At 42.8% G+C, this 279,321-nt stretch overlaps 3 protein-coding genes, 1 long non-coding RNA gene and 1 pseudogene across 12 annotated transcripts; 4 read left to right on the top strand and 1 right to left on the bottom strand.

Moving 5' to 3' along the window:
• Positions 1-20,269: 20,269 nt before the first annotated feature.
• ZMYM5 (zinc finger MYM-type containing 5) lies at positions 20,270-60,862 on the top strand. Of its 4 annotated transcripts, none has more exons than XM_008021683.3 (8): positions 20,270-20,479; positions 21,470-21,537; positions 31,728-32,220; positions 32,461-32,554; positions 45,640-45,925; positions 46,792-46,957; positions 48,914-49,126; positions 59,080-60,862. In XM_008021683.3, the coding sequence occupies exons 3-8, from the start codon at positions 31,738-31,740 to the stop codon at positions 59,836-59,838; spliced, it is 2,001 nt and encodes a 666-aa protein (XP_008019874.2). In that variant the 5' UTR covers positions 20,270-20,479; positions 21,470-21,537; positions 31,728-31,737; the 3' UTR covers positions 59,839-60,862. The 4 variants fall into 4 exon arrangements, with proteins under 4 accessions (XP_008019874.2, XP_008019877.2, XP_008019875.2 ...); XM_008021684.3 differs by having other exon boundaries at positions 20,281-20,383; positions 59,080-60,859; XM_008021686.3 differs by lacking the exons at positions 45,640-45,925; positions 48,914-49,126; positions 59,080-60,862 and having other exon boundaries at positions 46,792-47,146.
• A 24,073-nt stretch (positions 60,863-84,935) lies between these two features.
• PSPC1 (paraspeckle component 1) lies at positions 84,936-190,436 on the top strand. Of its 5 annotated transcripts, none has more exons than XR_005236562.2 (10): positions 84,936-85,495; positions 91,844-92,145; positions 104,251-104,346; positions 113,125-113,321; positions 123,096-123,180; positions 134,614-134,719; positions 155,522-155,579; positions 159,268-159,437; positions 188,012-188,109; positions 190,172-190,436. XR_005236562.2 is itself a non-coding variant. In XM_037986921.2 (9 exons), exons 1-9 carry the CDS (start codon positions 85,124-85,126, stop codon positions 161,936-161,938), a joined length of 1,572 nt encoding a protein of 523 aa, XP_037842849.1. In that variant the 5' UTR covers positions 84,936-85,123; the 3' UTR covers positions 161,939-162,620. The 5 variants fall into 5 exon arrangements, 1 of the variants encoding a protein (XP_037842849.1); XR_005236561.2 differs by lacking the exon at positions 190,172-190,436 and adding an exon at positions 188,972-188,987; XR_012091720.1 differs by lacking the exons at positions 155,522-155,579; positions 159,268-159,437 and adding an exon at positions 138,264-138,417.
• Positions 190,437-192,363: 1,927 nt separating this feature from the next.
• Positions 192,364-227,996, bottom strand: MPHOSPH8 (M-phase phosphoprotein 8). 2 transcript variants are annotated; one of them, XM_008021688.3, is made up of 14 exons: positions 227,683-227,996; positions 217,853-218,008; positions 212,486-213,331; positions 211,136-211,235; positions 209,406-209,663; positions 207,248-207,373; positions 207,079-207,167; positions 204,810-204,950; positions 203,181-203,267; positions 199,164-199,318; positions 197,225-197,379; positions 195,065-195,192; positions 194,183-194,266; positions 192,364-193,644 (listed from the first exon to the last, which is right to left on the bottom strand). In XM_008021688.3, exons 1-14 carry the CDS (start codon positions 227,890-227,892, stop codon positions 193,603-193,605), a joined length of 2,577 nt encoding a protein of 858 aa, XP_008019879.3. In that variant the 5' UTR covers positions 227,893-227,996; the 3' UTR covers positions 192,364-193,602. The 2 variants fall into 2 exon arrangements, with proteins under 2 accessions (XP_008019879.3, XP_008019880.3); XM_008021689.3 differs by lacking the exon at positions 204,810-204,950 and having other exon boundaries at positions 193,170-193,644.
• Positions 227,997-228,121: 125 nt separating this feature from the next.
• Positions 228,122-243,510, top strand: LOC119620103 (uncharacterized). The gene is made up of 3 exons (XR_005236565.2): positions 228,122-228,418; positions 229,720-229,820; positions 236,575-243,510. It is a non-coding gene; the product is annotated as an uncharacterized lncRNA (long non-coding RNA).
• An 18,204-nt stretch (positions 243,511-261,714) lies between these two features.
• On the top strand, positions 261,715-265,396 carry LOC103248977 (steroid hormone receptor ERR1 pseudogene; annotated as a pseudogene).
• The last annotated feature ends 13,925 nt before the right edge of the window (positions 265,397-279,321 follow it).

Genomic DNA, 279,321 nt, shown 5'->3' on the forward strand with positions numbered 1-279,321 from the left:
TCCCACTTGGTCATAGTATATAGTCATTTTTTTTTTTTTTTTTAAAGATGGAATCTTGCCCTGTCGCCCAGGCTGGAGCGCAATGGCGCGATCTTGGCTCACTGCAAACTCCGCCTCCTGGGTTCACACCATTCTCTTCCCTCAGCCTCCTGAGTAGCTGGGACAACAGGTGCCCACCACCATGCCCAGCTAATTTTTTGTATTTTTAGTAGAGACAGCGTTCTACCACGTTAGCCAGGACGGTCTCAATCTCCTGACCTCGTGATCTGCCCACCTCGGCCTCCCAAAGTGTATAGTCCTTTTAATGTGTTGTTGAATTCTGTTTTGTAATACTTTGTTGGGATTTTATTATTATTATTATTATTTACCAAGCACAGTAACAGTACACCAAGTTGAGGATTTTTGTATCAGTATTCATCAGGCATATTGATCTATAGTTTTCTTGTATTGCCTTCCTCTGTCTGATATCAGAGTAATGGTGGCCCCATAAAATCAATTCAGAAGTGTTCCCTCCTCTTTAATTCCTTGGAACAGTTTATCGAGTATTGGTATTTGTTAATTCTTCGATAAATGTAATGTCTGGTAGAATTCACCAGTGAACCCATCTAATACTACGCTTTTTGAAGTTTTAAATTACTCATTCAATCTCCTTCCCAGTAATAGGCCTGTTCAGATATGCTATTTTGTTATGATTCATTCTTGGTAGGTTATGTGTTTCTAGTAATTTATCCATTTTATATCGGTTATCTACTTTGTTGTTGTACAATTGTTTTTGTTTTTGAGACAGAGTCTCACTGGCTCTGTTGCTCAGGCTGGAGTGCAGTGGTGCGATCTTGGCTCACTGCAACCTCTGCCTCCTGGGTTCAAGCGATTCTCGTGCCTCAGCCTCCAAGTAGCTGGGATTACAGTCACACCACCACACCCGGCTAATGTTTGTATTTTTAGTAGAGATGGGGTTTCACCATGTTGGCTGGTCTCGAACTCCTGGCCTCAAGCAATCTGCCCACTGTGGCCTCCCAAAGTGCTGGGATTACAGGCATGAGCCATCTCTCCTGGCCTGTACAATTGCTAATAATATTCTCTTATAATTATTTTTGGCTGTAATGTCCTCTTTTATTTCTTAGTTATTTGAGTCTTCTTTTTTTTCAGAGTCAATGTACTTAAAGATTAATCAATTTTGTTGATCTTTTCAAATAACCCATTCTTGGTTTTATTGATTTCCTCTACTGTTTTCCCTTTTTTTTTTTTTTTTTTTTTTGAGTCAGAGTCCCGCTCTGTTGCCCGGGCTGGAGTGCAGTGGCGTAATCTTGGCTCACTGCAACCTCTCCCTCCCAGGTTCAAGTGATTCTCCTGCCTCGGCCTCCCGAGTTGCTGGAATTACCAGTGCCTGCCACCATGCCCAGTTAATTTTTTGTATTTTTAGTAGAGATGGGGTTTTGCCATGTTGGCCAGGCTGGTCTCAAACTCCTGATCTCATGACTGCCCAACTCGGCCTCCCAAAGTGCTGGGATCACAGTTGTGAGCCACCACGCCAATCTTTTCTTCTACTGTTTTTCTATTCTTTATTTTGTTTATTTCTATTCTAATCCTTATTATTTCCTTCCTTTTGCTAGCTTTGGTTTTAGTTGTTCTTTTTCTAGTTCTTTAATGTGTAAAGTTTAATTATTGGTTTGAGATCTTTCTTCTCTTTAACTGTAAAAAAGAAGCTTTTACAGCTGTAAGTTTCTCTTTTAGCACTGCTTTCACTGAATTTCATAAGTTTTACAAAATTGTTTATCTATTTATCTATTTATTTATTTTAGAAGTGGGGTCTTGCGCTGGGCGTGGTGGTTCACGCCTGTAATCCCCAGCACTTTGGCAGGCCGAGGCAGGCAGATCACGAGGTCAGAAGTTCAAGACCAGCCTGGCCAACATGATGAAACCCGTCTCTACTAAAAATACAAAAATTACCCCCGTGTGGTGGCGCCCAGCTGTAATCCCAGCTATTGGGGAGACTGAGGCAAGAGAATTGCTTAAACCCGAGAGGCGGAGGTTGCAGTGAGCCGAGATTGAGCAAGGATTGCGCCTGGACTGCACTCCAGCCTGGGCAACAGAGCGAGACTCTGTCTAAAAAAAAAAAAAGAAGAAATGGGGTCTTGCTCTGTCACCCAGGCTAGAGAGCAGTGGAGTGATCATGGCTCACTATAGTCTCTAGCCTCAAATTCCTGGGATCAGGCAAACTGATGCCTCAGCATCCTGTATAACTGGGACTACAGTTACACACCATTGCACCTGGCTAACTTTTTTTATTTTTGTAGAGACAGGGTCTTGCCTTGTTGCCCAGACTGGTCTCAAACTCCTGGTATTAAACAGTCCTCCCACGCTGGCCTCCCCAAATCCTGGGATTACAGGCACGAACCACCACACCTGGTCTGAATCCCATACATTTTGGTATGGTGTGCTTTTGTTTAATTTGTTCCAATATATTTTATAATATCTCTGTGTTTTCTTCCTTGACCCATAGATTGTTTAAGGTGTGTTCTTGGTCAGGCACGATGGCTCACGCCTGTAATCCCAGAACTTTGGGAGGCTGAGGTGGGCGGATCTCCTGAGGTCAGGAGTTTGAGACCAGCCTGGTCAACATGGTGAAACCCTGTCTCTACTAAAAATACAAAAATTAGCCAGGTGTGGTGGCAGGAGCCTGTAACCCCAGTTACTTGGGAGGCTAAGGCAGGAGAATTCGCTTGAACCTGGGAGGCAGAGGTTGCAGTGAGCCGAGATTGCGCCACTGCACTCCAGCCTGGGAGACAAGAACGAAACTCTGTCCAAAAATAAAATAAAATAAAATAAAATAAAATAAAATAAAATAAAATAAAATAAAATAAAATCCAAAACAACCAATAGGCACTCAGTGGGACACTCAGATGGCCAGTTTGAAAATAATATCGGAAGGCCGGGCGCGGTGGCTCAAGCCTGTAATCCCAGCACTTTGGGAGGCTGAGACGGGCGGATCATGAGGTCAGGAGATCGAGACCATCCTGGCTAACCCGGTGAAACTCCGTCTCTACTAAAAAAATACAAAAAACTAGCCGGGCGAGGTGGCGGGCGCCTGTAGTCCCAGCTACTCGGGAGGCTGAGGCAGGAGAATGGCGTGAACCCGGGAGGCGGAGTTTGCAGTGAGCTGAGATCCGGCCACTGCACTCCAGCCTGGGCGACAGAGTGAGACTCCGTCTCAAAAAAAAAAAAAAAAAAGAAAATAATATCGGAAACCCCAAGGGTTTCGGCACAAGGCATCTCTAGTAAGATATGAATGGGCTGGGAGAGCTCTCCCCATAAGTTCTCAAAACTAACCAGCTAAATCTCTTCCCAGGAGTGTTGAGGATTTAAGCAGTTTTTGAACAAATGGCACAAAGGAAAGATAAGGGTTCCAGTAAAACAGAGGGGCCAACAGAGATGCGGTGGGATCTCAGGAAGTAGGATGCCCTATATTCAAACGCCTCATAAAAACAACAGAAGGTGGCACTATAGAGCTGTAAATTAGAAAGACAATATTAAATTACACCTTCCTTCTCAAAGTTTGAGAAGCTAATTTAAAGTCAAAATAAATAATAGGCTGGGCACACTGGCTCACGTCTGTAATCCCACCACTTTGGGAGGCCATGGCGGATGGATCACTCCAGCTCAGGAGTTCGAGACTAGCCTGGCCAAAATGCTGAAATCCCATCTATACTAAAAATACAAAATTAGCTGAATGTGGTGGCATGCGCCTGTAATCCCAGCGACTCAGGAGGCTGAGGCAGGAGAATCTCTTGAAATCAGGAGGCAGAGGTTGCAATGAGCCGAAACCACACCATTGCACTCCAGCCTGGGCAACAAGAGGCAAACTCAGTCCCAAAGATAAATAAATAAACAAACAAACAAATAGATGAAGAGGATCCACATTAAATCTCACACAAAGTTAATAGTTTTTTAAAAGAAAAAAAATTAACAAAAACAGATACGTTACCTATACAAAATAAAAGGACAGCTGAGCAAGGCGGCTCATGCCTGTAATGCCAGCACTTTGGGACGCCATGGCGGGAGGATCATTTGAGCCTAGGAATTTGAGACCAGCCTGGGCAACATGACAAGACCCAGTCTCTATCAGAAATTTTAAAAATTAGCCCGACATGGTGGTGCATACCTGTAGTCCTAGCTACTCCAGGGCTGACATGGAAGGATTGTGTGAGCTAAGGAGGTCGAGACTGCGGTGAGTTGTGATCATAAATTATGTAGCTTCTTTTGCAAAGGTAGATAAAAGATGGCTATAGAACCTAGAGATTCCTATAGATTAAAAATACCAGGCCAGTATTTGTAATCTAAAATATATATATACACACACACACACACACACATATATATATATTTGATCCACCCGCCTCGGCCTCCCAAAGTGCTGGGATTACAGGCGTGAGTCACTGCGCCCAGCCTAAAATACGTATTTTTAAGACAAATAAATAAAACAGTACTCAAAGCCCACTTTCTGTAAACACTGTTGCAATCCTGAATGGCAATTAGGCAGCTAAGTTCCCAATCTCAGTAATGGCGAGAAAAATAACGCACACTAGAACCAATCTTCAGTAATGAAAGATGGGACAGTGAACAATCCTCTGGCATGGATCCTTTTATCCTAGCTTAAGAAACCCAAACAAGCAACACTGCTTAAGCACTTTTCAGGCATCAAATAAAGACTTGTTTCTTTAAACTTTTTTTTAAGACAGGCTCTCACTGTGTGGCCCAGGTTGGAATGCAGTGGCACAATCATGGCTCACTACAGCCTCAACCTCGTGGGCTGCAGTGATTGTCCCACGTCAGCCTTCTGAGTATCTAGGATTACAGGAGCACACTGAGAAGTAAAGCCAGGGGAGCCTCTGGGTGGGGTGGGGACTTGGAGAACTTTTCTATCTAGCTACAGGATTGTAAATGCACCAATCAGCACTCTGTGTCTAGCTAGAAGATTGTAAATGCACCAATCAGCAGTCTGTAAAAATGGACCAAACAAAACTCTAAAAATGGACCAATCAACACTCTGTAAAATGAGCCAATCAGCACTCTGTAAAATGGACCAATCGCCAGAACATGGGCGGGGCCAATAAGACAATAAAAGTGGGCCGCGCGGGCAGGTAGCTGCGACGTCTTCAGATCATCTTCCAGCGGTATAGGGTCAGTTCTTTAGGTTGTTCGAATAAGTGTTGCTATTTTGTTTTTGGATGGGCGCCACTTTTAACAGCTGTGGTATTCACCAGGAGGGTCTGTGGCGGTCTGTGGCTTCTCTGTTGGACCACGAACGTTGCGCAAGGAACGATTTTCGGACGTGCTGCTTTTAAGAGCTGTAACACTCCCCGGGAGGGCCATGGATTCATTAAGTCAGAGAGACCAAGAACCCATGAGAAGGAATGAATTCTGGACACACCACCACTGTGCTTAGCTAATTTTAAAATTTTTTGTTGAGCTGGGGATCTTCGTATCGTTTGCAGGCTGGTCTCAAACTCCTAAGGTCGAGCGATCCTCCTGGCTCAGCCTTCCCAAGTGCTAGGATTATAGGCCTGAGCCGCATCACTTTGCCAAAACTAACTTTAAAAAATTTTTGTATACTGGCCAAGCTAGGGGCTGAGGCCTGTGATCTCAGCGCTTTTGGAGGTCGAGCAGGGCGGAATATTTTAGGTCAGGAGACCAGTGTGGCCAACATGGTGAAACCCTGTCGCTTCAAAAAATAAAAAAATTAGCCAGGTGTCGGGGCGGGCCCCTGTAATCCCAGGTAGTCTGGAGGCGGAGACAGGCGAGTCACTTGAACCCGGGAGACAGAGGTTGCAGTGAGCCGAGATAGTGCGCCTGCACTGTAGCGTGGGCAACAGAGTAAGAGTCCAGCTAAAAAAAAAAAAAAAAAAAATACTATGAGACTATTACAAGTATCTTTGAGTCTATAGGTTTAATTCATTGGGCATAATATACTGCTTCAGCATGTAGTAAAGCACTCAGAAATTGAAAGGACAAAAAGGTAAGATAGATTTTTGAAGGTGCTTTTAGCCCAAACAGAACATAGCCTAGGCTTAGAATTTGTTAGGAATGCTCAAAATTCATTATCAGGGCAATCAAATAATCATCTCAGAGCTATGACTGTACTAAGCTCAGCTTTTTATTTTATATATGTTGTGTAATTCTCTAATTGTCACATATCCCAAAGTTTGTGTGTCAAAGATGTGCTTCATTCTTTCTTAAAAACATGAAGGGGAAATTCTCATAAAATTAGACATTTTGAAGTGTACAATTCAGTGACAGTATATTCACAATTTTGTGCAACCACCAGATTTATCAAGTTCTAACACATTTTCATCATCCCAAAGAAAATCCGGTACCCATTAAATAGTCAATACCCATTCTTCACTTTTCCAGCCCCTGGAAACCACCTATCTGGTTCCTGTCTCTGTAGATTTACTTAGATACTTCATATAAATGAAGCCATGCAGTGTATGATCTATTGTGTTTGGCTTCTTTCACTCACCATATTTTTGAGGTTCATTCAAGTTCTAGCATACATAAATAATTCATTCTTTTTTAACTAATATTCCATTGTATGTATAGACCACATTTTGTTTATCCTTTCGTCCATTAATGGATATTCAGGTTGTTTCCTTTTTTTTTTTGTCTACTGTGAATAATACTGTATGAAAATTCATGTATAAGTATTTATTTGAACACCTGTTTTCAGTTATTTTGAGCATAAACCCAGTAATGAATTGCTTGGTCAAATGATAATTAATGTATATCTTTTGAAGAACCACTAGTTTTCCACAGTAGCTGCTCCATTTTATATTTCCACTGGCAATTTGGATGTGAAGTGGCACGTCATTATGGTTTTTGTGTACTTTTGTTTTTGTTTTTGAGACAAGGTCTTACCGTGTCGCTTAGGCTGGAATGCAGTGGTACAATCACAGCTCACTACAGTTTTGTCCTACCGGGCTCAGGTGATCCTCCTGCCTCAGCATCCTGAGTACTTGGGATGGCAGGCGCATGCCACCATGCCCTGCTAATTTTTATATTTTTGATAGAAACGGTCTCACCTTGTTGCCCAGGCTGGTCTCAAACTCCTGGGCTTAAGTGATCCACCCACCTCAGTCTCCCAAAGTGCCAGGATTACAGGTGTGAGCTACCACGCCCAGCCAATTGTGGTTTTAATACACATTTTTCTAATGACTATGACGTTAAACATCTTTTCATGTGCTGGTTGGCCATGTTTTGGAGACATGTCTATTCAAGTCCTTAATCCATTTTTAACTGTGTTGTTTGCTTTTTTGTCACTGAGTTGAAAGAGTTCTTTATACATTCCGGATACTAAACTTTATCAGATACATTATTTGCAAGTATATTCTCCCATTATGAAGGTTGTCTTTTCACTTTCTTAGTAATTCCCTGGGATGCACAAAAGTTTTTAATATTGATAAAGTCTGATTTATTAATATTTCACTGCTCGGCTTTTGTGTTGTATCTAAGAAAACATAGACATCCAAGGTCATGAAGATTTGCCTCTATATTTTCATCTAAGAGTTGATTTTAGCTCTTATATCTAAGTCCTTAATTGACTTTGAGTTCATTTTTGTATATATACTTTTTATAAAAATACACACATTTCTTTACTTTTTTTTTAGAGACAGAGTCTCACTCTTGCCCAGGCTGGAGTGCAGTGGTGCAATCTTGGCTCACTGCAGCCGCTGCCTCCCAGGTTAAAGCAATTCTCTTGCCTCAGCCTCTTGCCTAGCCTGTAGCTGGGATTACAGCTGCACAACCACACCCAGCTGATTTTTTATTTCAAATAGAGACGACGTTTCACTATGGTGGCCTGTGTGGTCTCGAACTCCTGATCTCAAGGTGATCCACCTGCCTCGACCACCCAAAGTGCTGGGATTACAGGCATGAGCCACCGCGCCTGGCCAAATTTCATTTTTTTCAATGTGGATATTCATTGTCCTACTCTCATTTGTTTAATTTTTTATTGAGACTGAGTCTTACTCTGTTGTCCAGGATGGAGTGCAGTGGCAACATCTCAGCTCACTGCAATCTCCACCTCCTGGGTTCAAGGAATTCTGCCACCTCAGTCTCCGAGTAGCTAGGATTACAGGTGCATGCCACCACACCCAGCTAATTTTTTTACTTTTGGTAGAGATGGGGTTTTGCCATGTTTGCTAAGCTGTTCTCAAGCTCCTGACCTCAAGTGATCAGCCCACCTCAGCCTCCCAGAGTGCTGTGATTACAGATGTCAGCCACCGCACCCGGCCCCTACCCCCATTTGTTGAAGATACTTTTCTTTCCCCAATTTTCCAGAGCAATTAAGCTAGAAAAAGTAGTAAAGGGCATTCAAGTTGTAAAGGTATAGATAAATTAACGTTTTCCATAGATGACAATTTATATGTACAAAACTTTAAGATTCCTGGCCAGGCACGGTGGCTCACGCCTGTAATCCCAGCACTTTGGGAGGCCAAGGTGGGCGGATCACGAGGTCAGGAGTTTGAGACCAGCCTGACCAACATGGTGAAATGCCCTCTCTACTAAAAATACAAAAATCAGCTGGGTGCAGTGGCGCACGCCTGTAATCACAGCTACTAGGGAGGCTGAAGCAGGAGAATCGCTTGAACCTAGGAGGCGGAGGTTGCAGTGAGCGGAGATCATGCCATTGCGTTCCAGCTTGGGCGACAGAGCGAGACTCCATCTCAAAAAAACAAAAAATCAAAAACAAAAAAAACTTAAGATTCCTTGAAAAACTGTTAGAACTATTAAGTAAATTCAGCAAAGAAGCAGGACAAAGAAGTCAACATGCAAAAGTCAGTTGCATTTCTATACACTAACAATGAACAATCTGAAAAGAAAATTAAGAAAATAATCCCAACAGCTGGGTGCAGTGGCTCATGCCTGTAATCCCAGGACTTTGGGAGTCCGAGGCGAGTGGATTGCCTGAGCTCAGGAGTTCAAGACCAGCCTGGGGCAACAGGGTGAAACCCCATCTCTATTAAAAGACAAAAAATTAGCTGGGTGTGGTGGCATGTGCCTGTAATCCCAGTTACTTGGGAGGCTGGGGCAGAATTGCTTGAACCCAGGAGGTGGAGGTTGTGGTGAGCCAAGATCGCAGCACTGCAGTTCTGCTGCGTGGGTGACAGAGTGAGAGTCCATCTCAAAAAAAAAAAAAAAAAAAAAAAAAAAAAATCCAGTTACAAGAGGATGGAAAATAATAAATATATAGGAATTAAATTAACCAAGACAGTGGAAGATTTGTACAATCAAAACTACAAAAACTTTGCTGAAAGAAATAAAACACAAATGAATGGAAAGACATTCCGTGTTCATGAACTGAAAGACAATATTGCAAGATGTCTGTATTAGCCAGAGAAATGGAACCAACAGGACATACATAGATACATGAGTGTCTTTATATTAGGAATTAGCTCACCTGCTTATGGGGGCCAAGAAGTCCCACAATATGCTGTCTGAAAGCTGGGGAACTAGGAAAGCTGATGGTGTAATTCAGTCGTGGTAGGAAGTCCTGTGAACTGGAGGTGTTGGAGAGGGTACCCTGCTGGTCCAAGAGTCTAAAGGCCCAAGAACCAAGAGCTCCAGTGTCTTAAGGGCGGGGGATGATGGTTGTCCCAGACCCAGGAGGGAAAAGAAAGAGGAAATATGCCTTTCCTTCATCTTTTTGTTCTATTCAGGCCCTCAACGGATTGCAGGATGCTTACGCACGTGAGTGAGGGCCAATAATCTTTGCTCAATCCCCTGACTCAAATGCTAATCTCTTCTGGAAGCACCCTCACAGACCCATCCAGAAATAGTTTTACCAGCTCTCTGGGCATCCCTTAGCCCAGCCAAAGTGGCAAGAGGATTGTTTGAGCCCAGGAGTTAGAGATCAGCGTGGGCAACATAATGAGACCATCTCTAAAAATAAATAAATACGTCAATAAATATTAGCTGGGTGTGGTGGTGTTCACCTGAAGTCCCAGCCACTTAGGAGGCTGAGGCGGGAGGATCCCTTGAATTCAGGAGTTTGAGATTGCAGTGAGCTGTGATCACGCTACTGCACGCCAGCCTCGGCGACAGAGCAAGACTCTGTCTCAGAAAGAAAAAGAAATGAAGAAAATCAAGTCCCAGGTTCCGCCTCATAGGTGATTCATAAGTATTTGATGAATGAGTTACTGACTTGGGAGACCTAAGACACTTAATCCAGCTCCTGGAGTGGGAGGAAAGAGCTGCTTTTGACAGGCAACAACCAAAGTTGCAAGAGCCTTTAAAGACCACCTAGTCCCACCCACCCTCCACCCCCAAACCAAGATTTACAGATGGGAGAAGTGATCCTGGAGAGGTGAAGTCCTTGCCCAGCGCACTCTGTGGCACAGATAGGCTGGAACCTTGGTCTACATAACAACCAAGTCAAGTTTTTATTGAGTACCTACTGGGTGCCAGGCATGGGGTTGGGTGTGGGAGGCCCAGATGAGAATGGGGTGAGCCCAGTTGCACCTTTCTGCCTTCCTGAGAGCAACAGGAAAGAATGGTTCAGACAGGAAGACGCCTCTGATGTGGTGGTTCTCAAACTGGAGAGGACATCATCACCACCAGAGGAACATGTTTAAAGTCGACTCTGGGCTGGGCGTGGTGGCTCACAGCTGTAATCTCAATACTTTGGGAGGCCAAGGTGGGTGGATCACGAGGTCAGGAGTTTGAGACTAGCCTGACCAACATGGCAAAATCCTGTCTCTACTAAAAATACAAAAATTAGCTGGGTGTGGTGGCATGTGCCTGTAATCATAGCTATTCAGGAGGCTGAGGCAGGAGAATCACTTGATCGCGGGAGGCAGAGGTTGCAGTGAGCCGAGATCGCACCGCTACACTCCTGGGCGACAGAGCGAGACTCTGCCCCAGTAAATAAATAAATAAATAAAATTGTCTGGAAACCACTGCTCTGGGCTCTTCAAAACTGTCAGTGTCATGAGAGATGGAAAGGCCGAGGGGCCGTTCCAGATTGAAGGAGACCTAAGAGACATGGCATGTAAATGCAACACCTGTTCTGGAGCAGATCCCGGTCAGGGGAGGAGGACAGTCCACGGTGGAAAATATTGGGACCATTGAGACAATCTGAAGATTCTGTCAGTGTGAGTGATATTTGCTCTGTCATTATGGCTGCACTGCTCTTGTTCTTTTTTTTTTTTTTTTTTTTTTTGAGGCGGAGTTTCACTCTTGTTTCCCAGGCTGGAGTGCAATGGCACGATCTCAGCTCACCGCAACCTCCACCTCCCAGGTTCAAGCAATTCTCCTACCTCAGCCTCCCTAGTAGCTGGGATTATAGGCATGTGCCACCAGGCCCAGCTAATTTTGTATTTTTAGTAGAGACGGGGTTTCTCCATGTTGGTCAGGCTGGTCTCGAACTCCCGACCTCAGGTGATCCACCCGCCTCGGCCTCCCAAAGTGCTGGGATTACAGGCGTGAGCCACTGTGCCCGGCCTTGCTCTTGTTCTTTAATACATGCTGAGGATTTAAAGATAAAGAGACATTATGCCTGAAACTTTTTTTTTTTGAGGTAGAGTCTCACTGTGTCACCCAGGCTGGAGTGCAGTGGCGTGATCTCGGCTCACTGCAACCTTCGACCTCCTGGGTTCAAGTGATTCTTGTGCCTTAGCCTCCCAAATAGCTGGGATTACAGGTATGCACCACCATGCCCAGCTAATTTTTGTATTTTAGGTAGAGAGGGGGTTTCGTCATATTGATCAGGCTGGTCTCAAACTCAAGTGATCTACCCGACTCAGCCTCCCAAAATTCTGGGATTACAGGCATGAGCAACCGCGCCTGGTCTATAAAAGGGATTTAAAAGCAGATGTAACAAAATGTTAGCAATCAGAGAATATGAATGAAAGAGTAGACATAATTATTCATATTGTCTTAAATACAACTCTGTAAGTTTGAAATTTCTCCTTGGACCTTGAATTGTTTTGAAGCCCACTTTTTCTGTATTATTTTTTATTTTTGAGACGGGGTCTTGCTCTGTTGCCCAGGCTGGAATGCAGTGGCCCAATCTCTGCTCACTGCAACCTCCACTTTCTGGGTTCAAGCGATTCTCTTGCCTCAGCCTCCCAAGTACCTAGGATTACAGGCACCTGCCACCATGCCTGGCTAATTTTTGTATTTTTAGTAGAGACAGAATTTTACCATGTTGGTCTGGCTGGTCTTGAACTCCTGGTCTCAACTGATCCGCCCACCTCAGCTTCCCAAGTGCTGGGATTACAGGCATGAGCCACTGTGGCTAGCCATGGAGTCCACTTTTAAAATTAATAAACATATCAGAGGCACTGCGGATCACTTGAGTTCAGGAATTCACAGCCAGACTGGGCAACATTGCAAAACCTCATTTTTATTAAAAAAAAAAAAAAAAAAAATTAGCCAGACATGGTGGCTCACACTTGTAATCCAAGTTACTCTAGAGGCTGAGTTGGGAGGATCACCTGAACCCAGGAGGTCAAGGATGCAATAAGCTGTGATTATACCACTGCACCCCAGCCTGGGTGACAGAGTGAGACCATCTGAAAAGATAAAAATAAAATAATAATAATAATAATAATAATGAACATATGAGTCTGCTTAAAATTTTGTACACAAGAGGATTTTAAAATTTCTCCAAATATTACTCTCTGATTTCTTATTATTAACTTTCCTTTGTGCATTGCAGTCAGGGAATGCCATGTGTACATGGTTCATTCTTTTAATATTTGCTGAGAAATCCCTTATGATCCAGTTAGTATTCAGTTTGTGTAAGTGTTTCACATATTGAAAAATTAGTCATTTCCTCATTATTGGGTGCAGATCAATTTTTTACATTTAGTATAAATTAAAGCCATATATGTGCTAAACAGATTTTTTTCTGCATGACTATGAAAGTGTAGCATAATTATGGATTTTTCAATTTCACCATATAGTTATGAATGGTTCCATATGTAAGGTGCACACAGTTTCTAAACTGAGCTGGGCGTGGTGGCATGTGCTTGTCATCCCAGCTACTCAGGAGGCTGAGGTGGGAAGATTGCTTGAGCCCAGGAGTTGGCGACTGCACTCCGGCCTGGGTGATACAGCATGACCCCATGGTCTATCAATCAAAATAAAAATAAAATAAAAACAAAGCCCTTAGAATTTTCTAGTTGTTCTTTTTTATCAATAAGTAATCTTTCTTTTGCCTAGTAATGCATTTTGCAAAAATGTCTATTTTATATATTATTGTTGTTTCACTTTCTTTTGCCTAATATTTCTTTAGTATACCTTTTTTATCTCTTTGTGTTATTATAATTTGTAGCATATCATAAACTGTATATTGCTACCATTTTAAAAAATCCAACCTTCAAGTATCTCTCTCTCAATAGGCAAGCATAATGTCTATTCATATTCGTTTTTAGCATTTTATTTTGTTTTCTATTTTTGTTTTGCTTATGTTTTTTTCTCCTTTTCTGCCTGTGACAGTTTTAACATATGTCCACATATTCTCTGTTACTTTTCCATTTAATTTTTACTGCCTAATTCCCCTCTGCTTGACTGTGGGAAGCACTTGGTGACTTGCTTCTAATGACTGAAATAGAAATTACAGTGTAAGGCCAGGCACAGTGGCTCAAGCCTGTAATCCCAGCACTTTGGGAGGCCGAAGTGGGTGGATTACCTGAGGTCAGGAGTTGGAGACCAGTCTGGCCAACACGGTGAAACCCCGTCTCTACTAAAAATACAAAAATTAGCCAGGTGTGGTGGCTGATGCCTGTAATGTCAGCTACGAGGGAGGCTGAGGCACAAGAATCGCTTGAACCCAGGAGGCAGAGGCTGCAGTGAGCCAAGATCGCACTACTGAGACCTGTGCACTGTGCCACTGCACACCAGCCTGGGCAATAGAGTGAGACTCTGTCAAAAAAAAGAAAAAGAAAGAGGAAGGGAGGGAGGGAGGGAGAAATAACAGTGTATGGTCAGGTGCAGTGGTGCACACCTGTAATCCCAGCACTTTGGGAAGCCAAGGCAGGCGGATTGCTTGAGCTCCGGAGTTCAAGACCAGCCTGGGCAACTACAAAAAATACAAAAATTGGCTGGGTATGGTGGTACATACCTGTAGTCTCAGCTACTCGGGAGGCTGAGGCAAGAGGATTGCTGGAGCCCAGGAGGCAGAAGTTGCAGTGAGTTGTGGCTGCACCACTGCCCTCCAGCCTGGGAGACAGAGAAAGACTCTGTCTCGAAAATAAATAAGGCAGTGTACCACTGTGGAGACAACTAGAGAAGAACTGCAGCCTCATACTAACAGCCACATGAGTGGGCTTATAAGCAGATCCATCAGCCCCTGTCAGGCCTCCACATGACTGCAGCCCTGGCCTACATGTGGACTGCAACCTCATGAGAGACACTGAGTCAGGGCCACCCAGGCGAGCTTCTCCCCAGTTCTTGACCTACAATAACAGACATAATAAATATTTGTTATTTTAAGCTACTAAGTTTTTAGATAATTTGTTAGGCAGTAATAGACTATTATCCTGCCTCCTGTGTAATTGTTCAAGTTTTCTTTTTCCTATCACTACTAATTATTACTTTTTTTTTTTTTCGAGATAGTGTCTCCCTTTGTCGCCCAGGATGGAGTGCAGTGGCACAATCATGGCTCACTGCAGCCTCAACCCACCAGGCTCAGCCCCTCACTCCTGAATAGCTGGGAATACAGACATGCACCACCACGCCCAGCTAATTTTGTTGTTTTTTGCAGAGACAGGATTTTGCCATATTGTCCAGGCTGGTCTGAAACTCCTGGGCTCAAGTGATCCACCTGTCTTGGCCTCCCAAAGTGCTGGGTTTATAGCCATGAGCCACCACGCCTGGCCAGTACCAATTTTTTATTCTTTTAGTAGCTATGCTTACATAGCTAATATATATTTGATTTTAAAATACCTACTTACATACACACCCTTCTCTTACAAAATATAAGAACTTCAGAATATCTTAACACTGATTTCTTTTTCCTATACTCCATGTTAATATTCTACATACTTATAGAACATAATTTTAAAAAAGAAATCAATAAAAATAGAAAGTAAAATGAAACAAGTAAAACTTGAGTTCCAGTTGGCAGCATAACCATCTAGCAAGAAACACCATCTGACTTTACACACTTCAATTTACTGTGCATAGTAAGTTGGAATTTCTCTAAGGAAAAAAGTAACTGTAAACTAAGTTTAAATTATTTTTATTAATTGTATTGTGGGTGGTGGTTGTATTTTTATTCTGTGATAGTGGCAGCTATGTGTAGGATAAAGCAAGTAAGATTTTTGGGCCAGGCAAGGTGGCTCACGCCTGTAATCCCAGCACTTTGGGAGGCTGAGGAGGGTGGATCACTTGAGGTCAGAAGTTCAAGACCAGCCTGGGCAACGAGGTGAAACCCCCTCTCTACTAAAAATACAAAAATTAGCCAGGCATGGTGGCAGGTGCCTGTAATCCCAGCTACTCCAGAGGCTGAGGCCCAAGAATCGTTGAAACCCGGGAGGTAGAGGTTGCAGTGAGCCGATATCGTGCCACTGCACTCCAGCCTGGGCAACAGAGTAGGATTCTGTCTCAAAAAAAAAAAAAAGTTTGGTTCTAATTTTGAAAACTGGACTATTTGGCATGAGACAAAGGAAATGCAAATGTAAGATTAGTGAGATTCAGAAAAAACCCTGTGGTTCAGTATGAATTCATGTTATAATGCTAATATATTCATTCCTAGCTCTGTTCCCTGAAAAGCCTATAAACAATGACCATGTAGAGCAACAAATACTCCTAGCTTCTAGATTTTGTTCCTTAACTACTATGTCCCACTAAAAGAAAACAATGGTTTGGAACAGTGACAGATTCAGGTGTGGGTCAGGAAATGTAGGCAACGATGGAACATCTCATTATAACAGAAAGCAAGGAAATATGAAAGATGACTCAGATCATATCAAAAGGGCTCAGAAGCAAAGTTGAAATGACCAAAGTTGAAACATTATGATTATCAATAGAATAATTCTAGGATAGATTAAAAGCAAAAGCTATTATATAAGCTTTCATCTCTGACTGTGCTCATCATAGTAAAATAATTGATCCCTTTGAAGGGTATTTGTAAAACAACTGTTGATATAAAAATAAAAATGTAGAGATGAATCTCTAACATTTGGGGAGAAAGAATTGCAACTGGGGGCATACACACAGATCAGGTGGTTTTCTTTATGTCTGAGGAACAAAGAGAAGGTTGGGGGTTTTATGAAAAAGAGAAATGTTACCTATTGCTTGTTGAGGAAGCTACCTGGCACTAGTAAGGTTCTGGGGAGCTGGCAAGCTCCAAATGGTGAGCAACGGCGGTGGCCAAAATTAGTCCTAAAGTTGCAGCAAGTCATCTCAGCAGTCTCAGATAAAACTGGTTTCAGGCTGGGTGCAGGGGCTTATGCCTGTAATCCCAGCACTCTGGGAGGCCGAGGTGGGCAGATCACGTGAGGTCAGGAGTTTGAGACCAGCCTGGCCAACATGGTGAAACCCCATGTCTACTAAAAATACAAAAATTAGCTGGATGTGGTGGCGCATGCCTGTAATCCCAGCTACTTGAGTCTGAGACAGGAGAATCATTCGAACCCGGGAGGCGGAGGTTGCAGTGATCCAAGATTGCGCCACTTCACTCCAGCCTGGGCAACAGAGCAAGACTTCATCTCAAAGGGGGGAAAAAAAAGCATCCTACTGATTCTAGAGATCTTTTAAAAAATATAGCAACCAGTCATCTCATGCTTTTTCAATCTTAGATTCTGTTCCTTCTCTTCTAATAAATTTTCATTACTTTATTGCTTAAAACACCTTTTCATTGGTTTGTCCAAGGTAAGCATTAATTCCCTCAGTCTCTTTTCTCTCTTCCCCATCCTAATTGTTTTTGATCTATGTCTCTAATATCCCTATGAATTAATTGGGATGACAATTTAAGAACATTGTACTAAGACACTTTTTTTTTTTTTTTTTGAGATGGAGTTTCGCTCTTGTCATCCAGGCTGGAGTGCGATGGCGTGATCTTGGCTCATGGCAAGCTTCTCTTCCCAGGTTCAGGCAGTTCTCCTGCCTCAGCCTCCCAAGTAGCTGGGATTATAGGCATGCGCCACCATGCCTGGCTAGTTTTTGTATTTTTAGTAGAGACGGGGTTTCTTCATGTTGGTCAGGCTGGTCTCGAACTCCCGACCTCAGGTGGTCCACCAGCCTTAGCTTCCCAAAGTACTGGGATTACAGGCGTGAGCCACCACGCCCAGCTGTACTAAGCCACTTTCAAATAATGAATAAATTTTGGTTCCAATTACATTTCCTCCATGGTTTATTTTACATATTAACTCCAAGGATTAAATATTTTCTTTTTGTATTACAATAGTAAGAAAGTGCTGATGTTACTTTAATAAGTCATTACATTATTATAAACTATTTTTTTGTTTGTTTTTGAGACAGGGTCTCACTCTGCACCCAGATGCTGGAGTGCAATGGCACAATCATGGCTCATTGCAGCTTTCACCTCCTGGGCTCAAGTGATCCTCCCATCTCGGCCTCCTGAGTAGCTGGGACTACAGGCATGCACCACTTCTGGCTAATTTTTAAATTTTTTTGTAGAGACTGGGTCCCACTGTGTTACCCAGGCTGGAAGATTTTTTTTTTCTTTTTATTTATTTATTGAGACAGAGTTTCGCTCTTGTTGCCCAGTCTGGGGTGCAATGGCGTGATCTCGGCTCACTGCAACCCCCACCTCCGGGGTGCAAGCGATTCTCCTGCTTCAGCCTCTCCAGTAGCTGTAATTACAGGCATGCACCACCAGGCCCGGTTACTTTTATACTTTCAGTAGAGCCGGGGTTTCGCCATGTTGGTCAACCTGGTCTCAAACTCCCGACCTCAGGTGATCCGCCCGTCTCAGCCTCCTAAAGTGCTGGGATTACAAGCGTGAGCCACCGCGCTGGGCCAGAATTTTTTCTCTTAATGTACCACTGTGCTAATTGGGAATTAACAATGACAGGCAAAATTTACAAGCTTTTATTAATGTGCCAGGTGCAATTGTGTCATATGTGTGACAATTTCTTTTTTCTTTTTTTTTTTTTTGAGACGGAGTCTTGCTCTGTTGCCCGGGCTGGAGTGCGGTGGCGTGATCTCGGCTCACTGCAAGCTCTGCCTCCCAGGTTCATGCCATTCTCCCGCCTCAGCCTCCCTAGTAGCTGAGACTACAGGCGCCCGCCACCACACCTGGCTAATTTTTTGTATTTTCAGTAGAGACGGGGTTAAAAATGATAATCAGAAAATAGATGACATGTGGCTACTGAGCTTAGCATTTAAAGTTTCTGTCAGACCTTTAACTTTTCTCTATGGAAGAGCCCTTCTCCACGAACCCAGTGTACTCAGTGCTTGTAATGTACAGCAGTCATTAAAATGATGACATTACATGTAATTCATTTATTTCCAAAGAGTAATTGAGGACCTAAAAAATGTAGGTAATATTAGGTATGTCCATGACATACAGCACTATGTAATATGCAGAGGCTTACACAGCACTCTCATCAATCCGTGAACGTGCTTTTGTCTTAAATCAAGGTGGTCCAACCTGCAGCCCTTGGGGGATGCATGTGGCCCAGGACAGCTTTAAATGCAGCCTAACACATATTTGTAAATTTTCTTAAAACATTATGATTTTCTTTGGCGTTTTGGTTGGTTTGTTTTAGCTCATCAGCTATTGTTAGTGTTAGCGTATTTTATGTGTGGCCCAAGCCAATTCTTCCAGTGTGGCCCAGGGAAGCCAGAAGATTGGCCACCCCTGCATTAGATGGTTAATGTCTGATTTTCATTTAATAAACCTGTGCCTTTACCATACCACATTAGTAAAACGGGGCTCAATGTGTTTTTTTAAAAACCACATTATCTGTATTTCCAGACATAAGGTAAGTTTCATCAACTTTTATCCAAACTAACATCCTCAGTTGTAATCCCACTAAGAACCGCCAGGGCGAGACGAAGCCGGCATCGCTTCCATCTTTACGTGGAGCCTGGGAAATGGTTCAGCACCATGAGATCCGCCGAAGACGTAGGTGTAGACGAGGAACAAAAGAGAGGACCCCTCGTGGAGGTGGCCTGTGGGGCCCGCCCTCCCCGGGCGCCCGTCGCCGTCTGTCCCTGACTCCGCTCCCCCGGGGGCCGCAGCGAGTGCGCCCCGCGACTGAGCGGGCTGTGGAGGGAGCCTCCATGGAGCCTCCATCAACAGTTGAGGACCAGGAGACGGGGGCAGGCGGTAGAGCGGCCTGGGCAGGGCCAGTGCCCCAGGCAGGACGGCGGCGCCCAGGGAGCCCAGCTCCAGGGGAGCCCGCAGCTCCCTCCATCTTGGTTGATGGAGGCGGGGAGCGGCGTCTGGGTCTCTCCACCGTCGTGCCCGTCCCCTACGGCCCCGCGGACGCAGACGCCGGCAGCGGGGGCTGTTCCCTTGGCCGAATGGCAAAGCCCAGTCGGGGCTTCCCGGGGACAAGTCCTGGCCCCAGAGGGTTTGGTTTTTAGGGGGTCCCAAGTTCCCACAGTCGTCCCGACAAAATGGAGGACGACGTCTCCTCCTGCTGCAGCCATGGCGGGAGGTGGGGGACTATTCCCCACGGGGCGCGGCGAGGGTGGAAGGGCCTCCACTGCCCCCAGCGCAGTCAGGACTCCAGTTCACCCGCGGCCCCCAAAAGCCCACTCGGCCCCGCTCCAGCGCCTCCCCGGCCTCGCCCCTGTCCTTCAAGGAACTGGACAGGGAGGGCGCTGGGGCATCGAGGCCGCCGCTCTCCTCGGGCAGGGGCGTTGAGATCCGCTGCCGCAGCCTGGGCGCCCGGGCCCGGGCAGGCGGCCCCGCCGGAGTCTCCTGGGCTATATAGGTCCCGGAGCGCCCCGGGCCCTGAGGGGTCGAAGCGCGGCCGCTGCGACGGGCGGCGAATCACGAGCTCCTGAGCCTGGCGGACCCGGTGGGTAGGGGCGGGAGTCCGACGGGCAGAGAACCCGGCCAGGAGTTGAGGGCTGGCGGAGGCGGGAGGGGAACGGCCGGGCCGCGGGTGTGGCCCGCAGCTGACGGACAGCCCTCCGGACCACCCCACCGAGGGGGGACCTTGAAGGACTGCCGTCGGAGCCAATGGGCGTGCTCGAGGCGCCCAGGCCCGCCTCCCCCGCCGCCAGCGAGCGCACGGAGGGTGGGGCCTCCACGGGCTCGGCCGCCGCCGCCGCCTCCGCCGCCGCCTCCTCACCAGTGCGAAAGCCGGGACGGGAGTGGGCGGAGTTGTTCGTGTCGCCGAAGCGGGGTGGGTCGGGAGAGGGGAGGTTCGTTTCGCGGAGCCGCAGCCAGAACCGGGTGAGGCTTATCCCCGCTGTCTTTCCATTCCAGGGCCGCCGAGACTGGGGGTGGCTGGGAGCAGCGCAGCCTCCGGAGGAGGCGGCGGAGGCCGAGGTGACTGGGGAGGCGGAGATGGGTGAGGGCAGCGCCAGCAGCCTCCCACCGACCCGGTTAATATCCCGCGGCGCGGCCGCCGTCGCCGTTGCCGCGTCGGGGCCTCAGGGGCAGCTCGGGGCTGCGCTCCTGTTAGCGGCGCCTTTGCCTACGGCCCGAGGGGCTGGGAGAGTGCGGGCGAGGCCGGGAGGGCTGGGTGAGGCGGCCGCCAGCGGCGGGGGTCGCGGGGTTGGCTGGGGTCGCGGGGCGGCGGGGCTGGCGGGGCGGCGGGGCTGGCGGGGGTCGTGGGGCGGCGGGGCGGGGTGCCGGCCGCCCGGGGACGTCGCGGGGCATTTTCCTTTCTCTCCTGCCGGGGGAGCGGGGAAGGGGCGCCCCGGCCGGGTCTCCGCTCTCGGGGCTGCGCTGCTGCCGGAGCCGAGGTCCCCAGGTTTTTCGGGCGAGGGCTGCCGCCTCTGCCCCCCTCGGTCCCCTCCTCCGCTCTTCTTTTTCCCGGCGCTGCGCGGCTTTTACTCTTTGCTGCTTCTCTGGGCGAGTTTAATGGCGGATCTGGGGCCGTCGTCGACTGCTGGGGCCCCAGGGCAACTTCTCGAGGCAGTTGTGGGCCCGGAGGTGACGCGCGCCGCCCGTTACCTCAGAAATGGTGCTTGGAGTGGCAGAGGTGACGCTGGGTGGGCACATTTAGGAGGGAGTACAAATCCCTTGTCGTCGAGGCAGCGTTTACCCGTCCCTCTGCCTTGGTGGGAGCAGTCTCGGGTCCCCAGCCCACGCCACCCCAGTCCTGCAGCTGGACGAAGCAGTTTTAGCTTTGTCTCGTCGTTGCGGTTCCTGTAGTTCTTTTTTTCAACTTAATTTCTGGGTCACATTAGGGCGGGGGAGGGTCGCCGAGCCCAGGAACTCCTTGGCCTCTCACCCGGTTGCCACCTCCCGGTGTTGAGTTGGTTGTGCATACAGGTTGGTTGTCCAGAAATTGGTTTTCATTTCTCATTCTAGGACCAGGAATCACCTTCAAGCCTATGTCGTGAGGCTTTGGCAGAAATTAAGAAGGGAATATCTCCATTGTGAGTTTGTTTTGTTTTGTTTTTTACCTCGCTTTGCTGTCTAATATAATTAGTGCAGTAGTAGGGTGTTCTTCCTGAGGGATTTACCTTTGTGTAAATTGCTTGGGTGCTCCTGTCCCCAGAGCCAAGCCATGGTAGTCCCTGGGAAGGCATGGGGAGTGCTGGCATTTATACCACTGGAACTCAAGTTCCAGAACAAGTTAGGTCTTTTAAGTGCCTTGCATTTTACAATTTTTTCTTTTCCAATAGATTGGAAAAACTTTTTTACTGTTGCATTAAAAAGAAACACTACTCAATAATCTGTTGTTTTGACGTTAATGTTTGCCTAGTATTTGAGGAAGACTGTTGTTTATGTACCCTGACAGTCCTCCAGCTAGCATCACATGAGGAGATAACATAAACTAGTTGTCACACTGTTCCTAATTCTAAGATTGACCACCGAATCTGAGTGGCCTGATCTCTCTCTGTTAGGAAGTTAATGTTTGTTTTTGTTTTTTCGGGGTTTTCTTTGCTACTAGACAGTGATTTATCTGTTCATTTTGGTACAGTACAAATGCCCTTTCTCTGTCAGCTGTTCACTTAATGCTTTTAACACCAATCTTTGTGTGAATAATTTTATTAGGAGTGAAAATGATTTTCTTTTTCTTTAACAAGCTTTACTTCTACTTTTATTATCTGGAATTCAGTTCTTGCCAATTCTGTCCTTTCAACCTTGATCAGTTTTCCGTTGCTCATCAAAAACAAACTTGTGATTAATTTGTCTCCCATAGTAGTAGTCCTGCCTTCATTTTACCTTATTTGCTCTTATTTTCTTACATTTCACAGCACATCTCTTTAATTAGTTAAGCTTAGGACTGTGTCAGGATGTGGTGGGTAGGTAAAGTGGCTGGGCACAGTGGCTCATGCCTGTCTTCCAAGCACTTTGGGAGGCTGAGGTGGGCGGAGAGCTTGAGCCCAGGAGTTTGAGTGTGGACAACATGGCAAAACTCTGTCTCTACAAAAAATATAAAAATTAGTTTAGTGTGGTGGCACGCATCTGTAGTCCCAGCTACTCAGAAAGCTGAGGTGGGAGGATTGCTTGAGTCCAGGAGGTTGAGGCTGCAGTGAGCAGTGATCACAGCACTATACTCCAGCCTGAGCAACAGATAGAGACTCTGTCTCAAAAAAATCAGTAAAGTGGCTCCGGGCACTGTGACTCACTCCTGTAATCCCAGCCCTCTGAGAGGCCAAGGTGGGAGGATTGTTTGAGCCCAGGGGGTCAAGTCTGCAGTGAACTGTGTTTGTGCCATAGCATTCCATGCTGGGCGACAGAGCTAGACTCTGTCTTAAGAAAAAAAAAAAAGCCTGGTCCATGAGGTTTGAGACACACTCACGCGCACGCACACGTACATGTGTATAGTTAGTGGGAGATATAATTCTCCCCCCCACCTGAGATATAATCCTTATTCTCTTTATTTTTTTTCTTTAATTCTTGAGATTTTCTCAGCTTTATCTTTCTTTTTTTTTTTTTTTTTTTTTTTTTTTTGAGACGGAGTCTTGCTCTGTAGCCCGGGCTGGACTGCAGTGGCCGGATCTCAGCTCACTGCAAGCTCCGCCTCCCGGGTTTACGCCATTCTCCTGCCTCAGCCTCCGGAGTAGCTGGGACTACAGGCGCCCGCCACCTCGCCCGCTAGTTTTTTGTATTTTTAGTAGAGACGGGGTTTCACCGTATTAGCCAGGATGGTCTCGATCTCCTGACCTCGTGATCCGCCCGTCTCGGCCTCCCAAAGTGCTGGGATTACAGGCTTGAGCCACCGCGCCCGGCCAGCTTTATCTTTCAATTCTTATTGCTGAATTTTTCATTTTTACCACTAAGCTTTTAGTTTCTAGCAGTTCTTTTTATATTAGAAGAGTTGGCTGGGCATGGTGGCTCACGCCTGTAATCCCAGCACTTTGGGAGGCTGAGGTGGGGTCACCTGTGGTCAGAAGTTCGAGACTAGCCTGGCCAACATGGTGAAACCCCATCTCTACTAAAAATACAAAAATTGGCTGGGTGCCATGGCTCACACCTGGAATCCCAGTACTTTGGGAGGCCAAGGCGGGCAGATCACCTGAGGTCGAGAGTTCAAGACCAGCCTGACCAACATAGAGAAATCCCGTCTCTACCAAAAAAAAAAAAAAAAAAAGTACAAAATTAGCCGGGTGTGGTGGCGCATGCCTGTAACCTCAACTACTCGGGAGGTGGAGGTTACGGTGAGCCAAGATCACACCACTGCACTCCAGCCTGGGCAACAGAGCGAGACTCCATCTATAATTCTTTTTTTTTTTCTTTTTTTCTTTTGAGACAGAGTCTTCCCCTTGCAGTGATATAGGCTCTCTGCAACCTCTGCCTCCTGGGTTCAAGCGATGCTTGTGCCTCACCCCCCCCCCCCCCCGAGTAGACAGGACTACAGACACATGCCACCACATTGGCTAATTGTTGTATTTTTAGTAGAGACAAGGGTCTGACCATGTTGGCCAGGCTGGTCTGGAACTCCTGACCTAAGTTATCCGCCTGCCTCGGCCTCCCAAACTGCTGGGATGACAGGCATCCATCACCACACCTGGCCTGTATAATTCCTTTTTAAAAAAATTTTATTTTAAATCTTTGTGGGTACGTAGTAGATGTTATATATATTGTGTAATTCTTGACTGGTTTATTTATGATTAAGAATTGGGAACTAAAGGCCTGGTGCAGTGGCACACACCTGTAATCCCAGCACTTTGGGAGGCCGAGGCGGGCGGATAACGAGGTCAGGAGATTGAGACCATCCTGGCTAACACAGTTAAACCCCGTCTCTACTAAAGATACAAAAAAAAATTAGCCGGGCGTGGTGGCAGGTGCCTGTAGTCCCAGGTGTCAGGAGGCTGAGGCAGGAGAATGGTGTGAACCCAGGAGGGGGAGCTTGCGGAGCGGAGATTGCGCCACCGCACTCCAACCTGCGTGATAGAGCGAGACTCCGTCTCAAAAAAAAAAAAAAAAACACACACAAAACAAGAACAACAACAACAACAACAATTGGGAACTAAAAAGCAAATTGGAAGAGTGGGAGTGGGGTTTCTAACTTGAAGCTTGCGGATGATCTTCTGGCCAATTGATGGGGAACCCCATAGGTTAATATTTTTAGGACTTTCCTTTTTTGCTGATGCTTAGTTCCACAGGGAAGAGTCTTGCTGAGAAAGAAAGCCTCCAGAGAAGAGTTTGCTGCCTGGAAAATATAAGTCTGGATGCCAGCTCTCTGGGAATCAAGTAGGAGAGGGGACATTTCTGTTTTTTTTGAGACGGAGTTTCGCTCTTGTTACCCAGGCTGGAATGCAATGGCGTGATGTCGGCCCTCTGCAACCTCCACCTCCTGGGTTCAAGCAGTGGAGAGGGGATATTTCTTGGTATTGAAACATTCCCCAGTGCTTGGTGAACCCAAGTCTTAGATCGTATGTTCTATCTTGTCGAAGAAAAAAATTTTTAGAATCTGTGCTAGGATGGGGAAAGGCCTGTCACCATCAGCTTGATGGGAGGGAAGAGATCTCTCAACCTCTTTTTTTAGCATCTGCCCATTCTGTTCCAGGGATACCTGGTGCTGCAGATTTCTGAGCCTGCAGCGTAAATCCGAATGTTTCTTGGCTTTTTTTCCCACGGTTTTAGACTCTGGCTGTCTCAGGTTGGCAGTTAGTTAACCATTCATCCTTCTGTTCTTTTACTTATAAAATCATACTGCTTTTGTTTCTTGTCTTCCTTTCCTTGTGATAGTACTGTTTTGGGGAGTTTTGGAAGGGAACGAAGTCAGTTGTACATGATCAATGGCCATCTTTTTTTTTTTTTGAGACAGGGTCTCTCACTGTCACCCAGACTGGAGTGCAGTGGCCCATCTCACTGCAGCCTCCATCTCCCAGACTCAAACAATCTGCCTGCCTCAGTTTCCCAAGTAGCTGGGACCACAACCATGTGCCACTGTATCTGGCTAATTTTTGTAATTTTTGTAGAGACGGGTTTGCCGTGTTGTCCAGGCTGGTCTTGGACTCCTGGACTCAAGCAATCTACCCTCCTAGACCTCCCAAAGCGCTGGGATTACGGGGCGTTATATTGTGCCTGGCCCAGGTTACTGTCTTAATCTCTGCTGGGCTACTGATTTCTAGACAGTTGTTTTTTTTTTTTGTTTTTTGTCTTTTTTTTTTTTTTTTTTTTAATTTTTAGAGATGGGTCTAACTCTGTCACCCAGACTTTAGCGCTGTGGGGTGGTCATAGCTCACTGCAGCCCTGAACTCCTGGGCTTAAGTGATTCTCCTGCCTCAGTCTCCCAAGTAGCTGGGGACTACAGGCATGTACCACCTTGCCCAGCTAATTATTTTATTATATTTATTTTTTATTTTTGAGACAGCGTCTTGCTCTGTTGCCCAGGCTAGAGTGCAGTGGTGTGATCATGACTCACTGCAACTTTGATCTCCTGGGCTCAAGCCATCCTTCCACCTCAGCCTCCCAAGTAGCGGGGACTACAGGCATATGCCACCATGTTGGGCTAATTGAGAGGGGTCTCTCTACATTGCCCAGGCTGATCTTGAACTCCTGGGCTCAAGCTATCCTCCCATCTCATTCACCCTCCCAAAGTGCTAAGATTATAGGCGTGAGCCACTGTACCTGGCCTTTATATTTTTGTAGAGATGAGTTCTCGGTTTATTGCCCAAGTTGGTCTTGAATTCCTAGCCTCAAGTGATCCTCCTGCCTTGGTCTCCCAAAGTGTTAGGATTATAGGTGTGAGGCACCAGGCCCAATTTAGATAGTAATTTTGTTCCGGGTTCCTGCTGTAATTCTCTTGCTATCTGTGGTGGTAGTTCAGTTGACTCTTCTTTTTCTGATCTCTTACTTTTGTGAGTACCTTCAGAATCATGGTACACCTTTATATCTCATTTTAAATAGGAGTGCTTATATACTCAACTGTGAAGTGTCTCTGAAAGTAGTCTACAAGAAGAGAGCTAAATGGGTCAAATAGGTCAAAGTACATGTATTCATTTCTTTGTTTTATGTTAACCCTTATCTTTATACCTAAATATCCTGTTAAATTTAAGTTGTTACCCATTCTCTAGAGATAGTTTACATTTAAGGATTTTGTTAGTGTTATAATTTGTGTGTGAATAAGATACCACAAGAAGACTAGTTAAATGTTTAAAATTAGACAGTTGCTGAAATCCCAGGATGTAGCGATGTAAGATAGTATTTGCCTAAATACCTTTTTATTAGAAAGGATTTTTTTTTTTTTTTTTTGAGATGGAGTCTCGCTCTGTCGTCCAGGCTGGAGTGCAGTGGCTGGATCTCAGCTCACTGCAAGCTCCGCCTCCCGGGTTTACGCCATTCTCCTGCCTCAGCCTCCCGAGTAGCTGGGACTACAGGCGCCCGCCACCTCGCCTGGCTAGTTTTTTGTATTTTTTTTAGTAGAGACGGGGTTTCGCCGTGTTAGCCAGGATGGTCTCGATCTCCTGACCTCATGATCCGCCAGTCTCGGCCTCCCAAAGTGCTGGGATTACAGGCTTGAGCCACCGCGCCCGGCCAGAAAGGATTTTTTGTTTGTTTTTTGAGGCAGAGTCTCATTCTGTTACCCAGGTTGGAGTGCAGTGGCATGATCTCAACTCACTGCAACTTCTACCTCCCGGGTTCAAGTGATTCTCTTGCCTCAGTCTCCTGAGTGGCTGGGACTCCAAGCACATGCCACCACACCTGGCTAATTTTTTTCTTCTGAGATGGAGTTTCGCCCTTGTTGTCCAGGCTGGAGTTTAATGACATGATCTCAGATCACCGCAACCTCTGCCTCCCGGGTTCAAGCGATTCTCCTGCCTCAGCCTCCTGAGTAGCTGGGATTACGGACATGCATCAGCACGCCCGGCTAATTTTGAATTTTTCGTAGAGGTGGGGTTTCTCCATGTTGGTTAGGCTGGTCTCGAACTCCCGACCTCAGGTGATCCACCTGCCTTGGCCTCCCAAAGTGTTGGGATTACAGACATAAGCCACCGGGCCCAGTCATAATTTGATGTTTTTTGCACTCTCTGATATGGACCAGGCCATATGCTGGAGATTTGCATGTCACCTCACCTCATTAAAAAGCTTAAAGCTGTATGTTATCCCCATTCACAGTTTAGAAAACTAAAACTCAGTGAGGTGACATAATTTGCCTGCTGCCACATAGCTAATTGGCTAAACAGCATCTTTTTCTCTGTTTTTAGACAATATTGTAGAAATATTCAAAATTTTCTTATGGTCTTGTGTTTATAGAATTAAAGTTTTTGATGGTTAAGTTATAAAGACAATGGCTTTCAGTAGTGTTTTTTTGTTGTTGGTTGTTTGTTTGTTTTTTGGTTTTTTTGTTTTTGAGACTGAGTCTCGCTCAGTTTCCCAGGCTGGAGTGTGCAATGGCGCCATCTCCACTCATTGCAAGCTCCACTTCCCGGGTTCATGCCATTTACCCCTGCCTCAGCCTCCCAAGTAGCTGGGACTACAAGCGCCCACCACCATCCCTGGCTAATTTTTTTTTATGTATTTTTTTTTTAGTAGAGATGGGGTTTCATCATGTTAGCCAGGATGGTCTCGATTTCCTGACCTCATGATCCACCCACCTTGGCCTCCCAAAGTGCTGGGATTATAGGCGCGAGCCACCGCACCCAGCCTTTAGTAGTGTTTTAACTTATTTATAATTTGGGATTTAAGCATACGTGAATACTTTATCTTTTTTTAAAGGTAGATGACTGCAGTGAACTGAGTATAAAGAGTACTCTGTATTATTTTCTGTGAAAAAAGTAAAATAGAACCTACCAGCCACAAGAAGATACTGTGGGCTGGGTGCAGTGGCTCATGCCTGTAATCCCAGCACTCTGGGAGGCCCAGGCGGGCGGATTATGAAGTCAGGAGACTGAGACCATCCTGGCTAACACGGTGAAACCCTGAATCTACTAAAAATACAAAAAATTAGCCAGGTGTGCTGATGGGTGCCTGTAGTCCCAGCTACTCGGGAGACAGAGGCAGGAGAATGGTGTGAACCTGACAGGCGGAGCTTGCAGTGAGCCTAGATCACGCCACTGCACTCCAGCCTACGCCACTGCACTCCAGCCTGCGCCACAGAGTGAGACTCCATCTTAAAAAAAAAGAAGAGGAAGATACTGTGGAGTCAGTTATAACTATTTTCCAGAAATTATTTTCCTTTTTTTCATTATTTAAAAAAATTTTTAGTAGAGGTGGAGTCTCACCATGTTGCCCAGGCTGGTCTCAAACTTCTGGGCTCAAGCAGTTCTCCCAGTTGGCCCCCAAAAGTGCTGGGATTAGCAGGCATGAGCCGACATTCCTGGCCCCCAATTTTTTTCGTTTCTTTTACAAACTTTATTTTAAACTGGTTCCTTAAATTTGGTATTTCTTTATCTTTGAAACAGCCTTATTTAAATGTTAATTTTGTTGTTGTAATGAATTGGCTCATCTTAACAAAAGATAAGTAATTTTTAACAATTGTCCACATTCATTGCATATAATATAGTGGCTAAGAAATAGGTTTTAGAGTCAGATTTCTTGGATTTGAATCCTGACTAGCTTTTTAAGTAATGGTAAGTTAGGCAGGTTACTTATCTCCTGGCTCTTAGTTTCCTAATTGGCAAAATGGGAAAAATAATAGTTCCTTGCTCACTTAAGTAAGCGTTATCTGAGTTAATATATATAATAGCATAATACATACTAAAAATAAATGTTACCTATTTCATGACTATATGGATTATAGATTAAATTGGGAATTTTTTTTTTTTTTTTTTTTGAGATGGAGTCTTGCTCTGTTGCCCAAGCTAGAGTGCAGTGGCACAGTCTTAGCTCACTGTAACCTCCTCTGCCTCCTGGGTTCAAGCAGTTCTCTTGCCTGAGACTCCTGAGTAGCTGGGATTACAAGCACCTGCCACCACGACTAATTTTTGTATTTTTAGTAGAGGTAGGGTTTCACCATGTTGGCCAGGCTGTTCTCAAACTGCTGAACTCAAGTGATCTGCCCACCTCAGCCTCCCAAAGTACTGGGATTACAGGTGTGAGCCACCACGCCCTGCTGGGAAATTTTTAGAATAAAAATGTTACCATATTTTGGCTGGGCACAGTGGCTTACACCTCTCATCTCAGCACTTTGGGAGGCCAAGGTGGGCAGATCATGAGGTCAAGAGACCAAGACCATCCTGGCCAACATGGTGAAACCCTATATCTACTAAAAATACAAAAATTAGCTGGGCGTGGTGGTGCACGCCTGTAGTCCCAGCTACTTGGGAGGCTGAGGCAGGGGTTGCAGTGAGCTGAGGTGTCACCACTGCACTCCAGCCTGGCGACAGAGCGAGACTCTGTCTCAAAAAAAAAAAAAAAAAAAAGCATATTTCAATATGAGATGTTTAAAATAAAATGGAGTGATGACTGCCTTATGAAGTGTGTTTTCTTAATCATTCAGCACCTGTAAAATTCCCAACCCATTTCACTCTCAAGTTTCTACTCAGAAAATTGAGGCCAGAGGCCAGGCCTAGTAGCTCACACCTATAATCCCAGCACTTTGGGAGGCTGAGGCAGGCGGATCATCTGAACTCAGAAATTTGAGACCAGCCTGGGCAACATGGTGAAACCCTGTCTCTAGCAAAAATACAAAAAATTAGCCAGGCATGCTACTCGGGAAGCTAAGGCGGGGAGATCACTTGAGGCTGGGAAGTGGGGGTTGCAGTGAACTGAAATGGTGCCACTGCACCTGGGTGACAGAGTGAGACCCTGTCTCACAAAACAAAAATAAAAAAAAAGATTGAGGCCAGGCCTGTTGTGGTGGCTCATTCCTGTAATCCCAGCACTTTGAAAGGCCTAGGCGGGAGAATCACTTCAGCTCGGGAGTTCGAGACCAGCCTGGGTAACATAGTGAGACCTCACACCAAAAGAAAAAAAAAAATTGAAAATTGAGGCCAGCATGTATAATCCCATATATTGTTTCTGCATACTTACATGCACACTTACTTTTGCCTTCTTTCAGTTGAGATAGAGGTGATTCTTATACATGATCAATTTCATTACCACCTGTGCACATGTCCTTATCTCTCACCTTCTTAAGAGCCACCCATGTTTCATCAGTTTTTCACTTCCACATTTTTCAACTATTGTCTCTGCTAGATTCTTTCCTTCATTTTAGCTTAGTGCATAGTAAGTATACAAATGTTGAGTGTTAACAAGTTAAGAATTTGGGGCTAGGCCAAGTACCATGGCTCATGCCTGTAATCCCAGCACTTTGGGGAGCCAAAGCAGGAGGATTGCTTGAGGCCAGGAGTTTGAGATGAGTCCAGGCAATGTAGTGAGACCTCTTCTCTCCAAGAAATTTATGGAGCATTAGCTGGGCTGTGATGGCAAGAGCCTGTAGTCCTACCTACTTGGGAGGCTAAGGTGGGAGGATTGCTTGAACCCCGGCGTTTAAGGCTACAGTGAGCCAGGATCACGCAACTGCACTCCAGCCTGGGCAACACAGTGAGACCCTCTCTCAAAAGAAAAAGAATTTGGGGCCTAGCATTAGAGCCCTGAGTTTAAGTCCCAGTGTTATCTGGAACAATTTAGTTAGCTTCCCTAGACCTCAATTTCTTGAACTGTAAGAGTAAATTATACCTACTATCATGGAGTTTTGATAATTTTACTTTCTGTAAAAAGCCCATTGCATAATATCTGGCATTAATGGACTTAATGCTTTCTGTACAAGGACAAAAAAGATGCATAAAGATAATCACATATTTATTTTGGAAGAAGAGATTTTGGAAAGAACAGTGGCAGGAGACACTTGGGAAATAGGGCCATATCATAAACGCTGTAGTAAATAAAAGCATATGGAATATAAGTGATTACATTAGGACCTTAACTTATTGGTATTTAATTTAATTATTTTGTTACTGTTTTCTAATTCAAAGGAAACGCATTTTTTCACTATAGTGACTAAAGTGAGTAATATAAATTGATTAGAATTTTTTAAAGGACTACCGAAATTATATAATTAATGTCCATCAAACTCTGAAGTAAACATTAGTTAACAGTAGAGGAAAACCGGAGTGGATATCAGGTATCACAAAAAATAATTTCAAAAATTTACTTGTGCTATTTTATTGTAGTAAAATGCAAAAATCATAACATACTAGAACTTTTTTTTTCTGTCTCTTTACAGGTTCATTGGCATGGATAAATGTTCAGTGGGAGGATTAGAATTGACTGAACAGACTCCTGCTTTATTAGGGAATATGGCCATGGCAACTAGTCTCATGGACATAGGGGATTCATTAGGTCATCCAGCTTGTCCTTTAGTTAGTAGATCTAGGAACTCACCAGTGGAAGATGATGATGATGTTGTATTTATTGAATCTATACAACCTCCTTCAATTTCTGCTCCAGCAATAGCTGATCAAAGAAACTTCATACTTGCGTCATCAAAAAATGAAAAGCCACAAGGAAATTATTCTGTAATTCCTCCTCCTTCAAGAGATTTGGCATCTCAGAAAGGAAATATAAGTGAGACAATTGTTATTGATGATGAAGAGGACATAGAAACAAATGGAGGAGCGGAGAAAAATTCTTCCTGTTTTATTGAATGGGGACTTCCTGGAACTAAAAACAAAACCAAAGATTTGGACTTCTCCACTTCCAGTCTTTCAAGAAGTAAGGTAAATGCAGGAATGGGTAATAGTGGTATCACTACAGAATTGACTCTGAAATACCTTATTACTAATGTTACAACCTTAGAAACAGGTATAAGCTCTGTGAATGCTGGGCAAGATAAGAACATAATGATTACATATAAAACATCACTATAGAATACCAACTTGGGAGATGTCGCTAAAGGACTTCAGTCAAGTAATTTTGGTGTTAATATACAAACGTACACCCCATCTTTAACTCCACAGACCAAGACTGGAGTAAGACCTTTTAACCCTGGTAGAATGAATGTGGCAGGAGACTTATTTCAGAATGGAGAATTTGCAACTCATCATAGTCCTGGTAAGCAGTAAGTGATATTATTTCTACCTCAAGTAAATAAACGTTTGGCTGTTCTTTTTAGTGCTTATATCTACTTTATTCACATTCTCTGCCTTTGTTTTTGTTTGTTTGTTTGTTTGTTTTCGGAGACCAAATTTCGCTCACGTCGCCCAGGCTGGCTGGAGTACAATGGCGCGATCTCAGCTCACTGCAATCTCCGCCTCCCAGGTTCAAGCAGTTTTTTTTTTTTCCTGCTTGAGCCTCCTGAGTAGCTGGGATTAAGTTTTTGTGTTTTTGGTAGAGACAGAGTTTCACCATGTTGGCCAAGCTGGTCTTGAACTCCTAACTTCAAGTGATCCACCTGCCTTGGCCTCCCAAAGTGCTGGAATTACAGGCATGAGCCATCGCTCCCAGCCTTTGACTTTCATATTAAGATGGAATATTTTACTTAATAAAAGTGTATGGTTTACTTGGTCTCTGAAATTTTGAAATTTTAATCTATTTTATCCAGTATGATTTACATCTAAAGTATTTCAATTGAAATACTTTACCTTCTTTAACCTTCTTTCTTTGTATAAGAATCAAAGGATAAAGATATAGTGAAATGAAAGAACAAAGTAATATATAATGATTGGATTTTATTTTATTTGTAATTATTTAAAATTTCGATTTTTGCTTAAGTTTTTATTTTTAGGCTGTTTTTATCCCTGATTTTAGTTTGTATTTATTTGTTTATTTATTTGAGACAGAGTTTCGCTCTTTTTGCCCAGGCTGGAGTGTAGTGGCGCCATCTCGGCTTACTGCAGCCTCTGCCTGCTGGGTTCAACTGATTCTCCTGCCTCAACCTCCCAAGTAGCTGGGATTACAGGCGCGCCCGTCTCCACACCTCGCTAATTTTGTCTTTTTAGTAGAGACAGGATTTCTCCGTGTTGGCCAGGCTGGTCTCAAACTCCTAACCTCGGGTGATCTGTCCACCTCAGCCTCCCCAAGTGCTGGGATTACAGGTGTGAGCCTCTGCGCCTGGCCTGATTTTAGTTTTTAAGTTGGCGCTTTATTATTTGCTTAATTCTGAAAGTTGGAAAACTTTCTTGCCTTTAAATCAGGGAACTGTATTTTTAGAACTTACATGGATAGTCCTATTCTGATATAATTAAAATATAGCAAGTTTTTTTTTAAATAGCAATGCCTTTTTGTTGCTTTTGTATGACTCGGGAGGGGTTTGGAGGAGAGTTGGTATTGTTTTTTTTGACCATTTTGGTGTTTATAGCCTGTTGAATTTTAGGAAAGGACTGAAAGGTAACGAGAACCTGAGAACCTAATCGTGTTGTTACTTTCATGGAAAATAGTGCTTTTTCCCCTTTTTTTTTTGGAGACAGTCTCTCTGTCACCCAGGCTGGAATGCAGTGGCACAATCTCGGCTCACTGCAATCTCCGCCTCCTGGGTTCAAGTGATGCTCGGGCCTCAGCCTTCCGAGTAGCTGGGATTTCAGGCGTGTGCCACCACGCCCAGCTAATTTTTTGTATTTTTAGTAGAGATGGGGTTTCACTATGTTGGCCAGGCTGGTCTCAAATTCCTGACCTCAAGTGATTCACCCGCCTCAGCCTCCCAAAGTGCTGGGATTACAGGCGTGAGCCACTATACCCGGCCAACTTTTTTCCTTATTTTAAAAATAATCTTATCTTCTGGTTATGAAATACTATGTGATTATTATAGAAAATTTAGAAAAAAATTATAGAAATCAGAAAATATGTCTCCTTACCCTAGTAACTAGAAATAATGTGACCATTGTGAAGATTTTGGTTTGCTTTCAATCTTTGGTTTTTAAAAATATAATTTAGAGCATTTTTTATATTGTTTTATATCCTGCTGATTTACTTAATCTAAATGCTAATACTATATGTCATTATAAAAATATAGGCTGGGTACAGTGGCACACCCCTGTAATGTCATCACTTTTTGAGGCCAAGGAAGAAGGATTACTTGAGGCCAGGAGTTTGAACCCAGCCTCGGTAACATAGCGAAGACCTCATCTCTATAAAAAGTAAAAAAAAATTAGCCAGGCACCATGATGTGCACCTGTAAACTCAGCGCTTAAGGAGGCTGAGATGGGTCACTTGAGACCTGGAGTTTGGGGTCACATTGTGCTTTGATCCTACCGCTGTGCTCCAGCCTAGGCAACAGAGTGGAACTCTGTCTCTAAAAATATGTGTATATAAGTTTTAGTAACCACAAAATATTTGTCTGGAGTACTCATTCCGCTACGTATTTTTTTCATCATTTACATGCTTTTTCTTTGTTTTGAAGCTATAATACGTATATTTACATTTTTTATTTTTTCCATAGGGTACTTATTCTCAATTTTTTTGATCTCAGATTTACTCTTAAAATGAAGACCCCAAAGGTTTCTTTCATTTCTATTGTTAGATATATTAAAAGTAAAGCTTTAGCCAGGTATAGTAGCGTGTACCTGTAGTCCCAGCTATTCAAGAGGCTGAGTTGGGGCTGGGCATGGTAGCTCACACCTGTAATCCCAGCACTTTGGGAGGCCAAGGCAGGCAGATCACTTGAAGTCAGGAGTTTGAAACCAGCCTGGCCAACATGGTGAAACCCCATCTCTACTAAAAAAATAGAAAAGTGGCCAGGTGTGGTGGCATGTGCCTGTAGTCCCAGCTACTCAGGAGGCTGAGGCAGGAAAACCACTTGAACCTGGGAGGCAGAGGTTGCAGTAAGCCCAGATCACTGCACTGTACTCCAGCCTGGCCAACAAAGTGAGATTTGTTTCAAAAAAAAAAGAGGCGAGGTAGGAGGGTCACCTGAGTCCAGGAGTTTGAGTCCAGTCTGGGCAACATACCAAGACCTAATGTCTTTAAAAAATAATAATAATGGATGGACGTAGTAGCTCACATCTGTAATTGCAGCACTTTCGTAGGCTGAGGCAGGAGGATCACTTGAGCCCAGGAGTTTGAGGCTACAGTGAGCTATGATCACAACACTGTACTCCAACCTGGGTAACAGAGTGAGACCCAGTCTCAAAAAATAATAATTACCCCGGGTGTGGTGGCTCTCACCTGTAATCCCAGCACTGTCAGAGGCTAAGGCGGTCGGATCACCTGAGGTCAGGAATTCAAGACCAGCCTGGCCAACATGGTGAAACGCTGTCTCTTCCAAAAATACAAAAAAAAAAAAAAAAAAAAAAAAAATTAGCTGGGCATGATTACAGGCATGCTCCTGTAGTCACAGTTACTTGGGAGGCTGAGACATGAGAATTGCTTGATCCCAGGATGCTGAGGTTGCAGTGAGCTGAGATCATGCCACTACACTCCAGCCTGGGCAACAGAAATTTTTTTGTCTCAAAAAATAAGGTAAAATCTTAAGAAAAATTAAAACTATTCATTTCACAATAATTACCTATTATATAGCATAAGTAACATTTATAATGAAAAATAACTATTTTCAAAGAAATTTAGTGAAAAGTAACATTGTCTTACATTTTTGCAAATCTCTTTAAAATCTAGCTTAATAGAAGACAGGTATACCTAGCTTCTCGCATGTATTTCTGTATTGAGTCTGTTGCAATATTTTGTTTTGCTTGAAGTATAAGAAGAAAATCTGGCCTCACATAGATAGGTGGTTGGAGAAGGGAGGACTATTTTCAACGTCTTTTTAGATGTGGATAGTTTTCTTTTGATGCAGCACCAAAACTTGACAATTAGTAGTTTTTGAGGTTGTTAGAATGTGGGATTTGCAACCATATAATTCAGTTTTCATCACGAGGTGCAGTGGCTCATGCCTCAAAATCCCAGCACTTTTCAAGGCCAAGGCAGGTGGATCACTTGAGGCTGGGAGTTCGAGACCAGCCTGGTCAACATGACAAAACCCTGTCTCTACTAAAAATGCCAAACATTAGCTGGGCGTGGTTGTGCATGCCTATAGTCCTAGCTACTGGGAGGCTGAGGCACAAGAATCACTTGAACCTGGGAGGCAGAGGTTGCAGTGAGTTGAGATCACGCCCTTGCACTCCAGCCTGGGCAACAGAGTGAGACGATCTAAAAAAAATTTTTTCATAGTGTCGGGATCCCACTGTGTTTCCCGGACTAGAGTGCAGTGGCATGATCATAGCTCACTGCAGCCTCAAACTTCTGGGCTCAAGTTATCCTCCCACATCAGCCTCCTGAGTAGCTGAGACTACAAGCGCATGCTGTAACACCCTGCTAGTTTTTTTTTTCTTTGGTAGAGACAGGGGACTATATTTGGTACAGACTGGTCTATTAGTTAAAAATCTATTGATTTTGAATGGATTTTTAACCTTCGTATTACTTAATAACATCGTGCATTGGTTATTTGGAAAATATTGGTTCACTCAGATCCTCCTAAATGTTGACACTTTAGGAAGCTGTCAAGTTAACGGTAGTGGATACAAGTTTTCAAAAATTCGCCTTTTTTCTTTTTGGCTAGTGACAGCCCTCAGGAGGTCCTGCGAACATGTGCCCGAAGTTTTCAGAAATTCTGATTTTTCACTTGAAAGCTCAGATTTTCTCATCAGCAACACTCTGTTTTCTTGAAGTGATAGACTCTTTTGATTGATTTTTGAGAAAATGTCTCCAGTAGTCATAGTGTGTCATTTTTTCAAGTAAAAATGGTATTCCATGAAAAATGGCTAGTTCAACTTATAGTCCAGCAACTGTGCAAGCACTTTTCTGCTTTTCGATAAGATAACCTTTGTAGTTTGGTATGAAACAGAAATGCTTTGTGCATACTACCCAGTTTGTCATACAGAAAATTAAGATGTCAAAGGCTAAAATTTAGTGAAATTATTAATAACTTTTACTGTTTCACCAAAGACATCTGTGTAAAGATGATTTTTGTCCCTGGTTCCTGGAAGAGAGACTCTGAATCCTTAAAATTTCCAAGTATCTTTGCTATACTCATAAGCTCCTTGGATCATACCTGAATTTACGTGAAGAGATGAGATGACTCACAGTGGGGTCTAGACACTAGAAACATGAACGATAGGATTGAAATTTGGGTCTTTGAGCCAGCCCAAAGTCTGGGAGGGGAGGGGATCTGGAGCTGAGTTCAGTCATATGGCCAGTGAGTCATGCCTATGTAATGAAACCCAAATAAAACTACTGTAGACTTTGAAGTTCTGTGCAGCCTTTTGGTTGGTGAACACATCGGTGTGCTAGGTGGGTGATGCTACTGCTTGCACTGAAAGCTGGCCTGGAGATTCTGCATTTGGGGCCCTCCCAGACCTTGCCTTATGAGCCTCTTCATTTGGCTGTTTCTGATTTGTATCCTTTGTTTAAAAAAAACAACAAACAACTGTAAATGTAAGTATAGAGCTTTTCCTGAGTTCTGTGAGTCTTTCTAACAAATTATCCAACCTTGGGAACCCCTCCCAGATTTGTGGCCAGTTGATTAGAAGTGCAGCTGGTATCTGAAGTGAGGGCAGTCTTGTTGAGAACCAGGCCTTTAAACCTGTGGGGTCTGATGCTGACTCTGAGTACATTAGCATCAGAATTGTTTTCCGTGTACACCAGTTGGTGTTAAGAGAACATTCATAAGTGAAGGTGACGCTTTATTTTTCACGAATGCATACTAGTGAAAACTGCTAGTACGATGTAGTTCCATTGCCAGAAGTTTTGCATTTCCATCATTAATGCAAATGCCACGTAGTACAAAAAGCAATAAATCTTGGTATTACTATGGAAATAGTTTGACTTCACACATTACCTTTTGTTTCGTTTTCTAATACAATGCTGAATACAAGTAGACTACAAAACATTGTTTTGTTCTTGACCTCACGGAAGCATTGCACATATAATTATTAGATCATATTAAATATAATTTTCTGTTAATGCTTATATGTCATTTAGTAGTTTGTTATTTGGGTAGTTTCTACTGTTTGCAATTACAAACTATTTCTCATAAACATCTCTAAGTTTGGCACCCTTATTTTCTTGAAAAGTTTTTAGAAGTAGATTTGCATTCAAGATGTCAATATATTTTTAAAGCATCCGATGGTTAATACAAAATTCCCCTTACCACCAAATTGTGTTACTTTTCCTGCAGCATTAGAGTTTCAGCTGGGTGCGATGGCTCATGCCTATAATTCCAGCACATTGGGAGGCCGAAGCAGCTGGATCACTTGAGGTCAGGAGTTCGAGACCAGTCTGGCCAACATGATGAAACCCTGTCTCTACTAAAAATACAAAAAATTAGCTGGGCCTGGTGACAGCCACCTGTAATCCCAGCTGCTCAGGAGGCTGAAGCAGGAGAGTTGCTTGAGTCCCGGAGGCAGAGATTTTAGTGAGCCGTAGTGAGCCGATATTGCGCCACTGCACCACAGCCTGGGCAGCAAGAGCGAAACTCCATCTTGAAAAAAAAAAAGGGGGTTATTTTTCTATATTGTAAACACTCCTTAACAGTAGGTGTTATTATTTAAAGCTTGCTAAAGTGAAAGGTAGTATCATCATAATTTGCATATCATTGACCATTGACAAATATATTTGAAATTTTTAATGGATTTTCTCAAATTCACGTCTGTCACCCATTTATTACTATGTACATGGCTTATTAATAGTTAAACCTGAGACAACATAGAACACTTGCAATCTCTAGGTTGTGTTAAAAGCAATGAAGGTGTCAAAGACTTTGAAATAATGTCCATTGAAAATCATCCTTTTGAGTCTATTTTTACTTATTTATTTTTTGAAACAAGGTCTGGCCGGGCGCGGCGGCTCACGCCTGTAATCCCAGCACTTTGGGAGGCTGAGGCGGGCGGATCACAAGGTCAGGAGATCGAGATCATGGTGAAACCCCGTCTCTACTAAAAATAGAAAAAATTAGCCGGGCGCAGTGGCGGGCGCCTGTAGTCCCAGCTACTGGGGAGGCTGAGGTAGGAGAATGGCGTGAACCCGGGAGGCGGAGCTTGCAGTGAGCCGAGATTGCGCCACTGCACTCCAGCCTGGGCGACAGAGCGAGACTCCGTCTCAAAAAAAAAAAAAAAAAAAGAAACAAGGTCTGGCTCTTTCACTCAGGCTGGAATGCAGTGGCACAATCTTGGCTCACTGCCAACCTCCACCTCCCAGGCTCAAGCCATCCACCTACTTCAGTGTCCCAAGTAGCTAGGATTGCATACTACAGGTATGCATACCACCATACCTAGCTAATTTTTTTTTTTTTTTTTTTTTTTGAGACGGAGTCTCACTCTGTCGCCAAGGCTGGAGTGCAGTGGCGCGATCTGGGCTCATTGCAAGCTCCGCCTCCTGGTTTCACACTATTCTTCTGCCTCAACCTCCTGAGTAGCTGGGACTACAGGTGCCCACCACCATGCCCGGCTAATTTTTTAGCAGAGACGGGGTTTCACCATGTTAGCCAGGATGGTCTCGATCCCCTGACGTTGTGATCTGCCAGCTTCAGCCTCCCAAAGTGCTGAGATTACAGGCATGAGCCACCATGCCTGGCCTTTTTTTTTTTTTTTTGGAGACAGAGTCTCACCGACCTCCACCTCCCAGGTTCAAGCCATTCTCCCGCCTCAGCCTCCCTAGTAGCTGGGATTACAGGCGTGTGCCACTGTGCCCAGCTAATTTTTGTATTTTTTGTAGAGGTAGGGTTTCTCCGTGTTGCCCGGGCTGGTCTTGAACTTGTGAGCTCAAGCCATCCACCTGCTTTGGCCTTCCAAGTACCGGGATTATAGGCATGAACCACCACACCATGCCTGTTTATTTCTTTCACTCTTTGTTTTAAAATAATTTCTTATATTTTAGATATTTATTGTTTGTTTTAGATGTCAGTCATGTTTATGTAAGTATGAATTCCATCTTATATAAATAAAAGCTCTTTCATGGAGTTTAAAACTAGAAGCCTTGCTATATATTTCTTTTATGTTTTAGTCTTCAAGACCATTTTTCACATTCTGAAGTAAATTAACATTGCGTATTTGGGTTAATAGATGTTTTTCAATATAGAATCATAATATAGACTGATATTTCACTATACAAAAACATTCCAGTATGGTGGCTCACACCCATAATCCTAGCATTTTGGGAGGCTGAGGCGGGTAGGTCACTTGAGGCCAGGGTTGGAGACTAGCCTGGCCAACATGGCAACACCCCATCTCTACAAAAAATACAAAAATTAGCCAGGCGTGGTGGCGAGCCCCTGTAATCCCAGCTACTCAGGAGGCTGAGGCAGGAGAATCACTTGAACCCAGCAGGCGGAGGTTGCAGTGAGCCAAGATTGCGCCACTGCACTCCAGCCTGGGCAATAGAGCAAGACTCTGTCTCAAAAAATAAATAAATAAAAAAAATTTGTAGTTAGCTACTATACTGTCATTTCACTCAAATTGTAGGCATAATTGAGAATTATCAATGTTGTTTGAAAGAGGTTTTGATTACTCTTGGATTTATTTTTATTCTTGTCATCCCTTTATCTCATTAATTTAACATTATATTTGATTTTTTTTGGTCCGGGGTGGAGACAGGGTTTCCATATGTTGCTCAGACTGGCCTTGAATTTCTGGGCTCAACCAATCCTTCCACTTCAGCCACCTAAGTAGCTGAGATTACAGGCCCACAACACTGCCTGGCCGTTTCAGATATTTTCTCTTCACCTGATACATTTGTGACTTAAAAATTTTAACAGACTGGACGTGGTGTCTCTCACTCCTGTAATCTTAGCACTTTGGAAGGCCAAGGCGGGCGGATTGCCTGAGCTCCAGAGTTTGAGACCAGCCTGGGCAACATGGTGAAACCCTGTCTCTACTAAAATACAAAAAAGTAGCTGAAGGCTGGGCCCAGTGACTCATGCCTGTAATCCCAGCACCCTGGGAGGCTGAGGTGGGTGGATCACTTGAGGTCAAGAGTTCAAACCAGCCTGGCCAACGTGGTGAAACCTCGTCCCTAAAAATACAAAAATTAGCCGGGCATGGTGGTGTACGCCTGTAATCTGAGTTATCTGGGAGGCAGAGGTAGGAGAATCGCTTGAACCCAGGAGATGGAGGCTGCGGTGAGCTGAGATCACACTTCAGCCTGAGTTGACAGAGTGAGACTCTGTCTCAAAAAAAAAAAAAAAAAAAAAAAACTTTAATAGAAAGACTATTATTCTATTTAATAGAATGACTTGTTTGACACTTATATAAATGGAGCAGAAGGTCATGATAACTGCATTTAAATTATTTTGCTTATGATATAGGACAATGAGTTTCTATTGTTTATGAAGTATGGATGAATTTACATTCCTGAGTTCTCTGAAGGTGTGTTTTGGGGGACAAAAATGGTAGAACTGTGTCCTTTAGATAATAAGATTTAATCTACAATTCTGGAGAGAATGTTAGAAAAACTTTCAGGTTAAAGGTGATGCTGAAAAACAGGTGAATGTTGAAAGCTTTTTTTTTTTTCCGAGACAGAGTATCATTCTGCCATCCAGGCTGGAGTGCAGCGGCGCAGTCTCGCCTCACTGCAACCTCTGCCTCCCGGGTTCAAGTGATTCTCCTGCCTCAGCCTCCCAAGTAGCTGGGATGACAGGTGCGTGCCACCACGCCAGGCTAATTTTTTGTATTTTTAGTAGAGATGGGGTTTCACCATGTTGGTCAGTCCGGTTTGAACTCTTGACCTCAAATGATCCACCCACCTCGACCTCCCAAAGTGCTGGGATTATAGGCGGAAGCTGGCAGCACCAAAAGCACCACGCTGGCCCTTCATAAAGTACATGTAAAACTGCATTCTGTTTTATGAAAATAGGTTTGGCCAGGCGCGGTGGCTCATGCCTGTAATCCCAGCACTTTGGAAGGCCAAGGCGGGCGGATCACGAGGTCAGGAGATCGAGACCATCCTGGCTAACATGGTGAAACCCCGTCTCTACTAAAAATACAAAAATTAGCCGGAAAGTGGTGGCAGGCACCTGTAGTCCCAGCTACTTGGGAGGCTGAGGCAGGAGAATGGCACCAACCCGGGAGGCAGAGCTTGCAGTGAGCTGAGATCGTGCCACTGTACTCTAGCCTAGGGGACAGAGCGAGACTCCGTCTCAAAAAAGAAAAAAAAAAAAGAGAAGAAAATGGGATTATATTTGTTAGAAAGGACCATTTCATTCTTTCTTTAACTTTTAGGGTATACTGTGTTTCAGTGAAAGTTCTCCAGTTCTCACATACTGTTGTATAAACAGTACCAAAAAAAAAAAAAGCTCATGAGAGAAAATACCTAAACTTAGAATTTGCTCTTACATCTGTCATATTTTTGTTGCATTATAAACATTTCTGACCATGATACTGACTCTAGGGAGTCGCACTTCTGATACCTAGCTAAGTCCTATCCCTCTTGGTGAGAATAATTAGGGAAAAAATGACAAAATGTGTAAAGTATCTGTTTAAAGACATCAAGAGCTACAAATAACAAATGGAAAAATTAGGATTCCAAGATCTGAGAGAAGAACTGGGGCTGCTTTTCCCTATTAAATATGCATTCAATTCCAGAAAAGGCTGCAGAGAAGCTAAATGGAGTTTTCAGTAGACACTGAGGACTCACTAAGAGGAGCACTGATAAAAACCGCCTTCGGACCTATGGATTGAAATACTAACATCATCCAGAGCCTCACAGATTGTTGTAATTTTTCATATAAAAATAGGCCAGGCACAGTGACTCAGGCCTATAATCCCAGCACTTTGGGAGGCTGAGGCGGGCGGATCACGAGGTCAGGAGTTCAAGACCAGCCTGACCAATGTGGTGAAACCCCATCTCTACTAAAAATACAAAAATTAGCCAGGCGTGGTGGTGTGTGCCTGAAATCCCAGCTCCTTGGGAGGCTGAGGCAAGGAGAATCGCTTGAACCTGGGAGGCAGAGGTTGCAGTGAGCCGAGATCGTGCCACTGCACTCCAGCCCAGGTGACAGTGCAAGACTCTGTCTCAAAAAAAAAAAAAAAAAGTAAAAAGTGGCCAGGTGGGCCAGGCGTGGTGGTTCATGCCTATAATCCCAGCACTTTGGGAGGCCAAGGCGGGTGGATCACGAGGTCACGAGATCGAGACCATTCTGGCTAATACGGTGAAACCTCGTCTCTACCTAAAATACGAAAAATTAGCTGGGCATGGTGGCAGGCGCCTGTAGTCCCAGCTACTCGGGAGGCTGAGGCAGGAGAATGGCATGAACCTGGCAGGCGGAGCTTGCAGTGAGCCGAGATCGCACCACTGCACTCCAGCCTGGGCAACAGAGCAAGACTCTGTCTCAAAAAATAAAAATAAAAAAAGTGGCTAGGTGTGGTGGCTCACGCCTATAATTTTAGCACTTTGGGAGAGCGAGGCAGGAAGATGGCTTTTGTGCTGGAGTTCAAGATCAGCCTGGGCAACAGAGTGAGACTTTGTCTCTACAAAAGATAAAAAAATTAGCCAGATGTTATGGCATGCACCTGTTGTCCCAGCTACTCAAGAAGCTGAGATGGGAGGATCGCTTGAGCCCAGGAGTTCACGGCTGCGGTAAGCTGTGATCATGCCGCTGCACTTCAGACTGGGCAACAGAGTGAGAAGCTGGGACTACAAGTGAGCGCCACCACACCCAGCTAATTTTGTTTATTTTTTGTGGAGATGGGGTTTTGCCTTGTTACCTGGCTGGTTTCAAACTCCCGGGCTTCAGGTGTCCCAAAGTGCTGGAATTACAGGCATGAGCCATTGCACCCTGCCTAGGCTGAGTCTTAAACTTCTGGCCTCAATTGATCCTCCCACCTTAGCCTCCCAAAGTGCTGGGATTATAGGCATGAGCCTATAATCATGTCCAAAAGCTGTTTTTGAAGAGAGATTACAAAATAATTTTTAATAATCATGGACTATAATCATGTCCAACACCTGTCCAAAAGCTGTTTTTGAAGAGAGATTACAAAATAATTTTTTATTATAGGGCCTTGTTTCTCAAAGCTTCACCATCATCTGAGAGTTGGTTAGAAATGCAGAGTATCAGATCTCAGACCTACTAATTTAGAATCTGCATTTAAACAAGATTCCCAAGTGATGTAATATGGACAGTAAAATTTGAGAAGCACCTCACCTATAAGTAATAGTGTACCATTTTGAAGCTAACAGTAATTTATGATACTGCAGCTGCTGTGTAAGGCTAGGAAAGCTGAGTCTTTCCTAAGTAATCCACAGCCTGGATTAATGCCTGAGAAGTAATGTTTTAGAAGACTGGGAAATAATAATAGATTTATATTAAACTATTATGTCTAAAGTATTTTGAAAGTAAATGTACTAATGTCTACAATTTACTTGAAATACATAGAAAGAGAGAGATTGATTGTTTAGTGGTATGAGCAGACAGAAAGATGTGATTAGGCTGGGAGTGGTGGCTCACGCCTGTAATGCCAGCACTTGGGGAGGCTGAGGCAGATGGATGACTTGAGGCCAGGAGTCTGTGACCAGCCTGGCCAACATTAGAGAGGGAAACACCCTCTCTACTAAAAATAGAAAAAAAAAAATCTAGCTGGGCATGGTGGTGTGCACCTGTAATCCCAGCTACTTGGGAGGCTGAGGCAGGAGATTCACTTGATCCTGGGGGACAGAGGTTGCAGTGAGCCGAGATTGTGCCATTGCACTCCAGTCTGGGAGAAAGAGCGAGATTCTGTCTCAAAAAAAAAAAAAAAAAAAGTGGCTAATATTTTTTGAGTGTGCCTGTGTGCCAGGCATTACTTTATCTCATGTGTTCTTCATAGCACTCGGATGAGTTAGGTGTCCTCAGTATATTTGTACAATCTATTATGCTCAGTAGATATTTGAACCTGGAGTCTGACTTGAGAGCTGATGGCTACCACATTACACAATTCCAAACGCCAACATTTACTTTATTATTGTTGTTGGCGCAGTGGAGTATCATTCACTTACCACATTACACAATTCCAGACGCCGACATTTACTTTATCATTGTTGTTGGCGCAGTGGAGTATCATTCACTTGAGATACAAAGTGGATAGTTGCCCCTGGGATTGTGCATCAAGAGTGTTTGGCCTTAACCACATGTTTATACGCCTGCCTCATCTGTCTCTTAAACTCTTAAATGAAAATGTAAGTTATTTTTCTGATGTACATTTTGATTTGTTCCATGATTTTTTTCTTGTTTCATTTTTAAGATTCTTGGATCTCCCAGTCAGCTTCATTTCCCCGTAATCAGAAACAGCCAGGGGTGGATTCTTTATCACCAGTGGCCTTACTTCGTAAGCAGAATTTCCAGCCTGCAGCCCAACAGCAACTTACTAAACCAGCTAAAATCACTTGTGCAAATTGCAAAAAACCTTTACAGAAGGGCCAGACAGCTTATCAACGAAAAGGATCAGCTCACCTCTTTTGCTGTACCACCTGCCTTTCTTCCTTTTCTCATAAACGTACTCAAAATACACGAAGTGTAATATGTAAAAAGTAAGCAGTACCTTTCAACATTTCTTCATGTAGTCGAATACTAATGGTATAAATAAGTAATATAATTGCAGAACTGGATAGATTTATGGGTAGAATTGTTGCAGGAGTGTCTTCAAGTTCATTGAGCTTGAGCTCCTAGAATATATCCAAGCCGTGGACTAGTATGTGCTGTATTTACTCTTGGCAGAAAAATGGAACATAGGTATGAAAATTAATTGCCCTCCTCCCTGCTACTACATTTGCCTCCCCTGCTTCCCCATCTTACACCTTAGTTCTATGAATTTATTACCAGCATTTTTGTTTATTGGTTTGTTTTTGAGATGGAGTCTCACTCTGTTGCCTGGGCTGGAGTGCAGCGGCACGATTTCCACTCACTGCAACCTCCACCTCCCAGGTTGAAGTGATTCTCCTGCCTCAGCCTCCCGAGTAGCTGTGATTACAGGTGCCCGCCACCATGCTCAGCTAATTTTTTGTATTTTTAGTAGAGACAGGGTTTCATCTTGTTGGCCAGGCTGGTCTTGAACTCCTGACCTCAAGTGATCTGCCTACTTCGGCCTCCCAAAGTGCTGGAATTACAGGTGTGAGCTACTGTGCCCAACCTATGACCAGCATTTTTGAATGCATCTAAAAATCTTAAGAACTTGTGGCAAGGTTCTTGTGCTACGAAAGATTTTTATCTCTGACTCTTCTCGTTCTATATCATTTAAGAACTCTTGGCAATAAAGCCAAAAGTGGATTTGCTGCATCCAAAGTTATACTTGATTTCTAGTATTAAATCATAAGAAAATGAAAAATGGCAATTATTATATTTGACTTGTATTAAAATGCAGTGTTCTTAAATTATGTGTCTATACCTTCTGTTTCAGAGATGCATCTACAAAGAAGGCTGATGTTGTTCTTCCAGTAGAATCAAGCAGATCCTTCCAAGAATTTTGTAGTACATCTTGTTTGTCTCCCTGTGAAAACAACCGGAATCTTAAAAAAGGAGTTTTTAATAAGTCAAGATGTACAATTTGTAGTAAATTAGCAGAGGTCTGGATTTTTATACCTAAGTTGTTTAGGCTAACAGTGATAATTTTAACTTTTAAGTACTATTATGTACTCTTTCATCTACATAATGCACATGTTCTGGATGTATAACATGAAGCTGAAAGGAAGAATAAGGATATGTTAGAACTATCCTATGGGATATTTTATAAATAAAATTCCATTTGCATAGCATCAAAAGTACACATCTGTTTCTATGGAATTGTGCTCATAAACAAGGCAATTATTTTATGGTGGGTTTTGTTCTTCCTGATGACATTCAATAAAACTGTAGTCTCAGGAGTTGGGGGTCAAGGGCTGGAAAACTACCTTGGGGCTGGACGTGGCGGCTCACGTCTGTAATCCCAGCACTTTGGGAGGCCGAGGCAGGTGGATATCTTGAAGTCAGGAATTTGAGACCAACCTGGCCAACGTGGCAAAACCGCATCTCTACTAAAAATACAAAAATTAGCTGGGCATGGTAGCATAAGCTACTTGGGAGGCTGAGGCAGGAGAATCACTTGAACCAGGGAGGCGGAGGCTGCAGTGATCCGAGATTGCACCACTGCCTGGGCAATAGAGCAAGACTCTGTCTCAAAAAAAGAAAGAAAAACAAAAACAAAAACAACATACCCATCTAACAAACCTGCACATGTATTCCCTGAATCTAAAAGTTAAAATAGGAAGCAACAGATCCTGGTACAAGAACACATGGAACAAGTGGAGTGAATGTATGCTGTTTGCTTAACATTAAGTGATATTGCGGTCTTCCCATTTCTTAGAAGAGAAGAAGCATGCATACAGGCAGTCCTCACTTTATAAAGTATTTGGTAACTAAATTTGGTGTTGGTTACCCTGAGTCATGCATATGAAGGACATGATTTTATCGCAGTTACCCGAGTGAGAACTACCTGCTTCTAGTTACACAGTCCCCATCCTGAATACAGATCATATTGATTCCCTTAGCTCCCTCCGCAAATGTTGTAGGGCAGTGAACTTTACTTAAAATACTGACTAAAAATTGTTGATCCTTGGAGATGAGTGACTCACACATATAATCCCTACTGCTTAGGAGGCTGAGACAGGACGATCACTGGAGTCCAGGAGTTTGAGGTGGAGTGAGCTATGATTGTACCACTGCTTTCCAGCCAGGATGATAGAGCAAGAGACACTATCAAAAAAAAAAAAAAAACCATGATTATGACCCATTTCTTTTAAGTGGGTCACGTCAAAATCTAAACCAAAGCCAGGTGTGGTGCTGCAAGCCTGTAATGTGAGCTACTCAGGAGGCATGAGTAGAGGGCTTGCTTGAGCCCAGGGTAACATAGTAAGAACTTGTCTCAAAAGTAGAGTTCATTATTTGTTGTTATTAAATGTCTCTCGGGAAGTTATTATTGATTGTATTGCTTTCCTATTAATCTTTTCCTCTTTTGTAAAATCAAAGTGATCTTACAAATAAAGGAAAAAATAAAATATGTTTAAAAAAAATCTTTTACCAGCAAGGCGTGGCGGCTCACGCCTGTAATCCCAGCATGTTGGGAGGCCGAGGTGGGCAGATCACTTGAGGTCAGGAGTTCGATACCAGCCTGGCCAACATGATGAAACCCCATCTCTACTAAAAATAAAAAAATTAGCCGGGCATGGTGGCAGGCACCTGTAATTCCACCTCCTTGGGAGGGAGGCTGAGGCCGGAGAATCGCTTGAATCTGGGAGGCAGAGGTTGTAGTGAGCTGAGATTGTGCCACTGCACTCCAGCCTGAGTGACAGAGTGAGACTCCATCTCAGGAAAAAAAAAGTCTTTTCCCTGGGTATATCTTCCTCTGAGATATGATTAGGGATTCTTTGCTTCTGTTACAGAAACTAGTTATCTCATTGCTTGCTGTGCTAAACTAGTTATCTCATTGCTTGCTATGCTAATCTGGTTCATATATCTTAGTTAATGAATTCTGGTTTTTCTTTTAGATTCGCCATGAAGTCAGCGTAAATAATGTAACACATAAACTGTGCAGTAACCATTGCTTTAATAAGTACAGATTGGCCAATGGTCTAATAATGAACTGCTGTGAGCACTGTGGAGAGTACATGCCTAGTAAGAGTACTGGAAACAACATCCTGGTGATTGGAGGTCAGCAGAAGAGATTTTGCTGCCAAAGTTGTATTAACGAATATAAACAGGTAATTCTTTTTAATCAGCTTTAAATGATCAAATATATAGTAGCTTTACCCTTACAGCTTACATGAACCAGATTTGTCTTAGAATCTCATTTAATTCCATTTCATCATTGTTTCGTTGGTTTGTCCCATCTCAAATATTCAAATCTATAGATTGTTGTAAGCTTGTTTTAAAAGTTTACTTTGGGCTGGGTGCGGTGCCTCACTCATGTAATCCCATCATTTTGGGAGGCTGAGGCGGGAGGATTGCTTGAGCTCAGGAGCTTGAGACCATCCCGGGCAGCACAGTGAGACCTAATCTCTACTAAACATGTTTTAGAATTAGCCAGCCATGATGGCATGTGCCTGTAGTCTCAGCTACTTTGGAAGCTGAGGTGTAAGGATTGCTTGAACCTGGGAGATTGAGGCTACAGTGAATTATGATTGTACCACTGCACTCCAACTGGGCAACAGAGCAAAAGCCTGTCTAAAAAAAGAAAAAGAAAGAAAAAGAAAATGATCAGGTACAGTGGCTCACACTTGTAATCCCAGCACTTTGGCCAAGGCAGGCAGATCACTTGGGGCCAGGATTTCAAAACCAGCCTGGGCAACATGACAAAACCCCCTCTTCTAAAAATACAAAAATTAGCCAGGCAAGATGGTGTGTGCCTGTAATCCCAGCTACGTGGGAAGCTGAGGCATAGGAATCACTTGAACCCGGTAGGCAGAGGTTGCAGAGCCGAGATCATGCCACTGCATTCCAGCCTGGGTGACAGAGCAAGACTCTGTCTCAAAAAAAAAAAAAAGAAAAAGTTTACTCCTGGATGAAGTTAAAAGACTAATTTTTCGGCCGGGTGCAGTGGCTCACGCCTGTAATCCCAGCTCTTTGGGAGGCCAAGGCAGATCGATCACCTGAAGTCAGGAGTTTGAGACCAGCCTGGCCAACGTGGCGAAACCCCGTCTCTACTAAAAATACAAAAATCAGCTGGGCATGGTGGCAGGCGCCGATAATCCCAGCTACTTGGGAGGCTGAGGCGAGAGAATTGCTTGAACCTGGAAGGTGGTGGTTGCAGTGAGCCGAGACCACACCACTGCACTCCAGCCTGGGTGACAGAGCGAGACTCCGTCTCAAAAAAAAAAAAAAAAGACTAATTTTTCTTCTTTACCATTTAGCACTCCCCCTAAGCACTTGATAATTCTAGTCGCTTTACATTCTGACCAAAATTTGGAGCCAGGTGAGGTGCTTCACGCCTGTAATCCCAGCACTTTGGGAGGCCCAGGTGGGAGAATGAGCTGAGGCCAGGAGTTCAAGACCAGCCTGGTGAACATAGCCAGACCCTGTCTCTCCAAAAAAAAAAAAAATTAAAATGTGGTAGTGTCTGTTTTGTCTATCAGGTCTTCAGCCCATTTTTTAAATTGAATTGCCTTTTTGTTACTGAGTTGTAGGAGTTCTTTGTATTATTCTGGATACATGTATTTTATAAAATAAATGTATTTGGAAAATTTTTTTTCTTCTTTTTTTTAAAAAAAAGAAAAAATAGCTGGGCGCGGTGGCTCATGCCTGTAATCCCAGCACTTTGGGAGGCCAAGGGAGGCGGATCACCTGAGGTCAGGAGTTCGAGACCAGCCTGGTCAACATGGTGAAACCCTGTTTCTACAAAAAATACAAAAGGTTAACCAGGCTGTGGTGGTGAACACCTATAATCCCAGCTACTCAGGAGGCTGAGGCAGGAGAATCGCTTGAATCTGGGAGGCAGAGGTTGCAGGGAGGCGGAGGTTGCAGTGAGACGAGATCACGCCACTGCACTCCAGCCTGGGTGACAGAGCAAGACTCCGTCTCAAAAAAAAAAAAAAAAAGAAATATGCATAGTCGAAACTAGGCAGCCATATGCCCCTCTGTGTCTCTCTCTCTCTCTCTCTCTCTCTCTCTCTCTCTATATATATATATATATATATATATATATTTTTTTTTTTTTTTTTTTTTTTTTGGTGACGGAGTCTCGCTCTGTCACCAGGGCTGGAGTGCAGTGGCGTGATCTCAGCTCACTACAACCTCTGCCTCCCAGCTTCAAGCGATTCTCCTACCTCAGCCTTCTGAGTAGCTGGGATTACAGGTGCACACCACCATGCTCTGCTAATTTTTGTGTTTTTAATAGAGATGGAGTTTTGCCATGTTGGCCAGACTGGTCTCGAACTCCTGACTTGAGGTGATCTACCTGCCTCGGCTCCCAAAGTGTTGGGAATATAGGCGTGAGCTACCACACCTGGCCTAGATTTTCTTAAATCACTTGCTTGCTACTCTGATCCCTAGAATGAAGTGCTCATTCTACTGTGTGTACTTCAGTAATACAGAGTAACTCAGTGGGGCACAGTGGCTCACACCTGTAACCCCAGCACTTTGGGAGGCAGGGACAAGAGGATTGCTTGAGCCCAGGAGTTGGAGAGCAGCCTGGGCAACATAGACTCCATCTCTACAAAAAATAAAAAATTAGCAGGCATGGTGGCACATGGCTGTAGTCCCAGCTGTTTGGGAGCCTGAGGCGAAAGGATGGCCTGAGCCTGGGAGGTCAGGACTGCAGTGAACTGTGATCACAACATTACACTCCAGCCTTTGTGACAAAGCAAGACCCTGTCTCAAAAAAAAAGAAAAATAGGCTGGGCGTGGTGGCTCACGCCTGTAATCCCAGCACTTTGGAAGGCTAAGGCAGGTCAATCATGAGGTCAGGAGATCAAGACCATCCTGGCTAACATGGTGAAACCCCGTCTCTACTGAAAATACAAAAAATTAGCCGGGCGTGGTGGCGGGCACCTGTAGTCCCAACTACTCAGGAGGCTGAGACAGGAGAATGGCGAGAACTCGGGAGGTGGAGCTTGCAGTGAGCCGAGATCACACCATTGTACTCCAGCCTGGGGGACAAAGCGAGACTCCGTCTCAAAAAAAAAAAAGAAAAAGTAACTCATCAACAGTTGGCAAAGGCCAGGCGAGGTGTCTCACGCCTGTGGAGGCTGAGGCAAGTGGATCACTTGAGCTCAGGAGTTTGAGACCAGCCTGGGCAACATGGTGAGCCCCTGTCTCTACAAAAAATTAGCCAGGTGTGATGACACACACCTGTAGTCCCAGCTGCTTGGGCGGCTGAGGTAGGAGAATCGCTTGAACCCAGGAGGCGGAAGTTGCAGTGAGCCGAGATGGCGCCACTGCACTCCAGCCTGGGTGACAGAGTGAGACTGTCTCAGAAAAGTATATATTAGCCAAGCATGGTGGTTCATACCGGTAGTCCCAGGTACTTGGAAGGCTGACGTGGGAGGATCACTTGAGCCCAGGAGGCAGAGGTTACAGTGAGCCGAGATCACGTCACTGCACTTCAACCTGAGCAACAGAGTAAGACCCTGTCTCAAAAAATAATAATAAATAAATGAATTAATAGTTGCCAAATATAGGCATGATATTACTGTATAATGAGAATGTTTTACATTTTATAAATGTGCTTCCCCACTCCACCCCAACCACATGAGTATTTTCAAGTGATTAGTGGCAGCCTTCTGAAAAGGCCAACACAGAAAGCCTTAGTAATATATGAACACCATAAGAAAAAACTGAAATCTTGCACTTAGTAGCTTATTGCTGAATAACATACACGTCATAAAATGTAAAGATAGAATCTTGATCTAAGCCAGTGCTTCTCAATCAGGGATGATTTTTGTCCCCATGGGGATATTTGGCAATGTCTAGAAACATTTGTGACTGTCACACCTGAGGGTTGCTGCTGGCATCTAGTGGATAGAGTCCAGAGGTGCTGCAAAACATCTGCAGTGCACAGCACAGTCCCTCACAACAAATAATCATCTTGTCCAAGAAATCCTGCAACCAAAGATAAGTGGATGGGTGATGAGTGTATGGTGAGCATGGTAAGAGGAAGGAAAGCAAAATTTTCATCTTCCTCATCGAGAAGTCAATACCTAAAGCTGGGAGGAAAAAAAGAGGTCAGTAAATAGTGATACAAACAAGTAACTTTGAGATTTGGAAGTAAATAACCAAAGAATCAGCTAGAAAAGTTATGTAAGTGCTGGGCATGGTGGCATGTACCTGTAATAGTAGCTACTAGAAAGGCTGAGGTGAGTGGGTCACTTGAGTCCAGGCGTTTGAGGCTACAGTGCACTGGGATCACACCTGTGAATAGCCACTGTACTCCTCCTGGGAAACAAAGCAAGGCCTTGTCTTCAAAATTTTTTTTTGCCAGGCGTAATGGCTTATGTCTGTAATCCCAGCACTTTGGGAAGCTGAGGCAAGAGGATTGCCTGAGCCCAGGAGTTCAAGACCAACCTCAGCAACCTGGTGAGACCCCTGCCTCTACAAAAAAAAAAAAACTGAAAAATTAGCTGGCGTGGCATGCCCCTGTGGTCCCAGCTACTTGGGAGACTGAGCTCGGAGGATCGCTTGAGCCTAGGAGGTCATGGCTGCAAGCGAGTGAACCATGATTTCATCACTGCACTCCAGCCTGAATGACAGAGCGAGACTATCTCAAAAAATATATATATATTTTTTAAATGGTATCTATTTTAAAAATTGTTTTATTTTAAAAGGTTGTAAGTGGTTAGCTTCTGGTAAAGGGGAAGTGGGTAGAGGTGGTAGGGAACTCCTATTTGTTTAATTAACCTGGTATGACTAGTTGGTGTTTTATACTAAATGTATCTGTTTTTTTGTTTTGTTTTGTTTGTTTGAGACAGGGTCGCTCCCTCTGTCACCCAGGCTGGAATGCCATGGCTTGAGCTCTGCTCACTGCAACCTGCAGCTCAAGTGATCCTCCCACCTCAGCCTCCGGAGCAGCTGGGACTGCAGGCTTGTGCCACCACACTCTGCTAACTTTTGTGTTTTAACCGGGTGTGGTGGTGCATGCCTACAGGGGTTTTGTGGGGTTTTGTCATATTGCCCAGGCTGGTTTTTAACTCATGGGCTCAAGCAGTCTGCCCGCCTTGGCCTCCCAAAGCGCTGGGATTGCAGGCATGAGCCACTTTACCTGGCCTATATATGTAATTTTAAAGTGTTAAAGATACTGAAGTTTGGAGAGCATTTACCCTAGTCACACTGCTAGATTTGACCCACATCATTCATGTACACTATTGCCTCCAATAGAAACCTTCATTAGTGTGCACTGTTGCCTCTGATAGGAATATTTACGTACACATGTGCCTCATCCCCCACCCGAGAAGCCAAGAAGTCCCCTGAGGCCAAGATTTATATCTGCTTTAGTTCAGTAATATCTGGCCAGGTGTGGTGGCTCATGCCTGTAATCTCAGCACTTTGGGAAGCTGAGGCAGGTGGATCACCTGAGGTCAGGAGTTTGAGACCAGCCTGACCAACATGGTGAAACCCCATCTCTACTAAAAATACAAAAATTAGCCGGGCGTGGTGGCAGGCATCTGTAGTCCCAGCTACTCGGGAGGCTGAGGCAGGAGAATGGCCTGAACCCGGGAGGCGGAGCTTGCAGTGAGCCGAGATTGTGCCACTGCACTCCAGCCTGGGTGTCAGAGCGACTCCATCTCAAAAAAAAAAAAAAAAAGAATTGGGATCAGCAGAAAAGAATGTTAGCTCTGGCCTATGGGCATGCCCTCCTCCAGGCTCCTTAGGAAGAAATTTAGAAGAAAAAATAGTGGTCAGAGTTCAGTCCTCAGTTCCCCTTTATCTGAGGTCCACATGCCAGTGGATGCCAGCAGACTTTTGGTAGAGGTCCAGAGTTTTGAAAAACAACTCAGGGACATATATTAAGATGTTAACTTTAGTTTCTCTAGGGAAGAAAACATCTGACTCTTTAACTTTCCCAGCTGTTGTTTTAAGCTCTTGTTACCTTTTTGCTTATTAATTTACTCATTTACTTTTCAAGGCTAGCTAGGTGCCTGGAATTTCCCTTGAAGGAACTCAAGGTTTTCCTTTATTTTTATGCTTGGGGATGCCCACAGGGGGTCCCTGTTCCATTTCAGTGTTCAGGGACAGTAACATGTATGGAGCTGTCCTCTCCTTTGATAACAATGCCTTCTTCTGAAATACTTCTGTATAAGCTGGATACACTGTGTGTATCTGTTCATGCCTGTGAATAGCCACTGCACTCCAGCCTGGACAATGTAATGAGACCTCGTCTCTTTAAAAAAATAAAGTATAGGCCGGGCGCCGTGGCTCACGCCTGTAATCCCAGCACTTTGGGAGGCCAAGGCGGGCGGATCACGAGGTCAGGAGATCAAGACCATCCTGGCTGCCACGGTGAAACCCCATCTCTACTAAAAATACAAAAAAAAATTAGCCGGGCGTGGTGCGGGCACCTGTAGTCCCAGCTACTCAGGAGGCTGAGGCAGGAGAATGGCGTGAACCTGGGAGGCGGAGCTTGCAGTGAGCCAAGATCGCGCCACTGCACTCCAGCTGAGGCAACAGAGTGAGACTCCGTCTCAAAAAAAAAAAAAAAAAAAAAAAAGTAAATACATAAGCCAGTAACAATTGCTTATTATCAAGTATTATTACTTGTATGTGCTATACTTTGGTATGCCTGTCAGCATAGTAGGTTTGTTTACGACAACTGGTTGAGTGGTGTGTGTTGCATTGCTACATCACTAGGTGATAGGAATTTTTCAGCTCCATTATACTCTTACGGGACCACCGCCTTATATGCCATCCATCATTGAAATTCAAACTCATTGTGTCGAAAACTGAACCTCCAAACCTGGTTTCCTTTGTTTCCTATATCAGTAAATGAACCCACCATCCACCCAAATGCCCATTCGGAAACTTAGGGTCATTGTTTACTCTTCTTTCTTCATTAGCCCCTAGCGCCAATCAATTACCAACTAATCCAAATTCTACTTCCTGAGCACTTCTCAACTCTTACCTCTACTGCTATAATCCTAGACATAGCTAACATCTTCTTTTGCCGGAATTACTACTACAGTTTCTTGACTGATCTGTTTGCTGCTTGCTTCCTTACATAAGGTTAAGAATTCATAATACAATTAGAGCAATCTTTCCAAAGTACAAATTTGATCATGTCACATCTTTGCATTTATTTATCTGATCATATCACATCTCTGCATCGATTGATTGATTGCAGAGTCTCACTCTGTCTCCCAGGCTGGAGTGCAATGGCACAATCTCAGCCCACTGCAACCTCCGCCTCCCAGGTTCAAGCAATTCTCCTGCCTCAGCCTCCGGAGTAGCTGGGATTACAGGTGCGCGCCCCCATGCCTGGCTAATTTTTGTATTTTTAGTAGAGATGGGGGTTTCACCGTGTTGGCGAAGCTGGTCTTGAACTCCTGACCTCAGGTGATCCACCTGCCTCAGCCTCCCAAAGTGCTGGGATTACAGGCGTGATCCTCCGCACCTGGCCCACACCTCTGAATTTTTTTACTTTAAAGCTGCCACATTACTTTCAGAATGAAACAGAACAAATCCATTTTTATTTTCTTTCACTGCATTGCATATGGTACTCAAGTTGTGTTGTGTATAGCTAATAGGATGCCATTCACATTTTATACGTCTTTATTATGTTAAATCTTTTTAGTGTTTTTATTATTATTTTATTGACAGCAAAATAGGTAATGTGTCTTTATTACAACAGATTTCAGTAAATGGTAGTAAAATGTTCAAAAACAAAATAAAAATTAAATTTCTGACAGATACGGTGACCTTATTTAACAATGTTAATACACATACATACTACTTTGAATTTACAGTGTTAATCTAGCAACATCTAAATGGTCTGCATTTGAGCAAGGAGCTGTTTTTTAAGCACATTGTTTCAATTAAAATCAGATTTTAAAAATGTTCTTTGTATTAGTGAACTAAAATAGTATGCTTAGTACTCACTTTAAATCCCTAAGTATTTATGACCTATTTAAAAAGTAATCACTTATCATTAATAATTGATGAACAAAGTAGTATGTATACCTGAATTAGAGCTCTCTCTTCATATTTGTGTGTGTTTGGGCCCATGTATTGAAGGGATTATTTATGGAAATTTCACCATTAAAATTAATTGCTGTTAAATTTTAGTGACTTTCACATTAGTTTTTATAACCACTTTATTGAGATGTAGTTAACATACCCTAAAATTCACCAATCTTAGAACATTTTCATCATCCCAAAAATAAACCCCCTATCTATTAACAGTCCCCTTTTCAACTCCAACTCCTCTAAAGTTCTAGGCAACTGTTAGTCTATCTTCTGCCTATAAATTTGCCTCTTGTGTGACATTTCACATAAATAGAATCACACAAGTACTTCGCAACTAGTTTTTTCATGTTTCATACTATTTTTAATTTTATCCCATGTTGTAGCGTACATCAGTACTTCATTTGTTTTTATCCATTGCATGGATAATACTGTATTTATATCTATTCTTTCATCTGTGATGGTACATTTGAGTCGTTTCTACTTTTTGACTATTATGAGTAATATTACCATGAACATTTGTGTCTAAGTTTTTGTGTGGACATACTTTTTTTTTTTTTTTTTTGAGACGGAGTCTTGCTCCTGTCACCCAGGCTGGAGTGCAGTGGTGAGATCTCAGCTCACTGCAACCGCTGCCTCCCGTGTTCAAGCAATTTTCTGCCTCAGCCTCCCAAGTAGCTGGGATTACAGGCGCCCGCCACCACACCCAGCTAATTTTTGTATTTTTAGTAGAGTCGGGTTTTCACCATCTTGGTTAGGCCGGTCTTAAACTCCTCACCTTGTGATCCACCCACCTCGGCCTCCCAAAGTGTTGAGATTACAGGCGTGAGCCACCATGGCTGGCCTGTGTGTCCATATATTTTTATTTCTTTTGGGTATATACCTTGGAGTGGAATTGCTGGGTCATATAGTAACTCTGTTTAAACTTCGACAAACTTCCAGTTTTCTTTTTTTTGTTTTTTGAGACGAAGTCTCGCACTGTCACCCGGGCTGGTGTGCAGTAGCATGATCTCAGCTGGCTGCAACCTCCGCCTTCCAGGTTCAAGCAGTTCTCCTGTCTAAGCCTCCTGAGTAGCTTGGATTACAGGCACCTGCTACCACACCCATCTAATTTATTTTTTGTCTTTTGTTTTTTGTTTTTTTGAGCCAGACAGTTTTCAAAAGTGGCTACGCCACTTTACATTTCCCACCAGGATCTTAGAGAGGTTCCAGTTTCTCCACATCTTTGCCAAGACTTTCGTTCTCCCTTTTTTTTTTTTTAAAGCATGGAGTCTTGCTCTGTTGCCCAGGCTGGAGTACAGTGGCATGATCTCAGCTCACTGCAACCTCTGCCTCCAGGGTTGAAGTGAGGTCTCTTGTGTCTCAGTCTCCCGAGTAGCTGCGATTACCAGTACCTGCCCCACCGGGCCCGGCTAAATGTTGTATTTTTAGTAGAGACGGGGTTTCACCATATTGCCCTGGCTGGTTTCAAACCCCAGACTTCAGCTGATCCACCTGCCTCAGCCTCCCGAAGTGCTGGGATTATAGGCGTGAGTCACCACACCCAGCCTCATTCTCTATTTATGATAGCCATCCTCTTCGATATGAAGTGGTACATTGTCACCTTTTTTTTTTCTTCTTTTTCTTCTTTTGGGACAGGGTCTCACTCTGTCGTCCAGACTGGAGTGCAGTGCCGCGATCTCAGCTCAGCTTAACCTCTGCCTCCTGGGTTCAAGCGATTTTCCTGCTTCAGCCTCCCGAGTAGCTGGGATTACAGGCACATGCCAGTATGGCCTGGCTAATTTTTGTATTTTTAGTAGAGACAGGGTTTCACCATGCTGGCCAGACTTGTTCTCAAACTCCTGACCTCAAATGATCCACCCACCTTGGCCTCCCAAAGTGCTGGGATTACAGGCGGGAGCCACCACACCTGGCCGTCATTGTCTTTTTGATAGGCATTTCTTTGATGCCTAATGATGAGCATGTGCTTATTGAGCATTTGAATATACATTAATTTTTTTAAAGTTTAACCTAAAGTAAAATTGTAATCTATCCTCTTTGTCCTCAGATGATGGAAACAAAATCAAAAAAATTAACAGCATCAGAAAATAGAAAAAGGAATGCTGTTAGAGAAGAAAATGAGAAACAATTCTGTGGATCGTCAAGTACACTTTTGAAAAAAATAGATGGAATCACAGAAAAAAAGGAAAAGACTTCAGAGCTACACCTTTCAGTAGAATGTGGCATGGATACATTACTGATCAAAGAGAATGTGAATTTACCTCCTTCTTCCATGTCAGCCATAGCTGATACATTTCAAGAGCAACTGGAAGAGAAAAATTTTGAAGACTCCATTGTACCAGTTGTGCTTTCCACAGATCCAGGTACGTGGCCCCGAATTTTGAATATTAAACAACGGGACACTCTTGTTGAAAATGTTCCGCCTCAAGTAAGAAATTTTAACTTTCCAAAAGATAATACAGGGAGAAAGTTTTCAGAAACTTATTATACACGGATTCTTCCAAACGGTGAAAAAACCACTAGATCCTGGTTACTTTATTCGACCTCAAAAGATTCTGTGTTTTGTCTATATTGCAGACTCTTTGGGGAAGGAAAAAATCAACTGAAAAATGAAAATGGTTGCAAAGATTGGCAACATTTATCACATATTCTTAGTAAACATGAAGAAAGTGAAATGCACATCAACAATAGTGTTAAGTACTCAAAATTAAAATCTGATCTGAAAAAAAATAAAGCTATTGATGCTGCAGAACGCAGATTATATGAAAATGAGAAAAATGATGGTGCGCTGTTGTTGTACACATAATATACCCGATTTGTTTTTTGGCATGATGATCAGAATCTTACATTACTCAGAAAACATCTGTGCTGCAAGAGTCAGTACTATCCTGTTGTAAGTCTCCTCTACAGAGTAACTTGCAACAACAGTTCCTTAGCAGTAAGTATGTTAGCAAATAAATAGCAAAAAATGTTTCCATTCTAAATCTAAAACTAATTAGTTTCAATCATCATTAGGCAATGAAGATTAACAATAGTAATTGTTAATCTTCAAAATCTATCAGTTTACACCTATTTAAAAATTGGCATTTAATGACTGCCATTTGACGGATTTGGTTAATATTCTGTTCTTGGCCGGGCGCGATGACTCAACGCCTGTAATCCCAGCACTTTGGGAAGCCCAGGCGGGTAGATCAATTGAGGTCAGAAGTTCAAGACCAGCCTGGCCAACCTGGCAAAACCTGGTCTTTGTTAAAAATACAAAAATTAGCCAGGTATGGTGGCACACACCTATAGTGCCAGCTACTCAGGAGGCTGAGGCAGGAGAATCGCTTAAACCAGGAGGCAGAGGTTACAGTAAGCTGAGATTGCACCACTGCACTCCAGCCTGAGCAACAGAATGAGACTCAGTCTCAAAAAAAAAAATATATATATATATATATATAGTATTCTAATTACCTTAAAAGAGGAAAGAAAGGCTTGAACTGATCAATACTAGTTTGAATAAGATACTTATGTGAACAAGCATTCTCAACATTATTATTAAAGTAAAACTACTCAGTTTACAGAATGGGATCTGAAACTATAGCTTTTTGCTATTAAACCAAATACTTGTGATTTACTTCGTTTGAGCAAAATATTTTTATTTGAACAAAACAGCATTATTTGTTATGTTAATGATGGTTAATTTCCATTTTATTGGTTTTATTTTTGTTTTAATTTAATTTGTAAATGTTTTAGCATTTATTATTGTATGTGAACTATAAGTATATTTACCTATTTTATGTTGATAAAAATATAAAAAATATTAAAATAAGTATATATTAAGTTAACCTTCAAGTGTTATGGGCTTTTTCCTCCCTGTGAAAAGAGATGGCATGCTTGAAATTTGAGACACACCAATGAAAATTAGGAATCTAAGTTATTTTAGATGGTCAGCAGCCGCATCACTGTGTATTTAGTAAATCTCCCTTCTGTTTCTGATTTCTGATGTCAATTTTATAATATATTAAATTTTTATATGCTATTCCTGTGAAACAAAATGGCATATGAGCAGGGACTAGAACACAAGGTGCATTCTTATGGGATGACACTAGGAATACTTGCAGACTCTCAACAATGCCAGTGTATTTTGGAATACCCATGAGAATCATCCTCATTAACTTCTAACCATTTTGAATGTTTGTTTGTTTGTTTGTTTTAAATAGAGATAGGGTCTCACTATGTTGTCCAAGCTGGTCTTGAACTCCTGGTCTCAAGTGATCCTCCCACCTCAGCCTCCCAAAGTACTGGAATTACAGGCTTGAGCCACCATGCCCAGCCACCATTTTGATTTTTGACAACTAGATCATTTAGTATTTTCAGACTTGGATCTAAATGTGGCTTTGGGATGTTTCCAAAAATCCAGTTTACTCTAGAAGCCCAGAGAATACTCTAGAGACGTAGAACAAGTTTTGAAATTTGTTTGCAAATTATCTTTTTTTTTTTTTTTTTAAGTTGGAGTCTTGCTCTGTCACCCAGGCTGGAGTGCGGTGGTGCCATCTCGGCTCACTGCAAGCTCCGCCTCCTGGGTTCATGCCATTCTCATGCCCCAGCCTCCCGAATAGCTGGGACTACAGGTGCCTGCCACCACGCCCAGCTAATTTTTTGTATTTTTTAGTAGTGATGGGGTTTCACCGTGTTAGCCAGGATGGTCTCAATCTCCTGACCTTGTGATCCATCCGCCTCGGCCTCCCAAAGTGCTGGGATTACAGGCATGAGCCACTGTGCCCAGTTGTTTGCAAGTTATCAATGTACTCATTATTTCAGACTGGGCACGGTGGCTCATGCTTGTAATCCCAGCACTTTGGGAGGCTGAGTGGGGTAAATCACTTGAGGTCAGGGATTCAAAACCAGCCTGGCCAACATAGTGAAACCCCGTCTCTGTTAAAGTACAAAAATTAGCGTGGTGGCGCATGCCTGTAATCCCAGCTACTTGGGAGGCTGAGGCATGAGAATCGCTTAAACCCAGGAGGCAGAGGTTGCAGTGTGCCGAGAACATGCTACTGCACTCCAGCCTGGGTGACAGAGTGAGACCCTGTCTCTAAAATAAATAAATATACTCATTATTTCATTAAAGCTTGTCAATCAACTGAATCACAGATTCATAGTATAATTAGACTCTTTCGTATTTGAGCCAACTACTGAAATCAGTCAGTGGCTGCTTGAGATAATTTGGCATAACTATCAGATTTATCAATTTAAAAAATAAAATTAGATCCTCACCTTAAATTCATTTATTTCATCATCATACTGCACACCTAGAAGGCGCCATCAATTCCACACATAGTAATTAAAGGTAAAAAATTCAAAAGACAGGTGTTTCATTGACCTATGTTCCTTGTAAATAGCCTTCAAATTTTCCATATGTTTGACACCTTTCATAATACAGTGTTAGATGATACGGGCTCAGTGGCATAAACCTGTAGTCCCTACCGCTTGGTAGACTGAGGGAGGATTCCTGGAGCCCAGGAGTTGGAGTCCAGATGAGGCAACGTAATAAAACCCCTACCCCTTTAAAAAAAAAAAAAATCAACTAAGTTAAGAAGAGAAGATAAAAATGCAAGTATTGCTGTATAGGAGTAATTTAATTTTTTTCCTTTTCTAGTTTTTAGTTTTTAATTTTTATTTATTTATTTATTCATTTATTTATTTAGAGGCAGTTTTGCTCTTGTTGCCCAGGCTGGAGTGCAATGGCACGATCTTGCCTCCCAGGTTCAAGCAATTCTTCTGCCTCAGCCTCCCGAGTAGCTGGGATTATAGGTGCCCACCACCATGCCTGGCTAATTTTTTGTATTTTTAGTAGAGATGGGTTTTGCCATATTGGCCAAGCTGGTCTCGAACTCCTGACCTCAGGTGATCCACCCGCTTCGTCCTCCTACAGTGCTGGGATTACAGGCGTGAACCACCGCGCCTGGCCTGATTTTTATTTTTTTAACGTAAAATTAATGTGTGCTCACTATAAGGAAGGAAGGGAGAAAACATAGACGTGAAGGTCCTATTTACCATCCCTCACCTCCCCAGCTGCAGGAACTGTCATCACTGATCTGGACTGTACCCAGGGTTTCTTTTCATCTTTTTAGCTACTTCACTGGGAAAAATCATTAGAAAAAATTATCTCTTACTACTAATTTTATATCAAAAATTAGAAAGGACAATCTCAATAGTCTTGAAGAAAATGGCAATGCCAATTAATATTGACTTACTGGTTTTCTCATCTCACTGAGGACAACTGAGATTATTTTCATAAACTTCTGATTTTCAAAATTGCTATCTTTAAAATTCTTACATTGACCTATTTTCCTCTTGTGATTTCTTTGGTCCTCTCTTAGTGTCATGAGCCAGTAAAAGTTGCTAATAGCCACTTTATATATATACAATGTACAATTTGCTACATGGAATGTAAAAGTGAGGCCAGGCACAGTGGCTCACGCCTGCAATCCCAGCACTTCGGGAGGCCGAGGCAGGTGGATCACCTGAGGTCAGGAGTTCGAGACCAGCCTGGCCAACGTGGTGAGACCCGATCTCTACTAAAAACACAAAACATTAGCCGGGCGTGGTGGTGCACGCCTGTAGTCCTAGTTACTCTGGAGGCATGAGAATCGCTTAAGCCGCGGACGCAGAGGTTGCAGTGAGCCAAGATCATGCCATTGCACTCCAGCCAGGGCTAAAAGAGCAAAATGCCATCTCAAAAAAAAAAAAAAAAAAAAATTAGCCGGGCATGGTGGCATGTGTCTGTAAATCCCAGCTACTCAGGAGGCTGAGGTGGGAGAATTGCTTAAACCTGGGAGGCAAAGGTTGCAATGAGCCAAGATTATGCCACTGCACTTCAGCTTGGGTGACACAGCAAGACTCTGTCTCAAAAAAAAAAAGTAAAATTGAATATAATTGAATGGAAGATCTCAGTCAAGTTCAGTGGAAAGAATAATACTATATCTTTTTAGGTCTCATCACTCTTTTTGTCTCCAAAGCTCTGAAGTTCCCCATTACTTGGAGTTTAAAATTCCTCAACTCCTTGACACAACATAAGATCTTAACGTAGGCAGCTGCAATCATCAGTGGCAGATGAATAGGGAAAGGCATAGACAAAAACAATATGAAGGCACAAAATTTTAGAGCTGGAATAGTGCTGTATAACAGGGGTCCCCAAACCCCTGGCTGTGACCTGTTAGGAACCGGGCCACACAGCAGGAGGTGAGCAACTGCTGAATGAGCATTACTGCTGAGCTCCGCCTCCTGTCAGATCAGCGTTAGCATTCAGTTTTCATAGGACTGGGAACCCTATTGTGAATGGAGGTTGCAGGCTCCCCGTGAGAATCTAATACCTGATGATCTGAGGTGGAGCAGTTTCATCCTGAAACCACCCCCACCCACTTCGTCCATGGAAAAATTGTCTTCCACGAAACTGTCTTCCCTTGTGCCAAAAAGGTTGGAGACCACTGCTCTATAAGGTTGACTTACAATGTGTGACCATGTTAAGGCTGAAATTAAAATTTGAGGCTGGACTGGGCATGGTGGCTCATGCCTGTAATCCCAGCACTTTGGGAGGCCAAGGCAGGTGAATCCCTTGAGCCCAGGAGTTTGAGATCAGCCTGAGCAACACTGTGAAACCCCGTCTCTACAAAATATACGAACATTAGCCAGGTGTGGTGGCACACATCTGTGATCCTATGTACTTGGGAGGCTGAGGTGGGAGGATCACTTGAGCCCTGGAGGTTGAGGCTACAATGAGTCATGATGGAGCCACTGCACTCCAGCCTGGGCTGGACAGAGTGTCAACAACAACAACAAAAAAATACGCTGGTCCAAGATGAGCCGGTAGAGTAAATGAGTTATCTCAATTCTTCTCAGTCAGTTACAAATTGAACTCTCCCTCCTCTGACTTCTTCACTTAAAAAAAAAAAAAAAAAAAAAGAGTGCCAGGCGCGGTGGCTCACGCCTGGAATCCCAGGACTTTGGGAGGCCCAGGGGGTGGATTGCTTGAGGTCAGAAGTTTAAGACCAGCCTGACCAACATGGTGAAACTCCATCTCTACTAAAAATACAAAAATTAGCCAGGTGTGGTGGCAGGTACCTGTAATCCCAGCTACTCTGGAGGCTGAGGCAGGAGAATCGCTTGAACCTGGGAGGTGAAGGTTACAGTGAGCTGAGATCACACCTTGCACTCCAGCCTGGGTGACAGAGTGAGACTCTGTCTCAAAAAAGAAAATAAATAAAAATTTTAAAAAAAGAGAGAATTTAACTAGACTTGAAAGCAAATTTTGAGCCAATAAACAGAATCTTTGTTTTTAAGAGGGTGTGATGTTAGATCGGGAATATAGTGGTGTTAATTTTAAATGTAGACAGATTATTTTGAACTAATATCCTGGAAATCACATTTAGAGTGAAGAGCATATTAATCCAGTTTGCTTCTAAGGATAAATAAACCAGAGAAACCCCTAGGAAATAAGACTAACACCTCACTCCTGTTGGTGTTAAAAAGCCTTTCATAATATGTGCCTACAAATTAATAAAATTGTAAACCTTTAGCGACCAGATGCCGGGCTGAGCCCTGGGCCCAGAGATCCGTGGGGGCGAGTGCGTGCTCCGGCACCCAGGCACCTGCCGTGGGCTTTGCAGGGACGTGGGCACAGAGATTCATGGGGCCGAGTGTGTGCTCCGGCACCCGGGCGTCTGCCATGGGCTTTGCAGGGACATGGGCACAGAGATCCATGGGGCATTTCACACAAGCATGCTGCTGCGTGACCCGCTCGCTCACACTGCGTCCAGAAGCTGGGGATGTGCTGCGACCCGCAGGGGGCGCCTCCACCGCGTGCAGGATGACCTGCTGCGACCAGCTCCAGGACAGCAGGCACCTGCTGGCTCACTGTGATCCTCGCCCTGGCGCTGCGTGAGGAGGTCATGGTCTATAGGATGGTAAGTGACGGCTGCTGCAGGGAGAGGAGCCACCCTTCGGTGCCTTACCATGACTTGCAGAAGAGCTGGCGTCATGAATGTCACATCTACCCCAAATCACCCACCACTTCATCACCAAGGAGGCATCTTCTCCCGCTGGACCAAGAAGAAGCCCTCTGTCCTGGAGGGGCAAGTAGCCTCCTTCACCACACTCCACCAAGAACATTTACTCTAGGGATCCTGCCTCACCACATGCCAGGTGGACCTAAGCTTCCTTTCTGCCCCACTCTAAGGACACTTGGAGCCATCTCAGGCCTCAAGACTTGAAGGGGAGCAGAGGGGGGTGGCCTGTCTCCACCTCCACTCTGTGAGTAATCCTCCATTCTGAGTAATCCACAGCGTTCTGGCACGCACCCCACCTCCAGGTCTGTCAAGTGACCTTTGCTTCTGGGGCTGATGGCCCCCTGCTCACCAGCATTATGACCTTGTGCCATTCCTGGTGCTTCCTCCCCCGGCTCCCTACTGTTGAAGGCCGAAAGAGTGAGGGTCATGATCAACTCGGTATACCACTGTAGGCTACATAAGTAAACGGCAAACTTCTCATGAGAGCAGCACGTTGGCAAACTGACAAACTGTGTCTGCCACCCAGAAGGAATGCTGAGGGCAGTCACGCCCCAGATGCAAGTGTTTCTTGTAATTAGGCATGTCTGAAGCTTGTTAGCAATCATGTGAACTTGTGCTCAGTTAAGCCGCTGACCAGTCATTACCTCCTGCTCCCTGCTCTTTCTACCCAATAAATAGGAAGGGCTGTAGAGGCTCAGGCGGCTGCCTTTGCTCACTAGAAGCAGGGACCTGTCTTCTTCCCCTGGCCGTTTCTTTAAAAGTTTCTTTTAATTTTTCATTTCTACATTCGTCCTCCTTCCTTCAGTCTTGTAATGACGGTCTCAAGTAGTAACAAACTGTCATAATGATGGTCTCAAGTAGTAACTGTAGCAGCCTGTCACACCCTACCGCCCTTTGGTGCCGCACTTCTCAGGCCAGTCACCGTGGTCGGGGCAGCAGAGAGTCTAGGGTTTGTTGGGTGAAGATGCCATTGAGCTGTGACTGCCAGGGCCATATTAGGAACTTATGGATAGTTCTGGAGGGTGGGGGGAAGACAAAAATGAAACAAAACAAAGAAACATGGGAAGGTATTATGAACAATTTAGGTCAAAGAATTTAAGATAGCCAGATGTGGTGGCACATGCCTGTAATCCCAGCTACTCAGGAGGCTGAGGCAGGAGAATTGCTTGCACCTGGGAGACAGAGGTTGTGGAGAGCCGAGATCGGGCCTCTGCACTCCAGCCTGGGTGACAGAGCAAGATTCAGTCTCAAAAAAAAAAAAAAAAAAAAAGGGTGGGGGGGCTGGGTGTGGTGGCTCATGCCTTAATCTCAGCACTTTGGGAGGCCAAGGCGGGCAGATCACCTGAGGTTGGGAGTTCAAGACCAGCCTGACCAACATGGAGAAACCCCATCTCTGCTAAAAATACAAAATTAGCTGGGCGTGGTGATGCATGCCTGTAATCCCAGCTGCTCGGGAGGCTGAGGCAGGAGAATCGCTTGAATCCAGGAGGCGGAGGTTGTGGTGAGCCGAGATCACGCCATTGCACTCCAGCCTGGGCAACAGCAAAATTCCGTCTCAAAAAAATATATATATATAGAGAGAGAGAGAGAGAGAAAAGAAAAAAGCAAGAGAAAAAAGGATTTGAGAAATTTGATGGACAAATCCCTCAAAAAGACAATTTAAAAAGCACAGCAAGGCCGGGTGCAGTGGCTCACACCTATAATCCCAGCACTTTGGGAGGCCGAGGCAGGTGGATCACTGAGGTCAGGAATTTGAGACCATCCTGACCAATATGGTGAAACCCCATCTCTACTAAAAATACAAAATTAGCTGGGCGTAGTGGTGCATGCCTGTAATCCCAGCTACTCGGGAGGCTGAGGCAGGAGAATCGCTTAAACCTGGGAGGCAGAGGTTGCAGTGAGCCAAAAGCCAATGCACTCCAGCTTGGGCAACAAGAGCAAAACTCCATCTCAAAAATAATAATAACAAAAATTAAAAATAAAAAACACAACAGCTGGATATCGTGACTCATGCCTGTAATCCCAGCACTCTGGGAGGCCAAAGCAGGCAGATTGCTTGAGCTCAGGAGTTTTGAGACCAGCCTGGCCAACATGGAGAAACTTTGTCTCTATAAAAAATAAAATACAAGCCAGACACGGTGGCTAGCCCCTGTAATCCCAGCACTTTAGGAGGCTGAGGCGGGTGGTTCATGAGGTCAGGAGTTTAAGACCAGCCTGGCCAATATGGTGAAACCCCGTCTCTACTAAAAAATACAAAAATTAGCTGGGCGTGGTGGCAGACGCCTATAGTGCCAGCTACTCGGGAGGCTGAGACAGCATAATCGCTTGAACCTGAGGCGGAGGTTGCAGTGAGCCAAGATCACACCATTGCACTCCAGCCTGGGCGACAGAGTGAGACTCCATCTCAAAAAAATAAATAAAATAAATACAAAAATTAGCTAGATGTGGTGGTGTGCACCTGTAGTCCCAGCTACTCGGGAGACTGAGACAGGAGGATCACTTGAACTCGGGAGGCAGAGGTTGTGGTGAGCCAGGATTGCACGACTATTCTCTAGCCCGGGTGACAGAGCGAGACTCCATCTCAAAACAACAACAACAACAACAACAACAACAACAACAACAACAAAAATGGAAAACTGGATAAAGATCTGAAATGGCTGTTTTTAGACAGGAGGCAACAAGCAGCACGGGACCTGGATCCTGGAGACAAGAGAAACAGGCCTTCTGCTTAGAGAGCCTTTCCAGGCTGTGGCATAGGAAGATGGTATCTATGAGACCACAGCAAACTTGCTGACTTGAGGGGACAGAAAAAGGATTCAGGGGAACTGAGGGAGCTAGAATCTAGTCTGGGGCAGAATACTCGAGAGGAGGGAGCTACACAATGGTAAGAGCTGCGGAAATCCAGATAGGGACCCCCTTGAGTGTTTGGCTTATTAATTTTTTTTTTTTTTTTTTGAGACAGTTTCACTCTGTTGCCTGTTGCCAAGGCTGGAGTGCAGTGGCAGGATCTCCACTCACTGTAACCTCTACCTCCTGGGTTCAAGTGATTCTCTTGCCTCAGCCTCCTGAGTAGCTGGGATTACAGGTGTGTACCACCACGCCTGGCTAATTTTTGTATTTTTATTTGTTGTTTGTTTGTTTTGAGACTAAGTCTCTCTCTCTGTTGCCCAAACTGGAGTGCACTGGCATGATCTCGGCTCCCTGCAACCTCTGCCTCCTGGGTTCAAGTGATTCTCCTGTCTCAGCCTCCCAAGTAGTTGGGACTATAGACACACACCACCGTGCCCAGCTAATTTTTGTATTTTTAGTAGAGACGGGGTTTTAGCATGTTTGCCAGGCTGATCTGGAATTCCTGACCTCAAGTGATCCGCCCACCTTGGCCTTTCAAAGTGCTGGGATTACAGGCGTGAGCCATTGCGCTCTGCCTTAATTTTTGTATTTTTATTACAGATTGTGTTTCACAGATTTTTATTACAGATTGTGTTTTGTATTTTTATTACAGATTGTGTTGGCCAGGCTGGTCTTGAACTCCTGGCCTCAAGCAATCCACTTGCCTTGGCCTCCCAAAGTTCTGGGATTACAGGCATGAGCCACCATGCCTGGTCTGGCTTATTAAATTAAATAAGCAAGAGGCCATTGGCCTGCGGCTGTCTCCATACTTCGAGTTCCTACTTTTTTTTTTTTTTTTTTTTTTTTGAGACGGAGTCTCGCTCTGTCGCCCAGGCTGGAGTGCAGTGGCCAGATCTCAGCTCACTGCAAGCTCCGCCTCCCGGGTTTACGCCATTCTCCTGCCTCAGCCTCCCGAGTAGCTGGGACTACAGGCGCCAGCAACCTCGCCCGGCTAGTTTCTTGTATTTTTTAGTAGAGACGGGGTTTCACCGGGTTAGCCAGGATGGTCTCAATCTCCTGACCTTGTGATCTACCCGTCTCGGCCTCCCAAAGTGCTGGGATTACAGGCTTGAGCCACCGCGCCCGGCCAAGTTCCTACATATTGAACTGTGACCTAACTTAGTCCATAAAGGAATTTAAACCTAATTTAGGAGTATATACTTTGTAACAGATAATCAGGTTTTAGCCAATCATAAGCAGCCAAGCTTCAGTCAATCACAGGCAGCCAACTGATCAGACTATGTCCATGTAAGGCAAATCCTTAGGTTACTTCTGTAGTTCTATTTTCTGTCTATAAATACTCACTACCTATGTTGCAGAGGGGAGCTCTCTGAACCTCTTCCGCTTCTGAGTGCTGTCCAATTTATGAATTGTTCTTTGCTCAAATAAACTCTATTAAGTTTAGTTTGCCTGAAGTTTTTCTTTTAAGAGGCTGAATACTAAGCTATAAAACTGTAGGGTGAAATTCAGTAATACCAGGAAAAAAAACAACAACAAAAAACCCTGCAAACTATTCCAGTTGTAAACTGAAAAGTTCCCAGAACTCACATTAGCCAGCAGTGGAGAGACTCTGTAAGATAACCAAAGCATCCAGTAGAGATCCCAGAAGTGTCAGACCCCAGTAACAGGGTAAAGCCCTAGAGCAGTGCTTCTGAGAGTGTGACTCACATGACCCCGTGGGTTCACAGAACATTTCCAGGAGGTCTTCAAAGTCAAAAGTATTTTTATTATTGTACTGTCGAAGTCACAATAAAGATGAAGGAATGAATCTCTAAAATTAACATCTTATTCAGGAAGCGAGTACTGCAATTTGGGGCACATACAGGCTGGGTGGTTTTCAGTATGTCCAAAAAACAAAGAGAGGTTTGGGGGTTTTATAAAAAAGATAAATGTTATGTGTTGGTTTTAAAGATTTCATTAGGCCAGGTGCGGTGGCTCACACCTGAAATCCCAGCATTTTGGGAGGCCGAGGTGGGTGGATCACGAGGTCAGGAGATCGAGACCATCCTGGCTAACATGGTGAAACGCCGTCTCTACTAAAAATACAAAAAACTAGCCGGGCGAGGTGGTGGGCGCCTGTAGTCCCAGCTACTCAGGAGGCCGAGGTGGGAGAATGGCGTGAACACAGGAGGCGGAGCTTGCAGTGAGCCGAGATCGCACCACCGCACTCCAGCCTGGGCGACAGAGCGAGACTCCGTCTAAAAAAAAAAAAAAAAAAGTTAATAAAGTTTCAGGGAGCTGACAAGATCCAATTAGTGAGCAAATATGGTGGGAAAATTAGCCTTAGAGAGGCAGCAGGTTGTTTTAGCAGCTGTGAGATAAGACTGGCCTCAATTTACAACCGGTAGTTTATTCCGCAGCGGGACATGCAGAGAACTACATTTTTGGAGCAATGTTATGTGCCCCTGAGTGCTTTTTCCCTCTGGTATCTTCACTGTTTTGTTGACTATGACAAGAATGACTCAATTTGTGTGATCAACTTTCACAAAATCAAGATGGAATTTACCTTTTCACTGGTTGACATCTGCACTGACAGGTACAAAAGAAATTAAGGTGGCTCAGCCTGTAATCCCAGCCTTTTGGGAGGCTGAGGCGGGCGGATCACCTGAGATCAGGAGTTTGAGCCTAGCCTGGCCAGTATGGGGAAACCCCATCTCTACTAAAAATGCAAAAATTAGCTGGGCTTGGTGGCGTGTGCCTGTGATCCCAGCTACTCGGGAAGCTGAGGCAGGAGAATTGCTTGAACCGGGAAGCAGAGGCTGCAGTGAGCTGAGAATGGGCCATTGTACTCTAGCCTCCTCAATAGAGAAAGACCTTGTCTCAGAAAGAAAAGAAAAGAAAAGAAAAGAAATTAAAACTGCCAGTTCCTTGGTATTAATCAAGAATCAAGGAAGTGAGTACAAGTCTCTATTGTATTCTTCACCAACACATGATCACAGTTTTTAGTGTGAATTAAGAGAGTCCTGTGATGAAATAATAAATCTTGGGCCGGGTGTAGTGGCTCACGCCTGTAATCCCAGCACTTTGGGAGGCTGAGGTGGGTGGATCATGAGGTCAGGAGTTTGACATCATCCTGGCCAACATGGTGAAACCCCGTGTCTATTAAAAATATAAAAATTAGCCAGGTGTGGTGGAACCTGCCTGTAGTCCCATCTACTCAGGAGGCTGAGGCGGGAGAATCACCACTTGAACCTGGGAGGTGGAGATTGCAGTGAGTGGAGATCGTGCCACTGCACTCCAGCCTGGGCGACAGAGTGAGACTCTCTGTCACAAAAAATAAAAAAAAGACTGGGCGTGGTGGCTCACGCCTGTAATCCCAGCACTTTGGCAGACCAAGGCAGGTGGATCACCTGAGGTCAGGAGTTGGAGACCAGCCTGACCAACATGGAGAAACCCCGTTTCTACTAAAAATACAAAATTAACCAGGCATGGTGGCAAATGCCTGTAATCCCAGCTACTCAAGGAGGCTGAAGCAGGAGAATTGCTTGAAACCAGGAGGCGGAGGTTGCAGTGAGCTGAGATCATGCCACTGGACTCCAGTCTGGGCAACAAGAGCAAAACTCCACCTCAAAAATAGTAATAACAAAGCTTGATAATGGCCGGGCACGGTGGCTCAAGCCTGTAACCCCAGCACTTTGGGAGGCCGAGACGGGCGGATCACGAGGTCAGGAGATCGAGACCATCCTGGCTAACACGGTGAAACCCCGTCTCTACTAAAACTACAAAAAAAAAACTAGCCGGGCGAGGTGGCGGGCGCCTGTAGTCCCAGCTACTCGGGAGGCTGAGGCAGGAGAATGGCATGAACCCGGGAGGCGGAGCTTGCAGTGAGCTGAGATCCGGCCACGGCACTCCAGCCTGGGTGACACAGCGAGACTCTGTCTCAAAATAAAAAAAAAAAGCTTGATAATTTCCAATGTTACAACTTTGTAACATTGAGTACATGCACACACATATATGTGTGTGTATATATATAAACTATATATATATGTATATATGTAATGAAATGGGAAGTAGATATGAAGCATTTCTGTTGCATACCAAAGTAGATAGTTGTTGTCAGTCCGGGCGTGGTGACTCACGCCTATAATCTCAGCACTTTGGGAGGCTCAGGCAGGCAGATCACTTGAGGTCAGGACTTCAAGACCAACCTAGCCAACATGGTGAAACCCTGTCTCTACTAAACAAAGTAAGTTGTATACACTGTAGTCCCAGCTACTCCAGAGGCTGAGGCAGGAGAATCGCTGGAGGGAGAGGTTGCAGTGAGCTGAGATCACACCACTGCACTCCAGCCTGGGGGACAGAGCAAGACTCAGTCTCAAAAAAAAAAAAAAAAAGATAGTTGTCTTGAGGAAATTACTTACGTAATTGTTTGAATTGCAAGCTGAACTAACCACTTTCTTCATGGAACACCATTTTTACTTGAAAGAGTGGCTGACAGACCATCTATGGTTAAATAGAATTGGGTGTTTGGTAGATGCATTCTTTAACCAGGAGAACCTTGTCACTTCAAGAAAAACAATTGACAGTATTTGTCGCCAATTATAAAAATTTTAACTTTCAAGCAAAAATTAGAATTTTGGAAAACTTGTGTTTGCTACTTTGAGCTTGACAGTTTTCCAATATTTCAGGAATTTTCTGGGCTGGGCACAGTGGCTTATGCCTATAATCCCAGCACTTTAAGAGGCCAATGTGGGAGGATCGCTTGCGACCAAGAGTTTAAGTCCAACCTAGGTAACAAAGTGAGACCCCCTTCTCTACAAAAAATAACAAAATAAGCTGAGCACAGTGGTGTGCGCCTGTAGTTTCAGCTACAGGCAACGCTGAGACATGAGGCTGAGGTGGAAGGATCACTTGAACCATGGTATTGGAGGTTGCAGTGAGCTGTGATGGTGCCACTGCATTCCATCCTGGGGGACAGAGCAAGACCGTATGTCTAAATTAAAAAAAAAAAAAAAATTATGCTGTACCAAAAAATAAAAAAAAAATTCTGATGAGATCAGTGGTGATATTAACAAATGTGAATTCTTTGTTGTTATTATATAATTTGGTTTTATATATGTATATATTTTTTGAGACGGAGTCTTACTCTGTCGCCCAGACTGGAGTGCAGTGGCGTAATCTCGGCTCACTGCAACCTCCTCCTCCCAAGTTTAAGTGATTCTTCTGCCTCAGCCTCCCCAGTCGCTGGGACTACAGGCACATGACACTGCACCTGGCTAATTTTAGTAGAGACACGGTTTCGCCATGTTAGCCAGGCTGGTCTTGAACTCCTGACCGCAGGTGATCCACCTGCCTCGGCCTTCCAGAGTGCTGGGATTACAGGAGTGAGCTACTGCACCCAGCCTGTAATGTGGTTTTATTTGTTCTTATTGGACAAACAGTCCTGAACTTATGATGGTCCAACTTAAGATTTTTCCACTTTATGATGGTGTGAAAGCAATGCTCATTCGGTAGAAACCCTAATTTAAATACCCCTACAGCCATTCTGTTTTCACTTTCATTACAGTATTCTATAAATCACATGAGACATTCAACACTTTTTTGTAAAATAAGCTTTGTGTTAGATGATTTTGCCCAAGTGTAGGCTAATGTAAATGTTTTGAACATGTTTAATGTAGGTTAATCAAGCTATGTATTTTCTAGGTTAGGTGCATTAAATGCATTTTTGACTTACAATATTTTCATATATATTTTATATTTTAGGCATGAGCCACCACATATCACCAAATTTACAGTATTTTCCATTTATAATGGGTTTATGGGAGTGTAGCCGCATCCTAATGCAATCAAGGAGCATTTGTATAATGCAGTGTCAACGTTTTGGAAGATCCACATCACTCAGTGAATCAATATAAACTTTTTTTTGAGACTGAGTTTCGCTCTTGTTGCCCAGGTTGGAGTGCAATGGCAAGATCTTGGCTTAGGGCAACCTCTGCCTCCTGGGTTCAAGCGATTATCCTGCCTCGGCCTCTGGAGTAGCTGGGATTACAGGCATGCACCACGACGCCTGGCTAATTTTGTATTTTTAGTAGAGACAGAATTTCTCCATGTTGATCAGGCTGATCTCCAATTCCCAACCTCAGGTGATACGCCCGACTTGGCCTTCAAAGTGCTGGGATTACAGGTGTGAGCCACCTTGCCCAACCCATCTGGCTTATTTTTAATTGTTTTAGTGGTGTGGTGGGGTTTTTCGTTTGTTTTGTTTGTTGTTATTGGTTTTATTTTTTTTGACATGGAGTCTTGCTCTGTTGCCCAGGCTGGAGTGCAGTGTTGTGGTCTCAGCTCACTGCAACCTCCGCCTCCTGGGTTCAAGTGATTCTCCTGCCTCAGCCTCCTGAGTAGCTGAGATTACAGGCATGCACCACCACGCCCGGCTAATTTTTGTATTTTTAGTAGAGACAGGGTTTCTCCATGTTGGTCAGGCTGGTCTCGAACTCTCAACCTCAGGTGATCTGCCCTCTTGGCTTCCCAAAGTGCTGGGATTACAGGCGTGAGCCACCGTGCCTGGCCAGTATTTTCAAATATTACAAAATCATGCAAGAGTAAAGGATTCAGGCAAGGTCAGATCACTTTGGGAGGGCGAGCCTGGGCAACATGGCAAAAATCCGTCTCTACAAAACGTTCAAACATTAACCAGGTGTGCTGGTGCACACCTGTAGTCCCAGTTACTAGTGGGGCCGAAGTGAGAGGATCACTTGAGCCTGGGAGGTAAAGGCCACAGTGAGCTGAGATTGTGCCACTTTACTCCAGCCTGAGGAACCCTGTCTCAAAAAAAAGCACATATGTATGTATCCACATATGTATAAGGCTAGATTTTCTTCATCTAGTTCACCCATAACATTTTGCTGCCGTTTGAACACAAGCAGGTATGACAATCCAGTAGTTTTCTACTAGGCCAGGCATTGAAAAGAGTTTGCAAAATGTAAAACAGTGACATATGCTTTACTAAATTTTGTTTTGGAAAATGTGATTTTTTTTACAAAAAAAGATGCAAGGTGACACCCATTTATCACTGAATCCCTTCCTTCCTTCATTTCTTTTATCTTTCCCTTCCTCCCTCCTTTTCTCCTTCCTTCCTTTCCTCCCTCCCTCCTTTCTTTTGCCTTGCCTCGCCTTGCCTTGCCTTGCCCTGCCTTGCCCTGCCTTGCCTTGCCTCGCCTTGCCTTGCCTTGCCTCGCCTTGCCCTGCCTTGCCCTGCCTTGCCCTGCCTTGCCTTGCTTTGCTTTTCTCTCTCCTTTCTCTCTTTTCTCTCTTTTCTTACTCAGAATCTGGCTCCATCACCCAGGCTGGAGTGGAGTTGCGCATTCTCGGCTCACTGCAACCTCCACCTCCCGGGTTCAAAAGATTTTCGTAGGCCAGGTACGGTGGCTCACTCGTGTAATCCTAGCACTTTGGGAGGCTGAGGCGGGCGGATCACCTGGGTGAGGAGTTCGAGACCAGCCTGGCCAACATGATTAAACCCCATCTCTACTGAAAATACAAACATTAGCCAGGCATGGTGGCACGCATCTGTAAACGTCGCTACTTGGGAGGCTGAGTCAGGAGAATCCCTTGAACCTAGGAGGCAGAGGTTGCAGTGAGCAGTGATCATGCCACTGCGTTCCAGCCTGGGTGACAGAATGAGACTCTGTCTCAAAACACACACACACACAATTAGCCAGGTGTAGTGGCACCTGCCTGTAATCTCAGGTACTCAGGAGGCTAAAGCAGGAGAATTGCTTGAACCCAAGAGGTGGAGGTTGCAGTGAGCTGAGATTGCAGCACTGCACTCTGACCTGGGTCTGACAGAGTGAGACCCTGTCTCAAAAAAAAAAAAAAAAAAAAAAAAAAAAAAGATCTGTAAGTTGCATCTCAACCTGACTAAAATTTGGTTGGGGGAAGTGGCTCACACCTGAAATCCCAGTACTTTGGGGGGCTAAGGTGGGAGGATAGCTTGAGACCAGGAGTTCGAAACCAGCCTGGCCAACATGGTGAAATCCCATCTCTACTAAAAATAAAAAAAATAAAAAAGTGGGGTACAGTGGCTCATGCCTGTAATCATAGCACTTTGGGAGGCCGCACGTCTGCAATCCTAGCACTTTGGGAGGCCGAGGCGGGTGGATCACCTGAGGTAAGGAGTTCGAGACCAACCTGGCCAACGTGGCGAAACCCCGTGTCTACTAAAAATACAAAAAGTAGCCAGGCGTAGTGGCGGACGCCTATAATCCCAGCCACTCAGGAGGCTGAAGCAGGAGAATTGCTTGAAGCCAGGGGGCGGAGGTTGCCGTGAATCAAGATTCTGCCACTTCACTCCGGCCTGGACAAAAGAGCGAAACTCTGTCTCAAAAAACAAAAACAAAAACAAAAAATCAGCTGGATGTAGTGGCAGGTGGCTGTAATCCCAGCTAGCCAGCTAGTTGCAAGGCTGAGGCAAGAAAATTGCTTGAACCCAGGAGGTGGAGGTTGCAGTGAGCCGAGATTGCACCATTGTGCTCCAGCCTGGGCACCAAGAGTGAAACTCCGTCTCAAAAAAAAAAAAAAAAAAAAAAAAAAGAAAGAAAAGAAAAAAATGTATTTGAGATTTAGTCAAAACATTCCATTGGTGCTTACAAAATAGGCCTCACGTTGAATTATTTCAGTTTGGTGCCGTATGACAAGAGTGTTTGGTGTATTTCACATATCTCTACAAATAATCTGCAAAGATACAAATGATTTACAAATAGATTTTAAACATCATTTCTTGTTTTTTTTTTGAGATGGAGTCTCACTGTGTCACCCAGGCTGGAGTGCAGTGGCATTATGTGGGCTCACTGCAACCTCCACCTCTGGGTTCAAGCGATTCTCCTGCCTCACCCTCCTGAGTAGCTGGGATTACAGGTGTGAGCCTCCACACCTGGCTAACTTTTATATTTTTAGGAGAGACAGGGTTTCACCACGTTGGCCAGGCTGGTCTTGAACTCCTGACCTTAAGTGATCCATCCGCCTTGGCCTCCCAAAGTGCTGGGATGATAGGTATGAGCCACCATGCCCGGCCCATAATATCTTCAATAAAGAAATTTTTTTGTTTGTTTTTTTGAGACAGACTCTCTCACTCTGTCACCTAGGCTGGAGTGTAGTGGCTCAATCCTGGCTCACTGCAACCTCTTCTTCCTGGGTTTAAGTGATTCTCCTGACCTCAAGTGATTCACCTGCCTTGACCTCCCAAAGTGTTGGTATTACAGACGAGAGCCACCGTGTCCTGTCTAGTAAAGATTAATTAGTAATAATATTGTCTTGATCCATTTTGTGCTGCTATAACACAATAACTGAGACTGGGTAATTTACAAAGAGCAGAAGTCTAGTTCTCAGATTTCTTAAGACTGAGAAGTCCAAGATCAAGGCCCTGACATTTAGTGTCTAGTGAAGGCTGCATGCTGTGGGGAGGAGGAACACTGTGTCTTCACATGCACAAGGCAGAAGGGCAAGAGAGGACTAACTTCCCTGTCAATCCCCTTTATAAGGGAACCTAATCCTATTAAAGAGGAAGGAACCCTCCTGTCCCAATCATTTTTCAAAGGTCCACCTCTTAATACTATCGCGTTGGCAACACCTCAGTTTTGGAGGATCCTCGTTCAAACCATAGCAAATATGTAAAATGCTGTTTTGTCTTTGAAATTAGTCTTAGTTGTGTGATTTTCAGTAGAAATCAGGCAAACAAATTTAAAAGGTATTTTTACTAAAATTACATGGAGCTAGGTGCAGTGGTTCATGCCTGTCATCCAAAGCTACTTAGGAGGCTAAGCTGGGGGGATGGCTTGAGCGCAGGAGGTCAAGACCGCAGTGAGCCATTATCACGCCACTGCACTACAGTGCAGTGACAGAGCGAGATACTGTCTCAAAAACAAAAAAGAAAAACAAAAATAAAGTATATGCTACAACATGGATGCACCTTGAAAATATGGTAACCGTATTAAGACACACAAAAGGACAATTATATGATTTCGCTTATATGAGGTATCTCAAATAGTCAAATGCCTAGACAGAAAGTAAAATAGTGGTTACCAGGGGCTGGAGGGAGGGGGATTGTGAAGTGATTGTTTAGAGGGTAGAGTTTCAGTTTGGGAAAGTAAAACAGTGGTTACCGGGGCTGGAGGGAGGGGGATTGTGGTCACCGGGGCTGGAGGGAGGGGGATTGTGGTCACCGGGGCTGGAGGGAGGGGATTGTGAAGTGATTGTTTAGAGGGTAGAGCTTCAGTTCGGGTTGAATTAAAAAGTTCTGGAGATGGATGGTGGTTGAGGTCAAGAGATCGAGACCATCCTGGCCGACATGGTGAAACCCCGTCTCTACTAAAAATACAGAGATTAGCTGGGCATGGGGGTGCTTGCCTGTAGTTTCAGCTACACGGGAGGCTGAGGCAGGAGAATCGCTTGAACCCGGGAGGCGGAGGTTGCAGTGAGCAGAGATCGTGCCACTGCACTCCAGCCTGGTGACAGAGCAAGACTCTGTCTCAAAAAAAAAAAAAAAATTGGTAAATTTTGTGTAATGTACATTTTAGCAAAATAAGCAAAAATAATCCTATGTAATTGTATTAATGAATTAATTTATTTTTATTTTTTTTGGAGAGGGAGTCTCCCTCTGTCACCCAGGCTGGAGTGCACCAGCACAATATTGGCTCCCTGCAACCTCCGCCTGCTGTGTCACGATTCTCCTGCCTCAGCCTCCTGAGTAGCTGGGATTATAAGCATGTGCCACCACGCCCGGCTAATTTTTGTATTTTTAGTAGAGACAAGGTTTCACCATGTTGGCCAGACTGGTCTCAAACTTCTGACCTCAAGTGATCTGCCCACGTTGGACTCCCAAAGTGCTGGGATTACAGGTATGAGCCACTGCGCCCAACCAAATTTTATTTATTTTGTAAGAGACAGGGCCTCACTCTGTTGCACCAGCTGGAGTGCAGTGGTGCCATCATAGCTCACTGCAGCCTTGACCTCCCAGGCTCAAGCAATTCTCCCACTTCAACCTCTTGAGTACCTGGGATTACAGGAGTGAACCGCTGCACCCACTTCAAGGTTTCAATTTTGAGGAAGTCCAGATTGTTTTTCCTTTTGTTGTCCTTGTTTTTGGTGTCATATCCAAATCATTGCCAAATCCAAGTCATGAAGATTTTGCCCTATGTTTTCTTCAGAGTTTTATAGTTTTAGCTCTTACACTTAGGCATTTGACACACCTTTTGAGTTAATTGTGTATGTGGTGTATAATAAGGGCCCAACTTCATTCTTTTGAACATGTATCTCCACTTTTGCCAGCACCATTTGCTGAAAAAACTGGTCTTTCCCTAATGAATGATCTTGACATCCTTGTTAAAAATTGTTGACCGGGCCAGGCACAGTGACTCACGCCTGTAATCCCAGCACTTTGGGAGGCTGAGGCGGGCGGATCACCTACGGTCAGAAGTTTGAGACCAGCCTGGCCAATGTGGTGAAACCCTGTCTCTACTAAAAATGCAAAAATTAGTTGGGCGTGGTGGTGCATGCCTATAATCCCAGTTACTCGGGAGGCTGAGGTAAGAGAATTGCTGAGACAGGAGGATTGCTTGAGTCTGGGAGTGGGAAGTTGAAGTGAGCCAAGATCATGTCACTGCACTCCAGCCTAGGTGACAGAGTGAGACTCCATCTCAAATAATTTAAAAAAAAAATTTTTTTAATCTTTCAGGAATGTTTTGTAGTTAACAGTGTACAAGTCTTTTTTTTTTTTTTTTTTTTTTTTTTTTTTTTTTGCCTTTTTTGTCAAGTGTTTTTTTATTGTTGTTTGTTTGTTTTTTGAGACGGAGTCTCGCTCTGTTGCCCAGGCTGGAATGCAGTGATGTGATCTTGGCCCGCTGCAATCTCCACCTCCCAGGTTCAAGCAATTCTCCTGCCTCAGCCTCCCAAGTGTAGCTGGGATTACAGGTGTGTGCCACCGTACCCAGCTAATTTTTTGTATTTTTAGTAGAGACGGGGTTTCCCCATGTTGACCAGGCTGGTCTTGAACTTGAACTCCTGACCTCAGGTGATCTGCCTGCCTGGGCCTCCCAAAGTGCTGGGATTACAGATGTGAGTCACCGCGCCCAGCCTTAGGGTTGTCTTTCGAAAACAAATGTTTTTCTCTTCTTCTTCTTTTTTTTTTTTTTAATTTTTTGATAGGGAGTCTTGCTCTGTTCCCCAGGCTGGAGTGCAGTGGCCCAATCTCAGCCCACTGCAACCACCGCCTCCCCTGTTGAAGGGATTCTCCTGCCTCAGCTTCCCAGGTAGCTTGGACAGGTGCGTATCAGCATGCCTGGCTAATTCTGTGTGTGTTTATGGAGATGGGGGGGTCTTGCTATATTGCCCAGGCTGGTCCCAAACTCCTGGCCTCAAGTGATCCTCCCAACTTGGCCTTCCAAGGTGAGCCACCTCTCCTGACTATTTTTTTTTTTTTATTTTTTTATTTTTTAGAGATGGGGATTTCACTGTGTTGACCAAGCTGGCCTTGAACTCCTGGCCTCAAGTGATCCTCCCATCTCAGTTTCCCAAAGTGCTGGGATTACAGGCATGAGCCACTGTGCCCGGCCTCTTTGTTTCTGTCAAGTTTTTGAGTTATAAGAGTTCTTTATATGCTTGATATTAAGCAAGACCCTGTCTCTTAAAAAAAAAAAAAAAAAGATATGGCCGAGCTCAGTGGCTCATGCCTGTAATCCCAGCATTTGGAAGGCTGAGGAGGGTGAATCACCTGAGGTGCCGAGGAGGGTGAATCACCTGAGGTCAGAAGTTTGAGACCAGCCTGGACAACATGGTGAAACCCCATCTCTACTAAAAATATAAAATTAGCTGGGTGTGGTTGCGCATGCCTGTGATCCCAGCAAGTTGGGAGGCTGAGGCAGACAGAATTGCTTGAATCTGGGAGGCAGAGGTTGCAGTGAGCCGAGATCGTGCCACTGTACTCCAGCCTTGGACAACAAGACCGAAACTCCATCTCAAAAAAAAAAAAAAAAAGCTATTAGTCCCTTACCAGATATATGATTTACAAATATTTTCTTCCATTCTGTAGGTTATCTTGTCTTGATACTGTACCTCATTCTTTTTTATACTCTTTTTTGTTCTTACTATTCCCTCTTTTATTTGTGTAAACACTTTAAGTAATATTATTTTGCATGCTATATAATCATTCAAGTGCCTGAAATTCAACTCACCTTCTTTTTTCCTATTGACTCTTCCTTATGACAGATTATTTCTTTATATATTTTGTAACTTTTGTTTGACTGGTCTTAAATTATGAAAATTGAGAAAGATTCTCTGCTTGGTGAAACTTTGGTCAGGCTCCTAAACCTCCTCTCAGGCCCATCTGTGTGCTTCCTCGTAAAATCCAGTTTTAGCAAAGAACCTTGCCAAGTCAATTCAGCAAGAATTTCCCACACTTAGGATCCTCATCCTTCACCCTCCTCCCGGGGTCTGGTCACCCTGGCCCGTTTTTCGCAAAAATTCTGGTAGGTTGGTCTAGACAGACTCTCCCTCATCCCGATGTTTCCTCTCAGTGATTCTTCTCACTCACTCCTGCCCTGCTCCTTGGCTATAAATTCCCACTTGCCTGTGCTGGATTCAAAATTTAGCCCAATCCTTCCAGCTGCAAGACCCCATTGCAGTAGTTCCTATACTGATCTCCATAGTCCTGAGTAAAGTCTTCCTGATGTGCTTTTTAATTTTTTATTTATTTATTTATTTATTTATTGACAGAGTCTTGCTCTGTCGCACAGGCTGGAGTGCAGTGGCACAATCCGGCTCACTGCAACCTCCACTCCCAGGTTCACGCGATTCTCCTGCCTCAGCCTCCCGAATAGCTGGGACTACAGGCACCCACCACCACACCTGGCTAATTTTTTGTATTTTTAGTAGAGACAGGGTTTTGCCATGTTGGCCAGGCTGGTCTTGAACTCCTGACCTCAAGTGATCCGCCTGCCTGGACCTCCCAAAGTGCTGGGATTCCAGGCGTGAGCCACCGCGCCTGGCCACCTGATGTACCTTAACAAATATCACTGAAACAGTTTTCTTTTCTGGCAGTGGGGTAGTCTCTCTGCATTCTATTTTTTTTTTTTTTTTGAGACAGAGTTTCGCTTTTGTTGCCCAGGCTGGCGTTCAATGGCATGATCTCGGCTCACCACAACCTCCACCTCCTGGGTTCAAGCGATTCTCCTGCTTCAGCCTCCCGAGTAGCTGAGACTGCAGGCACGCACCACCATGCCCGGCTAATTTTGTATTTTTAATAGAGGTGGGGTTTCTCCATGTTGGTCAGGTTGGTCTCGAACTCCTGACCTTGTGATCTGCTCGCCTTGGCTTCCCAACATGCTGGGATTACAGGAGTGAGCCACTGCACCTGGCCTCTGCCTTCATTTTTTAATTGCCAGTCATAATTTTTTCTTTCACAGAATCCATATCTTAAACTTGGAAGGAATCTGCTGCATTTCCCTAGAGAGTGTTTTGTTTTGCTAGAGACAAAAGCAGTTACTGGGGCTTTTAACACAGTACCCCTAAGTATGGCACATTGGCATTCTGGTTGTTTTTTAGCTGAAGGAGGCAGGAGTGCCTCAGAAGCCAGATGGTCTCTCTCTGACCTTCTCCCGCCTCTTTATCCTCCCACCTGCCTACCTCCCCACTCCCCGACCCCACTATTTCTCTCCTAAAGCAAGCTATGAAATTGAGAAAGATTACTCTCTGACTTACTTCTTCTGAAAGTAGGTCATAGACCCTTATGTGACATGGGTCCTGCCTGATACACAGAGGAAGGGAATGCTACACAGAGACACGAAGAATCTGGACAAACGGGTTATGCTGAGTTCCCCCAAGCAAACACACATTTTTCCCTGAGTCTTTCTCTGTCATTCAAGCCAGAGTGCTTTCACGCAATCCTAGTTGACTGCAATCCTAGTTGACTGCAGCCTGGACCTCCTGGGCTCAAGCTATCCTCCCACCTCAGCCTCTTTAGTAGCTAGGACTACAGGTACATGCCACTATGCCTGCTAATTAAAAAAAAATTTTTTTTCTTTGGCCAGGTGCGGTGGCTCACACCTGTAATCTCAGGCAGATCACCCGAGGTAGGGAGTTTGAGACCAACCTGACCAACATGGAGAAACCCCATCTCTACTAAAAGTACAAAAAGTAGCCTAGCGTGGTGGTGCATGCCTGTAGTCCCAGCTACTCAGGAAGCTGAGGCAGAGACTTGCTTAAACCTGGGAGGCAGAGGGTGCAGTGAGCCGAGATCGCGCCACTGCACTCCAGCCTGGGCGACAGGGCAAGATTCCGTCTGAAAAAAAAAAAAAAACTCAGGGGAACACATTTATTATAAATAGGTATTTTATTTATAAAGAACATTTTGGGCTGGGCGCGGTGGCTCACGCCTGTAATCCCAGCACTTTGGGAGGCCGAGACGGGCGGATCACGAGGTCGGGAGATCGAGACCATCCTGGCTAACACGGTGAAACCCTGTCCCTACTAAAAATACAAAAAAAAAAAAAAAAAGCCGGGCGAGGTGGCGGCGCCTGTAATCCCAGCTACTCGGGAGGCTGAGGCAGGAGAATGGCGGGAACTCGGGAGGCGGAGCTTGCAGTGAGCCGAGATCGCATCACCGCACTCCAGCCTGGGCGACAGAGCCAGACTCAGTCTCAAAAAACAAAACAAACAGAAAATTGAGCTTGATATCTAAAAGGGTAAGGATGTTTACCCAAGTCATTGTATTTTCACACACTGCTGCACGCATCACATGATTTGTCCCAAGAGTACAGCCAACAACAGTCTTGCTATTTTAGCAGGATGGAAAGGGACATCTTCCCCGTACCGGGAGGAGGTTTGTCCAGTGCACGTGCGCATGCGCAGTCCGAGTCAACGGTCCTTTTTGGTGCCGGGAAATGCGCAGGCGCGTCATTCCGGCGCCGGCTTTGGCGGAGGGGCGGGGCTTGCGCCGGCGTCTCTTCTTCCAACTGCAGTTTGTGGCAGCGCCATTTTGAATGTGCGGCTGCCGCGGGTGTGAGTCGGCGGAGGACGAGTTGCCGACTCGTCTACATAGCGGTCTCTTGATTGTCGATATTTTGTTGCCATAGGTTTATCTAGAGACGTATACATATATATAGACACGCTATATAGAAATCTAGGCCTGTGTCCGGCGTCCGAGGCGAACTCCCTAAGATGATGTTAAGAGGAAACCTGAAGCAAGTGCGCATTGAGAAAAACCCGGCCCGCCTTCGCGCCCTGGAGTCCGCGGCGGGCGAGAGCGAGCCGGCGGCCGCAGCAGCCATGGCGCTCGCGCTTGCGGGGGAGCCGGCACCGCCCGCGGCCGCGCCGCCGGAGGACCACCCGGACGAGGAGATGGGGTTCACTATCGACATCAAGAGTTTCCTCAAGCCGGGCGAGAAGACGTACACGCAGCGCTGCCGCCTGTTCGTGGGGAACCTGCCCACCGACATCACGGAGGAGGACTTCAAGAGGCTCTTCGAACGCTATGGCGAGCCCAGCGAAGTCTTCATCAACCGGGACCGTGGCTTCGGCTTCATCCGCCTGGTGAGTGTCAGGCCGCCCGCGCGAGGGAACAAAAGGGCTGCCGGGGCGGCCGCGGGGCCGTGGGGCTGAGGCCCCGCTCGTCCGAGGACGCCGTCCCCGTGAGCTGTGGCAGCCGTGGCGCCCCTCGGCCTCACCGATTCCCCTGGGCGGGATTGGCCGCTTCCCCTCGGGTTTCGAGTTCGCGGTCCCGGGATTTCCTGCGCTCTCGGTGGCCGCCGTTTTCCGCCGCGCGCCGGTCGTGCTCTCGGTGGCTGCGGGCCTGCTGCCCGGCGCTGGCCCGGGCATGGTGCCCTCGCTCAGGCCGCGGGCGCTCCAGGGTTCCCCGTTGCCCGGGTACCGAAGGGGCCCGGGGGCAGGGGCGGGCGGCGTTTTGGGATGAGAATTCTTCAAGGCAAAAATCGTGCCACAATAGAAACGAATTGAACGTCAATTTGGAACGGAAGCTTCAGTCGCAGCAGACGGATCACTGTGGTGAGGGTCTCTCCAGGAGACTTGCTGCCTAGACAGTTATTCGCATCCCATCCTTGGCTTCAACGACACCTATATGCGTTTAAGGGTAGACCACTTTCTTTCTAAATTAAATTTATTTATTTTAATAGAAATGGGGTCTCGCCATGTTGCCCAGGCTAGTCTCGAACTCCTGGGCACGAGCGATCCTCCTGCCTTGGACTCCCACTTGATTTCTCACCTCAGTGCAGCCTGCTTTTTACCTCAAACTGCTTAGGTGCCCAAACTCTGTACTCAAGTAACACCGTTTAATCTGCGGTAATGGGACGTGTTTAATTTTATGTGTCTAATACAGTGTTTTTCTACCAAACATCCTGGAGAGTTCCACGTTTTTATAGGGGGAGAATAGATACACAGTACTACTTCATAAATGACTGATACATACCCTAGTATCAGAGTAATATAGCTTACTCTCTTGTAATCTAAATTTTGAAAAGTTTTCCAATAATTTATGCAAAAATTGTGATTCCTTTCTATTTTTTAAAAATTTGAACAAGCCTGGCCAAACTCCATCTCTACTAAAAATACAAAAATTAGCTGGGCGTGGTGGTGCACGCCTGTAGTCCCAGTTACTTGGGAGGCTGAGGCAGAGGCTGCAGTGAGCTGAGATCACAAAACAAAACAAAACAAAAATAGCAAACGTTTACGCCCCCCCCCCTTTTTTTTTTGAGACAGGGTCTCGCTCTATCACCCGGGGTAGAGTACAGTGGCGTGATCTCAGCTCCTGGGCTCAAGCAGTTCTCCTGCCTCAGCCTCCCGAGTAGCGGGGACTACAGTCATGCACCCCCAAGCCCGCCTAATTTTTGTAATTTTTTGTAGAGGCAGCGTTTCGCCATGTTGCCCAGATTGCTTTCGAATTTCTGGGCTCAAGCGATCCTCCCGCCTTGGCCTCCGAAAGTGCTGGAATTACAGGGTGAGCCACTGTGCCCAGCCTGGAGCTTTGACTTTCAAAATTGGGTTCTCTGTCTGGACGATACAAAATCTTAATATGTAGAGAAAATTGTAGTTACGTGGTACTGTATTTTTATTACTTTTTTCTTTTTTAAAAAATTAATGTACTTCTAAAACCTTTAAGATACTGTTTTTTTGAGACGAAATCTTGCTCTGTCACCAGGTTGGAGTGCAGTGGCGGGATCTTGGCTCACTGCATCCTCCACCTACCGGGTTCAAGCGATTCTCCTGCCTCAGCCTCCCAGCTGGGACTACAGGCGCATGCGACCACGACCAGCTAATTTTTGTATTTTTAGTAGAGAGGGGGTTTCACCCACCTTGGCCAGGATGGTCTCGCCCTCTTGACCTCGTGCTCCACCCGCCTCGGCCTCCCAAAGTGCTGGGATTTCAAGGGTGAGCCACGGCACCCAGCCAAGAGACTGTATTTTTTAGGGCAAACATTTCAACATGTGAGCGGCTTCAAGAGAAGGGCAAATATTCACAACTGCTAATAATAATGAAATAGGGAAATTTCCTTACAATTCGGGTTAAATCATTACATTTTGAATATTATAAATGCATTTCTTTATTTTTTGGACATTAGATAAACAGCTCGCCATTTGGTGAACATTTTTATGCAAAAGTTACCTTTTTTGGCCGGGCGCGGTGGCTCATGCCTCTAATCCCAGCACTTTGGGAGGCTGAGGCGGGCGGATCACAAAGTCAGGAGATCGAGACCATCCAGGCTAACACGGTGAAACCCCGTCTCTACTAAAAATACAAAAAAATTAGCCGGGCGTGGTTGCAGGCGCCTGTAGTTCCAGCTACTCAGGAGGCTGAGGCAGGAGAATGGCGTGAACCCGGGAGGCGGAGCTTGCAGTGAGCTGAGATGGCGCCACTCACTCTAGCCTGGGTGACAGAGCGAGACTCAGTCTCAAAAAAAAAAAAAAAAAAAAAAAAAATTTACATATAGTAAACGGCACAAATTTTAAGTATACTGGTTGGTGATTTTTTTTTTCTTTTTTTTTCTTTCGAGACAGAGTGCCCAGACTGGAGTGCAGTGGCATGATCATGGCTCACTTGATCAAGCCTGGACTTCCTGGGCTCAAGTGATCGTCACACCTCAGCCCCTCAGGTTGCGGGGACCACAAGCACACACCACCACACCCGGCTAATTTTGTTTGTTTTTTGTAGAGACAAGGTCTCTCTCATGTTGCCCAGGCAGGTCTCAAACTCCTGGGCTTAAGTGATCCCTCTGCCTCACCTTCCCAAAGTGTTAGGATGACAGGTGTGAGCCACCATGCCTGGCCACTGGTTTGTGAATTTTGACAAATGTATATGTTTAACTCAAACCCCTATCAAAATATACATGTTATCACCCCATAAAATGTCTTCATATTTTTTCCTATTCTCTCTTTCTTTTTTTTTTTTTTTTTTTTTTGAGATGGAGTCTTGCTCTGTCACCCAGGCTGAAGTGCAATTGCGCGATCTTGGCTCACTGCAAGCTCCGCCTCACGGGTTTACGCCATTCTCCTGCCTCAGCCTCCCCAGCAACTGGGACTACAGGCGCACACCGCCACACCCGGCTAATTTTTTTGTATTTTTAGTAGAAACGGGGTTTCACCATGTTAGCCAGGATGGTCTTGATCTCCTGACCTCGTGATCCGTCTGCCTCAGCCTCCCAAAGTGCTGGGATTACAGGCGTGAGCCACTGCGCCTGGCCCTATTCTTACTTTCAAGACTGTTTCTAAAGTCTACTTCTCAAGAGTTGTTGGATTATATGATGTATTAGGTAAGAAAGTGCCCATCTCTTTTTAGGTGTTTACTAACCGCTACTACTATTACTAGTGAGTTAAAAGCAATAAACAAAACGACTGTTTAGAATGCAATCATCCCTCAGTATCTGGGGGGGATTGATTCTAGGACCTCCTCTAGTACTAAAATTCGTAGATGCTCAAATCCTTATACTGTGTAAAAATGGCATTGTTTTTCCATATTACCCATGCAATCCTCCTGTATACTTTAAATCATCTCTAGATTACTTATAATACCTAGTACAATGTAAATGCTATATGAATAGCTGTTATGCTGTATTATTTGGTTTATTTAGTTATCTATTTGAGATGGATTCTTGCTCTATCACCCAGGCCTGAGTGTAGTGGCGCTGTCTCAGCTCACTGCATCCTCTGCCTCACGGGTTCAAGCAATTCTGCCTCAGCCTCCGGAGTAGCTGGGACTACAGCCACATGCCACATGCCTGGCTAATTTTTTTTTTTTTTTTGTATTTTTGTATTTTTAGTAGAGACGGGGTTTCACCATGCTGGCTAGGCTGGTCTCGAACTCCTGACCTCGTGATCTGCCCACCTCGGCCTCCTAAAGTGCTGGGACTGCAGGCATGAGCCACTGCACCCAGCCTATTTTATTTTCTTTTATTTAAATTTTATTTTTTATTTTAAAGGAATAAAGACGAGGTCTTCCTGTTGTACCTAGGCTGGTCTTAAACTCCTGGCCTCAACGATTCTTCCTGTTTTGGCTTAAAGTGCTGGGATTACAGGTGTGAGTCCTCTTACCCTGCCTGTCTGTATTATTTTAAATTGTTTCTTTCCCAAATGTTTTCTTTTCTTTTTTCTTTTTTGACACCGAGTCTCTCCCTGTCACCCAGGCTGGAGTGCAATGGTGTGATCTCGGCTCACTGCAACCTCTGCCTTCTGGGTTCAAGAGATTCTCCCACCTCAGCCCCCCAGGTAGCTGGGACTACAGGTGCTTACTACCATGCCCCAGCTAATTTTTGTATTTTTTGATAGAGACTGGGTTTTGCCATGTTGGCCAGGAGGCAGGTCTTGAACTCCTGACCTCAAGTGATCTGCCTGCCTCAGCTTTCCAAAGTGCTGGGATGACAGGTGTGAGCCATTGGGCCTGGCCCTAAATATTTTTGATCTACTTCTGGTTGAATCCTTGGATACAGAGGGATGAGTATGTCTCTAAAAAGGGCAACTTCATTTGTTTTTGGAAAAATAATTCTATAGGTAGATTTTTGCAATAAAGGGCAATAATTTCAAGCTGTCATGAACATTTTAGGGATGGAATAAAGAGCTCTTGTGACCTTAAGACATTTTTCATAAGATAGTATGTTTGTATTCTTCTTACATATACATGTAAAGCCTCTTCAGTTGTCCCTGGAGAGTTCCCATAACACAGTGAAAAAGACGTACCGCTATTACATTTACCAGTTCCTTATTTATTGTTTTAGGTGCTGCCCATATTCTACACCAACTTTGAATTCTCCAAGTAGAAGGAAGTTCTCTTACCTTGTAGTTTCAGCAATGAGCATATTTTTTAGTTTATAATAAGTGCATATGTACACTTGCTTCTTAATGGCGAGAACTGTTATAGCTCATGAATGTTGCCTTTGTTTCTCTTCATGTGATGGTGAGAAATGTGTAACCCATGCCAGTATTTCAGGAGAAGTCATTAATAAGACATTGGCTAGAGCAAGGGGGCTCACACCTGTAATCTCACACTGTGGGAGGCTATGGCGAGAGGACTGCTTGAGGCCAGGAGTTCAAGAGACCAGCATAGGCAATATAGTGAGACCCCCCATCTCTACAAAAAATTAAAAAATTAGCCAGACTTGGTGGCATACATCCGTAATCCCAGCTAGTCGGGAGGGTGAGGCAGGAGGATCCCTTGAGCCCCAGAGTGTGAGGCTGCAGTAAGCTATGATTGTGCCACTGTACTCCAGGCTGGGCAATAGAGTAAGACCCTGTCTCAGGACACCTCCCTCCCCTGAAAAAAAACCCAAGAACTAATAGTTTTTACATATATTATTGAAAAGAAATGAAAATAAAAAGAAAAGGTGATTTGTCTGGCTGTACAGAGGCGGGATGTTTTATTAAGACATAAAAAACAGGCCGAGTGCGGTGGCTCATGCCTGTAATCCCAACGCTTTGGGAAGCTGAGGTGGGCGAATCTCGAGGTCAGGAGTTCGAGACCAGCCTGCCCAACATGGTGAAACCCCGTCTCTACTAAAAATGCAAAAATTAGCTGGGCGTGCTGGCGTTCACCTGTAGTCCCAGCTACTCAGGAAGCTGAGGCAGGAGAATCTCTGGAACCCAGGAGGCAGAGGTTACAGTGAGCCGAGAGTGCACCATTGTGCTCTAGCCCCAGGTGACGGTGCCAGATTCTGTCTCAAAAAAAAAAAAGAAAAGAGATGAAGAACATAAGGGTATGGAGAGAATTATTCCTTTGATGATAGTTTCTAGCCAAGTTACTATTATTTTTTATTTTTATTTTTTCTGAGACAGAGTCTTGCTCTGTTGATTAGGCTGGAGTGCAGTGGCACCCTCTCGGCTCACTGCAACTTCTGCCTCCTAGGTTCAAGAGATCTCTTGCCTTAGCCTCCCAGGTAGTTGGGATTAAGGCGCCCGCCACCACGCCCAGGTAATTTTTGTATTTTTAGTAGAGATGGGTTTTCACCATGTTGGCTAGGCTGGTCTCAAACTCCTGACCTCAGGTGATCCGCCCGCTTCGGCCTCTGAAAGTGCTGGGATTACAGGGGTTAGCCACTGTGCCCAGCCTCTAGTCAAGTTATTAATATGTTTTTAATATATGTAGGATATTTTAAAACTATATTGCTTTGAATATTTAATAGTTGGTAACTGGCCTTATGAGGAGCTAATCTTTAAATGATTACTTTTAACAAAACAACGGAGTTCGGACCTTTTAATTAAAATGTTTAAAATGATGATTGAATAGTTAAAAACCCTGTGATACCAAAGTTAAAAGATACAAAATCAAGTCGACCCTGTCAGCCATTTGCTAAAGCTACCTCGTTCTCCCTAGAAGCCAAAGAGTGTTTTAAATTTTTTCTGTTACTGTCATCTTCTAACAATGTTTTTTCTTCCTAAAAAGGAATCCAGAACACTGGCTGAAATTGCAAAAGCAGAGCTGGATGGCACTATTTTGAAGAGCAGACCTCTACGAATTCGCTTTGCTACGCATGGAGCTGCCTTAACTGTCAAGAACCTTTCTCCAGTTGTTTCCAATGAGCTGCTAGAGCAAGCATTTTCTCAGTTTGGTCCAGTAGAGAAAGCTGTTGTGGTTGTGGATGATCGCGGTAGAGCTACGGGAAAAGGTTTTGTAGAATTTGCAGCAAAACCTCCTGCACGAAAGGCTCTGGAAAGATGTGGTGATGGGGCATTCTTGCTAACAACGTAAGTTTTAAATATCTTGTCCTCCTTCTATCCAGTTACATATGGGCTTCTCTTTGTTCTGGAATTCTGTCTTTCCTTGCAGTTCATATTAGCATATGGTAAGTAGGTGTTGAGTAAATATTCAGTGAATACAAATAAGAAATTTTTGTGTACCTGTAGGAGTCAGGAGTCATGTACTTTCTTCAAACTTCAGAGTTTAAATCTCAGCAGTGTTTTGTATTATGATTTCATTTAACTTACTGAACATATATATACAAAGTAAAATCTATGAAGTTAAGATAATCCTTTCAGAAACTGTTATCAGCTTTATTGACATCTAATTTACATTCATAAAAAGCACGTCAGGGGTGCGGTGGCTCAAGCCCCAGACTTTCAGCGGGTAGATCACCGCAGGTCAGGAGTTCATGACCAGCTTGGCCAACGTGGCACGAAACCCCGACTCTACTAAAAATACAAAAATTAGCCGGGCGTGGTGATGTGCGCCTGTAGTCCCAGCTACTGGGGTGGCTGAGGCTCGAGAATCACTTGACTCTGGGAGTCGGAGGTTGCAGTGAGCTGAGATGGTGCCACTGCACTCCTGCCTGGGTGACAGACTGTCTCAAAAAAAAAAAACCAAAAAAAACAAAAAAACCTCATCTCTATTAAAAATACAAAAATTAATTGGGCGTGGTGGCACACGCCTGTAATCCCACCTACTCAGGAGGCGGAGGCACAAGAATTGCTTGAACCTTGGAGGCAGAGGTTGCAGTGATCCCAGATTGTGCCACTGTACTCCAGCCTGGGTGACTGAGTGACCTTGTCTCAAAAAAAATAGTACCTTGGGCCAGGCTCGGTGGCTCACGCCTGTAATCCTAGCATTCTGGGAGGCCGAGGCAGGTGGATTGCGTGAGCTCAGGAGTTTGAGACCAGCCTGGGCAAATGGCGAAGCCCTGTCTCTATTAAAAATATGAAAAATTAGCCGGGCTTGGTGGTGTATGCCTGTAAGCACAGCTCCTTGGGAGGGTGAGTTACCAGAATTGGTTGAACCTGGGGGACGGAGGTTGCAGTGAGTTCAGATTGTGTCATTGCACTCCAGACTGGGCGACAGAGCAAGACTCTGCCTTAAAAAAACAAAAACAACAACAACATAAAAACATCTTGGGGGCTGCGTGGTGGAGTGCACAGTAGTCTCAGCTATTTGCCCTGTTGTGCCAGCTGTGCAGGAGGCTGAGATGGGAGGATCACTTGAGCCTAGGAGGTCAAGGTTGCAATGAGACCCTGTCTCTATTTAAAAAGAAAATTAGAAAAATAATAGTAATAAAATAATTTTAAAAAAATTCTGTTGTAGAGCTCAATGAGGTGGTTTTTTTTTTGGTTTTTGTTTTTTTGTTTTTTTTGGGAGATGAGTCTTACTCTGTTGCCCAGGCTGGAGTGCAGTGGCAATCTCGACTAACTGTAACCTCTCCCTCCCAGGTTCAAGCAATTCTCCTTCCTCAGCCTCCCGAGTAGCTGGGATTACAGGTGTAAGTCACTGTGTCTGACTAATTTTTATATTTTTAGTAGAGACGGGGTTTCACCATGTTGGGCAGGCTGGTCTGGAACTCCTGACCTCAGGTGATCCGCCCACACCGGCCTCCCAAAGTGCTGGGATTACATGCATGAGCCACCGTGCGTGGCCTGTATTTTTGTAGAGACTGGATTTCACCATGTTGGCCAGGCTGGTCTGGAACTCCTGACCTTAAGTAATCCACCTGCCTGGGCCTCCCCGAGTGCTGGGATTACAGGCATGAGCCACTTCGCCCGGCTGAGCTCAATGAGTTTTAACTAACATATGTACTTATGTAACGCACTGCCATAATAAAAATACAGAACACTTCCATTACCCCACAGAAGTTCTCTTGTGCCCTTTTACAGTTATTTTGTACTCTACCTGCCTTAGATAGCTATTTCTGTTACTATAAATACGTTTTGTGTTTTCTAATATTAAGTGAAATCATATAGTATGTATTCTTCTGTGTCTGGCTTCTCTTGCTTAGCATGTGTTTATGAGATTTCATTCATATCTTCGTGTGTATAGTATTTTGTTCCTTTTTATGGCTGAGTCGTATTCCATGGTATGGACATAACTGTGTTTTGTCCGTGATATATGGATGGATATTTGAGTTGCTTACAACTACTGGCCATTGTGAATAAAGCTACTATGAGTATTTGTTTACAAGGCTTCTTGTAAATATTAGGCTTTCATGTGACTTAGGTAAATATTTAGGGGTAAATTCTGTATGTTTAACTTTATAAGAAACTGCCAAGCTCTTTTCCATAGTGGTGTACCATTTTACATTCCTCCCAGCAATGAGTGAGTGACTTCTAGTTACTCCACATTTTACCCACACTTGGTGTTTTTATTTTTTATTTTTATTTTATTTTATTATTGTTATTTTTTGAGACGGAGTTTTCGCTCTTGTTGCCCAGGCTGGAGTGCAATGGCGCCCTCTCAGCTCACTACAACCTCCGCCTCCTGGGTTCAAGGGATTCTCCTGCCTCAGCCTCCCAAATAGCTGGGATTACAGGCATGCGCCACCATGCCTGGCTAATTTTGTATTTTTAGTAAGACGGGGTTTCTACATGTTCATCAGGGTGGTCTTAAACTCTGGACTTCAGTTTGGCCTCCCAAAGTGCTGGGATTACAGGCGTGAGCCACTGTACCCGGCCTTATTATCATTATTATTATTATTATTATTATTATTATTATTATTATTATTTTGAGACGAAGTCTTGCTCTGTCATCCAGGCTGGAGTGCAGTGGAGCGATCTCGGCTCACTGCAGCCTCTGCCTTCTGGGTTCAGGTGATTCTTCTGCCTCAACCTCCCGAGTAGCTGGGACTAGAGGCGCGTGCTACCATGCCCGGCTAATTTTTGTAATTTTAGTAGAGATGAGGTTTCACCAAGTTGGCCAGGATGGTCTCCATTTCTTGAGCTCTTGATCCGCCCATCTTGGCCTCCCAAAGTGCTGGGATTACAGGTCTGAGGCAGTGTGCCTGGCCTATTTTTAATTTTTAAATTTTTTTTAATTTTAGTTTTTTTACCTTTTTTTTTTTTTTTTTGAGATGGAGCCTCACTGTTGCGCAGGCTGGAGTATAGTGATGTGACCTCGGCTCACTGCAGCCTCTGCCTCCAGGTTCAAGCAGTTCTCTGCCTCAGCCTCCCGAGTAGCTGGGATCACAGGTGCCTGCCACCACGCCCAGCTAATTTTTGTATTTTTAGTAGAGACAGGGTTTCACCATCTCGGTCAGGCTGGTCTTGAACTCCTGACCTCCTGATCCACCCGCTTGGCCTCCCACAGTGCTGGGATTACAGGCATGAGCCACCGTGCCCAGCCTATCTTTAATATTTTGTTAATTTGTTTTTTGAGGCAGTCTCCATGTGTCACCCAGGCTAGAGTGCAGTGATTCCATCTCGGCTCACTGTAATCTCTGCCTCCTGAGTTCAAGTGATGATTGTGCCTCAGCCTCCTGCGTAGCTGGGACTACAGGCGTGCACCACTATGCCTGGCTAGGTTTTTTTTTTTTTTTTTTTTTTTTTTTTTGCAGTAGAGATGGGGTTTCGCTATGTTGGCTAGACTGGTCAGGAACTCCTGGCCTCAAGTGATCCACCTGCTTCAGTCTCCCTGGGTGCTGGGATTACAGGTGTGAGCCACTGTGCCCAGTTGCACTTGGTGCTTTTTAGACTTAGATATTCTAGTTAGTTTAGCGCAATCTCATCATGATTTAAATTTTAGTTTCCTCATGACTAATGATGAGCATCTTTTCATGTGCTTTTTGGCCAATTATATCTCTTTCCTGAAATATCTAAAATTTTTTTGTCCATTTTTTTTAGATGTCCCCCTTGTTCTTTTTTTTTTTTTTTTGAGACAGAGTCTCGCTCTGTCGCCCAGGCTGGAGTGCAGTGGCGCGATCTCAGCTCACTGCAAGGTCTGCCTCCCGGGTTCACGCCATTCTCCTGCCTAATCTTCCCGAATAGCTGGGACTACAGACACCAGTCACCATGTCTGGCTAATTTTTTTTGTATTTTTAGTAGAGACGGGGTTTCACCGTGTTAGCCAGGATGGTCTTGATCTCCTGACCTTTTGATCCGCCCACCTCAGCCTCCCAAAGTGCTGGGATTACAGGTGTGAGCCACCGCACCCGGCCCCTCTTTGTTCATTTTTAATTGGGCAGATTGTCTTCTTACTGAATTATCAAATCTAGGTATGTCTGTATTATAAATCTTCCTCCCAGTCTGTGGCTTGTTTTTAAATTCTCTTTTTATTTGTTTATTTATTTTTTGGGGACACGGTCTCGCTCTGTCACTCAGGCTGAAGTGCAGTGGCGTGATCTCGGCTTACTGCAGCCTTGACTTCCTGGGCTCAAATGATTCTCCTTCCTTAGCCTGCTGAGTAGCTAGTACTGCAGGCATGCGCCACCAAGCCTGGCTAATTTTTTGATTTTTTTTTTTAAAGTAAATACGAGGTCTTGCTGTGTTGCCCAGACTGGTCCCTAACTCCTGAGCTTAAACTATCCTCCTGTCTTAGCCTCCCAAAGTGCCGGAATTACAGGTGTGAGCCATTGCATCTGTGAAGTGTTTTAACTTTAACAGTGACCCTCAAAGAGCAGATGTTTTTTATATTTTATGAAGTCCAAATTTTGTCAGTTTTTTTTTCTTGTATGGTTTGTTCTGTGTCCTTGTATGATCTTTGCCTAAGATTGCAAAACTTTTCTTATGTTTTCTTGAGAAATTTTATAGCTTTTACATTTATACATTTTGAGTGTAACGTAAAAATCCTTTTTATTGTGCAGGTCTCCAGTTGTTCGGCACCATTAATTGAAAAGATTTATGATTTCCGCTTTGTTACCCTGTTACCCTTGCATCTTTATTAAAAAAACCTGGGAAAAAAATCTGTATTTCTTTTGTTTCATTGACCAGTTTGTCAGTTCCAAAATCGTACTTGCTTAATTACCATATTTACCGTAAGCTTTGAAATCAGGTTATAATCATCCAATTTTATTTTTTTAGGTATTTAGGTTCTTTGTATTTGCTTATTGTATGGTGCTGTCAGCTCTTGGTTGGGATCATTCAGATGTTTTAGGGTTTAGATAATTGAATTTAAAAGTTTTTGTTTCCTGGCTCCATGGAGCTTAGTTGCTGATTTGTAAGCATTTTAAAACTTATTCTTGACTATTAAGCATTGATACTAAAACTGAGATTCATGCTATATCTGCTGTTTTACAACACAATCTTGTCAGAGGCTTTGCTCTTATTCTCTTTCCTTAGAGAATGCTCTTCAGATTGTCATAGATTTTGCTTTACCATTTTATTTTAATTTAATTTTTAATTTTTTAATTTTTAATTTTTAATAGAGATGGGGTTTCACCATATTGGCTACGCTGGCCTTGAACTCCTGGCCTTAGGTGATCTGCCTGCCTCAGCCTCCTAGAGTGCTGGGATTACAGACGTGAGCCACTGCTCCAGGCCTAATTTTTGTATTTTTTGTAGAGGTGGATTTTGTCATTTTGCCCAGGCTGGTCTTCAACTCCTGAGCTCAAGCAATCCACCTGTCTCAGCCGGCCGCAGCCTCCCAGAATGCTGGGATTACAAGTGTGAGCCATTGTTCTTGTCCTTTTTTTTTTTTTTTTCTTGAGGCAGTGTCTCAGTGTGCCTCCCAGGCTGGAGTGCAGTGGCATGATCACAGCTGATTGCAGCCTCGACCTGCTGGGCTCAAGCCATCCTTCCTCCTCAGCCTCCCAAGTTGCTGGGACTGTAGGCATGCACCACCACACCCAGTTAACTAACGGTTTCTTATTGATAGCTTTTTTTTGGAGACAGGGTCTTACTCTCACCCAGGCTGAATGTGATCGTAGGTCACTACGCCCTCGACCTCCTCAGGCTCACATGATCCTCCCACCTCAGCCTTCTGAGTAGCTGGGACCACAGGCATGTGCCCCATGCCTGGCTAATTTTTGTACTTTCTGTATTTTTGCCACATGGCCCAGGCTGGCCTTGAACTCCTGGGCTCAAGCGATCTGCCCGTTTTGGCCTCCCAAAGTGCTAGGATTACAGTCACAAGCCGCCGCTCCTGGCTGGTAGGATTTATTTAATTTAATTAATTAATTTATTTATTTATTTGAGACAGGATCTCGCTCTGTCACTCAGGCTGGAGTTCTGTGGCATGTTCTTGGCTCACTGCAACCTCTGCCTCCTGGGTTCAGGCGATTCATGTGCCTCAGTGCCTCAGCCGCCTGAATAGCTGGGACTACAGATGTTCACCACGCCTGGCTAATTTTTGTATTTTTAGTAGGGACGGGATTTCACTATGTTGACCAGGCTAGTCTCGAACTCCTGACCTCAAGTGATTCGCCTGCGTCGGCCTCCCAAAGTCCTGGGATTACAGGCGTGAGCCACCGCGCCCCGCTGCAGGCTTGCTCTTTTAAACTCTTTCCTGCACGCTTTTCCTGTGCAGAAGAGTACAAAAATAATTTTGTACTTTTCCTATCTTATGTTTATATTTGAAAGGGATTACTTTTTCCAACATTTTATTTACTTTATCATATCTTTCCATTAAATGAGATTACTTTTAGACAAAAAAAAAATTCTTTAAGAAAAACGTTATAATATTTCCATTGCCTGTTGAAAGTAATGAGTTATCTAGAAAAACCTGCTAGTAAGTATAAATTGCTACTTAACTTTTGAGGAAAGCAACATTAACCCTTGATATACTATCAGTGCTAATTGGATCCAATTTTAGTTTTTTGCTTTCTTTTTTTGTAAAGATTGATATTTCCTTATTTGTTATTTGTAGTTATTTGTAAAGATTGATACTTCCTTATTTCTTAGAGGTCTTCAAAAGAACAAAAAGAAAAATTAAAAAAAATTAAAACAAGCTGAGTTGTAGTAGTAGGCACCTGTAGTCCCAGCTACTCTGAAGGCTGAGGTTTGCTTGAGTCCAGGAGTTTGAGACTAGCTTGAGCAATGTAGTGAGACTGTCTGTCAAAAAAAAAAAGAAAAAAAAATTAGATTTCTTTTCTTAAAATTACCGCATGGATCTATTGTGTCATTTTGTAAATTTAAGATATCATTTTTAGATCCTAGTGATTTTATTTTTTCTCCATCATAAAATATTTTATTAAGGCCGGGCGCGGTGGCTCAAGCCTATAATCCCAGCACTTTGGGAGGCCGAGACGGGTGGATCACGAGGTCAGGAGATCGAGACCATCCTGGCTAACATGGTGAAACCCCGTCCCTACTAAAAAATACAAAAAACTAGCCGGGCGTGGTGCCGGGCGCCTGTAGTCCCAGCTACTCGGAGGCTGAGGCAGGAGAATGGCGTAAACCCGGGAGGCGGAGCTTGCAGTGAGCCGAGATCGCGCCACTGCACTCCAGCCTGGGTGACACAGCGAGACTCCGTCTCAAAAAAAAAAAAAAAAAAAAAAATTTATTAATATTACCATTCTGTTAATCCACTGCATGGCAGCCTGGGCAACAACAGAATGAGACCCTGTCTCAAAAAAAAAAAAGAAATTACATACGCAAAATATTGCATATCTTTTAAGTCACCTTTTTTTTTTTTAGGCAAGTTCTGCTGTCACTCAGGTTGGAGTGCAGTGGCATGATCATAGCTCATTGTAACCTGGAATTCCTGGCCTCAAATGATCCTCCCACTTCAGTCTGCCAAAGTGCTGGGATTACAGGCAGAAGCCACCTTGCCCGGCCCTTAAGTTGCCATGTTTTTAGTACTGTATATTCTGCCTTGTTTCCACAGTTCTAAGGAAAGATCAGCCACAATGAGGAAAGATCAGCCACAAATATGTAATTTGTATTATATATCATTACAGAAAACATGAAAAACCCAGATGTATACCAGTTGGTATGGTTAAAAAAATTATTGTGCATGCATGCAGTGCGTGAAATGGTGCCATTTTACATTGAGTACATTGGATATCTGGAAAAAAGCATGTATAGGTGATTCACTTTATGTAACGTCGTGCATATATCCAACAGAAAGGCAAGTCTTAAGTGGTTTTCACAAAAATGTGATCAGAGCTCCTCTCCACATGTTAGGATTTCAGGGGCCTTCTTTCTTCTACAAAACTTACTATTTAAGTTTTTCCACAATGAAACATTTTTCAAGTGTTTTTGTAAATAAATTAACGCTTTAAATTTTGGTATTTTCAGACCTGAAAGAACACTGAAATACTTTTTCCCCTCTTGCCACCCAAAAAAAACCTTCAGTTTTTTTCCAAGACAGGGTTTCAGTCTGCCGTGCAGGCTGAAGCGCAGTGGTGTGATCTCTGCTCACTGCAACTTCCACCCCCTGGATTCAAGCAATTCTCGTTCCTCAGTCTCCTGAGTAGCTGGGACCACAGCTGCCACCCGCCACCACGCCCAGCCAATTTTTCTGTATTTCTTAGTAGAGATGGGGTTTTACCATGTTGGCCAGGCTGATCTTAAACTACTGACCTCAGTCTGTCTCCCAGGCTGGAGTGCAGTGGCACGATCTCGGCTCACCGCAACCTCTGCCTCTTGGGTTCAAGCAATTCTCCTGCCTCGGCCTCCTGAGTAGCTGGGATTACAGGTGTGCGCCACCACGCCCAGCTAATTATTTTTATATTTTTTAATAGAGACGGGGTTTCGCCATATTAGTCAGGCTGGTCTCAAACTCCTGACCTTGTGATCCGCCTGCCTCGGCCTCCCAAAGTGCTGGGGTTACAGGCATGAGCCACCGTGCCCAGCTGTTTTCCACTTATTGTATACTTACATTTGCAAAAAGAGTAACCTGGGCAGACGTAGTCGCTCATGGCTGTAATCCCAGCACTTTGGGAGGCTGAAGCGAGAGGGTATCTTGAGCCCCGGAGTTTGAGGCTGCAGTGGGCTGTGATTGCGCCACTGCACTCCAGCCTGGACAACAGAGTGAGACACTGTCTCTAGAAAAAAGAATAAATTTAGTTATTATACCTATGGCAAACAGAATTTAAGGTTTTTGTTTTTGTTTTTGTTTTTTGAAATAGTTTTGCCCTTGTTGCCCAGGCTGGGGTGCAATGGCACAGTCTCAGCTCAGTACAACCTCCGCCTCCTGGGTTCAAGTGATTATCCTGCCTCAGCCTCCCAAGTAGCTGGGACTACAGGCATGCACCACCACACCCAGCTAATTTTTTGTGTTAGTAGAGACGGGATTTCACTTGTTGGTCAGGCTGGTCTCAAACTCCTGAGTGATCCACCTGCCTTGGCCTCCCAAAGTGCTGGGATTACAGCCGTTAGCCACTGTTCCCGGCCTTAGGTTGAGTTTTACAAACTTTGGTTATACCTAAAGATGAAAGTGAAATAAACAAGATGAGTCAGAAGGTGGACAAAGGGAGCTTCTATAGGGAGTGGTGTATGTACAATGAAACCATAGATGTTAACATTTTAGCATATGTTCCAATAAATAAAAATAAGATACAGTCCCTTAAGTAATTCCCTTGTACACAATACATACCCATGTTCCTTGGTCTTTTTATGTTGTGTAATTGATGAATGTGGTTGTGATTGATCTTTGCTTACTGGTTTATGTGTCTGTCTAGAAGTGGAATTGTAGGAGCAAGATGATATATAGAGAGAGTGGTAGAAGGAGACTTTATAAATTTGTTTGTATCGATTAAGTTCCCTCTTAGAAATCTGTACTTCTTCTCTCCCATACTGTGTAAGAGTTGTCTAGTGGCCCAAACTTACATGTGAAAAGTTTACAATTTGCTAAAATCTCTAACATGTTTGAGAGTACAGAGATGTCAGAGTTTTCTCTCTTACTACTGATTACGGTTTCCCTTGGCTTCATATACTTTTGTCATTTCTGATGAATGACATATCATCTGGTTAGTTCATTTTTCCCTCTTAATTCTCTGTTTCTAAAGTTTGTTTGAAGGAGGATGGTCTTGTGTTACTGGAGGGGTTTGCTTGTTTCTTTGTTGGTCTCTGCTCAGGTGTACCTCTTGTCTGGTTCTGTTACTGTTCTTTGTTTGTGGCCCTGCCATGGCTTCCAGCGGATGAATGGTCCATAAAATGCATCATTTTCATTTTGGCCCTGGGCCTTTTTGGTTTTTGGGTACTTTTAGAAGTACCATGTCTTAAGTCTCTTTACTTTTGGGTTCCTATTCAGTTTATGTGAGGTTTCTATAATCTCATTTCACCTCTTCATGATGTTCCATACCTGCTTTAACTGTTTCCTTAAAATGTCTTCACTAACTCAGTAATAATTTTGAAAAGTTATTTTGTGTCTTTTCTTAACATTTAGAATCTAAAGTCTGTGTTAATCTCTGGTATTATGTGTAAGAGAAACTTTTGGAGTCCAAAAACCCCCTTCATCTCTCTAGCTTAGTTTTTTCTCTCTGAAGCATCACTGTTTTGAAGGTAGTATAAATAGATTTTAATGCGCCTTGCATGGTGAAGAGCCGATCTCAAAGGAAATTTTAATATCAGTGTGCCATCCGTTCTCCTTATTCCTCCTCCCGTCCATGAACTCTCCTTTTCTCCTGTTTTACTCAAGAAAACAGTAAAGAAGGAGGGTCTCTAGTCATATCTTTCGTCACCCACTCTTCTTGTCACTTCCTTCTCCCAACTTTTCTCCTTGAATGTCTGGTGTCTTCTGCCTTCCCTCTTTCCCTTTTGTCTGGCTAACATCTTTTATTTTTATTTTAATTTAGAGATAGCATCTTGCCTTACTGCCCAGGCTAGAGTTCAGTGGCTCTGTCATAGCTCACTGCAGCCTCAAATTCCTGGACTCAGTGATCCTGGGCAAGTGATCCTCCCACCTCAGCCTCCTGAGTAGTGTATGCCACCTGGCTAATTTTAAAAGATATTATAGAGACAGGGTCTCGTTATCTTTCCCAGGCTGGTCTCAAACTTCTGGGCTCCAGCCATCTTCCCCGCCTCTGCTTCCCAAAGCACTGGAATTACAGATGTGAGCCACTTCGCTGACATGTTTTAGATCTGATTTTCAGCTTTAACATTATTTTTTTTTGAGACAGAGTCTCGCTCTGCCGCCCAGGCTGGAGTACAGTGGTGCGATCACCACTCACTGCAACCTCTGCCTCTTGAGTTCAAGCGATTCTCATACCTCAGCCTCCTGAGTAGCTGGGACTACAGGCATGTGCCACCACGCCTGGCTAAATTTTGTAGTTTTAGTAGAGATGGGATTTCACCATGTTGGCCCCGCTGGTCTCAAACTCTTAACCTCAGGTGGTCCGCCTGCCTTGGCCTTCCAAGGTGATGGGATTACAGGTGTGAGCCACTGTACCTCCTGGTCAACATTTTTAAGAACTTTCTGAACAATACTAATCGATACAGGGAAACCGGATGGTGGGCACAGGTGGGTGGGTTGAGGTGGTGGGACATGTTAATGATAAAGATATATACTTAGAAAATGTCTCACTTGAGAAAAATGTCTCAGAAGTATCATTTGTACTCATAAAAATCAGTCAATAGCTGAAGCAGTGGCTATGATGATGACCACACATATAAAACATGAGTTAGGTACAAACTCGTTTTCATCATACTTTCTAAATGTTAACTATAGCTGTTATGCTGGTTCATGATTGTTGCTTTATTTACACATCTTTTTGTGGCTTTTGACATTCATCTCTCTCTGGCTCAGTAAATGTTTATTGACTGAATTTTTTTTTTTTTTCTCGAAATGGAGTCTTGCTCTGTTGCCCAGGCTGGAGTGCAGTGATGCAATCTCCACTCACTTCAACCTCTCCCTCCCGGGTTCAAGCAATTCTCCTGCCTCAGCCTCTTGAGTAGCTGGCACACACCACAATGCCCGGCTAATTTTTTGTATTTTCAGTAGAGATGGAGTTTCACCATGTTGTCCTGGGTGGTCTTGAACTCCTGACCTCAAGTGATCTGCCTGCCTTGGCCTCCCAAAGTACTGGGATTACAGGCGTGAGCCACTGCTTCGGCTATTGACTGATTTTTATGAGTACAAATGATACTTCTGAGACATTTTTCTCAAGTGAGACATTTTCTAAGTATGTATCTTTATTATTATAAAACATTTCTTTTAAGAAGGTATTAATTCTTGGCACTGTGTTAATTTTTATGAATGCCTTTATACCTATCCAGGACCCCTCGTCCAGTCATTGTGGAACCCATGGAGCAGTTTGATGATGAAGATGGCTTGCCAGAGAAGCTGATGCAGAAAACTCAACAGTATCATAAGTAAGATTTTATTAATAGTTAATTTGTGTATGTACTATTAAGGGTATTCATTACATTTGTTTTCAAATATTGTTGGATTATGAGGTGTCTGTTTATTTATATAATCTGGGAATAGAGTGGTCTAGTCTACATGGAATGCTAGTTTTTCTGTTTTTTTTTTTTTTTTTGAGATACTGTCTTGCTCTGTTGCCCAGGCTGGAGTGCAGTGGTGTGATCTTGGCTCCCTGTAGTCTCTACGTCCCACATTCAGGTGATTCTTGTGCCTCAGACTCCCGAGTAGCTGGGATTACAGGCATGCACCACCATACCTAGCTAATAGTTTTCTTTTTTCATATGGATAAAACATACTAATTTTTTAAGAAATGTCTACTTTTGTAACTGGGGCAGGGTGGGTACTAGGACACTGTCAATAATATTTATGCCAGAAAAACAATGAAATCTAGATAACATGAAAATACTTTTTTTTTTTTTTTTGAGATGGAGTCTTACTCTTGTCACACAGGCTAGAGTGCAGTGGCATGAACTCAGCTCACTGCAACCTCCACCTCCCGGGTTCAAGCGATTCTCCTTCCTCAGCCTTCCAAGTAGCTGGGATTACAGGCATGTGCCACCACGCCCGACTAATTTTTTTGTGTTTTCAGTAGAGATGGGGTTTCATCATGTTGGTCAGGCTGGTCTCGAACTCCTGATCTTAGGTGATCTACCCGCTTTGGCCTCCCAAAGTGTTAGGATTACAGGCGTGAGCCACCACGCCCAGCTGAAAATACTTCTTAAGTTTTATTTTATGCTTCAAGTCTATTGTAGGTTAAAAGGAGACTTTTGGTGTGCCAGGATGGAGCAGGATATTCCTAGTTTAATAACCTGGCACAGTGGAAAAACTTTTAGAGGTTGCAAAAAATAGCTCATTTTCAAAATGTTGTATGTTTATTCTTTTGCCCTTTCACTTAGAATAATACAAGTATATTTACATTAACTGCTTATGTGAGTGCATTCTTTTTTTTTTTTTTTTTTTTTTTTTTTTTTTTTTTTTTTTTTTTTGAGACGGAGTCTTGCTCTGTCGCCCGGGCTGGAGTGCAGTGGCCGGATCTCAGCTCACTGCAAGCTCCGCCTCCCGGGTTTACGTCATTCTCCTGCCTCAGCCTCCCGAGTAGCGGGGACTACAGGCGCCCGCCACCTCGCCCGGCTAGTTTTTTGTGTTTTTAGTAGAGACGGGGTTTCACCGTGTTAGCCAGGATGGTCTCGATCTCCTGACCTCGTGATCCGCCCGTCTCGGCCTCCCAAAGTGCTGGGATTACAGGCTTGAGCCACCGCGCCCGGCCTGTGAGTGCATTCTTTTTAAGTTTATAAAGCTTTATTAAACATTTCAAATAGCTGTGCAACGAACACACCAAATAAAAGTTGTAGAATAGCAGTCCAAATGTTTCACAAGTATGGCCTCACAGTCCCATTCCCTAGATGGACTGCCTCCAGTTCTGTTCTCTGCCTGTCCCACCTCCCTTTCCCCTCCAATTACTTCACTTTTGTAGAGCGCATTATATTTTTAAAAATCAGGCACTTACTTATTTATTTTATTTTTTTGCAGGGGAGGAATGAAGGGTTTTATTGAAAATGAAAGTACACTCTGCAGTGTGGGCCTGAGCATAGGGGCTCAAAGGCCCTGTTACAGAGTTTTTGTGAGTTTAAATACCCTCTACTTGGGGTATGCCCTATGTAAATGAAGAGGATGAAGTAAAGTTACAAAGTCATTTACTTGGTGTATGCCCTATGGAGAGGGTATTTCCTGTTATAGCTGAATTGTGAATTGGCCTTCTGTTCCCTGCTTCCGGACTCTATTTTCTTGCCTCATCTCCCCACTTAGAGTTGTGATCCTCATAAATCTTTATGGGAGGCAGAGGAACCAATGGTCTTTTTTTCTGTAACTGCTTCGTGCTGACATGGGTTGTAGTCTCTACCTATTGGGGATCACAGAACTCTCGCCCTGCTCCATCTAGTGGAGGCAGGGTAGCTTCTCGATGGCTAGGGGTGGTGTCTTCGCCTGGAACTGGCTGGAACCTTTGTTGCATGATCATCTGAAGCTTGATGGTCTCTCAAGGGTTCCAGTGGGTGCACAGTTCCAGAAGTGTGGAGGGACCCTTTTCATTTGTGAGACCATGAACCCAAAGTTCAAGGTCCCAAAGTTTTGTTGTAGTGTGGATGGCAAGGACAGTCTTTCTTTCTTTTTTTTGAGATGGAGTCTCACTCTGTTTTCCAGGCTGGAGTGCAGTGGCGTGATCTCAGCTCACTGCAGCCTCTGCCTCCCAGGTTCAAGCGATTCTCCTGCCTCAGCATCCCAAGAAGCTGAGAGTATAGGCGTGTGCCACCATGCCCAGCTAGTTTTTTTGTATTTTTAGTAGAGATGGAGTTTCACCATGTTAGCCAGGATGGGCTCAATCTCCTGACCTTGTGATCCGCCTTCCTTGGCCTCCCAGAGTGCTGGGATTGCAGGCCTGAGCCACCATGCCCGGTGACTTTCTTTGATGTTTCCAGAAGATTCAAACCATAAAACACTTTCTTAGGGCTGGGCATGGTGGCTCATATATGTAATCCTAGCACTTTGGGAGGCCAAGGCAGGTGGATCACAAGGTCAGGAGTTTGAGACCAGCCTGACCAACGTGGTGAAACACTGTCTCTACTAAAATTACAAAAATTAGTCGGGCATGGTGACATGCACCTGTAATCCCAGCTACTCAAGAGGCTGAGGCAGGAGAATTGCTTGAACCAGGAGGCAGAGGTTGTGGTGAGCCGAGATCGCGCCACCACACTCCAGCCTGGATGACAGTGAGACTCCGTCTCAAAAAAATAAAAGCTTTCTTTACCCTTTTGCCAACATGCCAGGCTTCTGGGTTCTGTCTCCCTGAGCGGTCGTAGTGAACCTGCTTGACTTCCTCCTGGCTGGCTCACCAAAATATGTTAACAGTGGAGAGTGTCCAAGTTCTTGGCGTCTTGAACAAAGAATTGGACAAAATGCCCAAACAAAGCAAGGAAGGAATAAAGGGTTTTATTGAAAATGAAAGTAGCACTCCACAGTCTGGGAACAGGCCTAAGCATAGGGACTCAAAGGCCTACTTATTTATTTTTTGAGAGTGTCACTTTGTTACCCAGGCTGGAGTGCAGTGGTGCAGTCTCAGCTTACTTCAACCTCCACCTCCCAAGTTCAAGTGATTCTCGTCCCTCACCCTCCTGAGTAGCTGGGATTACAGGCCTGCGCCACCACACCCAGCTAATTTTTGTATTTTTAGTAGAGATGGGGTTTCACTATGTTGGCCAGGCTGGACTCGGAACTGCTGACCTCAGGTGATCCACCTGTCTTGGCCTCCCAAGGTGCTGGGATTACAGGTGTAAGCCACTGCGCCCGGCCCACTTATTTATTCCATAAATAAAACTTGGAGTGCCTTTGTGTTAGCCACTGTTCTAGGTGTTGGCAGTGTAAGTCAAGCAGGTAGTTGGATTTATACCTAGGATTTAGAGCAACCATCCTGCCTGAATTTATGAACATGATATTTTAAAGTCAAAACACCAAACCTTGAACCTTTGGAGTTCTCTAGTGTGTAGAGATTTGGAAGATCAGAACAAATCAATAACGACTGAGAAGGGAGCATTCATTCATTCATTGGAATGGCGGGAAGAGCCATCAGACTGTGTCCTGGAAGCAAAGGAGGAGAGTATTTCAGGGAGGAAGCATTAGCATTAGCATTGATTATAATTCATATCTATTCTTTTTCTTCTGGAGACGGAGTTTCACTCTTGTTGCCCAGGCTGGAGTGCAATGGCACGATCTTGGCTCACTGCAACCTCTGCCTCCCAGGTTCAAGCAATTCTCCTGCCTCAGCCTCCCTAGTAGCTGGGATTATAGGCATGCGCCACCACGCCCAGCTAATTTTGTATTTTTAGTAGAGACGAGGTTTCTCCATGTTGGTCAGGCTGGTCTCGAACTGCCGACCTCAGGTGATCCACCCGCCTCGGCCTCCCAAAGTGCTGGGATTACAGGCATGAGCCACCGCGCCTGGCTTTTTTTTTTTTTTTTTTTTTTGAGATGGAGTTTCGCTCTTGTTGCATAGGCTGGAGTGCAGTGGCGCGATCTAGGCTCACTGCAACCTCCGCCTCCCAGGTTCAAGTGATTCTCCTGCTTCAGCCTCTCAAGTAGCTGAGACTACAGGCACACGCCACCATGCTCAACTAATTTTTGTGTTTTCAGTAGAGACAGAGTTTCACTGTGTTGGCCAGGTTGGTCTTGAACTCCTGACCTTGTGATCCGCCCGCGTCGGCCTCCCAAAGTGCTGGGATTACAGGTGAGAGCCACCACACCCAGCCTAATTAATATCTATTCTTACATCCTTTACAATGCGATTTCTCTCTTTTTTTTTTTGAGACAGGGTCTGGCCCTGTTGCCCAGACTGCAGTGTAGTGGTGTGATCATGGCTCACTGCAGCCTCTACCTCCTGGTCTCAAGTGATTCTTCCACCTCAGTACCCCCTAAGTAGCTGGGACTACAGATGTGGGCCACCATGCCCATCTAATTTTTAAATTTTTTTGTAAAGACAGAGTTTCGTCATGTTGCTCAGGGTGGTCTAGAACTCCCGGGCTCAAGTGATCTGCCCGCATTGGCCTCTCAAACTGTTGGATTTACAGGTGTGAGGCACTGCACCTGGCCACAATGCCATTTTTTAAAGGGTTCCTGTGATTTCCTCTTCACTTAACTTTTTCCTTGTTATAGGTCACCATTGCAAATTTGAAATAAAGCATACGTTTGGATTTGGGATTTAGAGAACTAGAAGTACAAGGTTGTTACAAGAGTAGACTTTATAGACAACATTTGTTTATATAGTTAATGATCTTAGCTAACCTTAATAAGAGCTAGTTATGACTGGGTATAGTGGCTCACGCCTGTAATCCCAGCACTTTGGGAGGCCGAGGTGGGTGGATCACCTGAGGTCAGGAGTTCGAGACTAACCTGGCCAACATGGTAAAACCCTGTCTCTACTAAGAATACAAAAATTAGTCTGACGCGGTGGCACGCACCTGTAATCCCAGCTATTTGGGAGGCTGAGGCAGGAGAATCGCTTGAATCCGGGAGGTGGAGCCGAGATTGCGCCACTGCACTCCAGCCTGGGCGACTGGAGCGAGACTTTCTCAAAAAAAAAAAAAGAGCTAGTTCTGTTCCCAATTTTTTTACTAAAGATTTATTCACAGAAGAAAATGCTCACAGGGCCTGGCGCAGTGCCTCATGCCTGTAATCCCTGCACTTTGGGAGGCCAAAGCGGGTGGGTCACCTGAGATCAGGAGTTGGAGTCCTGCCTGGCCAACATGGTGAAACCCCATATCTACTAAAAATACAAAAAATTAGCTGGGTATGGTGTCAGGAGCCTGTAATCCCAGCTATTTGGGAGGCTGAAGCAGGAGAATCACTTGAACCCGGGAGGCGGAGGTTTCAGTGAGCTGAGATCATGCCATTGCATTCCAGCCTGGGCGACATGTTTCAAAAAAAAAAAAAAAGAAAAAGAAAATGCTCACAAAGCATAAGAGCCAAGATTCAAATTCACTTATAACTTCAAAAAAGCATGTTATTTCAGTGTTTTTTTTCCTGTGGGAGAAAATAAATAATTTAAAAATATAGTCAATCTTTGACTTAGGAACCGCTTGACCAATAAACAATTCTTTTAGAAAAATTTGTGGTTGGTAGATCCTCCCACTCTTTCGCACTTTCTAGTCGGTGCTTTAAAAAGAAGAAAATCCAAGTAGGTTTTTCAGATATGGAGTCCCTAGGATCATGGCTGTCTTTGATTTTTCTTCATATGCTTCTGAATATCTTTCTCTCTCTTGTTATTACATCTTTCCCTCTGTGACAGCCTTCTCTCTCTCTCTCTCCCAGATTTGTCATACCCACCCCTCCTCACCTCCCTACCCCAAAATAGAAGTTAAAATTTACACCGGGCGCGGTGGCTCAAGCCTGTAATCCCAGCACTTTGGGAGGCCGAGACGGGCGGATCATGAGGTCAGGATATCAAGACCATCCTGGCTAACACGGTGAAACCCCATCTCTACTAAAAATACAAAAAACTAGCCGGGCTAAGTGGCGGGTGCCTGTAGTCCCAGCTACTCGGGAGACTGAGGCAGGAGAATGGCGTGAACGCGAGAGGAGGAGCTTGCAGTGAACTGAGATCCGACCACTGCACTCTAGCCTGGGTGACAGAGCAAGACTCTGTCTCAAAAAAAATAAAATAAAACAAAATAAAATAAAATTGACATTTGTAGCAAGGTATCTATGCTTTTATTCATGGAGTGGGGATTGTTTTCCCATCAGTACTTTTTAATAGAGGCTGTTATAGGCGAGACTAGTTGAAGACTTTTCTGCAAAAATTTCTTGAAAGTTGACTGGGTGTGGTGGCTCCCACCTGTAGTCCTAGCACTTTGGGAGGCAGAAGCATTGCTTCCAGGAGTTTGAGACCAGCCTGGGCAACATAGTGGTACCTCATCTCTACAAAAAATGAAAAAATTAGCTGGTCATGTTGGCACACCCCTGTAGTCCTAGGTACTCTGCAGCCTCAGGTGGGAGGATTGGTTGAGCCTGGGAGGTTGATTCAGCAGTGAGCCTTTTTTTTTTTTTTAAAGATGGAGTCTTGCTCTTGTTGCCCAGGCTGGAGTGCAGTGGCACAGTTTCAGCGTACTGCAACCTCTGCCTCCTGGGTTTCAAGCGATTCTCCTGCCTTAGCCTTGCAAGTAGCTGGGATTTACAGGTGCCCGCCATCATGCCCAGCTAATTTTTGTAATTTTAGTAGAGATGGGATTTCGCCATGTTGGCCAGGCTGGTCTTGAACTCCTGGCATTGTGATCCGCCTACCTCAGCCTCCGAAAGTGCTGGGATTACAAGCGTGAGCTACCATTCCCGGTCTCGGCAGTGAGTCTTAATTGTGCCACTACACTCCAGCCTGTGAAGCTGAGCAAGACACTGTCTCACAAAAACCCAAAGCAACACCATCACCAACAAGAATTCGTAAAAGTGAAATTAAGTCTGGGCACGGTGGCTCACACCTATAATCCCAGCACTTTGGGAGGCTGAGATGGGTAGATCACAGCGTCAGGAGTTCAAGACCAGCCTGGCCAACATAATGTGAAACCCTGTCTCACTAAAAAAATTCAAAAACTAAGCCAGGCATGGTGGCAGGTGCCTGTAATCCCTGCTACTTGGGAGATTGAGGCAGGAGAATCACCTGAACCTGGGAGTCGGAGGTTTCAGTGAGCCGAGATTATACCATTGCACTCCAGCCCAGGCAATACTATGAGACTCTGTCTCAAAAAAAAAAAAAGTGAAAAAAAAATTGGGGACCAGGTGTGGTGTCTTGCACCTGTAATTTTGACACTTTTGGAGGCTGAGGAATGAGGATTACTTGAGGCCAGAAGTTTGAGATCAGTCATATTTTTTATATGTCTCTAAAATAAATATTTACATATATATATGAAAAAAATAAAGACTTTCAAATACATTCATAGCCCTTTATTTGGTAATTTGTTAATTTATTCAAGAAATGTATATTAAATGTATGTGCTGTACTCTAGGTACTTGAGGCACAGCATTTATTTATTTATTTATTTATTTATTTATTTATTTATTTATTTATTTTGAAACGGAGTCTTGCTCAGTCACCCAGGCTGGAGTGCAGTGGTGCGATCTCGGCTCACTGCAAGCTCCGCCTCCCGGGTTCACGCCGTTCTCTTGCCTCAGCCTCCTGAGTAGCTGGGACTACAGGCACCCGCCCACCATGCCCAGCTAATTTTTTTTGTATGTTTAGTAGAGACGGGGTTTTACTGTTTTAGCTAGGATGGTCTCAAATCTCCTGACCTCGTGGTCTATCTGCCTCGGCCTCCCAAAGTGCTGGGATTACAGGCATGAGCCACCGCGCCCGGCCGAAGTGGCATTTAACAGCCACATTTGGTGTCGTCAGTTGAGTTTATAGTCTTTAAAGGGAAAGAAGTATTAAATAATTAACTACAATTGTAGTAAGTTAGGCCTTAATTTTGGGGGCCTACCCAATTAATTGGCACGTAACACTCAATAAAATCTAGCTGGTTTTACTAGTAAAAACACCTGATCCAGACAGTTAATTCATATGTTCCAGACTTTCCTTTGTAAAGTATTTCTTTTTTTTTTTTTTTCTTGAGATGGAGTCTCACTGTCTCCCAGGCTGGAGTGCAATGGCGCGATCTCTGCTCACTGCAAACTCCGCCTCCCGGGTTCACACCATTCTCCTGCCTCAGCCTTCCAAGTAGCTGGGACTACAGGCGCCCGCCACCGCGCCTGGCTAATTTTTTTGTATTTTTAGTAGAGACAGGGTTTCACCGTGTTAGCCAGGATGGTCTCGGTCACGTGACTTCGTGATCTGCCAGCCTTGGCCTCCCAAAGTGCTGGGATTACAGGCGTGAGCCACTGCGCCCGGCCTGTAAAATATTTCATTGACTGAAGACCAGAAAATGAAACCTCCAAAAGCAGAAATTTTGCAGGTAATAGGATAATGCAGGTTGTAGCATCAGATTATGCAAGTTTGAATCATTGTTCCATTATTAGTTGAACATTCTTGGGCAGTTTCTTAAACTCAGGCCTGTAATCACAATATTGTCACGAGGTAATTCTTGTAGACACGGTGTCTCACACGGTGTCTTGGACATTGTAAGTGCTTGTTGTTCTCATTTGTTGTTGTTTTACCTTTTAAGCATACATTTCTGTATGTTTTAATGTTAATTTAGGGAAAGAGAACAACCGCCACGTTTTGCTCAGCCTGGGACATTTGAATTTGAGTATGCATCTCGATGGAAGGCTCTTGATGAAATGGAAAAGCAGCAGCGTGAACAGGTTGATAGAAACATCAGAGAAGCCAAAGAGAAACTGGAGGCAGAAATGGAAGCAGCTAGGCATGAACACCAATTAATGCTAATGAGGCAAGGTAAGCATGGATTTTCATGTAGATGTGGTGTGATTTTTTTTTTTCCCCTTAAGTGTGTGTACCGTTCATGTACTACTGTGTAAAGTGCCATTTAGGAGTTTAGAGATAAAGTTGGAACTTAACATATTAGGTGTGAAAGTCTCCCTTTTCCCAGATAACTTCCCTTAAAAAAAACACACAACTTATTAAAAGTTAGTTTTACTTGCTGGGCGCGGTGGCTCACGCCTGTAATCCCAGCACTTTGGAGGCTGAGGCGGGCGGATCACCTGAGGTCGAGAGTTTGAGACCAGCCTGATGAACATAGAGAAACCCTGTCTCTACTCAAAATACAAAATTAGCCAGTTGTGGTTGTGCGCACCTGTAATCCCAGCTAGTTGGGAGGCTGAGGCAGGAGAATCGCTTGAACCTGGGAGGCGGAGGTTTCAGTGAGCTGAGATCACATCATTGTACTTCAGCCTGGGCCACAAGAGCGAAACTCTGTCTCAAAAAGAAAAAAAATTAAAAAGTTAGTTTTACTTATGCAAGTAGTATTATTGGAGGTAATTTGAGGATATTAAATTGTGCCAGTACCAAATACATGATTCTCTTGGCAAACAGAAACATAGCAGGCAAATTTTGGTAGGTAGACATGGCACATACAGGATTTTTTGTTTGATGAGAAGAAGAATTTGGACAAATGCTGGCTATTTAAGATTATTATTACATGTTTGAAAGAGTACAGGTGGATAATCTGGTAGAGATGAAAAGGATTCATGTGTACAGATGGATATGGGGATTTAGGAAAAGTTAGTAATTGGCAAGAATATTTGAGATGGAGTCTTGCTCTGTTGCTCAGACTGGAGTGCAATGGCACGATAACGTCTCGCTGCAACCTCCACCTCCTGGGTTCAAGCAATTCTCCTGCCTCAGTCTTCTGAGTAACTGGGATTACAGGCACACACCACAATGCCCGTCTAATTTTTTTGTATTTACCTTCTCTTGACTGTCCGCAGAGATCAAGGTACCACAGCTGCCTGCCTGAATTTCTGCAGCCGCATTCCTGCTGAACATTTCTGCCATTTAATCTTGGCTTTCTTTAAACCATTCTGTATACTAGATTCATTATTTTTTTTAGCAGGTGAAAATTTGATGATTTTTCTCTAAATCCTTTTGGGTAAATTCTCATTTACTTTAGAATGAAGTGTAGGTTTTTTTTTTTTCCTGGCACGTGTGTTCTAGTATTTCATACATCACGATTCAGTAAATGTTTATTGAGCAGTTATGATCAAGTCATTGAGTAACTGTGCTGATGCCACATATGTTAAAACAAAATCGAGCCCAGCAAACAGTAGAAACTAGTCAGGTAGTTTGATTTAATTTGGACCCTAAGCTTGGTAGTTCTGTATGTTCACTCTTCTAACAAAATTGAGTTCATTTATATCTTATAGTAGATTTAAAGGTAAACTGTCATTAGCTGGATGTGGTGATGGGTGCCTGTGATCTAAGCTACATGGGAGGCAGAGAATTACTTGAACCCAGGAGGTGGAGGTTGCAGTGAGCCGAGATCACGCCACTGTACTCCGGCCTGGGCGACAGAGCGAGACTCCAGGATAACTGACTCCAAGATAAACTGTCTTTTATTTTGTGGAAAATTTGCAAGTTGTTATTTGCGATAAAGGTACTGAATCATTCATTAGCTGTTAGGGCTGGTAGAGAGATTTTTTTTTTTTTTTTTTTTTTGGATACAGAATCTCACTCTGTCGCCCAGCCTGGAGTGCAGTGTCATGATCTTGGCACACTGCAACCTCCGCCTCCCGTGTTGAAGCAATTCTTGTGCCTCAGCTTCCCTAGTATCTGGGACTACAGTCACGTGCCACCACGCCCGGATAATTTTTTTTGCTTTTTTTGAATTTGAGATGGAGTCTCACTTTTGTCGCCCAGGCTGGAATGCATTGGTGTGATCTTAGCTCACTGCAACCCCACCTCCTGGGTGCAAGCGATCCTCCTGCCTCAGCCTCCTAAGTGGCTGGGATTACAAGTGTGTGCTTCCACACTCAGCTAATTTTTTGTGTTTTTAGTAGAGATGGGGTTTTACCATGTTGTCCACGAGTTCAAGGCTTCTCTTGAACTCGTGACCTCAGGTGATCTGCCCGCCTCAGCCTCCCAAAGCGCTGAGATTGCAGGCATGAGCCACCGTGCCTGGCCAGTTTTTTTTGTATTTTTGGTAGAGATGGGATTTCTCCATGTTGACCAAGCCGGTCTTGAAATCCTAGCCTCAAGTGATCTACCCACCTTGGCCTCCCATAGTGCTGGGATTACAGATATGAGCCACCATGCCTGGCCAAGAGATCTTAAAGTTTGTCCAGTCCAGTGGTTTTGAAATTTTATTACACATTAGAATCATACGGAAATTTCCTGGGCTCTGTGGTTGCCCTAGCCCTTCTGTTCAATGTGAATTGTTTTCTCTTAGCCTGCTAGGCGCTTCTCTCCCGTTCTGTTTCCCACCTATCTACAGTCGTGCCCTAGTTAGGAAATAATGTTGATTAGATATGGAAGCATCTGTACTAAAGATTTGTGTTGATGCTACAGACAAACAATGGTATAACATTCACTAATTTAGCACATCTTTAATGTCAGTTACGGGAGACACATCTGAGGTACGGAGGATATATTGATGGCAAAGAACATTTCCTTAGACTTCAGTTTTTTCTTGAGCTCTTAGAAAACTTTGCCTGAAGGTATTTTGATGTTTGAAGTAGAGTAATTTTGCAGTTATTTCCCATGAGTTTAAGTTTTGTTGTTTATTGTGTGTTCATTTAAAGCCCCTGTTAACAATATCTTAGTTTATAATATTAGAAAATCATATTGCCTGTTGCATCCTACTCCCTGCTTCTGGGTTCACTTATGCCGAAGTACTTGTACTTATTTCATCAAAAGTCTGTAGTTGGTAAATTTCAGTTTTAATTTGTTTAAAATTTAAAAAGTTACAACTTCCTCCCATTTGTTCTACAATTTTGTATTTCTTTTTTTTTTTTTTTCCCTTTTTTTGAGACAGACTCTTTCTCTGTTGCCCAAGCTGGAGTGCAGTGGTGCAACCTCAGCTCACTGTAACCTACCTCTTACCTTCTGGGTTTAAGCGATTCTCCTGCCTCAGCCTCCCAAGTAGCTAGGATTACAGATGCATGCCACCACGCCCGGCTAATTTTGTATTTTTAGTAGAGATGGGGTTTCACCATGTTGGTCAAGCTGGTTTCGAACTCCCGACCTCAAGTGATCTACCCACCTCGGCCTCCCACAGTACTGGGATTACAGGCGTGAGGCACGGTACCCGGCCTACAATTTTATACTTCATCCAGCATTTCTAAGGATGCATTCAGGTTGAGGAGAGACTGTAATTAATATAAGTTGTGTGGTTCTGCAGAAACATGTATCTTGACATATCATGGAAGGAGAAATCTCACACAATACAAAAAACTGTCCCCCTGTTCACTACCTTCTGCTTTTTTGTAGGAATCACTCTTCTGTATTTAAGTCTCTTTTGTGTCCTTTAATGAAAAAATTCTGCATATGTCATTAGATGTTTTTGTGTATTTGTAAGCAAAAAACCCAAAAATCTTAACAACAAAACAAACTGGCTGGGCGCAGTGTCTCATGCCTGTAATTCTAGCACTTTGGGAAGCTGAGGTGGGAGGATTGCTTGAGTCCAGCAGTTCAAGACTAACCTCAGCAACATAGTGAGACCTCATCTCTACCAAAAGTACAAAAATTAGCCGGACCTGGTGGCATGTGTCTGTAGTTACAGCTACCTGGGAAGGCTTAGGTGGGAGGATCGCTTGAGGCTGTAGTGAGCTGTAATTATGCCACCGTACTCCAGCCTGGGTGATAGAACGAGTCCTTGTCTCAAAAAAAAAAGAAAAGACTGTTTACCTTTTCTGTACCTTTTTTACTTTCTACATGAATATATATGTAAATACCTGCCTTATATTTTTAATGGCCGTATGATATTCTTTTATATGGGTATAGTTTGGTTCATCCTCTTTTGGTAACAATTTCTCTTTTCAGTTTGTTTTTAAAAGCAGTGCTGCAAAGAATATATACGCATGTATCAGAAAATTTTTGCAAATGTTGGTTTTTTTTTTTTTTTGAGATGGTGTTTCACTCTTGTTGCCCAGGCTGGAGTGCAGTGGCATGATCTCAGCTCACTACGTCCTCCACCTCCCAAGTTCAAGTGATTCTCCTGCCTTAGCCTCCTGAGTAGCTGGGATTATAGGCATGTTGGCACATGCCTGGCTAATTTTGTATTTTTAGTAGAGACAGGGTTTCTCCATGTTGATCAGGCTGGTCTCGAACTCCCGACCTCAAGTGATCCACCATCCTCAGCCTCCCAAAGTGTTGGGATTACAGGCGTGAGCCACCACACCGAGCTGTAAATGTTGATTCTTATTGAACACATCGGTACCTTATAATAATAGTTGTATCATTTATACTTTACTGATAATTATTTAGTCCTTTCTAGATTCAACTCCCATTACATTAAAAAATTTTTTTCTTTGAGATGGAGTCTCACTCTGTTTGCCAGGCTGGTGTTCAGTGGCACAGTCTAAGCTCACTACAACCTCCGGCTCCCAGGTTCAAATGATTCTCCTCCCTCAGGCATGAGCCACCATACCCGGCTAATTTTTGTGTTTTTAGTAGAGGCGGGGTTCACCATGTTGGCCAGGCTGGTCTCAAACTCTTGGCCTCAAGTGATCCGCCTGTCTCAGCCTCCCAAAGTGTCAAGATTATAGGTGTGAGCCACTGTGCCTGGCTCCATTACATTTTTTTTTAACTTTATTTATTTATTTATCTGCTTGTTTGTTTGTTTATTTATTTATTTAGAGACGGAGTCTCGCTCTGTTGCCCAGGCTTAGAGACAGAGTCTCGCTCTGTTGCCCAGGCTGGAGTGCAGTGGCGCAATGTCTGCTTACTGCAACCTCTGTCTCCGTGTTTCAAGTGATTCTCCTGCCTCAACCTCTTGAGTAACTGGGATTACAGTCGTGTTCCACCACACTCGGCTAATTTTTGTATTAGTAGTAGAGACGGTGTTTCACCATGTTGGTCAGGCTGATCTTGAACTCCTGACCTCGTGATCTGCCCGCCTGAGCCTCCCAAAGTGCTGGGATTACAGGTGTGAGCTACTTGGGTAGCTGAGGCGGGATAATCGCTTGAACCAGGGAGTCAGAGGTTGCAGTGAGCAGAGATCGCACCACTGCATCCATCCTGGCGACAGAATGAGACTCCGTCTCAAAAAAACCCCATAAAAACAAAACAAACAAAATAAAGCAAATATGTTTATGTGAGCCCTTCTTAAAGAAATCAAGAGAGGATAAACTTTAGACAGGTGAAGAACAGAACAGTCATGCCTGAACCTACTTGAGATATTAAGATTTAAATACATATGAGGTTTATGATTAAAGAATATTAATGCAGTCAGGAGATCGAGACCATCCTGGCTAACATGGTGAAACCCCATCTGTATTAAAAATACAAAAAATTAGCTGGGCCTGGTGGCACGCGCCTGCAGTCTGGAGGCTGAGGCAGGGGACTTGCTTGAACCCAGGAGGTGGAGCTTGCAGTGAGCCAAGATCACGCCACTGCACTCCAGCCAGGGTGACAGAGAGAGACTCCGTCTCAAAAAAAAAAAAAGAAAATTCAGTGTCATAAATCCAGACAGATCAGAGGTAAAATAAAAACTGGAAAAAAAAAAAAAAAAAAAAAAAGACTGGTATTTTTAGAAAATAGAATTGTTAGAGCAGAAGTTATACATTCAGTTTTCATGACTTGTGCAATTTTAAATTGAGAAAACATTCTCACAGTCTAGCAAATCGAAATTTTAGTTTGTTTAAATTTCTTTGTTCTGTACCTGTATTTATGATACATTGAAATTATAGCATATAATTTCATGTAATTTTATCATTAAATTTGTTAGGACAGCATTTTAATTAATTAATTAATTAATTTGAGACAGTTTTGCTCTGTCAACCAGGCTGGATTGCGTTGGTGCAATCTCTGCTCACTGCAACCTGTGCCTCCCAGGTTCAAGCGATTCTTCTGCCTCAGCCTCCTTGAGTAGCTGGGACTACAGGCGTGTGCCACCATGCCCAGCTTATTTTTGTAGTTTTAGTGGAGACAGTGTTTTCCATGTTGGCCAGGCTGGTCTCAAACTCCTGACCTCAGGTGATCTACCCACCTCGGCCTCCCAAAGTGCTGGCATTACTTTTAGAGGCCGAGGCAGCCTCCCACTTTGATAAGCCACCATGCCCAGCCAGGAAAGCATTTCAAAGTGTTATTGGGTTTAGTAAGTAATAAGTAATACTGTAGATGATGCCTTCATGTCTGTGGATGGCTTTGTTTTATTTTATTAAGAAAAATTCCTGAGTGTAATTCCCTGGATCAAAAGATAAAGACATCTCTAGTTGGGCCAGGCACTGTGACTCACGCCTGTAATCCCACTTTGGGAGGCCGAGGCGGGTGGATCACAAGGTTACGAGTTTAAGACCAGCCTGGCTAAGATGGTGAAACCCCGTCTCTACTAAAAATACAAAAATTAGCTGGGTGCCGTGGCGGGCGCCTGTAGTCCCAGCTACTCGGGAGGCTGAGGCAGGAGAATTGCTTGAACCCGGTAGGCAGAGGTTGCAGTGAGCCGAGACCTCGCCATTGCACTTCAGCCCGGGCAACAAAGCGAGACTCCATCTCAGAAAAAAAAGAAAAAAAAAGATATCTCTAGTTATGTACTTTTTACAGTTTTTTCCACTAGAAAGATATGATCATGGCAATGTACAGATGTATAAGCTTTAGTGAAATTTTAGGAACTTTGGGTATTAGGAGCTTTAAAAAATATATAATTTATTAAGCATAAAATGCTAGTTTTGAGTTTATAGTTCTTTTAAGTATTAGGTGATTGTGCTTATTTGAGAATTTGATTGTTGGAGCCTTTGAGCTAACTATACCAGTGTTAACGGTTAAGGTAATAAGGTCTGAGAGGTTAAAAGCAGCTTTGTTAAATTGCATAGCCTGTCAGTCCTGGCTATTTGGGAGACTGAGGTGGGAAGATGGCTTGAGCCCAGGAGTTTGAGGCTAGCTCTGATTACAGGCGTGCACCACCACGCGCAGCTGATTTTTGTGTTTTTAGTAGAGATGGGATTTCTCCATGTTGGTCAGGCTGGCCTCGAACTCTCGACCTCAGGTGATCCGCCTGCCTCAGCCTTCCAAAGTGCTGGAATTACAGATGTGAGCCACTGCACCCTATCAGATATTTGAGTAATTCTAATGAGCATTTAACGTTAAGAACTTACGTTATAAAGATTCAAAATAATTGCAGTCATGTTTAACATTTTTTAAGATAAAAATTAAGTGTTTTCTCTATGGTCCTATTATGAGAACTACCTGGGCCCTGTCTCATATACCAAAACAGACTTTTCTTAGCAACATCCCCAAATACATGTTTTTAAGTTTTCCAGTTGAGTCTGATCAACTAGGTTTGGCAGACTTGTTTGAAAGAGCTTTGGAATAAGGAGAGGTTTGGCCTGGCATCCCAGTCGAATCATGTAATAGCTGGGGCAACTTTGTAACCTATCTGAATCCTTTTTTTTTTTTCCGTAATTTATAAATGTCTGTTTTTAATCTGTAAAATGGGGATAACAGTATTTACCTTGTTATGGTTATGATGCGTGTCTTGCTGTTGTTATGAAGTTTGGGTTATTGGTACCTTAGATTAACTTTAGCTGTAGTATTATGTGTCAACTCTTGAGTATAGGAATTTGTTAAGAAACATTCAATTGAGGTAATTTGTTCACTTTAGACATTTCAGATATAAAGAGAAAAGGAAAATAAAAGCAGCCAGTAATTGTGCCATCCAGAGTATTTTAACATTTTATTATTTTAAAACATATGCATGGATACATACATAATTTTGTACAAAATGACAGGCAAAGATTTTTAGCTTTGGAGATTTTTAACGTGGAAAGTTTATACACTACTTTTCAGATGTGCAATACAAATGTACTTCTCATTATCTTACTCTGGAACCCCCCTATTCTTGATAAGGCAGGGATTGGCGATGTTGAAAATGCTTTTTTGTTGTTGAAAAGTCTTGTTTCTGTCAGCATTTATCTTTGCTTTCTTCTTTGAAGAATTCTCTCCTCACTCCTCTTCTTCATAAGACATTGGTGTAGTGAGGGAGGAATTTCATGCTAATTGTGTTGCGAGGGAGGTTCCTTGGGTTTTATGTCATGATTCATGTTTTTCTGGTCTGGTTCTCAAGTGCTCTCTGCGGTGTCTGTGAAGGCATGTGTTTGGGCTTTGCATTTGCTGCTGAAAACAATTACAATTTGTTACTGTATTTTATTTTAGAGACAGTTCTACTATGCAACCCAGGCTGGAGTGCAGTGGCGCAATCTTGGCTCACTGCAACCTCCGCCTCCCATATTCAAGTGATTCTTGTGTCTCAACCTCCTACGTAGCTGGACTTACAGGTGTGCACCTCCATACCCAGCTAATTTTTGTATTTTTAGTAGAGATGGGGTTTCGCCATGTTGGCCAGGCTGGTCTCGAACTCCCAACCTCAGGTGATCCGCCTGCCTTGGCCTCCCAAAATGTTGAGATTACAGTCGTGAGGCACCACACTTGGCCCTAATTTTTGTATTTTTTGTAGACAGAGTTTCACCATGTTACTCAGGCTGGTCTCGAACTCCTTGGCCGAAGTGATCCGCCTGCCTCGGCCTTCCAAAGTGCTGAAATTACAGGCACAAGCCAGCCTACCTATTTTAATTTATTGACATAAAGATGATTTTTTTTTTTTTTTTTTTTTTGAGACGGAGTCTGGCTCTGTTGCCCAGGCTGTAGTGTAGTGGCTGGATCTCGGCTCACTGCAAGCTCCGCCTCCCGGGTTTATGCCATTCTCCTGCCTCAGCCTCTCAAGTAGCTGGGACTACAGGCACCCGCCACCACGCCCGGCTAGTTTTTTCGTATTTTTTAGTAGAGACAGGGTTTCGCCGTGTTAGCCAGGATGGTCTTGATCTCCTGACTTTGTGATCCGCCCATCTCAGCCTCCCAAAGTGCTGGGATTACAGGCTTGAATCACCGCGCCCGGCCAAAGATGAATTTTTATTTATTTATTTGTTTTTTTTTTTTTTTTTTGAGGTAGAGTCATCTCACTCTGTTGCCCACCTGGGCTTCCCAAAGTGTTGGGATTAAAAGGTGTGAGCCACTGTGCCCAGCCAAGATGAGTTTATTAAGCTTTTTTCCCCCAACAAGAATAAACTCGTTTTTGAGATGGAGTCTTCCCCTGTCATTCAGACTGGAGTGCAGTGGCACAATCTCGACTCATTACATCCTCTACCTCCCGGGTTCAAGTGATTCTCCTGCCTCAGCCTCCTGAGTAGCTGGGACTACAGGTGCGTGCCACCATGCCCAGCTAATTTTTGTAGTTTTGGTAGAGTTGGGGTTTTGCTTTGTTGGCCAGGCTGGTCTCGAACTCCTGGCCTCGAGTAATCCACCTGCCTTGGCCTCCCAAGGTACTGGGATTATAGGCGTGGGCCACCACACCTGGCCAAGAATGAACTTAAATACTCTTATATATACATGAAGAAACATGCTCAGAAAGGATATTTATTTGATTAATTACCCAGCTTATAATTTATTATAAAATGAGTAATATACCAATATATTGCCAGTGGTAGAGAACTTCTGTGCTTATTTGTATAAAAATATGGAAAGGGAAACTAAAAATATTAATGTGCAGTCATTATTTTATAGATCTAATGAGGCGTCAAGAAGAACTCAGACGCTTGGAAGAACTCAGAAACCAAGAGTTGCAAAAACGGAAGCAAATACAACTAAGGTAAAAGAAGATCATTGTAAGAAACATGAATTGTATGTCTTACTAATAAAAACTCCCCACCACCTGTTACAAGTTGTATAAGTTGAGTATCATGGGAAAAATAGAAAAATTGTCCATTTTAACCACATACAGTGAGTTACTTCGCAATGCAGCATAATTATTTGCTATTGTTTGTGTTTTTTAACTGGCTAAGGGCACTTTGAATGCGAACACTTTGAAGTTAAACAAGGGTTTTAGGTATTATTATATGTAATTTCTTGTAAGAATATGCTGTGAATATCGATTTTTCCAGAGATGGATATATTTGCATCGCTCTTATTTCGTTATGCGTATAACTCTACTATGAATATCTTTATGTAACTTTGTGCTTCTGATAATGTTTAAACAAGATTTCTGAGGCTAGGGGCAGTAGCTTATGCCTGTAATTCCAGCACTTTGGGAGGCTGAGTTGGGCAGATCACATGAGGTCAGGAGTTCGAGACCAGCCTGGCCAACATGGTGAAACCCTGTCTCTACTAAAACTAAAAGATTAGCTGGCTGTGGTGGCACGCGCCTATAATCCCAGCTACTTGGGAGGTTGAGGCAGGAGAATCGCATGAACCCGGGAGGCGGAGGTTGCGGTGTTCTGAGATCTTGCCATTGCACTCCAGCCTGGGCTACAGAGCGAGACTCCATCTCAAAAAAAAAAAAAAAAAGATTTCCGGAAGTTGACTCCGTGTTAAAAAGGGTTATGGGAATTTAAAATCTCAGTACAAAATAGACAATCGTGATGGTTAGCTTGAAATCTTTTAGGTTTAAGTAAGGACGTTTGGGAGAGTGGTTAATGCAAGATGTATAAGCCCACATTGATAGCTCACCTTGTGCCTGTGGTATTTAATTGCAAAATATAATGGTATAAACATTACTCTTCAAAGGTTCAAAAATCATACTAGTTAGGAAATACTGTGAACAAAGCTATGATAGTTAAAGCAAATGTAGAAATCTGTTTTTGAAAATAGTATTTGTTTTAAAAATATAAACTGCTTGTGGTAAGAAAATAAGGTGTTCAGCTGAGTGCGGTGGCTCATGCCTGTAATCCTAGCGCTTTGGGAGGCTGAGACGGGCAGATCACGAGGTCAGGAAGTTGAGACCATCCTGGCTAACACAGTGAAACCCTGTCTCTACTAAAAATACAAAAAATTAGCCGGAAATTGTGGCGGGTGCTTGTAGTCCCAGCTACTCAGGAGGCTGAGGCAGGAGAATGGCATGAACCCGGGAGGTGGAGCTTGCAGTGAGCCGAGATCATGCCATGGCACTGCAGCCTGGGTGACAGCGAGACTCCGTCTCAAAAAAAAAGAAAATAAGGTGTTCATGGGGAAGTAAAAGTAAAGAAAAAAGTGAAAAACCATGAACAAATATGAAGTTTCTCTGGTCAGCAGATAGGTGATGTTCTGTATATTTTGATGTATTTTTTCAAACTTTGTACCTGAGTTTATCAATTTATAAATACTTCTATATGATTTCTTTCACTGTACCCAATTCATTCTTAAATTATCTTCCCTGGACAGACAGCATTAACATTTCACCTAGGGAGCTGTTGGAATGTAGTCTCAAACCTCCCTGCAGAACTGCTGAATGAGAAACAATAGTGGTGAGGCCCAGCCGCCCGGAACCCTCCAGTATTCAGACATATCTGAAAGCTTGAGAACCACTATTTTTTTTTTTTTTTTTTTTACAACTCTCAACATCATGAATGTGCCTTCCTCAGGAATCTTTTTAAAAACTTCTTTTCTCCTTTTTATACAGACATGTTCAAATCTCTTCTACCGTTTTTCTTGTTTTGTTTTGTTTTGTTTTTGGAGATGGAGTTTCATTCTTGTTGCCAAGTCTGGAATGCAATGGCGCGATCTTGGCTCACTGTAACCTCTGCCTCCCAGGTTCAAGTGATTTTCCTGCCTCAGCCTCCTGGCTGGGATTACAGGCTTGCGCCACCAGGCCCACCTAATTTTGTATTTTTAGTAGAGACAGGGCTTCACCATATTGGCCAGGCTGGTCTTGAACTCCTGACCTCAGGTGATATACCTGCCTCGGCCTCCCAAAGTGCTGGGATTACAGGCATGAGCTGCCACTCCTTGCCAGATCTTTTCTACTTTTAACAAAGATGAGGAAACCTCCTCTCCCCTAACATAAAGTCTTACCTGAATCCAACTTTTTCCTCTTAAAACTTAGAGATGACAGCTAAGCTTTTTGAAATTGTACCTACCCCTCATGTAAGCAAAAACCAAACAGAATATGAGGGATGGATTCCAAAATAGGATACAAAAATACAACAAAATAACCTAATTGTCTTACAAATGAATAACATCATCACATGGAAAGGGGATAGGGAAGAAAACAAGGAACCTAAATAACTGGAAAATAGTATCTTGACTGGATATCATAATACTAATGATAAGAACCATACATAAATTCTGTAAGCTAGTTAGGCGTATGGGCTAGTAGTTGTGAAACTTCTTCGTGTGTATACTTTTTACATGAACAGATTAGTACACACAGCGTTTTGTATCTGTGGATTCTACATCTATGGATTCAGCCAACTGTGGATTGATAATATCTGGGGAAAAAATTGTGTATATACTAACATGAACAGACTTTTTAAAGTTGTCATTCTCTCTTTTTTTTTTTTTTTGAGACGGAGTCTTGCTCTGTCGCCCAGGCTGGCGTGCAGTGGCGCAATCTCGGCTCACTGCAAGCTCCAGCTCCCCGGTTCACGCCATTCTTCTGCGTCAGCCTCCCAAGTAGCTGGGACTATAGGTGCCTGCCACCATGCCTGGCTAATTTTTTGTATTTTTAGTAGAGATGGGGTTTCACCATTTTAGCCAGGATATCTTGATCTCCTGACCTCATGATCCGCCCGCCTCGGCCTCCCAAAGTGCTGGGATTACAGGCGTGAGCCACCGCGCCCAGCTAACTTATCATTCTCTAAACAGTGCAGTATAACAACTATTTACATAACCTTACATGGTATTAGGTATTATAAGTAATCTAGAGATGCTTTCAGTGTGTAGGAGGACTTTTGTTGCTTGTCATTCTCTGTAAACAGTGCAGTATAGCGCTGCAGTGTAAAGTTTACATAGTCTTTACGTTGTATTAGGTATTCTAAGTAGGGATGCTTTTAAGTGTGTAGGAGGATATGCATAGGTTATATGTGAATAGTACACCGTATGTCAGGGACTTAAGCATCAGTGGGTTCTGGTATCTGGGAGTGGTTCTGGAACCAATCCCCTGCACATACCAAGGTGTGGCTGTATATTGTGGACAATGAGACTCGGGTTTCTCATTATTAGAGAGAGATGAATGGCTAACGTTAAAATCCTGTGTGAGTGTGGTTTGAATCAGACGTATAAACTCTGTGGTGTTTAATATTGACAAATACATGCAGAAATATAGACGTGTGTTTATGTATGGGTTAATATGGATACATATACTGTATTTTATTTTTAATTAAAAAAAAATTATTTAAGAGACAAGGTCTTGTCCTGTCACTCAGGCTGAAGTGCAGTGTCTCAGTCATAGCTGACTGTAACCTCAAACTCCTGACCTCAAACAATCCTGCTTCAGCCTCCCAAGTAGCTGGGACTGTAGGTGTGCACCACCACACCCAGCTAATTTTTTAATTTTTATTTTTTTGTAGAGATGGGATTATGCTGTGTTGCTTAGGCTGGTATCAAACTCCTGGCCTCAAGTGATCCTTCCCGCCTCAGCACTGATACTACAGGCATGTGCCACCATGCCTGCCCCTTGTGCTGTGTTTTGTGACTTTTTCTACCGAGAGGCTCTAGAAGCTTCAGTAACAATGAACATAGCTGGTGCCTTGATCTTTAATAATAATTGTTACAGACAAACTTTTTTGATGGACGCCAAAGTTGGTGGGCAGAAACTTGAGAAACAGCGTTTTTGCATAGCCTCAAATTTGTATTACGTCCAAAGGAAAAAATATTGAAGTGGAGAAACCCAGTAGACACCACCATAACCAAACACTAAATTTCGTATCACCTGTAATAAGACAGTTGACATCAGGAGCCCCTTGATACGATTCACTGAAGGGGATATAACATTATTTCTGTGATATTCTTGCCAGATATGTATAATCATTCCAGTCATGAGAAAATATCAGACAAACCCAAATTTAAGGACATTCTACAAAATAATCATCCGTTCTCTTTAATAGTGTCAGGTTCATGAAAGATAGAAAGACTGAACTGTTACAGACTGGTGGAGACTAAGGAGAAATAACAACTAAATGCAATGTGGAATTCTGGATAAGTTCTTGGAACAGAAGAAAGGTGTTAGTGGGCCTGTAGTCCCAGCTCCTTAGGAGGCTGAGCTGGGCGGATAGCTTGAACGCAGGAGTTCTGGGCTGTAATGCACTGTGTTGATTGGATGTCTGCATTAGGTTTGGCACCAATTTGGTGACCTTCTGGGAGCAGGGGACTTCCAGGTTACCTCAGGAGGGGTGAACCGGCCCAGGTCAGAAATGGAGTAGGTAAAAACTCCCGTGCTGATTAGTAGTGGGGTAGTGCGTGTGAATAGCCACTATACTCCAGCCTGGGAAACACAGCAAGACCCTGTCTCGTAAAACAAATAAACACAAACAAAGAAAAAACATAGTAAGGCCCTGTCTCTTTAAAAAAAAAAAAAAAAAAGAATAGTGGGGAAAGTGGTGAAATTTTAATAATGTCTGTAGTTAATTATAATATTGTGCCAGTATTCATTCCTGGTTTTCATAATTTTTTACTGTGGTTATACAAAGGGTTAATATTAGGGAAGCTCGTGAGGCACGTAGAGGATAGGTTGCTGATTTAATCATAGGCCGAGATATGGAATACTTGTTGCAGATGTGGTAATTTTTTATTGCATGAGTTTTTTTTGTTATGTTATCTCAGTATACAAGGGCATCAGATTCAATTTAAAATTCAATTAACTGAAAATAATATGAGGTGATCATTTGATGAGTAACCTTTATGTTTGACTAAATTCTAGTAAATACAGGCAGTGATAAATCTGTTACAGTCTTAGTTTTGCCTGGTAGCTGGGGAGTCTCTTTTGAAATTAGCTATAAGAATCTTGATTTAAGAAGTGTGAACAACTTGCCTTAAAATTGAGTAGTTTTTGGCCGGGTACAGTGGCTCAAACGCCTGTAATCCCAGCACTATGGGAGGCCGAGACGGGTGTATCACAAGGTCAGGAGATTGAGACCATCCTGGCTAACACAGTGAAACCCCGTCTCTACTAAAAATACAAAAAATTAGCTGAACGTGGTGGCGGCGCCTGTAGTCCCAGCTACTCGGGAGGCTGAGGCAGGAGAATGGCGTGAACCTGGGAGGCAGAGCTTGCAGTAAGCTGTGATCGCGCCACTGCACTCCTGCCTGGGTGACAGAGCAAGACTCCGTCTCAAAAATAAAAAAAATTTTTTTGAGTAGTTTTGCAGTATGTATAAAGCAAAGAAAAAAAGATTATGTCTAGGAACTCATATATATTTGCAAGATGGAGCAAACCAAGAAAATTGTTACAAACTGGAGGGATTTATCTGGCTGAGGTTGCTACCAAGCAAGATAGCTTTATTAACAAGCCAAATAGTCTGAGCTCTGCCTTTGTGTTTTACCTTAGTTGGAAGATAGAAAAATTGGCCTAAGTACATTTTGAGAGAAATTTATTTGGAGTTCGCAAGTTTCTGGTTTTACTTTCAATGCTATAAATAAATTATTTAGTTTTTCATAGGTAACTTAATTCTTCAGAGGTTGTGGCAGGTACTGAAGGAAGACCAGGATGAAGGACTTACATGAACTGGTTCAGCCTGTGACTTGACCACTTAGTAGTTATTCCTTTGTTTTGTTCATTCACTTATTCCTTCATTCCTTCTCTCTCCACCCATTTACTCACCTACCCACTTCCTTTTTTTTTGTTTTGTTTTTGAGACAGAGTTCCGTTCTTGTCGCCCAGGCTGGAGTGCATTGGCGCGATCTCGGCTCACTGCAACCTCTGTCTCTTGGGTTCAAGTGATTCTCCTGCCTCAGCCTCCCGAGTAGCTGGGATTATAGGCGCCCACCACCATGCCTGGCTAATTTTTGTATTTTTAGTAGAGACGTGGTTTTACCATGTTGGCCAAGCTAGTCTCAAACCCTTGACCTATGATGATCAGCCCACCTTGTCCTCCCAAAGTGCAGGGATTACAAGCGTGAGCCACTGCATCTGGCCCCACTTCCTTCCTTCCTTTTCTTTTTTTTTTTCCGAGATGGAGTCTCACTCTGTGGCTCAGGCTGGAATGCAGTGGCACGATCTCAGCTCATAGCAGCCTCCGCTTCCCAGGTTCAAGCGATTCTCCTTCCTCAGCCTCCTGAGTAGCTGGAATTACAGGCGCACACTACCACGCCCGGCTAATTTTTATATTATTATTATTATTTAATTAATTAATTTTTTTTTTGAGAAGGAATCTTGCTCTGTTGCCCGGCTGGAGTGCAGTGGCACAATCTTGGCTCACTGTAACCTCGACCTCCCAGGTTCAAGAGATTCTCCTGACTTAGCCTCCCAAGTAGCTGGGATTATAGGTGCCTGCCACCACACCAGGCTAATTTTTGTATTTTTAGTATAGAGACAGAGTTTCACCATGTTTGCCAGGCTCGTCTCGAACTCCTCACCTCAGGTGATCCTCCTGCCTTGGCCTCCCAAAATGCTGGGATTACAGGCGTGAGCCAGCATGCCTGGCCCCCACTTCCTTTCTTAAGTCATTTAGCAAATTATTATAAAGCCCTTCTTGTGTCTTAGGCTCTGTGTTGGATGTGGAGCCATAGTGCCAAATAATAACAGCAAGGAGGTTTTATCCAGTAGGAATCTTTCAGAATCCTGCAAAAATATTTGAGACCTGTAAATAATTAATGGACCTCAAAATAAAACAAATTTTAAAATTGAAATTTTTTTTAGTTTTCAATCAAATGTAACGTGAAGGATGTTAAAATTTGTCATAATTATTAGTTCTTCTCTCCTTAGTAGTTCCATTTGTGAATATAACCTAGGAAGTAATCCTTGACCTGAAGAGGTAATTCATATAATTATAAAGGTGGTCATTAAAGCATTTGTGGAGTAGAAATAATTGAAAGCAAACATATATGGACAACAGGATTGCTTCCATCTGCTGTCATTAAATTTAGATTATAGATCATCTGTGTGGTATAATCACAAGGTCTATGCTCCTGTTCCTCCAATCATTTCCAATGTGGTATAATCTTTTTCATACCCTCTTCTATGGTTATAAAAATGATTCTTATTTTTTAGACAGAATCTCACTCTGTCACCCAGAATGGAGTGCAGTGGTGTGATCACGGCTCCCACAGTCTCAACTTCTGGAGCTCAAGTGATCTTCCCACCCTAGCCTCCCTAGTAGCAGGGACTACAAACCGGTGCCACCATGCCTGCCTTATATATATATATATATATATATATATATATATATATATATACACACACACACACACACTTTTTTTTTTTTTTTTTTTTTGAAACGGAGCCTTGCTCTGTCACCCAGGCTGGAGTGCAGTGGCATGATCTCAGCTCACTGCAACCTCCGCCTCCCAGGTTCCGGTGATTCTCCTACCTCAGCCTCCTGAGTAGCTGGGATTACAGGCATGTGCCAACACGCCTGGGTAATTTTTTTGTATTTTTAGTAGAGATGGGGTTTCACCACGTAGGCCAGGCTGGTCTTGAACTCCTGACCTCAAGTGATCTGCCCACCTCGGCCTCCCAGAGTGCTAGGATTACAGACATGAGCCACTGTGCATGGCCCTGGCTACTATTTTCTATTGTTTTTGGAGAGAGGCTGTCACTCAAGTGATCCTCCCACCTTCACTTCTGCCTCCGCCTCTGAAAGTACTGGGATTACAAGTGTGAGCCACCAAGTTCTGCCATAAAAATGATTGTTAAAAGCGGTAATAGGAATCCCATTCTTTTCGTTGCCCTTTTTCCTGACATTTGCATCGCAGACATTCTTTCTTGCCAGTAGATAGTAATCTACCTCTGTAACAGATGTGTTTCTTGTCTCCCAAGGTGTCAGTGAACCTTATTTCCCATTTATAACTGATTAATGTATCCTTGACCTTTTGCTTTTATAAATAATGCCACAGAATATATCTCTGTATACATATGTCCCTGCACATTTGTGCATACATTTCTATTTACTGGAAATAGATTTGTTCATTTAAAATTATGTGGTAGAAGTTGGCCCCCAACAAGGTCACTGTGTGTACTGTAATTGTCTTTGTAATTTGGAAGCTTTGAGACTAAAAAGTTTTGGTGTTTTTTTTTTCTTTTTCTTTTTCTTTTTTTTTGAGACGGAGTCTCGCTGTGTTGCGCAAGCTGGAGTGCAGTGGCACAGTCTCAGCTGTCTGCAACCTCCGCCTCCTGGGCTCAAGCGATTCTCCTGCCTCAGCCTCCCGAGTAGCTGGGATTACAGGCATGCGCTGCCGTGCCCAGCAAATGTTTGTATTTTAAGTAGAGACAAGGTTTCACCGTGTTGCCAGGCTAGTCTTGAACTCCTGACCTCAGGTGATCCGCCTGCCTCAGCCACCCAAAGTGCTGGGATTACAGGTATGAGCCACCGCACCGGACCAAACATTTTTCTATGTATCCTTATTCATTCAAGTGGCAATCTGATGTGAATCCATTTGTTGGCAAAGGTTGATCTGAACTCCTGTTATGTGAAACCTTTGTTATCTCCAGAGTGTGAATGTTTTATCTTAATATTAATGTGGATGATTGTGGGTTGCTGCCCTGGATCCCACTAAACATATAAGTAGTATTAGCATATTGTTAGTATAGTGACCCTTTTTATAAGTAGCATTAGTATGAGTATATTGACCCTTTTTAAAATGAGTAAAACTGAATTTCAGCACATTTGGCCTTACTGGATCTTCCCATCCCCACACATACCCATGAATGTGAAGTATTTTCTTCACAGTAAAATGTATGAAATGTGTTAATATCCCGGAAAAGGATTCACCAATTTACTTAAAGATTATTTTTAAGGATTATACTAAGAGTTATATTTTAGAGGCAAGACAACAATCTTAAAATAGTCCAGATTTTGCTTGAAATCCCTTAGGAACCTTTTTGTTTATGTGACCTGACGTGAAGTTCTGAGTTTTTTTGTCTGGCAGTAGAAGAAATCACCGTATCTTTTTTTTTTTTTTTTTCTTTTTTTTGAGACAGAGTCTCGCTCTGTCGCCTAGGCTGGAGTACAGTGGCGTGATCTCGGCTCACTGCAAGCTCCGCCTCCCGGGCTCACGCCATTCTCCTGCCTCAGCCTCTGGAGTAGCTGGGACTACAGGCGCCCACTACCACGCCCAGCTAATTTTTTGTATTTTCGGTACAGACGGGGTTTCACAGTGTTAGCCAGGATGGTCTCGATCTCCTGACCTCGTGATCCGCCTACCTCGGTCTCCTAAAGTGCTGGGATTACAGGCGTGAGCCACCACGCCCGGCCATCACCATATCTTTTAATTAGTGGACTCAGATTTAGCAGGAGTGTTGTGCAACAAACAAGAACAAGGTATCTTGAAATTTGAGAAGTTGCAATTCTAAATGTAGGAAAAGTATGTTATAAGAGAAACGTACTGGAAAACGAGACCTAATAAAGGGGTATCAGCTTTATACAACCTTCACCATTTAAATTACTGTTACAGTTTTATTGGTGGGTGGGCATACACGTTGAGCATCCATTATGGGAAATGTTTAACACCAGAAGAAGTATTTTGGATTTTTTCACATTTTCAGTATTTGCATTGTGTTTACCAGGTGAGCATCCTAAATCTGAAGTGCTCCAGTGAGCATTTTTTTAAACATCATGTTGTCTATAAAGAAGTTCCAGCCGGGGCGTGGGGGTTCACGCCTGTAATCCCAGCACTTTGGGAGGTTGAGGCAGGCAGACCACTTGAGCCCAGGAGTTTAAGACCAGTCTGGGCAACATGGCAAGAACTTGTCTCTAGAAAAGTACAAAAAAGAAAGAAAAAAAAAGTACAAAAAATTATCTGGGCATAGTGGCGCGTGCCTGTAGTCCCAGCTACTTGGGAGGCTAAGGTTGGAGGATTGCTTGAGCCTGGGAGGTCAAGGCTGCAGTGAGCCGAGCTGAGACTGGGACACTACACTCCAGCATGGGTGACAGAATAAGACCCTGTCTCAGAAAAACCCCAAAAATCCAGATTTTGGAGCATTTCATATTTAGAAAATTCAGAAATGCTTTCAGATTTTTGGATTAGGGAAACTCTACCTGTGTATATTTGAATTTGCATTGGTTTAAATGCCAATATAATGTGAGTCTGTTACTTCAGTATTACTATATAGGTTTTTCCTCTTAATCATTTATAATTTCATTACTGATTTAATCATAATCCTGCTATATGTAGATAGGGATTTTCCTTTGAAGACACCTGTAGTGCAGGGATCAGCAAACTTCTGAAACTATGTATTAAATATTTCAGGCTTGGTAGGTTACATTGCCTCTGTCTCAGCTACTCACTGCTTTAGCCCCAAAGTAACTATAGACAGTAATGTAAATGTTTATGCTATAACACTTCATTTCTAAAAACAGATTGGGGCTGACACCTGCTTCAGGGGATTTCTTTTAGTGGGTTGATGAAAATGGGGAGAGAGGAGTTGGTAAGGCTTCCTTTTGGAAATAGGACTTTTGTCTAGGCATTGTGGTTTTTTGAGGTGGCTTATCTCTGGATATGTTCTGAGTGCCTTTAAGAACTGTGCAATGTCAGTGATAGATCAGTAGATCTGACTTTTTCCCTTTTTTTTTTTTTTGAGACAGGGTCTCACTGTTGCCCAGTCTGGAGTGCAGTGGGGCGATCTCCGCTCACTGCAACCTCTGCCTCCTGAGTTCAACCTATTCTGGTGCCTCAGCCTCTCGGGTAGCTGGGATTATAACACACCTGGCTAAGTTTTGTATTTTTCATAGAGATGGGGTTTCACCATGTCAGCCAGGCAGGTCTTGAATTCCCGACCTCAGGTGATCTACTCTCCCCAACCTCTCAAAGTGCTGGGATTGCAGGTGTGAGCCACCATGGCTGGCTGAGATTTTTTCCTTTTTATAGTAAGAGAGTACATGTTTCAGCTTTTTTTTTTGACTCTCCATTTCTTGAATATACACAATTAACTATCCTAGTTACGATTTTACTTTTTCTGGTTTACCTTAGCTAAGTTACTTGATGTCTTTGGCTTATTTGATTTATTAAAGGCTTGGAGCGACAGAAGGAAGGTAAATTTAGGATGCTGTGACCAGTCGTGATTACAGGTGTGGCATAATGTGATTGCATAAATGATTTTATTTTACATGCAATAAAATGTCCAATGACAGCTCGCATGTCATGATGCTGATATTTTTATTTAAAACATTTTCAGGCATGAGGAGGAGCATCGGCGGCGTGAGGAAGAAATGATCCGACACAGAGAACAGGAGGAGCTGAGGCGACAGCAGGAGGGCTTTAAGCCAAACTACATGGAAAATGTAAGTAAACTATTAGTTAATGCAAATGATTTTATATTTTCAGGGTTATCATGTATATTTAGAATTCTTTAGATTTTGGTTTATACAGTGGTCTTTTCTCATCTTTCTAAATTTATGATGTTTGATACATTAGTGATTTTCTTAACCTCTCATGGGTGGTAAAGTAAAATTAGTTTCTGAAGGTAATGTTTATGTTTTATGAAGTGAATGTCGTATTTTTTCCTATTATTTTAGTTGATCTTTAAAAAACATGCTATTAAATTAGAAATCTTGATATATACATCAATTTCCACTTGGCTGATTTTCACCATATAGTGATATTGAAACATCTTTATTTTGGAAGATTTCAGACATGTACAAAAGGATTCTAGTGTGTACTCATCATCAGCCATAACGCTTATAAACTTATGGCCGATCTTTTACGTCTTTAAGTATAACCACTTTATTTCCCAATTTATTTTATTTGAAATACCTGACTTCATATAATTTTGTTATTTTCAGTATGTCTAAAAGATGAAGACTTTTTAAAAAAACCTTTATCATGTTTTAAAAATGTTCAGTTCTTTCATTTTAACTAATTAAAGCCCAGATTTGCACAGGTCTTAAATTTTTTTTTTTTTTTAAACATTTGATTTCTTTGAATTGGCTGATATGTCCAGCCTCTTTTATCTAGGTTTTCTCTTTCTGTCTTTAATATTTTAGTTACTTTTTTTTTTTTGAGCTGGAACCTTGCTCTGTCAGCTAGGCTGGAGTGCAGTGGTGCAATATCAGCTCACTGCAACCTCTGCCTCCCAGGTTCAAGTAGTTCTCCTGCCTCAGTCTCCCAAGTAGCTGGGATTACAGGTGCGCGCCACCACACCTGGCTAATTTTTGTATTTTTAGTAGAGATGGGGTTTCACTCTGTTGGCCAGGCTGGTCTCGAACTCTTGACCTCAAGTGATCTACCCACCTCAGCCTCCAAAAGTGCTGGGATTACAGGTGTAAACCGCTACGCCTGGCTGATATTTCTAAAATAGATCATCTGTTGTTTCATAAGATTATGCTCATAGAAAAGCATTAGGTGACAATATATCTTCTTTTCTAGTAGCTTCTTAAAGTGTGTATCGCATACTTGAAGCATCATGATAAAATTAATTTGGCTAGAGTGTAAGTTGGCAAGCTATAGCCTGGGACCACGGCCTGGTTTTTATTACTCCACCACAGAGATATTGATGGTGTTTATGTTTTTAAAGGGTTATTGCAAAAAAGAAAGAAGATTAGTAATGACTTGTGACCCACAGTAACTTAAAATATTTGCTTTCTGACCTTTTTATAATATCTGTGGAAACCTGGGCTGGAATCTTTATTTATTTATTTTTTCGTTTTAAAATTAGTATTTATGGTAGATAGACCGCAAAGTCACTATGCTCTTAACTTTTTGGAGTATCCATGTTTCAAATAGTATGTAAATGAGGTATGATAATTGTATAACACTGACTAGTGTTCTGTTAGTTTTTTTGTGATTAGAAATGATACGAATCTGCACAAGTTTTTCATTATTTTGGTGTCAGTTTTATTTGGTTCCAGGCTTCACAATGCTTCTTATTACTATAAAGTTAATCAAGTACTAAAAGCAATATGAGTGAAAGCTCTACCTATCTCAAATATTTTGTGTTAATGGTAATATATTAGTAGGAAAACATTGTATTAAAAATGCATTGAGGCCATTCTGTCAGTTGTTCTTCATTTACTTTGAAAACTGTCTTTGGAGGAAATTGTTAAACAATTTTAATGCTGTGTGTGTGTGTGTGTTTTTTTTTTTTTTTTTTTTTAAAGCTTTGAAATTAGGCCCTCTTGTGTGCTTTCTCTTATTTCACTGTTCAGTTTAAAGGGAGGAATCAAATGGTAAGTGTTCAACTTGTCCAAGTAATGAGTAAAGTTGATTTTCTTCATTAATTTTAAGATGCCACCTCTCTCTTCTTGTCTTCCTAACAGAAATAGTCCAACACAACTAAGATTTATGGGACTTTAAAGTCTAAAATAAATACTGATTGACATATTTCATGTTTGAAATAATAATTTCATGTAACAAAGAATGAGGAAAGCACCTGTCATATCTGGGCATCTTTTTCTTTGTCAGCCTTCAACTTGACCGTAATTTTATGACACATGGGAATATATTTTTAAGAGTTTCAAGCATATAAGCCAGTACTTCATCAGTATCAGTTGTTTTTATTTAATACTTTATTTTTCCTTAGAAGACAAACTTTTTGATAATTGCTGTTGAAACTATAAATTAAACGACATTTTTTACTCATTTAGGATAGCATTCAACTGCCTTAAGAATTAATACATTTTTATAATATGTCTTAATTGCATTTAGGTTTGTCTTCACCATAATATAGAGTGTATTTGATTTTTTTTTCAGGCAGTATTTACTAAGTGGAAATTTTCTACTTATCACAATTTTTGGACACATTAAAAGCGATTATTCTGGAAGCAATGAGAATTTTATAAGATTGTTTTTTATAATTGTCTTGTGATTGTTTTCATATTAGGTTACTCCACCGCCTGTAGATTAAGTAGTTTAAACACTTCGGTACTTACCAGTCTTTATTTATGGGAAAAATTTCCATTGGAGTAAATGACAGATTTTAGTTCTAGCATTTTGTTGATGCAGTTTCTTGGAGTAAACATTGCTTCTTGGGAAAATGTTAATGTCATGGAAATATCCAAATGTCCATCTTATTTTAGCTTTAGTTGTTGTATCATGTAGTTATGAAATATTTGAGTTAGGAATATTGGGGTGATGTTTAAATTTTATGTTACTTGGTTTTAAAACCTGAGAAGTTTCTTTCTTTTTTTTTTTTTTTAATTTATTTGTTGAGACAGAGTTTCACTCTTGTTGTTCAGGCTGGAGTGCAATGGGATGATCTCAGCTCACTGCAACCTCTGCCTCCTGGGTTCAAGCGACTCTCCTGCTTCAGCCTCCCGAGTAGCTGGGATTACAAGTGCCTGCCACCTTTCCCAGCTAATTTTTCTATTTTTGGTAGAGATGGGTTTTCACCATGTTGACCAGGCTAGTCTCGAACTCCTGACCTCAGGTGGTCCGCCTGCCTTGGCCTCCCAAAGTGCTAGGATTACAGGCATCAGCCACCACGCCTGGCTGAGAAGTTTCTTTTTCTTGTATGGTACATATTAATGCTTGCCTCTTCAATAAAGGAAAGAGTAATTCCTCATACCCTTTTCAGTTTTCTTACATTCAACTAAATATATACCTGACTTGCTATTAAAGCTTATTAGTCTCATTTGACTAGTTGGGAATAGCCCTAAGTATTTCAACACAGTTTATTCAACACACATAATAAACTTGAAAATAAAGGTATGTTATATGCTAAGGCAACAGTTGGACTCAGTTGTATTTCTTTGCTTGTCAGAGGCATTCCATTGTAGCACCCGAGGGACTGTGAGGCCAGAAGGATTAAGAGAATGTTGGCAGAGGCTAACAGTGTAGTGCTTTGTCCAAGGACAGTGCAAAAAATGTTTTGTTTTTTTTTTCTTTTAGAGATGGGGTCTTGATATGTTGCCCAGGCTTGGCTCAAGCACTCCTCCTACCTCATCTTCCTGAGTGGCTGATACAACAAGCATACGCCACTGTGCCCAGCAGAACAGTGTTTTTGCAATGTCCATAATAAACACTCAAGGAGCTTTTAAAAAATGTGGGTTCCTAGATCATACTACTAATAATTGATTTGTTTTTTGATCCAGGTAGATTGCAATACATTGATCTTTGATCACCTTTTTTTGCTAATTCCAGTAGTTTTCAACCTTGCAATATATTTGTGGAACTTAAGGAAAAATGCCTGAGATTCAGTCCACCAAGTATTTTGATTCAGTATGTCTAGGTTGGTACCAGGAGATCTACATGTTAAAGAAAACTCTACACCTTGCTTATTTCTTTCTGTTAGCAGAGATTCAAAACTACTGGCCTTGTATTGAAATGAGACGTATTGAAATGAAAATAGTTGAATTTTTTGTGGGTCCTGGGAGTGTTAGTGGAAGGCATGCTTGATGTGGTTCAACATGGCGTAAGATTTATATAGGACGAAATTTGTTTATTTATTGATGGTATCTTGCTGTGTTGCCCAGGCTGGAGTGCAGTGGCTATTGACAAGTATGATTATAGCACACTACAGCCTCAAACTCCTAGGCTTAAGTGAATTCCTGGCTCAGCCTCCCAAGTAGCTGGGAGAGTAGGCATGCTGCTGTGCCCATCTTTCTTTGTTTTTTTCTCTTTTGATTGTGTCTCCCTATGTTACCCAGGCTGGTCTTGACGTCCTTGAGCTATCCTCCTGTCTCAGCCTCCTGAATAGTGAGACAATAGTTGCCTACCACTGCATATGGTTATATATCCGTCTTTAGAACACGGTTTAAACAATATGACATTCTACGTGAATAGTTCCCTGCAGAATTTGGGTGTGGCAACCTTGATTTGGGCTTTCAGACTGTATGTGCAGGACATATTATCTCAAACTATGCATTAATTTTTCGTGCATAGTTGTAATAGTTTTAATTGTCTCATCCAGACCAGGGGTTGATAGCCTAGAATAGACCAGGCTCAGTTCACATGCAGCCTGTTTTTGTAATACTTGTTTTTGTTTGTTTTGTTTATGACTTCTTTGCCCTACAAAAACTGATTTGAGTAGTTGTGACACAACTATATGAGACTGTATTGAGACTACATGGCCTGCCAACCCTAAAAAATATTTACATCTGGCCCTTTACCTGAAATGTTTGCTGACCTCTGATTTAGAGCCAGTCTGAGAGTTGAAGGGAATCTATAAAAAGTGGCTCATGTTAACCAAACTCATAGAACTTGTGAAGAATAATGCAAATCTATTCATTTATATATTCTTTTCCAGTGTTTTTAGAAGGCTCACTAAGCACAGCACCTCATATTCCAGATCCAAGGATTCCTGAGGAATCCAAATTAATATTCAGAAGGTTCATTGGTAGTCATGGTTATAAACCAGAGCAAAAGTTATGGGAAGAAATGGTAAAGAGTCACAGCCTTGCAGCTGATATGCGTGGGATTTTAAAATATTTTTTTCCTTTTTGAGACGGAGTCTTGCTCTGTCGCCCAGGCTGGACTTCAGTGGTACGATCTTGGCTCACTTGCAACCTCTGCCTCCCGGGTTCAAGTGTTTCTCCTGCCTCAGCCTCCCAGGTATCTGGGATTAGAGGCGTGCGCCACCACGACTGGCTAATTTTTTATTTTTTATTATTTATTTATTTATTTTTTTGAGGCGGAGTTTCACTCTTATTGCCCAGGCTGGAGTGCGATGGCACGATCTCGGCTCACCGCAACCTCCGCCTCTCAGGTTCAAGCAATTCTCCTGCTTTAGCCTCCCTAGTAGCTGGGATTATAGGCATGTGCCATCACGCCCAGCTAATTTTGTATTTTTAGTAGAGACGGGGTTTCTCCATGTTGGTCAGGCTGGTCTCGAACTCCCGACCTCAGGTGATCCACCCACCTCGGCCTCTCAGAGTGCTGGGATTACAGATGTGAGACACCGTGCCTGGCCTTATTTTTTATTTTTAAGACTGAGTCTCGCTAGGCTGGAGTGCAGTGACACGACCTCGGCCCAGTCCAACCCCTGCCTCCGGGATTCAAGTGATACTCCTGCCTCAACCTCCCAAATAGCTGGGACTACAGGCACGTGCCGCCACACCCAGGTAATTTTTGTATTTTTCGTAGAGATGAGGTTTCACCATGTTGGCCAGAATGGTCTCGATCTCTTGACCTCAGGTGATTCGCCCGCTTGGCCTCCCAAAGTGCTGGGATTACATGCGTGAGACGGGGTTTCACCATGTTGGTCGGGCTGGTCTCGAACTCCTGACCTCGTGACCCGACCGCCTCAGCCTCCCAGAGTGTTGGGATTAAAGGTGTGAGCCACCACACCCAGCCAAAATCCCTTTAGTTCTAGTCAGTAGAGGTATAAAGCACTCTTCTTTCAAATGTTAACCCCTCTTGATCAGTATTGTTGAATTTGGCCTGTTTCTTTAACCAGTCAGCCTCTTTTCTTGCCTCCTGCGTGGGATTTTTGTTGTTTGTTTGTTTATCTATCATCTCTTGATTTAATCGGAACCTAACTTTCCCTGATGTGTCATGTGTAAAACTGAAAAACACAAACTATCCAATAAAAAAAAAAATTCCATTAATGTATGCTGTCAGAGAAGAGTGATCCCATTGTTATTTACTAATGAATAGGTACAATTTTATTTTCTGAAATGGTTTGTGAAGATTCCAGAGCAGAAGTTACAGTTTTGTGGTTTCCGCATGGCCGTCCCTCTTTTTCTACAGTTTTTAAAGCTCTAATGAGTTATTTATGTTGCTTAAGAAGATTTGTTTTTTGAAGTCTAAACTCCTGAAGCATTCAAACAAAAGACACATTTTACAAGGGATTTTGATGGCCTCTTCATTAACTTACAGAAGTAACTAAAGAATTGTTTGCTGAAGGATTTGATGTCAGATTTAAGTGTGACCTGCTGGGCTGGTAGGCTTGTTTCTGGTATAATGATGGCCTAGTCCCAGTGGTTTGGACATGTTGGTGAAAATCAAAATGGATAATAACAGACATTGCAACGGTCTCATATGTAATGTTCTAGTTGTGACTAGTTTCGGTTGTTGATGTTTTTACATATTCATTAAAATAATTTATTACAAGCCAAGGAATTTTCTCAATATTTGGCATGGTACATAGTTGTAACTTGACTTAGACTTTTGTGATCAAATAAAAACAAAAAGATATGTAAGTTTGTAAAGTTCACACGTATTCTTGGAATTGATTCGTAGGATTTTGCTGATTTGGGATATTTGGGTTGCAGGTATGTGTCGGTTTTAACCAGGTGCTGAGCTATTTGATCGCTCCTGCAAAGGCTGTGTAATTGTTTTAATAATATCTAATGGTGCGTGGGGAACCATAGAATGTTTCATAGAAAATGGGACAAATGAACATGGATACTATTAAAATACTTGCTACAATAGGCCTGAAATGGGCTTTCTTAGGTGAACCAGGAGGTATGGTTAGCCTAATCATATGCTATGATTATTAGTATTGGTTTTCTGTGTTTTATCATCATATTTGTTCATCTTTTTTGAATGACTACTTGGAAATGGTGACTGAATCTCTTATTCTATGTACACACTTCGTCAGAGGACCCTTCATTGTATTGATTAACTTTTTTTTTGGTCTTACCTTCCGTTAGAGTTTCAGAGAGGTTCATAATCCGGAAGAATTACCATGTTTTCTTTTTTCTCTTTGGAGAATATCTGTTCAGACTCAGGTCATGTATTTCTTCTGATTCCTCACCCTAGCTGTGATCCTTTTCATTAAAATAATTTAAAAGAAAAATTTTTTTAAGGACGGAGTCTCGTTCTGTTGCCCAGGCTGGAGTGCAATGGTGTGATCTCGACTCACTCCAACCTCTGCCTCCTGGGTTCAAGTGATTCTTGTGCCTCAGCCTTCCAAGTAGCTGAGATTACAGGTGAGTGCCACTACATCCGGCTAATATTTGTATTTTTAGTAGAGACGGGGTTCCACCATGTTGGCCAGGCTGATCTTAAACTCCTTACCTCAAGTGATCCACCTGCCTTGGCCTCCCAAAGTGCTGGGATTACAGGTGTGAGCCACTACCCCTGGTCCTTTTTGTGTTTAATATAGTTTATTCTTAATACTTCCCAAGTTGTATTCTAATTTTGTTCTGACTTTGTGTTCTCTGAATTTTTCGAGGTCACAAATTCTATGTTTGTCATGTTATAGTTACTGAGATGTAAACTGAGAGAATTAAGGAGCTGTTTGAAGTCTTGTTTTTCCAATGCCAGTGCAGCTCAGTTACGGTTTTCGGTTTGTATGGATCACCAGACCTTGGCATTTATTGAATATTAATGCCTCAGATATTACACAGTTGGTACTTTGGAAAACATAGGTGGCACTGAGGTACAACTGCTGATAACATTTTTATAGACTTCATACGTGATTAATGAAGAGTAATTTTTAAAAGCAGCCGAAGAAACCATTTTTTTTGTGCTTGGTTTTCAACACACCTAACTTTTTACTTCAGAGTGTTAGACTTACAGGACGACTGGGATGTTACCATGTTGGAAGAAAAATTTGGTCACTGTTTCCTGTATTCAGAACATAGTGCTGAGCGCTGTAGAGGATACAAAGGATGTTAGAGGATTTTAGGTGCTGAGTACGTATACGGAGTAATGTTAAAAGAAACAGCTCAAACGTTCTGAGAGTTTACAAAATGAAATTCTTTACTGAGGGTGTCTAGCTTGTCATTAAATAGTCTTGGCACTGTTGTGGTACTTTTGTGTGTGTGTGTGTGTGTGTGTGTGTGTGTTTATAAAATGATGTGATTTATTTTATTATTCCTGCTGTGTTGTAGGAATACCTCATGTCTTTTCATTTGAAATGGTAAGTTCTTCTAATAATTTTTGGTTCAGAACGGTAAGATTTCTTAGCTAATGTTAACTCTTGTTTGAGCAATCAGAGAAGAGGAGAGTCAAGACCGGCAAATAGATGTGGTTAACTAATGTAAACATATCTTGTGCATTGTCTACTATATAATACAACTAATAATAATTTTAATTATTAGTTTGAATTAGTGACAGAAGATCCTCGGAAGGCATAAAAATTTAACTTTTTGCTTCTGCTTTGTGACTTGTTTAATGTATTTGGAGCCACCTTACAGTGCTTGTTCTATATAGTGACAATAAATTATGTTTTAGGCTAGTCAGTATCTAAGATCTTGTATACTTCATATTGAGGATAGTATCTGTAGTATCATGTAAAATGTTAGAACTTTATACTAAAACTAAAAAATTATAATGTCTATTTATGTTCACTATTAAGGTACCAACTAGTGAGAAGTAGGCTGTAGGAACTCTGGTTTGTAAGCATCTTCTACTGATGAGATGCAGTTATATGAGTTAGATTGGTAATTATTATAATTAGAAACTTTCAAAGGGTTTTGCTTATTTGAGTTAGATTGATAATTATAATTACAAACTTTCAAAGACTTTTACAATTTAAGGTAACTGAAAGTTTATGGGTAAGTTTGCTTCTTTTCTGAATATGGTATCTTACACTACATTGTGCACTATGTCAAACCCTGGCTTTTCTGGTTGTAAGTTTACCATGGTTTTCTTAAGATAACTTCTTCATTTGGTTTATTATTGTTTTTTCTATATTTGGTTTTAGCCAATTGATTTGATTGTTACAGTAGTTTATTTTATAATGGCAAATTTTAAATAACTTTGATTTTTATTTTGGTACCACTTAAATGTGTAAAAAATGACTATGTATTTGAATCTGTAGCTTTTAGTTACCTACTTAGAAGAAAATATGTATTAACTTATCACGATTTCAAGGCCTCTGGTAAATTATTAAGATGATTTATCTAATGCCTAATACCACAAACAGAAGCGGATACTCTCCTGTATAAAATGTGTACTGAGCTCATATGTTGGCCTTCTGTGCCTTGTCTTCCTCTGTTCTGCTTTTTTCTGTTGATGGGACCAGTTTGGAATTGCTGCTTGCGCAGTTTATATTTGTTTTTTTCTTTCACCTTTCATACCTTGACCTGGTTATGATAGTTTTACTTTGGTAAGGAAATGCACTGGATAAGAAAGAGGTTTTGGATCAAGAAATGCAAACCAGTCACCAGCATTAAGTGAGCTTTGGTAAGATTTTATTGCTAGTATTGTTTGTCTTACAGCTGATATCCTTGCTCTTTTTTTTTTTTTTTTTTTTTTTTTTTTTTTTTTTTTTTTTTTTTAGGAGTTCTGGGTAAAATAACTAAATTTGAAGAATAATTAAATATTATTAATCAATTTTAAGTTGTAAAAACGCCTCTTCAGAGAGAGTTTACAATGACAGTTGAAACTGGTAATCTTGAAAATACTCTCAGGTGTTTGCATTATAAATGCATTACAATGTGTTATAAATAAAATTCTTAGAAGCAGTGTTGTGCACCAGCTACTTGGGAGGCTGAGGTGGGAGGATCAATTGAGCTTAGGAATTCGAGGCCAGCTTGGGCAACATAGTGAGAGGCCCATCTCTTAAAATCTCAGCCGAATAGAAGCTTCTTTAACAATTAATTTATGTAAAATACTTAGTTCCTTCTGTCCCTTGATGTATGCTAGATTGTGTTTACATTTAATTGATCTTCGGTTATAATGCCTCCCTATGTATTAAAAAGCAGCCATTAATTTTTCTACACATTCAGTTGAATTTGACAGTAATATCAGAGCAATCTATTCACTCAATTACCTGAACGAGGCTTTCAAAATACATTGTTGAATGTATTTGGTTTAAGAGGCACATGTCAATAATGAACACAATAAGTTTCCCTACTTCTATTTGTCGCCTCTATTTCTGATTTAGTATTTAACAAGTAACAATTACTTTTTGTTTCGTGACTAAACCTTGCAGTATAAATTAAGATGTAATTACGTGGGTGCAGTGGCATGATTGTAGTCCCAGCTACTTGAGAGCCTGAGGCAGGAGGATCAGTTGAGCCCAGTGAGTATAAGTCCAGCCTGGGCAACATAGTGAGACTCATCTTTATTTATTATTATTTTTAATGTAATTGATTATTCAAAAGGATTCATTTTAAAGTTTCAATATTTTAGTAGTCTTTTTCAAAAGAGCTTTAGGTCCACAGCAAGATTGAGTGGAAGGTACAGAGATTGCCTGTCTACCCCATGCCACATACATACAGCTTCTCCTGCTATCAAAATGTTTTACCGGAATGATATATCTATGAAAATTGCTGAAGCTACATTGACACGTTCTTACCAGCCGAAGTCTATAGTTTACCTTTAGATTTGCTCTGGGTGTACATTCTGAGGGTTTTGACAAATCTATGACATGAACCTATCATTATAGTATCATACAGAGTATTTTCACCTCCTTAAAAATCTTCGTGTTCTTCTTTATCCCTTCCACCTACCCCTTGGCAACCATTGATCCTTCTATCTCCATAGTTTAGTTTTTTTCCAGAACGTCATATAGTTGGAATCATACAGTATATAGCCTCTTCAGATTGGCTTCCAGTCACCTGGCAATATGCATTTCAGTTTCCTCTATGTCTTTTCATGGGTCGATAGCTCATTTCTTTTTAGTGCTGAATAATATTGTGATTGTACCACAGTTCACCCATTCACATACTGACAGACATCTTGGTTGCTTCCAGGTTTTAGCAATTATGAATCAAGCTGCTGTAAACATTCCTTTGTAGGTTTTTATGTAGACATAAGTTTACACATCCTTTGGGTAAATGCAAAGAGTGATATTGCTGTATCAGATGGTAAGAGTATATTTAATTTTAACAGAAACTGCCAGGGTGTCTTGCAAAATGGTTACACCTATTTGTATTCCCTTCAGCAGTACGTTAAAGTTCTGGTTGTGTCACATCTTTGCCAGCATTTGTTTTGTCAGTGTTTCGGATCGTCACCATTCTAGTAGGTTTTGTAGTACTGTCTCATTTTAATTTGCAGTTCCATCAATGTAATTTGCAATTCTGTCAATGACATACGATGTAAAGTTTCATTTAAACAATCATATAACTGAGGAATATTTTCCCAAATATTCATGTGTGAAGGTATTTAGGAATGCATGTATTGAGGGGAGAACACCCACCTTTGGGTATATATGTATAAAGAGATTGTCTTATATTTTTTAAACTACCTCTCACTAACTAGCAGCAAATAATACAGTGTATTGGAAATTAATGTGTTTAATTGCCTGAATTTAAAATGTTAAGTTTTCCAAGCATTCACTATTAAGTTGGAAAGTTTACATGCTATTGAGTTGTATCAATAGAAATGTATATTTTTTTCTTTTCATTTTAAAACATTTAAAAAGTTTTTTGAGTGAGGTCTCATTCTGTCACCCAGACTGGAGTGCAGTGACGCAATCATAGGTCACTGTACCTCTAATTCCTGACCTCAGGGGATCCTCCTGCCTTGGTCACCCAGAACCCTGAGATTATAGGCCCTGGACACCATGCCTGACCCTTATTTACTTTTTTTTTTTTTTTTTTTAAGTGGAGTCTCCCTCTGTTGCCCACGCTGGAGTGCAGTGGCGGAATTCAGAGACTCCATCTCCTGAGTTCAAGTGATTCTCCTGCCTCAGCCTTACGAGCAGCTGGGACTACAGGGGTGCACCACCACACCCGACTGATTTTTTTTTTTTTTTGAGATGGAGTCTTACTCTGTCGCCCAGGCTGGAGTGCAGTGGCACGATCTTGGCTCACTGCAGTCTGCACCTTCTGGGTTCAAGCGATTCTCCTGCCTGAGGCTCGTGCCACAGCACCTGGCTCATTTTTTGTGTTTTTAATAGAGATGGGGTTTCACCATGTTGATCAGGCTGGTCTTGAACTGCTGACCTCAGGTAATCTGCCTGCCTCAGCCTCCCACAGTGCTGGGATTACAGGCATGAGCCACCATGCTTGGCCTTAAGTTTTTGTAATTTTAGTATTTGCGGGGTTTCACCATGTTGGCCAGGCTGATCTCCTGACCTCAAGTGATCTGCCCGCCTCAGCCTTCGAAAGTGCTGGGATTACAGGTGTGAGCCACCACATCCGGCCCAGTTTACTTTTATTAGAAAAGATTAATTTGCTGATGTACGTCGTTCAATATCTTAATACTCTTTTCATGAGTTAATACTTTCTTGGCAGAGAGGCCTAATCTCTTGAGGTTTTTAAAAATACCCATGAATATTTCATGTAAGTGATTTTTGCTTCATTCTTTGTGTCTACAATTTGTAATCTTTCTGGCTCCTAACTTTTTTTTTTTTTTTTGAGATGGAGTCTCACTCTGTCGCCAGGCTTTTCATAGAGATGGGGTTTCACCATCTTGGCCAGGCCGGTCTCGAACCCCTGACCTCAGGTGATCTGCCTGCCTCAGCCTCCGAAAGTGCCGGGGTTACAGGAGTGAGCCACCGCGCTTGGCCAACAGTTCTTATTTAGTCTTTCTCATGAAAATTTAACTGGTTATAACTTTACTCTTCTTTTATGTAACCTTCTCTAGTGAAGGAAAAGGTAATAGTATATAGTTTGCTCACACTAAAATACTTTCAATTGCTGAATATAATTTTTTTTTTAGGGAATTTATTTTTAGGAATATTTAGATATTCCTAATTGATTAAAAAGGCTGAATCCTGTTACTTGTCAGAACTTACTATATTTTTCTCTAGAATTATATATTTCTTAGTGGATTTAAATGTTCTACATTATTTTAGCATTTTCTTTTATTGAGGCATAGAACCTAAATAGCATGTGGTGATTCCTAGACCATTCTTAAAGCTTCTTTTGAGATAAACATGAGAGGTCTTTATCAATAAAGAATTTTGATTGTGACCTAAAAAAGAATATTGATTGTGCCCATTAAGATTGCATTCTTTCAAACAAGAGTTTATATTGATAAAGTGTTAGATGAATACCTGTTGTCATTGATCAATCAATGTTATTCCAGTTGACACAGTTAAAGCAGTTTTTATTTAGTTCAGTGAGTGTATCTCCCAGGTTTAGGTGGTCATACTACACTTTAGCTTTACCTGAGTACTGTGTTAAGTCATTCCTTTAAATTAGGTTATTGGTAATATACATACACACGCAAAATATACATGTTGAGTATCCCTTATCTAAAATGTTTGGGACTAGAAGTGTATTGGAATTTGGATTTTTTTGGATTTTGAAACGTTTGTATGTTACGTAATGAGATATCTTGGGGATTGAACCCAGATCCAAATATGAAATTCACTTATGTTTCATATATGTCTTATATACATAGCATGAAGGTTTTTTTAAGCAGAGTCTTGCTCTGTCACCCAGGCTGGAGCGCAGAGGCACGATCTTGGCTCGCTGCAAGCTCTGCCTCCTGGGTTCATGCCATTCTCCTGCCTTAGCCTCCCGAGTAGCTGGGACTACAGGTGCCTTCCACCATGCCCGGCTAATTTTTTGCATTTTTAGTAGAGACGGGGTTTCACCGTGTTAGCCAGGATGGTCTTGATCTTTTGACCTCATGATCCATCTGGCTCGGCCTCCCAAAGTGCTGGGATTATGCGTCCGTCCAAAAAATTTTTTTTAAGAGACAGTGTCTCACTGTGTTCCACAGGCTTGTCTTGAATTCCTGGGCTCGAGCAATTCTTGCATCTCAGCCTTCCTGAGTGCTGGGGTTATAGGCATGAACCACTATACCTGGCTCAGTAGAATATTTTAAGTAATTTTGTGCGTGAAAGTTTTGCCTACATTTTGACTTAAACCCATCACATGAGGTCAAATATGGAATCTTCCACTTTGGGCGTCGTATTGGTGTTGAAAACGTTTTGGATTTTGGAGCATTTGGGGTTTTGGATGTTTATGCTCACCTTGTATCTTGATAGCCCAAGTATTAAATATTAAAGGAAAAATATCCATGTTCTGCACAAAAAGTGTCATGTGCCAGTAGTGGCATGTTTACCACATTTTGGAAAATATTTGTTAGGTTAATTTGCCTGACTTAGTGCAATCTTTCTGTTTTATATTTTCATGAAAGAAGACTGACTGGGACTTTAAAAATAGTGCTTCTCAAACATTTTGGCTTCCATATTTCTTTAATTTTCCATATCACTAGGAAAAACTATTGAGGCCTCCAAAGTGCTGCTGAAGGAATATATCAATATTTACCATGTTATAAGCCAAAGCGCGTTTTAAAGAAAACGTTACAGAATTAAGAGTCACTTTCTTGTACATTTTTGCAAATGCCTTTAATGTTCCCTTCAGTGCAGTGGGAAGAATGGTATTGTTTTATGTTTTGTAAATTGTTTTGCTCTATGAGAAATGGTCGGCTTCCCACATTTGCTTTTGCATTCCATCTATTGCAGAAAGCTTTTTAATTAAAATGCGTCAAAGAAGACCTGACTTTATACGGAGAAGTGATAAGGGAGGAGTATGTTAATAACCTTTAAAGATAATTGTGGATTTTTTTGATACTACTGTAAAACTTAAAAGTATTCTTAACATTGAAATTAATTGGACTGGCTGGGCATGGTGGCTCACACCCATAATCTTAGCACTTTGGGAGGTTGAGACAGGTGGATCAGTTGAGCTCAGGAGTTCAAGACCATCCTGAGCAACATGGAAAACCCCATTTCTACAAAAAACACAAAAATTATCTGGGTGTGATGGTATGTGCCTATAGTTCTGCACTCCGGAGGCTGAAGCAGGAGGATCACTTGAATCGGAGGCAGAGGCTGCATGAGTTGAGATCACGCCATTGCACCCCAGCCTGGGCAGCAGAGTGAGACTCTGTCTCAAAAGAAAAAAAAAAAAAGAAAAAGAAAAAGGAATCCATTGGGCTGCTTTGAATTTTGAATGGCTCTTTTACCCATGCATGATTTTGTAGTGTCATGTACCAATCAGAAGAAAAATACTGATGCATTGACCTAAGCAGATTATCCAAATGCTAATGTGTTTATTTTACAAAATTAGAAGTTACATGTCTTCATATTGATCTCATAGAAAATGCTGGCCAGATACTCAAGCCAATAATTGTAGTGTCTCATATAAAAATCTTGTTCCATGAAAAAAGTATTTCATTCAGTATGCAACCCAATCATGAATGCTTTTTCTTAAAATAACCGTCCTGCTTCAGAATGCAGCAGATGTACTTTGTGGACAAATCCTGTTTTATTGTGAAGAACGTGAAAAAAACTTGTACCCATAGATAGAGATTTAATAAAATTAACTTTTACTGCTTCCTCCAGGTATTCATAGTTTAAAAATTGAAAATACAATTTTATCTATGTGTCAAATGCAGTGGTTATTAGTAAAAATTGGGCCCAGGTCTCTTGGCTTGTGCTAAAGTGCTGGGACTTTTCCCAGTCATTACTTTTGCACCATTGAATGTAGTAAATGTTGACACAGAGAAAAGTCTGATGATATATTATAACTAACTATATCTTAGTGCTAGGAAAACATGAAATACTTATGACTGCACTTCCTGAGTCTTAGGGACTCTTAGAACTCCATGACCTACACGTTAAGAACGCTGCGATGATGGAATGCTCTTTTGACATGTGGTTCTGGGAATTAGTCATACTTTGCCTCCTTTTTGGTCATCTGTTAATTTAAGTACACTTGCATTCCAAGCTTTCAGGAATACATATGTATAATTCTTTTTCATGGAAAGGCATACAGTCTTATAAATACTGCAAAGATAAGTTAAAAGGCCGGGTGCGGTGGCTCACGCCTGTAATCCCAGCACTTTGGGAGGCCGAGGCGGGCGGATCACAAGGTCAGGAGATCGAGACCATGGTGAAACCCCGTCTCTACTAAAAATAGAAAAAATTAGCCGGGCGCAGTGGCGGGCGCCTGTAGTCCCAGCTACTCGGGAGGCTGAGGCAGGAGAATGGCGTGAACCCGGGAGGCGGAGCTTGCAGTGAGCCGAGATTGCGCCACTGCACTCCCGCCTGGGTGACAGAGCGAGACTCCGTCTCAAAAAAAAAAAAAAAAAAAAAAAATCTCACCTTTTATTAGGCTTCACCTGTTGGAATTCTTTTTTTTTTTTTTTTTTTTGGCTGTCTGGGACATGGAGATATGTTGGAATTTTTGAAGAATGAAAGTATCTTGTGAACGTCAAGAATTTTGTAACTCTTTTTTAGTAGAATCGTATAGACTAGCTCAGCCACTTAGTATCCGTATTACCTTGACTAAGTTATTCAACTTGGTGCCTCAGTTTCATTATGTCTAAAATGAGGTAACAGTAGGCCTACTTCATAGAGTTGAATCAATAATGTAAAACTGAGTTTTCATCATAGCTTTATTTTAGCACACTGCAGTCTTTTGAGATGTTGGTTATAAATAATTTGTTTTGGCTTAAACCACAACTCTTAATTTTTTGTAATGTAATAAAACATTGTTTAAATTTGTAAAAATATCACATATACGCACTGGTTCTAACTTAAATTCTGATTAGAAGTGTTACTAAAAGCCATTCATAGAAGGAAGGAGGGGTCTTGTGTATTGCTTGTTGGATGGGCACACATTTGGGAATTTCTTCAAGTGATTCTTATTAATATTTGATAGACTTAGTGATAGTGAAGAATGCCGTATTTCATTTTACAAAATCATCTTAATATAATCTCTACCTCTTTTGTATTTTACTAGAAGTTTGTAGCGGTGGGTTTCTAGAAAGTAACAGCCTGAAGACATGACTGGGAAACTGAAAATTTCTTTTACCCCTTCTAAAATAGTTACAAAATGATGTCATCAAATTACACTCTTTTTTTTTAAGAGCAAAGCTGTGTAAAATAGTATTCAGTACATCTTTAAGATATTGTCAACATTACTAAATACAAGTGTGTATATATATATTTAGTGAAAAATGCTGTAATGTGCCTCATGAATTGGTATTTTTTAAATTTATTTTTTAATTGGTATTTTAATACAGTAATATACTATAGTAGCCTGGAGTATTCTAAGATATTCTGATTATCTCATTTAGAGAACGGTGTTTTAGAACTTGTACCGATTTACAATATACCACCAGAAGGGGAATGTTCGTGTTTAATAGTTGACTTAAAACCATAGTTATTTTTGGTACATTGATACATTTCCCATGAAATTTTTTTAGTGACAATGGATTTAATAATAAAAGAAGGGGCTGGGCGCAGTGGCTCACGCCTGTAATCCTAGCACTTTGGGAGGCTGAGATGGGCGGATCATGAGGTCAGGAGATCTAGACTATCCTGGCTAACACGGTGAAACCCCGTCTCTACTAAAAATACAAAAAAATTAGCCGGGCGTGGTGGCTGCGCCTGTAGTCCCAGCTACTCAGGAGGCTGAGGCAGGAGAATGGCGTGAACCTGGGAGGCAGAGTTTGCGGTGAGCCAAGATTGAGCCACTGCACTCCAGTCTGGGCGACAGAGCGAGACTCCGTCTCAAAACAAACAAACAAATAATAATAGTAAAAGAAGGTACTTTGTGAATAATAAAGCTCACAGTATTCTAGAAAGTTATTCTAGAAAGTGATACATAAAGCTGAGAATATAAAGAGACAGTAAAAAAGATTGTTTGCGCCCTTTTTTCCTGCCAGTGAATCACAGGCCAATAGTTAAGCTATTAGGGTATATAAGGGGTAATTGAAATCTCAAGCAGTGAGACTGTAAATAATTTCCCTGTATTAGTGGTTAGATATTGAATTTCTAACCTTTTATAGTGAAGACAAATTCAAAAGTAAAACTATAAATTGAATTCCTGTCCTCCCCGAAAGTCATGACTATGAAATCCATATATTTTACTCGATGATGCAGGTGTGTAACCAGCTTCTGAACAACAGAAGATCTACTGTATTTGCTTGTTACAGATACGTATCTAGATACTATAGATACTATTTTTATAGCTAGAAGATTTTGGGTGTGTTGAAGCATTCTTCACTTTTATCAGTAGGTTCTGAGAACCTATCAGTAGTTTCTAAGTAGTGATAAGGAAATGGCAGTTTGATTTGGTCTACTGAAAGTAGTGATAAACATAATCTTTATTTTCAAATAGTTTTCTAAATGTAATGCTTGATCAGTAGCCAATTTTATATCACAGTCTAGCTTGCTTTTTTTTTTTTTTTTTTTTTTTTTTTTTGAGACAGAGTTTTGCTCTTGTTGCCCAGGCTGGAGTGCAATAGTGCAATTTTGGTTCACTGCAACCCCTGCCTCCTGGGTTCAAGCGATTCTCCTGCCGCAGCCTCTTGAGGAGGTAGGATTATAGGCATGTGCCACTACTGCCCAGCTAATTTTTTTGTTTTATTAGTAGAGACAGGGTTTCTGTTTTTTTGTTTTTTTTTTTTTTTGAGACGGAGTCTCACTTTGTTGCCTAGGCTGGAGTGCAGTGGTGCGATCTCGGCTCACTGCAACCTCTGCCTCCTGGGTTCACGCCATTCTCCTGCCTCAGCCTCCCGAATAGTTGGGACTACAGTTACCCACCACCACGCCTGACTAATTTTTTTGTATTTTTAGTAGAAACGGGGTTTCACCATGTTTACCAGGCTGGTCTTGAACTCCTGACCTCAGGTGATCTGCCTGCCTCAGCCTCCCAGAGTGTTGGGATTACAGGCGTGAGCCACTGCACCCCACCTCAGTCTAGCTTTTTTTGCAGGTCAGTAATAGTACCCATTAATGGTCACAACTGTTACGATGAGAAATTTATTTTTAGGAAAGTTAAAACATGGCTTTTAGGGCTGGGCGTGGTGATTCACGCTTGTAATCCCAGCACCTTGCGAGCGTGAGGCAGGAGGATTGCTTGAACCCAGGAGTTAGATACCAGCCTGGTCGACATAGTGAGACCCTATCTCTATAAAAAAAAAATCAAAAAATTCGCCAGGCATGATGGTGCATGCTTGTCGTCCCATCTATTAGGGAAACTGAGGCAGGAGGATCCCTTGAGCCCAGGAGTTCGAGACTGCAGTGAGCTATGATGACGCCACTGCATTGCAGCCAGGGCAACAGAGCGAGGGTCTCTGAAAAAAAATATTAAAAAAGAAGGTTTTAGAAAGGTTGGCATTTAAATGTTCTAAATAATGTGAAAAAGCATTTTTATCTCTTCATGATGGTGTTTTTGTTGTACTGTAGCTTCATTCATTGTACCTTAACTTCATTCATTAAGATTACCTTTGGACATCTCCGTTTAAGTTAGGCAGTTTTTTTAAGGAGCCACTTGTGGCTTAATGGCAATTATGTTTCCATCATAGGCTTTTATTTTATTTCCAGCTTTATAGGTGCTTTTCAACAGTATTTTGTATTATCAAATGGAACTTTAAATGAACATTTAGATTTTAATAAGATTGCTTTTTCAAAAGTACAGTAATTATGCTTTCTTTAAACATTTCTGCAATTGTCTCATAATGGAATGTTTTTCATGATTGCTATATTTAACAAAGTTTTCTGTGATTGGAAATGGTCATCAAGTCAAAGTGAAAATTGCAATTTTCGTATGTTATCTTGAGTAATTTCACTTAGAGATTTCATTGAAGTTAATTCTATATCACTATTGTTGGTAAATGAAGAGCTTTTAGGAAGCAGTTTCTGTAGTGAAATTTCAAATGTTTTGAATATTTCTGTTTTATAGTTAACTGTGTAATACTTTCATTCAGGTTTTCAAATAAAATTACTGCACAGTTAAAGGAAAGCAGTGTTATGTTGAGCTTTCAGTAATTGCTTGTGTGGGCTTTCTGTAGTCCCTAGATGGAATAATGCTTGAGTAGATAAATAAAAATACATGAATGAATTATAATTTAGACAGTGAAGATTGTAACCTTATTTTTAGCATAATTCCCTAAAGCTGTTTGTGTTATATATTTGAATACATTTCAATATGAACTTGGTAACAGTCATTTCTATTTTAAGACTTCAGTGACCTGGGAGGAGAAAATAATTGGCTTTGGTGGTTATTATTACTAGATTTTCCTTTGCATGGAATGTAGGCATGTATCTTTCATCTGTTGGAATAAAAACATTAATCTGTGGTATGTTTTATATAATCTGATTCATTAGTAATCTAATCTTGCAATATAAACTGAGTGCATTAAGTGTTTGTAGTATATTAAGCCTGGGAGACTGAAGTTTCTTTTCAGCATTCTTATTAAGTATATGATGATGGAAATTTTTCAAAATTTTTAATGGAAAATGATGTCCCAATTCACTCTTTTCTTTTTGATTTTAGATGGGAAATGTAAAGTCATAAGATCGATAGGTTGACTGTGACAACTATGTTTACTTACAGAGAGAACAGGAAATGAGAATGGGTGATATGGGTCCCCGTGGAGCAATAAACATGGGAGGTAGGGATTTGAAGCAAAAGGCTTTTGTAACTTATCATTTTTGGGGGGACTGTTTATGCTGTTTGTGGTATATTCTTATATCAGTAAGAAACTAAAATACGGAACCAACATTTCTAAAGGTGAAATCTCTTACATCCATTAAACTGGAATACCATACAACTATATTAAAAATATATGCTTGGGAAGAAAATTCTCATTTTGTTTTTGTTTGAAGGCTAAATGATGTGTTATACATTCATAGGCTTAATGAAAGAAACATATAAACCAGGTTGTAATATAGCCTGAAAGTAGTTTAGTCATTGCATTGTGTAATACAGCTCTGTCTTTGCAGTTTTAAAATCAAATTATATTCCTGCTAATTGGCTTTTTGTTTGTTTGTTTTGTTTTTTGAGGCAGGGCCTCACTGTGTTGCCCAGGCTGGAGTATAGTGGTGCAATCTCAGCTCGCTGAAACCTCTACCTCCTGGGCTCAAGTGGTCCTTCCATCTTACCAAGTCGCTGGGACTACAGGCATGCGCCACCATGCCTGGCTTATTTTTTGTGTTTTTAGTAGAGACAGGATTTCACCATGTTGCCCAGGCTGGTCTTGAACTCCGGGGCTCAAGCAGTTTACCCGCGTTAGCTTCCCAAAGTGCTGATATTACAGGCATGAGCCACCTGGCCTGTCCTAATCGGACACTGGAAATGAATAGTTTCTGAGCAGGAAATTGATAGGTCCTGAGTGTGTTTTTAGGCTTTTAGAGAGCGTTTTATATACATTTCTATCTTAAACTAGCTTTTTGTGTAACTTTAAACCTGTTTTCCTTCACTCTAATGAATATTGAACTTTTTTCTTTTAACCTACAGTGTTGTGCACAGAAGTGCACTCAGTCTTTGTAGACTATGACTCATCAGGGGAATTACGTGTGTCGCCAATGCATGTTTTAGAGTTAACTAAGTTTTTAAGAAGTATATTAGCAACTTTAATATGGATTTGCTCGTATAGCCAAGTTGCAAGGAAAATAATGCCAAGTAAATAACTTAAAGGACAAACAAGCGTGCCTTACTAAATTTCATAGGCCTTACTAAATTTGAAATTTGAAATGTCATACATTTAAAAGTTGGGTAAGGAATTAAATTTTATGAAATTAATTGTCCCGCAAAAGCTGTCCCACATTTAGTTGTCCCACAAAAGCTGTTATGAAGCTAAAAATCTTTATATAACTTAAATGTACATACTGTTTTAAAGATTACACTACCATGGCAAACAATATACTTAACATGCACACCCATTTACAAAATCAAGTATGTTCTTAGCATATATAGTCTATCAAATGAAACTTAAGTCGTGTGAAATGAACATTTTCCATGATAAGCTTTTTTTCTTAAACTTCTATTGCCAGTGTTTCAGTACTACTAATCAGATAATGTAGAGTCATATATTGCTGTTTACTTGGTCACTTTTTACCAATGAGTAGTTAGTAAATATCTCTGGTATATGCAGGAAGCAAGAAACATGGCCCTTGCCCATAAAGAACTTAATTGTGAAATTACTGCAGTGGATACGTGAAATAATTAATGAACCGAGAGCGTCTGCATTCTAAATTAAGAAACATAATTGAGTATAGTGATGTCCAAGTGGTCCAATATTCATGTGTTTTTTTTAGAGTAAATGCTGGGATGGTATATAATACAATCCATGTAATTTAAAGGATTTTAGGAATAAGATTATTATAGATTATACATGGCAGTTTAAAAGGCCGTTCTTATTAGAGTGACATTAACATCAGAGCTAAACTTTAAAATAGTATAAAACTTAAAACCATTTCTGATGGCACAGAGATACTCTGCAATTTTATCAGAAGAAATATAAGAATATGCCTTTAGAGTCCTTATTTAGTTAGGAATTGAAGATAACTTAAAATTTTTGTGACATTTTATTCACCAGAGGACCTATTTACATTTTAGCACTTACTCTCCTAAAGTCCAGTTTATCTCATTTTCTCTTCAGTCTTCATTCAGTGTGAGACTTCATCATAAAGGTTTTCTAGAGCTATTAATCATTATCATCCAGTTGGGTTGTTGAGAAGTTAAAACTGTCATAACTCATCAAGTTACATTGATGGAAAGTGGCAGCAGATTTTCTAGGACACTAGTGTGTATAACCAAGTGAAACATACATTATAATGCTACCTTTCTAGTAACCAGATAATGCTAACATTTCTTAGATCTTTAAATTTATTTATAGCTATGTGGTGGAAGATATGAGTACTAAAAGTAAAACTCTAAGTTAACTACTGTGAGTTGGAAATATTATTTTTGATTTTTTTACATCCATAGTTGTGTAGTTATTTTCGAACCCACCATTGTAAAATTACATTCTATTAAAGAGAAAGAGAGGAAAAAGAAACTAAATTTGTTTTCTGGGGGATAATTGAGGTAAGATGCCTCTTAGATACTGTTCTTATACTCTCTTCATTTCTAGTTGTAGAAATTATTAAAAATAGCTATTTAGGGCTATAGTGAGGGAGTGGAAATACTCTTGGATAAAGTCTGTTTATTGGCAAGAGCGTTTGGGGATGAAGGAAATAATTCCTTCCTATGAATTTGCTAGGTTTCTGGGGATTGGATTTGAAGGCAGAAGTACGATGCCAGGGGCTGGTAGGGACTCAGCCATGTAGAGATTTCAGCTTCATTATAGTGTATATTTGAGAAATTGAGTTTTTATTGTCAGAAAATTGACCTGTGTAATGAAATACTAAAGAAAACCCTGAATTAGAATGGCTTTGTTATAAATTTTTAATGATAAACAAGCAATAACACTTAAAAGGAAAAAAATTTTTCAAAGAAAATGCCTAAAAATATGTTGTATCTGAGATCATCATATATGTAGTATTAGAGTGCAAACACTGTTTAAATTAATATGAGGTAGATGGATTTTTTTAATGAAAAAACTTGAAATATTATCAGATTGTCCCCATTTATGGAATTTAAGCTTGTCAGAAAGATCCAGATAGCTATATTAATATTTTATCTGTATTTGGTTGTGGTTGCTTTTAAAAATACGTTTTGTTATTTCAGTTTTTTTTTAAGTCATTTCAGTTTTTTTCTTTAGATTCCATATTTCAAAATAAAAAGTTAAAAAAAGAGTACCTCCTGTAATTTAGCAAGGTATTCCATCAACTCAGGGAGGAAAGAAGAAAAACTAAGATGAGAGACTAGTTATAATGATCTTTACTTATATATTGCAGGAAATGATTTCCTCTCTAGCAACTTAGCACAATTTACATGCTAATATTTTAAGCCATGGGTTAAAAAAAAATTAAGTGGTTTTGTAAGTGCTAATCCTTTGTTACTCGTTTAAAGTGGTAAAATATAGTCTCCTTTGTTAGGGATTATTTGGTTTAAAAGCCTACTATAACAAATAATACTGATGTCTCAAAGCTTGCAAACTGTTAAGAGTCTCAAATGCCCTAAAATGATTGATAGTTTCCTTCTTGATTTTACGTACGTTTGGCTTGGGGATGAAAATTCTAATTCTAGAGTGTAGGTAATGCTGTATTACAGAGTAGATAATGCATACCCCATTCTCAAGGAGTGAAAATAATTTTGATAACGGTCTTGGTATATAGATTGCATAAATATTGTTAAATTTTTAATGTTTACTAAACTAAGATAGGACAGCTCTAAGTATAGATTGTTTTACATAGATGCGTTTAGCCCAGCACCTGCTGGTAACCAAGGTCCTCCTCCAATGATGGGTATGAATATGAACAACAGAGCAACTATACCTGGCCCACCAATGGGTCCTGGTCCTGCCATGGGACCAGAAGGAGCCGCAAATATGGGAACTCCAATGATGCCAGATAATGGATCAGTGGTAATGTATCATAAACATTATTTCGATTATATTCAGTAATGTACACTTCTGCATCAAGGATAGCTTCACACTTAATATAATTTGGTATCATTTCTTTTGGCAGCCATTGAAGAAGAAAATTTTTTGACATCATATGTTGATTTATTACAGATAGTTTTTTTTTTTTCCTTTTCTTTTGAGACAGTCTCGCACTGTTGCCCAGGCTGGTGTGCAGTGGCACGATCTTGGCTTGCTGCAACCTCCGCCTCCCACAAACAATTCTCCTGCCTCAGCCTCCCAAGTAGTGGATGCTACAGGCATGCACCACCATGCCTGGCTAATTTTTGTATTTTTAATAGAGACAGGGTTTCCCTATGTTGGCCAGGCTGGTCTCAAACTCTTGACCTCGTGATCCACCCGCCTCGGCCTCCCAATGTGCTGGGATTACAGGCGTGAGGCACCGCATCCGGCTGAGATAGTTTTTAAGTAGTCCAAGAATTAGGATTACTGTCTATGGCATGCTGTGGTACCTCAGTATATAGCAAATGCATGTGTTAATTACAGTTTTTTTCTGTGCTTTTAATTTGTATCCATCATTTACCAGCATTCTAATGTTCAAGTATTTTATGATGGTGTTCTTTTCCTGTGTGGACTCCTTATGTTTGATGGGGACAAAAGTCCAATATGTATGAACACACAGTTTTCAGTAAATATTTTTGTTAAAAATATTACCTGTCATGATTTATTGCAAGGAATTTAGTTATAAAATAACATTAAAGTTTTTCTGTATTTCTAAACCACTATTGTGGCATTCTTTTCACAGAATTTTAAATTACATTTAATAAATTTAAAGTAGACAGTTTTTTGTCTTGATCTGAGAGTGTGAAGATATCTTTGTGTGGATTAAATACTATGAAAACAAGGTTTTTCTGTTGTAATTTTTATTATATTTAAATATATTAATAGCAGGAATGATAGCTTTTATCATTTCCATTAAAGTCTATCACTATATAAATGGGACTTTATACAGGCAAACTGTTTTCTCAGTCAGTGTTTGTTAATGCTTGTTCTGAATAACATTTTGAAAGGGAAGTTGTTTGGTTATCTGTTTTGAAAAGACAGTTTAGTTTTGAAACTACTATATGAAATCTTGAGGCGCCCATGCTGCTAAGAAAGAAAAAGCACTGCCATTTAGACTCAGACCTGTCACCAATTATAAATCCATCGTGAGGAGAGACGTTAAAAGCAATGCATTGTATGTCTTAGATTTGAATGCAGCGTTTATCATTATTCTATTTGCTTCAAATGTAGTCTTTTAAGAATGTGGAGAAATAGGACGTGCTGGCAGTTGGATTTTTAAAATGATAGTTTATACAGGGAGATAAAGAGGCAGTGCACGGCTACTATGAACAGATGGCGCTTAACACAGTGATTGCATTTATTTCCTTCAGTAGAGGCTTTATTTTGTAGTAATATGTTTGAAAGCTAGTAAAAACTTACACTACTTTTGTTAAGTTTTTGTGTGGCATATAATCAGTAGAAACATAGAATAACATTAACTGTCCCATTTTTTTATTGTCTCCCTGAAATTGTAAATTTTATTTAAATATCACCCTTGGTGTTTTTTGCACTGACATTTTACTGCTACACTTTAGGGAGTTCTGTCCAACCTTTGAGATTAATATGTATGATTATTGTGAAGTTTTTCAAAATACTTAATTCATATGTTTAGTTGTACTTATTAGTGCATGTTATTACATTAATTTTTAAAACTATTTTCCCAATGATAATATTTCAAGGAAAACACTCTCAGAAGTTTCTATACTGAAATCATAATTCTTTGTGTATGTTTGTATTAGTGCTTTCTATCTTCAAGGAATTGATGTAAAGATTTTTTTAGAATGTTTAGTTTTAAAAAACAACGTGATGCTGCTCCCCAGTTTTATTTCTCTGATTTTTTTTTGAAAAAGTATTTTTCTTACATGGCATAGTTTCATGCAAGATAAACTTTTGAAAAAAGGAATAAGAGCTTTATTATAATATTGTTTAGGCTTAAGATTACATTTGCTTCTGTCACGAAATCAGTTCTTTGTTCTTGAAATTGGGGCATAGCATTAGCAATATGTAAATCTTCAGATGCTGCATTTTTTTAAAAAAAACATAGTAACTAATTAAATTGCTCCTTTCTTCCTTCTATGTGTGATCCTGATTCTGCTGGACTTTCTGCCGAACTTCATGACACCACCACTTGGGATTTTGCCAATTTTTCTTGTCACTTATATTTGGCGTGTTCCAAATGGACTTCATATTCTGTTCCTTATTGTGTGGTATCATAGCACAATGACAGATTTCCTCAAGGACCGCCATCTCAGATGGGTTCACCTATGGGGAGTAGAACAGGTTCTGAAACCCCTCAAGCACCAATGAGTGGTGTAGGTCCTGTGAGTGGTGGTCCTGGTGGCTTTGGTAGAGGAAGTCAAGGGGGCAACTTTGAAGGCCCTAATAAGCGTCGTAGATATTAAACATTCGTTCATTCCTGGCTATCTAGAAAAAAAAGTCAGTGGTATGCCTTTATACTTTTACCTGTTACCTGGAAGAAATGGTTTTATTGTTAATGTATGTAGACTTAAAAGTTTTTTTTTTTTTTTTTTGTAACACTTGAGGTTTTGTAATTTTCTTTATTCATGAGCTTTGTAGATTAGAATGGTAATGATGCTCATCATTTTGAATGTTGAAATGTGTTTGTGACTTTAGCTAAATATAAGTATTCCATAGTACTGTGAAATCTATGTAGTTACTTAATCTCAATAAAGAAATCATTTTGGATAATTTAAAACTGTTATTAGTGGTATTCTCTTATGGTCTTAACTAAACTTTGCTGTAACAGTAATGCTTTGGTTGCTTTAACTAATCCTAGTCGTTAAAAATGAAAATGATTTTACTTTTTAATTTGTGCAAGTAGCACTGAAGATAGAAGCTTAATTAATGAAAGCTAATGTTAATAAGGGGTAGATAGAGTAGTATATGTGGGGGTGGGAGGGTATGGGAGTTTAATTTGTATAAACACTGATGTTCTGTGAAATCGGAATTTCCACCTACATTTCATATATATTCTGAATATTCAGGTATTCTGAGACAGATTATTAAGGATATCTTTGTCCTGTGCTGATTTTTCCAAATAAATCTTTTTCATCTTGAAAAAAACTGTTTGAAGGCAAATCTCTTTTGCTTATAAAAAATAATATCTAGTTTTAAACATATCTGCCATTATTTATTTGGTTTCAATATCTAGACCTTACTCAATTATTATCATACAGTTAGTGTTAAACATTCTTTAAAATAAAACAATACTGTTGGGTTGGCTGTTAAGTGAGGATTTGCTTGTGATTTGTGGTGAATTAGGCATTTCTTGAGAATGTAGGTTTCTAGAAGTATTAAAAGATGGCTTGACTCTGCAGTGTTGTAAATATTTCCCTAAAGTTTGGACATTTCTCCAGTCAAACTTGTCTGGTGGGTTAGAACCGTTTGTCTCCAAGGAACGGCAGTGTTTTGTTTTGTTTTTTAAATTGTTTGTTCATGTTTTTCAAGTTAATGCTGAGACATCAAAGGAGTACAGTTCAAGAGGTGATTTTAAAAAGCAGATAATTACTTGAGAATGGCTAGAGTCATTGGAATCTGAATAGCTCCCTTTACTATCAAATACCTATTTTGATTTTCAGTACTAGGGAGAAACTGATTTTATCACATTATAATGTTTATTGCAAAACAAAGTTATAACTGTATTTAAAAATTTGTATGTTGGTCATGTTTATTTAAAATTACATTTAAGGAATAATATATGACTCATACCACAAATCTAATTCATCAGACACTGATCATAGCATAGCTATTTCTCATAAAACATCACAATGGTTTGCTATATCATGCTTTCAGCACCTTTCTGAAAGATAGTATGCTATTTTAAAATAAACTATGTAAATAGTGGTGTCTGTTTTGCTGGAGGGTATAGTTTGGAAAGAAACCATTTAAATTTTGCATAAAAGCAGTTTGTTGTAAAGCGTAATTGATGCAATCTTTTATATTAATTAAAATTTTCGTAGGTACTCTTTCATGTTCTATTTTCATGTTCTATTATTAGAACTGTTTTCTAAAATTTATGGTATTCACAGGCTTTTGTTTTTGACAGTTCTTTAAAAACATGATATGCTGATTGTAAAATAATAGTCAAAGACTATTCTCATGTTTCTCATAAGTATGAGATGATGGAGAGTGGGATTTGCTTTAATTTGTGATATTAATTGGGATATGGGGAGTTTTAACATTGATTACAGTTTTTCAGTGATGTCTGTTGCACTTAAATCTACATTTCCCGTCATCTATATTTTATCCATATAATTCTCAGGTAATTTTTAGCATTGTATTTCACTTCAAAGCTGAAATATGATTGGGAGAAACTTGATCCTTTGATGTTATACCAAGCTACCTTTGGCCAAGGCTGTGAAATTCTGTATGATTCATTCAAGAACATTTGAAGGCCAGTGCACAAAAAGATGTCTTAATCTCCTGAACATCCTAGTGTCCAGGCTCAACTCTGGCACCAAGAACAGAGTTCTACACAACTTTTTCCCGGCATCAAGAAAATCCTTGTTCCGGCTTTACCAAGTTTACCCTGGGAGCAGCCAGCTTCTGAGTGACAGTCAAGTGGAGCATCTCTGAACTCCTAGTTATTCCGTGCTTTTAGTGTTTTTGTGTAGTTCCACTTTGTGGCTGGTTCAGTAAATTTTTTTTTTCTTGTGAATTAGTATACCAAGGAAGATTTTTGAATATCATCTGCTTAAAAGTGGTAGATACAAAAATAAAGAGGAAATTCAGTAGTGTTAGCTTTCTAAGTGTGAAGTTGTCATATATGCTATCATATTTTTTTCAAAGAAGTAATATGAAACAATTTTAATATATAACAATGTTATGGTAGTTTGTGTCATGATTTGAAGTACTGAGTTTAAAGTCTTCAGGACTTAATGTTTCATGTGCTACTTGTAATTAGTATGTATAAAATAAAGGAACACTTGTTTTCCTAATAGTTTTATTCTAGTACTATATGTTGTTGGAATTTCCCCCATTTTTGTTTATTTTGTAAATGAATGCATTTTTTTTTTCTTGACAGATGTAGATTTTAAAAAACTGATTCACTTGTGTTTTTGCAAAATTAAATTTGCTATTTTTCCTTAAGGTTTTTTTTTTTTAATTTTTCTGTGTAAAATCAGTGCTGAGCACTCAGTGAAAGAGATGGAATATTTTTATCCCTGAAATATCAGTAATATTAGGGGAAAAATATCTTCTTTAGCTGGAATTGCCATTTAATAAAATAGGAATTATCAACAAGGATAGTGACTGAAACTTTGGCTCTTGTTTTTCAAACACTAGTTGAAATAATACTTTTACAGTTTGTTCAGAAACATACTTGTAGAATATTTCAGTAACTTGGTGCTTATATGGAGAGTCTCTAATAATTGTTAAATAGCAATGTGAATGATTAGTAGTCAATAATTAGTAAAGGGGGGTTAGGTTGATAATTACAACATAGATTCTGAATGAGAAAAAGGACATATACATGATTGAAATCAAGTAAGTTTTGTGAAAGGATGTGATCACATGATGTTAAAAGCTTTAAAAAAAGGGTTGGGATTTAGTGTCAGACGGTACTAGTCAAAAATAAATGGGCCACATCATTTTGAAAAAATGGAGGAAGTTTCCTGGCGAGTAAGGTAGTATTTAAGTGTTTTTTGTAGGTGTTCAGAGTTTTGTTACAACGTCTAATGTGTTAAAATATATTCCTGAGGTGTCAAGAGGATAGCAGTGATATAAAAAGTCAGACTTCTTATTTTCAAGAATAAGACAGTAAACACCCATATACGTATCTTCTAATTCAACAATTGTTCGTGTTTTCCTGTGTTGGTAGATATTTGTAGGCATGGACTTTTGGGGGGGATGGCAAACTACTTCAAAGTAAGTAACAGGCTTGATGTTATTTCTCCCCTAAATGTTTCAACACATACCTCCTAAAAACAACATTTTTAGGTGAATTTCATACTGATGAAGATTCATTTCCTGAAATCAAAGAGTCCACCTCTTAAGTTATGTAGCCCAGTATGGAAATACTTCATTCTAAGCAAATCATATGATTCAGTGAATTGGGAGTAGTCTTATACTTTACAAGAGCATTTTGTTTCCAGCAGCTTTCATTACTGAATTTTAAAAATTAAAATCATTTTTCTCTATTCGCTTTACATGTTTTTCTAGTGGTGTAAAATGAAGTATGTCGACCGTTTCCTAAGTGAGTATCCATCAGTTAATTTATGGACTGTTACTCTGGGGAAATAATGCAAAAAATGCGGGAAAAAGTTATAGTGTCTCATGTTTAAAATCTGGATTTTTCTAAATATCAAAAGCTGAGATGAACCTGGGCAGTTGTAGTGAGACCTTGTCTCTACAAAAAATAAAAAAAATTTAAAAAAAATATTAAAAGTAGTGTCTTCTGTATGTTGTGAAAGCATTTTGAATTTGTTTTTGTTTCCTTGATTATGGAATAGCAACATTAATGATTGAAATTTGAAGCTTGTAAGACAATGTTTAAAGGCTTACCCAAAACTGTTGTTTTCTGAGTTTATTTGACCTTTTTTTCTGTAAAACTGTTTAGAATATAAATATCTCTAAGGGTTCCTCTTTGTTGAAACTTACTATTTGATTACACTTTTTTTTACCTGATGAAATAACAGTGTATGTGTTTTTTCTATTTTATGACATTTTGTTTTCTTTTTGAATAACAGAAGTCTATTAAATTTCCAGGTTGAGGATAGTGAAATTCTTAATGTTATATATAGCCAGAGTTATTAAACAAAATCTTTTTCAAGAAAATTTTATGGCTTCAGTTACCATTGTCACTATCAGTTCCCTCCTCTGCAAAAGATACTGTATTTTAAAAAGAATTTTGTCAGAATTGTTCTTTTTAAATTTGTCTTTCTCATTTAATCAGATGAACTTTAAAAGAGATGGTGTCTGCTTGTACACATAAATAAAATTTCAGTTCTGTCTTGTGGAATACAAATCACTCAAATTTCACGTTCAGTCTCAAAATTAAGAATAGAATCAGAATTAAGTAGGATTAAGTGGAAGTGTACTTTGAACACATTTCGTTTTAGATTTTCTTCATATTTTAATATGAATTTAGTCAATAAGACAAAGTATTCATTAAATACGAGGTCGTACATTGTGTTGATAGTAATGTAAGTGGACCTTGTATTTGTTAAATGCTCTGTATAAGTGTTTTGTTGATGGTGTTGAAGACTTTGAAATAGATACCTTAATCTAAATTTTATCTTTTTATTTTTATCTATTTCACTGTCTAAATTTTTATCTAAAATTTTTTCTAGCTGTTTATTACACCAAGACTTGACATTTTTATTTATATATTGTACATCTCATGTAACGAATTACGCATATATAAGCTAGTGTCACATTCATTCATTATGTTTTGTGTTTTCTCTCTGACTGGATCTCTGATACATTCTTTCCTGTTCTAGCTGCTTTTATGCAAAAGGGCGTTATATGTTTGTCAATCAACCAGGCTTATGTGAATGTTAAGAAGAATTATGTAAATATATAATCCTGTGCCTATTCCCTTTTGCCATGTTTGGAATACAAATTATTTACATTATTATCTTTATGCTTATTTAAATAATTTACTTTTGCACATTATTTGTATTATTTCTTACATGAAAATTGAGAAAACATCTTAGTGTACATTTCGTGGTTAATTTTTCCTCAGGATATTTTTACATTATTAGATAATGTAAATCAGTATTAAGTTTCAGACAATATGTTGCCTGGTGTTTTTATGTATTGAGAAAAAGTACACTAAATTCTACATAGTCATTCTGTATAACTTTTAGTAATTTCTGACCTTTCTAGTGTTAGAGGCAATAATAGAACTTGCTTAGTGGTTACTCAGTGTATGTTAATTCTTTGAGTTGATTAGAAAATAATGTTCCCAGATTAGAATGCTTTACACATTAGGGTAACTTTGGAGTGAAAAGTCCGGGTAACTGAAAATGGTAATGGGAGTAATTGTCTAGAAAACTTTTCTGAGTCATACAAGATTTTATAAGGTGCCATGTCATTCAGAATTTCACTATATCCATTAATTCATTGTAACAACATGTATCAAGGGCACCTACTGTGTATTGGTCAGTTTTCTAGGGCTTAAGATATAACAGTGGAAACAAATTCGTCCTCTAAATTAAGGGGCAGCAGCCACAGACATCCTTCTGAAGTTAGTAGTTCTCACACTTCAGCATGCATTAGAATCACCTGGGAGGCTCAACACAGATCTCTGGACTTTATTCCAGAGTGGTCTGAAGGTCTCTGGTGGAGCCAAAGAACGTGCATTTCTAGTAAGTTCCTACATGATGACGCTGCTGCTGTTTGTAGGAACCCTTTTGAGCATCTGTTTTCAGATACTGTGCCTCAGAAGAGGCTTTTTTGGTTGTGATTTTTGTTGTTGGTGTAGTTGACTGTCCCAGTACATTGTAGATTGGATAAGATCCCTGACAGTCAAAACATCCTCAGACATTTACAGCGATTGCCAGTTGATAAGCACTACAAAAGTCCATTATTTCTGACTAGGAAACATAGTAGCTAGTGAGTGTTATTTAATGCATAAATTCATTTATCATACATTTTTAAACTAGGATTTCAAAACCTAGTTAATTCAAATGAAGAGGATATATGGAGACGTGTACTCTGAAGATTTTGTGAAACAAGTTCCTCTTAACAGATTCTCAGCATACCAGTATAAGGTGAAATAATGTGATTGTTTTTGTATCAGTATGTTTGGACATGCTTCTGGCTGCTGGATGAAGGTGCTAGAAAACTGTCCTGTCTTTGCTTACCCTCCTGGTGAATGTGAATAGAATGATACAGTTTGGTGGATTAAAATGATGGCCTTACTTTCTCTTTGGTGTAAGCTTGTTTTGCTTTTCTAGCTTGAAGATAAAAGATTTGATAAGTGTATTTCCTAAGACCATCAGTATATATATTAAAACATTTTCTTTGTAGCTTCAGATGTGTGTGTGTGATCAAGACCCTCTCAAAATTATGCAGTGCAATAAAAAATTAAAGTGGTTCATAATGAGAGCGTATATTTGCTGTATTGACAGTTGTTTGTTCCAAAAAATTGTGACTGTACCAGTGCAAAGAAACAGTCACCTGATTTCAAGCCTTTAATATCCCAGAAAGTAGATTCTATAGCATTGACTTTGATGTGTGTTTGTTAAGAATATCTACAAGTAGGAAATTCTTAAGTATAGAGATTTGTTTCTAATTGTAACCTGGATATCACCTGGGGACTTTTACGCTGCTTCCCCAAAACCACCCTAAAATAGAATTTGGTATCTTCTCAGTTTTCCACATTAATCAACCATTTTGAGATTTTTGTAAACATAAATGGGTTTGGCTCTGAGAAGGTGCAGTCAGTGTTATTTTTTAACATTGCACCAACCCCATCCCTCCCCCACTTTTTGTGTTCAGAGTCAGATTCCTTGCTGCATGGAGGCCCAGGTCTGTGACATTAGGCTGCCTCTACCCCAGGGTGGCTTGTTAACCTATTTTCCAACTGAGGAATTCTCAGGCAGCCTAACGAGAGTAAAACTTTTTTTTAATCTCTTCTAAAAAAAATTATGTCAATACTAGATTTTTTTCACACAGTTTTTCCTGTTATGTATTACTAATTGTCTTCAGTCAAGAAATGATTATTTTTAACTCCTGTGACACCAAAATGAGTTATATCTCTATAAAATCAGTGTTTAACTTTTATTCGTGGTACATGAAGACAGAAAAAAAAAATGATAAAAATGTAGAAAGGGACCTGCTTTGAGTTTTTGCTTTGTGTCGTCTTCTACATTACCGAAGTCTTCTGATTGGACTGTGGTTGCCTCCCCACCTGCATGCATATATAACAGCTCTAGCATTTCCTTACTGGGCAGCCATAGAACTTTAGATGATATTTGATCTGTTGCTAATATGTACATTTATGCATGATGATTAACTGGGAAAATAAGATGACTACTTTTTTTGTTTCTTGGCTGTGTATTGTGCTACTTTGCCCTTTATCTGGAGCCATTAAATTAAAAAAAAAAATTAATGGAAGATGGGAAGTTTGTGGAAAATAACATGCTCAAAGTTTTAGGGCTGGGAAGTACAATGTAGAAAAGGTGTGTTTACATTCTTAGTTTCTGTTTTGCAATATAATGTGCTTAACTTATGTTCTGCTGTTTGTGCTACAGGTATTAAAGTCAACTGAAGTATAGGGGTTCATGTCATGAACTGTTTGACATATGAATGAAATATTCTGTAGGTTGGTTGAAAATATGGATCTCATAGTTTGAATTATTTTGGAATTACTTGAATAATATAGAAGACTACCCTATCACAGCCAGTTTCTATTTATTTTCTGTAGGTCATAAACACAGCATAGATACACATGTTAAATCATTTATCAGTGCTTGAAACCCTCTTAGTTACATACTGACTTCTTACAGTTTGCTGTGTAGACTGTAGTTTCTTGCAGTTTGAACACTGGGAATCCAGCCATGAACACAGTGGACCAGTCCTTTGCCCCAATAGCATTTGTGTAATAGAGTGACAGATAATATCTTACCATGTAGCAATAAAGGCAGTAGAGAAAATGACAGCTACTCTTTTAGTTAAGGGCCTAGAAAATAGCTGTCTTAGGAGACAAAGGGGAAAAGAGTTTGATTTAGTTTGTGCCCCTTTAATTGAGTTGTGCTGAAGTAAGCAGCCGCAGTTCTGCCTGAAGCTGAACCGTCCTAGTAGTAGTGGCATTTGGCTGTTGAGTCCTTGGAATGGGACTAGTGAGATGAGGAACTAAAGTTTTTATTGTAATTGACTTAAATTCAGTTATTGATAGAATATACTTGGAACGACTTGATTATATTAATCTACTTTTATATTTTTGATTTTATGTAATCTAAATACAGATAAGTATTTTTGAGGAAAATTTTGCATCTAAATTAGATTTGCAGAGTTACGAAGAAAAGAATGTAAAATTTCTCAACTTTTAAATGTGGCATATGCCGAAGTGATAATATTTTGGCTACATTGGGTTCAATAAAATAGATAATTAAGCTAATTTCACCTGTTGCTTTTTTCCCTCCTTTAATGTGGCTTCTAGGAAGTTTAATACTTCACATGTGGTTTGAAATATTTTTCTTGGCTTTGATCTTAGAAGAGTAATTTAGTCACATTTTAATTTTTTCCTTTCAATGATTGTAATCTCTGAATCCCATTACATAGGCTATAATTACGTAATTTATTGTTACCTTTTAAAATGAATAATGTAAGGTTGAAATTGAAAGTTTAAGTGTATATTTATAGTTAAGTGTCAGTGTGAGATTAGTTTCCTGAGTATAATTACTTGGTGTTTGCTGTCCTGCAGGGAAGGAGTTTGAGCACCAAGTTCTCAGGAAAGAAATCGTACACATTAAGTTTTACACCCCTTTCACTGTTACTTTCCTTTTGCGTTTGCTATGACCTTGGTACTATCCATAACATTTTTAAGCAAATGTTTTAAGTCCTGAAAAAGTTTGGTCATACAAGATTTCTCTTAAAACATTTGTGTGAGGTTATCTTGTTTATATATTTATTTTATTCCTTGTAGAATATCCATCTGTCATTTAGTAATTCATCTTAATTTCCTAGCAAGTCCTTGTTAGATATTTGCTTGGTGAATGAATGACACCAACTGTAGATGAGGATACCAAAATGAACAAAATATGGTCCTTTTCTCTTTAAGATTTGAAGTTTAATGGGTATAGGTAGAGTTGTAAGGAAACTGACCAAGTTGTCATAATAAAGGGCATAGAAAGTTCTTTGAAAACCCAGACACAAATAGTTCACTTACTTTGGGGAGCCTGGGAGGATTTCACTGAGGTGATAGCATTTGAGCAGGTCCTGAAGGTGAGTAGATACTTGACAGTCGTAGGCTGGAGCATTGTGGGGTGGCAACATGATGTGGTCACAGGCTGGTGAGGCACTAAGCCGTCTAAGGGGAGGGAGCTAAGACTGGTAGCAGAGAAGTAAAGTTGAGATAAGATTATGGTTGATCACAGTTAAGGAGTTTAGACCTTTATTTACCTTTTAGGTGACTGCGAGTAAGGATAAGCCCCATTATTACAACTTAAAATAATTATGTTAAGTGTAAGAGTGACTGGACTGCAAACAGTGTTCTGGAACAGACCACATAGATCATGGATCCAGCCCCAGCCTCCCTACATCGAATTTGAAAGGATCTTTGGTGTCAGGATGGTTCAGATTCCAGATAAGAGTAATTCAGAGGTATAGTGAATTTAGCTGTTTCCAATGTATTGGGAGGGCGGGGGAAGGAGATGCGAAGTGTCCTAGGAGTTTCTGTTTTGAATGATGGGTTGAGGATACTATGAACCGAGACGCCAAAGGTAAGTATGTTCAGGGTTGATGGTGAGGTGATTCATGTAGCTGCTAGAGGGAGAGGAGATTTGATTTTTGAATGTTTTGGTTTTGAGTGCTTTTAGGTATTTTGTTGGGATTTTTAAAACTGTGGAAAATCTGCCTGGTAAATATATTACCTCTCAAGGACCTATCATCTGTCACCAAAGATGACTATGATACCTTCCTAACTCATCCTGTTTTTACTTTTGCTCTTGCAACTTATTCTCCACAAAATGCATCATTCTAAAACAAGACTTGGCCGGGCGGGCGCAGTGACACGCTGTAATCTGAGCACTTTGGGAGGTCAAGGTGGGTGGATCGCTTGAACTCACAAGTTGAGACTAGCCTGGGCAAGATGGCGAAACCCCATCTCTACTAAAAGGGTAGCTGGGCGTGGTGATGCAAGCCTGTGGTTCCAGCTACTAGCGAGGCTGAGGCTGGAGAATGACTTGAACCTGGGAGGCGGAATTTGCAGCAAGCTGAGATCGCACCACTGCACTCCAGCCTGGGCAATAGTCAGACCTTGTCTCAAAAGTAAATGAATAAACAAAACATGACTCAGATTCTGCTTCCTTTTCTTTTCCAAACAGTAGTTTCCCATCTGAATTAAATCACAACTGCATGGTAGACCACAGGACTTTATCTGATTTGGTTCGCCTTTGCAACCTCATCTACCTCCATCCCTCCCCGCTTGCTCAGTACACTCTAAGGTGGTTCCTCCGTCTCGCAGATATTTTTGTAGGTCTCTCTTTCTTTTTTGAGATGGAGTGTTGCTCTGTCACTCAGTCTAGGGTGCAGTGGTGCCATCTCGGCTCACTGCAACATCCGCCTCCCAGGTTCAAGTGATTCTCCTGCCTCAGCCTCCTAAGTAGCTGGGACTACAGGCACCTGCCACTATCCCCGGCTAATATTTGTATTTTTGTAGGGACAAGGTTTCACCATGTTTGCCAGGCTGGTCTTGAACTTCTAACCTCAAGTGATTCGCCCACCTCGGCCTCCCAAAGTGCTGGGATTACAGGCAATGATCCACCACACCCGGCCTTTGTAAATCTCTTGTAAGTGCCTTTCTCAGAACAGTTTCACATCAACTCTTTGCATTCATGTTGTTTTATCAATATATTTATTTGCTTGTTGTATCTACTTTGTCTTTTGTCTTTTTTCTTTTTTCTTTTTTCTTTTTTTTTTTTTTGAGACGGAGTCTCGCTCTGTCGCCCAGGCTGGAGTGCAGTGGCGCGATCTCAGCTCACTGCAAGCTCCGCCTCCCGGATTCAGGCCATTCTCCTGCCTCAGCCTCCCGAGTAGCTGGGACTACAGGCGCCCGCCACCTCACCCGGCTAGTTTTTTGTATTTTTTTGGTAGAAACCGGGTTTCACTGTGTTAGCCAGGATGGTCTCGATCTCCTGACCTCGTGATCCGCGCGTCTCGGCCTCCCAAACTGCTGGGATTACAGGCTTGAGCCACCGTGCCCTGCCTTTTTTCAAGACAAGGTCTCGCTCTGTCACTCAGACTGGAGTGCAGTGGTGTAATCATAGTTCACTGCAGCCTCAAACTCCTAGGCCCAAGTGATCATCCGACCTCAGTAGTAGGGCCCACAGGTGCGTGCCACCATGCCTAGCTACTTTTAAAAAAATGTTATAGAGACAGGGTCTCACTGTGTTACCCAGGCTGGTCTCAAACTCCTTGCCTTAGACAATCCTCCCGCCTTGGCCTCCCAGAGTGCTGGGATTACACGTGTTAGCCACTGTGCCCGGGAATGCCTACTTTTCCCCCCTATCTTTATCAGTGTTCACACAGTGTTTGACATTTGATATTGAACTGATCTGAGAAAATTTTCAGGAGGAAAAATGGAGTCATGGTGTGGATTTAGGAGTAGAGTTTTTAGTACCAATTGAAGTGTTTGGATGAGTATCACAGATTGTTTATTCATTCAATAAATTTTTATTGAACATTTTTGTCTCAGTCTGTGCATATAATAGTGAAGAAAATAGACACTGTCCCTACCTTCTTTGAGGTTGAAGTCTAGCAGGTGGCAAAAGAAAAATTGGGAGAAGAAAGTGCATAAAGAAATACTTAGACAACTCCATTATACTAAAGGGTCAGAGCAAGAATAGCCAGCAGGGAGGACGAATAAATAGTCCAGCTCTTAATAGACTTTGGTAGAATATGTACCCTGCCTAGAGAGGAAAGAGAAGAAAGTCGGGATGGATAGATAGGAGTTAAGACATCCTGCTGTGGGACCAGAGAGTGGAATAGGTTGGCGGAATGGGAGAAGACTTGTTTTCAACGATCAATATAAAATTTAGAACTAAAATCACGGTGTATGTTCTTTGTGTTGATTGGCTATACCAAATACAATGGCGTTTGGTCTTGGTGGAACCCAAGCGGTAAGAAGACCAGAGGACCTGGAAGTAAGTTTAAAACGCCTACCTGAGGTTTCTCCAGGAAAGTAGACTTTTTCTAATTGAGTTTTAAATGAAGGCTACTGGTTTTATAAGTTTCTGTATTTTTTCTCTCACGCCTTTTCTTCCTTTGTTATACATTGAAGAAAAAAACAACCAACAAATGGGAGAGGTTCACTGCTACGAGCAGCTCATCAGGAAATGATCAGAAGGGTCTTCTAGCAAAATGTAACAACTAGAACTCATTGTTGATGTGATTATCCATATATAGTTTCTATAGGTGATCATTATATATACTTCTTCAGACATTGATGGTCTAGTTAATTCTTCCAGTAATTGAACTTTAAGATGACAGTGTGGCTAAGATTTGCAGAAGAAATAATTCAGTAAAAATTGTATGTGATGAAGAGGACACCTAATCCTCTCAGGTTTTGATACATTGGATATATTGTACCAAGATAGATTGAAAAACTCTTCTACAAATACTGGGAGGAGAAAAAGCATGTAATTAATAGTTTGAGACTTGGTATTTCATGTTAATAGTCCCTGTTTATGAGTGGATAGTTACTCAGGTACTGTGAGGAGTTCTTAAGAGTTACCGGTTTCCCTCTGCCCCATCCTTTTTTCAGTTGCTTGTTTCCTTTATCATGGTCTTTGCCCTCATATTTATTATGTTCAGTTGGATGAGTTATAGGAATTTAAAACACTACCTGTAAAATCGACATTGCTTTTTTGGATTGCTTTTACATATGGTGATTTCAAATGTTTTCTAAGAACAGACCAGATTAACATTTTTCTTAGTTATATGGTAGACATTACTCACTTCCTGCATTTTGATTTTAGTCTCTGCTTGTGAAATATGTCAGTTATATTCTTTTCAGCATCCTGGGCTCTCTATTTTATAGTAAGTACAAGTTAGGAAGAATGGGAATGCCACCAAGCCTGGGGACCTGACCTCTGCAAGAAGCATTGTTTTTTCTTCTCTTCTTGACAAGAGATGATGAAAACTTGGGATTATGTATAATTCAGCATACGCAAAGGGTTTTAAAATGTTCCAGTTGACATTATGATACAGTTTTGGTTAATAATCACATTGTGATAATATATATAGTCTTAAGTACTTTTGGAGCATAAATAAATGGAATCAACTCTAGTTTCCCCAAACTCATTTTTTTCTATATAGCTAATCTAGTATGAAATATACATTTGATCACATACAGTTTTCATGTGTGTTTTCCCCGTGTTCAGTGTCTTTCCCAGTTTCTTAGTTTTGCCTACTCATCATCCTGTGTTTATTTTGTTTTTGTCTTCACTCTAGGCTTCCCTCTGGAGGCCTGCCTTCTCCTGCCCCAGTCTGAACTGGCCGCTGTCTAGAGCAGCCGGAGCAGAACTGTACCCTTCAGACCTCAGTGCTTCTCTGGGTTGAATGTGCTCTTGGCTGAATTATCATTAAATGAACACTTGACAGCTGATGTTGACAGTTGACTATAAGTTTTCTGTTTGTGCTTTAATAGTTATTTTCCTTTGGCTAGTGCACACGCTGACACATAAAATAGCCTGGGTGCTAGTGTGGGAATACTACAATGAGTTTCTTTTTTTCTTTCTTTTTTTTTTTAAGAGTTTATCGCATCATTAAAAGTAACATATATTAAAATGCTAATTTAATGTGAATCTTTCTTTGATGCCATATAAACTAATAAGCAAACAGTGTATTTGGTCAACAAAATGAATGGTTTCTAAACAATCCATAGGGTCCATAAATGAATTGCAAGAGATTATGTCATTGTTATATTTGTGAAGGGCCTGGATTGCTTGAGCTGAGTTAGTAGACGCTCAAGACATAGATTAGGAATAACTGATTCTACAGTAGGTCTGGGTGGCATGGAATATAAGCTCCATCCAGCAAGGATTTGCTCCATGGAAGATAAACGCAGCCAGTATCGGGTAGATATGAGGTGCTTCTGTCTTCCAGCAACTCCAAACAACTGCTAAACGTTAGAAGACAGTACATTAATTATGAAGCAATGCAGAAAAGATCTAAGGGGGAAAGAAAAGGTTGATCAACATCAATAATGGTAGTAGCACTTTTAATAGTCAGCTTGAGACTTGTCTTACATGTGCATGAATTGAGAGGCAGGCAGGAGGAGAAATTCAAGAATACACAGTACAAAATAAGTGTTGGAATCTTGTTCTCAATAAAGCATGCATCTTGTTTTGATCAGCTTTTAGAGCCTCGTGTGACAGGAGGTTATCTAGTATCCCATTATCTGTAGGAATCACCTGCTGTGTGTACAGTTCAGTAGTAGTGCTAGGTACACTTTGGTACCTTGACGGATTACACATGAAACCTGTTGCCCAATGTCAATGTGTTATGGGGAGTTTGACAAAGAGAAATGCATGTAAGATACAATAATTGGGAAGGATTTTCATAAAATTCTCTTGTTTGGAGGTGGGAGGATTAGATAACCATTCAGAACAAAAGGGGAACTAGTGTCTAAGTGAGTGTGTCCAGAGATTTGGGGAGGTAGAAATACCTAGGTATCAACTTCAAATGAGCTGTATCTGTTTTGGGGAGTAGATATGATCAGAGTGGGCCACTGTGAGCAAAGGCTGACAGTTTTATAAATGTGCAGAGAGCTGGTAGGAACCCAAAACGAGACTGTAAAACAAATCCGGAATCTTACTCTGATAAAGACCCATTAAAAAAATCAGGAGATTTTTGGCAAGAGAACGACAGTAGTCAGATAGCTATTTCAGATACCTAGTGATTGGCAGCAGGATGCATTGAATGGCCTTCACTGCAGGAAGCGAGAGCAGTTGAGATGTGGGATAGTGGAATGGAGAAGGCGGGCAGAAATCAAGATGTGGGTTGATTATGATATAGTCACAACTGGGTGGTCAACTTAATATAGGGGATTTATGTGGAAGAAAGAAGGCAAGGGTGACAGTTTGAAACAACCAAATGACAGTTTTTTTGGTGCTGCTGAGAAGAGGAGGAGAAAGGGCAGATGGAAGGGTTGGGGCCCTGTGCCATCTAGAAAGTGGGTTCAGCACAGGAAATCCTGATGCTCGGGGAAAAGTTCTTGGCTAGAGAATTGTCAGTAAAGTAAGCAGCAATTGATAAACGAAAATATGAGACACAAAACGTTTGCCAGTGTCAAATGTATATAGGTTAGGGGGCTGAGATGCCCTCTGTACATCCACAGAGAGTGATTTCGGTGTCCCCTGCAGGGCTTGGTGACTTTGAGTCTTGTACTGGAATACGTGGAAACCGTTGAAGCTCCATAGAACACTGCAGTTGCATGGATGAGTTACAGAAACGCACATCCCAAAGAAGTGTACATGTAACTTATACTAAAGATGGCATTATGTTTTAGTATTAATTTAAATTTTTTGAGTTGGAGTTTTACTCTGTTGCCCAGGCTGGTGTGCAGTGGCACGATTTCACCACAACCTCTGCCTCCCGGGTTCAAATGATTCTCCCATCTCGATTTCTCGAGTAGTTGGGATTACAAGCGTGCACCATATGCCCAGCTATTTTTTTTCTATTTTTAGTAGAGATGGGGTTTCACCATGTTAGCCAGGCTGGTCTCGAACTCCCGACCTCAGATGATCCACCCACCTCTGCCTCCTAAAGTGCAGGGATTACAGGCATGAGCCACCGTGCCCAGCCCTAAAGATGGGTTTATTCATGCTTGGTCAGTGGCCAACATGAGGAAATACAGAAACGCTAAGTGGACTAACCCCATTCTCTTATTCCTCAAACTTAAGAGTTACCTAAATAGGCCCTTCATTATAGCCATCATTCAGATCCTCCTTTGAGATCTAGAAATTATTTTTATTACATTATCGCACTTTAGAAGAATACCTAATAAAAAACAACAGCCTTCAAATACTGTTTATACATAAACTATATTTTTGAATTTTTTGAATAGTAATGTGCACCTGGCACACAGAAATCAAGAACAAAGTGATGCAGAATGATAGTAAATTTCTCAGTATCATCTAACAGCCATCCAACTTCTCTATCTAGGGGCAACCACTGTTACTAATTTCTGTCGTATCCTTCCAGAAGTTTCTGTAGTCATAGATATATTTGTATATATTCTTAATACATCCACATTTCTCAACTTTTTTTCATGATCACTTCCTCCACAGAAGGCCTTTTAGACATTTTTTTTCTAATTGACCCCCCTCCGCTGAGATGTTGACAACCTAGATAACTGGATGATAGTGAGTCTGTCTGTGAAATCGGTGCTGCATACATAAAAAGTACGAGTTTTGTCCTCTCCCTCCCCTAAGTAATTTTCTCCCCCTTGGGAGAGGGATTGCTCTGTTGAAAACGCAAGATGTGGAGCAATGCCATGGTAAGTAGTTGGGAGTTTTTTTCCCTGAATAAAATGGGAATTCAGCAGAGAGACTTTGCCCAGGTTATGATACGATGTAGCACGCCGAGACAGAGTCTCACTTTTGTCACCAGGCTGGAGTGCAGTGGCGCAGTCTCGGCTCACCTCAACCTCTGCCTCCCGGGTTCAAGTGATTCTCCTGCCTCAGCCTCCCAAGTAGCTGCGATTACAGGCATGTGCCACCACAACCAGCTAATTTTGTGTTTTTAGTAGAGATGGGGTTTCTCCATGTTGGTCAGGATGGTCTCAAACTCCTGACCTCAGGTGATCCACCCACCTCGTCCTGCCAAAGTGCTGGGATTACAGGCGTGAGCCACCGTGCCCGGCCAGCTTATTTTTTTGGAAAGGAATTAGGTTAGCTATTTAATGGATAATTGACTGGAGGAGAGCGAGAATCAAAGCACTTAGATCAGTTAGGAGAGTTGAAAGAGGTGATGGTGGCTTTGTCTGCAAAGATCCCTGTTGGCAGATAAATATGTAAGGGGAGAGAGAATAAAATGCATATAGCAGTAATGGCCGAAAATAAAGCATGTCTGTGTATATTAATGACAAAAACTGCTGGATACAATGCCTCCGAAGACATGTAAAGGGTGGTTGTCTATGGAACCCACAGCTGTAGGAAAGGAAACTGGGAAATGAGAAACTCAAGTCTGAGTTTTAACCTTGAGGTCATTGTAAGTTTTTTTGTTAGGGATTTGGGTGTATAAATAGATGACCACAGAAGGAAACTAAAATGGTCAAAATTCCCTATTTATCTCACCCTCTTATTCCAGTCTCCTCTTGACTGGAGAATCTGCTTATTGCCTGCTTCCTCTGCTCTTGCTGCTACACTAGTGGCGATTGTGCATTTTTATGTTAGATTATCTGGAGTTAAATTCCAGTGCTCTTTCTGTTGGATTGAATTACTGTTACCTAATACACAATCTTCAGGCCTTCTGAGATGTTAAGGGAGGCCTCCTTAAGGTGTGAATACTCTCCTAGAGGTGCTTTCTGTGCTTTTGTTGAATTAGTGAACAGGCCATTTGTCTAAGATGAACAAGTTATTAGCAGAATCAAAATAGGATTTCTTTATACCGCATAGTTTTTCCTGAAATAATCACTGCAAAATTATTGGGAGTGCTTTTAATGAGCCCTGATTATGACTGAAAATGGGAAATAGTCTGTGTTCTAACAAAGGGACTGCAGGAAATTCTGAGGTTCACATGGCGCTTACAGATATGCTGTTAATAATGTCTTACCAAGGGCCAAGGGCTGTGCTGGGCTGTGATGAGGCGCAGTGCCATGCAGCTTTGCTGAGAGGAGGCGCCTGCATTTACAATGATGTGGAGGCAGGAAAAGTTTGACATGGTAGATTTACAACTACATGTTACGGCTTTTCTTATGCTTTGCTTTTCTGTTACCTACTAATCTGGTCTATATAGTCTAAATTTCTCAAACTTTGTGGCAGCCAATAAATGAAATTTTGTACATTTATAAAATGTGAAAGATACTTTTTAAACTTGCCTTCTGTTTTTAGACTTTAGTCTCTTTTTGGAAGATGTATTGTCATTCTATGTTAAAGCAAACCATTAAAACATGTAATGATCCTAATGTATTTTCATGTAAATACAGTTATTGGATACACTTGTAATTCAGAAGTAGTGTTCCCTAGTGAGAGTTCATGCCAGATGGGGCAGCAGAAGAAAGGATCCTGACTGAGGCTGGTCATCAGACCTCGTCACGGATTTGGGTTAGCACCTGTTTCCCCTGCATTTAAACAGATGATCAGCACATAACGCTGCAGTGATATTTGAGTAATTACCCCCAACACAACATTTTGGTATTATTTAATGCACATGAGTATGTAATGGATTCTGCAAGAAATATTTTTCCTAATTTGATTTACATGTTATCTTCAAAATAAGTAACAGTAAGCTGCTGTTTTTAAATGGTTTTACGTATGTGGTGTAAAATAAACTATTGAATATTATTTGACAATTTGTTTCCAGCGGCTTTTCATGATATATGAACTTGATTGATACATTAAATAAGTAACATTGGGATTCTTGGCTGTGGCAGTAATTTACTTGAAATATTGAAATTTTAAAGAAAATAGTGGAGGCTGTTCAGGTAAGTTCATAATAATTTCTTGAATTAAAAAATGCAATTTATTGTTACTATAGTCCAGCATGGTTTTAAAAACTTACCTTGATTATGCGGTGATCAATGGTAGTTTTTCTCTGGACTGGTTTTGTTTTGTTTTTTCTATTATGCTTGAGAAATTCGTGTGATCACAAGAAGATAATTCTGGATTTTGTTTTTGAGATGCCTTTGTAGGGATTTGGGGACAAAATTAAGGTTGAAAATTTTCAGTGACATGTTTCACTTCCTAACTAGCACTTGCCTCACTACAGTTGCCTTGCAGATAAAGCAGACAGATATTTTAAGATCCATTTCAATCTTTTCTCTAGAATTTGGTATTTTGGAAGTCTGGACACTTGAAATGGAGTTAATTTTTCCTTTGAGGTCGTTAATTATGTTTGGTAAAATCATCAAATTGTACTTTATTCAACTATGAGTCTTTGCTGAACTTCACATTTCTTTGATAACTTACAGGAAACGTTACCATATAATCTTAAGAGGAAAAGATGGCATATATACATATGTTTTTTTTTTCCTGAAAAGGTTAACATTTTAACTGCAATGTTTAATTTTTCTTTAATATTTATCTAAACGTGTTATTTTTAATATTTATAAATGATTCCTGTGTTTGAACGTGGCCTTATTTTAGGTATTTATTTCTCAACGTTGAGTTGCTACGTGAACTTACAAATAATTTTCTCTTTAAGAAAATGTAAAATTTTGCTTTTTAAAATTTAGGGTTAGCCTGTCAGTTATTCAGACTTTTTGAATTTTGTTCAGTGTGACTCAGTTTTCAGAAACGTAAGGTCTTATGAGCTCCTTTGTAGTCAATCCGTCCTATGTCAGAGGATGTCACTGTCGTGTATTGATCACCAATGATAAATCCGTTTTAGAATTTCATAGAAATGGAGTGGTACAGTATGCACTCTTTTTTTCTCTCCAGCTTCTTCCACTTCACATAATGTTTTGGAAATTCATCTGTGTTGCTGCATCTATCAGTACTTGGTTCTCATTCTGCTCAATGACGTGTCATTCAATGAATATGTCACATTTTGTTTTTCTAGTTTTCTGTTGATACGCTCTTGGGGCAGTTTTCATTTTGTGGCTATTGTGAATAAAACTACTGTGAACACTCTGGTACAGGTCATCATGCATTCATTTCTCTTGGGGAAAATTCCTAGGTTCAGTATCGCTGAGTAGAGAGGAGCTTATGTTTCTTAGTATAGGGCAGTTTCTTTCTTTCTTTCTTTCTCTTTTGAGACAGGATCTCACTCTGTCACCCAGGCTGGAGTACAGTTGTGCGATCATAGCTCACTGCAGCCCTGAGCTTCTGGACATAAGCCATCCTCCAGCCTCAGCCTCCCGAGTAACTGGGAATACAGGCGTGTGCCACTGCATCTGGCTAATTTTTTTTTTTCAGTGAGAGACAGGGTCTCTTGCTGTGTTACCCAGGTTGGTCTTGAACTCCTGGGCTCAAGTGATTCTCCCACCTCGGCCTCCCAGAGTGCTGGGATTACACTTGTGAGCCACGCTGTCAGTCTAGGGCAGGTTCTATTAATATGTTTCTTAGAAACTGCCAAGTAATTTTCTAAAGGGCCTGTCCTGTTTTCTTTTCCTGTGAGCAATGTATAAGATTTCTGTTCCTCTGCATCCTTGACAACACTCCATACTGTCAGTCATGTTAATTTTAGCCATTTCGGTGAATATGTCTCATTGTGGTTTTCATTTGCTTTCCCTCATAACTTGTTTTAGTGAGCCTGACATTGTGAACATTTTCCAATAACTTATGATGTTGAGTACCCTTTGTATACTTTTTTTTTTTTTTGGCCATTCAGCCACCCACTTTGTAAAGTATTCCTGCTTTTTCTTTGATCACCGTACACCCATATTGCTGTTTAACTGGCTTTTGTGGTTTCATTGCCGTTTGCTGTTAAAACTCATTGACCTATGTATAATCTGAGAGTGTGAAAATGAGTTTAAGCATAGATAGCTTTATTAGAATTCTGAGAAGCCAGATGATCTTGGGAATCCAGAATTGAATGTTCATATTACGGATTTTTGCTTCTTACAAAATATCAGCTGAAAGGTGGAACTTTTGTATTAAAACATCATCCAGTTAGTTGTCCAATTAACTGAAATTTTAATATGTTAAATAATTTGTTCATCTATTGAAGTTATATTACATCAAAAAGTAGTATGACCTTGTGGATCTGTTGTCAAGTTCTTTCATGTTTGTTGCTTTCATAGGCGTTTTCTCAAGTTTTCTTGGAAAATGTTGGCTTTTGAATTTTTTGCCTTCTTATTTTGCTATATCATTCACTGAGTCTTCTCTATTTCTTTATACTCTGTTGAAAATACATTCTTTGTTGCTTAAAGAGGATCTTCCAGTTAACACTAGAATAGAACAGCTTTGGTGAAAGGTTAACACTGTATATTTTGACAGCTATGAATTGCTTGTAATAGCATTTAGTTTATTTATTGCTTTAGCAGCCAGTGTTGTGAGCCGTGCCTTTGTCATGAAGGCAGAGGATCATATTCAGTTGTAAACACTCCTCTGTATAAGATTTCTTTGGTGGTTATATTAGATAACATGGAAATCCCTACCCCTCCAAAATCTGCAGACTTCAGAGCATACCTTTCTCCAAAGGGAAACCCTGCTGTTGAACACAGTTCAACAGTGAACATGCTGGTTAAAAGAATGCTGGTCCCTGTGGCTCAGCACAACAGGTGTCTGCCTCACAGGAAATACTTGCCTTTTAGGCATCTTTCAACATGCCATAGTTAAAATCCTGTTTCTTCAAGTTTTACAATTCATATATGTTGTAATTTGAACAACTCAGCCTTGATGCTCATTAGGTCATCTATTATCTGTATTTTATACATTCATTCCTTAGGACTTCTATTATATATAATTTATATGTTATGTAACATATAACATGTAATACATGAATAATAGTAGACCTTGTGTCTTCAGGAAAAAGAATATCTTCTTTTACTCAAAGGCTGGGAGAATGTTACATCCATTATTACATAGTCTACCTTCTCAAAAGAATGGGGCTTCTGCATTTAAAAATATCTTTACATTTTGTTTTGTTCTTTGTTAGAAATAGATTCTCACTCTGTCACCCAGGCTGGAGTGCAGTGGCATGATCATAGCTCACTGGAGCCTTGAGCTCCTGGGCTCAAGTGATTCTCCCATCTCAGTCTCCCAAGTAGCCAGGACGACCTGTGTGTGCCACCACACTCAGCTAATTTTTACATTTTTTGTAGATTCATCTCCCTGTGTTGCCCACACTGGTCTCAAACTCCTGGCCTCAAGCAGGCCTCCTGTGTCGACTTACCAAAGTGCTGGGATCGCAGGCGTGAGCCACCGTGCACAGCCTTGTATTTTAATGTTTTATTCTTTAAGTCACAGAAAAGTATGTGTGGTATTGACTGTTTACATTTCCAACCATATGAAAAATGTCTATTCATCTTACGGGGTGGTTAGAGGGGCCTTTTTTCACTCGCTCTTGTTCAGATGTTTTGGCATGAGGATAAAATCTGCCGTTAATGTGTGTGCAGTTCTTAGTGACCCAATTTTATTCTGAAATTAAAGACCTGTGTTCAAGGTGGTGTCGTATAGTTGTTACAGTTACACTTTTAGGATTTCACTTAAAGGAGACCTTTTCTTTTAATTTGATTATTGGTTGTTTTTTTTTTTTTTTTCATATTTGGCAGTATCACTTTGATGGAGATGCTGTTCTTCAGAATGAGGAAATATTAAGTGCTGTCTTTGTCTTAGCTTTCTAGGACTTCACATATTTTGAAATCCATGAGTATTATTGAATAGATGTACTTGTGTGGTAGCTCATTGTGATGGTTTTATTAGGGTTGATTACAATGCAGTGTACCATCAGCCTTGTCACTTTTTTTGTAAGACTTAGCAGAACTCTAGTAACTTGTCAAATTTTGAATACAAGTAATAAGAAAAAATTACCCTTTTAAAAATTAAATATTGGGCCGGGCGTGGTGACTCACACCTATAATCCCAGCACTTTGGGAGGCTGAGGCTGGTGGATCACCTGAGGTCAGGAGTTCCAGACCAGCCTAGCCAACATGGTGTAACCCCATCTCTACTAAAAATACAAAAATTAGCTGAGCGTAGTAGCATGCACCTATAGTCCCAGCTACGTGGGCAGCTGAGGCAGGAGGATCATTTGAACCCGGGAGTTGAAAGTTGCAGTGAGCTGAGAACACCCCACTGTACTCCAGCCTGAGTGACAGAGTGAGACTCCATTTCAATAAATAATAACAATTTAAAAATTGGCCGGGCATGGTGGCTCACGCCTGTAATCCCAGCACTTTGGGAGGCCGAGGCAGGCGGATCACAAGGTCAGGAGATCGAGACCATCCTGGCTAACATGGTGAAACCCCATCTCTACTAAAAATACAAAAAAACTAGCCGGGCATGGTGGCGGCGCCTGTAGTCCCAGCTACTCTGGAGGCTGAGGCACAGAATGGCGGGAACTCGGGAGGCGGAGTTTGTCGTAAGCAGAGATCGTGCCACTGCACTCCAGCCTGGGCGATGCAGCGAGACTCCGTCTCAAAAAAAAAAAAAAAGAAAGAAAAAGGAAAAATTTAAAAATTGAAATTAAATATTGACAACTAAAACTTGGCAAAATTCTGGCTGGGCGTGGTGGCTCATGCCTGTAATCCCAGCTCTTTGGGAGGCTGAGGCGGGCGGATCACGAAGGTCAGGAGATCGAGACCATCCTGGTTAACATGGTGAAACCCCGTCTCCACTAAAAATACAAAAAATTAGCCGGGCATGGTGGCGCCTGTGGTCCCAGCTCCTCAGGAGGCTGAGGCAGGAGAATGGCCTGAACCCGGGAGGCGGAGCTTGCAGTGAGCCGAGCTCACGCCACTGCACTCCAGCCTGGGCGATAGAGCAAGACTCTGTCTCATTTAAAAAAAAAAAAAAAACTTGGCTAAATTCTGGAAATTACTTTTCTAGGTTTTAGTAATGGTTTATAAATTGAGTGTTCACATATTTGAGAAGCTGAGAATGCTTGAAGTTTTGAGTAATCCTGATGTTACTGAGAAGGATTAAGTGATCCTGTTGTCCTGTTTGGTTTATGGTTCTGTTTATTTTTCTTGTCAGCCTTTACTGTACCAAAGGCATAAACAGTTGTTCCTCCATTTCCTGGGAGGTTGCTTCTGCCCCCCTGAATATCAAAATCTGCAGATCCTGAAGTTTCTGATATAAAATACTGTAGTATTTCACATATCCCGTGCACATCCTCCTATATGCTTTAAATTACATGTTACTTATAATACCCCATACAGCGTCAATGCTATGCAGTTATATTGTTTAGGGAATAACGACAAGGAACAAAGTCTATACATGTTCAGTATAGACACAACCACTGGAGGCCTAACTACATTTTCTTTTTCTCTCTCTCTCTCCTTTTTTTTTTTTTTTTTTTGAGAAAGGGTCTTGCTCTGTAGCCCACGCTGGAGTGCAGTGGTGTGATCTCAGCTTACTTCAACCTCCACATCGTGGGCTCAAACGATCCTCCTGCTTCAGCCTGCCAATTATGTGGGACAACAGGCATGTACCACCACGTGTGGCCAATTTTTGTATTTTTTGTAGAGACGGGACTTTGCCATGTTGTCCAGGCTGTCCTCAAATTCCTGGACTCAAGTGATCTGCCCACCTCAGCCTCCCAAAGTGCTGGGATTACAGGCGTGAGCCACCGTGCCTGGCTTCTAACTGCATTTTCAATCCACGGTTGAGTATAAGAATACAGAGTCTATAAATTCAGAGCTTGCATACAAGAGTAGATAGAATGCCAAGTGCTGGTGGAAATATATAAAAAATAATTTTTTGTTCATTTATGCCATACCTTGTTTTAAAAAATTCTTACAGGCCAGGCATGTTGGCTCACACCTGTATTCCTAGCACTTTGGGAAGCCAAGGCTGGAGGATTGCCTGCGCTTAGGAGTTCCATATGAGCCTGGACAACATGGCAGAATCACATCTCTACAAAAAAATACAACTACTAGCTGGGTGTGGTGGTGTGCACCTGTAGTCTCAGCTACCTGGGAGGCTGAGGCAGGAGGATTGCTTGAGCCTGGGAAGATGAGGCTGCAGTGAGCCATGTTCATGCCACTGGTACTCTAGCCTGGGTGACAAAGCAAGACCCTCTCTCAAAACAACAAAAACTCCAAAGACTTGATTACAGGGACCCCATGGGTCCTCTTGGGTTCCTGGAGTGCACTGGGGTGTCTGTGGGTCCCCTTTACTTGCAGGCACAGTCTTGACAGTTTCTGCATATGCGTTTCACATATACTTTTTGCGGGGACAGTTTCGGGCTTCATCCAATTCTCAGGCCAATTGAGACCCAAATGGGTTTTAACAACACTGATCTCGGGTAATGATTATCGGTATTTTTGGATCATGGACCCCCAACAGTTGAAAATTGAGCACACAGCTGTATGTTTGTGTGTCCCAAAATGCAATTGTGTGTGACTGTATGAATATTTCAGGCATATTGTAAAACATATATAACAGTACACATAAACCTGTCCTCTATTGAAATATTTTGGGTACACGCTCTTTGAAGAACGTTGATCAAGGTCTTACTAGGGTAAGAGTCTTTTTCTGATTGAGCACGACACACACATTTGTATTCCCTAGAATACCCTAGAGTGAGGGTCCTCTGTGGGATTTTGCATTACAAGGTTTCAAGCTGTGTTGTGCTGAAGTATCAACAATCTGTACAAGAGGGCCTGTGGAAATAAGGAAGGACTTAGCAAAATAAATTCTTAATAAATTATTAGCAGATCTGAAAATTATTTGGTTAAAAAAAATTATTTGGCATTTGGGACTTAATACTGTTTACTGTAGAAGATAAAATGAAGCTGAATTTTAAGTCAGTTGATGTTCTTTGAGGAAATGGAAAGTAATTTGAATTTTAAAAAATCCTTACTGAATGGAAATAATCAGAGCACGCAGCACTAAATGGCATTGAAATCTCAATTACTGTTACAAACTTTATGAAATGAGTTAACTCTGATTTTTCTCATTGTTTATTGAAATCAGTTTTTAAAAAGGCTAAATCTGATTTCATTGTATTTCTAGGGTGATAAAAGAAAACGTGGCTGAAGTTACATGAAGTGCAGCTAGCAGTGTAATTCAGGAGTTAAGACCAGAAGTACTGGAATCCTACCTCCTTTCAGGTCAGTCCGTATCTGCTTATTGTTTCCTAACAGAGCCTCGAGTATTCATTTCTTCCTGTTTTTTTTCTAGTCAGTTCTTCCTGATTCTGTAATGAACATAAGTAATGGTCCCAGTGTTTTGAGTCAGTAGAATATTTATGAACAGTTAATAGCTGAAGCTGAATCCTCTACAGCGTGGCCTGTCTTGGTAGGAAACCCTGGCATCACAGCTGGTTTCTCAGCAAGTCGAGAGGGGACTTGAAGCTTTGCCTTGCCCTCCTCTTTCCTTACTGGTGTAATGCGTGTATTGATTTGTCTTCAGGTAAAACTGGACTAAGAGGGGAAATGACATATCACAGATGTCTTGGAGTGAAGAGAGAGAAAAAAAAAGGTCTTTGTAAAAAAATTTCCTATTGATTTTTAATGACCTCCAAATTTAGAATTTTAAACTTGTGCTCCTTTGGAAAGTATGTAATCTTAACAATGGCATCAGAAAATCAGATGCATTCCTCCTCCTCTGCTTTCTGCTTTTTCGGAGAAGGGTCACAATTTTTCTGTTCTTTCGTTATGTCACACATAAAATATTATTGAGACATTAATGCAGCCTTTATAACAAAATTCCCATGGGTACATTGTCATTCTAATAGATCCAGCAAGTATTAAGTGTATTTCTTTTCTAGCTTTTGTCTGGTGTTACTAAACATTATTCTGTCTTATTCTTGCTGCTGCTACAAGTGGTTCTGGGGACAGGAGTGACTGTTGCCCGAGAGCTTCTTGGAAATGAAGGATCTCCCACACAGGACACAGAGTCCTGCAAGTCGAAAAGTCCGTCTTAACTGTGAAGATTAGGTCATGTGTACTAATGAAGACGTTTCTTTTCTAGGATTTGCGCGCACTTGGTTTGAGATGATGTATTCCATAGTTTTGAGAAATTTTACCTTTTCAAAGTATCTGACACCTCATGCAGCACAAAAATGTGACAGCTGTTTTGTATACTATACCCAGCTCTAGAAAGTTAATCTCAGGCTTTGGTTCTCAAGCCTGGGCCCTAGACCAGCAGCATCGTCATCTGGGAGCCTCGGAATGCACATTCTCAATCACACCCTCAGCCTATGCAACAGAAATTTTGAGGATACAAACTAGAGAATAATTTTATATCGTCTATGGAGATTTTATTGAAATTGAACTTTCAAGTTGCTGTATATGTAGGTCTCTGAAAATCCAAAGAACCAATCTCATATATGGGTAAGGAAATACATGGGAAAGGAAAAATGTGTACATAAGCTATCTGTGGCATAGAGCAAGCCTGTGGCATTCTGTGGCCTTGAGAGAGAAGGGGAGAGAGATTTTAAGCTTATCAAGTAGATTTGTCATTGGAACTTTAGGATTTTTAAATTTTGGTTAAAAAATGTGAATACTGTTACTTCAGTTAAAAGAACTCCTTTTATAGATTTTACTTTCTAACAAAGTGAGTGAAAAGAAACCAGTTCACTCTAGAAACACGTAAAGTAAGTAAAATTATTAAAATGCCAAATATTTAATTCTTGTGACAGTGAATCTACTTTTATTATAAAGAGTTAAGAAGGCCAGGCACGGTGGCTCACGCCTGTAATCCCAGCACTTTGGGAGGCTAAGGCAGGTGGATCACAAGGTCAGGAGATCGAGACCATCGTGACTTAACATGGTGAAACCCCGACTCTACTAAAAATACAAAAAAATTAGCCGGGCGTGGTGGCGGCCGCCTGTAGTCCCAGCTACTCGGGAGGCTGAGACAGGAGAATGGCGTGAACCTGGGAGGCGGAGCTTGCAGTGAGCCGAGATCGCGCCACTGCACTCCAGCCCGGGCAACAGAGCGAGACTCTGTCTCAAAAAAAAAAAAAAAAAAGAGTTAGGAAATTGCCATTTCCATGACAGTTTCCTCCTTCAACAATCTTAATATCTTAATATTGAATTTATTTAGGTCTGCTGGTCAGTGATTCTAGTCTAGCAAATTACTTTAGGACTGAAAGCTCTTGTTTCTTTAGAAAAATATACTATGGAGATTAGAACCTGTTTACTAGTGAAGACTCTGTCTCTTTTCCAGGTCAAAACATTTTGTGGGAAATATCCTGTTCGTGACCTGGAAGAAACAAGACAGAAAACAAATCTTACCTCACTTACGAATTTCTTACTCCATACAAGCAGTTCATGGATGTCTGGGCAATCATAGCACTTTCCATTTAAAAACATGCTACAGGGGCACATTTTCTGTGGTTAAAAATGATCTCTGGAATAATTGTAAACTGCAGTTTTCCTTTTTATCGAGGGTTTTGGCTTTTTATATGTAAATTAAATCAAGATGTTACCAACTCCTTGGTGTGGTGGTCTTGATGGCTCACGCTGGAAAGTAGTGTGGCAGCAATGCTCAAATTCAGAATAGCCAGCAAATCCCTCCGTTCAGCGCTCTGACTGGGAACCATTAGAGGGTTTTAAAAACCATCCCTCATAGCCCACAATTTTCGGTTAACTCTCAAAGTTGGGAATAAGCAAACTGGCATTGTTGGGAGAAAAATCGTTTTTACTGAAGCATGAACTGGCTCAGGCAAGCAAATAGCGGTAGTTGGCACAGGAAGGCGAGCGTGCTGTGGGGATGCGTGGAGGCGTCACCTTCAAAACTAAAGTGGTGCCAGGAGCACCGATGAGTCCTTTACAAATGGGATCTTGTTCCCATTTGACTGAATTGTGAACCACTTCACTGTCTTCACAGTCTCGCCACTTACCTAATGAGGCTTTTCTGAACCTAGGAGACGTCTAGAAATCCCAGCTTTGCTGTGTAAGGACCATTAGCTGCAAGTCGGTGGAAGTCTATAGAAAGCAGTCTGAATTCCATAGTGGTCTTGACTTAGCAAGGATTTGGGACAAGTCTAAAACTTCAGACTTAAAGCTTTGACACGTTAACTGCATAAAATATTGAACATTTTGAACTTCTTTAGCCTTTGTCAGTTCGCGACCCAGGTTTTTCAGTCTGTTGTATGTTTCCTGCTTTTCCTTGTTTTGCTAATCATCCTCCTTGAGCTTCTCCACTGTGTTTATTCTGGGCATCCAATCCAGCCTTTCCCGGTGTGTGCTTCCTCAGGCCCCTGGTTCACATGCCGAGTGCCCTGTAAGCCTCGCTGCACTAGTGTATGCTCACCAACAGTCTGCTTCGTTTGGGAGGGTGCTTCACTTTCAAAGCTACCCAGTACGACACGTACAGTGCAGCACAAAGCGGAACTCAGGAAGTAGCACCTGAGCTTCAAATAGACTTTCCTGATCATTCTACTGAGTAAGAGTCTCCACATTTAAGAATCAAGATAGGATTGACTTGTGAGGACAGTGTATTTTTGGACTGAAACCAAACTCCTCATGTCTAATTGTAGTTATTCAATGTTACCAGAATCCCTATTTTTGGCAGAACAGACAAAAGAATGTGTAGTGTACTTTCTACTACAGCCATTACAGCAAACTAGATCTGAGTGCTGTTGCTAGTAAATAGCCAGATTATGTTGTCCTCACCCAAGTAGACAGTGGAAAGGAACAACGGCAGAGGACATGACGCGCGTCTAGCCGCAGCCATGCATCCCACGTGTGGCGACCGCAGCCCTGAGAGCACCTGTCCTAGGCCGTGAACCAAATCATGTCCTAGTGCTCGATCCCATGTGTGACGATCGCAGCCCTGAGAGCACCTGTCCTAGGCCGTGAACCGAATCATGTCCTAGTGCTCGATCTGACTTCATAGCTTTGCAGGGGAAAAGACTAGGAGATCTGTGACATGACTAGGTCACATAAGGTGTGCTGCACACACTTTACACTACACGAAGTTGCCCTGGGCCTTGACCTATAGTTCTAAACGTCATCTATAAACCTTTTGGTAAGGTGCTGCCTGAGAACTGCTTTGTTTTTCAGAGGGATCATTGCTCAGGCTTTTTTCCCCAAGAACTTGAACTATTTGGCGATTCCTGTTTGGTTTGTATCTTAGACAGCCCTGCCTTCCTGATGAACAGTCGGTCACCTTCTCACGTGTTCCTGACACTGTTTGTTCACATCTGTAGCTGGACTCCTGCTGTCTCCTTTACTGCTCCTGACCTGCACTGCGAACTCAGATCTCCCTGTTCCCCCGGAAAGCTATGAAATCAGATATACTGCATGATTCAATTTAGTTGAAAAAGTCCAATCTCGGCCCTCACTTAGCTAGAAAACCACAAATATCTACTGCCTTTTAAAGTTTTGAGACTTGAGACATAAAAGGAAACAGACCAACATCATAGAGTTTTATTGACAAAACCATAGGAAAATGCAGTTTTAGGATGTAAAGTAAAAATGGTTCTCTGAAATATCTACACAAACGTGAATGCTGAAAAGTTTTCATTAAAATCGTATTTCATACAATTATAAACTAATGAGGAACAAAACAATTGTCACCTTCTCCATAACCCAGCCTGAGCGCGACTGACGCTTGCCTTGAGCAGCAGGAACTCTTCCCAGACAAGGCGGCGGCTCCCACACAGCAGCCAGGCTTCGTTGTTACCTAAGCTCCATCTTCCCAGTTGGTGTTCAAAACTAGGGCACAAGATCTGGCTTTTCAAAAAAAACGTATAGACTCCAAGAAACTTTTTTTTTTTTTTTTTTTTGAGACAAGGTCTCATTCTGTCACCCAGGCTGGAGTGCAGTGGCCTTTGACGGCTCCCTGCAGCCTTGACCTCCCCGGCTCAAGCAATCCTTTCACCTCAGTCTCCGAGTATCTGGGACCACAGGTGTGTTCCACCCCGTGTTACCCAGGCTGGTCTCGAACTCCTGGGCCTAAGCAATCCTCCAGCCTCAGCCTCCAAAGCACTGGGATTATAGGTGTGAGCCTGTAATATTCTTTAGGCCTCATAGTGTACAAGTGACTACAGCACATTTACAAGTGACTGCCATCTCCAGAATGTGTGGCCACTGTCTACTAGAAAAAGATCAGGCCTCCCAACCCTTTCAGGGACAGCAAACCCACACTTTATTTGGTGCTTGGGTAACTTGAATATAACACGGCTCCCCTTGCTGTAAGCAAATGCTTTAGAGCTGAACTTTTTCTTTTTTTTTAAAGCACAGAAGTTCACCAGGGCTAGTAGAAATTTCAAGGAGAATCGCTTGAACCCAGGAGGCGGAGGTTGCAGTGAGCTGAGATCGTGCCATTGCACTCCAGCCTGGGCAACAAGAGCAAAACTCCGTCTCCAGAAAAAAGAAAGTAAGTCTTTAATTTTCTTAAATAATCCTCATATGTACTATCCACATTGTGGAAAAACTGAAATACGCAGTCTGGACACTGCACTGAGATTCCAGTATACTGGCACAGACACAGCTATGTCGCATCTTACAGACTACAACAGACAACAGGCTTAACTGCAAGAGGTTTACAGACAAAACTTTACATAGATGTGCTAGAAGAATTCCAAACTGCTGTCAGAGAGAGTGTAGGAATGGGTCTGAAGAGAACTCCACCCAATCCCTGCTGTTTGGTCACTGCAGCTGCACTCTGTATGCACCTATTAGCAACTTAACCTGTTGAAAGAAAAGAATGCAGCTGTCAGTACAGATCCAGATTTCCCCTTTCTTACAAGAAAAAAACCACACATGGCCAAGATCTGCTTCTATTATTTGGCAGTATTTTCAAGTTGCTTATCAATTTACATTGTTAGATCATTGCCATTTTAATTCAAGAAATAATTCCAAGTGCTATTAATTTTATATTATTGTTTTATTAGAGAGACTATTCTGTCCAGCTTCCTTTCATACAAGAGAGGTTAGGGACCGGCCTAAAGACATATATTTGGCAATTCCATACCAAGGCCTAGAACATGATTCAGATGGCTCCACCCTCTAGAGAGGCGTTCTTCTCAGCTGCATCCTAGTCCTTTTCCTGCTGCATTATTTGTCTGACACACTAGACTGAGAGAGGGTGCGCCTAGCATCCCTACCCTAGGGAGTGCGTCTCTAGGACAGGTACACCAGGATTCTTGGAATTTTTTTCTAATGCTGATAAAGTAATCTGGAGTAACAACTTGAGTACTGACACTACATATGAAGAAAGGATTGTCACCTTGGCAGAGGGTGCTTCTGTCAACCTTATGAAGAGTTTATTGGGACCTGCAATAGGGCTGAATGAGTAAACAAAATGACTGTCCTACAATGGAAAGAGAAAAAAAAAATCAGTGCTTTTTCAAACTTACACCAGAAACTACTAAAACAGCAATGATGTAAAAGAATCATAAATAAGTTTTGTTTTTTATTTCATAAGTCAAGATGCTGTGGAGGAGGCCAGTCGCTTGAGCCCGTAAGTTTGAGACCAGCCTGACCAACACAGTGAAACCCCATCTCTACAAAAAATAAAAAAATTAGCCAGATGTGGTGGCGTGCATCTGTAGTCCCAGGTAGTTAGGAGGCTGAGGCGGGAGGATTGCTTGTGCCTGGGAAGTCAAGGCCCCAGTGAGCTGTGATTCGCGCCTGGTCAACAGAGTGAGACCCTGTCTCAAAAAAAAACAGGTGACTTACTTTTCCCTTGATTTATTAAAAATATACAAATGACAAAATCAGTCCAGGAAACTGGATTAGAATGCACCCAGCAATATACAGTACAAGTGCTAAAATGGCTATATATCTAGGGAATTTTGCTTAATTCAGTCCAAGGAAAGAATTCTAAAAGTGGCAAAGTATGTACAAAGAATCTTTGAGATCATTAAGAATTTATATTCAGAACAATGCTAGCCCTAAGACAGTATGGTAAGCACAATTTAAGGCAAAAAAACAAACAGGAAAAATTCCTACTGAGAAAATTTAGGATAATTACGGATATTGCCTCATTCCCAACCACTATTATTGGATTATTTTCTGAATGATTATATTAAGACACAGGAATTTAAAGTCACCTATGCTTTTGATTAGAAGAATTTACTTTTCAATAGTGAAATACAGAGTATCTTACCAGAAAAACAGGAAGTTGAAATTTATCATTCAGAACTACAGCTTGTACACTACATGGTCCACAGAGCCGAGCAATAACTTCTTTACCCAAAAAGTTTGCATGGAAGATAAACAGCAGGATGCCAGAGCCTGAAAATGGGAGATGTGTGTGAATTACTTCAAATGCAACCTTCAGCCCCCAGAGAGAGGAACACTCAACGCCAGATGGAAGCAGGCCCCTGAGCTGGACCTGGTCAGACAGGCATCACCCACTCCGCCTGGAGGCTCAGAGGAGGTTGGCCCTCTCAAAGCTTGTGTCACCTGGCATTTCTCAACCCACAGAACTCTTTTTACCTTTTGCCCAAGTAATCTCTACTGACAGTTCCTGGAAAAGACTTAAGTATGATTTTCTACACTGAAGTTATTAAACTGGTATTTTAAATATGACTGCTGAATGTGCACATGTCCCAGGGACATTCCTGTGGTGGGCACCTTTGGGTGTGGGTCTGAGTGGTTTTCCATTTTCTTCCACATACCTTTTGCCCCTTCCAATTTTTCTGATTAATACATACCCAAAATTGGCCAGGCATGGTGGCTCATGTCTGTAATCCCAGCACTTTCGGAGGCAGAGGCGGGCAGATCACTTGAGGCCAGGAGTTCAAGACCAGCCTGGCCAACATAGTGAAACCCCCGTCTCTACTAAGAATACAAAAATTAGTTGGGTGTGGTGGCGGGCACCTGTAATTCCAGCTACTCGGGAGGTTGAGGTAGGAGAATTGCTTGAACCTGGGAGGTGGAGGTTGCAGTGAGCCGAGATCGCACCACTGCACTCCAGCCTGGGGAACAGTGTGAGACTCCATCTCAAAAAAAAAAAAAAAAAAAAAAGCTGGTGGATGCAGACATTATACAAATGCTGAGAAAACTGCAAGTCCAGCAGTTGTAGGTGTCAGTGGGTGCTCAGGTTCACCAGGGCCAGCTCAGGGCATCGCTCGCTGGCGCTCACACCTGGCAATGCAGATGGTCCACCTAAATAATCAAAACTATAAATTACTGAACAGGCACGGTGGCTCACGCCTTGTAATCCCAGCACTTTGGGAGGCTGAGGCAGGCAGATCACTTGAGGTCAGGAATTTGAGTCCAGTCTGGCCAACATGACCCCATCTCTACTAAAAATACAAAAATTGGCTGGGTGTGGCAGTGGGCAACTGTAGTTCCAGCTACTCCAGAGGCTGAGGCAGAAGAATCACTTGAACCCAGAAGGCAGAGGTTGCAATGAGCCAAGATGATGCCACTGCACTGCAGCCTGGGTGACACAGGGAGACTGCCTCTCAAAACAGCAGCAACAACAAAACCTGATAAATTATGATCCCACAATGTCAAGTTCTCTCAACACTAAGATGCTACAAATGGCTCTTTCAGGGGCAGGGCTATTTGTTCTTAAATATGTTTTCCAGGAATGAATACTAAATTGTATTATAAGTATGAACTTGCAATAAAATAAAATATGATTTAGAATTTATTTGAAAAAGAGTGAACTTGAATAAACTGGTAAATATTGACAACCAACAACAGAGTATTAGTCAGTGCTAAACAGAAACGCACTGTCAAGACATGGAAGGAATCTGGGATGCCTACTGCTAAACGAAAGAGGCCACTTAACAAAACGGGGAACGGGTTTCTAAGCAAAAAAAGCCAGAGCCCAGCTGCCTCCACATCTGCCTGGCACCGCGTGTAGAGAGGGCCAGCCGCAGTCCTGCTGGAGAGGGGCTGGAGCAGAGACTAGAGGGGGAAGTGGCTTCTCCATCCCTTCCACCGGCTTTACTACAGGGCAAGACTCTTTTTTTCTCTTTCAAAAAGGGCAAAGACTTTACAAACAACACAATTCAGGGAAAAAACATTCCAGGCTCAGAATCTTCATAACTCAGACACTGACTTTTAATAAAACTCACTGAGCACCAGTGTGATTCCGAAGCCCTAACTTCAGTGCTCTAAACGGGGGTTAAAACAGGGATGGGGTGTCAGCCGCTGTCTCTTCAGAGTAGCTCTGCTGTTAACTGGTTTGCAGAATTATTACACAGAACGGAATTTCCTTAAAGTTTGTTCAAAGAAAGGATTCTGTCTAACAATCTGTTACTATCGTGTCACGTTTCACACAGGAAAGTGAAGGGAGGCACAGGCTTACCTTCTGGTATGTTCTGTGGGGGTTTGTAATTGAAATCTGTTGAAAAATCTGGCCCCTCACAGAGTCGATGACATGCGATTGGAAACACTGGTTCCAGCAGAGCAAGGCGAGCTTCGAAGTAATCCTTTATTGTCTCTTCTGCTACTCTTGAAAGTCTAAGGAGAAAAAAGTAGTACACGTTGTTAACATTAATGTAGAAAAGAACCACAAGCCTGTCGAAAACCAGTGAGGCATTCCCAGGCCAGCCTTCCAAAAAAGAGCTGCAGCTCTGCCTGCCTCCTTCCCAGCTCGACTTCCACCCAGCGGCACCCGACAACCTGTGTATCTGTCTTGTCCATCTCAGTGGAACTGAAGTTCTAAGAGGGCAAGTCTCTTCCCCCACTGCCGTTTCCATCTCCCCAGTCTTTAGAACAGTGCGTGGCACAAAGTCTATGCTTGATACATAGTTGTCTAATGAATCAGTGGAAAAATCAGAAAGGGGAAGCCCTCAGCCTGGGCAAATCAGGAAAGTGGGTCACTTTACTTCCTGGATCTATGCAGACACCCCATGTGACCAGAGGAGTCGGGACTGCAGCCATCAGCAGCACCGTGTGCAACAGGCGCAGTCCCAGAGGCCCACCCGAGACCTGTGACGTAAACACCGCCTTGAGTTCGCTACTGTCTGGTATGTGCGAGTTTGTGATGTGTGTTGCCAAAAGAGTTCTGAAGTGATAGAAATACTAAATTGTGTTGTAAGTATGAACTTGCAATAAAATAAAATATGATTTAGAATTTATTTGAAAAAGAATGAACTTGAATAAACTGGTAAATATTGACAACCAACAACAGAATATTAGTCAGTGCTAAACAGAAACGCACTATCAAGACATGGAAGGAATCTGGGATGCCTACTGCTAAACGAAAGAGGCCAACCTGAAAAGGCCAAATAATGTGTGATTCCAACTGTTCTGGAAAGGGCAAAATATGAAGGCAGTAAAATTACTGGTGGTTGTCAGGGGCTGGGGGAGGGAGGGATGAAGAGGTGGAAAACAGGCTTATTCCGGCAGTGAAACTATACTGTGTGACACTGTGATGAGGGACGGATGCATGACGTCTCTGTCCAGATCCACAGAATGTGTAACACTACGAGTGAGCCCTGATGTCAGTGCTGCGCTCCGAGGATTACGCGATGTCCCTGTAGTTCCTCCGCTGTAGTAATGTCCCGTGGTGGGCGACTGGGATCTCCACAGCTGGGGAGGATGGCGGTGGGGAGGCTTGGAAATTTGTACCTTCCACTCAACTTTGCTGTGCTTAAAAGTGTTGCAAAAAATAAGGTATATTAAAAAGAAAGACGAATGTTTAAAGTTTCTTTTTTTTGGTGGGGGTACAGAGTCTTGCTCTGTCACCCGGGCTGCAGTGCAATGGTGTGATCTTGGTTCACTGCAACCTCTGCCTCCCGGGTTCAAGCGATTCTCCTGCCTCAGCCTCCTGAGTAGCTGGATTACAGGTGCCCACCACCACGCCTGGCTAATTTTTGTTTTTTTAGTAGAGATGGGGTTTCACCATGTTGGCCAGGCTGGTCTCAAACTCCTGACCTTAAGTGATCCACCCGCCTCGGCCTTCCAAAGTACTAGGATTACAAGCGTGAGCCACTGTGTCCGGCCAAGTTTAAATGTTTTAAAGAAAACCTTTGCTAACCAAATTAAGAGCATACTTAATATTTAAGGAAAATACTCCCAGATAGGCCAGTGTTAAGTTTGAAATTTTCTGAGTTAAATAACTTGCAGAAAAATAATTCATATGCCATTTATTAAATCTGTGATTTACTGGAAACAAAACCATCAGGACTTGTGCTGGATGTTTTTCTGAGCAGTTACGCAGAGGCCGCTCCAATGATAATGTGTCCACACGAACAGCGTATGATATGGGACTCAACACGGCACAGTCGCTTGCCACTTACGTCTCTAAATGGCTCTTCAGCAAGTCGTACACAAGCACGTTGTTAGACTGCTTCGCGAAGTGCAGGGCACTGTTCTGGTGCTTTGACAAAATGTTGCAGTCAGCTCCACATTCAATCACAAGTCGTACAATGTCTGAATTTCCTCTTTTACAGGCCTGCGTCAGGTGAAAAGGAGGAACAATTACTCAGTTGTAACCTGTGGTAACTACCCATGGGTGCTGGTCCCTTCTCCATACATGCCTGGGCTCTGTGAAGAGGGCACAGGCCACGTTGCTTAAATGCAAGTGGGGAGTATCTTTGACTCAGGGGCCAACACAGAAATCTGTGTGGTACGTTCAGGTTAATTTCTTCAGTGAGTTTTCAGGAAATGGGCAACTTCAAAAAGGATGCTTCAGTCCCAAGACTGTAGAACAGACACCAGGCGCAGCCCCTTCTGCCCTCTGTCCATGCTATGCTGTCCCCTCGAGCTAGCCCCTCGGCAGAGGCACTGAGATACACAAGCCTGGCCCTCACTATAGACAGCTTTGTCTCGGGAATCTCAAAAACACCTCTCAGGACCACAAAATAACCTCGAAATGTCGCCAGCTGCTGCTTTAAAGGAGATGACCCAAGCACAGATAGGAATCTGAATTTGCAAACCTACGGTGCAGCTGTGGCACAGACCGTTTCCTTGTCTGCCACTCACTGGCCACGTGACTGCAGATAAGTCCCGTAATTCTTCTGTAATTCTTCTGAGTCTCCCGTTTCCATTTGTGAAAAGCGGATGGGGTCCCTGTGCCGCCCTTACCCTGTGAGGCAGATGCTGGGGCAGCAGCGTCACTGTACAGAGCGGCCTCCAGGAGCAGCGGCGCTCCGCCACACTACCCGCCCGCCACGATGCCCGTCCACCCTCTGCTCGTCTGCCACACTACCCGCCCGCCACGATGCCCGTCCGCCACACTACCCGCCCGCCACGCTGCCCGGACAACGGTGTCAGCCAGCGCTTCCGGCAGGGGCGGCTCTGCCATCAGATCAGCGGAGCCTGGGCAATGCCTGAGACCTTTCGGGTCACCCCGGGTGTCCACTGCAGAGGTGAGGGACACCGTCCAGGACAGGCTCGGGACAGACCGAGTGGCCCTGCTGGGACCGACAGAGTCTGCAGCAACAGGTGAGGGCAGTCCCCCTGCACCTGCCCACTCTGGTAAAGGACCCATGTTCTACACTTTCTCCTCCGATGAAAGGGTTTTAATTTCTGAAAATCACTATGTTTACATCTTCTCATTCTAAAACTCAAAAAAACTTCAACATGCTAAATCCTGAAAGCAATTAAAATACAGCTTTTGAGGAACAAATACTTAAACCTCATGGCAGATAAAGGCAGTCTACTGAATTCAGACCCAGTGAAGTAAGTGCGACGTGTCCTCTCAGGGAAGAAACGCCACGTCCTCCCAGACCCACTCCAGAGCCCTCTCCCCTCTGCACCCCACTCCCAGCTCAACACAGGCACCTCGGCCTCCGCACTGCACTCCCAGCTCAACACAGGCACCTCGGCCTCCGCACCCCACTCCCAGCTCAACACAGACACCTTGGTCTCTGCAGCCCACTCCCAGCTCAACACAGGCACCTTGGCCTCTGCACCCCACTCCCAGCTCAACACAGGCACCTTGGCCTCTGCACCCCACTCCCAGCTCAACACAGACACCTTAGTCTCTGCAGCCCACTCCCAGCTCAACACAGGCACCTTGGTCTCTGCAGCCCACTCCCAGCTCAACACAGACACCTTGGTCTCTGCAGCCCACTCCCAGCTCAACACAGACACCTTGGTCTCTGCAGCCCACTCCCAGCTCAACACAGGCACCTTGGCCTCTGCACCCCACTCCCAGCTCAACACAGACACCTTGGTCTCTGCAGCCCACTCCCAGCTCAACACAGGCACCTTGGACTCTGCACCCCACTCCCAGCTCAACACAGACACCTTGGTCTCTGCAGCCCACTCCCAGCTCAACACAGGCACCTTGGCCTCTGCACCCCACTCCCAGCTCAACACAGACACCTTGGCCTCTGCACCCCACTCCCAGCTCAACACAGACACCTCAGCACGGCATGCAGCCCTGAGGTGCTGACCCGAGGCTCCCACTTGCCTTCTGCCTGGTGCTGGGGGAGGCGCTGCCAGCCTGAGGACCACTTTCTCCTCCTCTGCTTCTCCCCAGGCAGCTTCTTTCCTTCTATGACCCTTTTCTCCTTTCCACTTCCCCATGGATGACCCCACTCTCAACCTATGGCTACAGTCACTGTCGCAGAGCTGGACAGCAGCAAACCTGAATCTCCAGCCCACACCCTCTCCTGAGCCTAGATTCCCCAGTGAAATGTGCAGAGGTGACATCTACACGACCCAATACCCAACTCCCTCCATCTGTGCCACCTGGGCCCCCAACTTAGGAAATGGGGTGACCAGGCGTCCCCTCCAGTTACCAAGCTCTGTGAACTGTACCTCTTACCAAGTGGCCAGCTCACCCACTCCATCCCTCCTGCCACGACCCAGGTACAGATTTCTGTTATTTCACATAACCTGGAGACACAAGTCTGCAAACTATCCTCCTCCCAATCTGTGCCCCTTCTGTACTACAAAGCATTAAAACACACAAATGAAAACCCTCTAATCTGATTCTACCCTTCTTCAGCTTCATCCTTGCTGTGGCTCCCCAGGGCCCTCTGGACGAACTCCCTAAGGCTTCGCATGAGCAGGCTTCTGTGCCCGCCCACCTCTCTCATGCTCTAGATGCATCTGCATGGCTGCAGTTCAGGGTGCACCGCGCCATCTGTCACCAAGATGATGCTTTGAGAGGCCACCACTGCTCCACATGAGACAACCACAGAAACAAATGAAGGGAAACAAAAGACAAACCTCAGGCTCCTGAACAAAATGAACATTTCCATGAACCAAAAGGAAAGTGCTTGAGGCCAGGAGTGCAAGCCAAGCCTGGGCAACACAGTAAGACTTTGTCTCTAGTAAGAAAAAAGATGGCTGGGTGTGGTGGCTTGCACCTGCAGTCCTAGCTACTGGGGACGCTGAGGTGAGAGGCACTTGAGCTCGGGAAGCCGAGGCTGCAGTGAGTCATGATGGCGCCACTGTACTCCAGCCTGGGCAACAGGAGGAGACTGTTTATGGGCCTTGTGCGGCAGGAGGACAAGAGACAGGTGGTCCGGGCCATCAGAAGACGGTTCACGGTGAGACTGGATGCCAGGTGCCCTGCAGACCCAGGGCCTGGCTGTGCTCTTTTGCTTACTGGGGACAGAGGCTGGAATGGGCGCTGTGGGCAGGCTCCTGCTGGGCTCAATGGCTTACACGGAGCCAAGCATCCCAGGGAGGAAAGAGGACAGGTGCCCACAGGGAGCTGAGCTGGCCACTGCTGGCTGAGTGTCTGGACCTGCTATATCCTAATAGCATCCTGGGCCAGGAACCCACAATTGCTGCAGAGGAACCAACCAGACCGTGCAGGGTCCCCTAAGACAAATGCCAAACGGTCGACCTTTCTTTCAAAACCTGTCTGCAAACCACGTTCCGGAACACAGGAACAAGCCCGAGGCGACAAATTCACCAACATCAAATGAGGAACACAGAGTGCACGAGGAGCTCCGCCCCACACCCAGGCCTGCTCCTTCCAGGCCGGCAGCCTCCCTGCTGCTCCAGCTGCAGCCAGAGTGCTCCCTCCCTGCTGACTTGACTGCCGTTTAGGATACAGTGTGGCACCTGCCTCATCCACCCTACAGATTGCCAGGGTCCCCAAGGCCAAGCTCGGAGCACTTCCCTGTGACCTCATGGCTCTCTGTGCTGTTCTGATCACACCACTGCCCGCTCTGAGCTCACTGCTGCCCTGCCAGCCCGCTTCTCCTCCTCCCCTGCAAGCAGCTGGACTCCAGGACTGTCTTGGTACCCCCTCTGTTCTCAGGCCCCAGCACAGCGCCGGGCAGTGGCAGATGCCAACACAAGCACCTGCCAAGGTACTGAAGAAGGGACAACCCACAGGAGGGACTTACCTTCATCAGTGCGGTCTCACCGTTGCTCTGCTGGACGTTGACAAAAGCTCCCGCTTCCAAAAGAATAGCCACTGTTGTTAAAAAGTTCTGTGAAAAGGAAAAAAGCAAATTTAATTCCCCAAATTATTTAAAAGACAGTGTTCAGATAGTTTGAAATTCTTAAGTCATCAGGAAAAATACCCAGCAGGTTCTATCACAAGTGGTTGTGGGTCACAGCCTTGCTGTGGGGCCGCGGGGGTGAGCCCTGCCTCACAGAGGCCCAGATTTCGCCACGCACTGTGCTGCCAGCAACTGCTACGTAAACGGAACCGCTAGCTCCAACGTAAGAACCTCTACATGTAAATCCTTTAAAAAGATAATATATGGGAACATTTCAATTACATTATTAACCAAAAGGAATACTAATACCATTCGAAAAAATTTTAAATTATTTAAGATGAAAATTAATATTAGTACTTTAATCAGAGTATTTTAATGTAAATTACTTCTAACGAGATAAATCACATTTTGAAATGTGATTACAATGCACTACTGATGATAAATCCATTCATTACATATCACAGATCAACTGAAACATGAAGTTAAAAAGTTCCTCCAGCTGGGGGCGGCGGCTCATGCCTGTAATCCCATTCCTTGAGCCCAGGCTGGGCAACACAGTGAGACCATGTCTCTACAGACATTTTTAAAACCAGCCAGGTGTGGTGGTACACACTTAGGCCCAGTGACTCGGGAGGCTGAGGCAGGAGGACTGCTTGAGACCAGGAGTTCCCAGCCACAGTGAGTTATGATGGTGCCACTGCACTCCCGTCTGTGCCACAGATGGAGACCTTATTTCTAAAACGAATTTTTAAAAAAGCTATGGGACTGTGTGATGGCCGAGCACAGTGGCTCACACCTGTAATCCCAGCACTTAGGGAGGCCAAGGCGGGAGGATCACGAGGTCAGGAGATCGAGACCATCCTGGCGAACACGGTGAAACCCCGTCTCTACTAAAAATACAAAGAAATTAGCCAGGCTTGGTGGCGGCGCCTGTAGTCCCAGCTACTCGGGAGGCTGAGGCAGGAGAATGGCGGGAACCCAGGAGGCGGAGCTTGCAGTGAGCTGAGATCCAGCCACTGCACTCCAGCCTGGGCCACAGAGCGAGACTCCGTCTCAAAAAAAGGAAAGTGTTATTTCATAATATAATATGACAATAATAAAATACTATTAGAAAGTAGAACTGGAGCAGACCAGGCGCGGAGGCTCACTCCTGTAATACTAGCACTTTGGGAGGCCAAGGCGGGTGGGTCACTTGAGGTCAGGAGTTCGAAACCAGCCTGGCCAATATGGCAAGACTGTCTCTACTAAAAATACAAATATTAGCTGGGCGTGGTGGTGGGCACCTATAATCCCAGCTACTAGGGAGGCTGAAGCAGGAGAACTGCTGGAACCCGGGGGGCAGAGGTTGCAGTGAGCTGAGATCGTGCCACTGCACTCCAGCCTGGGGGACAGAGCAAGACTCTGTCATTAAAAAAAAAAAAAAAAAAAGCTATGTGGCCATGTGATTGCTATATTTCACTACCAAAGAGGTCCTCTCAGTCCATCGGCAGGAATGAAAGCTCTGAAACGGATGCACGAGAAGCCACAAACCTTCTCTGCGGCATGAATGAGGGCAGTGGTCCCGTTTTTCTGCCGACCGTTCACTTTCGCGCCTTTTGTTATGAGGAGTCGCAGGAGGTCGTCCTGCCCTCCCGCGGCGGCAAGCATCACCAGTGTCATTCCACTGGAATCCTGTGTTGGTTTTGTTAAATAAAAAACGTGTTAATCTTTAGAACAATTTCAGAACCAAGTCTTCTCACTTGAGATGTTTCAATGTGAAATCACTAACGGGCATTGATTTACACATCTACTTAGGATTTTCGCTAAAATATCCCAACCATCATAAACTAGTAGCTTTTAGAATATTTTTTCACATATCCCAACCACCATAAACTAGTAGCTTTTAGAATATTTTTTCACATATAAATGTTTGCATAAAATTTTACGCTCTCCTCTATAGGCCTACCTCGTTTCACCGAGCTTTGCTTTACCGAGCTTCACAGGGACTGTGTTTTTTACAAATTGAAGGTCTGTGGCAACCCTGCCACAGGCACGTTTATTCACACCAGTACCCCACAGCATGTGCCCATTTTGTGTTGTTGTGTCAGCCATTTTTAGCAATAAAGTGTTGTAAATTAAGATATATAGTTTTTTTAAAAGATGTAATGCTATTCACAGACTACAGTATAGTGTAAACCTAACTTTTATATGCACGAGGAAACCAACAAATTTGTGTGACTCGCTTTATTCCAACAGTCTGGAACCAAACCCACAATATCTCCAAGGAATGCTTGAATTTTTTTTTGTTGGTGGTGTTTTTCTTTCTTTCTTTTTTATTGAGACAGGGTGTTGTTATGTCAGCCCAGGCTGGTCTCAAACTCCTGGGCGCCTGCCTCAGCCTCGAGTAGCTGAGATTACAGGTGCACGCCACCACGCCCAGCTCTCATTTTTGTATCTTCTTTGATTTTGTTTTGTGTATGAAATCCTAAAGGTACATGAAAAGTTTGTACCATATAAAATGAACAGTGAATTTCTGGGGGGCATATGATCAAATTTTCTACCTAGAAAATCCAAAACAAGTAACTTAAAAACTAGAAGAGAATTTCATTAAATGACTAGAGTCACACACACATATGTGTACAAAGACATCCATAGCTTTACCATTGACAAGCAACCAGTTAGAAAACAAAATGTAAATGAAAAAAGACTAATGACCATAATAAAACATAAAACATACAGGCATACATCTAGAAGAAATGTGCAATGTCTCTATGAATGAAAAACCCACAGAACTTTGCTTAAGGGTATAAATGAAGAGCTGAGTGATTAGAATTACCATATTCATGGACAGAAGATGCAAAATGTAAATAAAAATGCCAATTCTCAATCTATATTATTTCATGCAATTTTAATCAAAATCCCAATAATTTTGTGAATTGTAATCCCAAAGGATTAAACCTAAAAAATCCACAGCGAAGCTACAAAACTAAAGAAGAAAATATGAAAATATTTTCTAAGCAAGACAAGATCCCCAAAAGCCATAAATGTAGAAGATCGACAGACACAATTGCCTAAAAAGAAAAATCTTCAAGCAATACAAGACTCAAACACAAAACCTAAAATCTAGGGAGAAAGGGCCAATATACTTCCATTACAAAACCCATACGTATCAGTATGAAACACGCCAGCTACAACAGAGATGGACAGATGTTGGAAATGGGGCAACCATCAAAGAAACACAAATGGCCATAGGAAAATGGTCTCACTCTCTGCTCTCAGAGTGGCAGAGGGTAAAACCACATACAAAACAGGTAGCCATAACCAAACCAAACCAAACCATCACTTTTCGGGGGGTAAGGGGGTTCGAATTAAAGGGACCATAATTGTACATTTATAGGGTTCTGCAATTTTTTAATTTTACAAAGTGAACGTGCATTTTTTTTTTTCTGAGACAGTCTTGCTCTGTTGCCCAGGCTGGGGTGCAGTGGTGCGATCTCAACTTACCACAGCCTTGACCTCCCAGGCTCAGGTGATCCTCCCACCTCAGCCGCCCAAGTAACTGGGACCAAAGGCGTATACCACCACGTCCAGCTAATTTTTGTATTTTTTGTAGAGTTGGGGTTTCACCATGGAGCCCAGGCTGGTCTCCAATTCCTGGCCTCAAGCAATCCTCCTGCCTCGGCCTCCCAAAGTGCTGGGATTATAGGTGTGTGCCACCACACCCAGTCTTTTGTAATTAAAATAAATGAAAAATTAATTTGAATTCTTTCAAGAGTTACTTTCCATTTTCCTTTCATGAGATTTTTCAAAGACATATTACCTCTTGGTCCAGGTTATATTCTTCATTTGAATTAAGTGCAACTTTTACAGTAATATAATCCCCATTTTTTACAGCATCCCTTAACACATCTAAAATGAAAGGAAAGATAAGTTAGATTTTATAAATCTAGATTTGTGAAAGGGATTTCAATATTTCCAAAACCACTCACTACTTGGAATTGCATCTGCTGCAGCAAAATTCTCATCTTTCCCATCAAGGTGCTTTTGGAAATCTTCTAACTTCATCCATTCTAACTGCAGGTCCATGCCCAAACTCAGAATCTGCTGCCTGCCATCTGGAACACACAATGGCCTTGTTAACATACATTGTCTTAAGTATAAAAAACCCACAATGTTATGAAATTTGTGGTGTCTTAATCAAAGCTCTATGTATACTTTTCACACAAGTCACTGTATAATGGGGTCTTTTAATTGATAAAATCCCCGACTTTCTTTGGGAAGTAATGTGAACGATTCACATTGAGAAGCCATGGTACTCCGAAGGCATGAAGATAAATAGGTAACCTGTCATTGTAAAATAGCGAAGGAGGAATTTTAAGACTAAGTAGCTCAAAGGAAGGAGGGATCGGGGATCTGGTAAGAGGAAATACAATCCTAATGTGACTTTTCTCCCTTACACCATTCTTCTTGGACATACGCTGCTTCCCATCATGTACAGATAAAGCTGTTCTCGTGTGTGAGCTACCCCAGCATGTGAGTCAAAGGCACTGCTTATGGATCCTTCCAGATTCACTCGGGCCCCTACATCTGGAAGCCTTCTGCTCCCACAGTGCCCCGGCCCACACCCAACTCCCTGTGAGGTACTGCTAGAGTCTTCTCCGACAGGACCCACAGGCACGGGAACATGGGGAACGTTGTGTGTTCAGCCTTTATCACCACAGCAACCACAGACTTCAGTGCAGCTCGCCTGGGAGTAATTCACAATGGTGGTTTTACAAGTGAAAAACAGAAATACTTGATGGTAAGCGTTAAAGGATTTTCACCTGAAACCAATTCCTCAAACTATATAGATGACGTTAAGCAGATGGCCTTGCCACAGAAATAAAGTCTGTAAAACATATGCAATACATGAAGAACTTTTCCAAAGCCCTCAACTCAAACTAACACTTCTGGGGGCGCGCCCAAGGTGGCCGAATAGGAACAGCTCCAGCCTCCAGCTCCCAGCGTGATCAAGTGGGCTTCATCCCTGGGATGCAAGGCTGGTTCAACATACACAAATCAATAAACGTAATCCAGCATATAAACAGAACCAAAGACAAAAACCACATGATTATCTCAATAGATGCAGAAAAGGCCTTTGACAAAATTCAACAGCCCTTCATGCTAAAAACTCTCAATAAATTCAGTATTGACGGAATGTATCTCCAAATAATAAGAGCTATTTATGACAAACCGACAGCCAATATCATACTGAATGGGCAAAAACTGGAAGCATTCCCTTTGAAATCTGGCACAAGACAGGGATGCCCTCTCTCACCACTCCTATTCAACATAGCATTGGAAGTTCTGGCTAGGGCAATCAGGCAAGAGAAAGAAATCAAGGGTATTCAGTTAGGAAAAGTCAAATTGTCCCTGTTTGCAGATAACATGATTGTATATTTAGAAAACCCCATCGTCTCAGCCCAAAATCTCCTTAAGCTGATAAGCAACTTCAGCAAAGTCTCAGGATACAAAATCAATGTGCAAAAATCACAAGCATTCGTATACACCAGTAACAGACAGAGAGCCAAATCATGAATGAACTCCCATTCACAATAGCATCAAAGAGAATGAAATACCTAGTTTTATTAGACTAACCTCTCTGATTTATTAGGTCCTAGTTATAAACATGTATGTACACTTTTGAGTACTCCTCCCCACCACTACTGTAGTCTGTATTCTTCTTCTCGACCAGTTCCGATGTCCTCAGGACAGTGTTTACAGTATAATCTTATTTAGTGTTATTTGCTACAACATTAAAAGGATAAAATACAAATAAGTTTATATTTGATAATTTCCTGAAAGAAATCTATTAAATAGTAAGATATAAAATGGGGCTGCCAGGTAGGAGGAGGTAAGGTAGAAAATGAGAAATCTTTTAATTCCATATGTGCTGAGAACATTATAGGAACTCAGAAAAATTGTTTGATCCATTGAGAAGTCACAGAATGACCCGTCTTCAATATAAAATGTTATTCAGGAGATCCAAATAAACTCTTTACTCCATTATTTTTTGATCTTGAGATCAGAAATATAGACAGAGAAGAGTACAGTAAAATAATACAGTGCACTATCTTGAAAAATTCTGCAAAATAATTCCAAACTCACCCGAATTCTCATCTGCTTGGCACACGCTGTCTGAACCCTCTTGATCACCTTCTGCAGCAATGTATGCCCAAGTGTCCGTTTCGTCTCGGGTGTTCCTCCTCTCTTTAAGTGACTGTTTGTTTTCCTTGGTTTTGTGATCGTCTATGGTTTTAAAATCCAGTGGTATTTCTTCCCTTTTCCGATTATTCTCAGAAACATCATTTTTTTCTTCTGGAGTTAATTTAAATAAATCAAATGCATTTCTGATTTCCTTAAGTGCTAATGAAAAAATTAAAAGATAGTTAAGTATGAGTCACAAATTTGTTACATTCAAAAGAAAATCTAAGTTAGTGTTAAAGCAACAAGATATTTTCTTAATTTTTACTAACATCCACCTAGCTTATAAAGCCTGGTCTGATTGACTGTCAAAGCCAAAAAATCGTTTCAGCTGGTCTTTCTACTGGCTGCTCAATATTCAGAAAGGATGTCGTCCAGTGTGAATGGCTGTTAAGCAGATGTTCTGAACTACTCACCTGCAGTTGAGACAAAGGCCTGCTGAAGGCGGTGAGTCTCAGTGACCCGAGTCACACCAGCACCTTTCCCACAGCTAGAGACACCAGACTGTCTATAGCTGGATCCTAAGGCTTGTCCCAAAATGGTTTCTGGTGGCAAGTGAGGGAAACAGCAGGGTGCCAGAGCACTGCCTGTGTACCTGGTAAAACTGTACCTGATGCTACCAGCTTTTAACTGGGAAGAAAACTGGCAGACACTAGACCTGACATTAGAAATAACCCCAAAAAGAAGAGAATTAGGATGAATTCTATTATAAACTCTAGGTACACAGCAGACAGGTTTTGTTATCAGGGAATATTGAAAACTGGACTCTAGTGAGTACCCTTATGAATGGGACAAACAGTCGTTCCATTTAAGGCTATATGTTTACAGTAAAAATGTATCTAAAACTGACATACAAGATACTAGGAGGAAAAAAGGTTAAGAAGGCCAGGTCCAGTTTTACAGTATTTTGAACCTCTAGTTATTGACGAACAGAAGGCATTTAAGATTTTTTTTTGCTTTGAACAGCAATCTTACAGCCACTTTACGTGTGATCCACTGAAACAAAGCCACTGCTCCTGCCACTTCATTCACCTGCTTCTACTGCCAAAACCAGACTAGGCTTAGGAAAAAACTTACTTTTAATATTACTTCAGTTACATTCAGCTTTCAGCAAGAAAACCCAAGGAAAATCATCCATCTCTTAGAACCACTGTTTGCCAGAAAACATGTGTTCCAAGTACTTTTGCTACAGAAACTAAATATTTATCTGCTAGGGTTTATTCAAACACTGTAATGGTGTTTTTTTTGTTTGTTTTTAAGAAATATAAAGTATTTGTTCTAATATTGATATATATTATGGATTTTCTATTATGGTCTATCTTGAAGTGATCCAAAATGCATATTCAATATTATATTTTACACAAATGACACAGACTTACTTAAAATGAATATATTAAAAGGTGTGTTTTAAAATTTAGCATCTGCTATAAAAAACACATTTATTTTTCTGCCATAACTAATTTCCTGTCTCAGTAATTCTAATCTGATCCCTCATCATACTAAAAAGGAAAAGCAAGGTGAAAATAACGGAAAACAAATTATATGAATTTTTACATAATAAATGTAGGTAACTGGTTAATTATTTGTATATCAGACAGCAATGTAAATGGTAAAACGTTAACATTTACACTCACTCTTTAATCCTTTTGGCTCTTTTCTGCCTTTTTCTTCCTTGTCAGAATCGTGCCTTTTCTGATATTTTTCTTTGGATTCAGTTTTTTTGGTCTCTTTGTCCTGAAAATGACATGATATCCAAAGAAGAATGGATAAAGAGTTGACGCTGTATATTTATTTGAGAACCAGAAAATACAGGTTTGTGGCTTGAGGGAACCACCCCTGTGTACTGTGGTACGTGATCACTGATCATTAAATCCTCTTCACACAAAAGAATTTTGCTTCCTCAGTCAACCATATGATAATTCACAAAATACCAAATTCAAAGCCCAACACCAGTTTTCCCACCCTCTTTTAGGAATTTTATTTAAAAAAAAAAAAAAAAAAAAGGAAATTCTAAGAAAGTTTTCCACCCATAGTCTTAACCAACCGTGACTATTTCACTTCTCCATGTTCCCCCTTCTGGTCCTGGTACTTTTACATGGATAATCTTTTTTAAAATTCATTTTTGTTTACATTACACACATATTTTTACAACTGTGTTCACATTTATGTAGGGTCTTCTTCTCCACTGCATTGTCTAAGTTGTTCTATTTCGCTACACTGACCTCATAATATTTCAGTAGTTCTAATGGTCCCCAAGTTGACATATCAATGTTTCCTTAACCATTTCCCCTATGGCTAGAAAGTCAGGTTGCTATCCATTTTTCACTAATGAAGATAATTCTGCCATGAGTAACTATGTATGCACAGTTTTCCTTCTTTAAAATGATTTCCTTAAATTCTCAAAACTGGAAATAATGAACGAAAAAAATGATGTTCTTTATAGCCCTTGATAAATACTGCATATATAAATACTCTCATAATTTGGAAAATACATCCACTTTGCAAAGCCATATAAAAATAATTTTTATAATGGGACAAATTCTCTATTAAATACGTTTTTATAAGCGTATTTAATTAATTAAATTTAATTAAAATACTTGTCGATGTACTTTGTGTCCTATTATTTAATAGTGGTATACTCAAGACAACAGGGGAAATGACCAAGTAGGATGTGAAAAACCAATAAAATAAGCTGATGAAGCTATAAACCTGAGTATACAATGCTCCATATATCATCTGAGTACCTCTAAAAACCATCCTGACTTGTTCACAAATTAGCCTTTAATTTTCTAGTCATAATCATTCTAAGAGAAACAAACCAGAGACTAAGAGATAAGCTGCGGTGTCCAAAAGCTGGAGGATCTTCATTTATGACCACCCACAGTCATAAACACTTTCTTACAGCTTGGCTGTTTCCCTTTCTTTGCTTGTGAAATGTCTTGACCACTCAACATGGGTTTTCTGCTGCCTTCCGTGGCCCTTACCTCCTCGGCTGAGTCAGTGGACCAGAAGCCTCTCTCTTCCCCGCTCAACCTCCAGCCCTTTGGCGTTTGGGCAGACACAGGCATCAGCTTCTCTGACTCTGCAGCACTTTTGCCTCTGTCTTGATTCCTCTGCTTTTTAGGCACAGTTTTCTTCTCTAAGAAAGTGTTCTTGTTTTCTAGCTTCCTGCTCTCTCTAGTGTCCTCAGCCTTTCTCGGGGTCTTCTTCCTCCTGCCTCTGACATCGGTATCCTCCTCAGCACTCATGGCGCTGTCTAGCGGCTTCTCAAAGCCATGCTCCAGCCCTGTGTCCTGCCCTGCTCTCTCTCTTGCAGTTTTAGTGTTTTGTTTCTCTTCTCTGCTGTCGGAATGTAGCCCTTCACTGTCATCCTCTGGAAAGGCAGAATCATTAAGTACACTTGATTCAGACTCCACCTGGGATTCGACACATTTTTCTTTTTTTGTTTTTCTATTTTCTTTGGGATCTTCTCTTGTTTTCGTCTTTAAATCTCTTATTTCACCCTTTTTAACTTTCTTTAATTCCTTTGTTTCTTTTACTTCATCTTTTTTGGGCTTTTTGGACTCCTTTAGTTCTTCTTTGGCTTCAGAAATTCTTTTCTTTGTCCTTAAATCAAAAACTAAACTTTCCAAGGAGCTCTCCAGGTCTGATTTGGACTTGTCTTTTAGCTTCCCGGCCTTTGCTTTTTTCTTTTTCAGATCATCTGGGCTCTTCTCTTCTCTCTGCCTTAATTTTTTCTTTTTCTTCTTTGGTGAAGTATCTTCTTTTGTCTCACTTTGCTGATCGCTATCAGAGTTCGCCTCAAATATGTCGTTATTTAAGGACAGTCTCTAGAAAATACAAAAAAGATTAAAATATTCATAAACATATTGATTTTAAAGGTTTTGAAAAATAGTACTAATGAAATTTGGTAAGAATATATTTTGTTCCAAGCAGAATCTCAACTCCTTAAAACCGCTTACCTAAGCTGAAATCGTACGCTACCTCCATCTCTGACTTAGCAAACAGGTCTTGGCAGTGAGGGCAAGTGTAAGTTTAGAAGGCAGGAGCGCACAGAAACACAGTGCTGCTGAGTGCCCAGCCCAAAGCAGGAGTGAGTGGACGCAGGTATGGTGGGCTGTAAATGATCTGAACTTCAACATTTCCAAAACCACCAAGAAAGTAATTTTTACAGACTTTCTTGGCTGCCAATAAAGTAGTTACCAATGCAAATACGAAACGTTTTCTAAGCCCCTGGATCCCGGAATGTCCTTAAACTTGCTCCTACATTTGACAGTTATGTACAGAACAAGCAAGACTGCACACAAATCTTACTTCCCAAATTCATGTGTTATCTGAAATATTGCTTATGAAAAAATATTTTCCTATATTAAAATTGAAAAAAAGAAACTTAAGAATAAAGTATTTGTATAGACACAAAAACACTATGCAAAGTATTTTCAGTTCCCATTTCCCAAAACCACCGTATCCTAAATGACTTGGGGGTAGAGAGAAGGGATGGAAACGATAGCTTTTCTTTGTTTGTTTGTTTGTTTTACAAGACGGAGTCTCATTCTGTTGCCCAGGCTGGAATGCAGTGACTTACTGCAACCCCTGCCTCCTGGGTCCTGGGTTCAAGGGATTCTCCTGCCTCAGCTTCATGAGTAGCTGGGATTACAGGTATGCGCCATCACAGCCTGCTAATTTTTATATTTTTAGTAGAGACAGGGTTTCACCATGTTGGCCAGGCTGGTCTTGAACCCCTGACCTCAAATGATCCTGTCTTGGCCTCCCAAAGTGCTGGGATTACAGGGGTAAGCCACGGCATCCGACCAGATATACTTTAAAAATGTCTTCCCTACACTGCCTGAGAAATGGACGCCACCAAGGGTTAACAAGTGGGAATATGGTGGCACTGACTTAACCTTTCCAATCTCTCTGAATCACCTCATAAAAAACAAGACAACTAGGATAGCAAAACAAAACTCCCCACAGACAGCTTTTGGTTTTGGTAAGTCCGAAGTCCATACCACGCAAGCCTTACCAAAACTAAAACAGTGGTAAGGCCCATGTGGTGTGGATGGTCTCTCAGGGGAAGTGAAGGCAACAATCTGGAAAAGCCCAGGCCGGTCCTGCCTGAGAGAGCAGCTGCGGGGTGGGGCCTCATGCGCACTGGGCAAGGCAGGGGAGAAGGGGAGAGGTGGCTGGCCCCTCCCAGGCCCTGCAAAAGGGACCAGCGAAGCTCTCCTCAGGACTTCCAGGACCAAGCCACACAAGGAGGAAAAACTGCTAGGATTAGATTCCAAACCAAGTAGGCCAGAGAAGACAGAAACAAAAGATCAAAAAAAAATTTTTTTAATTAGCCAGGCTGACTATCCTAAAAACAATAGAAGCATACCAAAAATACATGTCTATAAAATGGAAGAGAAAACAAACAAAAACTTTGGAGCATCAGGCAAAAAGACCCAAGTCACTTACAAGACAAATAAACTCAACTGGTCATCAAGAACAATGTTTTGTGCCAGATGATAATGGATTAACACAGTAAGACACCTGAGAAAAGAAAATGTGCACTAAGGAATCTGCAGCTGGCGTTCAGATAGAAACGCTGCCAACAAACTGTTAGGAAACAAAAGAAGTCGGTGAAGACTGTTCTCCAGAGCCTTCCTACCACAGAGGTGGGTCGCAAACTCTCGCACGCACCCCTGCTGGGGACTGACGCTCCTGCCAGAGTCCATACTTTGAGAAGCCCTGTACTAAAGCATGAGGTTCAGATAATCAAAAATGACTGGACAAACATCACCATAAGGACTGGTGGAAAGCATTAATTATGTATTTGCTTCGAGGACTAAGACTGAATGAGGGTTGTAAGAGAGACTGTAGTATGCGTGACTAAATGTTCTAACAAGGTACAGTGTATCTAGAAAATAACAGGGAGATGTGGTGAGAACGTATTGAAGGAATATTATGCTTGCTGATTATAGTTATTAAATGGGAGTAAACGACAGTATTTCAAATTAGATATAGAGGGAGAGAGACGGCAGGGAGAAGATAGGTCCCAGTTAATTTCTAGTTTTATCCTTCAAACCACATTAAGTATTTTATATACTCAACAAAATTGCATCGGCAAGGATGGGGGAACCCTAAAACTGAATAGACAGACAGACAAATGAACCTGTTTATAAAATTGATAACCACACAGAAAAAAAAATTCAAGTAACTTCTGAACATTAAACACTGCATATATCCTAAGAACAAAAAGAACTGCAAATAAATGTGGAACTTTATCAAACAGGTTGATAAACAAATACTGTTTGTCGCTCATAGTAGAAAGGGCACAGCAAATCTGAGGTTAATTTCTCTGTATTGTAAGATTTAGTAAATAAGGACATGCAATACTGTTGTGACCAGAGTTCTCCTGGTAGGAAAAGGGAGAACACACAGGTCGCTGTGGTGACGCTGTGGTGACACGTGGTGACGCTGTGGTGACACGTGGTGACGCTGTGGTGACAGGCCGAGTTACAGAGGTCAGCAGGGATCTACTGAGGCTGGGATGTGCCACTGTGCCAGAAAAGAGAGCAGTGCTACCCTGAGAGGGAGCGCCAGGACACAGGGACTGGTATGAAGGGGTTCCCAGCTAAATGTGCAACAGTTTTAGCACCAATAGTAACATGTTGAATAAAAGCATCTCTAAGAATGTACTGGTGCCAAAAAAATACCCATATTTGTTTTCTGAATAAAATATGTATTAATAAAAGATTATTTTAAAGTTAGGGCAAAAGGCAAAATTATCAGTATATGGTACCATCTTTAAAAGAAAAATCAGGTCGGGCACAGTGGCTCACGCCTGCAATCCCAACCAACACTTTGGGAGGCCAAGGTGCGAGGATTACTTGAGGCCAGGAGTTCCTACCAGCCTGTCAACAGAGAGAGACCCTGTCTCTGGAAAAAAGAAAAAAAACTAGCCAGGCCTAGTGTCATGTATCTATAGTCCCAGCTGCTTGGGAGGCTGAGGTGGGAGGATCGTCACTTGAGCCCAGGAGGCTGAGGCTGCAGTAGGCCATGATTGTGCCACTGTACTCCAGCCTGGGTGACAGAGGCAAGACTCTGTATTTAAAAATAAATAAGTGAGAAGAAAAGAAAAAATAATATATCTATGTATAACCCGAAGGCAGATCAAGCACAGAAAACAGATTGTACCTATCTTTCTCTAACTGGAACTGTTTAGGGGTCTGACCCCTGTGAGACACCCCATGTTTACTCAAAAAAGAAAAAAAGCTAAAAATACCACAATGTTGACAGAACAGTTCAGTAGAAGTCCATTAGTGTTACATAACATCACTCAAAGCTCACAACAGACCAGTGGTCACCTTATGAAGACACCTGCTTTTCTAAGTGATTGCTTCACTTACTAAACCATGCTGGCCCAGTGTATGGTAGTTATGCAGCAAACACACATGCTCAGTAAATGCCAGGCACTTCTGCTATTGCTATTATTATTATTATTAACAACGAATGCACACAGTCAAAACTAAAACTAATATTGTTTTGGTCATTTAAAAAAAGACTATGTATTTTAAAAAACATAGGTGAAACTTAAATTGTAGGGAGAAAGATCAACGTTCAGCCTATAAAATAATGAGAATCATTCTCTTAATATGAGATATCTTCACTATATATAATTCTTTTTTTTTCTTTTTTTTTTTTTTTTTGAGATGGAGTCTCGCTCTGTCGCCCAGGCTGCAGTGCAGTGGCCGGATCTCGGCTCACTGCAAACTCCACCTCCCGGGTTTACGCCATTCTCCTGCCTCAGCCTCCCGAGTAGCTGCGACTACAGGCGTCCACCACCACACCTGGCTAATTTTTGGTATTTTTTAGTAGAGACGGGGTTTCATTGTGTTAGCCAGGATGGTCTCGATCTCCTGACCTCATGATCCACCCGCCTCAGCCTCCCAAAGTGCTGGGATTACAGACGTGAACCACCGTGCCCAGCCTTCACTACATAGTTCTAAGTTTTTTTTTGTTTTTTTTTAAACCAGGTCCTCACCAGATAATTTGTTTTAACTAGCAGAAAAAGCAGGCATAAGACATAGGTTGATAATGCAAAATAAATATAATAAAATATACAAAATCTAGTTGTTCATATCATGGACGAACAAATGACAGTTTGGCATGTCTCTTTTTTCTCCACTTTTACCTTCCTCTTAACTCAGTCTTGAAAGCAGTCTGTGAGAATTGGCTACATGGAATTTACACTAAGGAATACTGTACACTTCATTATTTGTAAATCATTTACTACACTTACTTAAAAGAGTTAAACATTTGCAATAAATTTATGTACATAAAAACAAGTATGAGACAAAACATAGTACCTGAATATCCTTCCTGACTGCTTTGGCTTTGTTCTCTGCAATTTTCTTCCTAAATTCGAGAAGCACTTCTTTACAGTCCTCCAGGTGAATCTCGGGCTCCCAGGTATCGTCATCCGACGTATAGCCTTTCCAGCGAACTTTGTAAAGAACTTTACCCTGTTATAGAAAATAAAAGGAGGCAAATAAAGCAGATCACTAACTTGATTAAATTTCAAAAAAAAAAAAAAAACAAACAAAACTGAGAAGACATGAACAAACTTGAAAATTGCTTCTAAATGGAAATTATCACATTATAAAGTACATCCATCTCCTGAGAAAAGTGGCTTAAGAAACAAAGTATCGACCAGGCACAGTGGCTCAGGCCTATAATCCCAGCACTCTGGGAGGTCAGGGTGGGCAGATTGCTTGAGCCCAGGAGTTTGAGAACAGCCTGACCAACACGGTGAAACCTCGTCTCTACTAAAAATACAAAAATTATGGGCCAAGCACAATGGCTCACGCCTGTAATCCCAGCACTTTGGGAGGCCGAGGCAGGCGCATCACCTGAGGTCAGGAGCTGAAGACCAGCCTGGCCAACGTGATGAAACCTTGTCTCTATTAAAAAATACAAAAAAATTAGCTGGGTGTGGTGGCAGGTGCCTGTAATCCCAGCTACTTGGGAAGCTGAGGCAGGAGAATCGCTTGAACCCAGGAGGCAGAGGTTGCAGTGAGCCAAGATCACGCCATTGCACTCCAGCTTGAGCAACAAGAGCAAAACTCTGTCTCAAAAAAAAAAAAAAAAATGCTGGTGGTGCGCACCTGTAGTCCCAGCTACTTGGTAGGCTGAGGCAGGAGAATCACTTGAATCCAGGAGCCAGAGGTTGCAGTGAGCAGGGATTGGGCCACTGCACTCCCGCTTGGGCAAAAGAGCGAGACACCATCTCAAAAAAAAAAAAATTAGCTGGGCACGGTGGCATGCAACTGTGGTCCAAGTTACTTGGGAGGCAGAGGTGGGCAGATTACTTAAGCCCAGGAGACGGAGATTGCAGTGAGCCAAGATGGTGCCATTGCACTCCAGCCTGGGCAACAGGCTGGTGTGGAAAACAAAAGAGAGAGAAATGAAAAGAAAAAACCGTGTATCATTGATCTGTTTTTCATAAACCAAAGACTGAAGTCCTATTCTGATTCCATAAAGCGGTATGTAATTCTTGAAAAGCAATGAAAAATAGAAAAGATAGGAAGAACCAAATAATGAATAGATACTGGTAATAATTTGATCTACTTCCTTCACCTGTTACATTAATACATATTTAGAATGTTTTTAAAACATTAGGATAATACTATAATTTTTAATACTGCTTTTTCACTTATGTATCAAGCACTTTTTGTTATAACTTTTCAAACGATTTTTAGTGACTTAAGATTATTCCATCATACAAATACAACAAAAAATACTACAAAAATGCTCCCTTTGTTACCATGATTGTTTAGATCGTTTCCTTTTTTTTTTTTCTTTTGTACTTACAAATAAAGCTGTAATATCCCTGTGTATCTCTCATTAAGCAGTTAGAATAAATTCCCAGAAAGGAGATCAATGGGGTAAAAAAAAAAAAAACCAGCCATTTCCAGGGTTGGTGGCAGCCAGGCGTGGTGGTAGGCACCTAGAGTCCCAGATACTTGACAGGCTGAAGTGGGAGGATTGCTTAAGCTCAGGAGTTCGAAGTCAGCCTGGGCAACATAGTGAAATCCCATCTCAAAAAAAAAAAAAAAAAAAAAAGGCAAGCCATGTAAAGATTAAAACACACTGCCAAATGCCTTCCAGAAAAAATGCTCGAATTTACACTCCGCCAGATACAAGAGTCCATCTCTGTATATCAGGGGTCAGCAAACCAAAGCAGGGCCTGCCTCCTGTTTTTGCCCATCTTGTGATCTAAGAATCGTTCTATATTTTTAAATATTAAAGGGAAATCAAAAGAATTACATTCATCAAGTGCTTTACAATGTGTCATGCACTGTCTAAATCTTTACATTTATTAGTTCATCATTAATATTTACAACATCCCCCTGAACTAGGTAGTATTACTCATTTTATAGATGAGAAAACTAAAGCTTCTAGATAAAGTAGTCAAAGATCACACAGCTAATGGGTGGTTCAGGTGAAATTCAAACCCAGAGTCTTACCCCAGCCTGTTTTTGTTTATTTGTTTTTTGAGACAGGGTCGCCCAGGCTGGAGAGCAGTGGCACGATCTCGGCTCACTGCAACCTCTGCCTCCCGGGTTCAAGCGATTCTCATTGCTCAACCTTTGCCTCCCGGGTTCAAGCGATTCTCATTGCTCAACCTCTGCCTCCCGGGTTCAAGCGATTCTCATTGCTCAACCTCTGCCTCCTGGGTTCAAGCGATTCTCATTGCTCAGCCTCCCAAGTAGCTAGGATTACAGGTGGGCACCACCATGCTCCGCTGAGGTTTGTATGTTTTAGTAGAGACGGGTTTCGGCATGTTCAGGCTGGTTTCAAACTCCTGGGCTCCAGAGATCTGTCCACCTTGGCCTCCCAAAATGCTGAGATTTACAGGCATGAGCCTCTGCACCCGGCCCATAAAATTCTTAACACAGGAATAAGTTTTCATGACTTTGGATTTGGCAATGTGTCTGTAACTCGGGACCTCAGTTTTTAAAATATGTTTTAATCACCTTATTCTTCTTCCTTCCCTCCTCTCTTACCCCTTAATTCCTTCCCTCTCTAGACACTCTCTTCCAGCAATGCATGCTTATCTAATTATGCTCTTGCTTAAGTAATTCCAGAGGTTAGGCCAGGCGTGGTGGCTCACACCTGTAATCCCAGCACCCTGGGAGGCCGAGGCAGGTGGATCACGAGGTCAGGAGTTTGAGACCAGCACGACCAACATGGTGAAACCCCGTCTCTACTAAAACCACAAAAATTAGCCGGATGTGGTGGCAGGTGCCTGTAATCCTGGCTCCTCAGGAGGCTGAGGCAGGAGAATCACTTGAACCCGGGAGGCGGAGGTTGCAGTGAGCCGAGATTGCACCACTGCACTCCAGCCTGGTGACAGCAAGATTCCATCTCAAAAAAAAAAAAAAAAAAGAAGAAGAAGAAGAAGAAATTCCAGAGCCTAATCTCAAACAAACCAGGCACTGTAGAATCCTCCTGCTCAGGAGGAGTGGCAAGCAACTAGGCTACCACCAGCGCCAACCAGACCTCCAGATGGGTGACTACCCAAAAGAGCCATCCAAACAAAGACACACAGACCCTGCACCACTCCCACATGTCTCCCATACCAAGATGCCCTTTAAAAACCCTATGGTAATTTCTTTCTTTTGTTTTTTTTTTGAGACAGAGTCTTGCTGTGTTGCCCAGGCTGGAGTGCAGTGGTGCAATCTCGGCTCACGGCAACCTCTGCCTCCTGGGTTCAAGCAGTTATTCTGCCTCTGCCTCCCAAGTAGCTGGGATTACAGGCATGCACCACCACGCCTGGGTAATTTTTGTATTTTTAGTAGAGATGAGATTTCACCATGTTGGCCAGGCTGGTCTTGAACTCCTGACCTCAAGTGATCGGCCTGCCTTGGCCTCCCAAAGTGCTGGGATTACAGGCATGAACCACCGCACCCAGCCCCCTATGGCAAATTTTAAAATGTAAGATGTTCTTTGTGATAACAGTCCACCATCTTCTCAGTTTTGCTGGCTTTCTGGAGAAATCTGCTTTTCTCTCATCAACCCTCGTCTCTTGTGTCTGGCTTTCAAGTGGCAAGCAGCCAACCCTGGGTTCGGCTACAGATTCTCTGATATGCCATCAAAAGCCCAAACAAAAAGAAAAAATAGATAAACTATATTTTATCAAAATTAAAAACTGTTGGGCATCAAAGGACATTACCAACAGGTGAAAAGATAGCACGCAGAATGGGAAAAATATATGCATATCATATACCTGATAAGGAATTAATATCCAGAATATATAAACACAACACACGAAAAGATGATCAACATCATTTGTCCTTAGGGAAATGCAAGTCAAAACCACAAAATGAGACACTACTTCACACCTTCAGATGGCAAAAAAAAAAAAAGAAAAAGAAAAAGAAAATAGCAGGCATTAGTAAGGATGTAGAGAAATCGGAACCTTCTTACATTAGTGTTTGGAATGTAAAATGGTACAGCTGCTATGAAAAATCATCAGGCAGTTTCTAAAACAATTAAACATTGAATCATCTTGTGACACAGCAATTCCAAAAGTAGTCCCTATTTTTCAATTCCAAAAGGATTGAAACAAATATCTGTACACCAGTGTTCACTGCAGCATTATTCACAACAGCCAAAAGGTGGAAGCGACCCGAGTGTCCACTGATGGACACATAAAGTGTGGTCTACCCACACAGTGGAAAATTATTCAGCCCCAAAAAGGATGGAGATGCCAACACATGCTACAACACAGATGAATCTTGAAAATACTATGCTACAAAACACAAAAGGATATTTACGATTCCACTTACATGAGGTACTTAGAATAGGCAAATTCATTGAGACAGAAAGTACATTAGAGGCTACCAGGGACTTGAGGCAGGCAGGATGGGCACTCTTCAATCACACTCACACAGCCCGTCAATCATTCAGCCGTCTGTGTACAAAGACCAAGTACCAGTACTGCTGAACGGCTACAGTCTCTGGAAAGACGACAAGGTTTTAGAAATAGTAGTGCTGCTTGCACAGCTTGGTGAATGCAATGAATGCTGCTGCACTGCATACTAAGAAATGGCTGAAATGGCTAATTGTACGATATATATACATAACCACAATAAAACATTAATTACCTGTTGTGTCTTTTACCCATTTTCTTGCTCATCTATAAGAATCTCTCTAATACTTTTTAAGGCAATTAAATCTTTGTAATATACATTGCAAAGTTTTGCTTCTTCAGATGTCTGGTTTATCTTTTCTGCTCAATACCCAATCTCACTGAGAATCAGGAATATAACACTTGACTGTCAACATGAACTGCAGAGCACCATTCTAGCTACACACTTAACACTTGCCCGATTTTCTTCGCACCACCACCAAGGCAGTAAACTTTCCAAGCAAAGTGCCAAGAACTGCTCCCACCCATTTTACCCTTCAATCGTACCCACACTGCCCTTCAATCATTCAGTTATCTGTGTAGAAAGATCAAGTATGAGCACTGAGTAGAATTTGAACTCAAGAAATATTGGAAAAAGAACAGATTGAAAATCTTAACTTTTTTTTTTTTTTGAGACGGAGTCTTGCTCTGTCAGGCTGGAGTGCAGTGGCACGATCTTGGCTCACTGCAACCTCCGCCTCCTCGGTTCAAGTGATTCCCCTGCCTCAGCCTCCCGAGTAGCTGGGACTACAGGCACATGCCACCATGCCCGGCTAATTTTTTGTATTTTAGTAGAGACGGGGTTTCACCATGTTGGCCAGGATGGTCTCGATCTCCTGACCTCATGATCCGTCTGCCTTGGCCTCCCAAAGTGCTGGAATTACAGGCGTGAGCCACCGCGCCTGGCCTCAAAATCTTAACTTTTAAAGATAAGCCTGAAAAGCCTTAAAATTTTAAAATAATAGTTAAGAGTACATCAATACAGTTTTATTGTTCAGCTAAATTAAATGGGTAGGAAGATGGTGATTTTATCCATTGAGAATATATGCATATTCTTTCGGGCAAAATAATAAAAGGAAAACTATTGTATACAACTTTGTAAGAGCTTCTGTCTTCTGTAAAAGCATAATTAAAACTGAAGAAATTAAAGATGAGACAGCACAGCTAAGCTTGCATGAATGGGGGGAAAGAAAAGAAATCTTAGTCAATAGCATGCAGAACTGCCTAAAAGAAAGCAATATATTTGGTTTTAGAATAAACATCAGGGCCAGGAGCGGTGGCTCATGCCTGTAATCCCAGCACTTTGGGAGGCCAAGGCGGGTGGATCACAAGGTCAGGAGATCAAGACCATCCTGGCCAACACAGTGAAACCCTATCTCTATTAAAAATACAAAAAATTAGCCAGGTGTGGGGGTGCGCACCTGTAGTCCCAGCTACTCAGGAGGCTGAGGTAGAAGAATTGCTTGAACCCGGGAGGCAGAGGCTGCAATGAGCTGGGATCACGCCACTGCACTCCAGCCTGGGCGAGAGAGTGAAACTCCATATCAAAAAAAAAAAAAAAAAAAGAATAAGCATCATATGAAGTTATTATAAACAGCAAATGAATATGCTAATTTTATCAGTAACGGGTCATGGGAACAAAAATGATCCTTATTTGTGTGTGTGCATAAAAATGGTGGTAAATGCATTATTCAACATAGCCCTTAAAAACACCACTTTCAAATGGGCCAGACAAAAACGTACATAAACAGAGAAAAAAGACAAATAGATAAATGATTAACAACTGGAGAATCGGGCTGAAGGTATATGAGAGTCTGTCTAATTCTTACAACATTTCTGATAATTTTTAATTTTAAAAATTTAAGACTAGAAAACTACCTTTTACATTAACATAGTTATAAATCTAATGCTAGTTATCAATGAAATTTGAGCTAATTGATGAGGAGGATATTAAGAACAATTTTCAATAGCTCCAGATTTAATTTACTGATAATTGTTACCCTTTACTTCAACAGGTGTGCTTCCTTCATTCACTCATTCAACAAATAGTTATTGAACGTGGCCACTATGTTTCAGGAACCTTTTGAGTTTTAGGAGCATGGCAGTATACAAATACAGTTGAAATCCCTGAATTCCATGTCTTTGTATGCAGTCATGTAAATCCAAAAAATTGTCCAGGGTTTTGCCATGTATTAGGAAATTGCATGATGGCCCTAGGATTTATAAATTTGACTTCAAAATTCCAGAAGTAGTCTATTTCTTGGTAGCCAAAGTTTCCTTTAATCAGTGAGCCACACTAAAAGGCAGGCCCCTATTCTACCAGACCACATACACTAGAGCAACAGTTTAAAATTTTTGTTAATAAAACAAAAAAATTGGTCTGGCACAGTGGCTCACACCTGTAAATCCCAGCACTTTGGGAGCCCAAGGGTGGAGGATCACTTGAGCCCAGGAGTTCAAGGCCAGCATGGGCAACGTAGGGAGACCCTATCTCTACAAAAAATTAAAATATTAGTCGCAGTAGAGCACACCTATAGTCCCATCTACTTGAGAGGCTGAGGTGGCAGCACTGTTTGAGCCTGGGAGGTCAAGGCTGCTCAGAGCCATGATTATGCCAATGCACTCCAGCCTGGGCAACAGAGAACTTGTCTCAAAAAAAAAAAAAGGAAATTAAGCAATATACAGTATTAGAATTTAATTCTCTGCTTACTCTATTACCCCAAATAAATTATAAATAATAATTTGGAATAGTGGTGTATGCATGTATTTCCACAGTTCTTATGTTAATTATTCACACATATAGTGAGAATCAAGAAATATTACGAACTAGTAAAAAGTGAATCAATTCTAAGTGTTTCCGATTATAGTCTATAGACTAGACTATAAGGCCTAACAGACTGCTAGCAGGGCCCTTAAGTTTGTCAATGGCTAGGTGGCTAACTAACCGGCTGGTTCACTCAGCAGCGAAGAGAAAACTGCCATAGTCCTGTTCCGCTAACACCTTTTGTGTTAGTCCATTTTCATACTGCTGTGAAGAAATACCCGAGACTGGGTAATTTATAGAGGAAAGAGGCTTAATTGACTCAGTTCAGCATGGCTGGGGAGGCCTCAGGAAACTTATAATCATGGCGGAAGGCAAAGGAGAAGCAGGCACCTTCTTCACAGGGTGGCAGGATCCAGTGAGTGCAAGCAGGGGAAATGCCAGATGCTTATAAAACCACCAGATTGAGACTCACTATCACAAGAACAGCAATGGAGAAACCATTCCCATGATCCTACCTCCACCTGGTCCCGCCCTTGACACGTGGGGATTATGGGGAATACAATTCAAGATGAGACTCTGAGTGGGGACACAGCCAAGCCATATCACCTTTAATCTTATAAATCACTCCTTCACAAGAGCACCTAAAAATGCAAGAACTTGAATTTTAACTCAGCACTAAAGCCTAATTGCCTTCCACATATAAGTTTCTTAGTTTCACCCTCTTTAGACTGGTGAGGCTTTAGGTACACAGTGCTTATAATTCTTTGAGGCTGGCAAAATTAAACACTGTATGAATGAGAGTCATCTTAATTCTAAAGATTTTTATCCTTTTAGCCAATTTTTTTTTTTTTTTTTTTGAGATGGAGTCTCCCTCTGTCGCCCAGGCTGGAGGGCAGTGGCACAATCTCGTCTTACTGCAACCTCCGCCTCTGGGGTTCAAGCAATTCTCCTGCCTCAGCCTCCTGAGTAGGTGGGATTACTGGCGCTCGCTACCTCGCCCAGCTAATTTTTGTACTTTTCGTATTTTAGTAGAGACGGGGTTTCACCATGTTGGCCAGGCTGGTTTCGAACCCCTGACCTCGTGATCTGCCCGCCTCAGCCTCCCAAAGTGCTAGGATTACAGGCATGAGCCACTGCGCCCGGCCCTAGCCAAATGTTTTTCAAATACCTCCTGCGTGCCTAGTATTGTGTTAAATGCAAGTGATACAAAATAGTCTAACAGTGGCTCCTCCTTTCACCTCAAGGTGCTTACAATATATTTGGAGAAATTATACATAAAACATTTCCATCTTTATTGCAATTAACAATTTAATGACATCAGATCTTAATTACTTAACTCCCCACAGACAGGAAAAGTTTCCCCTGTTAGCAACTGTGTATGCTTCAATTAATCTCGATATTGTCCGGACCTAACACAGCACCTGGCATACAGTAGTTGATTTAAAAGATGCTGAATGAATAGGCAAAAAAATGACACAAGGCAGCATATGACCAATGGGAAATAACACAATGAAAAGAACACAACATAGAGAATGACCACTGCGGGGCCCTTTGGGTACCTCACATCCATCTACTGAAACAGATTATTTTCTTATTGTCCATGTTTCCCCTTGGATTAAAGGAGCCCACATAAAGCAGGAGAGACAAAGAACGATAATGGCTTAAATGCCTTCACAGAGGTCAATACAAAAAGTAAAAAGGGCAGAGATGAGAAGAAGCTCCTCCCTCTGCAGAGGTTAGGGTCAAAAAAAGCTTTCCCAGAGAACTACACCCCGAGGCCTTGGAAGATGGAGTAAGATTTCACCAGAAGAAGAGGGCAGAGAACTGTCCAGGCCAGGAGAACAGGAATCACCAAGGCATGGTGTGATGAATTTCAAGTATGTCTGTGTGGCTGCGATCTATACAACGCATAGGGGAGGGAGGGAGGGATGATGCTGATCAGGTTATGAAGGCCTTTCAATGCCACCCTCTGGGTAAGAGTGAGATTTTACTCCGAGGGCAAACGAAAATTCCGGAAGATTTTAAACCAAGGAGTTAGTTACGGTTTTGGAAAACACTGCAGCGATGGCGAGGACAGTGGACCATGACGAGAAGCGTTACTTCACTATCACATCACTCCAAAGGGCAGCAGCTCCAACCACATGCCCCAATACTGGTGACTACAGAAGTCCTTCACCAGCTGCCTGCAGCCTTGCGATCACCACACACCACATCCCAGACTGCTTCGTCTCTTAGGCCAAAGCAATCCTGCAAAATCCGCTGAAGCTTCCCTCCCAGACCCGGTCCTAAGCGTGCACTCGGAAACGTCACTTCGCTTTTCCCACGATTTCGCGTGCTTGCACTGAACTCACATTCCTCCCCTGCTCCTGTTTTGGGTCCGCCCGCGCTGTTTCCAGCTCGCGTCCTCCCCGTCGGGGCCGCAGCTCCCCGCCCATCCCGCGCCGGGGCCCCCCACGTACCCCCTCGGTCTTCATGTCCAGGATCTTCTCCACCTCGAACACATCCTCGCCGTCCTCCTCGCTGTCGCCAAAGGCCTCCGCTCCTCTCGCGGCTGCGTCATTATCCTCGCCCACGACTCCAACTCCTTCGACTTCGGCCAACTCCTCAGTGCTGTCGGCAGCTGTCACAGGAACTGCGGTCACACTCGCTCCCTCCGCAACCGGCTCCATCCCGGCAGCTCCGCAAACCGCCGTGGAAAACCCGCTGCGACACACACACCCCAGCAGCTCCTCGCGTTCCGCGCTCGGCCCGACTCCACATCGGCGGCGTAACGGAAGCCGACCAATGGCGGGCTCGGACCCTAGAGTGACAGGAACAGAAGCCAGTCGTGGAAAGGCGGGCGCGGCGCAGCTCCGCGGAGCCCGCGGGAAGCAGGTGGGCGGGGCAGGGAGGGCGCCCTGGGCGGAAGAGCGTCGCGGCGGCGTGTAGCTGTGGCGGAAAAGGTCAAGGATGGGAGGGGAGCGGGCGAGGCGGCCGAGCCGAGCGAGGCTGGGGAGGAGGAGGGTCGTGCGGGCGGAGGGCTCCCAGGGCTGAGGGCGGCCCGGACGAGCTGACAGTGCCTGATCCCCCGGCAAGGAAGCCTCAGGTGCGGGCGCCGGGAGGGCCGGAGCCGCGGACTTTCTAGGAAAGGGAACCCCGCTGCTGCCGAAACCCCAGCCGAGCGGACCGGCTTCCCAGAAGTCATATAGGACTTTGGTAGGTTTAGCACGTGTGGATGATCCAATCAACATAACTCACAGTGTTCGTATATTTTAATGAGTGTTGTTTAAAGACAAGGAAACGTAGCGGCCCAAAAAGCATCCGTTTTTCAAGTTCTAGCGCCCTTTGCGTTTTCGTTGAAAATATCGGAGAAGGACGTGATGAAAAGTATTTGTTCACGTTGCGAAGAGGTGACAAAAATTACGCCACCCAAAGTTAGCGAAATACTGCTAGGAAGATACACTTAAGGATAATGTGTTTTTCTCACTTCGAATTTCGGATATGCAACTGAAATCTTTATGGCATCAAACTTTCTGTTTTTGTTTCTTTGAACAGCGGACTTAATTTGTAAGATAAGCCTCATTGTTAAGTCTCTGAGCTTTAACTGAAGCATAATCTATGGTCCGGCAAATCCTTTCGCAGAGAATCACCAGATCTTTGAGTTGACTCAATGATACTTTTTTTTCACTCAGCTTTAATCAGATAGTACTCGATGATATACAGTTGAGCTTATTAAATGCATCCTATGTACCATCACTACAGAAGGCATTAGTAACAGAAATACAAAGATCAGCAGAGCGGAGTATGCCTTCCTAGGACCAATACAAACAATTAGGTATTTTTTTTTTTTTTTTAATTTTTTTTTTTTTGAGACGGAGTCTCGCTCTGTCACCCAGGCTGGAGTGCAGTGGCCGGATCTCAGCTCACTGCAAGCTCCGCCTCCCGGGTTTACGCCATTCTCCTACCTCAGCCTCTGGAGTAGCTGGGACTACAGGCGCCCGCCACCACGCCCGCTAGTTTTTTTTTTTTGCATTTTTTAGTAGAGACGCGGTTTCACTGTGTTAGCCAGGATGGTCTCGATCTCATGACCTTGTGATCCGCCCATCTCGGCCTCCCAAAGTGCTGGGATTACAGGCTTGAGCCACCGCGCCCGGCCACAATTAGGTATTTTAAAACTGTAAAAATATTACCCATATAATTAGTTGATGGGAGACAGCTCATTTTTACAGAATTCCAGATAAATATAGAAGAAAAGTTGGAATTAGAAAAATCACAATAATGTGTGCACAAGATCTAGGGAACAAAGCATTATAGGAAAGGGTGATGAGGAACTGGATATTCACAAGGCACTATTGATCCACAGATTACTTGTTGGTTGTAGGGGAAATCTAGCTTCACATTTGAAAGTCCACTGATCAATGTTAGCATTACTAAAAGTGGAACAACCAGACTGTATGCTTTCTGTTGACAGAAATGTTGATCCTTAATATGCTCAGGCCTTTAAGTGTAATTTCCAGTTACAGGAAAGAAGAAAGGGGAAAGAAGAAAAGGAAACAATCAGACAAATCCAGAATGTGGAATATCCTATTGGACAACTGACTGTTTCTTCCAGTTAAAGGTAAAAGAGGGAGGAGAAGATTATGTTCTAGATTTATAACAATTTGAGATGAAAAACATGGCAACATTTAAAATATTTTAAATCTTAATGGGTTTATTATACTATTCTCTGCTTTTATGTGTTTTTAAATAAAATTTTCAATTAAAAAATACATAAGGCCAGGCCCGGTGGCTCATACCTGTAATCCCAGAACTTTGGGAGGCTGAGGTGGGAGGATCATCTGTGCTCAGGAGTACGTGATCAGGCTGAGCAATGTGGCAAAACTGTCTCTACCAAAAATACAAAAAATTGGGCATGGTGGTGCATGCCAGTGGCCCCAGCTACTTGTGAGTTTGAGGTAGGAGGATCCGTTGAGCCTGGGAGGCAGAGGTTGCAGTGACCTGAGATTGCACCACTGCACTGCACTCCAACCTGGGTGACAGAGTGTGACCTTGTCTCAAGAAAAAAAAAAAATATATATATATATATATTTATATGTCTGTCTGTCAGGCACAGTGACTCATACCTGTAATCCCAATCCCAGTGAGTGATTTGGGAGGCTGAGGTGGAGGATCACCTGAGACCTTGAGGCCAGGGGTTCAAGACCAGCCTGGGCAATATAGCGAGACCCCATCTCTACAAATATAAACAAAACAAAACAAAACAAAAAAACTAGCTGGGCGTGGTGGCGCGCACCTGTAGTCCCAGCTATTTGGAGGCTGAGGCAGGAGGATTGTAGCTTGCGTGAGCACCACTGCACTTCAGCCTCAATGACACAGAGTAAGATCCTGTATTAGTCCTTCTTTATACTGCTATAAAGAACTGCCAGAGACTGGGTAACTTATAAAGGAAACAGGTTTAATTGACTCACAGTTCGGCTTGGCTGGGGAGGCCTCAGGAAATGCCGAGACCAGCTCAATCCGGGAGCTATTTATGAAGCAAAATCAAGAATACTTGGTTAATAATTTGACATGGCAGGAGAGGGCAGAGGTAAGGATGATTCCTAAGTTTCTAGTTTAAGTACTGTATGGCAGCAGGTGTTATCTTTTTGTTGTTTAAGGAACACGGTGGTAAAGCAGGTTTTGGAGAGGAAGATCAAAAAAGTCCAGTTTTGGGCCGGGCGTGATGGCTCACGCCTGTAATCCCAGCACTTTGGGAGGTCCCAGGTAGGTGGATCACCAGAGGTCAGGAGTTTGAGATCAGCCTGGTTAACATGGTGAAACCCCGTTTCTACTAAAAATACAAAAATTACCCAGGCATGGTGGTGCGCACCTGTAATCCCAGCTACTGGGGAGGCAAAGGCAGGAGAATAGCTTGAACTGAGATCGCACCACTCCACTCCAGCCTGGGCAACAGAGTGAGACTCCATCTCCAAAAAAGAAAACAAAAAAGTCCAGTTTTGAGGTACTTACGAAGTAACAGTGTGCTAAGCAATATAAGCAAGATGGAGAATAGGAAACCCCAGACCCTCATCCTCCCACAGAGACATCAGCTTAACAACATCATATGGACAAAACTGCCTTTCTGAGAACTCCAAAAACCAGTGGAGAGTTTGCAGCACCCAAAGGTGCACAAAGCCAAGAGATGCAACAGGTAGGAAACTGTGGCATTTTACTTGCCATTGGTAAAGATAAGCAAGGATAATTGTCATAGTTACAGCAAGACAAGCGAGGATTTACAGTCAGAGAGCAGAGTGCACGGCGGTGGTGGGGCGGGGTGGAGGCGGGCATTGGATGGAAAATTACTAAGAGGCAACGTAAAGGGAAGGGTGACATTCTGGTAAAACTGTGACAGGATTCTTGCTGAAGGCAGGCCAGGGTGATCGAATGTCATCTGGAGGATGGTGGAGGATGATGAATTTGATTAGATGTCAAGAGTGGAGGATTCTTGCTAAAACTGCAAGAAACAGTTTTGTGATGCAAAGATGAATACAGGAGCTCAAAGGTCAAGTCCTGGTTAAGTAGAGGGTTCAGAGGAATCTGACTAAAGTGAGGTCAAGGAGAGATTATTTGTCACCCTAGCTATTCCCTATCCCTAGCACATTGTGGTATAATTGGGAGAAAATTTCCAATCCTCTTCTCCCTCACGAGAGAGAAAAAGAGAAAGGAACCAACCATGAGTCCAATGTGCAGGCCTTTTGACAGTCTGCCTAAGGAGCAGATTTCTCTCTCTCCTGACTTGCAGTGCTGATGGGAACAGCGGGTTAAATGCCAGGCTGGGATCACTGAGATCAAAGGGGTACCAGAAGACTGGGCAGGAGAGAATTACCAGGGCTCTACTTCCATTTCTAGCAGTACAAGACCAGCCCGGACAACATAGCAAGACCCCCTCTTTATTAAAAAAAAAAAAAATAGCCGGGTATGGTGGTGCATCTGTAATCACAGTGCTTTGAGAGGCTGAGGTGGGAGGATCACTTGAGCTCAGCAGTGAGCTATGATCATGCCGCTGCACTCTAGCCTGGGTGACAGGGCAAGACCTGTTTCTAAAAGTAAAAAAAAAAAAAAAAAGCTATTGAGAGGTATAGAAAGATAAGGACTAAAAAGTGGTCTTTGGGGCAGGTGTGGTGGCTCACACCTGTAATCCCAACACTTTCAGAGGCTGAGGCAGGAGGATCACTCAAAGCCAGGGGTTCAAGACTAGCCTGGGCAACAAAGCAAGACCCAGTCTCTCTAAACAAAACAAAACAAAATGGTCTTTGGATGAGAATTTTGGAATAGTGCTAGACAGAAGGAAGCATGAGATAATACTAGTGAGAGAGTAGATTGCAGGACGAGATAGGAAGATAAGCCACCCTGGACAAATTTGTAAAGGTTAGGAATGAACCCAGTGACAGCTGAAGGGCAGGTGACAAAGTGAGATTGAGAGATGACTTTTTTTATTTAATTTGTTTAAGATGGGAAATGATACCAATTGTTCAGTTGCCTATTCCCTCACCCAGCCTCAGGTCTAATTCTCAGGCCTGATGGGGTTTGCAGTGTGGGCTTTATCTCCCTGTAGTCCTGGAGAGGAATGGAGTAGTAGTGTTGGTGCCACTATGGTGTCATTCTCTTAAGACAGATACAGTGCTGTTTCTTTACTGTTTATTTAGCCTGGCTAAAATACTGGCTAAGTTGCTGTCACAAAAATGCTCCAAATATGCAGTAACTCAAACAAGATAAAGCATATTTCTTTCTCACTTAGCAGCCTGAAAGTGGGCAGGTGGTTCAAGGCGAGCAGGTGTTTTTGTTCCATTTCATCCAGGGACACCCTTTTGTCTCGGGGCCTGCAGCCATGCCAGGGTGTGCCATCTGCTGCAGGGTAAAGGTGACTCAAAGCCCATGGGTAAGGAAAATGGGCGGATGCAGTAAGTAGTTTCCCTTTTTGAGGACCTGACCTGGAAGTTGCAATCAAGTCTGCTCACATCCCATTGGCTAAGAATGAGTGTCATGGCCACGCCCAGATGCAAGGGTGTGCACTCCGGCTGGGTGGCTGGCCAGAATCCAATCCTGGGAATTGACACAGGAGGACACTTAGCCTTCTCTGATTCCAATGCCAACTCCAGCAATATCTTTCCAGAACTGAGACCTCTCATAGTGTTCCAGCCTGTAGGGCAGATATTTGGTAGACACCTGGTATAAGCAAATCAGCTGCTTAGAGCTGGCATCCCTTTCTTCTGAGACGATCTTGCTCTGTCATCCAGGCTGGAGTGCAGTGGTGCAGTCTGGGCTCACTGCAGCATCCGCTTCCTGGGTTCAAGTGATTGTCATGCCTCAGACTCCATAGTAGCTGGCATTACACACACACACCACCACACCTGGCCAATTTCTGTATATATTTTTGTAGAGACGGGGTTTCTGCCGTGTTGCCTGGGCTTGTCTTGAACTCCTAAGCTCAGGCGATCCACCTGCCTCTGCCTCCCAAAGTGCTGGGATTACAGGCATGAGCCACTGCACCTGGCTGCTGGCGTCCCTTTTGATTGGGCCACCCTCTCTCTACCTGGCCATGTCTGGATGCAAGTGTCGTGAGACACCTTAACTGTCACCCCACTCCTCCCTAGCTAGCATGGCAGAAGAGGTTTTCCTGGATTTCTTCTTCCTTATGACTAATCTAAAATAGGAAGATCTTGTCCTTCAGTGCATTTATTTTTCATAATACCCAGGCAGAGTTCTCTTGCTTTGTCTTTCTGCTTATTACCTATTGAAAGTTTCCAAATATAGGCAAAAATTCTTCACTTTTTCTTTCATTTTCAGTGCTCATATGTAGATCACTACAAACAGAACTTCTAAAAATGTTAGTAGTGACCGGCCAGAGCATTAGGCCAGGCCATAGCGCAGGATGCTGGAAGTCACTGAAGAAGAAGGCAGTAACCACAGGAATGAGGGAGGTCTTGGTGGCTGGTGAATGGCAGTGATGAGAACAGGTAGGGAATGTCAAAGAAACCGGATTTTACACAAGGTAGAGGGGGAATGGCTTGCAAGTGGTTGTGTGGAGGAAGGTGCACAGTGACCTTACACCTTTTACAAAACACAAATGTTTTGTGACCTTACACCTTTTACAAATCAAAACGATCACAGACTGAAATGTAAGAACTGCAAAACTAGCTGGGTGTGGTGGCATGCGCCTCTCGTCCCTTCTACTTGGGAGGCTGAGGCAGGAGGATTACTTGAGCCCAGGAGTTTGAGACTGTGGTGAGCCATGACTGTACCACTGCACTCCAGCCTAGGCAGAGGGAGGCTCTGTCTCTGGAAAAAAAATAAAAGTGCCAAACTAGAAAAATTCTAGAAGATAACACAGCAGAAAATCTAGATGAACTTAGATTTGGCAATGAGCTTTTGTATGCAACACCAAAAGCAAGATTCATGAAAGAATTGCTTGAGACACCTAATTTCCCTAAGAAAGAAGAAATGGATCAAGGGATCTGCACATTTTGCACACTGAGGGCCACAGTCTGGGTAGCCAGGCCCTGGAAACGGCATAGCTAGTAATGCTGACATCAGTCAAAGACCACTGGGTCTGACCTGCAGACCCTGGCCGCCCGACAGATGAAGAAATGCACTCAGGCACAGGTATCCCATGAAAGAGCAGACTAGAGGTCCAGGCAGCTTCACAGAAAGAGCTGTAGCAGCCAGGAGCCCTGACAAGCTGGCACCCTGTGCATTTATTCAGTACAGATTTAATGACAAAGGTCTCAAGTAAACACCACTAGAGGGTAATTAACACTGCTGAGAGCAGTCCTGCACCCACAGAGGACCAAAGGTTGGTCTTAGGACCACGTGAGTAAACAAGTCATTTAGATAAACTCCTCTACATTGCTATGTATCTACGCCCTCAGCTTTTAAGAGAATTCAGTTGCCTTAAGCCGAATCTTTTACTGAAGCTATGCAAACCTCCCAGCCTTCCAAGAAGGTTTGTGTCTATTTCCTATAAGTTTATTTTTGTAATTTCTCCCACCACCCTGACCAACCCCCTACAGTAACTTATTTGTGAATAAGGAACAATTTATTCCTCATCACACTAAGAAGCCATGTGACCCATTGTCCTGGATCAGAGACAAACACCAAGTGCCTCCCCAACACCAATGTCATCCTGAATGTCAACAGAAAACACTGGCCGCGGAGAAGTTTTTTAAACCTCTTGAAGCATTTTGCCAATGACCAGACTTCAATAATCTTCCTTTATGTACAAAAAATTTAAAACTAGTGGCAACAAAGGCACAGTACTTAATAAAGCAACTAAGTTAGAAGTACAAGACACTGATTTATATGCTGTTGCTAGATTTGGAGAGGCAGGACTATTTATTAGGCTAAAAAGGTGGTGGTCATCTGGTATCTTCCTAAAAAAGTTTATCAGGGTCCTAATCCTTTTCCAGAAGGCAAACTAAGGCCTGGAACAAGACAAGGTCTTCTCCAAGGCCACACAACTAGTCACTGACAGAGGATTCATTTCAAAGTCCTGTCCTTTCAGGTCTGTGCCTACAAACCAACACTTCAATCTGACTATTTCAACCTGGCCAAAAGCAACACAAAACACCCAAACATGCATTTTAGGGGAAGAAAAAAACAGGCAACTGGACAGACAGGGGCAAGTCCAATGTGGCCTCCCAGATAAACCTCAATGCACTTACTTCTTTTGGCACAGACACTTCCTTCTGAACTTTGTAGGGAAGTCACATCACATTGCACTCTGTCCATGTGAATTCAACCCCGTGGGTGAACCAAACTTAAACGCATTAAATTCTACAAATAGGCCTGGCACGGTGGCTAACACCTGTAATCCCAGGACTTTGGGAGGCCAAGGCGGGCAGATCACCTGAGGTCGGGAGTTCGAGACCAGCCTGACCAACATGGAGAAACCCCATCTCAACTAAAAATACAAAATTAGCCAGGCATGGTGGCACATGCCTGTAATCCCAGGCTCCTCGGCAGGCTGAGGCAAGAGAATCATTTGAACCCAGGCGGTGGAGGTTGCGGTGAGCCAAGATCGTGCCATTGCACTCCAGCCTGGACAACAAGAGTGAAACTCCCTCTCAATACATTCATTCATTCATTCATTCTACAAATAGCCACTAGTAGAATTATTAACATAGAAAACCATGATGGGTACTAACAGATTCACTCAGAAGGAGCGGGCTAAAATTAATTCACATATGTGTAGCTGGCTCGGAGAAGACGCAGGGCTTGGAGGAAGCAAGACTGTTCAGCATGATTTAAAATTGATTTATGAGCTTACTGTAGCACTTGGAATAGAAAAAACTAATCTTTTCAGCGCCTCTGACCCCTCTCTCAAATTACACCAGGGTGCGACCGAGGAACAACAGCGCCGACCACCCATCCTTCTCGATCCCTGGGGAAATTAACTTTTTTTTGGATGGGAGAGTCAGTAGACGAGGCTTCATTTTCCATCAGGGAACACGAACTGCTGCGGGAAGATCCCAGCTTCTGGCTAAAGCTGCAGCGGTAGGAGCCGCCGACCAGCTCGCCATCCAGTCCCCAGAGCCCGGGCTTTAGGCAAAGCGGAGAGACGCAAACCAGTTTTGCCGCCAAGGACCCGGCCAGGTGCGTCTCCTCCCGGGCCTCGCAAGGAACAGGTTAGCGAGACGACTTCCAGCTTTCTCTGCCCGGCCCCAAACGCCTGCCGCCCCTGCCCGGCCGCCCGCTCTCTGGCGGCCTCTGCAAGTCTCCAGGCAGAAGCGGCTCCGCGCTGCCAGCGCTGGCGCCCCGCGAAGCCCCGCGGCCAAATGACAGGACTTGAGGGCAAAGGAGGACAAAAGTTCCCACCAGGTGGGCACTGCGGGAAGGAGGCCGACGACCCCGAGATTCTCCGGCGACCCCAGCGGGCCACCCCGGGGCGGTGAGGGGTCCCGAGGCAAGTGCGCGGCGGCGCCGGCGGCTTCCCCCCAGGCCTGGGAAGGTCACGCCGCCCGGACGCCGAGGCCCGCCCCGCGACCCGCTCCCTCCGCCCCGCGCGCTTCCCACAGCTGGAGGCGCCGGGCCGGGCTGCGCCCTCTGCAGCGCCAGCGTGGCCACGTCCCGCTCAGGCTCCGCCGCCTGCTCGTGGCTCCGGGGCGGCCACTGTTAACACCCACGTCGGCCGCGGCCGGCCCTCCGCGCAGGCAGCCCCGGCGGCGGCCCCGCGAAGCTCAGGGGCGCCCCTGCGACCGGGGAGCGGGCTGCACAGTGCCGCGCCCGGGCTGGGTCCTGGAGCCGCCGCCGCCCGCACGGGAAGCGGAAGTGGGCGCTGAGCCGCGGCGCGCCCAGCCCAACCCAGCCCGCGAGCTGGCGTGGCGCTGCCGCCGACCCTAGCAAAGCTGGAGGGCAGGGCCTGCGCGCCTGGGGACTTGCCCTCCTCTGGGCTCCGCAAGACCGTGTCTGAGCTCGGACCTTAGTTAGCCGCCTGGGCTGAGGATGAGGGCTGGGGACTGGGAATGTCAGTGGTTGGGAGGACTTAAGTTTCTAGCTAGTTTGACCTTGTTGGGAGGCTAAGGCCTTATTTATAAATTTTATTTGGGTACAAAATTATACTCGGGATTCAAGGCACTACTATAAAATACGTTGAGTATGAAAATACAGGAATTAGCCGGGCGCGGTGGCTCACGCCTCTAATCCCAGCACTTTGGGAGGCCAAGGCGGGCGGATCACTTGAGGTCAGGAGTTCGGGACCAGCCTGGCCAGCATGGCGACACCCCCGTCTCTACTAAAAATATAAAAATTATCCGGGCGTGGTGGCGGCGCCTGTAATCGCAGCTATCCGGAAGGCTGAGGCAGGAGAATTGCTGGAACCCGGGAAGCAGAGGTTGCAGTGAGCTGAGGTCGTACCACTGCACTCCAGCCTGGGCAACAGAGCAAGACTCTTGTCTCAAAAAAAAAAAAAAAAAAAAAACCACAAAAAACAAAAAAGACTGGAATTGCAGTGATGGAAACTAAATTCCCTTATTACCAGTTTTGTTTTTTTTGTTGTTGTTTTGTTTTGTTTTTAAGCCAGGCCGGGCGCGCTAGCTCACGCCTGTGATCCTAGCACTTTGGGAGGCAGATGTGGGCGGTTCACCTGAGGTCAGAGATTGGAGACCAGCTTGACCAACGTGGTGAAATCCGTTCTCTACTAAAAATACAAAAATTAGCCGGGCATAGTCGTGGGCACCTGTAATCCCTGCTACTTGGGAGGCTGAGGCAGGAGAATCACTTGAACTCAAGAGGTGGAGGTTGCAGTGAGCCAAGATTGCACCATTGTACTCCAGCCTGGGCAAAAAAGTGAGACTCCATCTCAAAAAAAAAAAAAAAGCCATTTCCCAATTCCCCTCTCCCAAGGAAATCCATGTGATGCGATTTCTGCAAGTGCACTGATGAAAACTGTAACACTGTGGGCTCGGATCTTGTAGGTTATATCTGTGGTTCTCTGGCATTTTGTTAAACAAGTGAAAGCATTCAAGGAAGCTGTTGTTTGCCCAGAGTAATTTTCTTTAATGCCCTAAGACAAAGGGTCAGAGGGTCTTGGTCTATTTGAGACCGCCACTCAACACAACAAACAGCTTTGGTTCAGCCTTTGTGTATTGATTTTCGTTTTCAACACTGTTTTCTTCCTTAAACGGTGTGGACCAGGCGCGGTGGCTCACGCCTGTAATCCCAGCACTGTGGGAGGCTGAGGTGGGCAGAATACAAAATTAGCTGGGCTTGGTGGCGCATGCCTATAATCCCAGCTACTCGGGAGGCGAAGGCAGGAGAATCGCTTGAACCCAGGAGGCAGAGGTTGCAGTGAGCTGAGGCCGCACAATTTCACTCCAGCCCAGGTGACAAGAGTGAAACTCTCTCAAAAAAAGAAGCAAAAAGAAACAAACAAACAAACAAAAAAGAATCCAACAGCACATCCAAACAAGGCTGAAAGTTGTAAAAGAAAACTACACTGTGTGGACAGTTTGTGTGTGTGTGTTAGAGATGAAGTCCCTCTGTCTCCCAGGCTGGAGTGCAACGGTGCCATCATAGCTCACTGCAGCCTCCAGTTCCTGGCTTCAAGCGATCCTCCCGCCTTGGCTTCCCAAGTAGCTGAGACTAGAGGCATGGGTCGCCATACCCTGTTTTTTTTTTCGTTTTTGTTCTTTTTCAGATGGAGTCTCCCTCTGTCGTCCAGGCTGGAGTGCAGTGGTGTAATCTCAGCTCACTGCAACCTCCAACTCCCGGGTTCAAGCGATTCTCCTGCCTCAGCCTCCCGAGTAGCTGGGGTTACAGGCACACGCCACCACGCTGGGCTAATTTTTGTAGTTTTAGTAGAGACGAGTTTTCGCCATGTTGGCCAGGCTGGTCTCGAACTTCTGACCTCAGATGATCCACCTGCCTTGGCCTCCCAAAGTGCTGGGATTACAGGTGTAAGCCACTGCACCCGGCCACGCTGTTGGATTATTACCAATGTTATTTAAGTGATTTGATTGGTGTTAGTGTTTAACAGGAATGCACACCTGAATAGACCTCCCAGGCTGTAGTAGATGTTATGCCGGGATTAGAGTGCCAGGTAAATGGGCACTCATCAGAATCAGCACTGTAGAACTCGAGCTTCTGGACCATAAGTGAGTTGCAGAAGCAAGCCAGGGAGTTGAGATGACTTGTCCAAAGTGATGGGGAACATAACGAACTGGAAGCAGATCCAGGAGCCGTAACCAGTTACAGCAGCCTAGAGGAACTGGCAGTATCACTTAGTCCAGTGGCTTTTGCAGCTTAAGAAAATGAGATCCGGCCGGGCGCGGTGGCTCAAGCCTGTAATCCCAGCACTTTGGGAGGCCGAGACGGGCGGATCACGAGGTCAGGAGATCGAGACCATCCTGGCTAACACGGTGAAACCCCGTCTCTACTAAAAAATACAAAAAACTAGCCGGGCGAGGTGGCGGCGCCTGTAGTCCCAGCTGCTCGGGAGGCTGAGGCAGGAGAATGGCGGGAACCCGGGAGGCGGAGCTTGCAGTGAGCTGAGATCCGGCCACTGCACTCCAGCCTGGGCGACAGAGCGAAACTCTGCCTCAAAAAAAAAAAAAAAAAGAAAAAAAAAAAGAAAATGAGATTCAAAAGAACCCAGATTAAGGACAGACTTGACTGGGTGCAGTGGCTCATGCCTGTAATCCCAACATGTTGGAAGGCCGAGGCAGGAGGACTGCTTGAACCCAGGAGTTCGAGTTCAACCTGGGCAACATAGTAATGTAACTGCCCAATGGGTTCTTCTTACCTGCTGCCTTGACTGAGCCAATTTATCAAGATGGTGGAACTGCAACAGAGAAAGAGTTTAATTCACGCAGAGCCAGCTATACAGTAGACCAGGGTTTTGTTATTACTCAAATCAATCTCCCCAAGAATTCGGGGATTGGAGTTTTTAGGGATAATTTGGTGGGTAGGGGGCCAGTAAGAGTGTTAATTGGTCAGGTTGGAAGTGAAGTCATAGGGAGTCTAAACTGTTCTCTTGTGCTGAGCCGGTTCCTCAGCAGGGGCCACAAAACCAGATGAGCCAATTTATGAATCTGGGTAGTGCCAGCTGATGAATCCATCGAGTCCAGGGTCTGCAAAATATCTCAAGCACTGATCTTAGGTTTCACAACAGTGATGTCATCCTGAGGAGCAATTTGGGGAGGTTTGGAATCTTGCAGCCTCCAGCTGCATGACTCCTGAACCATAATGTGTAATCTTGTGGCTAATTTGTTAGTCCTACCAAGGCAGTCTAGTCCCCAGGCAGGAAGGGGGTTTCTTTTGGGAAAGGGTTGTTATCGTCTTTGTTTCAAAACTAAACTATAAGCTCCTCTCAAAGTTAGTTCCGCCTACACCCAGAACAGGGACAGTTTGGAGGTTAGAAGCAAGATGGAGTCAGTTAGGTCAGATCTCTTTCACCATCATAGTCTTCTCGGTTATAATTTTTGCAAAGGCAGTTTCAGTGAGCCTGTCTCTACTGAAACAGGTGTGGTGGCACACAGCTGTAGTCCCACCTACTGGGGAGACTATGGCAGGAGGATCGCTTGAGCTTGGGAGGTTGAAACTGAAGTGAGCTGTGTTCAAACAACTGCAGTCCAGCCTGGGCGACTGAGCAAGACCCTGTCTCAAAAAAATAATAATAAATAAAATAATAAAGAAAAAGGAAGAACCCTGTTATAGATTAGAAAGAGCACTGGACTTGGGGCCAGGATGTTTGTGTAAATGTCCCTCTGTGACCTTTAGCGAATCAGCCTTTTGTAAACTCCAGCCACAGCATGCACCGGTTCCTTTGAACCCCCTGTGCTCCATCAACCCGTGGGAACAATCCACCATGCAGGGCACCTGGTACTCTCCTCGAGCCATTGGCCCCAAGCCTAATGCTTTGTCTTGTCTTCCTTGAGCCCCTTCCTCTCCTATCCTCACAAGGGCTGTTCCGAACTCTCATCACTCCCAAGCCTTCCACATTTCTCCACTCCATGCTTCCCCTGTGCAAGCATCAGCCTCAATGTGTTCTATAAGAAACAATCGGAATTTTGCTCAGATTTTTAATACCTAATCTACGAAGTTGCCTTTTTTTTTTTTTTTTTGAGATGGAGTCTCGCTCTGTCACCCAGGCTGGAGTGCAGTGGTGCCATCTCGGCTCACTGCAAGCTCCGCCTCCCAGGTCCACGCCATTCTCTTGTCTCAGCCTCCCGAGTAGCTGGGACTACAGGTATGTGCCACCACCCCCGGCTAATTTTTTTGTGTATTTTTAGTAGAGATGGGGTTTCACGTGTTAGTCAGGCTGGTCTCGATCTTCTGACCTCTTGATCTGCCTGCCTTGGCCTCCGAAAGTGCTGGGATTACAGGCATGAGCCACGGCACCCGGCCAGGATTAAGTAATGTACATAGCTACTGTAATGTGGTCCTCTGACCAGCAGCATTAGCATCTCCTGGGAGTTTATTAGAAATGCAAATTCTCGAGTGTCTCCTGGACAAAGCTGCTGAATCAGAATTCTTTGGTGGGAAATAATCTGTGTCTTAGCAAGGAGCATAGATAATTTCTATGGGCCAGGTATGGTGGCTCTTGCCTATAATCCCAGCACTTTGGGAGGTGGGCGGATCTCTTGAGCCTAGCAGTTTGAGACCAGCCTGGGCAACATGGCGAAACCCTGTCTCTACAAAAAGTTACTCAGTTGAATGGAACTTCTTGGTTTCTACATTATATCAAAAATACTTCTAGAAAGTATGATCGGGTGGTAAAGTAAGGTAATTCAGATAATCAGTACCCATAATAGGTACTTCCTCCTCCTCCTGCTTTTAGAAACAAAACGGTTATATATCAATATATGGAAATAAATAATACAAACATATATAAATACTTATCAAGAATGGAATTTTTAAAGCCCCTAGATCTGTTTATGACTCATAATACTCTTTATTATAATTATAATTGAATTAACTAGTACATAAATGGTAAAGTGAGTTGAATGCTTTGGAAAGAGTCAGTAACGGTCATTTAAAATTTTTCTTTCCAATTAGGCATGAGTGAGGCAAAAATACATATGCAGAAGGATCATATGCTTAGATTGCTTTGTAAGCTTTTTTACATTCTTGCTCCACTTTTCCACTTAAACCAAAATTGAAAATATTGGAGGATGGGTGTGATGTATATAAAAGATGTGTCTTAGAACCGCTATTGGTGAGCCTATGTTCAAAGAAGAGGCTTTGATCCTACATCAAAAGACTGGTGAATGAGGTGTATTTGTTTTGAGGTTTTTTTTTTTTTAAGACAGAGTCTCGCTCTGCTGCCCAGGCTGCAGTACAGTGGCATGATCTCTGTTCACTGCAAGCTCCACCTCCTGGGTTCACGCCATTCTCCTGCCTCAGCCTCCCAAGTCACTGGTGTTTGGGTGAGGGAGAAGGGACAAGATGGAGGAAGGTGAACAAGATGGAGCAGTCCCTGTTGTTTCCGGGTTCTTCATCACAGATTTTCCCATGCCCGGGAAAAATTCCCGCACCCGGGAAAAGAACCAAATCAACTGAGCATGCGCAGAGTGACGTCAAGCTGGGGACACCGAAATTCAAGAAGCCACTCCTACACACACGCCCCAGACTCCTCTCCTTCCAGCTCCCAGGCATAAAAGTCCGCTGCCGGTAAGCGCTGGTGTGACTTCCTCGCCCCCGCATTCGTGGAACAGAGCACCTCACCCAAGAGCGCCGGCGTGACTTCCCTGGCCCCCCACACCTGAGGACCAGAGAACCTCACTCGAGAGTGTGCGCATATTTGCAATAAAAGACTGCCACTTTCTTATGTACTTTGGTCTCATGTTTAATTATTTAGCTCTCCTAAATTAAACAAAACAGTTGGTGCCGAAACCCGACCCGGGAGGAGACCCTTCCTCAACATCCCCTAGGGGTCTGAGGAACCTCCTCCCCAGCGAAGGGGCTCCCAACTCAACCAGCCACCAACACCAAACAAGTGTTCCAGCTTTCCACTGGTGCCGCTCTGAGAATTTCTTCTTCGGTGAGTACTCCCCTTTGTTAACCATCTCTGTCCGTTTCCGTGTCCTTGGCCTAGAGTCGTACATACGCCCAAGGACGTAGCCACCCTGTGGTGCAGTGAGGTCTTCAATCCGGAGACATCCGTCTTGACGTTCCTCAATTCTCCGTTAGTGGCTCCAGGAGCCCCCGGTCTCCAGCAGTGGCAAAGGACGCTTTGCCACTGCGTGAGGTCAGTTTCCATTTCTGGTGGTTAAACAATGGGAACCTCACAATCGAAAATCCCTAGGAACACCCCCTTAGGGTGTCTCCTCCAAAACTTGGAAGCCTTACATCTAGCTCAAGATTTAAAATGAAAGCGGCTAATTTTCCTCTCCACTGTGGCATGGCCGCAGTATAAATTAGACAACCAATCTCAATGGCCACCAGACGGCACACTTGACTATAACATTCTATTAGATCTCTCTAATTTCTGCCAAAGGCTTGGAAAGTGGTCAGAGATTATCTATGTCCAAGGCTTTTGGGACTTGTGCTCTCGCCCAGACCTGTGCGCCCAGTGTTCAATGGCCCAGGTCTTGTTAGCTAAAACCCAGCCCTTGGCCCCCACACCACAAGCGGAGGAAGATTCTACTTCCTTCTCAGATGAGGCCGACGGCGGGGCACCTCCCTCCCGACCTACCAACCCCCCTCCCTATGCTCCTCCTACCGCCCCTCCCTCAGCCACTCCTCTTACCTCTCCCATTTCCGCCCACACTCGCTCCAAGACCACGGTAGCGACCCCCACTAGTCAGCCCTCTACCAGTCAGCCTGCCCCAACCCCCCTACCAGTCAGCCTGCCCCAACCCCCTCTACCAGTCAGCCTGCCCCAACCCCCTACCAGTCAGCCTGCCCCAACCCCCTCTACCAGTCAGCCTGCCCCAACCCCCTCTACCAGTCAGCCTGCCCCAACCCCCCTACCAGTCAGCCTGCCCCAACCCCCTCTACCAGTCAGCCTGCCCCAACCCCCCTACCAGTCAGCCGGTCTCAACCTACACGACTGGTCAGTCTGTTCCAACCTCCCCTGCTAGTTTGTTGGCCCTCCTCCGAGAAGTTGCTGGAGCTGAGGGCGTGGTTAGAGTCCACGTCCCCTTTACCCTGGCTGACCTTTCCAAAATTGAAGAACGAGTCAGCTACTTCTCAGCCAACCCTACCCAATATTCCAAAGAATTTCGATACCTAGGCCAGGCAAATGACCTTACCTGGCATGACTTACATGTCATTCTTACTTCCACTCTTAACCCAGAGGAAAGAGAGTGCATTCTCGCAGCCGCCAGGCGGCATGCAGACCAGTTACACTTAACTGACCCGGCCAGCCCAGTAGGCGAACAAGCTGTCCCATCTACAGATCCTGAGTAGGACTACCAACCTCAACAACCCGGGCGTTGCAGAAGAGACCTTATGATACAATGCCTCTTAGCTGGCATGCAGGCAGCCTCTAACAAAATAGTAAATTTTAATAAGTTACAGGAGGTTATTCAATACTCAGAGGAAAATCCTGCCTCCTTTTTAAATCGCCTTACAGAGACACTTGTCCAATTTACCCGCCTGGATCCTACCTCTCCGGCAGGAGCTACTGTCCTTGCCACTTATTTTATTTCCCAGTCGGCCCCTGACATCCGAAAAAATTAAGAAAGGTAGAGGACAGACCTCAAACCCCCATTCAGGACTTAGTCAAGCTAGCTTTCAAAGTTTTTAACTCTAGAGAGGAAACAGCTGAGGCTCTTCGACAAGCCAGAGTAGAACAGAAGGCCGCCCTTCAGGCACGAGCTTTAGTGGCTGCCCTCCAACCCGTGTTGCCCACTTTGCTGGCAGGGAAAAACCAAAGATAAGTCTCTTAAGGGCTCTTGCTATAAATGCGGAAACCCAGGACACTGGGCAAACCAGTGTCCCCAGGCCAAGCCGGCCACTCCATCTGGTCCATGCTTTAAGTGTGGCACAACTGGGCATTGGGCAAAAAGGTGTCCAAATCCTCGCCCGCCTACCACGCCGTGCCCAGCCTGCCAACAGGAAGGACACTGGAAGTCTGATTGCCCCACCAGCAGGGCAGGCATTGCGCCTCAACGTGGTGCCTCTCCTCAAAGGCCGGAAGGCTCCTTCCAGCTCCTACACCTGGACGACGACTGACGGTGCCCACACTCGGAGACCCCAGTCACCCTCGCCGAGCCTAGGGTAACTCTACAGATAGCGGGTAAGCCAATTTCTTTTCTCATCAATACGGAGGCTACCTATTCTGTTTTGTCAACCTATGGAGTTCCTAGCCAACCATCCACTATCTCAGTAGTTGGGGTAGAAGGTAAACTGTCTAACCCTCGCCAGACCCCAATGTTAAATTACTACCTGGACTATGCATGCTTTGCCCACTCTTTCCTATCATGCCCTCTTGTCCCACCCCCCTCTTGGGACGAGACATCTTAACCTAACTCAAAACATCTATTCCCCTCCCCTTTCTCCAGGTGACCAGATTATACTCAAGGATCAACACCCTCCTCAAATTCTCCCGCTTCTCACTATTCTCCATCTCAACTTAACTGAATTTCCCCTCATAGACCCTCTAGAAACCTTCCTTCCCGACCCTTCCCCCGACCAGTGGGTTTCCCGACTTTTTACTCTCATAGAGGACCTAGCTTGGCAGCATGCCCTTTGTGATTTCAGCAATGTTGAACTTACCCTCTACACCTTTGTTACCGCTATTATGGTTCACTCTAATTATTCCTGCTAGCCTTACTAATCCTAAATTTGTATGGAGATTTTCTATAACTGAAACCTGGTCTACTGACAACCAGGCTCACTCACAAACGCAAGGTACTGCAGATTGCTCTCCCCAGGGCTGTCAAGCTGCCCTCCTCCTTAACTTTCACCTGAGTTCTGTCGGCAACTATGACCGCCCAGTCATATGTTTCTTGTACAACCAAACAGAATATAATTGTAAGAACTACTGGCAAGAAACCAACCCGGGGTGTCCATACAACTATTGCAACATGCATGAGATAGGTTTAATGTGTGCAAATGGCATTTGCACCCCCAACGATCGACCTTTTGTAAGAAATACAACATCAGGAGGATATATTCTTAATATTAAGGATCCCTGGGACCCCCGGTAGGCTCAGGGAGTTAAAGGTGGACTATATGCAACATCTTGGTCCTCATATTCCACCACAACCCTCCAAATAAAGAGAGTATACATGCAACAAGTACCCCTCCCTAAGAGTAAACAAGTACATCTTCCTAAGAGTGTACAGGCCCTACAAAATTTAACCTCAGTTGTAAAATCTCATGAACAGAAAATACAGAAGCTGTTAAGCCCCCAAGCCCCCCTAACAATGAGGACCCATTCTCATGGCTAACACTTATTCGCCAGGGACTTGACTTAACCCAGGCTGCTGGAGTAAAAAACCTCTTCCACTGCTTCCTTTGCGCTGCACTAGGAAAAGCTCTCTTAGTGGCAGTCCCGCTACCAACCGCTTTCAATATCACCACCGACTCTACCAGCTCCTCTCAAGCAACATCCTTGCCTCAAGTCCCATTATACCGTAATCCACAGAGTCAAACCCTTCCTTTTTGCTACTCTACTCCAAACTCTTCGCGGTGTGATTGCACTCAAGCTCCCAGCAGGACCCAGACGGCCCCCGTTGGAGGCTACTTTTGGTGTAACCAAACTCTATCTAAAACTCTTAACCATACCTCCATCACCCAGTCCCTTTGTGTTCCGGTATCTTTAGTGCCTAGCTTAACCCTATATAGCGAAGGAGAATTGTCCGAACTAGCTTCCCAGCTCAGCCCCAGCAATAACATCCAAAAGTGGGCTGTTTTTCTTTGCTTAATTATTGGGGTTTCCCTAGCATCGTCCCTAGTAGCCTCAGGACTTGGAACAGGGGCCCTCACCCACTCGATTCAATCCACACAGACCCTCTCCACTCAGGTCCAGGCAGCCATAGAGGCTTCAGCTGAAAGCTTAGCCTCTTTACAACGTCAAATCACCTCAGTGGCCCAGGTAGCAGCACAAAATAGACAGGCATTAGATCTTCTTACTGCTGAAAGAGGAGGAACATGCCTCTTCCTAGGAGAGGAGTGTTGCTACTATGTAAATGAATCAGGCCTGGTTGACACCAACGTCCAAACATTAAACAAAATCAAAAAGGAGCTTCAACAATTTAACGCCCCCTTAACCCCCGAACCACTGGTATGGCTGCTGCCTGTAGTACAGCAGATGCTTCCGTTCCTAATGCCCATACTAATCCTCTGCCTTATGTTATGTCTTGCTCCCATTCTAATAAAATTTCTCCAAGCCAGGGTCCAAGAGATCACCCGAGTCACCTTCAACCAAATGCTCCTGCATCCCTACACCCAACTGCCAACCTCAGACCCTAACTACACCCCTTAACAGCAGGAAGCAGCCAGACAGACCACAGCGCCCTAAATTCTTATAATCAGTAAGAGGCTGGACTGTTTGGGTGAGGGAGAAGGGACAAGATGGAGGAAGGTGAACAAGATGGAGCAGTCCCTGTTGTTTCTGGGTTCTTCATCACAGATTTTCCCACGCCTGGGAAAATAACCAAATCAACTGAGCATGTGCAGAGTGATGTCAAGCTGGGGACACTGAAATTCAAGAAGCCACTCCTACACACACACCCCAAACTCCTCCCCTTCCAGCTCCCAGGCATAAAAGTGTGACTTCCTCGGCCCCCGCATTCGTGGACCGGAGAACCTCACCCGAGAGCGCCGGCACGACTTCCCTGGCCCCCCCACACCTGAGGACCAGAGAACCTTGCCCGAGAGTGTGCACATATTTGCAATAAAAGACTGCCACTTTCTTATGTACCTTGGCCTCATGTTTAATTATTTAGCTCTCTAAATTAAATTAAACAAAACAGCTGGGACTACAGGTGCCTGCCACCATGCCCGGCTAATTTTCTATATTTTTAGTAGAGACAAGTTTTCACCGTGAAACCCTGGTTTAGCCACGATGGTCTTCATTTCCTGACCGTGTGATCCGGCCACCTTGGCCTCCAAAGTGCTGGGATTACAGGTGTGAGCCACTGCGCCCAGCCTGTTTTGAGTTTTCAAAAGGTGTCTTTTAATGATTTTTGCCTCCCCTCCCCCTTTTTCAAGGACTCCAGTGCACAGGACTAGGTAAATCAAGTTCGTTGCTTCATGAGGCACTGTCATCATTGCTTCAGGCAGAGCCTGCTTTTCTTTCTTTGTATTATATTTTGAACCTTCATTGATATGGTTATTATAGCAACACTACCTCCCAAACATAATGGCATAAAACGTGCATTCATTATGCTCACAGATTCTGTGGGGTTAGCAATTTGGCTAGAACACAGTGGGGAAGGCTGGTCTGTGCTCTCTGATGTCTGGGGCCTCAGTTGGAAGGCTTAGAAGTCTGAGGCTGGAATCATCTGAAGTTTGTTCACTCATGGGTCTGGGAGTTGATGCTGGCTGTCCTCTGAGACCTTAGCTGAGGTTGTTATAGCAGAAACACCTACCTGTGGCTTTCCTTGTGGCCTGGGCTTTCTTACTACGTGGTCGCTGGGTTCCGGAGCAGGTGTCTCAAGAGAAAGTGAGCCAAGAGAAAGTTGTATTTCTTTTTAATGACCTAGCCTTGTAGTAAGATGGGACAGTACTGTGTTCACCCCTGTTCCACATTGATTTTCCTGGGATATTTGTTTTTATCACAACCACTCCTGAGAAACCTGTCTTAACAAAGATAGAATGTCATTGATAGGAATGGGGCAATATACAGTTGGCCCTCTGTATGCACTGGTTCTGCCTCCACAGATTCAACCAACATCTGATTGAAAATATAAAAGGAAGAAAAAAAATACAATATTATAATACAGTACTACTTACATAATTAGGTATTATAAGTAATCTAGAGATGATTTAAAAGTATTCAGGAGGATGTGCATTACTTATATGCAGGTACTCTGCCTTTTTATATAAGGGGCTTGTGCATCCATCCTGGGGGTGGGGCAGTGCTGTTCCTGGAAATAATGCCCGTGTCCCATGGCCCCACCTCCCCCAACCCTTGCATATATGGACTGCTCTAATGTTACTGTGAACTGCTTAGTTCACATAATTATTGACAGACGTGGTTGTATTTTGCTGTGGTGACCCAGAGTGCCTTAGGGCACAGTTTGGGAACCAGGGTCCCAAGTGGAGAGCTTGTGTCTTCTCCACTCATCTTTAGCTAAGGTAGATTCAAGGCTGGGATCTGGAATTGTCTGAAGGCCCTTTTCCAGTGGTTGACACTGGCTGTTGGCTGAGGCTTTAGCTCGGGCTCTTGGCCAATACACTTACCCATGGCCTTTCTATGTGACCTGGGCTTCTTGCCTGGTAGCTGGGTTCCACAGACAGATGTCTTGAGGGATCAAACTGAAAGCTGTATGACATTATTTGATCTAGCCTCCAAATTAACAGTGTGTTACTTCTATCTTGTTCCATTCATCAAGGCAGTCACAAAGTTTCCCCTGGTTTTCAGGGAGGGAAGATAGATTCTCTCTCGATGGATATGTGGCAATGTTTTGGAAGAGCATGTGGGACCAGAAGTAATGCTGTCACTATTTTCTGAAAGTATCATCTGCTTTGATTATACATCTGGTACCTGATAACTGTAGAATGTCAGCTATATCGTTTAACTGTAGAATGTCAGCTATATCGTAGGCAACATTTTCATGACAAAATTGACCCCTAATTGATAGATTGCATTTGGCCTAGGAGAACTATGGGTACCTGATGGGGATACCATATTTAGGACTTAAATGCAGTGATTCTTCTTCTTCTTTGTTTTTTGAGTTGAAGTCTCACTCTGTCGCCCAGGCTGGAGTGCAGTGGTGCCATCTCGGCTCACTGCAAGCTCCGCCTCCCAGGTTCACGTGATTCTCCTGCCTCAGCCTCCCAGGTAGCTGGGACTACAGGCATGTGCCACCGCGCCTGGCTAATTTTTTTGTTTTTTTGTTTTTTTTTTTTAGTAGAGATGGTGTTTCACCATGTTAGTCAGGATGGTCTCAAACTCCTGACCTTAAGTGATCCACCTGCCTTGGCCTCCTGAAGTGCTGGGATTATAGGTGTGAGCCACTGCACCCAGCTAAAAGCTTTTTCTTATGAAAAATTTGAAACATATGCAAAGAACACAAAATGATATAACCCCTTTCTACCATTGCCCAACTTCAGCAGTGATCAACATTTTGCCATTCTTGTATCATCTATGCCTTCACCCAGTTTCTGTCTCCTACTTGATAATGATTTATGGTTCTTTTTTTTTTTCAGATAAAATGTACATATATTAAAGTGTACAAATCTCAGCTGTAGGATTTTGACAAACGGATAAGCCACACACTTACCAAGACACTATGTTTTTCATTTTCACCTTCCCAGTCAATAGCCATCTGTCCTGAGGCAGTTGCTGTTGTTTTTTTTTTTTTTTTTTTTGAGACGGAGTCTCGCTCTGTCTCCCAGGCTGGAGTGCAGTAGCCGGATCTCAGCTCACTGCAAACTCCGCCTCCCGAGTTTACGCCATTCTCCTGCCTCAGCCTCCCGAGTAGCTGGGACTACAGGCGCCCACCACCACGCCCGGCTAGTTTTTTGTATTTTTTAGTAGAGACGGGGTTTCACCGTGTTAGCCAGGATGGTCTCGATCTCCTGACCTCGTGATCCACCCGTCTCGGCCTCCCAAAGTGCTGGGATTACAGGCTTGAGCCACCGCGCCCGGCCGGCAGTTGCTGTTTTGATCTTTTTTTTTTTTTTTCACCTCAGATTAATGTTGCCTGTTCTGGAACTTGATATAAAAGGAATCATACAGAATTTTATTTATTTATTTATTTATTTATTTTATTTATTTATTTTTTTTGAGACGGAGTCTCGCTCTGTTGCCCAGGCTGGAGTGCAGTGGCTGGATCTCAGCTCACTGCAAGCTCTGACTCCCAGGTTTACGCCATTCTCCTGCCTCAGCCTCCCGAGTAGCTGGGACTACAGGCACCTGCCACCTCGCCTGGCTAGTTTTTTGTATTTTTTAGTAGAGACGGGGTTTCACCGTATTAGCTAGGATGGTCTCGATCTCCTGACCTCGTGATCCGCCCGTCTCGGCCTCCCAAAGTGCTGGGATTACAGGCTTGAGCCACCGTGCCCGGCCTATTTATTTATTTTTTTTAAGAGAGAGTCTAGCTCTGTCGCCCAGACTGGAGTGCAGTGGTACAAACTCGGCTTGCTGCAACCTCCATCTCCTAGGTTCAAGCGATTCTCACATCTCTGGAGTAGCTGGGATTACAAGCATGTGCCACCACGCCCGGCTAATGTTTGTATTTTATATTCTTTGTTTCCAGCTTCTTTCACTTGATCTAATGTTTATGAAAGTCATTCATGTTGGCATGAGCTGAGTACTCTTCCATTGTCTGGATATATCACAATTTGTTCTTCTATTCTAGTGATAGACCTTCAGGTTAGTTCCAGTAAAGCTTCTGTGAACTGGTTAACCTGCCTTTATATTTGCTTGCAATATATATTGCTTTTAAAATACAATAGCATTTCATTAAAAATTCCACTAATTTATAATTTTTGAGGCTGATCTGTCCCTCACCCCTCCACCTTAATATATTGTTCTGAGTAAGTGTTGTACTTCAGCAAATATCCATTAATTTTAACATTTAACCTTTCAGAGTTTATTTCAAAGTTTATATAAAATGGGTACCTAATAGTTGAGAATTCTTGCTTTTGCCAGAAATTGAATTGAATACTTTTTTGAACACCAAAGTTTTCCCCCCAAAATCACTTTACCTGTCACTAAACTAATGAACTAATGACATAATAAGCAATCTCTCTCCTTCTTTCCCTCCTTCCCTCCCTCCTTCCCTCCTTCCCTCCCTCCCTTCCTTCCTTCCTTCCTCTCTTTCTCTCTCTCTCTTTCTTTTTTTTGAGATGGAGTCTCGCTCTGTCTCCCAGGCTAGAGTGCAGTGGCATGATACTGGTTCACTGCAACTTCGACCTCCTGGGTTCAGGCAATTCTCTTGCCTCAGCCTCCCAAGTGAGTAGCTGTCACTACAGGTGCATATTACCACACCCAGCTAATTTTTGTATTTTTAGTAGAAATGAGGTTTCACCATGTTGGCCAGGCTGGTCTCAAACTCCTGACCTCAAGTGATCCACCAGCCTCGGCTCCCCAAAGTGCTGGGATTACAGGTGTGAGCCACCGCCCCTGGCCAATCTCTCTTTTTTATTTCTCATTTGTTTTCCATTTTCTTTTTCAGAACTGAGCCCCTGAGTCCTGAGTTGGTGGCAGCTGTATCTGCTGTGGCAGATTCTCTCCCTTTTGACAAGGAAACAACCAAGTCAGAGCTGCTGAGGCAGCTCCAGCAGCATGAGGAAGAGTCAAGGGCACAAAGAGACGCAGAGAGACCTACAATTAGGTGAGTGAGTCTAAACCTTTAGGTCAGTAATGTTTATATCTCAAAATGGCCATTTTCATGTGGCTAGTGGGTAATGCACATAGTATATACCACATAAGTGGAATTTGTATATAAAGTCTATGGCATAATTTTAGCAATTCAATTTTTAAAAAAACTTAAGACATAAGTATGACTATCGTTTTTAAGAAACCAGTTGAATGAAGTTTCCTTTTAGTCAGTTACAGTTTCTTGTCCATGAAAATAGAAATGGTAAATTCAGTAATGTTATTACAAATAAATAACAGAATAAGGTAGCTTCTCTGAGAAACGTAATTTTTTTTTTTTCAGTTAAATAGCTTGTTTTATGCAAAGTATAGTAATCTTCAGGTCTGTTTCCTTCTCTTTTTCCTCCTATTCTTATATTTCAGCTGATATCTTTCCACGTATTCTCTTTGTCTCTCATTATTTTATGCGATGTTATACTACTTGCTGCCTACTTTATAGTACATGGTAACACAGCTTTATTTTGTAGAGTGATCTGAACCAGGTGTTCTCAATGAGCATGTGTACCAGGTTTATTTCAAGAAGTGAAAAGAAATGGCCGTATGCGCTGGCTCATGCCCATGATCCCAGCACTTTGGGAGGCTGAGGCGAGAGGATCACTTGAGTCTAGGAATTTGAGATCATCCTGGGCAACAAAGCAAGACCCCATCTCTACAAAACATAAAAAAATTAGCTGGGCACGGTGGCTTGTGCCTGTAGTTCTAGCTACTTTGGAGGCTGAGGCAGGAGGATCACTTAAGTCCAGGGTTTGAAGCTGCATTGAGCTGTGATCTCAACACTGTACTCCAGCCTGGGCGATAGAGTGAGACCCTATCTCTAAAATAAATAGTAATTTTTTAAAAAAGGAAGACATAGATATCTGGACTGTCAGTTCAGTGACTCATTTTGTTTGTGTTTGAATAAATACAAAGCAGCAAATAGATATGGCTAACCCTTGGTTTTAATTTAGTTATCGAATGTAGGTGATAGGTATACAGATACTGATTTTACTTTCCTATCATTTTCTCTGAATAACTTTTCATGAGACACTTATGATTTAAATCAATATTTCTGAAGAACGCCTTTAAATTAAAAGATGAAAGTAAACATGAATTGTAATGTTCTGTGTTATGTGAATGTTAATAGGTGACATTTTTTATTTAAACATTTTTTATGCTGTATAATTAGTACATAAAAATGAAATAAGCATTAAATGATATCAGTCTTCTGTTGAAGAAAGTTTTTACTGTTCTGTAGCTAAGATTTCTAATACACTTGACCTTTTTATTATTTCAGTTTCAGTAACATAATGTCAGATATGAATGTTGCCAGATCTGCTACAGATAGAGTTCGATAGAGTTCGTTCAAGACCAGAGCATCAAATTCAGTTTGAGGAAGGCTATAACAATTATCCTGGCCAGGAGAAGACTGCTGATCTTACAAAAAGGTATCAGGCTTTGCAATCTGCTGGGTTTTGTTTGTGTAGTTTGTTTTTACCTTAATTGTAGACTTTTACCTTATTGCATGTGTGTATTATTGCTGTTGGATATCTGAGCATTATGAATGCATTTACATCTGTGCTCTTACTCTCTGTATACCACTTCCTAGAGAGGGAACCGTGTGCTGGATTTAGTCAGTCCTGCAGTTTTCCATACCTTAAATCAAAATGGGCCATGCTTCACATCTACCCACGATGAATAGGGGTCCTTTGATTTAGAATAAGAGGAGCTGACTCAATTCTGAACAAAGAAGTGTTTTGTGAGAAACATTATTTTTCATTTGAATATCAGTGTCTAATACTGTGTATTCATATCCCCTTTATATCTCAATACATGCTTATCTTTTGGTGTACCTTAGAGAAATAACCCATCATCAATGAAAAGAAGGAAAGGCAAGAGGAAAAAAAGTTTATGTAATACCTTGAAGTGGTAGATTATTTGTGGCCATTTGAATTTACTGATTTGAAGTTCTTAAAGATGCTGAGCCATGCCTTACAAAGTTATTTTAGAATCTAAAGTTGTTCTGTATTTGCATGAAGTTACTGTTCTTTCTCACCTTTAAACCCTGAAAGTGATAGCTGGGAAGGAGGAAGCAGGTATTTGGCGTGGTCTGACAAAAATTAACTTGTCGTTACAGCAGATATGCTCTCAGCTGCGGTATTTTCAATGCATTGTGTATTCTGTGGATTCGTTTTAAGTGAAATCAGAAACTTGAGTTAACTCCTTCCAGGTGTTACATTACTGGTTTATACAAGAAAGTTGGAAAAGGTGGTCAGCAGTTAACACCGGAAGTTCAAGAAGTTATGGTGACTTTGGAAGATTATTTGAATTGCTAATTTAAAGTGATTTAGCATCTGTTACATATTATTGAATAAAGGAGAGGTCTACCTGGAGTTTTACTTAAGAATATTTAACTGAATCAGTTAATCCTCGAATATTTAACGGAATCATTCATCTTGGACGTGATTCTGTGCAACTGCATTAGGATGGTATGTTATAATTTGATTTTTAATATTAGATTTGATATTTAATATTGTTAAAATTAGAAGCTAAAGTAGGAAAGGGGTTTCTGTGCCTTCAATGTGTTAACAAGCCAGCTAGAGGGGAGTAAGGGGAAAAATGATGACACGCCAAGTTGTCCACCCTGCTATGACCGGGGCAGGATCTGGGGTGACAACCCCAGACCACCCAGGCCTGGGCTGATTCCTCTGTTGGAGGTTGACAGTTCACACTGGCCTGCCTCAGAATGTTGGCACTGCCACTGACTATTCTGTGACTGGGCACCTTTTATAACTTCCATCAATGTGTTTCCCCAGCTATAAAATGCTGAAACTGAAACCTAGCTTAAATGGCTTTCTTGAGGAATAGATCTGGTACATAGTAGGTGCTCAGCAAATGTCCATTCCCTTTCTTTATAGTACATTATTCTTTTGAGATTCAATACTTTACCAAGGCATTCGCCCCCTGCTGCGACTTGCTTTAATCCACCATCCTATTTGCCAGACGTGCGGTTGAGGGAGAAGAAGGCAAGGCAGTGAAGAGAGTTCTGGAGCATAAAAGCCTTTGTAAATAACTTGGGAACCAGCTAGAAGAAAGATTATATGATTTGAGATCACGTTATTTAACATTCATATGGTATTTGCATTTTTTCCAGTTATTTCTGTTTACTAGAGAGAAGTAATTTTGTTTATTAAAAAAACAAGAATTCAAATTTTTTGTTTGTTTGTTTTAGACGGAGTCTTGCTCTGTCGCCCAGGTTGGAGTGTGGTGGCGTGATCTCGGCTCACTGCAAATTCCACCTCCTGGGATCAAGCGATTCTCCTTCCTCAGCCTCCCAAGTAGCTGGGACTCAGCCTCCCAAGTAGCTAGGATTACAGGCATGCACCACCATGCCCAGTTAATTTTTTGTGTGTTTTTAGTAGAGACAGGGTTTCACCATGCTGGCCAGGCTGGTCTTGAACTCCTGATCTCATGATCCACCCACTTTGGCCTCCCAAAGTGCTGGAATTACAGGCATGAGCCACCATGCCCGGCCTCAAAATTATTTTTAAAACTAACCCCCCACTTTATTTTATTTTTTATTTTTATTTTTTGAGATGGTATCTCTCTCTTATTGCCCAGCCTGGAGTGAGTGGCACAATCTCAGCTCACTGCAATCTCTGCCTCCTGGGTTCAAGGGATTCTCTTGCCTCAGCCTCCCGAGCAGCTGGAATTACAGGCACCTGCCGTCATACCCGGCTAATTTTTTTGTATTTTTAGTAGAGACGGCGTTTTACCATGTTGGCCAGGCTGGTCTCGAACTCCTGACCTCAGGTGATCCACCCACCTCAGCCTCACAAAGTGCTGGGATTACGGGCGTGAGCCACCTTGCCTGGCCAACCCTCCAGTTTATAAACTGGATTTTAACCTGCCAGTAAACTTATTCAAGTAAATATATGAATTGATGCATAAAGCAGTTGATTATCAAATGTGCAAGAAAATGTCACTTATTAACTCTCTGATATTAACTTCAATAGCTAATTAAAAATAGTCATGTAAAGAAAGTTAATAATTATTTATTTATTTATTTATTTTTTGAGACAGAGTCTCGCTCTGTCACCCAGACTGGAGTGCAGTGGCCGGATCTCAGCTCACTGCAGCTCCACCTCCCGGGTTCACGCCATTCTCCTGCCTCAGCCTCCCGAGTAGCTGGGACTACAGGCGCCCGCCACCTCGCCCGGCTAGTTTTTTGTAGTTTTAGTAGAGACGGGGTTTCACTGTGTTCGCCAGGATGGTCTCGATCTCCTGACATCGTGATCCACCCATCTCGGCCTCCCAAAGTGCTGGGATTACAGGCTTGAGCCACCGCGCCCGGCCTAATAATTATTTTTAAATTACAGAATGATTGCTTTATGAAAGAGAATGTTGTGATTTACCTATGCAATTTTTTATAATTATGATTTATAATTAAACATTGCAGTGTTTTCTGCCCTTAAAGACAAACGTTGACTTTAACAGCTTCTAATTTAGGATAGTTTTATAGTTTTTCACAATATGGAGTTTTTAAAACCTTAATATAAATGGGAAAAAATAAAAATTATGGCAAATTAAGCTAATCTTTTCAATTAGGTATTTTGGAAATTAAATTGCTTTAACCGATTTGTTGTAGTATGAAGCAAAACTTCAAGTGCACATTTCTGTTTTTAGTTTATCGGTCCTAAAAATGTGGCAATTTAGCTAAGATTTTTGATGTGGGTCAGTGGAATTATTTTTAATTTCTACATGGAATATTTCACCTAAGATATTTTCTCATAATTTTTGTTGACAGTTTAAAATATATTCATCAAAATGTTATTTTCTTTTTTTTTTAGACCTCGTTAAAATATATTCACGGGGAAAAGACTTAATATTTTTGACCTGACGGCAGTTACTAAAGACACACCTGAAACCGGTTTGTTGAGAATAACACTATTGGAGGTGTTGGGTTCGGGATGCGGGCAGCTGGGTTCTCCCTGTTCCCTTGGGCAGGTACAGGGTGGGGTTCAAAGCCTCAGGAACGCGTTTTGGCCTGATTTGAGGAGCGGGCGGCGAGGGACCTGCGGCTTGCGTCCCCACCCCCTTCCCCAGCTCGCCGGAGACCGATAAGCCCGCCTCCTCCCCCGGCCGGCCCTGGGGCTGTGTCCCCGGGCAACTCCAGCCGAGGCCTGGGCTTCTGCCTGCAGGTGTCTGGGGCGAGGCCCCTCGGGGACAGCCCGATTTGGCCTCATAGTGGGTCTCGGGGCCAACCGGCCTGCTGGCCGCCTGCCTTCTCTCGTGCTGGTGGTGCTGCTGGTAGTGATCGTCGTCCTCGCCTTCAACTACTGGAACATCTCTTCCTGCCACGTCCTGCTTCAGGAGGAGGAGGCCGAGCTGCAGGGCTAGGTCCCGCGCACTGAAGTAGCCCGCGGGCGGCTGGAAAAGCGCAATTGGGACCTCTTGCTGTTGGTGGACACGCACAAGAAACAGATCACCAGAAGGAGGCCGACTACGGCCGCCTCAGCAGCCGGCTGCAGGTCAGAGAGGGCCTGGGGAAGAGATGCGAGGATGACAAGGTTAAACTGTAGAACAACATATCATATCAGATGGCAGACATACATCATTTAAAGGAGCACCTTGCTGAGCTTTGTCAGGAGTTTCTTCCACAAGAAGACCAACTTCAGGACTATAGGAAGAACAATACTTACCTTGTGAAGAGGTTAGAATATGAAAGTTTTCAGTGTGGACAGCAGATCAAGGAAATGAGAGCACAGCATGAAGAAAATATTAAAAAGTTAGCAGACCAGTTTTTACAGGAACAAAAGCAAGAGGCCCACAAGATTCAATCAAATGATGGAAAAGAATTGGGAATAAACAATCAAGCAGTACCTACAAATATTCCAAAAGTAGCTGAGAATGTTGCAGATAAGAATGAAGAACCCTCAAGCAATCATATTCTACACGGGAAAGAACAAATCAAAAGAGGTGGTGATGCAGGGATGCCTGGAATAGAAAAGAATGACCTAGCAAAAGTTGATGATCTTCCCTCTGCTTTAAGGAGGCCCTCCTATTTCAGTTTCTCAACATGGAAGTCATCAAGCCATCTCCCAGCTTCCAACTGGACAACCTGTCTCCCCAAATATGCCTCCAGATTCACACGTAAACCACAATGGAAACCCTGGTACTTCAAAACAGAAGCCTTCCAGTCCTTTTCAGCATTTAATTCCAGGCTCAAACTCGGACAGTGAACCCAGAATTCAAACAGATACACTAAAGCGAGCTAGCAAGGATCGAGTCAGTGATTTCCATAAATTGAAGCAAAGCCGATTCTTTGATGAGAATGAATCCCCTCTTGATCCGCAGCACGGCTCTAAACTGGTGGATTATGATGGGGATGATGGTAACGTAGGTGAGTATGAGGCAGACAAGCAGGCTGAGCTGGCTTACAATGAGGAAGAAGATGGTGATGGTGGAGCGGAAGACATCCAAGATAATGAAGAACGAGAGCTTCAAATAGATCCTGCAGACTATGGAAAGCAACATTTCAATGATGTCCTTTAAGTCCTAAAGGAACACTTCAGGAAACCTAAAGTACTGTAAAACGAACTCATTCTGCTTTGTCCTTTCTGACTTTTGTTGTAAAGATGAGTTGTATAAAGATACATTGAGATAGAATTAAGGAAAAACTTTAATGAAGGAATGCACCCATGTACATATGTGAACTTTTTCATATTGTATTATCAAGGCATAGACTTTTTTGGTTATGATACAGTTAAGCCAAAAACAGCTAATCTTTGCATCTAAAGCAAACTAACGTATATTTCACATTTTATTGAGCTCATTTCCACAAATAGATAAACAAGAAAAAATGGTAGTACAGGTTATATGTTGCACAGAATAACTATAGTAAGAACAGAACAGATATTCAGCAGAAAACTTTTTTTTTTTTTTTTTTTTTTTTTTTTTTTTTTTTGAGACGGAGTCTGGCTCTGTCGCCCAGGCTGGAGTGCAGTGGCCGGATCTCAGCTCACTGCAAGCTCCGCCTCCTGGGTTTACGCCATTCTCCTGCCTCAGCCTCCCGAGTAGCTGGGACTACAGGCGCCGCCACCACGCCCGGCTAGTTTTTTTGTATTTTTTTTAGTAGAGACGGGGTTTCACCGTGTTAGCCAGGATGGTCTCGATCTCCTGACCTCGTGATCCGCCCGTCTCGGCCTCCCAAAGTGCTGGGATTACAGGCTTGAGCCACCGCGCCCGGCCCGAAAACTTTTTAACATTAATTTTTTTTTTTTTTTTGGAGATGGAGTTTTAGTCTTGTTGCCCAGGCTGGAGTGCAATGGCACAATCTTGGCTCACTGCAACCTCCGCCTCCTGGGTTCAGGTGATTCTCCTGCCCCAGCCTCCCAAGTAGCTGGGATTACAGGCACCTGCCACCACGCCCAGCTAATTTTTTTTTTTTTTTTTTTTTTTTTTTTTGACGATTCTCGCTCTGTTCCCCAGGCTGGAGTATGGTGGCGCCATCTGGGCTCACTGCAAGCTCCGCCTCCCGGGTTCAATCAGTTCTCTGCCTCAGCCTCTCGAGTGGCTGGGATTACAGGCACCTGCCACCACGCCAGGCTAGTTTTTTTTTTATTTTATTTTTAGTAGAGACGGGGTTTCAGCATCTTGGCCAGGCTCGTCTTGAACTCCTGACCCCGTGATCCACCTGCTCAGCCTCCCAAAGTGCTGGGATTACAGGCGTGAGCCACCGCACCCGGCCTAATGTTTGTATTTTTAATAGAGAGCTAATAGTATGTTTAATAGAGATGGGGTTTCACCATGTTGACCAGGCTGGTCTTGAACTCCTGACCACAGGTGATCCTCCTGCCTTGGCCTCCCAAAGTGCTGAGACTACAGGTGTGAGCCACTGCGCCCAGTCTACACACTAATTCTTGTTAGCCCAACGCTGTGCTGTTCTATCTACCCCTCATTTCATGCTCAAGGAGTCATACCTAGAATAGTTACCCACAAGAGGGAAACTGGAAGCCAAACACTGGACAGTTTGTATACAGAGTCACCTCCCTACTCCTTTTATTTTACATGAGTGCTGATGCGTTTTGCTGAGGCCTGATGGAAGTTGAGATAATCTGCAAAGACATAACAATATTTATGAGTTATATCTTAGGGTTTTTTTGTTTGTTTTTGAGACAGAGTCTCGCTCTGTTGCCAAGGCTGGAGTGCAGTGGCACGATCTCAGCTCACTGCAAGCTCTGCCTCCCGGGTTCACGCCATTCTCCTGTCTCAGCCTCCAGAGTAGCTGGGACTACAGGCGCCGCCACCTCGCCCAGCAAATTTTTGTGTGTGTGTGTATTTTTAGTAGAGACGGAGTTTCATTGTGTTAGCCAGGATGGTCTTGACCTTCTGACCTCGTGATTCGCCCGCCTCGGCCTCCCAAAGTGCTGGAATGACAGGCCCGAGCCACCGCGCCGGGCCGCTTAGTTCTTGAAATTGTGGAATGCGGGGCAGGGAGGGGCGGGCGGGCGGGCTGCAGGCGGGGTCCGGCTCTGGGGCCAGTCGAGGGCCGGACTGGTCAGGGTTCCGGCGAGATCCCGCGTCCGAGTCCTGGTGGGCCGGCCTGGGGCAGGATCTGGCTCTGGCTGCGGGTCCAGGCCCGGGTCAGGGTTGGGCCTCCGATCCAGCTCCCCCGGGGCAGGTTTCCATCCCGCGCTTGCCGAAGTCCCAGGGGTGGAAGACGGGGACGGCTCTACGTCGGGGAAGCGGCTCTGAAGACCACGTGGGGGCGCTCGAAGGGGCCTGGGGCCACCCTCCTCTCTGGGTCAAAGGTCATCGCAAGGGCAGGGGGAACTTCCTCTTCCTTGGCTCTCCCCACTTACTTCCTGATAACCTGGTAGAGCTCTCCGGCGGGCGTCGGGGCTGGGGGGAGGCCTGGCAACTTTAGGCAGCTTCCCGAAGGTGTGCCAGGTTGGGGGCCTGGGTGCGCGGGTGGCAGCCTCTGCCACAGCGGGAGTGTAAGAGTGGACCTGCGGGCCGGGCGCGAGGAGGTGGAGCGGCGCCCGCCTTGTGCCTGGGATCATCGGCCTGCTGGGGCGGGAGGGCAGCCGCCTGTCAGGTGACCAGCGCCATGTCTGTAAGGGTAAACTGAGGCTGGAGCCGAACCGGGAACGAAGACACAAGGCAAATGGCAGTGAGAATAGCTTTTATTAGGGCTTGCCGGGGAGGTTCCGTGGTCCAAAGGCGCGGGCCGGGGAAATCGCGCTGAGAGAGGAGGGTAGGGGCTTCTTATAGCCGGAGAGGTAGGGAAGCTGGTTGTGCAAACAGGGCCTGGGGGGTCTTGAAACTACTAGGGCAGGAGCTGAGTAAGGGTCACGAGGACGGGGTCTTTGGAAACTGTCAACCGAAACTGCTGTTTACCAATTTATAGAATGCGGGTGAGCTGCAGGCCATGGGGGAGTGTGGCTGCCCAGCTGGAACCTCTGATGTATGTAAGTAAGTCTGAGGGTGTGTTCAAAGAGGGAGGGAAGTCCCGAAACAAAGGGCCTGCTCCAACAAAGGGCCCGCTCCGCCCCCAAGTGGTGCCGCCATGTCGGGTCCGGGTCCCTGCCTAACAGTGTCCAGCCGGGTGGTGGGCAGTGAGCCTCTGTACATCACGGCAGAACCGGCCAGGCCTGACAGTCCAAAGGGTTCCTCAGAGACGGAGACCGGAGCCTCCTGTGGCCCTGGCCCCTGGTCCAGCTCCCACCCACTGCTTCCCAGGCCACAAGGAAGAGGAGGATGGGGAGGGGGCTGGGCATGGCGAGCAGGGTGGTGGGAAGCTGGTGCTCAGCTCCCTGCCCAAGCGCCTCTGCCTGGTCTGTGGGGACGTGGCCTCCGGCTACCACTACGGCGTGGCATCCTGTGAGAACTGCAAAGCCCTCTTCAAGAGGACCAGCCAGGGGAGCATCGAGTACAGCTGTCCGGCATCCAACGAGTGTGAGATCACCAAGCGGAGACACAAGGCCTGCCAGGCCTGCCGCTTCATCAAGTGCCTGCGGGAGTGCGCCTGGACCGCGTCCGGGGTGAGTGGCAGAAGTACAAGCAGCCGCCAGAGGTGGATCCGCTGCCCTTTCCGGGCCCCTTCCCTGCTGGGCCCCTGCAGTTGCTGGAGGCCCCCGGAAGACAGCCCCAGTGAATGTGCTGGTGTCTCATCTGCTGGTGGTTGAGCCTGAGGAGCTCTATGCCATCCCCGACCCTGCTGGCCCTGATGGGCACCTCCCAGCCGTGGCTACCCTCTGTGACCTCTTTGACTGAGAGATCGTGGTCACCATCACCTGGGCCAAGAGCATCCCAGGCTTCCCATTGCTGTCGCTGTCTGACCAGATGTCAGGACTGCAGAGCATGTGGATGGAGTTGCTGGTGCCGGCTGTGGCCCAGCTCTCACTGCCACTGCAGGATGAGCTGGCCTTCGCTGAGGACTTAGTCCTGGATGAAGAGGGGCACGGGCAGCTGGACTGGGGGCACGGGGGTCTGCCCTGCTGCAGCTGGTGCGGAGGCTGCAGGCCCTGCGGCTGGAGGGAGAGGAGTACGTTCTACTGAAGGCCCTGGCCCTTGCCAGTTCAAACTATGTGCACATCGAAGATGCCGAGGCTGTGGAGCAGCCGCCAGAAGCTCTGCACGAGGCCCTGCTGGAGTACGAAGCTGGCCGGGCTGGCCCCGGAGAGGGTGCTGAGCCGCACCAGGCAGGCGAGCTGCTGCTCACGCTACCGCTCCTCCGCCAGACAGCGGGCAAAGTGCTGGCCCATTTCTATGGGGTGAAGCTGGAGGTCAAGGTGCCCGTGCACAAGCTGTTCTTGGAGATGCTCCAGGCCATGATGGACTGAGGCAAGAGGTGGGATTGGTGGGGGCTCTGGCAGGACCTGCCTAGCGTGGGGTCAGCCCCAAGGACAGGGGCGGAGCTGGGGTCTGGGCAGTGCCACAACCTGCTGGCAGGGCCAGGGCAATGCCATCAGCCCCTGGGAGCAGGCCCCACTCCCTCCCCTCCCCCTCCTAGGGGCTGTCAGAAGCTGGGAACGTGTGTCCAGGCTCTGGGCACAGTGCTGCCCCTTGCAAGCCATAACGTGCCCTCAGAGCGTAGGGGGCCTTGCAGAAGCCGTGGGGGGCTGCAGGGGATGTGTAGGAGGCAGAAGCCTATCTCAGGGAGGGAAGGGGATGGAGGCCACAGTCTCCCAATGGGTGATGCTTTTGCTGCTGCTTAATCCTACCCCCTCTTCAGAGCAGAGTGGGACTTGGAGAGCAAAGGCCCATGCTCCCTTCACTCCTCCTCTCATCATTTGCATTGGGCATTAGTGCCCCCCCTTGAAGCAATAACTCCAAGCAGGCTCCAGCCCCTGGACCCCTGGTGGCCAAGGCTTCCCCATCAGCTCCCACCCAGCCTCCTCAGGGGATAGGAGAGCACTGCCTCTATGCCCTGCAGAGCAGTAACACTGTATTTATTTTTGGGTTTGACCCGGGAGGCGCAGGGACATGGGGCAAGCCAGTGTATTTGCTGCAAGGAGAAACCACTTTTGGTTTTGAACATTTAATGAGAAAAATATAAATATAGTATCGAGCTCAAAAAAAAAAATTGTGGAATGCATGATTGACAATATATTTTTTATTTTTATTTTTTCAAGTAATACCAGTACTGTTTAACTATAGCCAGCACTGGCTAAAATTTTTATATTTTTCAGAGTTGAAGTTGGTGAAAGCATTCGTGATTTAAACATCAGATCCTGAAAGGGGTTAAATCTACTTTGAAATGAATCTGCAATGAGTATTTCAAAGCTTTTCTGGTAATTTTAGTGATCTTATTTGATTAGACTTTTTCAGAAGTAGTAAATAAGGAATTTTAATAGGTTTTTATTAATGCACAGATAAATAGAAGTACAGTGAGGTCTATAGCCATTTTACTAAAATAGCTTAAAAGTTTGTAAAAAAGGCCGGGCACGGTGGCTCACACCTGTAATCCCAGCACTTTGGGAGGCCGAGGCAGGCGAATCACGAGGTCAGGAGATCGAGACCCTCCTGGCTAACATGGTGAAACTCCGTCTCCACTAAAAATACAAAAAACTAGCAGGGTGTGGTGGCGGCGCCTGTAGTCCCAGCTACTCGGGAGGCTGAGGCAGGAGAATGGCGTAAACCCGGGAGGTGGAGCTTGCAGTGAGTGGAGATCATGCCACTGCACTCCAGCCTGGGGACAGAGTGAGACTCCGTCTCAAAAAAAAAAAAAAAAAAAAAAATGAATCTTTGTTATTACTTAATATGTTAGCTAAGAACCCATCAAGCTTATATTTGCTGGACTTACAAATTATTTTAAATGCATTTATTTTTTTGACACTACTCAGTGGAATGTGTAAGCTAGCTAATGCTTGTTTTCTGATTTGAAGCACTTTTAAATCTTACCCTGCTGCCTAAAAACAAAAGGTTTTGATCACAAGGGGAAATGTAAGATTGTTAACCCTGTTTCTCCGAAGGGCTCCTGCTAACTGCACATAAATATGAAATGTCTTTTCCCACTGTTGCACAGAATGCAACATTTCATGGGAGAAACCTGACCAAAACTAGCAATATCGACGACGCTAACAGATTCTAGTCAAAATTCAAACTTCATGGTGGTAAAGAAACAGGTTGTTCCCTCGTCGGGGTGCAAAAATTCTTAAGACTTCTGTTTGAAATTGCTCAATGACTAGGAGAAGATGCAGTAGTTTACCAAAATGATTTTTCCACCATATGAAAGTAAACAATTCATAGGGTCAGGCCTACAATGAATAGGTATGGTGGTTCACAGAATTTTGAAAATAGAGTTAAAGGGAAGTGATGTACATTCTGGGGGCATTAGGGTAGGGAGATGAATCAAAAAATACCCCTAGTAATACTGTATATTTAATACTGCAAAAGCTTTACAAATGGAAACCACGCAATTACCTGCCTTAGTTCTTTTGTCATAAAAACAATCACTTGGTTGGTTGTATTGTAGCTATTACTTACACAGCAACACTTCTTCAATTAGCAGTCTAAACATAAACAGAAATCTTGGACCAATTGATAATATTTCTGACTATTAATATTTTAGTGCGATAAAATACTATGTGAATCTCTTAAAAATATGGCATTTTACAGTCTGTATTAGACATACTGTTTTTATAATGTTTTACTTCTGCCTTAAGATTTAGGTTTTTTAAATGTATTTTTGCCCTGAGTTAAGTGTTAATTTGATGCAAACTCTGCTTTTAAAATCATCATTTACTGGGTTCTAATAAATTAAAAATTAAACTTGAAAAATAAAAAGAATAACACTATTTCTCAGGTGGAGAAACATTCCATCTTTCCAAAATGTCCTTCCGTAGTGTTCTGATGGTATAATAGTTGAATATTTTAATATTCCATTCTGTCATTGGCCTGGATCCTGCTTACGAATGTGGTGGTCGTTATATGGAAAACTTGGGACTCTAACATCCCCCCAAACTGGGAAGGCATCGAGAGACCAAAGAATAATTTGGGCAAGTTCAGCTTGACGAATAGCTGAGTTTACTAGGACTTACATACTGGACATTGCTGAGCAGCTCTAGAGTCACCCTGTCTCCCATCTCTAAGCTGCCTTTAAGCTAGTGTTCTGACTGTTTGCCTACTCTGTGTGCACGATGATAGTGTTTTCTTTGATATGTTCTCAGGCGTGCCCCAGGATGTTTGGGTTCTCAGGGATCCCTGCTCCTCAGCTAGGCACTATGGCCTTGGCTCCCTGCCCAGCCTTTGGGATCCAAGCAACACACATGCACTCTGAAGTAACCTGGTGGGGCACACAGCACAGTACAGTTGTCGATATTGCTAGTTTTGGTCAGGTTTCCCCCATGAAATGTTGCATTCTGTGAGACAGTAGGAGGTAAGTACTACCAATGACCGAATCCAGAGGTTCAGATTAGCTACTAATTTGGGTTAGAGCATTAATAATCAACTACCATTGCTATTACATAAAGATATACTGGTTCCTGCCCTTTGACAGCTTACTGCCTGGAAGAGGAGATAGCATTTATTTAAAAAAGTATTGAAGTGACTTAGTGAGTGATTGTTCAGGAGATAGGAAGAACATTGAAGGAATATATTTAACAGACTTGTAGTGTTTTCTTTGGGTAAGAAATTTGCCATTTTAAGTCTAAAAGAGAAATAAGAGTGTCTTCTTGCTTGACATTAAATTTGGTTTACTAGTAAAATCAATGAAGAAACTCAATACGAATGGTTTCCAGTGTATAAGTGATGAGCATTTCTAAAGAATAGAAGTTAGTTTTTAGGATCGTGGTAGAAATAATGTTATATATGGACTTGCGAGGCTGAGACAACAGGATGGCTTGCGACTAGGAGTTCAAGACCAGCCTGGACAACATAGTGAACCCCTGTCTCTAAAAAACAGAAAAAAATTATCCGGGAATGGTAGTACATGCCTGTAATCCTAGCGACTTGGGAGGTTGAGGTGGCAGGATCACTAGAGCCCAGAATTGGAGGCTGCGGTGAGCCACCATTATGCCATAACACTCCATCGTAAGCAACAGAGTGAGATTCCATCTCGAAGCTGCAGGGAAAGAGTGTTGGATAGAAAAGATAAGTTCCTAGGCTGGCCTCCAAGGGCTCATTTAATCTTTCTACCAGTTACTTATAGAAACTTTTGATTTTCCCCCTATTTAATATACTACTGGAGCTAAATCTCATTCATGTAGAACCTACTCATGTGGCTTACAGATCATAGGAACTAGTTATCTTGCATCTTAAATTCTCTTTTTGAGCAAATTGTACTATAAAATATACATCTATAGAGGAAAGAAGTTAATTCGGTGTTTGTTCATTTGAACTGAAAGTGAAGCTAGAAGAACAACCCCCTTCTTGCATTGCGAAAACTGCATTCTCTTGTGTATGATAAAAAGGAAGTGCAGAATGCATAGGGACAATGACTCGCCTCTCCCCAGCTCAAATGGTTAAGCATGCATCGGAAAGGAATTTGTTGGCTGGGCGTCGGGGCTCACACCTGTAATCCCAGCACTTTGGGAGGCCAGTGTGGGTGTATCACCTGAGGTCAGGAGTTCAAGACCAGCCTGGCCAACATGGTGAAACCCCATCTCTACTAAAAGTGCAAAAATTGGCTGGGCGTGGTGACGGGCACCTGTAATCCCAGCTACTCAGGAGGCTGAGGCGGGAGAATCACTTGAACCCGGGAGGCGGAGGTTGCAGTGAGCCCATACACTCCAGTCTGGGCAACAAGCAAAACTCCATCTCAAAAAAAAAAAAGAAAGAAATTTGTTGTTGTCAGGGCAGCTGCTGTTGTCCAGCCAAATGAGACACTTGAAGATTCTTGAGATTCTTGAAGGAGCCAGCTTACTTTTTAAAATGAAAAAATCTTAATTCTAAAACTGAAGTGAGTTGGCAAGGAAGCATTGAAGTTTTATGTATTCTATCAAACAGTATCAAATGACTATATTCTAGTGAGGAAAATTGCACCCAAATTTATATAATAATTTTCTCTAATGAAGGTACTGTTTGAATATGCTATACTTGCATGAGTCTAAAGAATGCTCCCAATAAAGTACAAGAATAGCAAGATATGGAAACATAAATTTAGCAGTTGTTTGCTGTTGTTTTCCCACCACCTCAAGTAATGCTGGAAATATAGCAGGCATTCAGTAGTTTTTTTATTTGACCGATTGAATGAGTTATTCTGTTCCATGATTCCCACGTCTTGTTCCACACTAAGTTCTTGCCACTGCTGCAGAGGATATAGTCATAGGCCCTGCTGGTTATCCTAGCATCGACAGGCAGCATAGCTTAACAGAAAGAGTGCTGGTGTTGTGTCGAACTGGATTCAAATTCAGATTCCGCCGCACTAACTGTTCCCCACCTATAAAGTGAGGGCTAGTACATACATCTCAAGGATTAAATGAGGTCATCTGAGGAAGCGTCGGGCATAGTGCCTGGAATACAGTACATATTTAATAAATGCTTGCAACTGTTAGCAAGTGTAAAAGCAGAGTGATGATCCTAATGATGATGGAAAAGACATTAGGTCAGTCAGTGACCACCAAGTAAAAGATAACCGAGACAATGAAGTTATTTTACTGGTGTGATTGCTCTGTAAATGTGGCTGGTTAAGGCTGACAACTGATTGTTTCCCAGTATCAGTTGGTCTAGGCCAAAATACTTAATATCTAGCAGTCAGTGTGTGGTTAGACACGTTTCTGCACATAAAGGCTCAGAAACAGATTCAGAAAAAGCAAAATAGATAAAATAAGGCTCACAGAAGAGTCAATGAGCTATTTGTTGATATGCTTTAGTGGGCTTGGCAAGAGTGAATAAAGCGGTAAGCTGGAGGATAGATCATTGACAATCTATGCCTCTAACCCAGAAATTGTGTTCCTAGAATTTGTTTTAAGGAAATATTACAGATATGCACAAAAGTGTAACTATAAGGGTATTTATCATTATAGTATTTAAAAGAGAAAATATATAATTGATCAAAATATTCAACAGTAGAGGATTGTGATATATATATAAAATGGGGTATTGATGCAAGCATTCAGTGAAAAAAGTAGATTACCAAACCATACGATCCTCATTTATTTTACTTTATTTTATTTATTTATTTTATTTTATTTTATTTTTTTTTGAGACGGAGTCTCCCTCTGTTGCCCAGGCTGGAGCGCAGTGGCCAGATCTCAGCTCACTGCAAGCTCCGCCTCCCGGGTTCACGCCATTCTCCTGCCTCAGCCTCCCGAGTAGCTGGGACTACAGGCGCCACCACCTTGCCCGGCTAATTTTTTTTTGTATTTTTAGCAGAGACGGGGTTTCACCGTGTTCGCCAGGATGGTCTCGATCTCCTAACCTAGTGATCCGCCCGCCTTGGCCTCCCAAAGTGCTGGGATTACAGGCGTGAGCCACTGTGCCCGGCCGAACCTCATTTATTTTAAAAAGCGAGATCACACAGAAAAAAAATAAGAAAGATGAAAAATGTTGGTAAAAATAACTAAAGAATAAAAATATAGGGAAAAAGGTAGCCAAGGGATAGATATCGTTATTCATTTTCTTTTTGCAACTTTATTAAGGTACAATTTGTGTGCAATAAACTGCACATATTTAAAGTATATAACTTGACTAGTTTTGACAAATATGTACACCCATGAAACTGCCAGTTATAATTTTGAACATTTTCATGATCCTCCAAAGTTTCCTTGTGTCCTTTTGCAATACACACACACACACACAGTACGCAGGCAACCATTGATCTGCTGTTACAATAGGTTAGTTCGCATCTTTTAGAGTTGTATGTAACTAAAATCACACAGTATGTACTCCTTTGCATCTGGCTTCTTTGACTCAGCATAATGATTTGAGATTCATCCATGCTGTTACATGTACTAGTAACACATTTGTATTACTGAGTAGTATACAATTGTATGAATGTGTCACATTTTTGTACCTATTCACCTGTTAGTAGACATTTGGATTGTTTCCCAAATTACAACCCACATTTGGCTATTACAAAGAAAGCTGCCATTAACTTTTGTGTGCAAATCTTTGTGTGGACGTGTATTATCTCTTGGGTGAATATCCAGGAATGAAATGGCTATGCTGAATAATAGATACATTTTTAACTTTATAAGAAGCCATCAAACTGTTGGTCCAAGGTGATTGTACCATTTTATGTTCTCAGCAGCAGTAACTGGTGGGAATATGATTCATTCTCAAAAGATGATCTGAAGTTTCAAAAGTAAATAAGTTATTGAAACATGTAATATGATGGTGGTAATTAGCCAACATGATAATACCTTACTCATAGGGTTGGTTGTGAGGATTACATGCACTAATGCATAAAAATCATTTAAGCACAGAGGAAGTACTCAGTATTTATTAGCAGTGGTTTTTTTTTTTTTTTTTTTTTTTTTTTTTTTTTGAGACAGAGTCTCCCTGTGTCGCCCAGGCTGGTGGAGTGCAGTGGCCGGATCTCAGTTCACTGCAAGCTCCGCCTCCCGGGTTTACGCCATTCTCCTGCCTCAGCCTCCCGAGTAGCTGGGACTATAGGCGCCCGCCACCTCGCCTGGCTAGTTTTTTGTATTTTTTTAGTAGAGACGGGGTTTCACCGTGTTCGCCAGGATAATCTTGATCTCCTGACCTCGTGATCCGCCCGTCTCGGCCTCCCAAAGTGCTGGGATTACAGGCTTGAGCCACCGCGCTGGCCTCATTAGCAGTTTTATCGTCATTCTGTAAATTCAACTTCTTTGGTTGTTAACAGTAGTACATTAGTGACTAATTTTGATAGACTAAAAATAAACAGGCTAGACTTTAAAAACTAGAGTCACATATTGTACAAAAAACATTCACATTCATAAAAATACCCTGAAACAAAATACAAATTTATTTTTTTTCTTTCCAGTAGAGGGGCAGTGATTACCTGGCATTGTTGTAAAACAGAAGTTAAGTTTGCCGTTATTGTAGTTATAATTTTTAATATAATTTTTGCAGTTATCTCACAGTAACTTTTTATTATATGCTATTTAATTGTGAGTGTCAAGGTCTGAAAAATACATGATCAATTCAGGATTGGTTATAAGTTTTTAAAGAAAGATATTTACCTTGACTTGTTCTTACCTAAAATGTCTTTATTATACAGACACGTCACCTTCGCTTTGGGATGTGGAATTTGCTAAGCAGTTAGCCACAGTAAATGAACAACCCCTTCAGAATGGGTTTGAAGAGCTGATCCAGTGGACAAAAGAGGGAGAACAGTGGGAGTTCCCAATTAACAATGAAGCAGATAAGTGTTAATTTCAGGGTGTTATAAAATTTATTGATTGAAATTATTTCTGCCAGATATTCACTTTCAGAGTGTAGATACTTACATGAATTTCAAAACACTTTGTAGATATCTTCATGGTGTCCTAAGATAAATCTGACAAGGTTTTTTTAAAAAGATGTTAGAATTTCACTTAGTTTTAGATGCTTGGTAAGGAAAACGAAGAAGTAAAACTATATGGCAAAAATGCATCATGAATTTCTATAACATAAAAGGACTGAGAACTGCAAATGATTGCAATTTTCTAATCGCTCAACAGGATATTACTTGGTGAATCTTCTATATATTAAATAAGGGATATGAGATTATACTTTAATTTTGGAGAACATTACAACTCTTAAAGTCTCACGCTGGTGTCCTTTAGTCGTAAAACCATTGCATTAATGAGGTGCAGGGAACCTGGATGAGCCACTCAAAGCAGAAGCATTAATAGGCTTTTGAAATCTTTGCCCACATAATATAGATGCTTTGAACTGGCAACAGAATATCATCTACTGGGTAGTTTTTGGAGATGTTACCCCTTCCTAAATCAAAAGGAAAACAGTATTACTGTGCTATATATTTTTTATGATACCGATGTTGTCATCAGTTAAACATTTTAATTGAATTTATAGGAGTATTTTGAATTAGAAAAGATTGATGTACTTTTAGGGTAAGATTAGCTAGCAGTTGGAAGAGGCTGAATAAGTCTTAGGAAAATGTAGTCCATATTTTAACCTTCATAATGTTGTGGTATCATTGTAATATCTTAATTTTTGATCATCTTTAATTTGCTGGATTAATAAGTGCAACAGAAGCTTAAATATCAGAAATATTTAATCTTACATGTCAATAATATAATTAATATAAAATGTTTCTTTTTATAGGAAAACTTTAGAGAATTACAGATTCTTTTAGCAAATTCTTAATATTTCATATATTCATATTTTTGTTTTTGTTTTTTGAGACGAATTCTCTCTCTGTCTCCCAGGCTGGAGTGCAGTGGCATGATCTCGGCTCACTGCAACCTCTGCCTCCCAGGTTCAAGCAATTCTCATCCCCCAGCCGAGTAGCTGGGATTACAGGCGTGCATCACCACACCCAGCTAATTTTTGTATTTTCAGTAGAGAAGGGGTTTCACAGTGTTGGCCAGGCTGGTCTCAAACTCCTGACCTCAGGTAATCCACCTGCCTTGGCCTCCCAAAGTGCTGGGATTACAGGTGTGAGCCACCATACCTGGCCTGTATATTCATATTGTACCTGCAATAATATAGCATACTATGTTTCATGTATTACATAATGTATGTATTGCTTAAAGTATGGTTTCTGTGTTCTGGAAGGTATCACGGTAAGGTAAAAAGACCAATGCATTTTTAAGTTGTACCAATCCGAGTACCAGCTCTGTCCATTATTGGCCGTTTGCCTTTGAGGAAATTATTTAAGCTCCTGGGCCTCAGTTTCCTCTTCTGCAAAATAATATCTGATATTAAGGAAAGATTTGGTCTACTCTTACAACATGTTTGGATTTCATTATTTGAAGAAACTTGGATGTTCCAAGTCCTCATGGTTAAAAACTTGATTTGAAAACCCAGTATTAGGCCAGGCATGGTGGCTCATGTCTGTAATCCTAGTTACTTGGGAGGCTGAGGCAGGAGAATCACTTGAACCCGGGAGGCAGAAGTTGCGGCCAAGATTTCGCCACTGGACTCCAGCCAGGGTGACAGAGTGAAACTCTGTCTCAAGAAAAAAATAAATAAATAAAAAAGGAAGAAAGAAAAAAATAACAGTATTGAGGTATAATGATGTGACTTTATTCAGGAGAGTCAGTGAAGCATAGTGGTTAGAAGTTCAAGATCCTGAGTGAGTTACAGAATTGGTCTCTTCAAGCCTCACTTCCTTCATCTCTAAAATGATGGGAATAATAATAATAGGACTCATTATATGAGGTTGGTGTGAGGAGTAAGTGAGGTTAACAAGTAAAGCATCATCGCCATCATCATCCCTGTTTCTACAGCAACAACATTGTGAGGGGGTTTGCTTCTGTAACTATTTTCTGTTGTATACTGTAACATTTTATTTTTCAAAATTTTACTTTGTACTGTAACATTTTAAATCTTAGACTATTAACATGGATAGAATGTATTATCTGGGAACCACCAAATAGGGTGCTAGGAAAGCACCAACTCGTGGTATATTGTCATCAGCAGTGAAACACTTAAGCGCATCAAAATTGTAAGTGATCAAACTCCAATGGAATTTATCTTAAATTTGACCTGGTTTCTGAGAAAATTTAATTTCTAAGACAGGAGAGAAACATCTTTTTTTTGATCAGGTTGAGGAGATAAATGTGACAATTATCCACATGACACTGTGCATATTATCGATATTTCAGTGTTGGAAAAGGAGGTAGTGGGTAACTCATTTCCAGCTCCTTAAGGCAATTGTTATCTGAAGTGAAAACAGGAAAGGACTGTGGAAACTCACTTTTTTTTTTTTTTTTTTTTTTTGAAGCGGAGTCTCGCCCAGGCTGGAGTGTAGTGGCCGGATCTCAGCTCACTGCAACCTCCGCCTCTTGGGTTCAAGCGATTCTCCTGCCTAAACCTCCTCAGTAGCTGGGATTACAGGTGTCCATCACCACGCCCAGCTAATTTTTTGTATTTTTTTTTTTTTTTTAAAGTAGAGAAGGGGTTTCACCACATAGTGTAGGCTGTTCTCGAACTCCTGACCTCAGGTAATCCACTTCCTCAGCCTCCCAAAGTGCTGAGATTACAGGCATGAGCCACTGCACCTGGCCAAGAAAGGTACTTTGGACAGTGCCAAAGTCGAGGATTTGGCTTGTGATTTACTGCAGTTGCCACACTGCAGTTTCCACACTGTGGCCTTAGAACAGTTTTATCCAGTCCTGAAACCCCAGTGCCTTGGAAACATCAGGACAGGTCAGAAGGACAGTAAGTCCTCAAGGCGTCAGCCTCTGCTCCTCCCCACGGATTGAGGGGTAAGTATTCCAGGCTCTCTGCAGGACCATATCCAGGATGTGGACACCAAGTCCTGCTAGGGCCTGCTTCCAGAAGAGTTGATCCCAGCCATGAAACTGCCCTGATGCCTTCATCCTGTATCAGCCTCGTGAGTAGCCAGTAGCTGGGACCACAGGTGTGCACCACCACACCTGCCTAATTTTTTTTGTTGAGACGGGTTTCGTCATGTTGCCCAGGCTGGTCTGGAACTCCTGAGCTCAACCGATGTGTCTGCCTCGGTCTCCCAAAGTGCCAGGATTACAGGCGTGAGCCACCATGCTCAGCCCAATTTGTGATCTTTTATGCATTGTTTCTCATGTAGCATGTTTTCAAGGTTTATCCAACTTGCAGTGTATTAATGCTGAATAATATACACTGTATTTTTATTTTTAAAATTGTACTTTTAATTGGCATACAACAAATATTTGTACATATTTACGGGGTACAGATAGTGTGTTGTTACATGCATAGAACGTGTAATGACCAATCGGGGTATTAAAGGTATCTGCCACTTTGAGTATTTGTTATTTCTGTATGTTGGGAACATTTCAAGTCCTCTCGTAGAGCTATTTTGAAATACACAATACATTGGTGTTAACTGTAGTCACCCTACTCTGCTATAGAACATCAGAACTAATTCCTTCTGTCTAACTGTATTAACCAACCACTCTTCCCTGCCAACTCACACACACTTCCCAGCCTCTGGTATCTGGTATTTTTGTAGAGATGGGGTTTTGCCATTTTGGCCTCACTGGTCTTGAACTCCTGACCTCAGGTGATCCGCCTACTTCAGACTCCCAAAGTGCTGGGTTTACAAGCATGAGCCACCATGCCCGGCCTTTTTTTAAATGTTTATTCCACATTGTGTCAGTCCTCACATGTCTCCTGGGATCCATCTGACATGTAATCTGTTGGTTTCCCAGCAGTGATAATTTCATGTAAAATCCTAAATTTGACCTGAAATAGTTTCTCTTTTCTTGTTGATTATCTTTACATCAATACTAACCATTTTGATATACTGAGATATAATTCAATTGGGTTATGACTGAGCCAATAGTTCCATTTTTATATACAAATAGACATGCCTAAATCCAGTTTATTTTTTTGTGTGCACATTTTATTTAATTAATTTTTAACTTTTGTTTTAGGTTCAAGGGTACATGTGCAGGTTTGTTACATATGTAAATTTTGTGTCATGGGGTTTGATGCACAGATTATTTTGTCACTCAGGTAATAAGCATAGTACCCGATAGGTAGCTTTTTGAGACTCACCCTCCTCCCAGCCTCCAGCCCTCAAGTAGGCCCCAAAGTCTGTTGTTCCCATATTTGTGCGCATGTGTACTCAATGTTTAACTCCCACTTATAAGTGAGAACATGAGGTATTTGGTTTCCTGTTCCTGTGTTAATTTGCTTAGAATAATTTTTAAGCTGGAGCTGGATGGCCAGCTCCATCTGTATTGCTGCAAAGGACATGATCTTGTTTTTATTTTATGGCTGCATAATATTCCATGGTATATGTGTGCCACATTTTTTTTATTAAGTTCACCATTGATGGGCACCTAGGTCAGTTCTGTGTCTTTGCTATTGTGAATAGTGCTGCGATGAACATATGTGTGCGTGTGTCTTCACGGTACAAGGATATTTACGTTCCTGTGGGTACATACTCAGTAATAGGATTGCTGGTGCCGCGATGAACATATGTGTGCGTGTGTCCTCACAGTACAATGATATTTACATTCCTGTGGGTACATACTCAGTAATAGGATTGCTGGTGCCGCGATGAACATATGTGTGCGTGTGTCTTCACGGTACAATGATATTTACATTCCTGTGGGTACATACTCAGGATTGCTGGTGCCACGATGAACATATGTGTGTGTGTGTCTTCACGGTACAATGATATTTACGTTCCTGTGGGTATCTACTGAGTAATAGGATTGCTGGGTTTCAGGGTAATTCTCAAGTTCTTTGAGAAATCACCAAACTGCTTTCCATAATGGCTTAGCTAATCTACATACCCACCAGTAGTATATAACCATTCCCTTTCCTCTGCAACTTTGCCAGCATCTATTTTTCGGCTTTTTAGTAATAGCCATTCTGACTCGTATGAGATGGTATCTCATTGTAGTTTTGATTTGCATTTCTCTAGGATTAGTGATGTTGAGCATTTTTTCATGTTTGTTAGCTGTGTGTATGTCTTCTTTTGAGAAGTGTCTGTTCATGTCCTTTGCCCCCCTCCCCCCACCCCGTTTTTTTTAGTGAGGTTGTTTGTTTTTTGCTTGTAAATTTAAGTTCCTTATGGATTCTGGATATCAGACCCTTGTCAGATGCATAATTTATAAATACTTTTTCTCATTCTGTAGGCTGTCTGTTTAGTCTGTTGATAGTTTCTTTTGCCGTGCAGAAGCTCTTTAATTAGGTTCCACTTGTCTGTTTTTGTTTTTGTTGCAATTGCTTTTGGCATCTTCATCATGAAATCTTCACAAGGGCCTATGTCAGGATGGTATTTCCTAGGTTATCTTCCAGGGATTTTAGAGTTTTAGGTTTTACATTTAAGTCTTTTATCCATCATGGGTTGATTTTTGTTTGTGGTGAAAGGAAGGGGTCCAGTTTCAATCTTCTGCATATGGCTAGTCAGTTCTCCCAGCGCCACTGGTTGAGTAGGAAGTCCTTTCTCCATTGCTTGTTTTTATTGGCTTTGTCGAAGATCAGATGGTTGTAGCTGTGCAGCTTCATTTCTGGGTTCTCTAACCTGTTCCGTTGGCCTGTGTGTCTGTTTTTGCACCAGTGCCATGCTGTTGTGCTCACTGTAGCCTTGTAGAGGGTTTGAAGATGGGTAGTGTGGCATCTCCAGCTTCATTCTTTTCATGTAGGATTGCTTTGGCTATCCTCCACATAGCTAGTCAATCACAAGTTGTGCTAATTTTTTCTGCTGTTTCTCCAATCTGTCTCTCCTCTCGATTCTTACTACCACCCTGGTTTTTCAGGCCCTTGGGATCTCTCACCTAAGCTGTGTCGTAGCCTCCTAACGGATCCCTGACGCTTCAGTGTTGCCCTCTGTCCTCACCCCTGAAAGACAGGCTACCTAAAACAGAATTATCATGAGACTTCCCTTCTTAAAATCCCTTTTTGCCTCTCTATTGCCTATTAAATAATGTCTGTACTTCTTAGTATACTGTACAGGCATCTCCTATTACTCTCTGCTCTACGTCTGTTACTGCAGTAATAGTAAATGTGTATAATTTCCCCTGAAGTCCCTCTGCTGTTCAATTCTTCCAAGTATTTGTTCATTGTGATCTTTTTCTCTGAAACTCTCTCACCACTTTTCCCCCTGGTTTATTATTTATTGTCCTTCACGCCCAAGCTCAAGCATCATCTTTTTCAGAAAATCTACTTTGAAGTTCCAGAGTGGACCAGTGGCCCCTTTTAATGCTCCCCATCGTGTTGATCTCTATCTTTTCACTTTAAACATACTTTTAAACCTGCTTCCTGAGTATAAAGTTTGTTATAATTTTAAGATTTGTATTTTTCTATGTCTTTTTCTTCTCTTTATGGCTTCTGTTGACTCCTGCTTGTGGTAGTTTGACTCTTCAACTCTTTGTTACATTTTAGAAATAGCCCGTATTTGTCTAAACTTTAACTTTGGGTATCCTGAGAGACCAGAATTGAGATGATTTGCCTGGTTTCTGCGTGGTTCTGGAAGGAGTACCAATCAGGAACCATTCTAGTTTGATTTATTGGTTTGCGGTTTCTTGGACTATGAGTATGGTATAAATTCAAATTCCAGCATAAGAGTAAAGCTGGTTAGAAAACATTAGGGAAGACTTTAAATTATTAATGTTTTAAAATCCACTGCCTGCAGACTGATTTGCTTATTGGTTCACTTGTCATATCCTTCCAACTTTGTCTTTTCTACTAAATATATAGCCCTTTTTGGTGCCTGGATTTATATGGAGGTCTCAGACTCAGTTCCCGACTTTGTCAGGTTCAAATCCTATTAGTCAGTTAACCAGAAAGATTCTAGATCCGCGGCATTGCTGAGCAGATTCCCAGGAATGTGTCAGAGCATTTCAAAATCCCCTATTGACATCTCATTCCTAGCTTTTTAAAAAAGAAAGTATTTTGATTTTCCTATTGATTGCCCCAATTCCTATTTACTACCTCAGGCAGCCACAATGTTAACTAACAAAGCTCTAGGTTTTTGGTTTTGGCACACTTCCAGGGCATCTCTGGCTTCTGTGTTGACTGATGACTTTAGTTTCACCTCTAGATTGTGTGTGCATGTGTGTAATCATTTTGTACTTCCTTCACATTTTGTGAGTTCAGAAATATATTT

The sequence above is a fragment of the Chlorocebus sabaeus genome, chromosome 3, assembly GCF_047675955.1.
Source record: "Chlorocebus sabaeus isolate Y175 chromosome 3, mChlSab1.0.hap1, whole genome shotgun sequence".
NCBI lineage: Eukaryota > Metazoa > Chordata > Mammalia > Primates > Cercopithecidae > Chlorocebus > Chlorocebus sabaeus.

Excerpts from the sequence above, each read along its gene's own strand:
- ZMYM5 (XM_008021683.3), top strand. The coding sequence starts at position 31,738 with ATGGATAAATGTTCAGTGGGAGGATTAGAATTGACTGAACAGACTCCT. Across the intron at positions 32,555-45,639 it reads TGCAACTCATCATAGTCCTG|ATTCTTGGATCTCCCAGTCA; the intron begins GTAAGCAGTAAG and ends TTCATTTTTAAG. Across the intron at positions 49,127-59,079 it reads GTATTAACGAATATAAACAG|ATGATGGAAACAAAATCAAA; the intron begins GTAATTCTTTTT and ends CTTTGTCCTCAG.
- PSPC1 (XM_037986921.2), top strand. The coding sequence starts at position 85,124 with ATGATGTTAAGAGGAAACCTGAAGCAAGTGCGCATTGAGAAAAACCCG. Across the intron at positions 92,146-104,250 it reads GGGGCATTCTTGCTAACAAC|GACCCCTCGTCCAGTCATTG; the intron begins GTAAGTTTTAAA and ends ATACCTATCCAG. Across the intron at positions 155,580-159,267 it reads TGGAGCAATAAACATGGGAG|ATGCGTTTAGCCCAGCACCT; the intron begins GTAGGGATTTGA and ends TGTTTTACATAG.
- MPHOSPH8 (XM_008021688.3), bottom strand. The coding sequence starts at position 227,892 with ATGGAGCCGGTTGCGGAGGGAGCGAGTGTGACCGCAGTTCCTGTGACA. Across the intron at positions 197,380-199,163 it reads CTGAAGAGCCATTTAGAGAC|ACTTTCAAGAGTAGCAGAAG; the intron begins GTAAGTGGCAAG and ends TTTTCTCCTTAG. Across the intron at positions 193,645-194,182 it reads CAGAAGCACCCTCTGCCAAG|GTTAAGTTGCTAATAGGTGC; the intron begins GTGACAATCCTT and ends TTCTTTCAACAG.